The sequence below is a fragment of the Oryx dammah genome, unplaced genomic scaffold (assembly GCF_014754425.2).
Source record: "Oryx dammah isolate SB20612 unplaced genomic scaffold, SCBI_Odam_1.1 HiC_scaffold_13, whole genome shotgun sequence".
Taxonomy (NCBI): domain Eukaryota; kingdom Metazoa; phylum Chordata; class Mammalia; order Artiodactyla; family Bovidae; genus Oryx; species Oryx dammah.
The window spans coordinates 14252403-14528156 of NW_024070197.1; the positions used below are offsets into that span (position 1 = coordinate 14252403).

General features: G+C 53.9%; 13 protein-coding genes and 1 long non-coding RNA gene across 32 annotated transcripts in view; 6 read left to right on the plus strand and 8 right to left on the minus strand.

The window, feature by feature from the left end:
• Window positions 1–36584: 36584 nt before the first annotated feature.
• DEDD2 (death effector domain containing 2) lies at window positions 36585–52086 on the minus strand. Its single transcript, XM_040252794.1, has 5 exons — window positions 51954–52086; window positions 50978–51344; window positions 49042–49161; window positions 45617–45757; window positions 36585–37780 (listed from the first exon to the last, which is right to left on the minus strand). Exons 2-5 carry the CDS (start codon window positions 51303–51305, stop codon window positions 37389–37391), a joined length of 981 nt encoding a protein of 326 aa, XP_040108728.1. The 5' UTR covers window positions 51306–51344; window positions 51954–52086; the 3' UTR covers window positions 36585–37388.
• Window positions 52087–53912: 1826 nt separating this feature from the next.
• Window positions 53913–58944, plus strand: ZNF526 (zinc finger protein 526). The gene is made up of 3 exons (XM_040252696.1): window positions 53913–54010; window positions 56079–56179; window positions 56270–58944. Exon 3 carries the CDS (start codon window positions 56287–56289, stop codon window positions 58318–58320), a length of 2034 nt encoding a protein of 677 aa, XP_040108630.1. The 5' UTR covers window positions 53913–54010; window positions 56079–56179; window positions 56270–56286; the 3' UTR covers window positions 58321–58944.
• Window positions 58945–61010: 2066 nt separating this feature from the next.
• Window positions 61011–70271, minus strand: GSK3A (glycogen synthase kinase 3 alpha). 2 transcript variants are annotated; one of them, XM_040252748.1, is made up of 12 exons: window positions 69893–70232; window positions 67958–68145; window positions 66577–66660; window positions 66305–66415; window positions 64581–64711; window positions 64380–64486; window positions 63358–63455; window positions 63184–63279; window positions 62653–62839; window positions 62248–62340; window positions 61642–61692; window positions 61229–61358 (listed from the first exon to the last, which is right to left on the minus strand). In XM_040252748.1, exons 1-12 carry the CDS (start codon window positions 70173–70175, stop codon window positions 61300–61302), a joined length of 1488 nt encoding a protein of 495 aa, XP_040108682.1. In that variant the 5' UTR covers window positions 70176–70232; the 3' UTR covers window positions 61229–61299. The 2 variants fall into 2 exon arrangements, with proteins under 2 accessions (XP_040108681.1, XP_040108682.1); XM_040252747.1 differs by having other exon boundaries at window positions 61011–61692; window positions 69893–70271.
• Window positions 70272–74203: 3932 nt separating this feature from the next.
• On the minus strand, window positions 74204–81802 carry ERF (ETS2 repressor factor). The gene is made up of 4 exons (XM_040252721.1): window positions 81654–81802; window positions 76988–77222; window positions 76489–76604; window positions 74204–76369 (listed from the first exon to the last, which is right to left on the minus strand). Exons 1-4 carry the CDS (start codon window positions 81673–81675, stop codon window positions 75084–75086), a joined length of 1659 nt encoding a protein of 552 aa, XP_040108655.1. The 5' UTR covers window positions 81676–81802; the 3' UTR covers window positions 74204–75083.
• A 645-nt stretch (window positions 81803–82447) lies between these two features.
• LOC120872477 lies at window positions 82448–84814 on the plus strand. Its single transcript, XR_005723262.1, has 2 exons — window positions 82448–82649; window positions 83947–84814. It is a non-coding gene; the product is annotated as an uncharacterized LOC120872477 (long non-coding RNA).
• An 8632-nt stretch (window positions 84815–93446) lies between these two features.
• On the plus strand, window positions 93447–120729 carry CIC (capicua transcriptional repressor). Of its 5 annotated transcripts, none has more exons than XM_040252647.1 (21): window positions 93447–93522; window positions 96660–99455; window positions 111485–111634; window positions 111723–111957; window positions 112058–112187; window positions 112283–112465; window positions 112546–112711; window positions 113545–113747; window positions 113836–114061; window positions 114644–114747; window positions 114968–116183; window positions 116290–116477; window positions 116846–116967; window positions 117064–117230; window positions 117331–117621; window positions 117718–118040; window positions 118322–118575; window positions 118674–118828; window positions 118908–119039; window positions 119503–119634; window positions 119738–120729. In XM_040252647.1, exons 2-21 carry the CDS (start codon window positions 96671–96673, stop codon window positions 120103–120105), a joined length of 7530 nt encoding a protein of 2509 aa, XP_040108581.1. In that variant the 5' UTR covers window positions 93447–93522; window positions 96660–96670; the 3' UTR covers window positions 120106–120729. The 5 variants fall into 5 exon arrangements, with proteins under 5 accessions (XP_040108581.1, XP_040108580.1, XP_040108582.1 ...); XM_040252646.1 differs by lacking the exon at window positions 93447–93522 and adding an exon at window positions 94222–94308; XM_040252648.1 differs by lacking the exon at window positions 93447–93522 and adding an exon at window positions 94222–94308 and having other exon boundaries at window positions 118677–118828.
• A 779-nt stretch (window positions 120730–121508) lies between these two features.
• On the minus strand, window positions 121509–124397 carry PAFAH1B3 (platelet activating factor acetylhydrolase 1b catalytic subunit 3). Of its 4 annotated transcripts, none has more exons than XM_040252809.1 (6): window positions 124289–124397; window positions 123806–123899; window positions 123522–123611; window positions 122720–122836; window positions 122519–122641; window positions 121509–121841 (listed from the first exon to the last, which is right to left on the minus strand). In XM_040252809.1, exons 2-6 carry the CDS (start codon window positions 123881–123883, stop codon window positions 121551–121553), a joined length of 699 nt encoding a protein of 232 aa, XP_040108743.1. In that variant the 5' UTR covers window positions 123884–123899; window positions 124289–124397; the 3' UTR covers window positions 121509–121550. The 4 variants fall into 4 exon arrangements, with proteins under 4 accessions (XP_040108743.1, XP_040108744.1, XP_040108741.1 ...); XM_040252810.1 differs by lacking the exon at window positions 124289–124397 and adding an exon at window positions 124096–124285; XM_040252807.1 differs by having other exon boundaries at window positions 122519–122836; window positions 124289–124391.
• A 1730-nt stretch (window positions 124398–126127) lies between these two features.
• On the plus strand, window positions 126128–129180 carry PRR19 (proline rich 19). 2 transcript variants are annotated; one of them, XM_040252778.1, is made up of 3 exons: window positions 126128–126291; window positions 127931–128555; window positions 128642–129180. In XM_040252778.1, exons 2-3 carry the CDS (start codon window positions 127937–127939, stop codon window positions 129112–129114), a joined length of 1092 nt encoding a protein of 363 aa, XP_040108712.1. In that variant the 5' UTR covers window positions 126128–126291; window positions 127931–127936; the 3' UTR covers window positions 129115–129180. The 2 variants fall into 2 exon arrangements, with proteins under 2 accessions (XP_040108712.1, XP_040108711.1); XM_040252777.1 differs by lacking the exon at window positions 126128–126291 and adding an exon at window positions 126637–127362.
• A 1714-nt stretch (window positions 129181–130894) lies between these two features.
• On the plus strand, window positions 130895–140753 carry TMEM145 (transmembrane protein 145). 3 transcript variants are annotated; one of them, XM_040252717.1, is made up of 15 exons: window positions 130895–131086; window positions 131927–132001; window positions 132108–132185; window positions 132269–132355; window positions 132436–132537; window positions 132638–132722; window positions 132826–132897; window positions 133016–133084; window positions 133410–133490; window positions 133577–133655; window positions 133805–133898; window positions 134597–134769; window positions 136646–136766; window positions 139256–139465; window positions 139940–140753. In XM_040252717.1, exons 1-15 carry the CDS (start codon window positions 130967–130969, stop codon window positions 140186–140188), a joined length of 1695 nt encoding a protein of 564 aa, XP_040108651.1. In that variant the 5' UTR covers window positions 130895–130966; the 3' UTR covers window positions 140189–140753. The 3 variants fall into 3 exon arrangements, with proteins under 3 accessions (XP_040108651.1, XP_040108653.1, XP_040108652.1); XM_040252719.1 differs by having other exon boundaries at window positions 130897–131086; window positions 140414–140753; XM_040252718.1 differs by lacking the exon at window positions 134597–134769 and having other exon boundaries at window positions 130929–131086.
• A 412-nt stretch (window positions 140754–141165) lies between these two features.
• On the plus strand, window positions 141166–181560 carry MEGF8 (multiple EGF like domains 8). Its single transcript, XM_040252644.1, has 41 exons — window positions 141166–142087; window positions 147809–147972; window positions 148206–148412; window positions 149374–149554; window positions 149638–149726; window positions 150455–150870; window positions 151314–151459; window positions 151580–151702; window positions 153643–153797; window positions 154133–154252; window positions 154582–154726; window positions 154820–154983; window positions 157209–157409; window positions 157791–157991; window positions 158408–158644; window positions 159466–159584; window positions 159686–159817; window positions 159894–160007; window positions 160456–160704; window positions 161200–161399; window positions 161638–161848; window positions 161944–162193; window positions 162698–162830; window positions 164302–164549; window positions 164636–164746; window positions 164907–165025; window positions 165437–165644; window positions 166161–166341; window positions 167093–167256; window positions 167890–168034; window positions 169055–169286; window positions 170400–170523; window positions 170668–170881; window positions 171040–171254; window positions 173165–173372; window positions 173569–173728; window positions 174152–174344; window positions 175023–175193; window positions 175283–175413; window positions 176107–176239; window positions 178670–181560. Exons 1-41 carry the CDS (start codon window positions 141901–141903, stop codon window positions 179933–179935), a joined length of 8367 nt encoding a protein of 2788 aa, XP_040108578.1. The 5' UTR covers window positions 141166–141900; the 3' UTR covers window positions 179936–181560.
• A 3488-nt stretch (window positions 181561–185048) lies between these two features.
• Window positions 185049–187376, minus strand: CNFN (cornifelin). 4 transcript variants are annotated; one of them, XM_040252851.1, is made up of 5 exons: window positions 187284–187342; window positions 186543–186724; window positions 185980–186090; window positions 185390–185526; window positions 185049–185291 (listed from the first exon to the last, which is right to left on the minus strand). In XM_040252851.1, exons 2-5 carry the CDS (start codon window positions 186577–186579, stop codon window positions 185202–185204), a joined length of 375 nt encoding a protein of 124 aa, XP_040108785.1. In that variant the 5' UTR covers window positions 186580–186724; window positions 187284–187342; the 3' UTR covers window positions 185049–185201. The 4 variants fall into 4 exon arrangements, with proteins under 4 accessions (XP_040108785.1, XP_040108787.1, XP_040108786.1 ...); XM_040252853.1 differs by having other exon boundaries at window positions 186543–186756; window positions 187284–187330; XM_040252852.1 differs by having other exon boundaries at window positions 186543–186753; window positions 187284–187325.
• Window positions 187377–194393: 7017 nt separating this feature from the next.
• LIPE (lipase E, hormone sensitive type) lies at window positions 194394–213706 on the minus strand. 3 transcript variants are annotated; one of them, XM_040252681.1, is made up of 10 exons: window positions 213361–213706; window positions 205133–205668; window positions 202679–202769; window positions 202420–202565; window positions 202080–202265; window positions 201609–201903; window positions 200645–200872; window positions 200242–200418; window positions 197042–197463; window positions 194394–196648 (listed from the first exon to the last, which is right to left on the minus strand). In XM_040252681.1, the coding sequence occupies exons 2-10, from the start codon at window positions 205646–205648 to the stop codon at window positions 196439–196441; spliced, it is 2271 nt and encodes a 756-aa protein (XP_040108615.1). In that variant the 5' UTR covers window positions 205649–205668; window positions 213361–213706; the 3' UTR covers window positions 194394–196438. The 3 variants fall into 3 exon arrangements, with proteins under 3 accessions (XP_040108615.1, XP_040108612.1, XP_040108614.1); XM_040252678.1 differs by lacking the exon at window positions 213361–213706 and adding an exon at window positions 212855–213079; XM_040252680.1 differs by lacking the exon at window positions 213361–213706 and adding an exon at window positions 207116–207235.
• Window positions 213707–217432: 3726 nt separating this feature from the next.
• CXCL17 (C-X-C motif chemokine ligand 17) lies at window positions 217433–220022 on the minus strand. Its single transcript, XM_040254084.1, is given in 3 exon segments — window positions 217433–217545; window positions 218602–218745; window positions 219998–220022. Coding segments are annotated over 3 exon segments (282 nt in total).
• A 47420-nt stretch (window positions 220023–267442) lies between these two features.
• LOC120872408 (carcinoembryonic antigen-related cell adhesion molecule 6-like) overlaps window positions 267443–275754 on the minus strand; it is a 17193-nt gene continuing 8881 nt past the window's right edge. Inside the window, exons 5-8 of one of the 3 annotated variants that reach the window (XM_040252750.1) lie at window positions 271072–271201; window positions 270304–270356; window positions 269605–269636; window positions 267443–268509 (exon numbers count right to left, since the gene is read on the minus strand). In XM_040252750.1, coding sequence (XP_040108684.1) covers window positions 268387–268509; window positions 269605–269636; window positions 270304–270356; window positions 271072–271201 — 338 coding nt within the window. In that variant the 3' untranslated portion in view covers window positions 267443–268386. Of the gene's footprint in view, window positions 268510–269604; window positions 270823–271071; window positions 271202–275754 lie in introns of all 3 variants that reach the window. The other 2 variants (XR_005723241.1, XM_040252751.1) reach the window with 2 other exon arrangements.

Below are 275754 nucleotides of genomic sequence, written 5' to 3' on the forward strand. Positions count from 1 at the left end.
GTTCTGGGGTGCCACGTGGGGGCAAGGGGAGACTTCCACAGCCACCTGCTCCCAGCACGGCAGCAGGGTGGGGGTGTGGGCCAATGAGGAGGCCCATGAGATGAGCCAGGGATTGATCTGACAAGGTCCTAATCAAATGGTCAATATCGCTGACCTGACCACTTAACCTATTGATAAGCTGGCAAGGATGGAGCAGGCGGCGAGTGGGCTCGAGGAGGAAGGCAGGGAGAGGGCTGGGGGAAGCCGGATGGGCAGCGTGCCGAGTCTGGGGGCCTAAGAGAGGGCGGTCTCCTCCTCAGGCACCCCCACCTGCCACCCCTCTGACAAGTCAAGTGTCTTCTCTGCAAGGGCTTCTTTTTTTTTTTAAATTTATTTTCCCTTGGCTATGCTGGGTCTTCACTGTGGCATGCAGGCTTAGCTGCTCTGTGGTATGTGATATCTTAGTTCTCCAACCAGGGATCGAACCCATGTCCCCCACATTGGAAGGTGGATTCCTAACCACTGGCAACTGGACCACCAGGGAAGTCCCATATGTGGGGGCTTCTACGCAAGCCTCTCCCTCTGGTCAGGGCTCCTCAGGCTCATCCAAGTCCTCTTGGCTTGTACCTTAGCTTCTCACACATGGGAGGGACTTCTCTGAATCTCAATATCTTGTTCTGCAAACTGGTGATAATTATAATAGGAAATGCCAGGAGACAACCTAGATATCTGACGACTGGGGACTGGGACAATACATGATGGTGTAGCAGGCTGATAAAGGAGGGCTGCAGAGTTGTAGAAAATATGCTTGAAATAAATTCATTGACAAGGGAGCGACGTTCATAATCCATTGTGAGAAAGGAATAAAAGACAGATTATAAACTGGTATGTAGGTGATGGTTTCATTTTTATGAAAGACACACACACACACTTTTTTTATCCTAAAGAAAAAGGTTTAGACTAGAAGTCAGAATTTTTTTTTTTTTCAGCTGCACCACACAGCTTTCGGGATCTTAGTTCCCTGACCAAGGGTTGAACCTGGGTCCTATTCCTGGGCCCCAGCAGTGAAAGCACAGAGTCCTACCAACTGGACCACCAGGGAATTCCCAGAAGTCAACATTCTGAATTTGGTTCCAGGTTTCTGAATCTTAATATATTCTTTGGGTGAAACCATGCTCGTGCCTCGTCATATCCGACTCTTTGAGACCCATATGGACTGTAGCCCGCCAGTCTCCTCTGTCCATGGGGATTCTCCAGGCAAGAATACTGCAGTGGGTAACCACTCCCTTCTCCAGGGGATCTTCCTAACCCAGGGACTGAACCTGAGACTCCTGTGTTGCATTGCAGGCAGATTCTTTAGGGCTGAGCCATCTCTGGGTAAACTCGCAGACATACTCCCGTTTGAGAAAAAGCTATCTAGAAAGATAGGTATCAAAAAACTGTTTTTTCATGTACCTAGATGATTATGGTGATCATCTCTTTGAGTATCTGCATTTTCTACCTTTTTACAACGAACATGCATCACATGAGTTGACATTCGCTTACAGCTGCAAAAGGTGGGGCTGACGAATCCTGCATTGGCGGGACTGTGGCGAGGCTCTCGGGAAACACACAATGGGCGGTGTTTCTCTGAGCCCCTTCCCTCTCCCAGCCAGGCTTGGCTGGCTGGCTTATGTCCCAGCATAAGTGCCCCCTGTGTCCAAGCCCAGTCACGCCCAGAGCCCCTCAGAACGTGAATGAATCTGAAATCTGCCAAGTGCAGAAATACTTGCTCCTGCGTTTGGTAGGACCAAGCCAAATTCCGTGCCCTGTCCCTGCTTCAGGAATCTGACTGAGGGCTCACAGGCTGGGGGGGGGGGAACGGTTGGAGGGGAAGACAAGGTCCAGAGGAAGGGAACAGATTTTCAAATCACCACACAGCTGTTTGTGACAGAGCTAGGACCCAAGCTGGCTCCTGGGTTGCACTATCCCACCTCTGAGATGAGAAAAACCTGCAAAATTAAATGTGCATGCAGGCCAAGGACTAGTGCAAGGGTATGCAATTCTACAGAGCAGAAGAGCATGGTGGTCCAAAATCTGTGTGACCTTGCGCAAGCCACTTCACCTCTCTGAGCCTCAGTTTGAAAGGGAAAGTGAAAGTCGCTCAGTCATGTCCGACTCTTTGTGACCCCATGGGCTATACAGTCCATGGAATTCTCCAGGCCAGAATACTAGAGTGGATAGCCTTTCCCTTCTCCAGGGGATCTTCCCAACGCAGGGATCGAACCCAGGTCTCCCACATTACAGGTGGATTCTTTACCAGCTGGGCCACAAGCGAAGCCCAAGACTACTGGAATGGGTAGCCTATCCCTTCTCCAGTGGATCTTTCCAACCCAGGAATTGAACCGGGGTCTCCTGCATTGCAGGTGGATTCTTTACCAACCGAGCTATCAGGGAAGCCTCAGTTTATTCAAACACAAAATGAGAATAATAATAACCCCTGCCTCACAGAGCCAGTGAGAGAAGTCAAGACCATGCTAATAATGAACTTAGGAGAGAGCTGACAGAGAAAGGGGCAAGTGAATGGTGGAAATGATATTACAATATCACAGGTGATGTGTATGAGTAGAATGTGCAGGGTGAGGGCAGGAATGCAGTGGGAAGCGGGAAGGAGGAAGGTCTGTCCTGGTACTCTGACTTGCGGTGAACAAATGAAGTGAAGACACCTGGCTCAGTATGTTCCTCTGGCAACTTCCCTGGCGGTCCAGTGGCTAACACTCTGTGCTTCCACTGCAGGGGGCACAAGTTCGATCCCCTGTCAGGGAACTGAGATTCCCACATACCAACTGGCGTGGCCAAAAAAAGATATTCCTTTGTTCATTCTTTCATTCAGTAAACATTTCCTGAGGCCAGTTCTAGGTTAGACCCTGTGCCAAACCTTGCAATCCGGACGTGAACAATGGAAGTTCCCACTGAGACAGTGAAGAGGAATTGGGGGTGGCCCGGATGCTCTCTCATTTGTGAGAGCTGCTTGCCTCAGAGGCCTCCAAATTGTCCCTTGAGGCTTTGGCTGAAAGGGGCTGAGCAGGCGTGTGAGGCCGGTGTGTACTTCAGGGATGTGTGTTCACACACAGAGGGATAGTAAGCTCTGTGCACATGGGCTGTGTCCATCTTTGTGTTTCACAGTCGCATGCACCAAGCCTGACACTCTGGGGACAAGCTGGGCTCGATTTTTTTTTCCTCTGTTTTTTTTTTTTTTTAATGAAAAAAGAAATGTTCAAAGCGCCGAGCACAATGCCTAACACCTGGCAGGGTCCTCGATAAATAGTAGCTATTATTAGCATCATCATCACACACCAGATCACTCTTGATCCCCACAAAAACCTTATTTTGCCGACGAGGAAAGTTGAAATTTAAAAGGAGTGATGTGATTTTCCCACAGCCGCGGTTGGGAGTCAAAGCAGGGTGTGTGCGACCCCACAGTCTGGGGTCTGCCTTTTCCTGTGGCATGGGGTGTGGGGGAAGGGAAACAGTAGCGGGGAAAGCAGAGGTGAGGATGGCGGGGCGGAGTGGGGTGGCAAGGATGCACTGGCTAGGGTGAGGGGAGCACTGTCAGGAAGATGGAGTGGAGTGGATGGGCCCGGATGATGAGCCTGGAGTCCGGCTGCATCGATGCTCAGGCAGGAGGTGGCCTGGCTTGCCGACACCCCTACACTGGTAGGTGTGCCCCCCTCTCCCCCAGAAGGTGAGATCACTCCACCCTTGCTCAGCACCTCCAACACCCAGCTCCACCATTATGCTGGGCAATAGGATGACAAGGGCCCAGCTCCTATTCACCTGACAAACATCCTCTGAGCACTCAGTGTGCTGAGCATCGTTCCGGGGGGCGGGGCGGGGCGGGGCGGGGATACAGCCATGAACAAGACAGAGCCCCCGCCCTCACAGTGTTGACCTTTCAGTGGAGAAAGGGACACGATAGATGGAGAATATAGACTTCGGAGCTAAGAAAGACAATAAAGCAGGTGAAAGGGTGGGTTACAAGATGATGTCACTTTAGACTGTGAAGTCAGGAAAGACCAGTTGCGGAAGGTGGGTTTTGAGTAGTAGTAGCCTGAATGACCTGCCTCTTGAGAAACCTATATGCAGGTCAGGAAGCAACAGTTAGAACTGGACATGGAACAACAGACTGGTTCCAAATAAGAAAAGGAGTCCGTCAAGGCTGTATATTGTCACCCTGCTTATTTAACTTATATGCAGAGTACATCATGAAAAACGTTGGGCTGGAAGAAGCACAAGCTGGAATCAAGATTGCCGGGAGAAATATCAATAACCTCAGATATGCAGATGACACCACCCTTATGGCAGAAAGTAAAGAGGAACTAAAAAGCCTCGTGATGAAAGTGAAAGTGGAGAGTGAAAAACTTGGCTTAAAGCTCAGCATTCAGAAAACGAAGATCATGGCATCCGGTCCCATCACTTCATGGGAAATAGATGGGGAAAGAGTGGAAACAGTGTCAGACTTCATTTGGGGGGGCTTCAAAATCACTGCAGATGGTGACTGCAGCCATGAAATTAAAAGATGCTTACTCCTTGGAAGAAAAGTTATGACCAACCCAGAAAGCATATTCAAAAGCAGAGACATTACTTTGCCAACAAAGGTCTGTCTAGTCAAGGCTATGGTTTTTCCAGTTGTCATGTATGGATGTGAGAGTTGGACTGTGAAGAAAGCTGAGCGCCGAAGAATTGATGCTTTTGAACTGTGGTGTCGGAGAAGACTCTTGAGAGTCCCTTGGACTGCAAGGAGATCCAACCAGTCCATTCTGAAGGAGATCAGCGCTGGGATTTCTTTGGAGGGAATGATGCTGAAGCTGAAACTCCAGTACTTTGGCCACCTCATGCGAAGAGTTGACTCATTGGAAAAGACTCTGATGCTGGGAGGGATTGGGGGCGGGAGGAGAAGGGGACGACAGAGGATGAGATGGCTGGATGGCATCACTGACTCGATGGACGTGAGTCTGAGTGAACTCCGGGAGTTGGTGATGGACAGGGAGGCCTGGCGTGCTATTCATGGGGTCGCAGAGTTGGACACGACTGAGCGACTGAACTGAACTGACTGAGCCCGAATGAAGTGTTGGAGGCAAGAGCTTTCCTGGCAAAAGAAACAGCAGGTGCAAAGGCCCTGAGGTAGGAACAAGGTCGATGTGTTTGAGGAAGGCCAGAGTCCTGAGCCTCTGGAGGCAGGAGGAAAGGAGTGGAAACTGAACAAGCAGGTGGGTTCTTGTTCCTGCAGGGCTTCCGGGCTAAAGAGGACACTCTAAGTGTGATGGGGGGATGGCAGGCTTCCCTCACTGTGGGAGATTCTATGCAGCAGAAGCTAATGGTGGTCAAAACACTATGTGACCCTGGGTAAGTCACTTGGCCTCTCTGAAAGTTGGTCTCACCTTCAAAACCCAAACTCCATCCTCATCACTTCCCTGCAAACCACATGTGACCCATTCATTCTCTAAGAACAAGCTCTAGATGCCCTCAGTGAACCCCTAGTCCCAGATAAGGCCTTCAAGGTAGGGTTGACCTCCCCTACCTGGGGACTCCTCTGGGTCACTGGAGCTGCTGCTGCTGCTAAGTACTTCAGTTGTGTCCGACTCTGTGAGACCCCATAGACGACAGCCTACCAGGCTCCTCCGTCCCTGGGATTCTCCAGGCAAGAACACTGGAGTGAGTGGATCATGGCAGGGACTGGCTCATCCACGCCCCTTGGCACCCAGCTCAGGCCCACCCATAGGAGGCCTCAGAAAACAGCAGGGTGTCAACGGTTACTAAGAGGAACTGTGTAATCCCTGACCTCTACCCCTCAGCACATCTCCCTTGTGGGAGCAAGTTGTGGCTTGTTCAATTCTTCCAGTGGGAGACAGAAGGGGCTGGAGCAAGGCAAGGCAGACGCGTCCTGGCCAGGCCTTGTCCGGGATTCCCAGCATAGACCGGCAGGGCAGGAGCTCACTCCCTCCAGGGCCTCCCTGTCCTCCTCCCGTCCCTCTTCCGCAGCAGACTCTGAGATCCCTGACTTAGCACCCAGCTCACATCCTGACAAGTCCCTCCTCAAAACCCTTCTGTCTGTGCGGTGCGCCCGGAATAAATCCGAGCCTCCTAGCCCTTCCCAGTGGTGTCAAGCCTTGTTTCTCACCCCTACACACCCACGGGTCCAGTGATGTCCACACGTGCTCACACCTCCATGCCTGTGTACAGAGAATGCCTCTGTTTCTTTATTTTTACTTATTTTTTTGGCCGCGCCATGCAGTACGTGGGATCTTAGTTCCCCAACCAAGGATCAAACCTGTACCCCCTGCAGTGGAAAGTATTAGTCGCTCAGTAATGTCTGACTCTTTGCAACCCCATGGACCGTAGCCCATGAGGCTCCTCAGCCCATGGAATTTTCCAGGCAAGAATACTGGAGCAGATAGCTGTTCCCTTCTCCAGGGGATGCTCCCGACCCAGGGATTGAATCCGGGTCTTCTGCACTGCAGGCAGATTCTTTATCATCTGAGCCACCAGGGACGCAGTCTTAACCCCTGGGCCGCCAGGGGGGGTCCCTTGGAAGTGCCATGCCTGAACAGCTCTCCGCCTCCCCTTTTCCTCCAGACCCTGCCCCCCATTCTCCATGTCACCGCCTCAGTGAAGCCCCTGGACCCTCCCAGGCAACATGGCTCTGGTACACGCTGCCCACCTCTGTCCGCCTGGACATCTGGACCCCAGCCAGGGGGACCCCATTTCCCACCACAGGAGTTTTCTAGAGGGTCACTAAGGCACAGAGGAGTGGGGGTGGGGCCTCTGGGTCCTGCATGATCCATGCCCGTGCCGCCTCAGATAGTTTGGAGAGGGTTGTGAGCGTGCATTTAGAATTGATATGTAGTGTCTGACGCTCAGCTTAAATGTCACTTCGGCAGAGGTGGAAGAGCTGACCCACCAGTCTAAACCGGGTTCTCCCATGATCCCTTCCCCTGCCCCGTGTTCCTCTCCTTCCAAGACGTTATCTCTGTTTATAACTAACTACACACGGAGGTCCAATCAGTGGTCATCCTGTTGGCCCCGAGAGCTCTCCAAGAGCACAGCCCAGGTCTGTCTTATAAGTCAGTTTTCCAACTTCTAAGAAGGACCTGGCTCATGTCGGGCCCAGTCCCCATGTGACGAACAAAGTCATCCTGTGAACGTTATCAGACCTGAGCATCTACCTATGTCCATTTTGCTGGAAGGGGACAAGTTTACAGGGGGGCTGTGTGTGTGCAGTAACTCAGGCCACGTCCCTTCTGGTCACTGCACGTGGCTTCCCCTGGGATGTCTGAACGTGGCCTGTGTGCTCCCTTGGGCGTGTGGCCTGGGGTGCGGCCATAGTTACTGTGTTTGTACCTTTGCTGCTGGAGAAACCTCTCCACACGAGGAGCACACTGGTGTTTCGGTATTTGTCTTGGTGTCTTGGTCCCCATGTGCCTGTGTGGCTGTCTGGACTATCACACCTGTGTGTGAGCACGTGACTATTTTTGTTTCTGTACCTGGTGTGTCCATTTCAACGTGTCCAGAGATGTGGACAGAAATGTCTGCGTGAATCTGGAGGCATTAGGGGCTGTGCATTTCCTAAGAGAATCTCTGACCGAGGGTATCCGTACCGGAGTCTTGGGACCCACAGGTGCATGAGTCTATCGTGGACTTGAGAATCTGTGTGTGTGTCTAGTTTAGAACCACTGCATGTATCTGAAAGCAGATGTGTTTCAAAATCTCAGTCTCCAACTATACTCTGTAGCTTTGAGTGTGTGTGTGTGTGTGTGTGTGTGTATCTGTGAGGACTGACACAGACACGTGCATCTCCCTTCCCCTGGCTGCGGCTGCCTTCCTGGCCTGGACGAGGACCTATTCTCTTCTCTGCCTTGCCTCTCACACCCACCCGTGCTCGTATGTGCCGTGCGGGGAGGGAGGGGGCCGGGGTGTCCGCGAGCTCCTGTGTCACGGGGTTAATTTCTCCGCAGCCAGGCAGGCTGGGCCCTGAGGGGAGTGGTGGGGGCGGGGCTGGTCCCCACAGCCCCTCTGATAAATATGTATTTGGGGCTGCTGTGCTCAAAGGTCATGGGGGGAAGGAGGAGGGGTGGTCTGCACCGCGCACGGAGCCGCTGGGTCCCAGCCAGGCCCTGGCGGGGTCGTGTGACCCGCTCCGGAGAGATGAGACACAGATTCAGGGGGCTGTCCCCCTTGTCCAGCCTGGCCCACCCCACCCACAGCCATGCACAGAGGGAGCTGCTGTCGTGGACACACAGATATTCGGACTCTGGAGCAGGCAGGCACACGAGCCCACACCCGCTGACGCCCAGACAGGCTCTGACGGACGCACAAAGACGGCCTTACGGGCCACCAGATGCTGGACAGCCGGAGTCCAGGGACACCCCTTCTCCCTCACTCCAACCTTCACACAACACCAAAAAAACCCCACAAAACACAAGCACACAAGAGTGCATGGCATCTTACAAAAAGAAACGTTCTTACACACTCAATACACATATGCACATGTGAGCACAAAGGTACACGGGGCGCAATAAGAAGGGCCCCATCCACTTTGTGGGTGGGCATGTTTATGTATACACACACATGCAAGTACACACACAAAGATGCACACGAGAGGCCCCAGGACACAAAGTTCTATGAAGGCAGGTGCACACTGAGGTATACACACACACAAATGCACACGCGCACATTCACACATACAAAGACCCCAAGACACGCACACCAGGCAGGATGCTGGCCAAGCCAGGCTGGGAAATGCATCCTGTCTCAATCCAGCCAGCTCCAGCCCTCTCCCCACTGAGGCGAGAAGGACCACCCACCCCAGTCTCTGGTCCCTGGCCCCCCAGCCAGCCCCAGCCAGATGCGCCACCATTTGTCCAGCCCTGAGTCACATCAATTGTCGAGCCTCCCTCCTCACTGACCAGCCCTCTCGGCCATCAGCGGCCTCGGCCATTACTCGGCTCCCGCCTCTGGCCTGTGTTTGTCGAGTCTCCTTACCTGGAAGAATCGTCCAGACCCACGGAGCCCTTTCAGGGTCTGCCTGGCCCTTTCCCCAAGGGATTCTGAGGCGCCCTGTCGTGTGCCCCCAGCCCAGGCCTCGGGGTGACCCCCTCCCCTCGGCACAACGCTCAGGCGGTCATTCTTCAATGACCGCTGGCCACAGTGGTTCTGGTGGGTCTCAAGCCTGTGTGTTTGAGCATGTGTGTGTGAGTCCGCTTGGAGGCATGTGTGTATGGCTGGTGGGGTGGCTACAGCTATGCTTTAAGTCAAAAGGACTGTATGTGCATAAGAGTGTGTGTGTGTGTGCACGTGCACGCGTGTGAATAAGGGGTTAGAGTGTCAGCAGCTGTGCTTAAAGTCAAGGAGTATCTGAGTGTGATAGTGCCTGTGGGGAATTAGGATGTTGGGACGTGCTCCACACGTGTGTGCGTGCATGTACGCATGTGTGTGTGCTTGAAGGCAGGGGGCACGAGGTGTACAGGTCTGGCCTTTGGGGCGGGGGGCTGTGAGGGGCTGTTTCTGTCTCAGCCATGGGGGTCAGCGCGGTACAGGCATCTGCCTTTCAGGCGGTTGTGAACAAGTGGAGTGTGTCTCTCCCAGACTCCACTGCCTGTGTTTGTGAAAGTGACAGATGCTGCCGCCCTGGCCTCACTGCGGCGGATTAAGTCTGTGAATGCCACATGAGTCCGCACCCCAGTGGGGGAGGGTCCCCGGCCTGCACTGACACTCACGTTTGCGGGCCACGGCCCTCAACAGTATAGGGTCCTGGGGATGAAGACTAAAGTACCGCATTCCAGCTTCTTTGAAAGAGAGTGTGTCCGAACGGACGCCAGGGTGAAGGGCTCTGTGTGTGTGCATGCGTGCGCATGGGCTCTCACTCACACTCACACACTATTCCATGTTGTCCAAGGCACACTGTCGCGAGATGCACATGAGTGTGCCAGACCACACACCTGATAGCTTCACAGGGCCGCAGAGAGACCAAGTCCAAACTTCTCAGAACCTCCACAGACGGGCCCGGGGCAGCAAGCGCATCTCTGCTCTGAGGGCCATGCCCCCAGCCTAGGCCGCTTCTTCCCCGCTTCCCTCACCCATCTTCCCGCCCTCCCACCCTGCCCCCTTCCTCAGTGCCTGAGGACCCTCCAAGATCCACTTCCCGTTTAAACTCGCGCCTCCCTCCTCCAGATTCCCCAGGACCCAGAAGCTCCCTTTGTGCCCCTGGCACCCCGGTTTCACTTCAGAGCCCGTGACAGTCGTTTTCAGGTAAGGAGTGGCCACGCTACCACCGCCTGACTTCCTTAGGACACTAACTGTGCTTCACTCGGGGGGTGGCACGCCACTCAGTAAACGCCTACTGAATTCAGAGACCTGGGACGTGGGGCCACCACCTCCAGCTTCCAGAGCTGGGGAAACTGCCTGTCCCGAGGAGCTAAAGAAGGTGGGGCTGTGCTGAGTGAAGGAAGGGGGTCCTGCCTCCCAAGCCCACCTCCGGCTTCCCGGTGGGTTGTGCAGCACAGGCTCACCAGCAGAGGTTGCGGAGGGGATGGAAGCTCATCAGTAATCCTGCCTTTGAAGAGGCCCAGCGCCAAACTGTCAGCCACAGAGTGGGCTCTCGACCTCTCTCATTTGCTGGCTCTCTCTTCAGGATACAATGCGAAGCCCAGGTCCTCCAAACCTGTGCTGAGCCCTGTAAGGCATCCATCCACCTGACAGGCCCTGGGAGACGGGCCTGTGGACAGACATCTCAGGGGGCAGGGAGGAAGGGGGGAAGGAGCTAAGCCAGAGAAAACAAACAGCGCTGGGACAGCTATGGGGAGAGGGACAGACAAACCTCCGGAGACAGGCCAGGCTCAGTACCAGGAGCCCAAAGACCTCAGTCCTAGCACTGCTTGGTTACTCACAGGCTGAGAGAGCCGTATGGACCTCAAACCCTCATCTGTGAAAGGGGCACCATCAGGGCTGCCCTAAGAGCTCGGGGGATGGAAGGGGAGTCATCATTGCCGATATTATTATTATTATAATTAGATCAGGAGGTGCTGGGCCCATGGGAATAACAATGAGTGCTATATATTTAGAAGAACAGACCCCAGTCTGAGGAGACCCCCACACCTACTCTCTCCTCCCAACAATTCTCCACACCCAGGATTTTCAACCATTTCCATCCTGAAAAAAATACTGGAAATTAACCAGAACGTGCTAGATGGGGAAACTGCTTCCCGATCTGCATAGAAGTCCAAGTAGCCTCTGCCATGCCCATCTGTCTCCCCAGCTCGGGGCCCCTGGTGTGGCTGTCTCATTGGTGGGGGAAGGGCCTCTGGCCTGTGGCCCCTGCATGCAAGGAGCAAGTGTGTGAACCAGAATGCAGGTGTCCTGGGGTGACCACTGATGGATCCACTGGAAAAAAATCTGGCTGGCCTGCTGTTAAGGGTGTACAAGCTAACCTCCATCACACACTCAGCATGAGTGTGAGCGCACGTGCACACACACACATTCACACACACACACACACTGTGGCTGCATTCTTTTCATATCATGATCCCTGAAGCAGACACCCTCCATTTTCCCTGCAAAGACTGACAGAAGTGAGGGCGACTAAGACCCCCAAGGATGGCAATGAACCAGCCAGAGGGTGGGCCAGCAGCCTACAGGACTGGGGATCTGGACCTTCCCGATGGACATGGGTGGGCCTCTGTCCACCATCACCCAGGACTCAGGAAGAAGACGCGGAATCACATTACCAGCAACTGGAGATGCTGCCCGCGGCCTTGATCCGCTCCCCTCCTGGCCAGCCTGCCACCCCCTGACACGGGACGACGCTTTGTTACCACGGAGGAGCCAGGGAAGGTTTCTGTGGGCTGGCAGACTTCAGGGAGGGGGGAATCTTTTCTTGTTTTGTTTTCTTGAACCCAGCTTCAAGGCTGCTGTGCAAGCATGCTGCTAACCTCACCCCTACGCCCGCGACCTCTGCGCACATTTCTCATCACTGCACCGACTTGGCTTCACAAACCCAGCCTCCCTCTGACCCAGGCCACAGAGACCTAGAGAAACCTAAGGAGAATAACCACAACAGTAATAACAGTTCTTTCTGCGTCGACATGGTACTTTCACATATGTGACTTTATTTCACGTGTATTCTCGGGGCACACACCACAGTCAGACCTAGTACCTGCATGCAGAGTCTCTATGCCAACCACGCTGCCCATCAGATGGACGCACCCATCGCCGATGCTGGACTTGGCACACAGACCTGCACACGCGCCGACGGCCGCCTCGCACAGAGCCAGAGAGTGCTTCCCGAGTACACATGCAGCCAGGGCTCCATGAACATCGAGACAAGGGAAGGACCTCACAGGATAAATACTCGCGCCGACTCCTTCCTGCACACACCTCGTCCACAATGGGAAGCCCCCATACCCGGCCCCCCGCTGGACACACGTGTCACGATTCTACCCCTTTGGTTCCTCACTCTGCCAAGGCTCCCAAGCCCTACACACAGTCAGTCTGTCCAGCATGCCTCTTGCAATGTACGCAGGCCATGTACACATGCACACAGCCGCCATGGTCTGACTGTACACACCAGCCCCCCACCACCCACTGACGCCATGCTCTCCCTTCCTGCCCTGAGGGAGGGGGCAAATTCACCTGGCAGAATGGTAAGAGACTAAAACCTACTGAGTTAAGCATCTCATTGGGTTTTTTTTGAAATCCAAGACCTACTCCCCAACTCCACAGGCCCCAGGATGGAGGGAGAAAGCGGGGAGTGGTTGGCAGGCCAGAGGCTTTCTCTTCAGATCTTTTACCTGGGGTGCAAGAGCTCTGAGGACCCTCTCAGATGGACCCCAGCCCCGACTGCCTCCCCTTTCCACTTCCCACTAGCGATTCGTGTCGTTCTCTCCTTCGTCCACACCCTTCTCTCTCAGTGGGGCTGAGTCCAGAGCCCTGAGCCCTCGCTTACAGTCCTCCCCTCCCCCTCCCATGGCCCCAGTGGGCACCCACCGGGACTTCTCCAGGAGGGAAAACAGGAGGGTGGCCCTATAGCCCCCTCCCCAGGGCAGACCCAGTCCCCCAGCTGGGAAAAAGGAGGGCAGGAACAAACAAGGATGTGGAATAGGGTTTAGGCTCTGCTGGGAACTTGGGAGAGTCCTGTCTCTGCACAGAGACCCTCTCCCTGGCCTGCTGTTCAGGGCAAATGATATAAAAGTGAAGAATAAATGAAATTGAGGGAGGGGGCAGAAGGGACAGGGCAACAGGGGAAATGAGTGGTAGGGAGGGGGAATGAGAGAAAGGGGAAATGGGAAAGACAGAAAAAGAAAGGGAGGGGTGGAGAAAAGGAAGATGGAAAAAAAAGAAAGAAAGAAAACCTGAGGGGGTGGGGGGTAGTTTTTATGGAGAGAAGGAAGAGACAGAGAAACTGGAAAACAGGAGAAAGAGAAACGAGCAAAGGAGATGGAGAAAAAGAAGCCCGAGGAAGGACATAAGAGGAAGAAAAGAGCAGGGAGCAGAGGAGCAAGAGGAGACAGCCAGGGGGTTCCCCAAGTTACAGACTTTGCCCAGAGAGCTGAGGGGCGCACCTGGCTCCCCGGCATCGCTCCCAGGCCCTGGAGCTCCGCCGCCCACCTCTCAGAATCCCATCCAGCTGCTCCCCGTCTCAGCTCCCATCCTTCCGGCAATCCGAGGCACCCCGTTTCTTTCTCTTGCCCTCATTCCCACCCCCAGCCCTTCCTGCTTCCCCGTCCCCTCTTACCTCGCCCCCCCCACGCGCCCTGCTTGCTTCCGAGCTTCCGACAGCATCACCAACCGACATCCTCACCACCATCACACTACAGCGGCCCCCACACCCCTAGCAAAGGGAAAAAAAACAACAGGCGGCACCGCCACCAGCCATGACCCCCTCTCGCTTCATCTTCTCCACAGTCGCCCCTTCCCCAGATGCAGGGTCCAAAATGGGGATCCCGCCCAGCCCGGGGAGCCTCTCCAAAGCGCCAAAGCCTGCGGGCACCCATGCCGCCTTGTCTCCTCTCTGCGCTCTCTCCTTTTTGTATATGATGGCCCCAGCCGCGGTGTGTTTTATTTTCGTCTTTTTATTGGTGTTATTTTTTCTCCCCTTTTTCTTTATTTTTTGGCCTGGGGGCGGCAGCGATGAAAGCGCCCACAGCCCGGTCCCCTCCACCGGCTCCGGGCAGGTCGCTCTTTCTCTAGCCTGCGCTCCTCTGCCTCCCTGCTTTCTCTTCTCTGTCTCCGCTCGGCTCCTCCGTCCTTTCAGCTCCGTCCTCAGCCGACTGCTCTCTCCTCTCTCTACGGCCGTCTCTTCCATGCCTCTCCTTTCCCCTTCCTTCTTGCCGCTTCTCCCCTTTTTTCTCTCCCTCTTCACCTCCTCTTCGTCCCCATTTCTTCCCATCCCTCCCCACCCCCCCACCACGCACATCTCTCCTTCGGTTCCCTCGCTGCCACAGACAGTAAGCCGACCCCCACCACACACACAGACCTCGCCCCCAAATAATAAAGATACCCAGCCAGGGGGCAAAGCCCCGACGCCGGGCGCCGGGAGGGAGGCGAGAGGGCCGGGGCCGCAGCGGCGGCGGGCAGCCGGAGCGCGGTGCGGAGCGAGCGGCGCCCGCCCGGCTCCCGCCCGGAGAGCTCTCTGCAATAGGCCGAGCCGGCTGCATTAAGCTTCTTGCAATCAATAAAGCGCGGGTCAGATTATGCAAAGCGCAGATATTAATATGCAAAGTTTTAAAGATTTTTAAATGGAAGGGCGAGCGCGGCGCGGGCGGGCAGGCAGGGGCTGCGAGGGGAGAGGGAGGAAGGGAGGGCGGGCGGGCGGCGCGCAGGCGAGCTGGGGAGAGGAGGAGGCTGCCCGCCGCCCGCCCGCCCGGCTGCGCCGCGCCGCCTTGCCTTACCGCTGCTCCCATCGGTAGGCGCCGCTGTCTTCGCCATGCGCGTCAGCTGCACGGCTCCGAGGGGATGGCCGAGGAGGAGCCGCCGCCGCCAACGCTACCCCCGCTCCCGCTCCCGCTCCCGCGCCCGCTCGCTGCCTGCTGCTGGCGCTGCTCTGGCCGCTGCTCCTCGCCTGAGCTGCCGGCGCGAGCCCAGGCGCGCGCCATCCCCGGCTCCCACCTTGTCCCCATGGCAACCCCGGGCCCAAGGATGCTCAGAGAGAGAGCGCGAGCGAGAGAGCGAGGGGGGAGAGAGGGAGAGGAGGAGGGCGGGGAGCGCAGGGGACACGGAGGCAGGGAGAGGCCCGAGACTCAGAGTCACAGAGACACGCAGAGACAGAGACACGCAGAGACACGCAGAGACAGGCTGAGACAGAGATGCAGTAAGAGAGAGAGGAGAGTGGGGGGGGAGTCGAGGGGGACACAGAGACAAGAAGCCCACAGAGACCTATAGAGACACACAGAGATACACAGAGACACAGAGAAAAGAGACAGAGGGGAAATGGGGGGCAGGGAAGGAGAAGTGGATGCAAGAGCAGGAAGACACCCTGAGGCTCAGAGATTCAGAGAGACACCCTGAGACACAGAGACATCGAGAGACAGAGAAAGGAGGGGAAGGGAGAGGGAATAAGGCAGGGAGCACAGAGGACTCAAGCAGGGAAAGACTCATAGAGACAAAGAGATGCCCAGAGACAGGCATAGAGTCAGAGAGACACAGAGACACACAGAAACATACACACAGAGACAGAGGCGGGTGGGAAGCAGAGCGGGACTCAAAGGCAGGGAGAGGCCCTAAGAGCCAGAGACTCAGAGAGACACCAGAGACACAGACCCCAGGAAGGAAAGGGAGAGGGTGGGAGTGCAGGGGATATGGAGGCAGGGAGAGACCAACAGAGGCAGAATGGGGCCAGAGACACAGAGACATGGAGACACAGGCATGGGGGGAGTGGAGAGAGAAGTGGGGAGAGCAGATGGGAACAGGAAAGCAGAGAGAGGCACTAAGGACAGAGACACTCAGAGACAAAGAGATAAGGAGAAGAGATCCAGGCAGAGACAAAGCGAGGCGGAGAGCCAGAAAAACAGCCACAAAGAAGCAGACAAACAGACAGGCAGCAGATATGAACAGTCATACAGAGACAGAGACACAGACACAGATAAGAGAGACATGCAAGAATCAGAGAGAGAAGAGAGAGCCACACTCAGAGAAAGAGGAGGAGGCAAGACAGAGCTGGAGAGATAACAGAGATAGGAAGACACACAGAGACAGACAGGCGTGGAGAGATGGACCCAGAGACAAGAGAGACATCCAGAGTCAGAGATATGAAGAAAGAGCCAGAGAGAGGCAATACCAGAAAGACACTGGCAGAGACGGAAAGACACAGAGACGGGGACAGAGACAGAGAGAGGCAGGCAGAGAGACGGGGCAGGGGATTCGTGAGGTGCAGGCAGAAACACAGGTAAACAGAAACGAGGATTCTGAGAGGGGGCCTAAGAGACAGAAAGACGGAAACATGCAAAAGGAGACACAAGGACCGAGACAGAAAGAGAAGCAAGAAGGAACACAGGCAGTGAGAGACGGAGAGCAAAGACAGATCGAGAGTCAGAGTGGTGATGCAGAGAAGCCAGAGATGCAGGGAGAGACACACAGAGACTGCAAGAGATGGGAAAGGAGACATCTAGAGAGACAGAGAGAGAGATGGTGGATGGGAGCAGACAGATACTGGGACAAGCTCCCTGGTGGACAGAGACACCAAGAGATCAATGGAGAGTCCGAAATAGAGAATGGGAACTGGAAAAGGTGGGGAGTGGGGACAAAGAGACAGAACCGAGGGAAAGTGGGAAGGTGCAGGCTGGGGTGAGAACAGAGGCCAGGAGCGTGACAAGAGGGTCTAGGGGAGCAGCAAGGGGAGAGAGCGGGTGGGGGGAGAGCTGCAGGGAGGGGAGGGGAGCAAGGAGGGCAGGGCCTGGTCATGGAACACCTCCGCTGTGCGGGACACAGTAATGCTGGGGAGGTTGAGGAGGAGGGCACCCTGGGCCCTGCGCCGGCCTGCGCACGGTGTGAGGAGGACGCGTGTCTGCCGGCCCCGGCCGGTGGGGGCGCTGCGGCGCAGAGAGGAGGACGGGGCTGCGAGTGGCACCCAGGCCGCGAGGCGTTTGGGGGAGGAGGGCGCGGGCGCGCGCCGCGCGGTCTGGGCTCAGCTGCCGCCCGACGCTTTGTTACCCGTCCGGCTGCCCCGCGCAGACCGAATGGGCACTCAGGACCCTCGCGTCGGGTGCGTGACAGAAACATGAGAATCACCAACTGCCCACGTGTACCGAGAGGGCTCTCGGGACCTACACTGCAAGTGCGTAACAGAAATAAATACAGGAAACACCTACCCCGCGGGCGTACAAAGTACACGGGACTGCGCAGCGCGCTTAACAGACACGGAACTACCTACCGCCCCCCAACCCCCTGCCCCGCGTGCAGCCGTCTCCTGGGACCCACCCTGTGTATACAACACAAATAAATGCAAGAAATGCAAGTAGGCACAGGGACTCTCGCAGCCAAGAGACTTAATACCCACTACACAGCACAGGCCCCCAGGCCCCACACTACCTGCTCAGAACACAAATACAGAAACTGCGGGCCGCACCTGCACACAGACTAGGCACAGAAGACCTACAAGGCATGAGCATCAAGGACGAGGAACCACGTACCAAGCAGCTGGTTAGAGCCCACACAGCGTATGCACAGCACAGATGAGCGCAGGAGTGCCGGATGGCCCCGGCCGGTAAAGCAGGCGCAGGACTCAGTGGGCTCCCTGGTGCGAACATGGCAGACGCCCACAAGCAGGGCTTGGAGCGCCGCAGCGTAAGTATATCGCAAGGTCCTATGAGAAACCCCCACTCTATTTGCACACCAAGGTACATGGGTCCCACTGGTAAGAAGGAAACACCCAAAAAGGGTGCGTGTAATGGCTACATGGGGCTTCCCAGGTGGCTCAGTGTTAAAGAATCCACCCGCCGATCAATGCAGGAGATGCGGGCTCCATCCCTGGGTTGGGAAGATCCCCTGGAGGAGGAAACAGCAACCTTCTCCAGTATTCTTCCCTGGGAAATCCCATGGACAGAGGAGGAACCTGGAGGGCTACAGTCCATGGGGTTGCAAAAGTGTTGGACACAACTGAGCAACTCAACAACAACAACAGTGACAACACAGGGTGTTCCCACCCTGGAAGGAGCAAGAAGGAACACGGACTCCGCAATGAACGTACCCAGCTGACCCAGGTGTGTGCACAACAGACAGAGCGGGACTGCTAGAAGGGAGGTTCCGGGCCAGGGCTGGGGCCAAGGACGAGGATGGGCTGTGCTCTGCCTTGCCCCCAGAATCCTAAAAGGATGCACGTGGTGGGGGCTCATCCCTCCCACGAATGACCAAGTCTGCGATAATTACGTGTGTGATGGATATGGGCTTCCTTAGTGGCTCAGACGGTCAAGAATCTGCCTGCAATGCAGGAGATCTGGGTTCTATCCCTGGGTTGGGAAGATCCTCTGGACAAGCGACTGATGAATATACACTAAAGACACAAGGACCAGTGTTAAGGATCCAAAAACATTGATTTGTTACGTGGGAGACCCTTTCAGATGCTCACTGGACAGGGTGCTGAATGGTGAGTTGAGTCATAACCCCTAATTATCCAGAATATCCACCCTAAGCAGAAGCTGCCATGCCTCAGCCAGGAGGAGAGCCTTGAGTGCAGGTGGTCCTAAATGATCTCGAGGACTCCACCCCATCCTGAGTCATAACCCCAGGTGGGTTGAGGCAGCCACGAGGCACACACAAAGATGTGTGCAGGACATGGCACATGACGCTGGGAAAATTTGTGTGCATGCTCTCTCTGCTTTGAAAGAGCCCCACTTCCAGAAGTTCCGGGTTCCCCTGAGGAGCGTGTGCATGTGGGTCTGAGTGAGGGCCGTGTCCGGGCACAGGTGTGCATGCACGTGGCCCCTCCTGTGTGAGTCAGCTTGGATGCTTAGCTCTCACCCCTCCTTGGCCTACTCATTCATATTACAAAAACACGTGTGAAAATAACAGTCCCTGGTGTATACTAAATGCACCACGTTGTAAGCTGCTGGTACTTGTCATTGTGTCTGCATATCTGAATGCACCTCTGGACAGAGGCACGTGCTCACTAATGCAATGTGTCTATTCACGCATATGCGGCCACCTGTGTGTGTGCGCGTGTGTGCGTATCTTTGTGTCTGGGTCACAAGTCTTGGATCTCCCTTATACCCCTGAAGATAAAGGGGGTAAGATATGGAAAATGGGAGCACAGGGGAAGGGAAGAAAGCTGGGAGGAGGAGGGAAGTGGTACAAGAAGAAGCAGACAGTGGGGGGCTTCCCTAGTGGTCTAGTGGTTAGGACTCAATGCTTCCACTGCAGGGGCATGGGTTCAATTCCTGGTTGGGGAACTAAGATCCCCTATGGTGCACAACATAGCCAAAAATAGAAGGGAGGGAAAAGAGAAGTGGAAGTGGAATGGGACCAAGGGAAGGAAGGAAGGAGGCCCTGAGGACAGAAGAAGACGGGAGACAGTGGACGAGGAAGGGGGAACACAAGGACAGCAGGTAATGATGGATGAGAATGGAGGGGAGGCCAGAGGAGAAAGGAGGTGAGTGGGACGAACGGAAGACCAGAGAAAAGTGAGCAGGCTGAGGGCATCAAGAAGAGGGACACAGACTGGGGAGAGAAGAAAGGAAATGGGAAGTGGAGGGAAGGAGGAGAGGGAAGGAAACCAGAGAGAGAGGTTTTTCTGGCCCGTACAAAATTTAGAGATTCCCCCACGGTCTTCCCATGGGAAAATGTTTGAGTGGGGCACAAAGGGGATGGCAGGAAGCAGAAGACAGTGTGGAGGCAGCTGTAGCAGGCAGGTCCCGGAGATGATGGGAGGAGGGGCTGGCGGACTCAAGGAGCCCCAGGCTCAGCGGTACAGAGGCGTCCAAACCAGCAGGCAGGTATGAGGAACCAGGAACCAGGCAGGGGGAAGAAGCTTAGAAAGGGGCAAGGAGAGAGAGCCCACTGGCTTGAAATGGCCAAGGCAAGTGGAGGGGCAGCTGGAGGGCAGCGTGAAGGCACGGACGTGGCGCTCGTAGAGACCTGAGTCTGGGGCAGAAACAGACAATAAAATACATGGCTACTGAGACACACAGTAGCACAGATGAACCTGAAAAGCACCATGAACAAGGCTTGTGACAGGAGACTACAGGCGGTAGGGTTCCATTTACACGAAATTCTAGACAGAGCGAAACTAGTGACAGGAAAGCAGCTCCGTAGTGGAAAGGGGCTTGGACTGGGAGAAGAGACTGCAGCAAAGGGACAGGAGGGAACTTTGGGGGTCCTGAGAAGCTTTGGCATCCTGACTGTGGTGGTAGTTGCATGGCTCTGCCCTGTGTGTGAAGACCCAGCACACTGTAAACTTAAAACTGGCAAATGTTACTGTCACCCACTCCTATATTCTTGGGGCTTCCCTGGTGGCTCAGATGGTAAAGAATCTGCCTGACATGCAGGAGGCCAGGGTTTGATCCCTAGGTAGGGAAGATTCCCTGGAAAAGGGAATGGCAGCCACTCCAGTATTCTTGCCTGGAGAATTCCATGGATAGAGGAACCTGATAGGCTCTAGTCCAGTCAATGGGACTGCAAAGAGTTGGACACAACTGAGCGACTAACACTTTATTGTATTTATACTGCAATAAGACTTCCCAGGCAGTCCAGTGGTTAAAATTCTGTGCTTCCATTGCAGGGGACATGGGTTCAACCCCCAGTCAGAGAAGTTCCACGTGCCATGCAGTGTGGCAAAAAAAAAAAAAAAACTGCACTGCAATAAAGCTGACCAAAAATACATAAATAAACAAAAACTTATGCAGCAGAATATTAAGGCTGAAAATAGTGAAGACTGTGCTCTGGAGGAACCAAGAAGTCGAAGAATGGGCAGTGAAGGGGGGCTTCCAGGAAGAGATGACGCCTGAGATAAGACCATAAGGATGGGGGTGGGGGTAAGACATTTCCATGGAAGCAGGACTTTCACATGAAAGCAGGTGAGAACTGAGAAAAGTTCAGTGTGTCTCAAACACAGAATGCAAAAATAGGACTATCAAGTAATGAGGGTAGAGAAAATCAGAGTCCAAAATGCAAATCCCGTGACCCCTGGTGTGCCAGGTTGAATAAACCCCTCTTGCACCCCCAGAGACCCACTGCATGCAAGACAGAACTGGGAATTAGTCATCTGCCCGTGGCCACCCCACAAAAAACGGTTCCTTCCCCTGCCCTTCTGGAACTTCTTCCCTGCTCCCTTCATGTGGGAACATCCTTCCCCACCAGGTAACAGCCCTCGCAGTGGGCCTGCAACACTCCCCGCCGTCTGTGCCCACAGCTCACGTCTCTGCAAGCTTGCAGGTCCCAGTGGATCCCTCTGACCTGGATTCTGTGTGGCCACTGCCCCCTGGTGGCTAGAGTCATATATTACTGAGGATGAAGGGACAGTGCCCAGGACAGGCCCTAGTCTGCCACTCCAGAGCCCAGGCAGGCCAGGCCAAGCCCATCAGTGTCCCCCCTCGCAAATGGCCTCCTCCTTGCTAAATCCAACAGGCGCTTTTCAATCCTAGGGGACTTTCTCTGCAGCACACAACTATCTTTTAAAAATCCTTCTCTTCACATCTTGGGTAAAGCATCTACCTGCAATGCAGGAGACCCGGGTTCGATCCCTGGGTGGGGAAGATCCCCTGGAGAAGGAAATGGCAACCCACTCCAGTATTCTTGCCTGGAAAATCCCATGGACAGAGAAGCCTGGTAGGTTACAGTCCATGGGGCCACAAAGAGTCGGACATGACTGAGCGACTTCACTTCACTTCATTTCACTTCACTTCACTTCACTTCACATCTAAGAAAGTTCACTCCTTTGGTTTTCCTGCTGTCTGGGCTCTTCTCCCAGAAACTGTCTTCTCTCTGCTGGTAACCCCAAATTTGTCCCCAGCTTATTGCTCCCTCCTAAGCTTCAGACCAGATATCCAGCCACCTCCTGGGGGTCCCAAAGGCACTTCAAAATCAACAAGTCCGAGCTGAAATGCCTCTTCCCCATCATGCCCCCCCACACACATGCGTGCACACACACACACCTGGATTCCCTCTCCCCAGATTAGCACCTCCATTCGATCTGGCAACCAACAAGAAAAATGTCCCCCAAGCCTGACAGCCTCTTCCTCATGCTCACATCCAAATCGGGCTCACAATCCAATTTGGTTCACTTGCCTCCTTAATACTAAGATAAACTGAGGGGCAGGGGAGGGATAGACTGGGAGTTTGGGACTGACATGTACACACTGCTACATTTAAAATAGATGCCCAACAGGGTATCTGTACAGCACAGGGAACACTGCTCCATATTCTCCAATAACCTAAATGGGGAAAGAATTTGAAAATTTGGATATGTATAGGTGAATCACTTCCCTGTATACCTGAAACTAACACAACATTGTTAATCAACTAGACTCCAATATAAAATAAATAAATACAATGTAAAAACCAACTGAGAAAAATAAAATAACTTAAAAAAAAAGATGGGTGTTGAGAGAGGCTCAAGAGGGAGGGGACATACGTATACTTATGGCTGATTTACCTTGTTGTACAGAAGAAACCGACACAACATTGTAAAGGAATTATCCTCCAATTAAAAATAAATTTAAAAAGAAAAAAAAAGATGAACCATACGAAAATTACCTATCATCTATCAGCTTTTCCTTACAAATGAGCAGTTTCATAGACTTCAACCTTCTGTTTCTCAAGCCCATCTCCTCTGCTCCCCTTGCCCCTCCTGTCCTGGTTCAGGCCTCCACACCTCCTGCTCAGGCCGGTGCACCGCTTCCTAACTGGTCTCCCAGTGTCCAGTCTGGCCCCTGGGGTGATCTTTCTACAACATGGCTCTGATGAGACCGCTCCCTGAGTCAGACTCTTCCAGGGGTCCCCAGTGCAAACAGAACAAAAGCCAGACCCCTTAACCAGCTTTCCACGATCTTTGCAATATCTGGCTCCGGTCCCCTCCAGTTCCTACCACATATCCTATCAACCACACCAGACCACCACCACCATCCTTGAATCTGCCTCCTCTCACCTCTTGGCCTCGGTACATGCCAAGGGTATTAGAATACCCTTCCCGGAAACTCCCTGGTAGTCCAGTAGTTAAGAATCCGCCTTGCAGTGCAAGGGACACAGGTTCGATCCCTGGTGGAACTAAGTTCCCACATGCTTCGGAGCAACTAAGCCCAAGTGCCGCAAGTACTGAGCCCATGCACCACAATTACTGAGCCTGCACTCTAGAGCCTGTGCTCCTCAAGAGAAGCCCCTGCAGTGAGAAGCCCAAGCACCACAACTAGAGAGCAGCAGAGAGCAGCCCCCGCTCACCGCAACTAGAGAAAAACTGTAGGCAGCAATGAAGACCCAGCACGGCCGAAAACAACTAATTAGTGAAGTAATTTTTAAAAATCTGTTAAAAATGACCTGGTGCAGTCAAATAAATAAATTTTTTTTTTTTAAAAAAAGATGTCCTTCCCACTCTTCTCCCCATTGGCTAACCTATTAGACCTGAAGAGCCAGCTCCCATATCCTATGCTACTGTACATTTCCAGTTTATACATGCTTCCATTCAATACACAAACGGAGGGACCTATATGTGTGACTTCCATGGAAGCTGCTAGGGATGCAAAGTGGGAGAGAATATAATTCCTGCCCTCAAAAACTCAAATTCTTAGGAATTCCCTGGTGGTCCAGTGGCTAAGACTCTGTGTTCCCAAAGCAAGGGACCCAGGTTTGATCCCTGGTCAGGGAACCAGATCCCATGGAATGCAAGTAAGAGTTCACACATTGCAACTAAGACCCAGCTCAGACAAATAAATAAATATATATATTTTAAAGAACTCAAATTCTCTTCAGTTTTCAAGGGGAACTTGTTCTCCTGAATTGGAGGTGGCGTGAAACTCAGAGAGACAGTATGAACAACAACAACAACAAAAAGACACATGAAGCAGAGCAGGCTGTGTGCAGGCAGTCAGGGCTATCGCTAAAGCACAAGCTGTGAAGGAAAGATGCTTTTGGAAGGGCTGGAGGAGGCCCGAGCATTAAGCATCTTTTGATCTCAGAGGCCACGGAGTTTGTTTCAAGGGCAGCTTTGCGTTTTTGAGAGGGGGCAAGCGTAAGGAGGAAGAAGCCTGAAAAATCAGGAAGTTGTTGCAATAGCCCAGGCCAGAGGTGCTAAAAGCTGGTATTACGACAATGGTACCAAGGACACAGAAGAGGGCATGGGCTGGAAAAACCCCGAGGTGAACCAAATCAGCCAGGCTTCGTGTTTGATATGAGGGCAAGGAGGAGATGGTGTCAGGGCCTCACTCTTCAGCTGTATGCCTGAGTGTGTGGAAGTCCCACTTGCTGACTGGGGAGAAAATGAAAGGTGGCACAGAACTTATCCAATGAGGTTCTTTATGGAACTTCTTATGTCTGAGGTGCTCATGGGATATGAGTCTGCGTTGGCTTTGCAGCCAACATTAGGATATATTTATGTGCAGTATCACAGAGACAGGTCGGCACTGAAGATTTGGGCATCGGCAGCAGACAGGTGATAGCTGAATTCACGAGGATGGATGATGCCTCTCAGGAAGAATATGTAGACTGAGAGCTATGGACCAAGGAAGGAGCCCAGGGGATGAGCCGTATTTCAAAGGTGGGCAGAGTAAGAGGAACCCCTACCTGGACTAGAAAAGCTGTCGGGAAGGAAGGAGAATCACTACATCATGGAAGCTACGGTGAAAAGTGAAAGTTGTGTCCGTCTCTTTACGTCCCCCACCCCTGGACTGTAGCCTGCCTGACTTCTCTGTGGATGGAATTCTCCAGGCAAGAATACTGAGTGGGTAGCCATTCCCTTCTCCGGAGATCTTCCCGACCCAGGGATCGAACCTGCATCTCCTGCATTACAGGTGGATTCTCTACCATTTGAGGCACCAGGGAAACTATAGTAGGCAGCCCCGAAGAGGACCCCAGTGACCCCCATCTCCTGGTGTTCATGCACTTCTGTGATCCTTTCCCTGTCAGTGTGAGCTGGACCTAACGACTCACTTCTTTTCATTGAATATTTATTTTCATTTGTCTACTTGGCTGTTCTGGGTCTTAGTTGTGGCACGCAGGATCTTCGATCTTTGTTGCGGCATGCAGGATCTTTAGCTGCAGCTTATGAACTCTTACTTGTGTTATGTGGGACCTAGTTCCCTGACCAGGAATTAGACCTGGACCCCTTGCATTTGGAGTGCAGAGTCTTAACCACTGGACCACTAGGGAAGCCCCGTGATTCACTCCTAATAAATAGAATATGGCAGAAGTGATGGGGTGTCACTTCCAAGGTTAGGCTATTAAAAAAGATCACACTGGGAATTCCTTGGTGAGGAACTCCCTGTTCTCACTGCTGATGGCCCGGGGTTCAATCCCTGCTTGGGGAACTAAAAGCCTGCAAGCCGAAAAAAAAAGAGGACCATAGCTTCCTTGTGGGCTTCCTAGGTGGAGCTAATGATAAAGAACCCACCTGCCAATGCAGAAGACAAAAGAAATGCAGGTTTGATCTCTGGGTCAGGAAGATCCCCTGGAGAAGAGCATGGCAACCCACTTCAGTACTCTTGCCTGGAGAATCCCACGGACAGAAGAGCCTGGCAAGCTACAGTCCAAGGGGTTGCAAAGAGGTGGACATGACTGAAGCGACTTAGCATGCACAGCTTCCTGGCATGTGCGCATGTCTTTATTTTTCCCCTTCTCTCCTAGGTCACGCTATCCATCCACATTCACACAGCCCAAGCCTTCAGAAGAGACAACAACCCCTCAACTAGGTTGTTCATGGATTTCTGACCTGCTCAAACTATGAGATAATAAATGTTAGGGTTTTTTGGGGGGGTTGGGGCTGTGCCGGGCCTTCCTTGCGGTGCCCCGGGGCTTCTCCAGTTGTGGTGCACAGGCTTATCTTGTTACAGAGCACTGGCTCTAGAGCATGTGAGCTCAGTAGCTACCACTCGACATGCGGATCCCCAACCAGGGATCAAACCCACATCCCCTGCACTGAAGGCAGATTCTTAACCACTGACCACCAGGGAAGTCCTCAAATGTTTGTTATTTTGAGAAGCTAAGTTTCGGGTTGATTTCTTATGCTGAAGCCAAGGGAGGAAAATTTTTCAAAAGAGCATTGGTCAATGGAATTAAAAACTGCAGATAAAAACTGAAAAATGTCCTTGGGTGTGGCAAGAGGTCATTAACACGCTTGGTGCAAATGGTTTCCGTGAGTGGAGACTCAAATGGGAGGTGAAAGCTGGGGCTGGCAAGCAGTGGACATCCGTCAATTCTGCCTACCCAGCGTCCATTTCCCCATCGGCTACAACAGCTCCCTGATTTTTCTCTGAGCAACCACCCATGGCCTACGGGATAGGATTTCATGAGGCTGTATCCGTCAGGGTGCCCAGCCCTCCACAGGCCAAAGAGAGGGCCACATGACTCAAACTGTACCAATCAGAAGCTCTCCCCGGAATTTGAATTGTGAGCTGACGTGACAGATGCCTGAAGCTAGCTGGAGCTGAATCATACAGCCATTCTTTCCTGCTTTCTTGATTCCTGCCCCTGCCCTGGCTCCAGTCTTTTCCAAAGCCTGTTTTCTCCATCTTTCCTCCACTGTGTGTGTCACCTTCATTTCCTTCTAATAAATTCCTTGTTTGCTTAAATTAGCAAGTCAGTCTCTATTGTTTGTAGCCAAAGAACCCTAACTCACATTTGTTCTTTTAAGAAATTTAGCGGGGGACTTCCCTGGTGGCCCAGTGGTTAAGGCGCCCATTGCAGGGGGCCCGGGTTCAATCCCTGGTCAGGGAACTAGATCCCACCTGCCGCAACTAAGAGTTCACATGCTGAAACTAAGATTCCCTCATACTGCGACTAAGACACGGTGCAGCCAAATAAATATTTTTAGAAGAATAATTTTGGGTGGGATGAAGAGAAACACAAAGGACAGGCACTAGAGGGAGCACAAAGTAAAGGGAGGGAAAGGTTTTCGGTTCTTTTTTTTTAAATGGTAAAAATTTTCACATATTTATAGCTAAGAAGGAGGAGAGGGAAGGAAGGACTGTTGAAGCTGAGAAAGGAAGAACGATGGAGTGATATTCTGGGAGTCATGATGACAGGTGATGCATGGGTGGAGAGGCTGCACTTCCACAGAGCATGGAGCAGTGAAGTAAATCTGGGTGTGAATTCCTGTAGGTGTATATAGGAAGCTGAAGGCAATGCATGACTGATTGGCCTTACTTCTATGTGTTGAGACTGAAAGGGGAGCGCTGGGGGATGCTCATGGGAGAGTGGTGACTGAGAGAGAGGGCTGACCAAGAAGTCGGAGTGGCACCTGTTTGTATCATTTGTCACCATTTGGGGTTTTTTTTTTTTTTTGGCTGCACAGAGTCTTTGTTGCTGCACCCGGGCTTTCTCTAGTTATGGAGAGCGGACGCTACTCTCTAGTTGCGGTGCATGGGCTCCAGAGCGCAGGCTCAGTGGTTGTGGCACATGGGCTTACTGTTGCACAGCATGTGGAATCTTCTCAGACGAGGGACTGAACCCATGTTCCCTGCATCAGAAGGCAGGTTCTTAACCACTGGACATGGCACCATTCTCCTCTGAGCCAATCTCGAAGCAAGGGTAGGGGTGTGCTGATAGATGAGGCAGAGGCTAGGGCGCACGGGGATCAAGAGCGTGCTGGCCATTTCCCCTTTGCCCCTCCAGGCCCACCTCCACCCTTCTCAGCCCGTATGGACAGCATTATCTGGGCTCCCTAGCCCCATGACTTGTAACTGAGTCCTTCAGGGACAGCACCAGCAGGACATTAGAGAGTGGGACGGTGGGGGGGCGGGTAGGGAAGCATTGTTCTGGATATTTCATCTCCTGCTCCCAGCTCTGGATCAGTGCCATACCCTCCACACCACTCAGGTATGCTCCATGGTCTCACCATGCTCCAGTAACACCCTTTCCTTCCCTCAGCCCTGCAGACCACAGAGGGGCCCCAACATCCTACTGCCTTCACCTCCCTTGCTGGTTCTCTCAACCTGACCCACACTCTCTGCAAAAGTCCCTTCGTTAAATTATCTTCAAAATCCCAGCTGTAGGAGCCCTCTGTTTCCCGCTGGGACCCTGGCAGCTAGAGAGCTAGCCAGAGAGATCAGATGGCCCAATGTGAGGTCCTAGCTGAGCAGAGAAGGGAGAGGAGCCAGGAGGTATCTGGCCAACTGGCAGGAAACAGAGGGATCAAGGCAGTGGAGCTTTCTCTCTGAGTTGGTGCTACAGGTGTGATGGCAGTGGAGGCCTGCCAGACCTGGAAGGCAGGTGCTGGGATCAGAGCCCAGAGTACTGGATTTTGAACATGGAAGACAGAACAGGGTTGTGGTTAAGACCCAGGGATTTTTAATTTGGGACCCAGAGAGTTCTGTGTTACTAATACAATCTTGGCTCAGCCCTTTACTAAATGTGTCACCCAGGGAAGTGACTTCACCTTTCTGAGTGTGTATCCTCATCTTTAAAATACCAACACTACAGGTTTTTGTGAGGAGTAAACATGTAAACCATTTGGCACAGGGCCTGGCATGTGGTATAAGTGCATGGTAAACGCTCACTATGTGCCCTGCACTTCCGGGTAATGACTAAGGCCAAGGTGTGGTCATGGGAGTGGCTGGCATGGGAAGGTCACTGAGGATGAGGTAGGAGAGACCAAGAGACCAGCTAATTAGAAGGATGGGTCATCACACAGAGGTTAAAGATCCCAGCAGAACGGCAGGAGCTGGGTGGAAAGGAGGTCTGTGATGATGTGCTAGAGTCTTCAGGAAGGAGAAGAAATGAAGGAATCCACAGATGCCAATGAGGAAGTGGAACAGAGGGTGGAAGAACCCGAGGACATGAGGCTGAAGGAAGCCTGGGTCCTGTGAAGCCAGATTAGAGTCGGCGTCTGCCTCATCTGAGTTCCCATGGCCCCTTGAATGTCCCTTTCAGATGCCCTCAGGACTTCCCTGGTGGCCCAGTGGTTAAGAATTCCTCTTGCAATGCAGGCCACATGGGCTCGATCCCTGGTCAGGGAACTAAGACCCCACATGTCATGAGGCAACTAAGTCTGCACAATGCAACTACTGAGTCCCTGTGCTCCATAACCCGGGCTTGGAGACCATGGACGTCTGCCCACAATCACAGTCCCCTCCACGAAAGATCCTGCATGACCCAACTAAGACTTGATGCAGCCAAATAAATAAATATTTTTAAATCATTAAAAAAAAAAGGAAATGCCCCACAAATGTCACATCCCCCACAAAGCCAGAGCATGTCAAGAAAGGGACAGGATCTGACCCATCCTGTAGTAGCTACAACAGAAGTTGTTGTTCATTTGCTCAGCCGTGTCCAACTCTGCAACCCCATGAACAGTAGCATGCTAGGCTTTCCTGTCCTTCACTATCTCCCAGAGCTTGCTCACATTCATGCATATCCTCTGCCACCTCCTTCTCCTTTTGCCCTCAATCTTTCCTAGTATCAAGGTCTTTTACAGTAAATCGGCTCTTCATATAAGGTAGCGAAAGTATTGGTGCTCCAGCTTCAATGTTCAGTCCTTCCAATGAATATTCATGGTTGATTTCCTTTAGGATTGACTAGTTTGATCTCCTTGTAGTCCAAGGGACTATCAAGAGTCTTCTCCAACACCACAGTTCGAAAGCATTGATTCTTCTGCACTCAGCCTCTTTATGATCCAATTCTCACAGCCATACATGACTACTAGAAAAACCATAGTTTTGAATATATGTACCTTTGTCAGCAAAGTGATGTATGATTTTTAATATGCTGTCTAGGTTTGTCATAGCTTTCCTTCCAAGGGGTAAGCATCTTTTAATTTCATGGCTGCAGTCACCATCCACAGTGATTTTGGAGCCCAAGAAAATAAAATCTGTCCGTCTCCACTTTTCCCCTTTCTATTTGCCATGAAGTTATGGGACTCGATGCCATGATCTTAGTTTTTTGAAGGCTTTGTTTTAAGCCAGTTTTTTCACTGTCCTCTTTCACCTTCATCAAGAGACTCTTAGTTCCTCTTCGCTTTCTGCCATTAGAGTCATATCATCTGCATATCTGAGGTTGTTGATATTTCTCCTGGCAGTCTTGATTCCAGCCTGTGATTCACCTAGCCTGGCATTTCACATGATGTACTCTGCATAGAAGTTAAATAAGCAGGGTAATGATATACAGCCTTATCTTACTCCTTTCCCAGTTTTGAACCAGTTTTTCCATGTAAGGTTCTAACCGTTGCTTCTTGACCTGCATACAAGTTTCCCAAGAGGCAGATAATGTGGTTTGGTATTCCCATCTCTTAAAGAATTTTTCAGAGTTTGTTATGATCCACACAAAGGCTTTAGCAAAATTAATGAAGCAGAAGTAGATGTTTTTCTAGAATTCCCTTGCTTTCTCTTTGATCCAACGAATGCTGACAAGTTGATATCTGTTTCCTCTGCCTTTTCTAAACCCAGCTCATACATCTGGAAGTTCTCAGGTCATGCACAGCTGAAGCCTAGCTTGAAGGATTTTGAGCATAACCTTACTAGCATGTGAAATGAGCACAATTGTACGGCAGTTTGAACGTTCTTTGGCATTGCCCTACAACAGAAGTACATGTTGGTAAATGACTTGTTGAATGACTTGGGGGATAAGGGAAGGAAAAAAGTCATGGGTGACATTTAATAAAGGGACAGAGCCACGATAATAACACAGGACTCCCTGGATCCCAAATTAAAAGCCCCTGGTTTTACAGAAACAGACTCAAAGACATATGGGGAGGACTGGGAGTTTGACATTAGCAGACGAAAACTATTATGTATAGAATAGATAAGCAACAAGGTCCTACTGTATAGCACAGGGAACTCTATTCAATATCCTATGTTACACTATAATAGAAAAGAATATTAAAAAAGAATGTATATATATGTATAACTGAATCATTTGCCATACAGCAGAAATTAACACAAAACTGTAAATCTACTACACTTCAATTAAAAAATAATTCAAAAATCCCTGGTTTGAACCACAGTATTATCTTCCATGTTCAAAATCCAGTACCCTGGGCTCTGATCCCAGCACCTGCCTTCCAGGTCTGGCAGGCCTCTGCTGTCATCACACCTGTAGCATCAATTCACAGAGAAAGCTCTACTCCCTTGATCCCTCTGTTTTCTGCCAGCTGGCCAGACCCCTTCCTGGTTCCTCTCTCTGACCAGCCCAGCCAGAGCCTCATACTGAACCATCTTATTTATCTTTGATTTTGTTCCATTTATCTCTCTGCATACTTTTTTGCTTTTAATAACTTAATGCTTAAAAAAAAAAAAACCTCTTACTCAATTTAAGCAAATGACTACTGAGACCTTCATACACGCTCTTCCACCTGTCTATAATAGCCCATTCTATGCACCCAAATATCTACTACTCCTCATTCAAGAATAAGCAGAAATTAATTATCAGGGAGGAGAAAGATAACCACAATGATATACTGCCACATGTCTATCAGATTAGCAAAATTAAAAGTGTCTGACAGGTGGGAGGGAGGTTCAAGAGGGAAGGGACATATGTATACCTATGACTGATTCACGCTGATATATTGTATATACAATACAATGCTGCTGCTGCTGCAGCAGCTAAGTCACTTCAGTTGTGTTCGACCCCATAGATGGCAGCCCACCAGGCTCCTCCATCTCTGGGATTCTCCAGGCAAGAACACTGGAGTGGGTTGCCACTTCCTTCTCCAATGCATGAAAGTGAAAAGTGAAAGTGAAGTCACTCAGTCGTGTCCGACTCTTCTTGACCCCATGGACTGTAGCCTACCAGGTTCCCCCATCCATAGGATCTTCCAGACAAGAGTACTGGAGTGGGCCATTTCCTTCTCCAGATACAATACAATATTGTAAAGCAATTATTCTCCAATTAAAAATTAATAAATTAAAAAAATTTTTAAGTATCTGATAGTACCAGGTATTGGCAAGGATGTGAAGCAAAGAGAATTCTAACTGTGCTGGTGGGATAGTAAATTGCTATAAACACACTAGAAAGAAGTTTTTTAGTGTAGCAGGCCAAAAAACATCCCTCAAAGGAATTCCCTTGTGGTTCAGTGGTTAGGAATCTGCCTTTTTTTTTTTTTTGGCTGTGCTGGGTCTTCATTGCTGTGCATGGGCTTTCTCTAGCTGCAGCGAGTGGGGCTACTATCTAGTTTCGGTGCGGTGGCTTCACTTGTTGTGGAGCACGGGCTCTAGGCTTCCGGGCTTCAGCAGTCGCAGTTCTTGGACAAAGAGTGTGGGATAAGCAGTTATGGCACGCAGACTTAGTTGCCCTGAGACATGTAGAATTTTCCCAGACCAAAGATTGAACCCATGTCCCCTGTGTTGGCAGGTGGGTTCTTAACCACTGGGCCACCAGGAAAGTCCCAGGACTCTGCCCTTTCACTGCAGGGGAAACAGGTTCGAACCCTGGTCAGGGAACTAAGATCCTACATGTCTCTCAGCAGGGCCACAAAATAAAAATAAATTTAAAAAAGAAAAAAAATGTCCATGGCTTAATCCCTGGAGTCTGTGAATGTTACTTCATGTGGCAAAAAGGACTTTGTTGATGTGTTAAAGATTTTGAGATAAGACTATGGTGGTATTCTGGATTATTCTCATGAGCCCTAAATGCAATCACATGTATCCTTATAAAAGAGAGGCAAAGGGAGATTTAACACTGACAGAACAGGAGGCAGTGTAACTACAGAGGCAGAAATTGCAGTAACGCAGCCACAAACCAAGGGATGCTGGAAACCACCAGAAGCTGGAGGAAGCATGGAACAAATTCTCACCTAGAGACTCCAGAGGGAATATGGGCCCGGCCAACACCTTGACTGTTAGACCTCTTGCCTCCGAAACTGTGAGAAAACAGTTATGTTGAGTTAGTCCACTAGGCTTGTGATAATTTGTTACAGCAGTCATAGGAAACTAATTAGGCAGTGTCAACCAAAACCCTTGTCCATACCCAGGAATTCTCCAATTCTTCTAAGTATATCCCAACAAAAATGTAAGCATTTGTTCACAAAAAAAAAAAAGTGTAGATGTTCACAGCAGCATTATTTATTACAGCTCCAAACTGCTAAAAACCCAATGTTCATCCACAGTACAATGCATGAACTACCTGTGGGATAATCATCCAGTGAATACTACTGCAGCTATTTAGTTGCTAAGTTGTGTCCAACTCTTTTTGACCCCATGGACTATAGCCTGCCAGGCTCCTCTGTCCACAGGATTTCCCAGGCAAGAATACTGGAGTGGGTTGCCATGCCCCTCCAGGGGATCTTTCTGAGCCAGGGATCAAACCCTCATCTCCTGAATTGGTAGTCAGATTCTTTAACTCTGAGCCACCTGGGAAGCTCACAATGAATACTACACAGCAATAAAGATGGGTCAACTACAAATAAACAAAACATGGAAGAATCTCACAAACACAACATTGAACAAAAGAAACCAAAGGCAACAGGACACATATTGTTCAATTCTATTTATATCAAGTTAAAAAAGAGAAAATTAACTATTTGATTAAGTGACACAAAGTTAAAAACTTAAAGAAAAGCAGGGAATTATTACTGTAAGAGCCAGGATAGTATTTCTAGCTAGGGAAACAGGAGGGATGTGATCAGGAGGGAGCACCCGACAGAAAGGGAGTGGGACTACTGGGGTGCTAATGGATGTCTTCTCATGGGGCAGGTGTTTTACAACAGCTTATTAACTGTACATGTATGTTTTATGCACTTTTCTGAATGTTATATTTCACAGTTAAAAAGTATCTTGGTGCTGGTGGCAGTAATTTTTAAAAAATATTTTATTTATTTGACTGCACTTGATTTTAGTTGTAGCATGTGACCTTTAGTTGTGGTATGTGGGATCTAGTTCCCTGTCGAGGGATGGAATTTGGGCCCCCTGCATTGGGAACCTGAAATCTTAACTACTGGACCACTAGGGAAGTCCTGGTAACTTCTAATCAAATGAACAGGGAACTTCCTAATCCATGAAGCCTTCCTGGGGGTCATCTGAGTCACCGGCCACTCGGCTGTGACCCACGGTGTCCTGTCTGGCTCCCCACCAGAAGAGGAGCGGTCCAGAGCCAGAATCCTGAAGCTAGAGTCCCCTCAGGGTCCCCAGCAGGGGTCAGCCAGCCCCAGGGCCGGGCCCCCTTAGGCCTCGGGGAACATGTGAGGCCCAGCTCCAGGCACACCAAGCCTGACTCCCTAACCACCTCACACCGCCCGGGGAACCGTCGGGGGACCCTGGGTGTCGGCCGGCACTGTGGTAGCTGATGACTGCTGACAGAAACAGGGCGGAGCTGACTGCATTACCACTTACCTTTGACTCTGTCTCATCACATCCCATTCAGGAACGTTCCCTAAGGCCTCCTCGAGGAACACACTCTGCCTGAAATGGCCCTTCTCTGTCAGTCTACACTCGTCCTTCAAGAGCCAGGTCCCGGTTCATCTCCTCTGTGAAATCATGGCCCGCCTTCCTCTGAGCTCCCACAGGCCAGGCCCCTATTTCCCTTGGCTGCAGCTCGTCTACGTCCTGCTCCAAAGAATCCTAGAGTTCCGAAGCTCTCTGAACTCCCCGGGTTGTTCTCAGAACCTAAGTATGACCCACTTCTCAGCCTCAGGACTCTGGGAAACACTAAACGCAGATTCCAGCTAGCCCAGGCCAGCGCTCGGGGACATTCTGGAAGCACGAGACACTGCCTCGAGGTTCCCGCCACCATGGACTCCCGGCATGCACTGCGCCTGCGCAGGCTCCAGAGGCCTCAGGCTCTCGTGGCCTCCAGGTCAGGATCACTTACTTCCGGTGTGCACGTGCCACAAAATACGCACTTCCCGCCCAACGGCCCCCCTGAAAAAAGTGGAGCAGGCGGATCCTAAATAATGGGGCGGGGCCTGTAGGGATGGCCTAAGGAATAGGGTGGGGCTGAGCTTTAACTAGGAACTGAAGTGGGAGTAGGCGTGGAGGTTCGAGCAGGACCAAGGGCTGAATCTTGTCCAGAAAAGGGACGGGGTCCCCCATTCCTAAATTGGGGGTGGGAGGGGAGACTCCTCGGGGCCTGAGGGAGAGGTGAAATGCAGGGGAGGCAAGAACAGGGGCTCCAAATCTTGAAAGGTCGTGAAAACAAAGCCTATTCCCACCCCAGCCAAGAGCCCTCTAGCTGAGGGTAGGAGAAAGCTCAGCGAAACCCCAACTTGCCTTCCCAACCTGCCCGCAACAGCGAGGAGAGCTGTTTTCCATCTCAGTACTTCTCTACTCCTCAGGCAAGTCATTTTCACTCTCTGAACCCATTTCCTGTCACAAATGGTAAAAATCCCTACCTTACACAGAGTGGCAAAGTATTAAATAGATCTTATTTAGGTGCCCAGAGAAGATAAATGGAGACAGTCTGGGACGGATCAGGTCTTGACTCCTGGACAGGATTCAACTCCTGGACTTGCCACTGTATCCCTGCCTATCAACACAGGTCAGGGGTCCAGGACGGGTTCCCAGGTGCAGGTTTTCATTTCATTTCAGTCTCTTCAGTTGTGTCCAACTCTTTCCTACCCATGGACTGCAGCATGCCAGGCTTCCCTGTCCTTCACCAACTCCCAGAGCTTGCTCAAACTCATGTCCATCCAGTTGGTGATGCTGTCCAACCATCTCATCCTCTGCCATCCCCTTCTCCTCCTGCCTTCAACCTTTCCCAGTATCAGGGTCTTTTCTAATGAGTCAGTTCTTCGCATCAGGTGGCCAAAGTATTGGAGCTTCAGCTTCAGCATCAGTCCTTCCAATGAATATTCAGGACTGATTTCCTTTGGGATTTGATTTCCCTGCAGTCCAAGGGACTCAGGTATGGGTAGCGCATCCTTTCCCCCAGGAAAAGCCAGCAGTTGGGAACCCCTGCCCACCCCATCCCCAGCCCTGGACCCCCTTCTCCCCTAGGAAGGAAAACCCTGGATATTGTGTAAGAAACTTGAGTTCCTACAGTCTTAAACAAGGAGTGGAAGAGTAAGAAGCTACCACCTCAGCTGTAGCCATAGGATACCAGGAAGAAATACTTGCCCTCAGGAGCAGGAACAGAGATCCAGGTTTTAAGATAACTGCCTAGAAGGTGTGAGGAGTGGAGAGCCACTTGGAGATGCTTTCTAGGCAGAGAGCACCGGCTGCTGAGCCCTTTGGTTTCCAAACCCTTGGAACTCTGTTGGCCTTGGGAGATAAGAAGCTGGCCCTCCTCACTGAGGGTTAAAAATGCCAGCACTCCCCAGAACATACAGGAGCAAAGCATGTGTGAATAAGCCTGGGAGAGCCTTTGCGATTCCAAGGCAGTATCTCCTCCTTCACTAGATAAGGAAACTGAACCCAAGAGGAGGGCAAGCCTGGGGCAGCAGCCAGCACATGATGGTCCAGCATCCTGCCCACCCTCCAGCGCAACACCAGGCCAGGAACTCTGGGACTGATGCCGGCCCTGGTTCTCACCAGCTCCTTCCTCCAGCCCATGAAGAAAGAGTACAGCCCTGCTGCCCACCTTGTGCCCCATCCAGGGCAGTTTTATTGGTGCCATTGGTACAAGGCCTTGGCCAATAGCCCCAAGCCTTTGCCTCCCCCTTTTCTGAGAAGGAAGCTGGATCCTTGGCCTGGCCTCCTAGGAAACAACACATTTGGTCTGATGTGGCTGCAACACACACGTGACACCCTGGGCACAGATCTGTGTGCAAGTCTGTGTCCAGCTTCAGGGAGCAGGAGAGAGTGGAGGCCAGGTTCGTGGGTGGAGCTGGCTGTAGAGATGTGTGGGCAAGGTGAGCAGGCCCCTGGTGCACCCCAGCTCCAGTGCCCACTGGTGTGGCTGAAGCTCAGGGCTGAGGGACTGTATAATCAGAGATCCTGAGAGAGAAGCCCGAAGGCCAAAGAAGTAAGTGGAGCAGGCCAGGGCAGGTGCCCAGGGGTGGTTTCAGAGAGGGTAATGTGAGTGCACACACACAGCCCAGGGTTGGGAGACAATGTGCAAGGGGCCTCTGGTGAGAGGGGCTATGCCTCCCTTCCTTTCAGATCTGCATGCCTGAGCCCCTGGCCTCTTGAAGCTGAAGGAACACACCTAAGGGTGGGGTAGGGGGTGGGGGGAGGCTGGGAAGGAAACTCAGCTGGAAGTGGTTTAGGCCTCAGAGCCCACATCCTGTGGGAGGGTCTAGCGAGGGGCCTGGTGTCTGTCACAGTCCTCGGCGCCGCTGGAGTGACAGTCCTCTAGGGGCAGAGATGGTCGACATCCTCCCAGGGAGAAGGTGGCCCAGAGGCGAGGAGGTGGGGTCAGTCCTGCTGCATCCAGGATCAGGAGGCCTTGGGCGAGCGCTGTCCCCCCTCCTCCTCCATCAGCAGCAGGCGCCGCCGGCCAGCTTCGTAGTCGGCCTCGTCCACGCTGACCAGCAGGCGGACGGCCTCCCGGCCCACCGCCTCGCGCAGCGCCTCAGTCAGGAACACGCCCCGCAGGGCCTGCAGCAGGGCACCGCTCAGGTAGTCGCCCCAGAAGGCGTCCAGGTAGGAGAGCTCGGAGAACTTGATGTCGCATACCACGGAGCCCAGGTCTCGGGAGCGCAGCACCGCGGTGGCCTGCCCAAACACGTCCAACTGCCGTGCCAGTGCCTGGGGCCGCCGAGAGGCCACGCCCTGCTCCAAGGCTGGCCCGTGCTCACAGTACTCTGCTCGCACCCTGAGCCGGATGTCTGCGGAGAAGGAGGGACTGGTCAGGGAGGGGCCGCCACCCGCCCTCCCCTTCCCACCGCGCCTCAGCGTGAGTTGCACTGCCCCGGCCCCACATCCTTCCTCCTCCTGGTAACCACACCCAAGTGTGGGTGACACCCTCGCTCGGGCTTCGCTCTTGCGGTCTGACCTGCTCCCTCCTGACCTGCTGGCCCTGTGCTTCCCCTCACGTGCCCCACTCCAGCCTCGCCACCTCCGAGCTCCTCCCCCCAACACCCGGCAGGTTCCGCCTGGCCCTGGCCTTCCCGTCTTCCAGCTAGGGATGGTCTCTCCCCACTGTCGGTTCTCTCCTCAGTGTCTGCAGGACTTACTCTCTCATCTCCTTCAGGTTCAAGTGCCGCCTTCCCAATGATCCTACTCCGACCATCCAACCTACCACTGCCCCCGGGCCTCTGCACTTCCCCGACCCCATTCCGTTTCTGCTCCATTTCCTCCCCCAGCACTTAGCATCTTCTAACCCACCCCGAGCTTTCATTCACTGTCAAGCTAATCACCTATCTGCCCCCACTGTGAGCTCCCTGAAGGGATTTTTGATTCTTGTTCACTTGTATAGGTAGCCTCGTGGAACATGGTAGGTACTCAATATACATTTGTGAAAGAACCAATGCATGAGTAAATGGATTGGCTTTTAAGTAACCAGCCGTCCCTCTCTTCTGCCCCCAAACAGTGAGATTCATGTGGGGCCAACCATATCCTCAGCCCCCCACCCACCAAGGCAGGCACCAGGCCCAAGAGACTCAAGGCCAAATTGGGCTAGCTCTACAGAAGCAGGCGCTCTCATTCCACAAAGGCTGCCCAGAAGGTGGGCTCTGAGCCCAGGCCTGCTGGGGGCCATTCTGCCAGGGGCGGGGAGAAGGAAACCTATACAAGGCCAGGGACAGACAGGAAAAGACTCCTGAGTTCATCATGTGTACATGGAGCACCCGGATTTTCAGATCTGATCAATTTCCTTTCTGCTTAAGCCAGTCTGAGGTGTGTGTGTCACTCATAACCCTGCCCACATCCACCCAAATGACGTGGCAGCTCTGGGCAGGGGGTGGGACGTGGGACTTCCAAGGCCATCCCTGTAAATGTGACCTCAGGCATATCCCTTCCCCTCAGTTCAGTGGAATCACTGAACTCCCACCTGTGAATCTGACTGCTGACTACTGATACCCACTCACAACACAGGCTGCCCTGAGGATCAGGTGTAAGCTGGAAATGACAAGCAGCAGAGTCATATGAACTCATTTAATCCTCAAACGACCTTGTGAGGCAGGCCCTAGTATCCCCCCAATTTACAGATAAGGAAATGAAGGCAGATGAGGAAAAGGGGACAACAGAGGATGAGATGGTTGGATGGCATCACTTACTTCATGGACATGAGTTTGAGCAAACTGTAGGAAATGGTGAAGAACAGGGAAGCCTGGCCTGCTGCAGTTCATGGGGTCGCAAAGAGTCAGACATGACTTAGCGACTGAACAACAAATGAAAGCACAGAGAAGTGACCTGCCCAAGGTCCCACGGGCAGGGAATGGCAGCGCGTGACAGTGCGAGGATCAGAGGGCAGTGACCCTCCCATGCCCCAGACAGCAGCTTCAGGTCAGTGGAGCTGATCCCACCCCAAGAGCCTTCAGGCACTAGCTATGTGACCTGGAACAAGTCACCACCTCTCTTGAGCCCAGGGTCTTGCCTAAACCAGGGGACAGTCCCTCCTGGAGAGGGTTATTCAGACGACCGTCCGCCAGTGGATGCTACAGAAGGGCAGGCACCAGCAGCTCGGATGCAGGGGCATGTTCACCCTTTTTGACAGACGAGGCCGCTGAAGCTCTGGGAGGGGAGTGTCAGGCCCCTGACTCCTTTCACCTTTCAGAGACTGTGTTAGCCGCAGAGCAGAAAGCAGCAGGCAGGTCTCTGCTTCCCCAGGCAACTTCTCAGCGCCACCCACTTCCTCCTCCCACCCCAAACCCCAAACGCTTCCTCTTTCTGCCTCGAGGGGAAGCTCACCCTCTCTGCTCGAGGCCTAGGAAAACCTGCTCAGCCTCGAACCCCAGGACTTCCCACGACACGCAGGCCTGGCTCCCTCCATCCTAGGATCAGACAAGACCTCTGGGCCCACATCCTTGACACCTCTGAGTGTCTGACCAGGCCCTCAACAGGCATGAGCTGGGAAGCAGGGGACCGGGGGGAGCAGCACCTGTCCAAGGCCACACGGGGGTGCTCAGCAGCAGAGGCACAGAGCCAGGTGGCGGAGAATGACAGACCTTGAGGCGAGTCCCGGCTCTGCCACTCTCTAGCTGTGGGGCCTTGGGCATGTGACCTCACCTCTCTGAGCCTCAGTTTCCCCATCTGAAAAACATAAACAAACAAGAGGTCCCTGCTGCACGACGGGGTCATGAGGATCAAATTAGGCAACGCATGAAGCATTCGACCCAGAGCCTAGGCACAGAAGGCACCCCAAAAACAGGAACTGTGATTTCGACACTCCCCTCTACCCCCATGGCCCCTGCCTAGGCCCTGCGCCTGCTCACCTGGGCCCGAGCCAGTGTCCTCCCTCGTCTCCTCCTGCAATCCCAGCTCCATCCTCCATACACTGCCCTCCAGTCACAAGGGCAGTGCTCCCAGCACAAGCCTTACTCACAGAATGAGCTGGCCATCTCCTCTGCCCAGAATGCCCATCACTCACCAAGGCCTGGCTCACCTGCAGCCTGGGGCCTGCAGCCGCCCCCTAGCTGGCATTTCTCCTAAGCACAGCCGGCTGGTAGACCTGTGGGAGAGCCTGTCTATTCACACAGAGCCCACCGGGCACGGTCAGGGTGGAAGGAGGACTGGACCGGGAGGACCCGCACATCCCTTTCATTCTTCTGTTTGAAAGGTATTTACTAAGTGCCAGGAGCGCTGGGGAGACACAAGTGGGACTGGAAGACCTGTGAGCCGCAACCAAGGAGCACTCTGTGCGGGTCACACCCTGTGTGCTCTCCTGTGGTCAGTCATGTCTGACTCTTCACGACCCCATAGACTGTAGCCCACCAGCCTCCTCGGTCCATGAAATTTTCCAGACAAGAATACTGCAGCAGATTGCCATTTCTACTCCAAGGGATCTTCCCAACCCAGGGACTGAACCCGCATCTCTTGCATCTCCTGCACTGCCTGGTGGATTCTTTACCACTGCGCCACCTGGGAAGCCCACAGCACACACGTGACACTCAGTACTTACTGCACCAAATACTCCTTCACACCTGTTGACCCTTTTGATGATGCCTGCAACCTTATGAGGCTGTGCTGCTATCCCCTTTTTGTAGATGAGGAAACTAAGGCAGAGAGGGTGAGTCACCTGCCCTGGGCCACACAGGCAGGAAATGGCAGAGTTGGAATTCCAACCTAGATGCTTGCCTCTAGAGCCCAAGCTCTCAACTATCCCTAAACTGTGTGCTGCCTCTCACACAACCATACACAGAAGTCTATAATTAAAAGACATTCCAAGGGTCAGGAGAGAAAATTATAGAGTGCGAGTTGTAATTTAGATCAAAATGATCAGAGACAACCTCTCCAGGAAATGATATTGGAAGTGCAACATGAAGGAGGACAAGGAGGTCGAGGCAAGCAAGCAGTGAAAAGAGAACAGCGGCTTTCCTAGAAGAGAGATCAGTGTTTGTGAAAGCCCAGAGCCAGAGCATGAACTTGGGGCATCCACAGGCTGGGGGGTAGCATGAGCAGATCACACTGGAAAAGGGTACAAGGGGACACCTGGAGGGCCTGGGCTGATTGTGCCCTGGCAGGCTGGGGAGGCGGGAAGTCTGGGGTCTTTCAAGCTGACCTCACGTCTCTGCACCTCAGTGGCCTCCTCCATAAAACCACCTCACCCCAGCACCTGTTCTTATGGGGCCACTGTGAGGATGACAAGGCTGGATGCAGGTAAAGGGCAGACTGAGGTCAGTGCCTGGCAGGTAATGAGTCCCCTGCAAGCAGCAGGAAGGAAGTGGCCTCAGGATAGCAAGCAGCAAGGGGGTCAGGAACAGAGCCAGGGAGCACTGGGGGAAGGCCAGAGGTAGCTGAATACTGTCCTCGGGGCAGGAACACCAAGCTTTTGCCTGCAGTCCCTCTCCACAGGAAGGAAATGCTGCCTGCTGCCAGGGTGGAGGGCAGGGCCGGGTTTTCTTAGAGAGGAGAGCTGCTTCTGCCTCCTGCACTCAAGTGGGCACCAGCGCCCCCTTGGCTTCCCTACCCCACACCTCATCAGTCTCTCTATGGGGGCAAAATGGGCCCCAGAGGGGAATGGGAGGGGCTTTCCAGTGGGGAATCAGGGAAGGTTTGAGGGACACAGGCCCCAGGAGTGCAGGTACGCCACCATGCGTGCCGGACCATGTGTTGCATATGGCTGGAGGCCAGGGATGACACTCACTCAGGTCTCCCTTCCAGGAGTTAGTAACAGGAAAGTCTGGGGACCAACAGGATGGGTACCCAGCAGAGAGCAGCCGCCAGCCAGCACTAAGGGACAGACTGTGCCCCCAATGCCAGCACCTCCTCTGGACAAGAGCCCGGCCTGCCTCGGCTCCAGGTTCTTCCCCAAGGCACAGGCAGAAGTCCTTCAACTTTCCTGAACTAATGGACAGGGAGGGACAGCGGGGACACACAGCCACCGAGGCAGTAACAACCTCCGCCTGCTTCTGGAAAGAAGAGCACACCAGGACTTAGGAAGTGAGCTTGGAAAAAAAAGAGACTTCCGTGGAGGTCCAGTGGTTAGGACTCCACGCATTCACTGCTGAGGGCGGGGCGTTTGATCCCTGGTCAGGTAACTAAGATCCTGCAAGCCACAGAGCACAGCCAAAATTTTTTTTAAAAAGACATCAAACCAGAATCTGATCAGGCCTCTCCAGACCCAACCATCAATTTTTAGGAAAAACAGACAACCAAGGAACATGGTCAGTCAATCCTATCGCAGAATGTAATTGGCAAAATCTTGTCTCTGGGAAACACAACCACACAACTACCTTCAACAAATACAATGCAGGGTGGGTGGGGAGAAACAAGTCGGGGCTGGGGGCGGGGGTGCAGGGAGGGTGGATCCGATAGATGAAGAGAGACTCAAGAGCACCAATATTTAGAATAATTAGACATTTAGGCACCGAGAAGACATTTGAGAGTAAGAAGTTACTGGGTTTTTCTTTGTGAGTTTTTTTTTAGCGGGGGGAAGGCAGGGGGTAGATGCTGAGCTGTGCAGGTTGCAGGATCTTAGTTTCCTGACCAGGGATTGAACCTGGGCCACTGCAGTGAAAGCGCCAAGCCTGAGTCCTAACCACTGGACCACCAGGGAACTCAATTTTTATCTTCTTGAGCTACACAGTGAAAAATCTACCCATGAAACAACAGGACACCTGGAACTGACTCCACGACAACGTGGCTAATGAAACCATGCCCCGACAGTGGCAGAGGTTGGGTGCTGGGGGGGGCCAGGGTCGAGGTTCTTAATGCAAGTCTGTCTGCTTCTGTTTCTTATCCAGAAACAGATAGGGGCAGGAGCAAACAGGTTGGGGGCGGAGGGAAACGGAAGCAAAGCTCAGCCTGTCATTCAAGCCCTCCAATTGCTTCCCGTCATTTAAAAGACACAAAGGCCTGGCCTGAGGCTCAAGGGCTCTGCAGGACAGGCCCCTGGTCACTCTCCTGCCCCGGCCTTCTGACTGCCCCTGCACACCCCCTGCTCCAGGCTCGCCAGCTTCCGCTCCACCACTGACATGTCCCCGCTCGGGTCTCCGCTCCTGCTATTCCCTCAGCCTGAAACACCCTTCCTCAGCCATCCACACCCGCCTGCCTCTCTCCCTGTCTTCTGAGAGGCATTCCCAGACCACTCTACCCTGAAAATCCATCTAGAACTGCATTTCCCATCATTCTATATGCCCTGTCCCTCTGGTTTCTCTCCGCAGCTGACATCGTCAGTCTCTCTCTTCCTTCTCTTAGCTTTCTCCTCCCACCAGAATACTAGCCCTGTGTGAGGGCAGGGCCTCCCGTCTGTGGGATGTGAGCACATGGTCAGCGCTCTACAAACGCATGTGACCACCAAATGAGCAAACTCGGGCTTTCGCCCAGCCTGCCTGCTCCACACGATGGCGGACGATATCTACCTCGGGGGCTGTCTTGAGGACTCAAGGTCCGGAAGCAGCACACACAGCACAGAGCACAGTGGACGAGGGTGAGGAAACGCAGAGTCCCCGTGGCTGAATCCAGGATCCCCCAGGGCCCATTCATCACACTCTGGGGCCCTCAGGAGTTCACTTTGGTTCAATCCCTCAACGGAGCACAGTTGACTGGGGGGTCCAACCCCACGGGTGGCACAGGTGAGGACGGGGCCCCCCTTCCTCAGGTCTGGAGGGGCCTCCTTCCAACCCCGAGACTAAGCCATCTCCATTTTCAGGGGAGAAAACCCGGGCCCTACAGGGGAGAGCCTCATGCCGGCCCCACCCTGCCTGGTGAGTCAGCAGTCAGACCTGCTCACTCATCCCCCACATAAGGAACCGGTCACACCCAGGTTAACCACCTCCCCACCCTCAGTCAAGACGCTGAAGCCTCCACCAGCAGGACCCCTCCCTGGCCTCAGATTGGCCTGCTCCCCAGGGAGGCAGAGGCTCTCGGGCCCCCCAGCCAGGGGGTGGCCCTAATTACCACCTGACTAGGGAAGAGTCACAACCAAGCAGCCAGCCCCTCACGTGGGGGCCGTCTGGGGTCACGGCTGGTTCTGCTGGTCTGCTCCTCCTGACAGCACCCAGGACAGGTATCTGCAGCCTCGGCCATGGGGTGGCTTTGGTGCCCAGGGCCTGGGGGGCCGAAATGGGCACCGGGAGGCCGAAATGGGCACCGGGAGGAGGCAGAGCATGCGCTCCTGAGGGGTGGAGGCTCTGCAGGTGAGGAGGAAGGCCCCCCGCCCCCACCGGAGGCTGAGGTCTCCTGAGGAATGCAGAGCTGTCACCACTCCCCCTCAATCTTCCCACCTGTGATCCCACCCCAACCCAGTCCAGCCTGAGCCTCTCACTAGCTGATACTCTCTGTGACTGAGCCTTGTCCCACTCAGAGGAAGGGGTACCAGAGCAGGGTGTTGGAGTGTGAGACAGTGAGTCCTCTCCTTGCGACCAGTGAGAACTTCTCATGGGAAGGTCTTCATGAGTCTGCACAGCAGAGTCCCCTACCCCACCCAACCCAACAAGTCTGCAGGTCCAGTCAGCCCTATGGTTTATTTCCGTAGGTTCACCTCCTTCTCGCCTCTCCAACACCATTCCCCCGGGCCAGACCTCAGCCCAATCCATGTTAGACCTGAAGCCACTCCACTCAGGTCCCTGCTTCCACTCTGTTGCCTTTATTTCCCATGCACCTGAGAAAGCATGGGCTACCTGTGCAGCACTGTTCTAAACACTGCAAATTCTAACTCATTCACTGACTGATTTTCTAGATGGAACCAGAGTTCACCTCACTGCCATGCTAAGAAAAAATCCCTTGGAAAGACTTGACCTCTAGTAAAAAATCTAACTCCCATCTGCCCTGAGGCCTGCCAGGCCCAACCTCTCAGGCTCTGCCTGGCTCTTCCAATAAAAAATGAAAATGAAGGTAAGGGATTGTTAGGAAAGGCCTCCTGGAGAAGGCTGCACACAACATAATCTTTGGACTATGGGTGGAAGGTAGACCACCAAGATGGCTACAGAAAGATGGCTTCTGCTGTGCTGAACAGGTGCCCAAGCCGCTGCCTGCCCCTTGGGTGTCAGACGGGGGGCTGCTTCACCCGCCTCCAGCTCTACACTGTACATGTGCTCCCCGAGGCACACACAGACACCTACCACAGGTCACTTTGCCCTCTGAGGTGGGCCGGGCTGGCTCCTGCTGCTGCTGGGGGGTGGTGGTAGCTGCCCTCCGCCGCCGTCTGGCACCACCACTGGGACGGCCCCGACTCCGCCGCTGCCGCTTAGTTGGGGGAGAACCTGAGGAGAGAAAGATGAGGTAGGCTAAGGACCAGATGACAGGTGGAACACCAAGATGGGAGCCCAAGGAAGCGCTCAAGTCTGGACTCTGGGTCAGGAGACCCTAGGTGAGCCCCTCTGCTTCCTGGGCCAGAAGATGGAGAGTATGGACAAGTGAGCATCGTGTAGGACAGGTGAGCACACCCCACCTCGCAGTTCCGCCCTCAGCTGTGACCCTAGAGAAACCCTGACTACTCACACCAGCAAACAGGCAGGACAACCGCTGTGGGAGCCTGGAGCTTTGCTTATGGTTTCTAACCATGTAAACCTGAAAACAAGGTAAATATCTGATAAAAAGTACACACAGGAGTTTCCAAATAGATTGCTGAGTGAAAGAGAGCAAGTAGCTACAGTTTGCTACATTCTATATAAAAAAGGAGAGGAAACAAGAATGTATACATTTTTTGCTATTTCTGCAAGATGAAACACCATAAGGCTATAAGAAAAATGAAACTGATTATCTACTGGGAGGGAAGGGAAGTGAAGTGAAGTGAAGTGGCTCAGTCCCGCCGGACTCTTTGCGGCCCCATGGACTGTAGCCTATCAGGCTTCTCTGTCCATGGGATTTTCCAGGCAAGAATACTGGAATGGGTTGCCATTTCCTTCTCCAGGGGATCTTCCTGACCCAGGGATCGAACCCCGGTCTCCTGCATTGCAGGCAGATGCTTTACCCTCTAAACCACTAGGGAAGTCTGGGAGGGAAAGAGACAACAAAAGAAATGATACTTCTAAGAAGATCTTTTCTGCATACTTTAGATTTGACTTTGGAATCATGTAACTGTTTTATGACATACTCAAAAAATTAAGGCGGCAAAACAGAGCATAAAATTAAACAGAAACAAATGAATCTACACATATATAGAATAAGTAACACACAGCAGGAGAAAAGGGTTTTAAGTAACTAGGAAAAATATTGTGACCATAAACTCTTAGTAGGATATACTCTGAAAACAATTAAAAATCACACACAAAAATCTTATGTTTCATTCAACAGACATGGTTAGCACTTTCTAAATTTGAAAATGTTTTATTATTGTTGTAAAATAAAGCAAATAAGTCCATATCTTAATGTTACCAAGAACCACAATTTTCAGCATAAGATAAAAATGTCCTTGTAAGGACTTCCCTGGCAGTCCAGTGGTTAAGACTCTGATTTCACTCCCAACGATGCAGGTTCAATTCCTAGTCAGGGAACTAAAGTCCCCACAAGCCAGCTCAGTGCAGTCAAGAAAACAAACAAACAAAAAAAGGTTCTTGTAATGTTAATTTTGAACTGAAAATACTAACATGAATTTTTATTTAAAGGCATAGTTTCTAGTTTGGTTCACTGTAAGAGCCTAGATACAATGCGCCTACTCAGCCCCTGAATCTTGGTCTCTAAATACCACTGCCTCTAAGAGAAACCAGGCTTCTGGAAACAGCTGATTCCAGGTCTGGGGAAGGAAAATACAAGGGAACCCAGGACACAAACCAAGAAGCATTCAAAGAACGAGACAGACACAAAAAGACACAGGAGCTAGCCAATTTGAACGTCAGGAAGAATAACTGATTCCAACACATTAAACACACAAGAATACCTGAGTCCACGGTGACACTCCTCACTTAAAAAACAGAGGAAGGGATGGATAGAAGCAAAGAGAAAAGTAAAACTCATTTTGAGAAAACACCAGGTAACAAACACAGGAGAGAATCTGAAAATCACTGTGAGAACACCAGTATAACAACTGGTTCAGGCAAAGATTTCCAATGGCTGCTAAACCCACTGGGGATGCTGCTGGGGAACAGGATGAGTGAAAATGTCATCCCACAGATTATCTACTACCCACGAAGGGAAAAATACCTCTGTACTAAGGGCAAATACACCAGATAACCAGGTAAACAAACTTGCTCGCTCACAAAAGGAAAACCAGGCCTCCTCATATGCTCCAATGTGAAGCTGATGGCATCAACCAAGGAACATCCACATAACCTGAATCTAACCAACTCTCTAAACACCATTGCCAAAATACAGAGGACAGAGGGATAAGTTAAAAGATACTCTCAGGAAATCATCAGACACATCCAGAAACAATCAGTACACTAAAAAACAAGTGGCCTGGTCAATGTCATGAGGAAATAAAGAAAAAGGCACCTGGTGGCAGGGGGTGGGTGGGGGGGTTCTATAGTGGAGATTAAGGTGACTAACAACGGAGTGCCCAACAACACATCTGTGAGTGGATCCTGAAAGTCCAGACAGCATTGAGAAGATCTGAAACAGGGTCATTAGGATACCAGAGGGTTAGTGCTCATTCCCTTTCTCAGTTATGATAATGGTCTTGAAGGTATCAGACAATCTCCTGATTCTCAGGAGCTGCCTGCTAATTTAGGGGTAAAGTGTCCTGATGCCTATAATTTACTTTCAAAGAGTTCAATAAAAAACCCCAGAGTTACACACCCACACACAAAACAAAACTGGCAAAACATTAAAATTACTGAATCAAGGTGAAAGATACGAACAAGTTCACTGTACTAATCTTTCAATTCTGTATATTTGAAATTACATTTGAATGATTAAAAACTTGGGAGAGGGGAGAACAGATAAATTCACTGCCATGGCAATATAACAAGACCAGTTAGAAACCCAATGTGAATAAATCTCAGAAACACATCCAATAAAGACAGCCATGTGACGGATAACACCTACAATGTGATGCCATTTAAATGACATAAAACCACAAGAAACAACTGCACAGGTTACTTCTGGACCCAGGCTTTTGCAGCAATAAACACACAAACCCACACACAAACACAAAGCAAAAATGAGACAGAATTGGGACTTCCCTGGTGGTCCAGTGGCTAGCAATCCGCCTGACCATGCAGGGGACACTGCTTTGATCCCAGATCTGGGACGATCCCACATGCCTTGAGGCAACTAAGCCCATGCACCACAACCGAGACTGTGCTCTAGAGCCCACGAGCTGCAACTACTGAGACCATCTGCCGCAACTACTGAAGTCCACGCGCCCTAGAGTCCATGCTCTGCAACAAGAGAAGCCGCCGCAGTGAGAAGCCCGCACACCCCGAGTAGAGCAGTCCGCACTTGCCACAACTAGAGAAGGCCCGAGTGCAGCAATGAAGACCAAGCACAGCCAAAAATAAAAAATATATATACATTTAAAAGAGAAACAGACAAAATCACCCCTCAGGCTCCTTTCTTGATGGGTCAGGATGAGGTAGGTTCATGAGGCTTCAGAAGGGACACTCACCTGTCTCCCACTGACCCTGCTCAGCATTCGAAGAACTGCTTGACTGGCGACGGCGACGGCAGCTGCCCTCCATCCTCCTTGAAGAGTTGGACAAGCCATAGCTATAGCGCTCTGGAGACACTGGGGATGGGGCAGGGGACGGAAAAAAGTATTTGAAACCTCCAGCTTCTCCCAGGCCCAGCCTCCAATTCTCAGGCCTCCCCCCAAAGATGAAAGCCTGCCCCACAGGGTGCCTGAGTTCCCCAAAGGTCAAAGCCCAGACAGCCACTCCTCCTCAAACACCTCCAACCCAGTAACTGCTCCAGCCTCCCAGGACAGAAGACCCAACACCTCCTGGGGCCGCCCAATCCACGTCTACAGCAGCACCAACTGTCAGAGCTATTCCGTAAGCTGAGTTATGGTCAGGATTCAGGCAACGCTGCCTACGCACTCCCCACCCCCAACCACCCCTGGGTCTCCCTGAGGCCCTAAGGAGTAGGCAGGCCCCTGCAAGCTGCCCAAATCTTCTCTTCCAGAGCCTGACCTCCAGACACATTTTTCCCAAAATGCTGTCAGTTCTGCCTTAAGGTTACCCTTCTCCTGGTTATCCAAACCCCATGGGCTTACCCTGGACAGGGAAGCTCACAAACGCCCTCCCCAAACTAGCCACAGCACCTCCAGTAACCCAGCCAAGGGCTCAAAAGCTCACAGCCTCAGCACACAAGGGGCTCCTCACCTGCTCGGGACTGCTCTAGGAGTCCTTCCCTTACAAGGGTTAAGAGCATTAACTCTGGAGACAAACTAGCAGGATTTGAATTCTAGCTGTGTTATCTGCAAGCTCCTGTGTGACACGGCTTCTCAACTACTCTCTGCCCTTACTTCCATCTCTGCTCCTGCCACATTGGCCTCGGACAGTGCCAAAGTCAGTCCTACCTCAGGACTAGACAGTCTGTCTTTCCCTATTCCTAGAATGTTTTCCTCTTGAGATCTAGACACTCGGGCAGTACAGCAGCCTCAGTTCAAATGTCACCTTCTCAGAAAGGACTTAACTGGTTATAAAAACTTAAGGGGGCAGCCTTTCACTCTGAAACATTCCACACTTCCTAATCTCTCTGCTCCACTATTCTGTTTCAGTCTTTCCATAGCCACATCTAAAAGTAAATCATTCAAATAAAATCATCTTCATATACTATAATAGTAATAAGTCATTCATCTGTCTCATAGTCTGATATCATTTAATCGCTGCTCACCTCCAACTCTTGTGCGACCCCATGGATTGTGGCCCTCCAGGCTTCTCTCTCCATGGGATTCCCCAGGCAAGAATACTAGAGTGGGTTGCCATTTCCTTCTTCAGGGGATATTCCTGACCCAGGGATTGAACCAGTGTCTCCTGCATTGGCAGGTGGATTCTTTACCACTGAACCACTAGGGAAGCCCTCTATAGTCTGATACCCCCACTAAATGAAAACCTCAGGGAACAAACACTTTGTCAGTCTCATCAAGCTGTACCTCCTGTTCCCTATTTCCCAGGGACACACAGGATTCTACTGTTGTATGTGGGCAAGCTGCGTAACTTCTCTGAACCTACTGTGCCTTCCCTGTACAGTGGGGACAGTGACAGGACTTCCACTTAGGATTACTGGTCGGGGGGGGGGTTGTCATAAGGTGATAGTGCACATGAAGAAGGTACTTACTGCTATGCCCGGCATGAAGTAAGCCCTCCGTAAACAGTGGCCACAAACATCACTACTGACGTGGCCAAATTTCACAAGCTCACCCCTCCCAAAGCCATGCCTCCTCCCTCTTGTGTTTCTCATTGATACCCTGGGAGGAGGAAAGAGTGCGATGAGACACATACTGTCTGATATGGCTCTCTTCATATCAGGCACCGAGGAGGCCCAGCGAAAGCAAGGCCCTCTCCCCAGCGGAAGTCGGTCGCCCTCCCATTCCACCATACCTGGGCGACGCCGCTTGCGCGCCAGGTGCGGCAGCAAGTCGTGGCGGGACAGTAGGCGCAGGAGTTGCCCCAGCAGCCTCAGGTTGCTCTCGTCGCACTGACCGCGGCGCTCCAGCTCCAGCAGCAGCTCCAGGCCACTGCGGGCGCGGGCCAGGCCGCCGGGGGCACCCGGGACCTCGTCCAGCAGGAAGGCTAGCAGCTCCAGCTCGCACTCGGTCAGCTGCCCGCCCACCACCTCGAACATACGGTGAAGCGATAGCATCCCGTAGTAGTCCAGACACTCATCCTCCTCCCAGCTCGGGGCCGGGGTCGACCCGGTCAGCGCCATACCCGGGGGAGCGGGGCACAACAAGCTCAGAACCAGGGCCTAGAACCCACACAGCGAGCAGGAGGCAGCGGTCAGCGACGTGGGGACCCAGACCTCAACCCCCGCCAGTGCGTGTCCCCAGCCGCGTCCTGCCGGGCAGGGCCACCCTCAGTCCAAGCCCTTGGAGCCTCCCCCCTCTGCCACAAGAGAATGGTATCGCCCGAGGTCCCCTAGTAACAGGTCCAGACGCCAGACCCCGCTCATCCTCCTACCACTAGGACTGGCCAGACCCGAGGGCCCCTCCCTAGGTGGTATGTTCCGAACAAGCCTCCCAACCGAGCAAGTGACTCGGTCCGAACAAGCCTGGGGGCCCAACGCGGGGCACCCCGCCAATCGCCCTTTGTGAGCAATACTGTTTGGACATGTTCCTTGGCTCCGTCCAGAGGTACTGTCAGATCGGCCATACAGGTCAACGTAAGTGGTACCGCCCGAAAGTGAACCTCTGTCCCCTACAATGAGACCGACCAAAACCGCCCTTCGCCCCACACCGGTGGCGCTATCCGAATCCGACCCCCTTGCCCTGGAAGGGCGGTACCTCCCTCTCCCCAGCACCCAGGTGGTCCCGTCTACCCGCCACTGGTCGCTTGTAGGCCCTCTCTATAGCCTTACCGAATTCCGGCGTCCCACGACTCCCAGGCGACGGCCGCAGCCACTTGTTTTGGATCTTTCTGGCACCTTCTCTATTATTACGCCTGCGTCACCTCGCCCCTCCTCCTTCGCCCAACTCGCGCAGGTGCGACCGCCACGCCCCTTAGGCGCAAGCGCAGAGTGAGCTTCCAGGCCCCTCCCCTGGGCCCGCCCCCAACCGTAGTGTTTGGCAGGCCTGTGCTGCGCCTGCGCAGAGCTAAAGTGGCGCCGCATCTGGGTTGGAGATGGTCGTACCCTTTTGCAGGGTCGACTCGAGCTACAGTGTCCTTGTTGCCCCACATCACGACCTGCTGAAACTACTCATGTCATGGACTACAACCCCCTCCTAATCACAACCTAGAAGCCCACGTTACCACTGCTTTCACCTGCCGGTGGCAAAGGACCATAATCACCACCGTCCTGGCTCTGGGTAGTGCCAAGACCCCTTATGATCAGGACTTGGACTTCCCTCCATTAGACTGCTCCTTACTTCTACTGGCAACCTATACCCCATCTGTGCCATCTCGTGATCCTGACTGGAATCCCATCTCATCGAAGAGACATTCCCCATCTATAAATTCCTTCCTCAATCAAGGCTAGGACTCTCCGTCTCATTTTAGGAGCCAGTACCTCCTTCTTGATTGCAATAGGCCCCTACATCTTGATTGTGCACTTCCGGATGGTGTCCGTCATGACTCGCCAGTTACAATCAGAATCCCGTCCAGGAACTCTAACGCCCTGCCCCCAAAATCCTTTAAAATCTCTGACCTCCAAGGTCACAGGGAACTCTCAATACCCCTCTCTAATCTGCACCTACCAATTTCACTCTGGCAAAAGCAGGTCTCTATCAAGAGAGTTGGTGTCAAGGCTGCATGTCTAAGCACTACCACCACCCCCACCAACCCTGCGGCAGAGCCCTGGACGTTGTGGCCATCCTGCCCCCTCCCCACTTGGGTGACTCAAGGTGAGGGCCCTCAAGTGTCTTGGGACAGATTCTGGGACCGGTACCCATCCCCTTGGGACTCCTGGGTCCTGCCTCGCACTGGCTATAGCAGTAACCTCGGAAGAGTTCCTTCCCCTCTCTCTTATGGCTCTTTGCCACCCTATGGACTGTAACCCGCCAGGCTTCTCCGTCAATGGGATTTTCCAGGCAAGAACACTGGAGTGGGTTGCCATTTTCTTTCTTTTTTTTCTTTTTTTTTTGGGTGGGGAGGAGGGGGTTGCCATGTTCTTCTCCAGGGGATCTTCCCACCCTAGGGATCTAACTCAGGTCTTCCGCATTGCAGGCACTCTTTACCCTCTAAGTCACCAGGGAATCCCCTCTTTTATGGCAATTGTCACCTCTCGAAACCCAGTCCTGGGCCAGACACACAGTAGGCGTCCAATAAGTGAATATCATTAAATTGACCCAAGAGTGGGAGGGAAGGGAAAGCAATTTTACAAACAGGGAAGGACTATGTCCAGGTTAGATGGGTTATAGTGAGCATCCGCGTTGTATCAGGCCCTGTGTTGAGTGCTTCTACCTGATTGATTTCATCTAACCCCCTCAACAGCCTTTGAGGTAGATGTGATTCAAGCCCATTTTATTCAGGAGTAAAAGTGAGGCCCACAGAGGGGAAATACTCCAAGTGTGTCTGACTCCAAAGTTGTTCTCTCAGATGCTCTGTCTCTTCAGCTATAAAATTACACTTCTGTTAAGGTCTCCTGCCACCCAGTCCACTCCATGGTCCCTTGCTTTCCGGTGATGCCCACTTCTTTCCATTCAACTTTCAGACTTGGCGGTAGAGCTACCCAGGAGAACTGCGCAGGCGCTTCTCCGAGCCCGGAGCCCCGCCCACAGGGCGCAGTTGCGTGCGTGGAGAAACTCGCCGAGCCCCGCCCGAGCGACCACGCGCAGGCGCAAGGGCGCGTGCCCTCCGCTTTCGGCTCTGATTGGCTGCCAGGGGTAAGGGAGCCGCCCAATGGGAGGTGTGAATAGTGAGGGGTCCCGCACGCCTGGAACTGAGGGTCTGTGTCAAGAGCGGCGGGGGCTGCAGGAGGTGAGAGAGACGGGTGAGGGCGCCCCGGGGCGGGCCGGGGAAGAGAACGCTGGGCATACGGAGAGGGCGGAGGGAGAACGAAGGGGACACCGAGGGTTGAGGAGCTTTGAGGCCTGCGCTAGGGCGGGAGCGGCGCGGAGTGGAAAGAGCGCTCCTTCCTCGGTGCCCTGTAGCGTTGACTGAGCGCCTGTGGCGTGCAGGCCCCCCACTGCAGGGCTCTCTCAGGCTGCGGCGTTGATAAGTTTGGTCAGAGAAAAGGGTTGTGTCTTAGAAAAGTTGAACTTCCAGGCCCCTGGTGGGCTCTTTCCTGAAAGACTTCTGTTGATCTCCTAAATAAACCCATCTTTCCCCTCAGTAGTTCACAATCCAGGATTGGGAAATGGGAAATGTTGACTAGGAAAGTCCACACTTCAGGTCTTTTAGGCCATGTTCTACACATTTACTGGGTGCCTCCTGTGTAAAAGCCTTGCACCAGGCGCTGGGCCTTGCTAAAGGGGAATTCTCTTTTGGCAGCAGAGCTGTAAACAATGAAAAGTTGAACTCTCAGGCCCCTGGTTTCCTGGAAGATCCGTTGTTGAATGTCTTTTGTGTGCCAGGGCCCCGGGCAACTCAAAAATTAGGGAAGGAGTCAAAAAGTTATCTCTTGGGCTTTTAATGAATTATTTATGCAAGGAGGATTTTTTTACTGGATACCAGCTGATAGCAAGGCCCAGTGCTGGGCCTTGTTATTGTGGGAATTCACAGTTTATTAGGAGGGCTGGTCTGGTGGGAAAAGTGGAATGTGCGCAGAGACCCTTAAACTCTCAGGGCCTCACTTCCTGAAAGGAGCATTATTCATTCAGCAAATATACTCAGTGCCTATTGTGATGAGACCTCTGGGAGCTTAACATTTTTAGCTCTGTCCCAAGTTTATGATATCTGTGATGATGGAGGTGGCACAGGAGACCATAAAAACCCCCAAGGAGGGACTTCCCTGGCCATACAGGTTATATAACTCTGTGCTTCTAGTGCAGGGGGCACAGGTTCGACCCCTTGTCGGGGGCAGATCCCACATGCTGAAAGGTGCAGAAACTTGTGTGTGCAGAGCTGTAAGCTGAACTCTGGCACTAACAGTTGAGTTGAAGAAGAAATGGAGATGGTGGGGATTATATTTGGAAAATTACTACTGAGGCGTGAATGGGGGCAGTCTGAAGGACTCTGAACCCCCATTGTGTGAAGGGGCCTGGGTTGGGTTGAGCTCACACCAATAGACGGAGATAGGGGGCACATAGAGGGAAGTTCAAAAGTTAAAATCCCTGCACTTGATCAGTGGTTTTGTTGATGACAGCAGCCCCTACAATGAATCACGTCTGCCTTGCCAGCCTTCTCAGTCTGATGAGTTTATCTCAAGTTTATGATATTTGCTATGATGGAGGTAGTACAGAATACTATAAGAACCCCAAGGAGGGACTTCCTTGGTGGTCCAGTGGTTATAAGTGCAGGGGGCACAGGTTCAAACCCAGGTAGATCCCACATGCTGAGAGTTGCAGCCAAAAAAAAAAAAAAGAACCCCAAGGAGGAGAGAGTGGCCACCACCCTGTGGATATAGATATGTTATTTAAAAAGACTTCACAAAAGGAAATGCTGGGTGGAAGTTTGTTAGACAAGAAGAGAAAACTTTCTTGCCAGAAAGAATAGCAGCATCAAAGACTTAGGATAGAAAAAATTTCTGGAGAATTACAAGTAATGATTCTATCTAACCTTGATCAAGTACCAGGGACTTTGTGGTCATTACTACTTTTAGCCCATTTCACAGGTGAGAAGACAGTCTCAGAGAGACAAAGTAAGTGGTGGAGCTCAGATTCAAGCCAAGGGCAGTGTGGTTCCAGAGCCTGTGCTCTTAAACTTTGCTGCATCTCTGTGTGCACACATAGATGGAGGAAAGATGCTGTACAGAGAGGAAATGCACAGGCAAAAGCCAGGAAGCCCCCAAAAATACATTATGTTCTTGGAAAGGGTGTGACCAGCCCTCTGGGTAAGGAGGGTGGCATCAGAGGCCAGACTGAGGAGGGCTGTCTCCCTCTTGCAGATACCTGGGCGCCATGGGGTGCAGTTCAGCTACTGAGTCATGGGCTCACTGAAGACTGAGGTATAAACACTGGATCCAGACTTGCTGATTGGTAGAGACTGGTGAGTGATGACGTGGGCAAGGGAACTCCTAAAACATCCCCCCTCCCCTTGAGTTCCTGGTGTCTCATTAGGCCCTCCTCCTTTCTCCAGGCACCACCTTCTGCACAATGGCAGAGGTGGTGGCTGAAGTGGCTGAGGTAGCTGAGATGCCGACACAAATGTCACCAAGGGTAATGGAGATGTCAGCACCGATATTAGGCGAGAAGATGGAGATGTCAACGGAGCTGACTGAGATGACACCTGGGGAGGCCATTGCCTCCTCCCTCTTCTTCCAGTTCATGTGCTCTGAATGTGGCAACCTCTACAACACGCTAGAAGAAGTCCTCTCACACCAGGAGCAGCATGTGCCCACTGTCACAGAGGAGGAGACACTGACCACCCAGGACACTGGCCTGGAGCCGGAGCTGGTGCCAGGCACTGAGGAAGGGCCTTTCCAGTGTGGCGAGTGCAGCCAGCTCATCCTCTCCCCCAGGGAGCTCCTTGCTCACCAAGACGCCCACCTGCGGGAGTCTGCAAGCCAGATCCAGTACCAGTGTGGAGACTGCCAGGAGCTGTTTCCCTCACCTGAGCTGTGGGTGGCTCACCGCAAGGCCCAGCACCTTTCTACTGCAGCAGCTAAACCTCCGGTGCCGCCGCCTCTGCCTCCCGTCACACCACCACCTCCACCCCCCTCTCCACCCGAAGTCAAGATGGAGCCCTACGAGTGCCCCGAGTGTTCTACCCTCTGTACCACCCCCGAGGAGTTCTTGGAGCATCAAGGCACCCACTTTGACTCCCTAGAGAAAGAAGAGCACAATGGGCTAGAGGAGGAGGAGGAAGATGATGAAGATGACAATGAAGAGACAGAGGAAGAGGAAGAGGCAGCAGCCGAGGTTGGTGACGATGCAAAGGGAGGTGACAAGTCTGCAGCTGGCCAGGCCCAGGGCAGTGGGGATGGTCCCCCACACTGTACCTCAGCAGGGACTCGCCGGCGACACCGGCGGCCATCCCACGGCCCGGCCTCAGCAGCTCACCCCTTCTACTGCAGCCAGTGCCAGCGCAGCTTCAGCTCTGCAAACCGGCTTCTGGCTCATGGGCGGGCGCACGTGGGTGGCACCCACGAGTGTACAACCTGCTCCAAGGTCTTCAAGAAAGCAGCTTCCCTAGAGCAGCACCTGCGGCTGCACCGTGGTGAAGCCCGCTACCTCTGCGTGGACTGCGGCCGTGGCTTCGGCACGGAGCTCACTTTGGTGGCCCATCGGCGGGCCCATACTGCCAACCCACTGCATCGCTGCCGCTGTGGCAAAACATTCAGCAACATGACCAAGTTTCTCTACCACCGGCGCACGCACGCAGGCAAGAGTGGGGCACCCCCCTCAGCAGCACCACCCACGGTAGCATCTGCGGTGGCCTCCCTGGCTCCAGCCGAGCCCACACCTCCCCCCCCAGCCCCTCCCACCCCGCCTGCCCAGCTGCCCTGCCCTCAGTGCCCCAAGTCCTTTGCCTCGGCCTCCCGGCTCTCCCGGCACCGGCGCGCCGTCCACGGGCCCCCTGAGCGGCGGCACCGTTGTGGCGTCTGTGGTAAGGGCTTCAAGAAGCTGGTCCACGTGCGCAACCATCTCCGGACGCACACGGGCGAGAGGCCCTTCCAGTGCCACGCCTGTGGCAAGACTTTCGCTTCTCTGGCCAACCTCAGCCGCCACCAGCTGACCCATACAGGCGTGCGTCCCTACCAGTGCCTGGACTGTGGCAAGCGCTTCACACAGAGCTCTAACCTGCAGCAGCACCGGAGACTGCACCTGCGGCCAGTGGCGTTTGCCCGCGCACCTCGCCTTCCCATCACTGGACTCTACAACAAGAGCCCCTACTATTGCGGGACCTGTGGCCGCTGGTTCCGCGCCATGGCGGGCCTGCGACTGCATCAGCGGGTCCACGCCCAGGCACGGACCCTGACGCTGCAGCCTCCCCGGTCGCCCCCTCCTGCCCCACCCCCACCCTCCGAGCCTCAGCAGACGATCATGTGCACCGAGCTTGGGGAGACCATTGCCATCATCGAGACTTCCCAGCCGCTGGCCCTTGCAGACACACTGCAGCTATGCCAGGCAGCCCTGGGGGCCTCTGAAGCGAGCGGGCTGTTGCAGTTGGACACAGCCTTCATGTGACACAGTTAAAGAGCAACAATAAAAAAAATTTGGTTGCAAAACAAGTGCAGGCACCTCTGGGGAGAAGGGGACCACCCCCTGACAAGCCACTTTGGTGCCCACTGGGTGCCAGCATCCACCCTGGCCTCTTCCCTACTGACTCCTCAGAACAACCCCACCAGGTGTCACCTTTCTCTGCCTGAGGGGACCCTGAAGCTCTGAGACACCATACAGTGTGTCCCAAGTCACCCCACTGCGTTGCAAAGTGGGGTTCTCCGAGACTTTGCTCTGCATCACCCTGGTGCGTAGCAACGTCAGGTAACCTTTCCTGAGCCCCGACCATGTGCCAGGTCTTTCCTGGGCACTGTCACATACCTCTTCAGGTCCTCTGCTTGTTCTCCACCGCCTGCCCCTACCCTTGCCTTCCCTGGATTCTGGGCTCCCTGCATTTGGCTCTGCCTGGTAGAAGAAGGTACCTGACTTCTCTGGGCTTCTTTCATCTCACTTCCAGCTGAAAGATGGGTATTCAGCTGCAGATGGGTGATAGTGGAGACCCAGGCATGAGTCAAGACAGGGGCTATGCCCCAAGAGCCACACAGAGGGGTTGGAGGAACACACCCAAGTACAGATGGCCTTGTTCCCTGAGTATCTTGTTGATTTATTGAGCCTGGGTGTCCTAAGGCCACCCTGTGTGTGCTGGGGCCTAAAGATGAATCAGGTGTCTGTGGTGCCTGAGGCGGGGCAGGCACACTTCAGCCCCAGGGTTCCCAGGGCGGCAGTGGGTAGGTGTAGGGGCAGTAGGAGCCGGAGCAGGAAATAAACTCCATCGTAGGTCAGGGGTCAGAGGCTTCTAGAGGAGGTAGTCCTTGAAAAGGCAAACATCTGCTTGTAGAAGAGGAAGGCAATACTACAGGCAGACACCACTGCAAGGCATTGCGTTCTCGGTGCACTCAGAGATTGTCCAGTTACTGACAACAGTGACGGCAGACATTCGGCTGCAGCCGTGGCAGGCGCTGCAGTTAGCACTGTGCTTGTGTGTGATCCCAGCAAGCCTGTGAGGCCATCTCAGTATTACCCCAAGAAAACCGGGACAGATTCATCCAAGGTCTCAGAGCTGGACAGAGGCATCAGCCGGGATTTGAATCCAGGTGGTGCTTTCAGCCCGCATCTGTAACCAGTGGTGCTGAGTGTGACCTGAAACCAGCACAGGGGGTGGTGGCTCAGAGGAGTCAGTGTAACTGCAGGGAAAGGAACTGGGCTTAAGGGGCCACGAAAGAGAAAAAGGTCTTGGGAACAGGAAGGAATCCCCGTTTTCTGAGGTTACGTCGGGCTGACAGTCCTTTGCTCTCCAGATGAAAGCAGATCACTTGTGGCAGGCCCATGGGGCAGGCTCCTCTCGGGCCTCTAAACCAAGGTGCTCGGACAAGTACGGCAGGACAGGCTGTGGCTGAGGTGTCCAGGAGGGAGGCTGCCCAAAGGAGGGGTGATGAGGTAGGGGGAAGTCTAGACCTGGGAAGGCCTTGAAAGCCAGCCTCAGAAGTTAGGGAAGTGCAGGGGATGAGATGGGGTAAGGGTTCTCTGTGGGGTTAGGGCTCTTTGGCATCCATCAGGGTGGGGCAAGGAGGAAGCTGAAGATGGGCTGGGAAGGAGAGAATGGGGCCAGACCTGGACAGAGGCCAGGGAGGTGGGTGTAGGGTGTAGGGACACCCTTGGGAACCTCATGGCCCACTGGTGTGAGCAGCAGGCAGGGGCCCCCAGGAACCCAAGGTCAGCCCCTCATCCAGAGCCTTCCCTCATCCAGTCCACCTGCTCTCGGTGTTCATCCTACAAACAAGCTGACAGCTGATGGTGCTGAGCAGGGAGGGGCAGGGTTTGCTCTGGGCCGTCAGTATACAGATGCCCTGGGGCTCACCTCATGAGATAGCAGAGCCCAGATACCATAGGAGCAGTCCCTGAACACCCTCGGGTATGTTCAGAACGCTCCCATTTCACAAGTGGAGTCCAGTACTGGATAGTTCAATTGCTCCTCTCCAGGCCCCCTTTTACTTCTAGGGCCTCTTGCCTTCGCTACCATTGGCACCATGTGGAGGAGATGCCATTTCGCTCTGCCACAGCCCCACCATCTGGCCCCAGCATGTTTACAAAGCAAGGCGAAAAATCAGGTCCTCTGCAACAACCTTCCCAAAGTTGTCACTTCCCACCATCCCTAGAGGTGGGCACAGTAGGGTCCTGTTTAAGACAGCAATGAAGGCTTGGGGCTCTCTGCTAGGGTTTGGAAACGGCTCCTCTGCCCCCATCCATGCCCACCAAGTCTGTATCAAGGTTGTTTTGGCCCAAGTGACCCCCCTCATCATCCTGTGTCCCCCTTAAGCGGCAGGTGGCTCAGGCTATGATATAGGGAGCCCTTTATTCAAACTTTGACTGCCACTTATGTTCTGTGGCCCTGACTTACCTGATGGCCAGCTCTTTCACCAGTCACCTGGGAGTGATGGTGCTTCCCTCCCTAAGTGGAAGCAGATGTGTGCTGCGGTGGGTAACCCAGAGGCAGCTCACCACGTGCACAGAGCTGAGGCACAGGAGGCCTGGGCCAGCCTGGGTTCACTCCACCCTGCTCCCCTGCCTGAGACGCAGCCCACTCTGTCCCAGCCCACCCCCCCCCCCCACCGTAAGCCCTCCCTCACCTCTGTGAAAACAGGTGTCTAGACAGGAAGCAGGTTTTCATGCCAATAATTTATTGAACGGAGGTCTGTACACAGGCAAACCTTACTGTGAAAACTAAGACATCAGGAGCTCCCCCACTGCCCCTGCCCTCCAGGGTTGGGAGAGGAGGGAGGAGGCCTTAGGGGCAGAGGACAGGAGCAGGGACACAGCTGTAGGAGGGGAAGGGGCCGGGTTGGACGGTGCGAATCGACATTTTCTTTAAGAAAAAAATTATAACAATCTATTTACACCCGGGGGCAAGGTGGGGGAAGAGGAGGAGAGGGGCTGGTCTGGTTCTATTTACAAGGGACACAGTAGGGGAGGGGGTTGGAGGAGGTGGAGACCTGGGGGGAGGGTGGGAGGCTGAGGGGGTGGAAGGTCCTCATGCCCCCCATCCCCTGTCTTTCCTTCTCTTCCCTCCCCACAACCAGTTAAAATCCTCTTAAAAAGCCCACCGCAGGAGTGAGGCTGGTGAGGGAGGGACTGGAGGGGGGGTGGGGACTTGTTTACCTCTGCCCTCTGGTCTAGGGGCCCAGTCAGGGCAGGAGCTTGGTGGGCTATGGCCCCCCTTCCCAGCCCCACACAGGGCTCCCAGATCGAAGGGTAGTCGGTGGCGCCCTCAGGAAGAGTTAGTGAGGGTGGTTGTGGTATCGGTCGACTGCCAGTCCGAGCTGGTCTGAGCCTCACTTAAAGCTGAGCGGGGGAAGGAGCAGATGGTTAACCTGGGCCTGTTGGCCCCCCACCCCCACCCCGCCACCCCAAGGCAGGAAGCTGGTGTGAGATGCTACATTAGAAACCGAAAGCTGTCACTTTAGGTCGAGGGTTTCAAACTCAGACGCCAAAGGGCCAGGTTGGTCACTGACTCACAAGGGAGCAAAGCCCCCCTAGCACAGGGGGCAGCCGGACCTCAGCTCTAGCTGGCAGGACCGCCCTGAGCAGAGGCAGGCCCACTGCTGCCAGTCTGATTTCTTCCCCAAGAGAAACAGGAAATCTGGATTTGCACATAAAATAGCTCTCATTTTTAAATGGGAGGAACAAATTTAACTGTTTGTGCAGGCCAAATGTATGTCTTTCGTTTTCCAGTTTGCATCTGAACACAAAATACAGGCAATACAAAGGTGGCCATTCACATGGGAAACATCCTGTCAACAATTTCTGCAGTAAACTCGGGGGCTGTAAGAACCCCACCCACCCACCCATACACTGAGAAATGCAGCTTTATTGCACAGGAGATGGCCTCCAACTTACCTTGTGAGGATGGGGTGAGGGAGGCAGTGCCCGCCGGGGACCTCAAGTGAGGAGGGATGAGGATGGCATTGAGAGATGGTTGGATGGTGAGTTCTAGAGACAGGAATGGACATGTCTAGTCAAGGGCCAGGGCACCTGGCGACCCAGTCCTGGTTAGAAAGGGGCACCAGATAGGGATAGATGTAGCCACTGAACACTTTAAATAAAACTGGAAGGAGCCTAACACGGGAGATCGCAGAGTGCAGATGAGGTGGGTTGGGGTGTCCCTGCCTCAGGGGTGTATTTCCTGAGCCCCACGACTGCCTTGCAGCCCACCCTCAGCTCTCTACTCCGGTCTTCCACACCAAGCTCTTCGCTGTCTCCAGCTGCCCCTCCAGCACCCCAGATCCCAGGCTGGGCTCTCACCGCCAGGACTGAAATTGAAGAGTGGGGGGAGCGGGCGGTTGTTGGGGAGCTGGGTTCCAGGACATCGCAGTTCATCGAAGAAGCTGTGCGCGCAGGCTTCCAGTGGCGAGAGCCTCGAGGAGGGGGTGTACTCCAGCAGGCTGGAGCAGAGCGCGATGGCCTCGGGCGGCGTCCGCGATTTGAACACCTGGGGGTGCAGAGGAGATGGCTGAGGCCCTGGGCACTGGAGTGCTCCTGCTCGCCCCAACCCCGCTTTCCAGATGAGGAAACTGACGCGCAGCCTCTCGAGGGGAGGTGAGCTTGTATCAGATGAGCAACCCGCTCCGGTCCCATGACTGTTTGGGCCCTGCTGTGCTGTGAGCCTGTCTCCCCATCTGAAAGCAGGCCTCTGGGATTTACTGGGGGTCCTCAGCTTTAAACTGTGCCATGTGATCAAAGTTAACTGAGCCATGACTGTAGCCAGGTCCCCAGACCAGCTGGCCTCCAGTGGGGACCTCAGCCACGCTGCCTGAACCCCGAGCCCTGCCCCACCTTTGTCCAGGGGTGAGCTTTAATCTGAGGGAACTTGAACTCCGTGTAGTTGGGGTTCATCTCGCGAATCTGTTCCCGGCTTGGTGTTCCCAGCACCTGTAGGGAAAGGAAGGGGTCTGAGCCAAGGTCCTTGGCCCTGAGCCCAGTCCCTGCCCGCCATGGCCCTGCCCTCACCTTGATGATCTCCACCAGCTGGTCCACCCCACTGTCCCCAGGGAAGATGGGCTGGCCCAAGAGGAGCTCAGCCAGTACGCAGCCAGCCGACCACACATCTGAAGAAGAACAGGGGAGGGTCAGAGCTACCATGCCCATCCCCGGGCAACCATTTCTGTCCTTCATGATCACCCTGAGAAATGCCAAGAGCTCCATTTTCTTGGCTCAGAGAGAAAGGGCCTTGCACAAGGTCACACAGCATAGGAACACAGAAGCCTGACTGAACCTCCAAGTCTGCCTGACTACGCCGTACTCTCCAATCTAGAGGATTCCATCGCCTCTCTCCATTCTGATCCCAGTAAGCCTTTTCTCTGCAGCCTCAGAGGACACATCAACAGGCCCAGAAGAGACACCTGTGTTCTCCGGGCCTCAGGAAAGGAAAGCATTAAATGAGCTGCCTTACTCACTTCTGGCCTCTCTCTCGCACTTGGAAATAGCCGTGGCCTGGTTAGTCACCCCTTCCAGCCCTGTACCTTGACCCCCACAGCACAAGTTCACACCTAGGGACCATGAAGTTTCCTCGCAAAGCTGATGAACTTTCTCTTCCGAACACTTTCACACCCTCTCCTCATGCCTGCAAGTTGGCACTCTCACCCCCAGCAACAGGGAAGGACATCGAGGCCCTGTGAACAGGTCACACCTTCATGGTGGCAAAGCCTTTCACCTCCCGATTCCCCCAAGGTCACTGTCAGCCCCTCCTGCTGACTGAGGAGAAAGGACTTCCTGGGAGGTTCCAGGGCTCTCTGGACTCTGGAGTCAGGTCCGTTTTCAAAGCTCAGCCCTGCCCAGTCCCACCTGACTGTGGGCAGGTGACCTCACCACTCTAAGCTTTAGACTGTAAAATACACCTATGACAGCGTCACCTTCCTGAATTTGTGAGGACCAGCTAAAGGAACAGGTGTTACGCTTTATCACCGAGCCTGGCAGACACACAGAAGGACCTCAAAAACTGCCATGACTGCTACCCCCCGACCAAGTCTGACCGATGGATGAGGTGTAATCGGTGGCTCCGAAGATCAGCTCTGGGGCCCGGTAGTAGCGAGAACAGATGTAGGAGACATTGGGCTCCCCGCGGACCAACTGTTTTGCGCTGTGGGAAGATATGGGCAGGAGTCAACACAGGCCAAGGGTCAGGATCCCTCCTCGCCCCTTCAGCCACCCAGCCCACCCCAGGTGAGGCCCACCTGCCAAAATCGCAGAGCTTGAGGACAGCAGTGTCGGGGTCCACCAGCAGATTCTGGGGCTTGATGTCGCGGTGACACACACCCTGGGAGTGGATGTAGGCCAAGCTCCGGAAGAGCTGGTACATGTACACCTGGGGTGGGCAGGGGACAGCAGAACTCCAGCCCAGCTCTCCCCGCAGAGCACACCCCTGCTCCACCATCTCGGCCTGCAGAGCCCTTCCAGGCCCACTCTCCCTGTCTTGAAAACACTTCCGCTGCCCCTTGGTTCTCAAGCTTTGGTGAGCACCAGAATCACGTGGAGGCCGTGTTAAAACAAGGACTGCAGGGCCCACTCCCAGAGGTTCTGATTCGGTAGATCAGGACGAGGCTCTGCAGCCAGCCCCCTAGTGCTGGTGCCGGTCCACACTTTGGAAACCACTGCTTCAAACACACACTTCGGCAGAAGCCTGATGGACAAGACAGATACATCAGGAAGGCCTTGTTTTAAAGCAGGCTGGGGAGCCTCACCAAGAAAACCACTGGCTGTAGGAAGGGCACAGCCTCCTTCATTCAGCAGTCAAAACCACCCTCACGCCAGCCCCTCTCCACCTGGATTTTTCTGCTATTCTCTTTCCTCCTGACTAGGACGTTAAGTGCCAAGAGCAGGGATCTCTGTGTTTCCATTGCTCCTGCAGCCCCAGGGCTTCGTCCATTGCCCGGCATGTGTAACTGCTCAGGCCCACCTCCTGGGCACCGCCTCCTCTGTTCCCAGTGCCTGTGGCCAGAGATGCCACCTTCTTGCCCTGTGCCCAGTCTTCTCCCAGAAGCCTTCCTCAATCCTTCTCACTCCCAAAGCAGGCAGGGCTAGGGACCTCCTCTTTGCAGAATCCCTGTGCTTCTTCCGGGTTGGCCATTGTTGGTAGTTTTATAGTTCTCTGTGATGATGCCTGTCTACCCTGCTAAACTGAGAGCTCTTCTGGAGCAGTCTGCGTTGCAGTCAGTGGGACCTCTAGAGCTGCTCAGTGCTGGGTCCAGGACACAGTCCACAGACCAGATCACCACCACCTGCCCCCCAGAGAAGTGCAGTCCCACAGCACCCCCCAGGCCTGGGATGCTTAAAGTCAGTGGAAGGAAAGACGGCCCGGCCCATGCAACCTCCGCAAATGCGAGCCCACCCTCCTCCCGCCGTGCAGCTGGCTGCTCGGGTCCCATCCTCCACAGCATCCCGAAGCCCGCCCACTCACCCAGTCACCCACTCAAACCCGTCCTTAGGGACAGTAACACACAGGGCACAGCGCCAGGGGAATGAGCCTCCGCAGGCCATGCAGACGCCTGAGTCCCTGGTGCCATGGACACTAAGTTTCCTCCAACCCTGCCTCCTTCCCACCCCCCTCTGCCAGGGCTCCACGGGCCAGGCCTCTGACCTCATTGTGCCTCTGCATTCTAAGTCCCCACCTCGATTCTGAGCTGACCGCACCAACACCGCTTGGTGCCAGTGGGCTCCTGGCGTGGACCCGAGCCGGTAACGTGCAGCCTCCCCAGCCCTGGTCAGCCTGCCTCCCTGACTGCATCAGGCCTCGGCCTGGCTGCCCTGCCTGTGGGGAGCTCCATCTCTGAGGATGTAGGGACAAGGGCAAGGCACGTGAGGCCTCTAGAGACCAACATAAACTTGGAAATGACGGGAGAGTCTGTCTGGAGCGCCTGACTTGGTAGGCGGGACTCCCGCGGCCCGCCAGCCTGCCTACCTTGACATAGATGATAGGGATGCTCAACTTGGCCTTGGTAAAATGGCGGGCCACCCGGTACACTGTCTCGGGCACGTATTCCAGCACCAGGTTTAGGTAAAGCTCGTCTTTCTGCAGAGAGCAAAGGAGAGGTGTGAGGCGTCATGAGAAATGAGCAAGGAAGAGGGGGAGGAAGGTGTGTGGGGAATAACGGGGGAAGGGACGAGCAGCCATGAGAAAGGCAGGCAGACGGGTGGAGCCCAAGCAGAGGAATCCCCACACCCAGGTCTCACCTTCTCCCCACTGGAGTAGAAAAAATATCTCAGCCTCACGATGTTGCAGTGGTCCAGCTTACGCATAATCTGCAGCTCTCGGTTCTTAGGGGGCAAGGGAAGAGAGCCTCAGAAGACAAGCCACTCTCCCTGCCTCCCCTCCCGAGCACCCCTCACCACAGCTCTACTCCCATTCCTGCCGGCAGGGCCAAGCAGCCACTCCATGCGTTAGCTCCAAGGCCCCAGATGGAGCAGCCCTAACTCATCCCTAGCTCCCCTCACACACAACTAAAGTCAGATCACTTACACGTGCTTCCTGCAGCGTACTTCTTAAAAATGTTTGATTTTTTGTTCAGATTTACAAAGCAAATGACTTCACATGTAAATCTAAGTTTTTCAGCTTCTCTTCAAAATCACATGATGTGGCCACATGAGGCCCACCTCCCTGCCTGGTACGAGCAACACTAGACAGGGAGGGGCCATCCAGATGCCCGAGTCCCCATGCCACTCCACTGCTTTCACGGAAGGCATCTGGGCGCTCGGATCCTGAGTCCTGGCCTCCAGGCTTCTCATCCTCACCTTCCCAGTAGAGATCCAGCCTCAACCTCTTCCCAGAAGACCTGTCTTAGCACTCTTCCCTCTCCTCTGTTCCCCCCTGGGGCCTCAGAGGCCCCTATCCTGAGATTCCTCTCACTTTCGGGACTTACCTATAATCAAATTCTGACCAGCGCCCTGGAGGAAGACCTGCCCCTGAGAGTCCTCACTGCCCGAGACCTAAACTCTGACCTGGTTTCTTCAGCCCAGGCTGTTTCTCCTACATCCCGACTACACAGGATCCAAAGGGCCTCTACCAGCTCACAGGGCACTATATATGAATGAGGAAAAGGACCCCTTCCTCAGGGGTGACCGGGCCCCACACCCAGGCATCTGCAGCACAGGCAGGATTTCTCCCAGCAAGTGCCAGACCCGGGGGGCAGAGCCTGACCTTCGCAGACAGAATCATCAGCCCCACCAGCTTCCTTTCTCTTCTGGGTAGCAGAGTAACTCAGTGGTTAAGGTGAAGTGCTTGGGAATCAGATTCTAGACTTGACCTTGTGCAATTCTCTTATCTGAGTCTCAGTTTCCAGCTTCTGCTTGCTTAGAATGGGAGTAACAACAGCACCTACCCTCAGAGAATCTTTGCGTTAAGTTAAACTCACCTACAAAGCACTTACGAAGAACAAGAGCCCAATAAAAGTCAGCTCTGGGTTCTCCTGGAATCCATATCCCCACACAGCTCACTCTCTTCTCCTCTGGCCCATGCTCAGACCCCCTGTACAAACCCAAGTCCAGCACTCTTGCTGGAGTTCCCCCACCAATCATATGCAGTCAAACCTCCTGATCCCCGTTCCCCGCAAGCTACCTTGAACCTCTTGTCCTGGAGAACCTTCTTGATGGCCACCAATTCCCTGGTGTCTGCCAGCCGTGCCTGGTACACGACCCCAAATGAGCCACTGCCAATCACTTTGATGTCTGTGTAAGCCACCTCCTGGGAGCGCTCCGGGCCTTGGCCTAGAGTGGCTACCACTGTGGTCACCTTCCCACTGTCACCTGGGGAGCAAAGGGAACACACAATCTACTGACCTTTCCCCTCGGGCCACCACCCCATCCTGAGGCTGTGAGAGGGCAGGGAGTCTCTACAGGAAGCTTATGGGGCGGGGGACGGTCTTTGGCCCTCCCCCATCTTCAAAGGTGGCTCCTAGATGCCTCCTTTCCCCGTCTTCCCTTCAGGGAACCCCAAATCCTGACTCCTCCATAGGGGAGAATACTGACACACAAAACCTCTTGGTGTACCAGGGTTGGTAACCTCTAATTTCCACTTCTGGTGAGCAGCAAATTACTGGTCCCTCCTGATGTGAGGAGGCACCACCACTCCCAGATGTTGAATCCATCCATGATGAGAGCTAACTGCCTTCTGCTCCCTCCTCTCTAGGGAGAGCCTGACCTAACCTCTTCCACTTGAGAGCAGGAACCCTGAGGTACTTCTATGTCAGTAAAGCCCTAACCTTTCCCACAACTTGGGGGACAGTGATCTCTTAAGTCCTCCCTAAGTGCAGCTGGTAACTTCACCACTGGTTTCTGGTGACAGAAAAGAATGACTCTTTCCGTAGGGAGTGCCAGCGCCCTAACTCTCACTTTTGGGAGACAATTAGCTCTTACCCAAATACTCTGGGGCTAGAAAAAAGCACTGGCCTGACCTCAGCTGTGAGGTTCAGAGCCCCAGACCCTATTGTGTATGTAACTGGTCCCTAATGGACGAACACTTAATAGTGAGAATGGTGAACCTGATCTCTGTCATCAAGGGTTTATCCTGGCCCCAGTCCTTTAAAGGAAAATTCCCAAAACATTCTGCGATGGCAGCAAAAGTTGGTGGCATTCTTGGAGGACAGGGATCCCTCTTCTTGGGGTAACTGGTGAAAGGTTCCCCAAAGAAAAGAAGTCAGTGATGAATCAGATCCATTCAGAGGGGTCAGTGAGGGAGAGGATCCTATATAGCTATTTGTCCAGAGTCAATGACATCATACATCAGAATAATGAAATGGGTATAACTTCACATCCTTATTCTAGGGGAGGGACTGATAACCGCCCCTGCCCCCATTCCGTTTTCTGTGAAAGGAAACCCTTCAAGAAAGACATCTTTTCTTGAATATTAGTGACTATGAACTTGGTCTGAAAAGTATGCTGACTTCCAATCTGTCCTCAAGAAGCAGCAATCATTAATTTTCACCATTGGGTGTACAATTCTACATATTATGGACAGATAGTGTTTTAAAAGGGAAGATGACTGGGTATCAGATTTGGAAAGCCCTGGCCCTGTTCTTTGGGGCCACAGCAAGCCCAAATCCCTGCTTCTAAGTGATACTCACTCCAAACCCCCATGCTCTAAAGGGGAGCAAATTCAGATCCTTTCTCTGGGTGGTGGTGATCTTATTCGTGTCCTCTTGAGAAACAATAACCCTTGAGCCCCATTTGCAAGCGACAATGACCCCTGATCCGTTCTCGAATGGATGGCAACATCAGATTCCTGTTTTTAAGGTTCACGGACCCAAGACTTCGGGACTGGAAGAACAGGAACCTGTGACCCTGTCTTTTGGAGGATTACTAATTCTAATTCTAAACTCCAAGTGATGGTAACCCCCCCGAACCCTTCTCTCCGGGAGGGGGTAGATCTCAGATCCCGGTTTGGGAAGGCACAGTGACCTCGAGCTCCTCCCTGAGCATAAAGAAGAACCTGATCGACGTCTGAGTAGCTTCAGGGATCCGATCTCCACCCGCCACGGGCACCGCTAGTACTCACGGCCCAGCTTTACTCCGGGCGGCGGGAAGCTGGTGCCCGCGCCGGGGCCGCCGCTGCCTCCTCCGCCGCTGCCGCTGGGGCCACCCCCGGAGCTCGAGGCCCCCACGCCCCCGCCCATGGCTCCGACTGACGTCTTCCCGCCGCCGCTGCCGCCTGGGCCAGAGGCCGAACCCCCCGGGCCGCCGCCGCCGCCGCCGCCTCCGCCGCCTGGCTCCGCGAACGAGCTGGTCCGCGCCCGGCCCGAGCCCCCAGGGCCGCCCCCCGAAGGCGCGCCACCGCTCATGGCGCCGAGCGCAGGCCCAGGCCGCGGGGCTCGGGCTGCCCGGGCGGCCCCCGCCGCTGCCGCCGCCGCCGCCTCCCCCGGGCTCCGGCCTCTTCCAGGCCGCGCCGCTCGGGCTCCGGCTCCGGCCCAGCGCCCGCCGCGGGGCACGCTGGGAGATGCAGTCCGCCGGCCCTACGCGACGCCGTCGCCGCTCTAGGCCCTCACAGAGAGCCGCGTGGCACGCCGGGAAATGGAGTCCACAAAGACCTCAGAGAGGGCTGCGGCGATGATGAGTCGCGCTGCACCTCGGGAAAGAGAGTCTTGGGCAATAAGTTGGACAATTGCCCACAACGGACTCTGAAGCGCTTTCTGAAGTAAAGTCAGGGTCGCACACTCACTCCTTTGCGGCAACCGCGCGTTCCTAGGTGTGCCTCAGAAATGTAGTCTCAGGCAACTCCGTCAGTGAGCTGTATAGGCCCGATGCACTCCGGGAAACGGAGTCCAATCGCTCACTTAATTTATTGGTTGTAGGCCGACTGGCGCCAAGTGCACTCTGGGAAATTGAGTCGGAGCCGGTGGACCCGCCGCTATCGGGCTGTGAGGCGAGCCGGGAAATGTAGTCGTCGCCACGCCCTCACCGCATTGCAGGTATAAAAGTACTTCCAAAGCACGCTGGGAAATGGAGTCCCATGTGATTCCTAAGCTCCAAGTGGATATTGCAGTTCCGGAGATGGGCTAGGAAATGGAGAGGCAGAGCATTCCTCCACCCTCGTTCGCTAGACCGCAATCCCTGCTGGGAAATGTAGTCAACACCGAGGCTTCAGGGTAGTTGCTACAGCGAGCCTTGTGTCTTCTGGGAAATGGAGTTCAAGGCGGCCTTGCCATTGACTGAGGGGGCGGGGTCTACCGTAATCCTGAAGCATGCTGGGGAATAGTCCAAACCGGATCCCGACCCTTTGTGAGAAGACAGCTGAGGTTTGCGGGAAAAGAGCGTGAGCGAAAGGGGAAAGGCAGTCGCCTAAGAGAGACTGCAGAAAGTTTCAACGCCTCCTCTCCTAACGCCAGGTCCCAAGAAAGAGCCGAAGTCAATCAGGGACTACTGGAAAATGGAGTGCAAACACTCCCAAGTTTCCACAAATCCGGAAGGAAAACCCTCCCCACCAACGATTTAGGAAACAAAGTTTCCGGTGGATTTTCAAGACAATACAGTCTTCGGATATTGTCTAGCTTTTCCTAACAATGTACGTTGCACCTGGAGGCTGAACTGAAGGTTTAAAGAAATGAAAACACAATTTATCTTGAACATCCCATTAAGCTCTTTGAATCCTCAGGCGTTTAAATTACAGGATCCTGGAAGGCCCAAAAGAAGGAAGCCAGCTGCTAGGAGTAGCCTCGCGTTTTGTGCTCGCATTATGTTGCCCCCACTTATCGATTAATACCCGGAAGGACGGCAGTCCAAAGCGCGCTGGGAAACGGAGTTCGTTTGTGTGTGTGTATACAGAGCTCGTGTGAGTGTGTGCTGGGAAATAAGAGTTCATGTGAATGTGTCGTCTGTGTGTCCCGGAAGTATTTGTAACTGAAATGAAGTCACCCTCTTCTTCTGCCTCGTGGAATGACGGGAAATGGAGTTCTAGGCTTCACTTTAATCAGATCCTGTGATCACTCTAATTGCCCTGCTCTTTGAAAAAGGTCTCGTCCACGCTGTAGTTGAGTGCAATCCCCAGCGGACACAAACTCCTGGGGCAGGACGGATAGTAACTCTGAAGCCTTTCGTACTACATTAACCAGAAGGCAAAGCACAGTCAGACTTCCGCTCTCTTCGCAATGAATGCGGCTACATCGCTGCATAGTCCAGAGCGGGTGCTTCTGGGAGTTGTAGTAATCCCTCAGTCAAACAGTTCCTGCTGCCCTCTGACGGCGGCTCGGAGTCCAAAAGCAAAAATCTGACTCAAGCCCCAAATCCTGAGGAGTTCTAACCTGGACCAAGAAGGCTTACAAGGGCAGGAGAACAGGGCGGAATAGCGGCGGTTACTTAACGGCCAGAACCCGTGGGAAGTGCGGAGTGGGCCGCACGTGTGCAACCGCCAGAGGATAAGGGGGTCTGTGGGAGTCTGAGGGAGTCAGTCTGAAGGAATCTTATCCGAATGTCTGTACGAGATGAGAACGTTTGTTGAGGGGTGCTAGAGCGGTTTGTAAGTGGCTACGAGGAACCTCTGGGTGTCTAGAGATGCTAGACAATGGTCTTCCTGGAGAGGAGTGAAATCAGAAAGGACTTGAGGTGTCTGTAAAAGGTCTGTGGGAGACTGAGAAACTGATGGTGACTGAGGGCATCTCTGAGGGACCTGAAGAAGTGAGGGATGGTTGAGAAGCCTAAGCAAGGAATTTCTGGGGACTGAGAGAGTGCTGGGGATTATAGGTAAGGAGAGAGTCTCTGACAATATGAATTAACTGATGGAAGTGTCTTGAGATCTATAAAGAGCTTTTACTTGGTATCAGAGATCCTGGAAGATGTGGAAGGGAGAAAGGGTATGACCTTGCAGAAACTGAATAGATTTAGATGGGCCACTTTAAAGATGAGAGGAGCTGCTGGAGTTTTCAAGACCAGAGGCCACCTGTGACATCCCACTCAGCCAGAATTTGGGGAAAGAAATCTGGCTGCGCTGTGGTCTGATCTGGAGAGGGATTCTGGAGCTGAGTGCCTTTGACTCCATGTTAGACCCGGTTTAGAGGTGCTTTGAAGGCACTGGAATCAGGTGCTGAGACTACTAGTCAGGGTCCTCCCTCCTACCTCAGTGATGACATCCCCCTCTCTCCATCACACCACCACTAACTTAGCTGCATCTATGTTGCCTGGAGACACGCCTCATCCCTACTTCCAGAAATAGCCCAGCGGCCCCCACCCCAAGGGAGTGACTTACATCACCCAGGAGAGGGAGCAGTTGCCTGCAGGCCTCCACAGGAGCCTCACAGTACCCCAGCCCTAGATCCTTTCTTCACTGCCAACGGGCATCATCAGGGACCACCCACCCAGGGCTGGCTTGAAATGAGGATGAAATGAGAGTGGGTAGGAGTTTCCAGTTCCTTCCCCAGAGTTGCATAGGGTGGGGTTTCATGGTGAAGCCATGCAAGACCAGGGCCCTCAATTCTCTTAGCAGCTGTGTGGCCTTTGGAAAACTCCTTTCCCTCTCTGGGCCTCAGGCACCTCACCTGCATTGGATGGATTGTACTGTCTCAAAGCACCTCCAGCTTGGATACCTCCTGATTCTTTCATCTCTGATTCAAGCTCTCCAACTTGGGCTTCTGGCTTTATGATCTCTCCTCTCAGATCTTAGGAACTTGAGATTCTGGTCTAGATCCAACCATCCTGGCTTTAGAATTAAGTTGTTGAAAGAACATGTATTTCAGAGACAGACTTCATTAAAGTCCCAGCTGGGCTTAAGGCCTTAGGCAAGTCATTTAAGTGAGCCGCTGGCTCCCACCTTGGAGATAAAGAACTCCAGCTCCTAAGTACCTGGCACACAGTAGGTGAACAGCAACTGCGATTAAGCCAGTCTCTTAATTTACTAGTGGAGTGCTCCCATGGGTTGATGGGAAGATCACTAAAGTGCCTTGAAAGGTCTACATTCCAAGACACTGCAAGCCTGTCACCAAAGGACTCCCAGATTAACTCATAAGCACCTCTAAGAGTTGACGTGTGAGAGGACACCAAAGGTAGTGCAGAAGGGGCGCCAGGCCTTCACCAGAGCCTGGAGGAATGAACAGTACGTAACAGAGAAGAGAGGCATTTCAGGCAGAAGAATAAGGGCCATGGCCTGGCACTGAAGAGCTGAAAAGTGCTCCCAGGAAGAGTGGATCCCAGGAGGAGGGCCAGAGAATGCCCAAGACCTTCACCACCAGGCCCAGAGGTTTAGTGGCCCCCAAGGTCAGGAGTTCATTTTCCTGGCCTGGACTTGACCCATTCAGATGGGCTTAGGCCCTCTGGCCATGGATCCACTCAGGGCCAAGGATGTAGCCCTGAGGTGGCTGCATGCAACTCTCAGATCACTGCGTCCAAAGGTCCAAAGTTTTTATTGTTTTGAATACATTCTCCAGCAGCCCCCGACTTCCCTCCCCACCCACCCTCCATCCCCAATATAGAATAAGGCTTGACCACAGACCCCCACCCCAGGGGCCCCAGCTGGGAGGCAGAGGGGGCTTCCAGTTTGGTTTCAGGGCACCCCCTTCCCCACCCGCCTGCCTATGGGGCAAGTCCTAGGAGCAGCTGGGGGGTGAAGGGGTTGGACTGGCACTGGGGTGGGGACCAGGAGAGGGATAGCAGGCACTTGTAGAGATTTGTGGCCTATGGGCGGCACCCTTCACCCTCCTCCGCCCCCAACCCCCCCCCCCACACGGAATTTTTGGTTCATCATAAAATGTCCCTCCCTCCTCTGCTGCAACCCTGTGGGGCTATGAGAAACCCAGGCACTCACGGCCCCTGGAGGGGCGGGGAAGGCAGGATTGGGGCTGAGGACAGCCGGGGATGGACAGGGAGAGAGGTACCAGAGGCAGAGGACAGGGAGGGAGACAGGCTTTACTTCCTAAACGATTGTAATAAAAAAGTTCCTGGGCTTTGAGGCCGGAGCCTCAGTTCAAATATAAATTCCCCAGAATGGAGGTGGCCCCCTTAACTCCCCCCTCCCTCCCACCCCCACCACTTTGCCCGGAGCTTAGAAACCCACAGGGAAAGGGGATGGCCCCCCACCCTGGGCACCCACCCACCCTCACCATTTAAAAAAAAAAATTAAAAGTTTTATACAAAACATGGGGGACGGGAAAGAGGCGGCGGCGGAGCGAGCCTAAAAAGCTGCCCTCACCTCCAGGTAATGGGGGGGTTAAGGCAGCAAAAGAGGCATGGGGGTGGGGGGAATGGGGGTCCCCTGCCCACAGCCCTCAGGAATCTCGATGCTCCAGAGAGAGCTGGGCTGTAGCGTGCTGGAGGTCAGAACTCACCCGCCTTGGGGTGAGGGGCCCCCCAGCCTCCCCAGGCCCCTCCCCACGCACCTTCTTGTCCTCACCCTCATCCTCAATGCCCCCAGCGGGGCCCCCACCCCCTTCAAGGCGACAGTCTTCACTCCAGCGGCGTTTAAAGCGCAGCTTGAGAGGCATGCACTGGGCAACCCCAGGCGCCTCGCCCGGGTCGGGCTTTGGGGGCGCAGGCGGCACACGAGGCGTCTTGAACACCTCCCCGTCTTCTTCGTCCTCGTCGCTGATGTCAGTCACCTCCACCTCCTCCGACTCGCCTTCGGAGATAGGTTCCACCTTGATCTGCGGTGGCGGCGGCGGCGGTGGCGGGGCCAGCACCCCAGCACCCTCGGCCAGCCCGCCTGCACCGCCGAGGGCCAGGCCGCCGCCCTTATCAGCGCCCGCTGGGGCCTTCTCCCCAGCAGCCCGCTGCCGGCGTCCCAGAGGGGGCGGCTGGAGCTTAAACTTGAATGGAGAGGAGGAAGAGGAGGACGAGGCCGAGGAGGGGACCGGTGGGGTCTCGGGGGCCATGGGCGGCAGCGGGCACTTGTCAGGGCGCTGGGGCTGTGGCACCACCAGCCCGGGGTAGTGCAGGAAGGCGCGGGGGCTGAGGTGGTAGTTGTAGACGCTTTGGGTGTGGGCCTGCAGGTACCGTTTCATGTCCTCGGGGCTGAAGGAGAAGTGGGAGCCTCCCCCCGAGCCGCTGGGGCCCCCGCCACCACCGGGGTACATGGGGCTCAGCGTGGGGGACGGGGTGTAGGCCAGGTGGGTCGGAGTCATGGGCAGAGCCGGGGAGAGCTGCGGGGGCAGCAGGGAGCCAGGCCCGGCTAGAGGCGACACGGGGAAAGGGCTGAGGGGCTCAGGGCCACCCCGGGGCCGGGGGTAGACACGGAAGACACCAGGGTCATGGGGCAGGCGGGCCAGCGGGGGCCCACGGAAAGCACCCAGCTCCGGGGGGCCGGGCGGCCGGGCCCGGGGGTCCTCTCCCAGGGGCTCTTCGAGCTCTGACGTGCCATCGCTACAGTCACTGACCGAGCCCCGGCCCAGGCGCCGGGCCACCACGGCAGAGAAGAGGGATGACGATGATGAAGAGCAGGCCGGCGGTGAGCGGGGGTCCTCGGTGGGAGACAGCACCTCGGAGGGCGTCGAGGGAGGAAAGCGGAAGTGGCTGCCGCCTGTCGGCACTGGCGGGGCGCTCTGGGGCACCGCACCCCCTGACGGGAGAGGGAAGACTCGATGTCAAGCCCCCACCACCACCCGCTCCGCCTCGCCTGGACATTCAGGTAGACCCTGCTCTCCCTCTGAGGCCATACCCACCAGCCCTGGTACTCACCAGCCAAGCCCACGTCGATGAAAGGGTAGTTAACCAGCACCAGTTTGTTGAAGTTGAACTTGTAGGTGAACCGTTTCCCCTTGGTCTTGTGCAGAATGCGTTTGTTGTAGTAATAGCTGGGGGTGCAGAAACACCGTTCACCAGAGGGTCAGGCACAGGGGACCCGAATCTAGAACCCAAACCTTGACCTGTATTAGTGCTGCTCGCAAAGGGTGACTGAGAAACGTGGGCCACATGGGAGGAATCAAGGTCCAGAGTGGGGGGACCAGTTCTCCCCTTAGTTCTGGGGCCAGACTACAGGCCACATCCATGACCACGTTCTCGCTTTGGTATGACACGTGGGCTCAGAGGGGTTAGAACTTGGCCCGGGGTCACACAGCTACCATGTGGCACAGCCAGAAGTCAAACCCAGTGCCTACCCCCAACGGGCCAGGGGGCTCCCAACCGGTGTGTTGGGGGGGGCTGTCCATGTCTGCCCCAGGGCCTCTGCCCTCCTCACCGCAGAGCCCGGCTCAGCTTGTCATAGTTCATCTGGGGCTTGCACTTGCGGACCCCCCAGAGCCGAGCCACCTCGTCAGGGTCCTTGATGACGAACTCCCCGTAGTCCCCCTGCCAGGCGATGACGCCCTGGTACTCCTCTTTCCGCAGCAGCTCCAGGATAAAGTGCCACAGCTGAATCTGCCTGGAGCCGGGGGACGACTCCGGCTTGTAGGCCCAGTCCGGGAAGGCAAAGCCTGGGGACGGGAGGCAGGGGAGCGGCCCCGGGTCAGGGCGCCAAGTCCGCCAAGTCCGGGCCCTGGGGCCCATCCCAGGGTCCACCTCCTAGCCCCACGCTTACCATGGGGAAACCCGTCTCCCCTCTGCCAAGCCAAGACCTGGTTAGAGGGAGACAGTGCGTGTCTGTGTGTGTGAGGGGGGCTAGACAGGAGCTGGGGGGAGGGGAAGCTGGAGCCTGCTCCAGCGACACCGGGAGAAACAGGAAACCGTCGGCGGCGGGTCCCGGGGCCAGTGCCAGGGGGCCAGGCACCCGGCCAGGCCGGCGGGCAGGGCTGCCAGTGGGGGAGGGGCAGGAAGGGGCACACGTGGCCAGGCGGGCTGGGGCTAGCCACCCCCAGCCCACCCTCACTCCCATTCAGGGTCAGTCATTACCACGCCCCTGCCCCCCCAACCTCCTGTTCCCCTCCTAGGAACATACACTGTCTCCCTCCCAAGACCTACCAGAGCCCTTACTCCCACCCTAGGCCCCCAAGAGGAGAAGGTTTTTTTTTTTTTTTTTTTTTTCTTAAAAGGACCAGGAGGGGTGGGGTGGCTGGTTGACGATGAGGTCAGCGCTTGCACACACAGAGGCTTCTGTCTTCCCTGGAGAGTGAAACCCAGACTGTCTGAGAGAGCGCCCCCCCATCAAGCCCGGGACCCTCTGTGCTGCACTGCCCTACCCAGAACCGGGCACATGGACCCAACCTGGCTGGAGGGCCTCAACAGTGAACAGGCATCGCTCGATGCAACCCATTCCCCCTTCTGCCTTCTCATCTTCAGCTTTTTCCCTGCCCACCTACCTACCCGCCCCCAGCATTAACCTTGGGTAGAGGTTGGTGGTGGGCTGGTATGTCCCTAGAGGGGGTGGGCAGCCTGAGTGGGGGGAGTTGGGGGGGCTGCGGTTGTTGTCATTTCCCAAACCCCCGGGTAATCAGGGGCCATCAATAATTCAGCACAAGGCAGCCGGTAATGGAGGGGTGGGAGGAGGGAAAAAGGAGGAAGAGAAGAAGGGGGGAGGCAGGACAGGAACCCTGGTGCCACTAGAGGGAGAAGGCCAAGGTGGACAGCTAAGGATGGGCGGGTCCCAAGTCCCAGTCAGGCTGCAAGGGCCAGCCTTCTTCCATGTCCCTGGCTCAAACCCCAGCTGAAGACGGCACCAACCCAACCTGAGGCAACATGGAATCTCCCTGAAAGCCCCCACCCAAGTCTGGAATCCAACAGGGGAGCCTTCCCCATGGGGACGCTGGGGATCAGCAGCTCCTGGTTCCAAAGGGACCACTCCCTCTAAATCAGAGCTGACTCTAACCCCTGACCCGCGGCCTTGGGCAGACTGGGATGGCCAGCATTCCTCACCTGGTCCCTGCCCCATTCAGAAATCCCAGCCTCCAGTCAGTCCCTCAGGGCTCCAGGGATATACCACATGACCTCAGCTGGTCACAGACCCAGAGTCCTGTACCAGCAGTTCCTGCTCCATTCACAAGTGACAGCCCCTGACAGCACCTTCCATGGACCCCAACATCCACAGCCCCATCCCTCTCTTGGGAATCCAGGTGTTCACCCCTTGATCCTCACCCTGCTAGAGAACCAGGTCCGACAGTCTTGTTCAGGGCCCAGAGGCTCTTGGGAACCCAAGAGACCGCCCGCTTAATGTACCCGCCAACCTTCTCCAAAAAACTCCTGTCTCCCTTCATGGCACCAAGCTTCACGCCCCCGCCCCCACCCCCAACAAGCCCCAATCTGGCTCTTGGACTCGGGGTGGGGGCCGAAGCCCCTGAGACATCAGTCTAGGGTTGGGAGGGTGTACTGATTTCCACCCTCCCCCCAAAATTAAAGCCACCCTTTGCCCCCCCCCCGCCCCAGCCTCCTTGTCCCGGTAACCAGGCAACGTGTATGCAGCGACAGTCCTGGGAGCGGGGGAGCAGGAGGCTAAAAATAAACTTTGCAGAAGAGAAGGAGTGAGAGAGACTACATGCAACACAAAGGGAACTCAGAAGGGAGGTGGGGGGCTCTGGAAAGGCCTCAAGCTGCATTCTGGGGGCTGACCCAGGCCCCCTTAGTTAAGGCCCCTCCCTGAACCACCTCGCCCCGGGGCCAGGACCCTGGCTCCCACTCATGGCAGGGACCCTCCGCATTCCCAGGCCAACCCCAAAGCCAGCTTTCCTCATCGGACACGGCATACATGAGGGCCTGTTCCCAGCTTTGGGGGGAGAAGGAAGATGGGGGGTGACGTCAGGGTGTCTCAATGGGGCTCTGTTCCCCAGGCTTTGGAGCCAGGAGCCAGGCACGGTCGAGGGGAGCGTGTGTGAGTGTGTGTTGTGTATGAGTCCACGTGCTTAAAACAGGGAACCACCCGGCCTACACCAAGAAAGCCTGGGGATGCAGGACCTCTGGAGCACGGGGGGGACAGTGAGGCAGAGACAGAGCAGCTGACAGAAGAACTGAGGACATTGCCAGACAGGGTGGAGAAGCAGCAGCAGACAGGAAGGGCTGGGATGGCGGGGTCCCAGAAGACACACCTGGATCCCACACAGGCGGGGTAGGGAATCTCCCAGACAGACTATGGAAACCTGGTGGGAGGGGGCGGGCGCGGGTTGCAGAATTCTCGGGCACCCCTCAAATTCACCTTAACTGCCCAAACTTTTTTCAAAAGGACTATGGGGGTCGGAAGGGAGGAGCAGTGGTAGAGGAAGAACACGCCGGCCTCCTGGGGGGCCCCACCACCTCCCCCACTCCAGGCAGCCCTCGGTGGCGCCAGGGCCGGGAAGAAAACAGGAAGTGGGAAACAGCCGCGGCAGAGGAGAGTGGGGCCGGGATAGAGGATCGGATGGAGGGGCGCGCAGCGGCCAGCCAGGAGGCAGATGGACCCATGGACCCATCGGGAGGCCAGAAAAGGCTCCCGCCCCTTCCCCCAGCCAGAGAACCCACACACGGCGCGGCCCCAAGACTGGGATGGGGGAGCGGCCCAGCCGGTCCCACCAGGCGAAGGCCCATAGCAGGGAGCGAAGACGAGGCGGGGTTGTCTGGGTCCCTCGGCCCCCTCCTCCTGCGAGGGGAGGCTCCGGCTGCCCCCGAGGCCCAGCGGCCCTGGAGCCTTTAGGAGCCAGAGAGTATGTGGGACGCACGTGACTGACCCTACTGCACTCCGAGCCCCTGCCCACACCCAGCCCCCTCCTCGGCCCCCAATCCCCAGGCGCCGGAGCCCGGCTCGGAGCCCTTTAAGAGCCGCCCCCACCCGCCCAGCGAGGGGGGGCGGGGTGGGTGGGCCGGTCGGGGCACACACCCGCACACAGGAGCCGTAGCCGCGGCCGCCGCCGGGGGAAGGAAACAAGTTTGAACAGCGGCGCCCGGCCCCCTTCCCCCTCCCCCGTCCCCGCCCCGGGCCGGATTCCGACGGGGTAGACGGGCAGGGGGCGGCTGGGACCCCTCCCCCAGCGCGCCCGGGCGCAAAGTCCAGCCTGGGAGAGCCCGGGGGCGGCGGGGGAGGGGAAGGGGGAAAGTCCGAGTGGGGGGGGGGTTTAATCCTGCTGCCCCCCGCCCGCCGACCGAGGGGGGGGAGGGGAACCTTGGTCCCTTAAGGAGGAGCAAGTTGGCGGGGAAGAAGGGGGGCGGAGGGAAGAGACGGCCGGTTGAAAGAGAAGAGCTGGATGAGGGAGGGGGAACGAGGGGGGAGCCTCCGCGTCCCCCCCCACCTTCCCCACCCTCCTCAACCCCAGGTCCCCGGCGGCGAGGGAGGAGGGTTCCCAGGTCTCTCCGGAGCGACCTTAAAGCCGCGCGTTCTAAGGTCGGAAACAAAAAGTTCCTTTTTCGAACGTTCGGGCTGCGCTTTGGAACTTTGCGACTCGGCGCGGGCGGGGGAGCGAGGAGCCGGCGGAGACGGGCGGGGGAGGGGCGGCGCAGCCCGGACCCCGAGTCCCAGGCTCCCCACTCACGCCCTCCTCCTAGAGGCCATCCCGTATCCCCCTCTAAGCCGGTGCGGGGCACGCATCGCGGTGAAGGTCACGGGCCGGACCGTGCAGCGCGGAACCGGGAATAGCGGGCCCTGTGGACAGCGCCCCCCCACACACACCCCGCACACGTCCCGGCCCCCGGAGTGCAACGTGACAGAGCGGCTGGGAGGAACCCAGCCACCCCCGTGATCCCGGGTGTCAGGGAGAGCCCAGGTTTTGGGGTCCAGGCAAGGAAAGAACCAGGACTCGCAGCACCCAACCACTGCGCCCAGAACCAGGAATTGGGGGCCCGGTGCACACCCCCGCTCGCACCGCAAGAAGCAACAGGTCTCGAGTGCTTGGGGGTCCCCCGCAACTGGGGAACACTCGGGCTCCCCCAGAACCCTTCAGCCCCCCCAAAGTTTCTCCGCCTGGTTTCCCGGGGCAACAAGTCTCCCCCACACGTGCTGCCCCCGCCCCCACCTGTGTCCGCCGGGGTCTTCATGCTGGGGGGCCCGGGGCTAGGCGCCCCGACTCCGGGCCGCAGCTCCCAGCGCCCGCGCTGCCCCGTCCCGTCCCGAGCACGTCGGGCCGCCCTCGCCGATTCACCCGGCCTCGCCTCTCAGAGCCTCTCCCCTCCCCGCCGCCGCCTCCCGGGTTAATATCGCACTCCGGGGCCGGGACGCCCACGCCCCCCGGCCGGCGACGTCACCGCCGCGTCGCCATGGAGACACTGTGCCCGCCCCCTCCCCGCGCACTCACACAGACACACACAGGCACACATACATACACACGCGCGCGCACGCACACACACACACACACATACACACACACACTCGCCGGCGCGCTGCCACTGAGAACCGGCCGGCGCTAGGCTTAAAGGGGCCGCGCGACGGGGGAGGAGAGAAGGAGGGGCTGGGATAGGATGGGGTCCTGGGGGTCATGACCTTTCTCTGAGGCTCCAAGTCTGAAGATAACTTTTAAGCCCTCAGGATCCGCGACTCGCTGCCCCTCCTCCTCCTCTCCTGCCCACTGCGGGGTCCACATTTTCTTTGGAAGCCTGTAAGAGGGGTTGGGGGATACCTTATGATGAGTGTCAGAAACTTTTGTGAGGAGTATGGACCTTTTCCGAAGAGGCAGAACTTTCTCTGCAGGAGGCCAGGGGAGGGGGCGTCGGGTCAAGACCTCGAAGGATGATCCAGACCACATTTCCCAGGCTGGCCTTACCATGCGCACCCCCTCCAACCCTGAGCCTGACTGGGGGCAGCTGTCCAGGGGTGGGGTGGAATGGGTGGGAAGCATTTCCCAGTGTCGGAAATGGGGAGGCGGCTGCCTCCTCCGCTCCTCCAGGGATAGGGTCTTGGCCTTCCAGATAGCCCCAGTCCCATCTGGGGAGGAAGTGACCAGAGAGAAAGCACGCAAGAGCCGCCCCCCCATCCGCAGACTGCAGCTGTCTTGGGAACACGGCTGGCCCCGGAGGTACCCCCACTTCCACCTCCAGGGCAGGGGGGTTCCGGGGGTGGAGCCAGGATGCGAGGGGGTGACCAAAGGCTGAACAAATGTGCTCCCCAGGGACACTAAGGGGTCGCCAGGAGAGAGGAAGGCAGGGCTTAAGGATGAAGGCTAGTGCGTAGGGATGTGTTAAGTCTGTTCTCTGCAGCTGAGGAATGGATGGAGCCTGAGGCTTCGGGAAACAGGAAATCAGCAATGATCAGATGGCCAACAGTAGAGGGCAAATAGCAGTTATATTCACAGGCTGATCCTGGAAACAATCTCAGAAAACACTCTGAGGTACCAAAAGAAAGGAAAGGGGGTTGGGGAGGAGATGCTCAGAGAGAGTGAAACCAAGATAGGGAGAAGCGAATAGAGAGGAAAGGCCTGAAGGGTTAGGCTCTGGGTACTTAGGGCTTCAAGCCCACTCTCCTTTAGTGGGTTCCTAGAGGCCTTAGGGCAGTCCCTAAGCAGTGCCTCTGAAGAAGTCTCAGGCCTCTTCCTCGGGGAGACCAGGGCCTCCCAGGAAACATCACCCCCTTGGGGAATTATGTAACCTTGCCTACGGACAGTGCAGCTCCCCCACGGATATTGTAACCCTCTGGGAGCAGTGTGGTCCAGCAATAATAACCATCATCATTGTTATCATAACAGCTCCCGAATTGCTAACGCTCATGATGTGCCAGGCGCTGGGCCAAGCGTTGTCGGGACGTCTTCTCATTGAAGCCTCACAAAACCCCAAAGAAGGGAATTCCTATTGTTAGCCCCATTTACAGATTAATGAAGCAAGGCTCAGAAACTGTCAGGATTCAAATCCAGTCTATCCAATTCAAAATCACCACCCTTAACCGGTATAGTTTATTATGTCTTTTACTGCCCCACCCCTCAGAAAAAGATGATGCCAAGTTTAAAAGATAATAGATCCAAACTACAGCCTCAGAGACCTCTATACTCCCACCAGAAGACAGAGACCAGGGTGGCAATCCAAACTGCTATTTCCTGTGAGAGAGATTGTATAGAGCAAGTGAATTGATCTTTTTAAGCCTCAGCTTCATCATCTGTAAAATGGGGATATTAATGATTAGGTTATTATGATAAATCAGAGATTTGCGATAAGTAGGCAATAAATACTGGTGATAATTAGCAGAAGTGAGCAGCATAACCTGTAGACAATGTAAGCCTAGAGATTCCAACTGCAGGCAGCAAACACACAAGCATGGACAGTGAAATTGCCTGTTAATGGCAGAATTCTACCCTGACTCAGCTGGATAATTCAATCCCACAGTTTTTGTGAAACACAGTCATGGATGGTGGGCGTGCCTCAGGGGAGACTTTCAACCATCCACAGAGAATGGGAACCGCTGGTGAAAATGACATGTCCACAGATATTATAACACGACTGCACCATGGAAGTGTGGACTGGGTTGGATAGTTCAGTTGCCTTGTGAACACTGGAAACCACCCCCAGGAATGGTGAACCCCACAATTACTGTGTGAAACACCCAGAGGTTGTGAATTTGTGATGAGAACTCTCACCGCTGGTCAATCCTTGAAGACATGCTATGCAACCAAGACCATGTGAACTCCAGTGGACGAGGATCCAACCCCTCCCCCGACTCTCCCCAGAAAGCCTTCACAAATGCCCCTGAGGCTGGTAAAAAGCACAGCCTCTCCCAGACGTCAGAGGTGCCCGGGATGAACAGTGTAACGCTCCGTGGAGAAAACACCTCTGTCTGGACAGTGAGGAGACACCTCACTCCTGTGGACCTGGTAGTTCTTGTTCCAGTTCACTGTCCTCACACAGATAAAACAGTTATCCTGTTGTTGTCAGGCAAAGGCATGGACAGAACCTACAGAACCTACCCCTACAGAAGTCGCAACTCTTCACAGAGTCACGCCTGGAAAGGAGACCGTGTGGATGATAAAAATCATAATCATCGCCCACCCATCGCCCCTATGAACAGTGACAAACCACCACTACTCTGTGAACATTGCCATTCCCTTAGAAATAGCGGACCCCACCCACAGTGTTTAGAGCAGCGGTCCCCAACCTTTTTGGCACCAGGGATGGGTTTCATGGAAGACAATTTTTTCCATGGATGGGGGAGAGGGGGATGGTTTCGGAATGATTAAAGCACATTACATTTATTGGGCACTTTTTTCTGTGATTATTACATCAGCTTCTAGATCATCAGGCATTAGACGGATCCCAGAGGTAGGAGACCCCTGATTTAGAGAGGGAAGCCACCTAAACTGTGTAGCCATTGCCAGACAGAAAATGTAACCCCATTAGATTACCACCCTTGCTGGTCTCTCTGATTTGAAATGCTGAAGGACTCGAGGACTCAGTCCTAGGTCCTCTTCTCTTCTCCATCTACACACATTCCTTTGACAATCTCCACCAGGCCCATGGTTTTATACGCCATATACTATGCTAATTACACCCAAATTTCTGTCTCCATCTCAGGACTCTACCCCAAACTCCAGTCTCACACATTGAACCACCTCACCAGTATCTCCATTTAGATTTCTCAAGTTTTCCAAGTAAAAAAGATCTCTTAGAGCACCCCCACGGAGAAGGCAATGGCACCCCACTCCAGTACTCTTGGCTGGAAAATCCCATGGACAGAGGAGCCTGGTGGGCTGCCGTCTATGGGGTCGCACAGAGTCAGACACGACTGAAGTGACTTAGCAGCAGCAGCAGAGCACCCCCAAAGTGACCTCACCCCCAATCTTCCCCATCTCTGGAAATTGCAGCACCATTTTCCTGGTTGCACAGGTAGAATACCTCGGGGTCATCCTTGACTCCTTTCTCTTCTCTGACATCCAGTCTGAAGGGAACTCCTCCCATCAGGTCTTCCTTCAGCTTTTTCAGACTCAGTCACCCTCCCCCGACACACATCCCCCCCACCCCCCTGGTCTGATGACTCCTCACTGGTCTCCTTGCTGCCTCGTCCCCATAGTCTTTGCTCCACTGGCAGGTAGAAGTGCTCCAGTCAACCAAATGACATCCCTTCACTGCCCCAAACCCTCCATCAGCCCCTCCACTCCCTGGGAGGCTTTAACAACTCCTTGCCTGCAATGCCCTTTTTCCCTCCTGACTTCACTTCCCACCTTCCCCACTTCATTCTTCCTCCAAGTGCGCTCCGGCCTCTTTGCTGTTTCTTGAATTTGCCAGGCATATTCCTCCCTTGGGGATTTTGCCCCTGCTCTTCTATCTGCCTTGAGGGCTCTTCCACCAGAAGTCTGCATAGCTCTGTCCCTCATTCCCTTCAGGTTTCTACGCCAAAACCACCTTCTCAAGAGTTCCCTGGTGGTCCAGTGTTTAGGACTCTGAGCTTTCACTGCTGAGGGCAAGTCAGGGAACTAAGATCCTGCAACTCGCACAGCATGGCCAAAAATTTTAAAATAAAACTAAAAATATTAAAAAACAAACACCATCTTCCCAGTACTATGCCTGACCACCATGTAGATATAGATACGTAACTGTCTGTGTGTGTGCACTCAGCTGTGTCCGACTCTGCGACCCCATGGACTGTGGCTCACCAAGCTCCTCTGTCCATGGGATTTTTCCAGGCAAGAACACTGAGGTGGGTTGCCATTTCCTACTCCGGAGGATCTTCCTGACCCGGGCATTGAATCTGCGCCTCTTGTGTCTCCTGCGCTAGCAGACAGATTCTTTACCACTAGCGCCCCCTGGGAAACCCAGATATATACCTATATGTATGTCTATATGCTTTGGCCACCCTGTGTGGCATGCGAGATCTTAGTTCTCCCACGAGGGATTGAACCCACTCTCCTTGCAGTGGAAGCATGGATTCTCAACCACTAACCTGCTAGGGAAGTCCCTGACCACTATTATATTGGAGGCCCCTTCCCAGACCCCGTGGGTTCCTTTTATTTTTTTGCTGTACCATCCTGTATGTGAGATCTTATTTCCCCCACCAGGTATCAAAGCGCAGCCCCCTGCACGGGAAGCACAAAGTCTTAAGCCAGTGCCTAGACCAAGGTCCGTCATAGAGCTGTTGTTCAGTTGCCAAGTCATGTCCAGCTCTTTTCGACCTCATAGACTATAGCAGGTCAGGCTCCTCTGTCCTCCACTGTGTCCTGGAGTTTGCTTAAATTCATGTCCATTGAGTCGGTGATGCTGTCTAACCATCTCATCCTCTGTCATCCCCTTCTCCTTTTGCCTTCAATCTTTCCCAGCATCAGGGTCTTTTCCAGTGAGTCAGCTCTTCACATCAGCTGGCCAAAGTGTTAGAGCTCCAGCTTCAGCATCAGTCCTTCCAATGAATATTCAAAATTGATTTCCTTTAGAATGGACTGGTTTGATCTCCTTACTGTCCAAGGGACTCTCAAGAGTCTCCTCCAACACCACAATTCAAAAGCATCAAATCTTTGGCGCTCAGCCTTCTTTATGATCCAACTCTCACATGTGTACATGACTATTGGAAAAATCATAGCTTTAACTGTACAGACCTTTGTCGGCAAAGTGATGTCTCTGCTTTTTAATACATTGTCTTGGCTTGTCATAGCTTTCCTTCCAAGGAGTAAGCGTCTGTTAATTTCATGGCTGTGGTCACCGTTAAAGAGTAGGCTGTAGTCATAGAGTAGGCTGGTAATATGTACTTGCTGAAGTGAACTGAGTCCGAAAACTGATGGGATAAGGTGATAGTCAGAACCCATACACAGTGTCTGTGACGGATGTAAAGCACATATACAGTATGGCTGTTGCGTAGACAGTGTAGAGCCCCAATAAACATTGGAATGCTCAAAACCAGTATGAACTCCAGTTTAAAAAGCATGACCCTTGTTAGCCTTGTCCAGATATGCTCACCTTCATAAAGTGATCCGAACTCCATTCGAACAACTCCATTCAAACTTTGTAAACCAGGTGGACCCATATAGCAGGGCAACCCACGTAAATGGTATAAACCCCACGGAGACAGTGTAACCCTCATAAACAGTGTAAGCCCCATACCGTACAGATGGTAAGAAAACAAATAAACCAGGTGTACTCCGTACAAATGACTTGTTCCCTCTTCAGTGTGCGCTGCCACAGAGGCAGCATCACCTGCTTAACATGGTGTGAATTCCTCTAGCAGTAGGGTCAGTTCCCACCCCGGGGTAAACCTCACATGTATGGTGCAGGTAAGCATGTGGACAGGGTCACCTCAAGCAGCAGCGGGAGTCTTCATATGAACAGTGTGGCCCCATAGTATGGCCTCAGGCAGTGTAACCTACCACGTGTCCCCATGTGGAAAATGCCACGGCTCAGGCGAACCACTCTGTGGACAGGGTAGCCTCACCCCTGCTGGCTCAGATGGTAAAGAATGTGCCTGCAATGCAGGAGACCTGGGTTCCATCCCTGGGCCGGGAAGATCCCCTGGAGAAGGGAATGGCTGCCCATTCCAGTATTCTTGCTTGGAAAATCCCAAGGACAGAGGAGCCCAGTGGGGAGCCCGTGGGGTGGCAAAGAGTCAGACATGACTGAGTGACTAGCACACAACCAACGGGGGCAGTAAACACCAATGGCACTGTCGGGTTTTTAACTCATATTCCTGTGTTTGACTCTGCGGGGTCTTAGTTGTAGCCTGTGGAATCTTTGATCTTCGTTGAAGTATGTGAGACCTTTAGTTACAGCATGCAGGATCTAGTTCCCCGGCCAGGGACTGAGTATGGTCCCCTGCACTGGGAGCACCAAATCCTAGCCACTGAACCACCAGGGAAGTCCCGTCACTGTGCCAGTCTTACCAAGTCATGGATAATGTAACCCTCTCCCACAGACAGGTGGAAACTCCCTATTCCATTCAAACCCTCTGGGCTCAAATAGAGGTGGCCGAATACATCTGGCAAATAAGATAAAAGACATATGGATAGAGTGGGGCTTCCACAAAAGCTGTTAAAAGACTCAGTGTGAACCCCCTACACCCCATATCCCTGCTTAGAACTTGGAGCCAATGGCAAGAGCTTCAGCAGCCACTGAGGTAGAAGAACAAAGTGTGACTGAAAAGACAGCAAGGTGATTCTATCTCTTCAGAGGAAAGAGAAAAACACCTCTCTATTTTGTTTAAGCCACTGTTGTTTGGATTTCTATTGCTTGTGTCTGGACTTAAATCTAACCGATAATAGTTCTTTTTAAAAAATTCAATAAAGTTGAAAGACAATTAACATTTAAAAACCCCTCTGGGCTTTTGTAATTTTCATGTGTGTGCCCATGCGCTCAGTTGCTCAGTCATGTCTGACTCTTTGTGACCCCGATGGACTATAGCCACCAGGTTCTTCTGTCCATGGGATTCTCCAGGCAAGGATATTGGAATTGCCATTTCCTCTTCCAGGGGATCTTCCCAACTTAGGGATCGAACCCATGTCTCTCACATCTCCTGCATTGGCAGGTGGATTCTTTACACTTGCACCCCCTTGGAAGCCTGTGTAATTTTCATACAACTTCACATATCCTCCCAAGCCTGAAAGTCTTAACTCTCCAGTAAAATTTACCCAACTCCCCTTCAACACAAGATGTTATAACTTGTGTTGACAGTATGACTCCCTGAGGTGTGGTGTAACCCATCACCGAGAATAGGCCCCAAATAAAGGCCAAGAAATGATGAATTCTTTAAAAAAATTTTTTATTTGGCTGCACCAGTCTTAGTTGCAGTACGTGGGATCTTTTTTTAGTTGTAGCACGTGGAATCTTTAGGGGCAGGATGCACATGTGGGATCTAGTTCCCAGATCAGGGATTGAACCCTGGGCCCCTGCATTGGGAGCATGGAGTCTTAGCCACTAAACCAGCAGGGAATTCCTGAAAAGCAGGGACTCCCAGAGTCTAGCGCAGGACAGAGCACATAAAAATCACTGCTCCCATTTACTGAGCACTTATTATACGCAAGGCCCTAGACTCACCACCTGGTTTCATCCTCAGCTCAACTTAATGAGATAGATACTTGAATGATTCCTATTTTTCAGATTAGGAGAGTGAGACTTGAGAGAGGTTCCAGGCCCAAGGCTACACAGCTAAAAATCGTTACAAAGGGACCTCAAGCACTACACCATAATGCCTCCTGATGGACTGACAAATGCCCCACAGATACGCTGCACCCTGGAATTCTTTCAGAAAGCACTACCACAGCACCCCACAACACACGCAAACTATGGACAAAGTTACCAGTAAGGCTGTGACAACATAAACTCTTCAGGTGGTGACAAGTTCCTTCTGAATACTACTATTCACCACAGTAGTTAATATGTTTAAAATTAATTAATTTATGTTTGGTTGGGCTGGGTCTTCATTGCTGTGCACAGGCTTTCGCCAGTTGCTGTGAACAGGGGCTACTCTTCCATGTGAAGTACAGGCTTCTCTTTGTGGTGGCTTCTCTTGTGGTGGCGGAGCACAGGTTCTAAGCCCACGGGCTTCAGGAGAGGCAGCACATGGCTCAATAGCTGTGGCATTCCACAGTCTGTAGAATCTCCCAACAGATGAAATCTTCCCCGACCAGGGATTGATTCCACGTCCCCTGCATTGGCAGGTGGATTCTTAGCCACTGCACCACCAGGGAAGTCTAATACTTGACATTTCTGAGGATTTACCCTCAAAAGACATGAGGAGACAAAAAAGTACTTTGCACATCCTTTTTTAAAAAAAAAAAATTTATTTATTTGGCTATATCAGGTTTTAGTTTCAGCTTTGCACATCTTAATTCTTTACATTTTTGTAGCAACCCTATGCCATAGGATTGAAAAAAAAATGATCCTGTAACAGATGTAGACACTGAGGCACAAGGGATTCATGACTTGCCCAAGGTCATATAGCTGGGAAGAAGCCCAGCTCAGTTCCACCCTGAGCAACCTGGCTAAGCCTGTGTTATCCCACTTCCTGTAGCACCACTTCCCCCAACTCCACATGACAGTGGAATTTTGATGAACTGTGTAACTAAGTTAACGACATTTTATGTAATTCTTCCAGAGACATGTGAAATAGGCCTTGGACTGTGTGAACTGTCACAGACGGGTCTCCTCTATGCATGGTGTAACTAGAATAAGCAGTGGGGGGTTTCCTCTGTGGACATTAAAAACACACCACATTCAGAGACAATCTTGAACGGACAGTTGTTGTTAAGCAGTCGCTGAGTCCTGTCCAACTCTTTGTGACCCCATGGACTGTAGCCCACCAGGCTCCTCTGTCCGTGGAATTTTCCCAGCAAGAATACTGGAGTGGATTGTCATTTCCTTCCTTCTTTCCAGGGGATCTTCCTGACCCAGAGATGGAATGCTCGTCTCCTGCAAGTGGGTTGGTTCTTCACCACTGAGCCACCTGGGAAGCCTGGGCAGGAGAGAACCCCTGTCACTGTAGCATTATGCTCCCTAGGCAGGGTGAATTTCTTTGTGGAGACTGCAGAGCTCATTGAGTCTAATTCTCCCTCATGCCTGATACAGATTGACTGTGGAGCATGAAACACTGTCCCAATCAATGGAAATCCTCCCCTCCCCAACACCACGTAAGCTCCCAATGGGCTATGTAAACTTTGGCGCAATATGCACCTCCCCATAGACAGTATACTTAATCTCTTTCATATCTGTGACAAAGTTAACACAGACAGTGAACATCACTAAGCATGGGGAACTTTCTGTGGCTGCTGTGAACACCTGTGGGACAGCATGAACCATTTTCCAAGGGTCTACCTAAATGTGCTATGGGAACTCTCTGATGAATATGTTTGTTCATACTCAGCTATGCAGATGATACCACCCTTATGGCAGAAAGTGAAGAAGAACTAAAGAGCCTCTTGAAAGTGAAAAGAGGAGAGTGAAAAAGTTGGCTTAAAGCTCAACATTCAGAAAATTAAGATCATTGCATCTGGTCCCATCACTGCATGGCAAATAGATGGGGAAACAGTGGAAACAGTGGCTGACTTTATTTTGGGGGGCTCCAAAATCACTGCAGATGGTGATTGCAGCTATGAAATTAAAAGACGCTTACTCCTTGGAAGGAAAGTTATGACCAAGCTAGATAGCATATTAAAAAGCAGAGACACTACTTTGTCAACAAAGGTCCGTCTACTCAAGGCTATGGTTTTTCCAGTGGTCATGTATGGATGTGAGAGTTGGACTATAAAGAAAGCTGAGTGCCAAAGAATTGAAGCTTTTGAACTGTGGTGTTAGAGAAGACTCTTGAGAGTCCCTTGGACTGCAAGGAGATCCAACCAGTCCATCCTAAAGGAGATCAGCCCTGGGTGTTCATTGGAAGGACTGATGTTGAAGCTGAAACTCCAATACTTTGGCCACCTGATGTGAAGAGTTGACTCATTTGAAAAGACCCTGATGCTGGGAAAGATTTGAGGGCAGGAGGAGAAGGAGACAACAGAGGATGAGATGGTTGAATGGCATCACCGACTCAATGGACATGGGTTTGGGTGGACCCTGGGAGTTGGTGATGGACAAGGAAGCCTGGCATGCTGTGGTTCATGGCGTTGCAAAGAGTCGGACATGACTGAGCAACTGAACTGAACTAATGTCTACCCTATGGGCATAGTATAAACAGCTCTGTAAAATTTCCCTCAACTCAGGGCCCACTCAATATGGGCCTACTCAGTATGGGCCCACTCAATATGGAAGTGCAAACTCTCTTTTAGAATGATATTAAAATAGCAGTAATAATATGACAGTATAAGGTAGTGTAAGTCATAACATAATATAGTGTGTTCAGTTGCTAACCTGCCTCTGACTCTTTGCAGCCCCATGGACTGTAGCCCACCAGGCTCCTCTGTTCATGGGATATTCCAAGAATACTGGAGTGTGTTGCCATTCCCTTCTCCAGGGGATCTTCCTGACCCAGGGCCTGAACTCATATCTCCTGCATTGGCAGGCGGACTCTTTACCACTGAGCCACCTGGGAAACCCCATAATATAATAGCGTAAGAAATAGTGTAAGATTCTTTCCCAGTGTGAACTTCTTGCAGACAGTGAAATTTCTGGCACTCTCAAGGCAAATCTGTGGACAGTTGATAATGTGAATCTCATGGATAATGTCAATCTCCTTCATACTCAGTGAATCCCACTGGACAACTGAGATTTCCTTATAGCTCAAAGTGAACTGACCATGTCACAATATACTCTCTCACTTGTAGTGTGAATGTTATAGGCATACGGCTCTGCAATAGTCTGGGTGCATTTTCTTCACATCTGGTGTGAACCCCGTATCTGGGCAGCGGGAATCTACTACCAACAGGGCATATCCCTCTCCTCCCAACCCCAGTGTGATCCCTCCCCCCACCAGGTGTGAACACCTACAAAGCGTAAGCTCTTCAAGGAAGGCAGTGATGCTCCATGAAGGGCTGTATTTCCCCATCTCAAGCCTTCCTCTCACCCCACGCCCAGGGGCGCTATCAGAAAACTGAGCTGCCCTAAATGTCAAAGTCTTGGGGAAGGTGGCCTGTCCCCAGGGTCACCAAGCCCCAGGCCACGCGCGGAGACAACTCCGCAGCGCGCGCCACCACACAAGTGCTAGTTCTCTACCCTCTCGATGGCAACAGGGCTTTCCGCGGGGCCGCGCCAGACTTTCTGAGACTGTTGATTCGTTGTAGTCGCGGCCACCCGGCAGCCAATCAAACGGGGGAAAGGTGACATCACTTATGCTCCTTCCCTCCCCCCGCCAAACTTCCCTACTCCCAGCTACCGGCAGCAACAACCATATGGGGGAGGGGTAAGAGAGTAGAACCCGGTGAGGTCATTGCACCGCCCCGACCGCTGCTGATTGGCTACGGGGCTCGAGGATGGCGGTTGGCTGCTCCTCGCACCTCCCCCTTGAGCCGCTACCGCCGCCACCGAGAGGAGCCAGCAGCGACGCCAGAGCCGGGAATCCGGGTGAGTCGGGGCCCTGGGTCTAAGATGCTCCTGGCGTCCAGTGAGACTCACGAGGAACTGCCCTTTCGACTTTTTCTCCTCGCACGGGTTCTTCAGATCTCCAGGCACTCTGTCACATGGGAGTTGTAGTCTGCCATGTACTGTCGACTATGGGCCAGAGACGTAAGAAGACTATCATTCCCAGCAGGAATTGCGACCAGCCGGTCAACAAACGCTCAGGCCACGCCTTCCAAGCCTGCTCATTGGAGAGCCGGTCTCTTAGCCCCGCCTTCTTGCATTTCATTGGCTACTGTCCTTCATAGAGGCTGGGTTCCGGCCTAGAGTGCAAGACGACTGGGTGCTGTATTCGTCATTCTGAACTAAGACGGACTACGATTGGTCAACGTTGATGTCCATCACTTGTTGTAGGGCAGGACCCTAGGCTGATCGGGCGGTCGTAGGCTCAGGTTGGTGTCGGTCCCAGAGGGAGGCCGATCTTGGACTTTGGCCCCTCCCCCTCGCGCTGCCGGGTGGGCACGATTGGCTGTGGCAAGCGTCGCTCGTCATTGAGAGGCGGAGCCGACCAGGCTCTGAGTATCTATTGGCTTAGGACGGCGCCGGTCAGCGGGGTTGTGGCCGCTGATTGGCTGACTGCTCCAGCTGTTGCAGGTCCATTCACCATTTTGTGTGTTGGAGTAAAAAAAAAAGGGAGAATCGAGAGGGAGAGCCGGAGGGGGGGCGGGGAGGGACCGGACCGGACCGAGCCGGGGCCACGGCCCCCCGCCCCGAAACCCCGCTGAGCCCGAGGTGAGGGGCGGGGCCAGGGCTGACACAGGCAGGGGGGATTTGGGGTGCTGGGGGCCGAGAGGGGACAGGTGGCAGGGACGGGGAAGGGGTACAGGGGAAAAGGGGTGAGTGGGATGGTGGGAAGGTGGGACAGAGTAGAGGAAGTGGTGGGGAGAAGGAGTGACAGAAAAAGGGTGACAAGGAGGGGGTAGTGGGCAGAGACTTGGTAACAGGAATGGAGGGGTGACAGGTCTAGATCAGGGTGACAGGGATAGAGAGGGGACAGAGTTGGAGGGGGTGACAAGGAGAGGTGATGGGGAGAGAAGGTGACAGGTCCAGAGATGGCTGACATGAGAGTTACTGGGAGGAGGGGGTGACAGAGATAGATGAGGGTGACAAGGAGGGAGTGACAGAGGAGGGGGCCTAGGGCCGGGTGACAGGATGGGAAAGAGAGTGGCAGAGACGCTGGTGTCAGGAGGCCTGATGGGAGCAGAGGACATGAGACCCCGAGAAGCCTAGGCCAGCCTGGGCTTCAGGAGTTACTGCTTAGATTCTGAGGGAGGTGAGGGCCCAAGAGGGCCTTGGGTGGGAGTTATCCTGAGAGGGTGGACAGGAAGAGAGTAGGCCCCAGGGGAAAAAAAGAGGCTTGGTTTCTGGTGTGAAGAACTTGGACCAGGCAGTGTGGTTGTAGGCCCTGGGTGGGGTATGCAAAGGTTTGTGTTGGGCCCGGTCTCAGTGCCCAGGATGGTGGCCCAGCGGGTCAGTGGGAAAAGGTGGAGGTGGCTGTCCAACTCCTGGATACTTGGGTGCCTGCCCCATTGTGAGAAGCCCCGGGGCCCCCAGCCTCTGCCCGAGAGGACCCCAGGATTGTCTGAGAAGGGGCAGCCTGGGACTGCAGGCTCCTAAGCAGCAGCAGGCCCCAAGTGAGAGAGCATGAGGTCGGGGTCCCGTGGGAGCCTGAAGGCTGAGTCAGGGGTGCCTCGGATCTTCTTTGGCTTATGGTCCTGGGTCCCCCAACCCTGCCGGGGGCCCCCTTTTTGGCCTCTCAGGTTCTTTTAGTCACTTCAGAGTGAAGTTTTTTCCCTTCTCTTCTCTCAGGGCAGCCTGAAAGGGGGCGGGCAGTAATGACTGTTCAGGAAGTGGGTGAGGTTGGCCTGCTGGGCTTGTCCTGCTGTATTTGACCTTCTCCCACTTACCCCCACCTGGAGTCCGAGGGCATATTTGGGGACCAGGGGGGCCTAGTCAGCTCAGCCACCCTGCCAGAGCCAGCCCGGGCAGGGCGGGGATGCAAGCAGGCCAGAAGGGGGGTGGCTGGGCTTTTGGGTATCACGCTGGGTGCTGTGGGGGGAGGGGCAGGCTCCCATCCAGAGGGACCGTGAAACCCTGGGGTGTAGCCCTGTGTCCCACTGTGTGATGTGTGTGTCTCTGTGTGTGTGTGTGTGTGCTATGTGTGTGTGTGTGTGCGCGCTTATGTACAGCCCTGTGGTAGCACTGGGTATGAGCTCTTGCCCTAGACGTGCCCCTGCCTGTTCTCTGCCAGGATCTGGGGAGATGGCTGTACCTGGCAGGCCTGGGGTGCAGAACAGAGTGGGCGGCTGTCCCTTGGGACTTGCAGCTGCCCACTCCTTCCCACAATGCCTGGCCATGCCAGGCTGTCCGGGGCTGGGGTGGGGGTGGTAGAGAGAGGCTCACATCGCAGCCCAGTCACCTCCCTTTCTGTGACTGTGTGCTTGTACATTTGTGTGTGTGAGTGCGTGTGTTCTCTGAGCAGTGACAGTGCAAGGAAGTGTGCCCTCTGGATCATGTGACAGGCAGCACACTGAAATGGTTAGGAGCACAGACTCTGGGGCCAGATTACCTGGGTCCAGATCTCAGCTCTGCCATTTCCCAGCCGGATGGATGTGGACGAGTAGCTTGATCTCTCTGTGCCCCAATTTCCTCCCGTGTAAATGCAGCTGATGGTAGCATCCGCCTCTTAGGGCTGTGGTGAGGATGCAATGGGTTAATAAAGGCAAGTCTAGCCCAGGGCTTGGCACAGAGTGAGTGCTCCATAGGTGTGAACTGTTACTTTTAGTTGTGGTTCCCTTGGGGCAGTCAGAGTGTGTGCCTGCACCTACTGTCCTCTGCAGAGAAAGCAGAGTATGTGAGTGTTCCCAAGGAACCAGAGTGTATAGCTCAGGGCATATGGGTGCCAGTCTGTGTCTGGGTGCCAGCCAGGGGCCCACAGGAGTTGAACACAGCCAGGCAGGAGACTTTGGGGATCATGGAGTTGAGGCAGTAACCCCAGCAAGTGGGAAGTCTTGGGGGACACTGAGTCTGGGGGGTTCCTGAGGTTGCTCCCAATGATCCCTGTCTGTCCTCTCACCCAGCAGGTGGACAAAAGATGAAGCCCATGAAAAAGGCATGCACCAGCCTTCCAGGTTCTGGCAGCAGTGGCAAGTCCCCACCAGCCACCAGGGCCAAGGCCCTGAGGCGGCGAGGGGCTGGGGAGGGGGACAAGCCAGAGGAGGAAGACGACGAGGCGCAGCAGCAACAGCCAGGGCCAGAAGAGGCTGAGGAGGGCGAGGAAGAGGAAGCTGAGCAGGGTCCAGGGGCCGAGGGGCTGCCCCCGGAGCTGCAAGCCGACGACTCGGCCCCAGGCCCAGCCGAAGAACCCAAGGTGGAGGGGGAGGCGGGCCGCTGGGAGCCATCACTCAGCCGAAAGACGGCCACGTTCAAGTCACGAGCGCCCAAGAAGAAGTATGTGGAGGAGCATGGCGCCGGCAGCGGCAGCAGTGCAGCGGCGGGTGCCCCTGAAGAGCGGGCACGGACCCCCGAGGAAGCCAGCGCCCTGGGGGTGCCTCCACGGCCACCCACCTCCACGCGCTCCTCCTCCACCGACACAGCCAGCGAGCACTCAGCCGACATGGAGGATGAGCCGGCCGAAGCCTGTGGTCTGGGCCCTTGGCCCCCTGGCAGCACCAGCGGGGGCTACGACCTGCGGCAGCTGCGGTCCCAGCGAGTCCTGGCTCGGCGTGGGGACGGCCTCTTCCTGCCGGCTGTGGTGCGCCAGGTGCGCCGAAGCCAGGACCTGGGTGTGCAGTTCCATGGGGACCGGGCCCTGACTTTCTATGAGGGGGTGCCTGGCGGGGGTGTGGATGTGGTTCTGGATGCCACGCCCCCACCGGGGGCGCTGGCAGTGGGCACAGCGGTCTGTACCTGCGTGGAGCCCGGCATGCCAGCCTACCGGGAGGGTGTGGTGGTGGAGGTGGCCACCAAGCCTGCTGCCTACAAGGTCCGCTTTGGCCCTGGCCCCAGCTCCCATCTGGGCCCAGCCGCCCTGCCGCAGCCGCCTCAGCCACCACACCGGGAGCCCGAGGAGGCGGTGTGGGTGGCCCGCTCCAGCCTCCGCCTGCTGCGGCCCCCCTGGGAGCCCGAAGCCCTGCCAAGGAAGCCCCCAGCGGGCCCTGAGGAAGAGCAGGCCGAGCCCGGGGCCACCCTGCCCCCCTGCCCTGCTGCCCTGGACCCCAAGCAGCCTGAGGATGCCGAGGTCTCCAAGATCAGCTTCGGTGGCAACCTTGGGGCTTGTGAGGAGGGTGAGGAGAAGCACCCGCCCGTCCTGGGCACCCCGGCTCTACTCCCACTGCCGCCCCAGCTCCTGTCACCACCACCCAAGTCTCCTGCCTTCGCAGGCCCAGGCCGCCCGGGTGAGCAGCCCTCCCCGTGCCAGGAGGGGAGCCAGGGTGGCAGCCGGAGCAGCAGTGTGGCCTCACTGGAGAAGGGGGCTGCGCCGGCCGCCCGGGCCCGCACGCCCCTGACAGCAGCCCAGCAGAAGTACAAGAAGGGCGACGTGGTCTGCACGCCCAACGGAATCCGAAAGAAGTTCAACGGCAAGCAGTGGCGACGGCTGTGCTCAAGAGACGGCTGCATGAAGGAGTCACAGAGGCGGGGCTACTGCTCCCGTCACCTGTCCATGCGAACCAAGGAGATGGAGGGCCTGGCGGACAGCGGCCCAGGTGGGGCTGGGCGGCCGGCAGGCGTGGCGGCCCGCGAGGGCAGCACCGAGTTCGACTGGGGGGACGAGACATCGCGGGACAGCGAGGCCAGCAGTGTGGCAGCCCGCGGAGACTCCCGTCCACGCCTGGTGGCCCCTGCTGACCTGTCTCGCTTTGAGTTTGACGAGTGTGAAGCGGCGGTGATGCTGGTGTCCCTGGGCAGCTCTCGCTCGGGCACACCCTCCTTCTCCCCCGTGTCTACGCAGTCACCCTTCTCGCCAGCCCCGTCGCCCTCACCCTCGCCGCTCTTCGGCTTCCGCCCCGCCAACTTCAGCCCCATCAACGCCTCGCCTGTCATCCAGCGCACCGCTGTCCGCAGCCGCCACCTGAGCGCCAGCACCCCTAAGGCGGGCGTGCTGACGCCACCAGACCTGGGCCCTCACCCGCCACCACCTGCCCCCCGAGAGCGCCATTCCTCTGGCATCCTCCCCACCTTCCAGACCAACCTGACCTTTACTGTGCCCATCAGCCCTGGGCGACGGAAGACGGAGCTGCTGCCCCACCCAGGGGCATTGGGGGCCCCCGGCGCCGCGGGTGGAGGAGCCGCCCCAGACTTCCCCAAGAGTGACAGCTTAGACTCTGGCGTGGACTCGGTGTCCCACACACCTACACCCTCCACGCCGGCCGGCTTCCGAGCCGTGTCTCCCGCCGTGCCCTTCTCCCGCTCCCGCCAGCCCTCACCATTGCTGCTCTTGCCCCCACCTGCCGGCCTGACCTCAGACCCTGGGCCCTCCGTGCGCCGGGTGCCTGCTGTACAGCGGGACTCACCCGTCATCGTCCGTAACCCGGACGTGCCGCTGCCCTCCAAGTTCTCCGGGGAGGTGGGCACTGGCAGTGAGGCCCGGGCCGGAGGACCCGGGCGGGGCTGCCGAGAGACCCCGGTGCCCCCAGGGGTGGCCAGTGGGAAGCCTGGCCTGCCCCCACCTCTGCCGGCCCCCGTACCCATCACTGTGCCTCCAGCTGCGCCGACTGCCGTGGCCCAGCCGATGCCCACCTTTGGCCTGGCTTCCTCACCCTTCCAGCCGGTGGCCTTCCACCCCTCACCCGCTGCTCTGTTGCCTGTCCTGGTGCCCAGCAGCTATACCAGCCATCCTGCCCCCAAAAAGGAAGTCATCATGGGCCGGCCTGGGACAGGTAAGAGGTTTTGCTGGAGGGGCTGGGTGAGGGTTCATTTTGTACTGGGTGACTGGCAAAGTGGCTCCCGAGAGAGGTAAGCTCCCCACCTGGGGGGGCATTCAAGGGGAGGCTGGCCTCCCATCTGCACAGAAGTTCCCATGGGAATTCCTGTGTCAGGCTGAGCATGTGGACTTTGAAGGGTCAGTGCAGTGTTTCCAGAGGCCTCCTGGTTGGGGTCTACCAGTCAGCAGACCTTTGCTGAGAGTGCAGGCTCAAAGCCAGCCCCACCCCTCCCACCCCCCTAGAGCTGATGGGGTAAAAGAGATGGTAATCACGATGACAACTCCCATGGCCTGAGAACTGACAGGGGCATCACCATGATAAGCACTGTGAGTAGGTTATGTCTCCTAACCTCACACCCACCCTTTAACGTAGCACTCACAGCATACTGAACCTTGCTGTGAGTAGGCTCCTACAGAGGAAACTGGGAGTTTCTTGACGATCTAGTAGTTGGGAATCCACGCTTCCACTGCAGGGGACCCCGGATTGATCTCCGATCAGGGAGCTAAGATCCTGAAAGCTGCTGCATGGTGGTGCTGCTGCTGCTGCTAAGTCACCTCAGTCATGTCTGACTCTGTGTGACCCCATAGACAGCAGCTCACCAGGCTCCTCCGTCCCTGGGATTCTCCAGGCAAGAACACTGGAGTAGGTTGCCATTTCCTTCTCCAATGCATGAAAGTGAAAAGTGAAAGGGAAGTCGCTCAGTCGTGTCTGACTCTGCAACCCCATGGACTGCAGCCCACCAGGTTCCCCCGTCCATGGGATTTTCCAGGCAAGAGTACTGGAGTGGGTTGCCATTGCCTTCTCCGGCTGCATAATGCAGCCAAAAAAAAAAAAAAAGAGGAAACTGAGGTCAGGTTAGTTACTTGCCCAGGATCACGTGGCTAGTAAATCCTGGAGCCAGCCTTCAAACCCAGGCTGGCTGTCTTGTGACCACTTGGCCACAGTCCTGGGTTACAGATGGGAAGACTGAGGCTCCAGTGGGTCCTTCTGCCATGTGGTGGCAGGCCCAGGCCTGGAGACCTCATCTTCACTGCTGTACCTGGTAAATAGCACAGGTGTGGTCAGTGCCCTGGCGGGGATCCGGGGGTGTGCCGGGCATGCCTCCCGAGGTGAACCTAGTCTGGCTGCCCTCAGGACAGGGCGTGTAAGCCAGGGTTTGGAGGAGAAGTTGGAACCTGCAACCCTGGGACAGAAGAACCTCCTGGGAGGCTGATGGGAAGGCTCCGAGGTCAGAAGGAGCACAGCTGAGGACAGCCGGTGTGGCTAGCGGGCTGAGGCCAGGGGTGGGGGTGAGGCATTTCTGAGATGGGGCTGGAGAACCATCTGGCCTGGGCCTTGACAGAGCAACTTTCATGGAGGATGACAAACCCATCACTCACCCCTTCCCGAGCATCTTTTTCTTATTTACCTATTCATTTACTGTTGACTGAGGGCCCTCTCTATGCCTGGCCCTGTGCTGGTTGACGCTAAGGACACAGCCCCATCCTCACAGGGCACATGGTTCCTGGAGTAGACAGACCTGTCCCCAGATAGTGGCTGTCCAGAGTGGTCAGGGCTGGGGTGGTCAGGGAGGACTTCTTGGAGAAGGGGCCGTGAGTGCATGCTCAATTGCTTAGTTATGTCTGACTCTTTGCGAGCCTGTGGACTATAGCCCGCCAGGCTCCTCTCTGTCCATGGGATTCTCCAGGCAAGAATACTGGAGTGAGTAGCCATTCTCTTCTCCAGGGGATCTTCCCAACCCAGGGATCGAACCCCCAGATCTCCTGCATTGCAGGTGGATTCTTAACCGTCTAAGCCACCAGGGAAGCCCTCTAAAGTGAGGCCTGAAGGGTGTGCAGAAGGGAGCCTGGCAAGGCCGGCAGGAGGACCATCAGGTAGAGGGAAGTTTGTGTAAAGGCCTTGAGGCAAGAGCCAAAGTTTAAAGGAAGTTGAGTCTGCAAAGTCAAGGGCTCTAGACCGTGGGTGAGTGTTGGGATGTGTGGCTGCATAGGTGAGCAGCACATCAAAGTCAGATCATAGAAGGTCCTTCTAAGACTTGGGAACTTTATCCTGAGGGCACTAGGGAACTATGGAGGGTTGTACCATATAGGGTGAGTTCCAGCCCCTGAAACCAGGGAAGAAGGAGGTAGACGTGTGGATCTCGGTAGGAGCCTCTGTGTCTTGGGCTGGAACAAAGACTAGTGTAGGAAGAAGCCCAGGCCCTGCCCTCACTCAGCTCCTGCCCAGACCCAGGGTGGAGGACACAGGCACAGCGCTTTCCCCTCATGCTCACCCCTAACATTTGTTACATTTGTTATTTTGTAGCTGATATGAGCAAAATTCCACAAAGTGGGCACAGCAGGGATTTCTGTCCTTAGGCAGATGAAGACAGGCAGATGAAGACACTGAAGCGGAAGGACTCTATAACCATCCCCTTCAGCCCCCCACCCCCCACATGCCTGCAGCCCCCTGACACTGCCCTCACATATAGCACCGCTGGGTCATGACCCTCACTGCAACTGCGTGGGGAGGGTGACCTGGGGCCTACCAGGGTGGTCTGGCAGGGTTCCTGCTACCATTTTCCAGATGAGGAAAAGTGAGGCCCTGACAGAAACATGAGTCCTGATGGAGGTCACCCAGCCAGGAAGGGGCAGGACTGTGTCTTGAATCAGATCTCTCGATCTAGATCACAGGACCCTTGCTACCAGTAGTAAGAGTATTGAGTACCACCCATGCATGTGCCTGGCACACTGCTCAGTAAGTGCTCAGTGCACCTTTACTTGAGTCGTGATCACACCCCAGGAGCTCAGCAGGACCATTAGTTCCCCTGGACAGAGGAGGAAACTGCAGTCTCAGAGGCTGAGTGACTTGCCCGTGGTCACCCAGCTAGGAACAGGGAGAGCCAGGATTTGAACCCAGACTGTTTGGTGTCAGAGCCCGTTACTCTCAGTAATGATAACAATAACAGTACCCCGCTTTATTGAGCATATATCACTGCCCAGCCGCAGGGATGGGGCTGCCTCCTTGAAACTTCCTGACACTATGAGATAGGGATTACCAGTTTCCAGCCCTGTTGTCGGTAGCGGGAGGGGGACTGAGGTTCAGGGAGAGGAGGCCCCTTGCTGGAAGCCACCTGGTCGTCAGAACTTGTCCAGTGCCTGTCCTGGCGGTTCTGAGCCGCGCCTCCCTGACTACACCCATGCTGAGGTATCCAGGCTGCCCTCAGGTTCCCAGCCAGTGGGCCCTTTTGTTCTTCTCTCAGAGGCCTCCCTAAAGCCTTGGGAGGTAGGCACCTTGGGGCCTTCTCTGTCTTAAGGCCCAGACAGGGCAGACCATGCCCAGGGGCACAGTGAAGCTATCACCCTTTGGCCCGCCCATGCCAGGGCCTGACCCTCTGTCAGGGCAGCAGGTGTGAGGGGGTGGCCCAGGGCAGCCTGCCTGCTTCTGCCCCCCGCCAGGCATTTGCTTCCGCTGGGGGACTTGCTGGAGCAGGCGGGCCGGCATTCTCCGCATTCTGTGCATGGCCGGGCCAGCCAGCTGCCATCGCCACCTCCCTCTGACTCTTCCCGCCTGCTCCCCTGGAGAGGAAGCCGCCCCAGGGCCTACAGCCCTGGCCTAGGAGGCCAGATGTCTCAGCCTCGTGCTTGGCATGGTCTGCCTTCCAGCTCCTGGCTTCTGCCTGGGTTCCCTGTATTGACAGGCAGTGCCCCTTCTCCTGGGCCTGTCTGCCCATCTGCCTGTTTGAGCCACTGCGTATCTGTCTCTCTCTTGGGTGCCTATGTCTGTCTCTGCCCAGGTCTCTGTTTCTGCACCTGAGTCTCCCTCTGTGGACTTCTTCTGTCTGGCTTTCCCTGAGTCTGGCTCTCTATGGCTTTCCTGGTTTGTACCTCCTTAGATATCAGTCCTTGTTGGAGCTTTCATTCCACCCTCTTTCTCTTTTGCACCCCCCCTCTACCGCCCCAATCATGGGATTCTGTCTCTGGTCCAGCCTTGGCCTACCCTCTGGTCCTCCTTCCCCCATTCTTTAGACAGACCTGCTTCCCCTATCCTAGCCCCCACTCCCACTCTGCGCACATCAGGAACTCTGTTCCTCTAAGTCATTGAGAGTTGCTAAGCACCAGGTCTCTTGCTCCCTCTTTGGGGAGTGCTGGGGTAATGTCTAGGCCTGAAGGCCCCTTCTTGGTCCTTGACAAATTAAATGTCTGCTCCTGTCCTGAAAACTGCTGAGAGTTATCGGGAGCTATCCTACAGACCCATCAACACCCAAACACCTGTTCCCAAGACAGGCAGGAAGGCGGGGGCTTTGGGGGCCAAGCTAGGAGATCCGGCTGTGGGGGAGCAGCAGGAAAGCAGTTCCTCTGCCCACCCACCTGCTCGAGGGCATGACCCAGATCACCCCTACCACCCCCACCCCCATCACCTTTCAGAAGACACTTTGGTGCCAGCTGCATTTAACTGAGTCCCACGAGTAGTCCATCCCGACAGGCAGAATCTCAGAGACCAAGCAGTATCCACCCACTGTGCTTGGGTACGTTGGGAAAATGAGGCCCCAAGAAGAGCCAGGGGGGTGGCGGGGTGAGGGGGAAATCCTCCTGACTCCGCAGATCCATACTCTGCCCAGAATTTGTTTTGTCTCAAACAATAACCGCCCTCTCTCCCACCAGAATTCCCTCCTCACCCCTCTCCCTGGCCCAGGCTGAGCAGCCCTGGGGTAAAGTGGGTGGGAAAGGCATATGTGGATGCAGGCACAGGCAAGGATGAGCAGAGGGAGGCCCAGAGCCAGAGGAGGGCAGAGGAGAGAAGCAACTCTGGCTTAATGAATGAGGTGATGAGGGAGGTTCAGGTAGGCTTCTCACTGGAGGTGACACGAGCTGAAGCAGGAAGAATGAGTGGATTTCAGGGTAGTAGAAGAGAAGGGCCATCTAGGCATAGGCAGCCACAGAAGCAAAGGCCAAGAGGGGTGAAATGCATGTTCTTGAAGTGGCCAGTTGAGGCTGGAGCTGACACGGGCCCTAGGCTTGGCAGAAGGGTGCCAAGAAAGACAGGTACAGCCGAGCCACGCTTGAGTGTCAGCTCCGTGAAGAGCCTAGAAACGGTTCAGAGCAGAGGGAGAGGGTTGGATCAGGCTGTCAAAGACCCCTGGATAGAAAGGAGACCTAGCCTGGGAAAAGAGGGTGAATTACAGGAGAGAGGAGAGAAGAGGCTCTTTTGAGGTAGCAGGAGTGAGTCTTGGAGATTTCTTGGAAGAGCCCCGAGCGCCAGGCACTGCAAGGGGTCAGGCTGCCTCCTGGTGGCGGCGGGTGGCTGGGGTTGCTGGCCTGCGCATGCGCAACGCCGCGGTGGTGTGGCCCGCAGCCCCCGGCGCCCGGGCATTAATGGCTCCATTAGTGGCAGGGAGGGAGGCGCATTAGCGGCGACGACGGCGTCTGGCTCCCATTACCACCGGCGGCAGCGGCTGCACCGCAGGCGGCTGGACCCTCGCCTGCTGCGCCGCCGCCTCCGCCCGCACCCCTTTCCCTGTTCCCGCTCCGCTTGAGGGCCTGGGCCAGGGAACCCCCGTCTCCTCATTTCGGTGGAAAAGCTAATCGTGAAGCCAGGCAGACCGGGGCTCAAATCTGGATCGTGCCACCTCCTTGACTGCAAGATCCTACCCCCTTCTGAGCCTGTTTCATGCGAAGCAGCCAGAGAGAGGGTGCATCGGGGGCTTTGTGGATCCAGACCTGCACCCAGTGAGGGCCGCGCCCATTCCCGCGCCCTAGGGGGTAGGCCCGGGGCGTCTGGCCTCAGGTCTTCCCATTGGCTGCTGTCGTTCCCCCCGACGCCGATTGGTCGAGGTCTGCTCCCCCGCCCCTGCGCCATTAACCCTTGCGCGGCCGCGTTATCGGGCTGGGTGGGGGACCTCCCCCCCAGCAGACAGTTCGGGTGCCAGCTGGCCCGCGCCCCGCCGCGGCCCGCGTGGGTGTCAGGCCGGCCGGGCGCCCGCCCGCCCTCCCAGCACAAAGCGGCTTTGTGGGGCCCGCCAAGGGCTGGCTGGGGGCCAGGCGGCGAGTGGAAAATCTCGTGAGCGCGGGGCTGGGGAGGAGAACGCAGGGCGGCGCCCCTTCCTCCGCCCAGGCAGTGGCGCCTCCCTCAGCCCGCGCGGACCAGCCCTTTCAGCCCCGGCACTTGTACACTCCCCCCTGACTCCTTTTTCTGCCCCCAAATCCACATCCCTCCCTCCATCCTATCCCGCTCATCTCCCAATCCCTGGGGAGCCTCCCCCACACCTCTCGCTTGCCTCTCTTTCCCTTCTGGTCCCCCTGCCTACCCCAGCCCCACTCACACTGACTCACCCCGGCGCTATTTTTAGGCCCCCATCCCTCCCGAGCAGCACCAGCCCAATCCTGGGCTCGTTCCCCAGGCAACCCTGGCCGTCGCCGACTCCGCCCGGGGTGGGTGGGTGGGTGTGTATGTGGAGAGCGGGTGAGGGGAGCTGGGGACACCGGGGTGGTGAGCCGAGGCGGGGACCCGGGCCTGGAGAGCAGGGTGGGGAGCCGCAGGCGGCAGGGCGCGGTGCCTCTTGGGCTCAATAAACGGGGGCCCGCGAGTTCAGGGCATGTCTGCCTGTCCCTCAGTCTGTCAGCATCCCTGGCTGTGCGCCCCAGGGCTCTGGGCAGGCCTCAGCCTGTGCCACCCTGGGTGGCAGTTGCTGTCTCTGTCTGGGCTCCCTGTCCCCAGGCTGGGGTGGAGTGGTGCCCTGGGGATTGTTTGGGGCCAAACCTTTTGTGGAGTTGGTTACGCGGTAGTTCAGGGGCGAGCTGCACTGTAGTTCTGCCCAGTACCTGCTCTGAGTGAAGGGTGGTGAAGCACTCCCTCTCACATGGGGCTGAGGGCCTGGTTTGGGGAACCTCCTCAGCATTTTCCAACCAGGGAGGCCCCAGTTAGAGTTGGGGATGGCTGAAGACACGGAACTGCTCCCTCTTCTCTACTCCTAATCACCCTCACCCAGGGTTCCTCCATTCCAAACAATGGAAACTAAGTATAGGGCTGGCCCAGTGCCCAGGGCAGGGGGGCCCTTCCCGCCCGGATTCCGGCCCCTCCCTTCTAGGCTGGGCCCCCACTTGGCTGTCCCCTACCCTGTAAGGGGCCTCTTCCCATCCCTCCTCTGTGGGCACTGCCTTCTACCAGATGTGCAACCCTCCCAGATGCCTGGGGCCCTCTTTCCCTCCTGTGCCAGGCTTAGCTCTTTTTCTCACGCAGCAGAAGTGGGGGTACTGGGGGCAGGGTTCCTCTGAACTCAGTCCCTGAGCTGCATTGCAGTGGGGAAGGGGTTAACTTGCCAGGAGGTGACTCACCGGTGGGGAGAGGAGGGGGCAGCCATGGGGAGATAGAGCAGGCCACATTGATTTCAGCCTTGATTTCTGCTTCACATTGCAGTCCCTGGGGCAGTGAGGTAATGGAGGGTCTGAGTCTGGGGCTGCATAGGGAGGAGGGGGTGGTCACCTAATAGTCCCTCTGTTGGTCTCTCCAGGCTCACAGCCAAGAGTCTGGCCCTGCAGTCACTGGAGGTCAGAGGACTACAGACCTCCCCTTTCCCTCTGGGCTCAGGTTACCTGGGTTTTGCCCCCTCTCCATGCCTTCATCTCTGTAGGTGCAGAAGGCTGGGGAGAGTTTGTGCCTGTCACTGATCCCACCTGTGTAGGAGCTCAGTCTCGGTCCATCTGAGCCTGTGCAGTCTTGACCTGCCCAGTTGTGACCCCAGGCCTCTGCCTTCACAGGATGTGACCTCAGGGCCCCTCTTACATGATCCAAGGCCACTGCCTCTGTGCCTGGTAGGCCCCAGACCTTGTCTGTGACTCTTTGTGTACCCTCTGACTTTTCTATAGTTCATGAGTTTCTCCGAATCTTTGAACACATTCCCAGACCTTTGGGTTGGGAGTCTCTGCCTGTGTCCACCCTGAGGTTGAATTTTCAGTAGCAGAAAGAGCACTTGAGTTGGAGTGCTGGGCTGTTATGTCCCAGCTGCATGATCTTGCACCATTTATTGTTTCTCTGAGCCTCACTTTCTCATCTGAACAATGAGCATAATAAAGTGTACTTCCCTAGTGGTTGTGAGGTTTCAATGCACAGGGTCATACATACAAGCTCCCCAAACGGAGCAGCCCCAGTGTTAGCTTCCCCTCTTCCTTCTTCTGAAAAGAATGACTCACAACCTAGAGTGGTGGCCTCCTGTGTTACACTGTGAGGTGGAGGGTCCCAGGTGGCCGCTAAGTGTCAGGTAGGGTTGCTCAATGATGGCGAACAGCCATGGCACTTTGTATACCTGATGAGCCAGGGTACTGAAGTAGTGCTCACTGGGGTAAGTTTATATAGTGTGTGGGGTCAGTATGATGGCACTTGTGAGAGTTACCTGTGTTGGGGTTGGGAGTGCCAGGAAGGCCACGAGTGTTGGTTGTGTTAGAGGGACATAGGGTGTGTGCAGTGGACAAACAGTGAGTGTGAGGAGGTGTAGGAGATAATTTTGCCTGTTTAATATGTTGTGTGTTTGTATGATGATTCACAGGGATGTGTGAGGAGTATATGCTTTGATAAAGCATATATGACAGGGCATGTATGAAATGGGTGATGTGAAGAGGATGGGTGAGAACGAGTGTGTGTGACTGTGGGTGGGGCATGATGGACGGTTAGTATGGGAGGTAGTACATTATGTGAGGAAGTGTTCTAGGTGTGTGACTTCGTGTGAGAGTGTAAGAGGGAGGGTACATGTGACCCTGGGGTGTGTATAAGGTAAAGGGTGTGGTAGGAAAGTCTGTCAGGAGTGTGTGTCTGTCTGTCTGAGTTTGTGACTGCTGTTGTGAGAGTTGGTGAGGGCTCAGGGGTGGCTGGCCCAACCCTACACGCAGTTCGTCTGCCTTGCGGGGCCGTGCGCGCCCCAGGTGGGCGTGAGGGAGGTGGGCCGAGCCGCGCGTGAGCGTGTTCCTCGCGCGGACTGGACACACACAAGATACCACCCACAGCCCCGGGCCTCTGCAGCACGGCGCCCCGAACCGCCCCCCTGGCTCGGTGCCTTTACTGCAGTGCGCCCTCCCTGCCGCCCTCCTCCCGCGGTCCCGCCCCGGGCCGGCTTGGGTCCAACCGGAGCCCGCCCCGCCCTGCTCTTATTTGCATATGACTGACGTTCCCCCGGGGCGGCCAATGGGGGCGGGCGCGGCGGGGCCTGACCCGCGCGCGGCGGCGGCAGCCAATCGATTTGCGCGCGGTGGGCCGGGCTTGCGCGGAAGGCCGCGGGGGAAGCGGGGAAGGGGCGGGGGGAGGTGCGGCGGGGGGAGGGGAGCGCGTAGTAGTGGCGGGGCGGGGAGGCGGCGGTGGTTCGGCGCGGGGCTCGCTCGGAGCGCACGGACGCACGCACGCTCGTCCGTCTGCCCGCCCGGGGCCGGAGGCCGACCCCGCGCTGAACCGCGGGCTCCAGGCCCGGAAAGGCGGGGCGCGGTGCCGGCAGCCGGGGCGCGCGGGGCCAGAGCCGTTACCCGCCGGAGCTGCGAGGGAGGGAGGGAGCGAGCCAGCGAACGGGGAAGGGAGGGGGCCGCCCCCGCGCACGCGCGCCGCGCCCCGCCCCACCTGCCCCGCCCGCCCGGCTCCGCGCGGGAGGAGGGAGAAGGAGGGGGCGGTGCCGATGGCCCCGGTGCCGCGCGCCCCGTGACGGCCCCCGCGCGCGCCGGGGGGCGGGGCGGGGCCGGCGCGCTCTGACCTCCCCCCGCCCCCCGGGCGGCGGGAGGCAGGCGGCGTTGTGCGCAGGCGCGCCCGGCAGAGACCCCCGCGTGGGGCGGCCGGAGGGGGGCGGCGTGGGGGGGGCATGTGGCAACGGCCTCCAGCTCCCCCCGGGCCCGAGCGGCAGCGGCCGAGGAGCCGGCGGCGGGCGGAACGGCGACGGCCGCTGAGGAGGCGCGAGCCCCGGCCGGGCCCCCCCGCGCCGGACCATGTACTCAGCCCACAGGCCCCTGGTGCCCGCGTCCGGCGCGGCCTCCCGTGGCCTCGGCATGTTCGGTCAGTAGCGCCTGGGCCCTGGGACTGCAGGGGTCAAGATGTCGGGGTGCTGAGTGCAGAGTAATGGTGATGGGGTTACAGTAAGAGAACGGTGGCGGCAGAGTAGAGGGGAAAGTTACAGAGCTCGGCTGGGCCAAGTGGTTAGTGACGGCAGGTGGGAGTGTAGCAGAGTGATAAGGGTGCAGAGTGGGGCGTAGCTGGGGACAGTTGTGGGGTTTAGGTGCGGGGTGGAACAGGTATGTTGTCATAGGAGATGAGGGGTGCAGAGTACCTTGGTCGAGAGCATGGGTTAGAATCGTAGCAGTGTGATACCTGGTCCCAGGTGTGAAACAGAGTGGGGAGGCGCTGGGGGCTGTGCTTGAGAAGTGGGCTAAGGACAGGTCTTGGGTCTGTGAGTGAGGCGCTCTCTGCTCAAGAGTGATGTGTTTGTGGTGTGCTCTTCAGAGAGAGGGCTAGACCCAGGAACCTGGAGGGTAGTGCTCTGGGGAGGAGTTCAGGAGGGACAGGACCAAAGGACGGTCCTCCCATTGTCTGCTGGGCCTCTTCTTTCTCACCCAGCAGATCAGGAGGCAAGATCTTTGTGAAGAGAGGGACCTGTCCAGGTCTCTAGAGGCTCTTGTGGGTTTGAGGGCCCAGCAGGCTTGTGGGGCTCCAGGGCCCCAGTGGTGGGGATGGGATTTTCATAGTATCTAGAGTCCTCTCCAGCGCCGGCTTCTTTGTCCCTCTCCTGTTGCCTTGATGTCTACTTCTTGTTTTGGCAGCATCTCACAGAAGCAGATCTTGAGGCCAGTGTCTCCCATAGGGGCTCCACGAGGATAGCCTTCCGAAGGCATTGGCGGGGGGGAGGTCAGCTGAGGTCAAATTGATCTAGATCATGGGGAGCCTGGAGTGATGGGGACTGGGGCTAGGGCGTTTTCCTCCTGTCTTCATGGTCTTCCCCTAGCAGGGGCCTTTTCTGTGGGTTCAACTTCCCCCAGGGAGCTGGCAGTAAGAAGGAGACCCACTCCCAACCTGGGCCAGCCCCAGGAGTCCAGCCACGAGTGGGCCGCAGCCTCGGGCTGGCTCTCTTATCACCCAGCTCCTGGAACAGAAGGTTGGCCCCTGGTGCGGGAGGTACCTTCCTGTGGATATTCTCAAGGAAACACCTGGCGCTGTTGCCTTGCCTGGGCAGGGTCTCGTAACAATTCTGTTGTCTGCTCTATTGTCCCTGCCTTTTCTTCTGAGGAGCTTACCACACCCTCCCATCTTTCTGGGCAAGAGGGCTGGCCACTATACTGGAGGAAAGCACAGGAGTTTCAAGTGAGGGAGGCGGGGAGGCCTCTTCACAATTAGTAGACTTCTCTCTGAGGAGAAAAGAGAAGGATACTGGAGCCACCAGTGCCCAGCCGGGGAAAGGCAGGTCTGGGTTGCTGGGGTGTGTGGTAGGGGGAGGGAGGCAAGGAGAAAGGCCTGAGATCCCATGCCCTGTGGGTAGTGAGGAGAGGAGGGAAGGAGAGGAGTGGGAGAGGAGGTTGGGCCATCTGCCTCAAGAAAAGAGAAAGGGAATGTGAGGCCAAGGTGAGGGGCTCTGTCGGATGAGGTGAAGTGACGGGAATAGGGTGCGACTGGGGGAGGGTCTCCAGCCTCGCACAGAGAGTGAGATGGCATGCAAACATGGCCTGGTTTGCGACAGGAGCCAGTCGTTCCTCTGGCCTGGTCCCTGGTGGCAAGGCTGGTGGAGGTAGAGGTGGGGGAGGGCGTGGGGTGTGAGGACTCTTTCCCTGCTTCTGTTTTCGTTCTTATAAATCTAGAAATCTGTCAGCGAGGAGCTCTTCCTGAGTGATGTCACACGCCTGAGCCCAGGGCGCTCTGGGATGGGGGAAGAGGGTGTAAAGAAGAGGGGGCGGCACCTTGTCCAGGGTGGAAAAGAGCCTGCTTTGGGTGGAGGGGGGTGTCAAGGCCCGGCTCTCCTGCCGCACCGCTCAGCCGACTCCTTCCCACAGTGTGGACAAATGTGGAACCTCGCTCTGTGGCCGTGTTCCCCTGGCACTCCTTAGTCCCCTTCCTGGCCCCCAGCCAGCCTGACCCCTCTGTACAGCCAAGTGAGGCCCAGCAACCTGCCAGCCACCCCGTGGCCTCCAACCAGAGCAAAGGTGAGGGGCGGGGGGCCGTGGGGAGGCCCGGGGATGGGGTCGGGATGGCCCCGGAGCCCTCTGACTTCGCTCGCCGCTCTGCCCCCAGAACCTGCTGAGTCGGCAGCCGTTGCTCACGAGCAGCTACCCAGTGGGACAGGGAATGCTGACCCAGGGCGGCCCCCAGGAGCCACATGCCCTGAGAGCCCAGGGCCCGGACCCCCCCACACTTTGGGAGTGGTGGAACCTGGGAAGGGCCCCCCTCCCACCACGGAGGAGGAGGCCCCCGGACCGCCAGGAGAGCCGCGACTGGACAGCGAGACAGAGAGTGACCACGACGATGCGTGAGTACCCTGAGGTCTGGGACCAGGGGAGGGGTGTGGCTGGAGACTCGGCTCTCCCTGTCCCTGCTGCTCTGTCTCCATCACATCTCATTCCCCATAGCTTCCTCTCCATCATGTCTCCTGAGATCCAGTTGCCCCTGCCACCCGGGAAACGCCGGACCCAGTCCCTCAGCGCCCTGCCCAAAGAACGAGACTCATCTTCAGAGAAGGACGGACGCAGCCCCAACAAGGTGTCTCATCTCCACCCATCCCCAGCTCACCTTGAGGCCACTCAAGCCCAACCTCCGGGTTCTAACAATCCCTTGTGGGCCGGTGTCTTCTGCAGCGGGAGAAGGACCATATCCGGCGGCCCATGAATGCCTTCATGATCTTCAGCAAGCGGCACCGGGCCCTGGTCCACCAGCGCCACCCCAACCAGGACAACCGGACTGTCAGTAAGATCCTGGGCGAGTGGTGGTACGCCCTGGGGCCCAAGGAGAAGCAGAAGTACCATGACCTGGCCTTCCAGGTAACGCCGCCACCTCTCAGCTCCTCAGCTTTCTCTGGTTGGGTGGATGAGTGAAGGATCTCCCTGCTCTTTCCTGCTAGGTGAAAGAGGCCCACTTTAAGGCCCACCCAGATTGGAAGTGGTGCAACAAGGACCGGAAGAAGTCCAGCTCAGAGGCCAAGCCCACGAGCCTGGGGCTGGCAGGAGGGCACAAGGAGCCGAGGGAGCGGAGCATGTCGGAGACAGGCACTGCCGCTGCCCCCGGAGGTCAGTGAGCCCCTCTGCCCTCTTCCCTCCTGTCGGCCACCAGTCTCCCCTTTGCTTGCTCAACCCGCTTCCCCAGAAGCTCCTCTCGGCTTCATTCCTTTTGATCCCCTCACTGCAAAGGCCCTGACACTGAGCTGTGGTGAAGGAGTCAGGGAGGTCCAAGGAGGTTACACATGCAAACAGAAATCTCAACATCTCAGTGTCATTTACTGAGCATTTACTACGTGACAGGCACTTCTTAGAGCATGTCTAGCATTCAAAACCAAAGCCCGTTTTGCAGATGAGGAAACTGAGGCTCAGAGAGGCAGAATCACTTACTCGAAATCACAAAAAACTAGGAAGTGGCCGAGTCTGAATTTAAACCCCAGCTTGTTGGCTCTCAGGGCTGCAGTCAGAAAAGGCCCTTACTGGCTACTGCTGGTGACTGAGGGTGTCTACAGAGTGCACTGCCCTGAGGCACTTCTCTGGAGATCCCTTGGGTTCAGGCCCACAGCCCTGCAAGGGATGTTCCTTTCGCTCTGAGACCAAGGAACAGAGGCTCAGACAGCCCAGTGGCTGTCGGTTAAGCAGCGCCGCACGTACCTGCCTCCAGGCTTTTCTCCCTTCAGAAGGGCCACCTCCCAGGGAGCAGTGGGCTCATTCCTCGAAACCCCAGAGGACAGGAAGTAGTGGGAAATGCTGGGCTGGTGGGTGGTGCCTCTCTTCTGTCTGGTGGCCCAGGAAGTCCAACCTGCTTCCACCCAGTATCTAGAAGTATCTGTGGATGTTTTGGCCAGCCTAGGCTCTGGTAGCAGGCTTCCTGAATGTAACCCTGTCTCTTTCCCGCCCTGCAGTGTCTTCAGAGCTCCTGTCTGTCACGGCCCAGACGCTCTTGAGCTCAGACACCAAGGCTCCAGGGAGCGGCTCCTGTGGGGGAGAGCGTCTGCACGCTGTCGGGGGACCTGGCTCAGCCCGGCCCCGCGCCTTCTCCCACAGCGGGGTCCACAGCCTGGATGGTGGGGAGGTAGACAGCCAGGCGTTGCAGGAACTGACTCAGGTCTGGAAGGCAGGCCACAGGGGTAGGGGCGACGGGCAGGGAGGGAGATGACTGCCCTGGCTGAACTCTCCCTGCACTTGTCCTGCAGATGGTGTCTGGCCCTGCATCCTACGCTGGTCCAAAGCCCTCCACCCAGTATGGGGCTCCAGGCCCCTTTACGGCGCCTGGGGAGGGAGGCACCCTGGCAGCCAGTGGACGGCCCCCACTGCTCCCCACCCGGGCCTCCCGCTCCCAGCGTGCAGCCAGTGAGGACATGACCAGTGATGAAGAACGCATGGTCATCTGTGAGGAGGAGGGGGACGACGATGTCATTGGTAAGCTGTCTCAGGACCCAGAGTCCTAGCCGGGGAGCAGGAGGCTCAGGTTGGGAAAGTAGGTGGAAATTTGGCTCAGGTCCTTAGGCCCCTTTTTCTTCCCTTCCCCATTTGTTTGTAATCCTGGGCCTGTTTAGTTCAGGCCCTACCAAGGTAGTCTGGCCCTGCCCTCGAGAAGCCCCAGGTCAGGGACTTCCCTGGTGGTCCAGTGGCTAAGACTCCACGCTCCCAATGCAGGGGGTCCAGGTTTGATCCCTGGTCAGGGAACTAGATCCCAAGTGTCGTGACTGAGACCCAGTGCAGCCAAATGAATAAATGTTAAAAAAAAAAAAGCTGCAGGCCAGACAGGAAGCCTGAGGACACCAGCGTGGCCGGGCCACTGGGGCATAGGGTCAGGTGCCGTTTCCTGCTCTCAGGTTCTGGCGGCAGGCAGGTGGGCACACCTGCGCTGAGGAATAGCATTCCTGGACAACACTTAGCCAACACAGGGCAGAGCTGAGGCCAGAGCCAGGCTTCAGACCCTCCGTTCTGGGCAGCCCTGCGCCCAGCCCTCTCCCAACACTGTTGTGTCTGCTCCCTCAGCTGACGACGGCTTCGGCACCACTGACATCGACCTCAAGTGCAAGGAGCGGGTGACTGACAGCGAGAGTGGAGACAGCTCTGGGGAGGACCCGGAGGGCAGCAAGGTGCGGGCTTGGGGCTTGCTGTTGTCTGGTCCGTGTGTCCTGGGAGGGAGAATGTTCCTTTTCTGTGTGTCAAAATGGGGGCAGATTAGGGCCCAGAGAGGGCGAGCTATTTGCCCCATGGGCGTCTCAGCCTGGATGAGTGGAGGCCTTCCATGGGCCTGGCTACCAGGCAGGACGTGGAATGGGGACATGCTTGTGTCTCCCTTTTCCTTCCACTCAGGGCTTTGGCCGGAAGGTGTTCTCGCCTGTGATCCGTTCCTCCTTTACTCACTGCCGTCCGTCGCTGGACCCTGAGCCTCCAGGGCCCCCAGATCCACCTGCAGGCTTCGGCAAAGGCTATGGGCCCACCTCCTCTGCGTCCTCACCTGCTGCCTCCTCCTCCTCAGCCGCCACCTCCTTCCCACTGGGCTCAGGGACCTTCAAGGCCCAGGAGTCAGGTCAGGGCAGCACCACAGGCCCCCTCCGTCCCCCACCCCCTGGAACTGGGGGCCCAGCAACACCTTCCAAGGCCACTCGGTTTCTCCCCACGGATCCTGTCACCTTCCGTCGCAAGAGACCTGAAAGCGTGGGCGGCCTGGAGCCCCCAGGCCCCTCCGTCATCGCGGCGCCTCCCAGCGGGGGAGGAGGCGTCCTGCAGACACTGGTCCTGCCCTCAACCAAGGAGGAACGGGAAGGCAGCGGCGCGCGCGTGCCCTCAGCCCCAGCGCCCTCGCTGGCCTACGGGGCCCCAGCAACCACCCTGTCCCGCCCGGCCGCCACCATGGTCACCAATGTGGTGCGGCCTGTCAGCAGCACTCCTGTGCCCATCGCCTCCAAGCCCTTCCCCACTCCCAGCCGGGCCGAAGCGTCTCCTGGTGACACAGCCGGTGCCAGGACTGAGGCAGTCACTGGGTCCCGGGCACCGGGGGGCTCCCCACTGGGCGTCAGCTTAGTGTATTCGGACAAGAAGTCAGGAGCTGCCACCTCCACGGCCCCACACCTGGTGGCTGGGCCCCTCCTGGGCACTGTGGGGAAGGCACCAGCCACTGTCACCAACTTGCTGGTGGGCACCCCGGGCTATGGAGCCCCAGCGCCACCTGCTGTCCAGTTCATTGCCCAGGGGGGCCCTGGCAGCGGGGCGGCTGCGGGCTCGGGGGCCAGTGCTGGGAGTGGGCCCAATGGGCCAGTGCCCCTGGGCATCCTGCAGCCGGGTCCCCTGGGCAAGGCTGGGGGCATCACCCAGGTACAGTACATTCTGCCCACGCTGCCCCAGCAACTGCAAGTGGCACCGGCCCCTGGGACCAAGGCAGCGGCGCCCGGCGGCCCTGCCCCCACCACCAGCATCCGTTTCACTCTCCCACCGGGCACCTCCACCAATGGCAAAGTCCTGGCTGCCACCGCACCCACTCCTGGCATCCCCATCCTGCAGTCCGTACCTTCCGCCCCGCCCCCCAAAGGTGAGGCCCGGGCCAGGCAGCACGAGGCGCGGGCAGCACGAGGCACGGGCCCCTGGCTGCCTCCGCTCCTGTGTGACCACCTGCTCCCCCATCTCTCAACTTGCAGCCCAGTCAGTGTCTCCTGTGCAGGCCCCGCCCCCTGGCGGCTCAGCCCAGCTGCTGCCTGGGAAGGTACTCGTACCCTTGGCCACCCCCAGCATGTCAGTGCGGGGAGGCGGGGCCGGCCAGCCACTGCCCCTGGTGAGCCCGCCCTTCTCAGTACCTGTGCAGAACGGTGCTCAGCCACCCAGCAAGGTAAGGGCACCTCTGGCAGCCCCAGCTGTCCCTTGCCTCTCCCTTCTGGGCTTTGGTCTCTGCGTCCCGGGGTTTTTGTGTCTGCCTGTTCGGTGTCTTCCTTTTCTCCCCTTTGGTGTTTGGGCCTCTGTCTCACTGTCTGGCTTGATGTCTCTGAGCGTCTTGATTCTGCCCTCATCGTTTGTCCCTTGTCCCTTCTCTGTCTCCAGCCTCTTGCTGCCTTCTTTCCCTTGATTTCATCTTCCCTAGCCCCAGCCCGATGTCTCCCTTCTGTGTCTCTGCTGAGATCCAGCCTCCAAGGTCTCAGGCCTCCCCTGCCTCACTCTGGGGCCCCAGCTCAGCCCCTCCTGTGGTTCCCTTGCTCGCAGATCATCCAGCTGACTCCGGTGCCTGTGAGCACACCCAGCGGCCTGGTGCCGCCCCTCAGCCCGGCCCCACTCCCTGGCCCCGCCTCGCAGCCTCAGAAGGTCCTGCTGCCCTCCTCCACCAGGTATGGCAGTTGAGCCCTCATCCGGGAGTCAGCGCAGGGGAGGGTTTCAGGGGGCCGGCCCTCCTCACACCTTCTCCTTGCCTCTCCCTACTGCAGAATCACCTATGTGCAGTCAGCAGGGGGGCACGCACTGCCCCTGGGCACCAGTCCTGCGTCCAGTCAGCCTGGAACAGTCACCTCGTATGGACCCACAAGCTCAGTTGCCCTGGGCTTCACCTCGCTGGGGCCCAGCGGCCCCGCCTTTGTGCAGCCCCTGCTTTCAGGTGAGGAGTGGGCCTGGCTGGCATCTGGGGACCACGGGTGGGGCCGAGGCAGCCCAGGCCCTAACTTGGTTCCCTGCCTCTGCTATCTCTCTCTCCACAGGCCAAGCCCCACTGCTGGCTCCTGGCCAGGTGGGCGTGTCGCCCGTGCCCAGCCCCCAGCTGCCTCCCACCTGCGCAGCCGCTAGTGGTCCCGTCATCACAGCATTTTACCCCGGCAGCCCCGTACCCACCTCCTCAGCACCCCTGGCCCAGCCATCCCAGGCTCCCCCAGGCCTGGTCTACACTGTGGCTACCAGCACCACCCCACCTGCTGCCCCCATCCTGCCCAAGGGCCCACCGGCACCCACTGCTGCCACCCCGGCCCCTGCCAGCCCTTTCCCTAGTGCCACAGGTGGGTGTCAGGCCAGGTAAGGGCGGGCTGACTGGGGGGACCCAGGGGATGGGTTCCTGTCAGGCCTGGCTCAGCAAATATTCTCTACACCCGCAGGCTCCATGACCTACAGTTTAGTGGCCCCCAAGGCCCAGCGGCCCACCCCTAAAGCCCCCCAGAAAGTAAAGGCGGCCATCGCCAGCATTCCCGTGGGCTCCTTCGAGGCTGGTGCTCCTGGGCGGCCAGGCCCTGCACCCCGGCAGCCGTTGGAGCCTGGCCCAGCCCGTGAGCCCCCAGTGTCCGAGTCAGAGCTTGAGGGGCGGCCAGCAACACCAGCCCCTCCACTGCCCCCCGAGACCTGGACTCCCACAGCCCGGAGCAGTCCCCCGCTGCCCCCACCTGCCGAGGATCAGACCAGCACCAAGGGCCCTGACACCATGGTGAGTGCCCAGCAGCCTGGGGGTGGCCACCACTGCTTGACTCTGCTCCTCTGTCCCCTGTCTGCCCTTCTGTCCCACCCCTCTTCCCTCTACCTGTCTGAACCACGCCCTTGTGGGTTCTCCTCTGGCCTCGGGCTTGTTTGTCTGAACGACTGGGTCCTGCCCACAGTTCTATATCTCAGCGGTCAGTATCCATCTCTGTGATCCCTCTCTGTTTCTGGGTCTTGACCTGGTGAGTCTGACCCCAGTGTTCTCCATCTCCTTCCCCACCCCACCCCCAGGCCAGCAAATTCCCCAGCTCGTCTTCAGACTGGCGTGTCCCTGGGCTGGGCCTGGAGAGCCGGGGAGAGCCTCCCACCCCTCCCAGTCCAGCCCTGGCTCCAGCCCCAGCTCCTGGTGGCAGCAGCGGCAGCAGCGAGGGCGGCAGTGGGAGGGCGGCCGGGGACACCCCCGAGCGCAAGGAGGTGGCTGGTGCCAGCAAGAAGGTGAAGGTGCGGCCCCCGCCCCTGAAGAAGACCTTTGACTCTGTGGACAAGTGAGCATGGGCTGGGGGACCGGGCGGAGTGTGCGGGTTGCTGGGAGAGGGGGCAGCTGCAGGCAGGGGCAGAGGAGGTGACCCTGCCTGCTCTCCAGCAGGGTCCTGTCGGAGGTGGACTTCGAAGAGCGCTTTGCCGAGCTGCCCGAGTTCCGGCCTGAGGAGGTGCTGCCCTCGCCCACCTTGCAGTCTCTGGCCACCTCCCCCCGGGCCATCCTGGGCTCCTACCGCAAGAAGAGGAAGAATTCCACTGGTAGGCAAGCGCCAGGCGCCCGGCGGGGGAGGGGGACAGATGGGGGCCACAGCCCCTGAGCCTGCTTCTGTCTGAACAGACCTGGACTCGGCCCCCGAGGACCCCACCTCGCCCAAGCGCAAGATGAGGCGGCGCTCCAGCTGCAGCTCGGAGCCCAACACCCCCAAGAGTGCCAAGTGCGAGGGCGACATCTTCACCTTTGACCGCACAGGTGCCGGCGTGGTGGCAGGCAGAGCTGTGGAGGACCCAGGGCCTCCAAGAGGGGTGGGGGTCTCAGGAACAGGGTTAAAGGTCGGAGAGTGGGCCGGGAGTCGCTGAGAGCAAGGACAGCAGGCCAAGGGTGGGTTGTGGAGGTGTTCTGTTTTGTTGGCTGTGCTGGGTCTCCGTTGCTGCACGGCCTTTGTCTAGTTGTGGCGGGCGGGGTCTGCTCTCTTGTTGAGGTGCTCAGGCTTCTCACTGCAGTGGCGGCTTCGCTTGAGGCAGAGAACAGACTCAGGATGCAACGGCTTCCGTAGTTATGTCTCGGTTCTGGAGTTTCACAGGCTCCTAAGCTCCCATCTGACCTTGGGCAGGTTCCCTCTCTGAACTCCAGTGTGAAACAGGATTCAGTGAGGGCTGAGTGGACCCTTGCACGGTGGTGGGAGGCTTGACCGGGCTCCCTGTGCTGCTCACAGGCACAGAAGCGGAAGACGTGCTCGGGGAGCTAGAGTATGAGAAAGTGCCCTACTCGTCACTGCGGCGCACCCTGGACCAGCGCCGGGCCCTGGTCATGCAGCTCTTCCAGGACCACGGTTTCTTCCCATCAGGTGAGCACAGCTGGGAGTCTCAGGGCGGGGGACTTGGAGGGGGCCTACCTACTCATCTCACCTTGCCCTTCTCCCCCTCCCCACCTGCCCCTGCTGCCCACAGCCCAGGCCACGGCAGCCTTCCAGGCCCGCTACGCGGACATCTTCCCTTCCAAGGTCTGTCTGCAGCTGAAGATCCGTGAGGTGCGCCAGAAGATCATGCAGGCGGCCACTCCCTCAGAACAGCCCCCGGGAGCTGAGGCCCCCCTCCCCGGACCGCCCCCCACTGGCACTGCTGCTGCCCCTGTCCCCACTCCCAGCCCCGCCGGGGGCCCCGACCCCACCTCACCTGGCTCGGACTCTGGCACAGCCCCGGCTGCCCCGCCACTGCCTCCACCCCCCGAGCCGGGGCCTGGACAGCCTGGCTGGGAGGGGCCCCCCCAACCCTCACCACCCCCCTCTGGTCCCTCCACAGCTGCCACAGGCAGGTGAGGGGCTCCTGAGAAGACCCCAGACCCACAGTACCCCCCTCAGGACATGGACAGTATGTTAGGTGGCAGGAATGGGGGGGCAGGATGGTTGCCTCCTCCCCAGTAAAGCCATTTCGTCCTTTCCAGTTGGGGGCGAAATGAGGCCTGCTCCCTTGTCTACCCACTCCCCCGACAGCTCCCCCCCTGTGACAGGGGGGCGACTGAGGGGAAGCGGGGCACAGTCTCCCTCCACCGAGCCCCTGTACATAACCTGGAGCGTGTTACCTTCAGACCTTTTCACTTGTACTTTATGCAAAATGGCTCGTGTGAGGGCTGCCAGCTGGAGGGTAGTGTGGGCCTCGGGCCACAGGGAGGTGCCTGTGGAGTAGGGGGAGTTCATGTACCCCTTTTTTCCCCAGAGGGGCTGGACTCAGGTTAGCTTGGGGGTGGGGGCTCCTGCACTTTGCCACAGGCCGGGGAGGGTTCTCTCCCCACCCCCTCTGCCCTCCCAACTTGGGTTGTACTTTCTAAGAAGGTGATTCCCCCACCCTTGTCCCCATCCCCAGAACAAAACATGTTGATCATGTGCAATATTTCTTACTGTGCTGAGAAGACGCAATGACCGAGATTAAAGCTGTTTAACACACCTGTGTGGCTGCCAGCTCTCAAGGGAGAAGGGACGTGGGTCATACCAGTCTGGCCCCCAGATGGCCGTGAGCCCCCAACCACTTTGAGGGGCGGGGTACCATTCCAGGACCATCCCCTACATCAGTGGGACCTGGTGGGCAGTCATTGCCTACTCAGCCATTCGGCCAGGCATGGTTGGGGTAGGCCTCTGACTGGGTGCTGTGAGAAGGGCAGTGCACCCTTGATGTTCCAGGTGAACTCTCAAGGTCTGAACCAGGGCAGGCACTGGGTGGGAAGGCTGGTGGGATCAGAGTACTGCCCTGTCCCGTGACCCCTGCTGCCCCTGTGTGGCCTGAGCCAGCACTGCAGCCAAGGCAGAGGAATACTCTCCTGGTTTCCGCCTGGATCATACAGCCTTGGACAGTGCTTCTCTGGGGAGACAAATACCCATACACTGTGTGGAGGGCTAATTGCCGGGGGTGGGAAGGTCAGAAAGCTTTCACAGGAAATCACAGGTAAGCTCAGGTCAGAGTGCAGCAGTGGTGGGCTTTGATTGCTGGGTCACCCAGAATTCTCACTTGACCTTGATGCTACAGGGTCATGTTAGCAAACCAGTTTCACCTAGTGGGTTATTGATTGGCGGTGCCTGCTTGGAGCACTACTGTGATGGCAGAAATCTGCCTGACTACACGAACCAGAATATCTTGGATTGGTGAGGCCTCCCTTGGGCAGAGCTGCAGGGTCATAGATGTCAGAGTTAGATACCCACACAGGCTTGGCCATAAAGCAGAACACGGGAGACTGAAAAATCGAAATTTAATGTTGTAGGAAGGAAGATGCTTAGGGGCTGGGTTCCGGCAGCAGGGCACCACCCTGTCCCTGGTCTTGGGTTAGCAGACGCAGAAGCAAGGAATGCAGGGCCCGGCAAACAGGTGTGTACCCCAGACGGCTCAGGTGCAGGTAATCGTACATGTCATGGTGGCTGATGGTACCATCTGAGTGCACAAAGCCAGGGTCTGCGTCCAGGAAGTGGGCCCGAGGGTGGCCGGCCAGTGCTGCCCGTACCAGCTCATTCACCCGTCGGTTTTTCTCTCGAAGTGGGTTGGGGTGCTGGCCCCGAGGAAGCAGGCCCTGGGGAAGGCACAAGGAGTTGTGAGGAGGCATCCTACCAGCATCTGGGTGTCCTGTTCCTCTGTGTCAGATTTCTCTGTCCCCCATCAGGAAGTTCTAAGCTCCAGAATACACTAGGGATGGGAAAATAGGGGTTTTGGAAACACGGGTTCCAAACTATGGTCCTGACACCTCACTCTAGACGTCACTCTAGACGTGGAACCTTCTAGAAGTAATGGAAGCTAGCTAGGTTCACCTTGGGAATGTCTGACCACTCTTGGCTATTTAAGTGTTTTGAGTTTTTCAACACCCTGATAGCTCAGTTGGTAAAGAATCCTCCTGCAATGCAAGAGACCCTGGTTCAATTCCTGGGTCAGGAAGACCCCCTGGAGAAGGGAAAGGCTACCCACTCCAGTATTCTGGCCTGGAGGATTCCATGGACTGTATAGTCCATGGGGTTGCAAAGAGTCAGACACAACAGAGTGACTTTCAGCAGTCCCTTGGGCAAAAGGGACTATTTGCCCCCGAATATGTCCTTCACCACAGCCCTTCTGATGGGCATAGCAAGCTTCAACATGAGATTCTGCCTGAAAGCCACTGCTCTGAGAAGAACTGCCCAGAGCCGTGCAGCTGAGGCTACACCCGAAGGGGTCCCAGACCACAGCCGTTCTTCCTCCCCCTGCCCTCCCCACTCTCACCAGCACCACGACCCGCGCCTGGGGCTGCCGCTCGTTCACCAGCTGCACTATGGCCTTGATGCCCCCAGTCACCTGCTCTGCGGTGTGCCCATGGTTGTTGGTACCAACCCAGACCACCACAATCTGTGGAAAGAGAGGATGGAGCGGTGGTGAGGGGGGCAGGCTGAGGGGGCTCTGGCTGCCCACCCAAGCCCTGCTCACCTTGGGCCGGATGTGTTCCAGCTCCCCATTCTCCAGACGCCACAGCACATGCTGTGTGCTGTCACCGCCAATGCCAAAGTTAAGGGCGTGCAGAGGGGAAAAGAGCTCCCGCCAGATCTGTGGGCAAGAAGTGGTGTGAGCACAGGGGCATCGTCAGCATGGACCATCGCGCTCTATCCAAAGGTTAACCAAATGTCGTCATGTTAGAGCTTTGTTTTATGAAAGCAATCTGGTTAAATCTCACCTTAAGCAAACCCCAATATGGTCAAACCTCACTTTACGCAAACCCATCATAGTCTCACTTTCATAAATCCCCATAGAAGCAAGACTCCTTTTACGAAAACTCATTCTGCTTGAGCCAGGTATCAAACCAACAGCATTCCAGTTGAGCTTCACTTTGAGGAAAGCCATGGTTTAACACCTCTTAGTGAATAGGTAGCGTAATTGAGCTCCCTTAGTAGAGACCTACTGACCTTCATTTTGTAGAAACAACTATAGCTTTGTGGAAATCCATTAGGGCTGTGCACTAATTTAAGCAAACAAAGAGCCTCATAGTAGGCAATCTTCTTGCAAGAAGCCTCATTTTAAGTCTCACTATACACAAACCCAATACGACAAAAAGCCAGGACACAACACACTTCCTTTTCAATAGAACGTGGCACGTTATGCAGAAATTCTGGGTGTTCGGTGTTACGTGAGAGTATTTTGAGTACCCCACACACCGCCTAGCCCAGGCTCTGGGTCAGGAGAGTCAGTGAAGGCACAGGCCTGGGTGGGGCAGGAGGAGAGGGACGGGCCTCACCTCGCACTGGTGCATCAGCTGGACCAAGGAGTCACCGATGAAGACGACTTCGGGTTCCTTATCTTTGCTGTCGGCTACGAACCGATGGTGCTTTGGGGACGTAAAGGAGGGGAGTCAATGGCCTGCACGCTGCGGCGCCCGCCCCACCCCGCTTCCTTAGGCAGCACCACCCCAACTGCCCTCAGTTTCCCAATCTCCCAGCGAGAGCTGCGCGAACCAAGAGTCTCCCCGCCCTCCCCGCCCCCAGCCCCGGACTCCGGAGTATCGCGGGCGGGGTCGCTCACCAGGGACATCCAGCGCCCGTCGCCCTGCACATCCTGCACCGGCGTGGGCTTGCTGGCTGGGTTCTCGTCTCCACTCATCTTGGCGCCTCCGCTCCTGCAGGACGAGCGAGCGCGGTCGGCGGGACAGTGTTCCGGGAGAAGGTGGCGCCACCACGCCCACCCCTACCCCTCAGGCAACAATGGACGGTCCCGAAGCCCGCACTCCCGCGGAGGGCGCGACGGATTCCCGGGCACCGCCCCCGCTCCCGGGGCGGAAACCTTCACTTAGGAGGGGAGGTGGAATTGGGAACCTTCGCTTCCCCCACGGCGGCCGCGCAGTGGGCTCGTCCGGCGCTTCCTGCTCCGGCCGCTCACTCCGGCCGCGCCGGCGACGGCTGACGCACCCAGGCACCGGGGGGCGTGGGGGCAGGCGAGACCATCCAGCATACCGTGGGGAGGGGGGGAGAAACCATCCTACCGGCGTCACGGGGAGGAGCGAAATACCTGAAGGCCGAGGGTAGGCGGGGAAAATCTAGCGCCAGTCCTGGGGGAAGAAACCATTTGCTGTAGGGCGAGAAGTGTGGGGAGGGGCCGGGGAGGGGGCTGTATGTGTGTCCCTCATTCACGTGGTGGTGGGGGAGTGAGTGGACGAGTCCATTCCTTGGATCTCTTGAGGGGGTGGCTCGTACGCACCTGGCTAGGAAGGGACGCACCCATTTTCTTCAGACGTAGGGGAGAGAAAAGGAGGATGGCAAAATGTGAATATTAGAGGCTCAGCTGAAGGCGACCCTTGAAGGCAGTGCTGGGACTTTAGTGAGTCTCTGTGTTCATGGCCCTCCCCTGCCAAAACCACCAGTTTTTGTGACATAATAGCTAAACTATATGTCTCAGCATTAGAGACATCACTGACCCTGCAGAGAGGGTAGTAGAAGATGCAGAAAGATAAGGGAAATTAGAGATGCTGCAAGGGCCAAGTTAGCTTGGCGCCCCTCCCGCGCAGCTCACCTTACAGATCTGTGGCCTCCGCTCCCCTCCCTAAACCTATGGCTGACCGACTTCAGTTGGGTGTGTCTGGGCTCTGAAACCTACATCCATAGCCAAGGTCATCTAAGGTCGCTGACTCCCACCTTCTGCCCCAAATTAATCTCAGACCTCAAGTCTTCCCAGATCTCCTTGTTCTGGGGGACCAGGTCCCACCCCCTAAAAATCCTGATCATGTTCCTGAAGCTCTACTCCCAAATGAGACCTTCATAGCTATTCATTCCTTCGAGGAAGGTTGATGCTGAGATACAGAGATGCATTTTATTATGTTTATGTTTTGCCTCAATCCACTTGCCTGGAACAGGGCCTGACTCAGAGTTCAGTTCAGTTCAGTCGCTCAGTCGTGTCCGACTCTTTGCGACCCCATGAATCGAAGCACGCCAGGCCTCCCTGTCCATCACCAACTCTGAGTTCACTCAGACTCACGTCCATCGAGTCGGTGATGCCATCCAGCCATCTCATCCTCTGTCGTCCCCTTCTCCTCCTGCCCTCCATCCCCCCCAGCATCAGAGTCTTTTCCAGTGAGTCAACTCTTCGCATGAGGTGGCCAAAGTACTGGAGTTTCAGCTTCAGCATCATTCCTTCCAAAGAAAACCAGGGCTATCTCCTTCAGAATGGACTGGTTGGATCTCCTTGCAGTCCAAGGGACTCTCAAGAGTCTTCTCCAACACCACAGTTCAAAAGCATCAATTCTTCGGCGCTCAGCCTTCTTCACAGTCCAAATCTCACATCCATACATGACCACAGGAAAAACCATAGCCTTGACTACATGGACCTTAGTCGGCAAAGTAATGTCTCTGCTTTTGAATATGCTATGTAGGTTGCTCATAACTTTTCTTCTAAGGAGTAAGCGTCTTTTAATTTCATGGCTGCAGTCACCATCTGCAGTGATTTTGGAGCCCCCCCAAAATAAAGTCTGACACTGTTTCCAGTGTTTCCTCATCTATTTCCCATGAAGTGATGGGACCAGATGCCATGATCTTCGTTTTCTGAATGTTGAGCTTTAAGCCAACTTTTTCACTCTCCTCTTTCACTTTCATCAAGAGGCTTTTTAGCTCCTCTTCACTTTCTGCCATAAGGGTGGTGTCATCTGCATATCTGAGGTGTTTGATATTTCTCCCGGCAATCTTGATTCCAGCTTGTGTTTCTTCCAGTCCAGCGTTTCTCGTGATGTACTCTGCATATAAGTTAAATAAGCAGGATGACAATATACAGCCTTGATGTACTCCTTTTCCTATTTGAAACCAGTCTGTTGTTCCATGTCCAGTTCGAACTGTTGCTTCCTGACCTGCATACAGATTTCAGAGTTGACTCAGAGTACCAAGTACTATCTGTGGCTGTTCACAAGTATTTGCTGAATGAGTATTAAAGGAATGGGTCTGATTCTGACCTTCTTCTAGCCATGTTGGAGGAGGCAGACTCCAGACACACGACTGAGGGAAGGATCAAGGTTGTGATTAAGAAAGGTACAGGGGACCTTTGTGGGAGGAGAAAGAGATGGACTCTGAGGGTGAAGGATTTCTTAGAAGTAGTACCTAAGGCGTTCGGTTTTGTAAGATTGTGAAGCTTGGACAAGCAATATTACCAGGTAATGCACAATATAGCTTATTAGGGTATGGGGAAAACCCTGGTATAGCTCGATTTGAGAGTCTGACCGGGGAGTTCACTGGTGGACTAGTGGTTAGGACTCCAGGCTTTCACAACCCGGGCTGGGATTCAGTCCCTAGTCAAGGAACTGAGATCCCGCAAGCCGCGGGGTGGGGTTGGGGGCGGGGGGACTGAGGGGGACAAGTGTAGTGGGAAAGTTTAGAGTCATCCATTCAACAAGCACTGTTTCAAATTGGATGCTGGCACACCTCATACTTACAGCAGTTATAAGAAGGAGAAGATATCAACTCCATTTTACAGATTAGGAAACTGAAGCTCTGAGCAGTTGCATACTTTGCCAAGGTCACAGAGCTCAAATGTGCCAGTCTGGGCATAGGAACCTAGGTAGTGTGACTCTGAAGCCTTGCTCCAAATGACGACACTATATTGATTCCCTAGGGATAAACCCTGTTGACTGCGTGGGGACTGGCTGTATATAGAGGCTGCAACGACCCCTCTCCCCTTTGGCTTCGCCGCACCTTGCCGCTCAACAGAGAAAGTCTGCCTATAGATGTCTAAACCAATCAGCATTGAGGAAGGGGGCGGGCCTAGTGGACCTAGGCCAATTGGTAGATAGAAGGTGGATAGAAAGTGCTTAGGACAAATGAAAGAGATTTCTGAAAGTGAGGCTGGGAGGGGCGGGACTATAACCGGCACCTCGGGCAGCTGGCACGTGCCTCTGGGCCTGTGACTCTCCGGAACTGGATGCCAAAGGGCGTGGGAGGGGCTCGCGCATGCGTGTGTGCGTGCGTGCAGGAGGCCTTGTGTGAGGCCCGGAAGAGCGTCAGGCGCATCGAGAGAGCTGGGGTCACTGCGGAAAAAAAGCCATTGTCCCCCACAGCCACGTGGAGTGGGCAGGGCGGGGCGGGGTTCGTTGGGCGTAGGAGAAGGTGAGGTACCCTTCCTCCGCCTTACCCTCACCAACTGTACCCCCATCTCTACCTCACCTACCTCACCAAGCCTTGAGGTCTACGCTTCTTCCATGACCAGGCCCCAGTCCCTGATAGCTCCTCTGCTGCCCTATCTGTCCTGCCGGCTTACTCTGTCTCTCCAACTTCTATTCTCTTTCCTGCCTTTCTCTTGCTACCATCTCTCTCCACTTTCTGCATTCTCCAGTACTTCCTCTCCCCCTGGATTTCTCCTCTGTCCAAAGTCCCTATCTGGTTCACCAGATCCCTCCAGTATCATGATCCCTTTCCCGTCCCTCATTTTTAAGGATTTCCTCACATCCTCGTTCCATCTAACCCTTGATCTTCTGACAGATCTTCCCATTCAGCATGACTCCCTTGACCCCATCCTGCCCCTCTGACTCTGCCTTTTTCCCTCATCTTTCCCTGACCAAACCTTTTCCGATTGCTCTCTACCAATCCATTTCTCTCATTTTGAGTCTCTAAATAGTACTCCCACTTCACCCCAAACCAACTCTTCTCATATGACTACCCTGTCTTTATCTTCCAGGGCACCATGGATCCCGGGGAGCCAGCCCCCAAGCCTTTCCAGCAGCCTGAGAAGCCTGGTCGTGTCCGCCGTCGGAAGACCAGGCGGGAGCGTAATGAGGCCCTGGCGGGCAGTCGGCAGCCATTGGCCTATCAGCACCCTCCTGTGGCCAGTCGGGACCCACATACGGTATTGCGGAATTCTGTGGCCCCTACTGCTGCCAAGCTCGTGGTCATAACCCAGGGCCGCCTGAGCCGGGACCACCGGGGTCTCTTCAACCATGAGGTGAAATCTCTGGACGTGGCCCGGCTGCTTAGCAATGAGTCTCTGGAGTCGGGCACCCCTGCACTCACCACCAAGTCCTCCCCAAGCCCAGGCAGGGGCCAACAACCATCCCTACAGTCAAGGGGCAAAGAAAACCAGGTGCCTGGAGGCTCGGGCCCAGGCCCCCCCAGTCCCCCACAGCTCCCTGACTTGGAGCAGCTGCTGGGGGAGCTGCAATGCCAGCTGATTCTGCCACAAGCCTTCCCTAGGAGAAACCTAGTTCAAGAGGCCAGGGATGCTATCGTGGGCACCTTACAGGCCTGCCACGGCTGTGTGCCTGACCTTACCCTGGTGCTCCGGGGCTGCCAGCCACACTTGCCAGGTGAGCTTACCTCCTGCCTCCTAAGCTCCCTTTTCCTTTGTCTGCTCTTGTTCAGCTGTCCCTCATGCTTCTTTCCTCTGTGCCAGGGACCGAGCCTGGGGCCCCTAAGAGGCAAAGGATGACATCTTCCTGGATCAACAGTCCTGAGCAGGCCCCAGGGGAGGGGAGGCAGAGGAGGCGGCAGGGGACAAAGGAGCTCACCTTTGCCGTGCCTCCCACCTCCAGCACTCCTACTGTGCACCAAGTGAGCCTGGCACCACCGAAAGGTCCCTGGCCACCCCCATTATCCTCATTGTCTTCGCCATCTGGGGCGGCCTGGGGCCCCCCAACAGCCTTTGATCTACTGAAAAGCATCTGGCTGGTAGCCACACCGCCCCCTCCCCGGCCTTGGGGGGTTGGCCCACCACAACTCCTGCCCCAGCCACCATCACCCTTGTTGCCCCAAAGCTCTGCCTTGGACTGGAGCCCCAGCCCCCCAGCACCACTGCCCAGCCTCTCCTGGATGGTGGCTCAGAGCAGCCCAGAGGCCTGGTCCTTTCCACCCATGAGACTGTACTGAGCAGGCTGAGGCTGGGTTGGGGGCAGGAATCTCCAACTCTGATCACCTCAATAAAGTGTCTTCTTCACAGTCCTCTTGATTTTTAGTGAGTGGGTGGCTCAGGACAGCAGCTTTCCCTAGCTTTGAGTTCTGGGTCCAAAGTGGAAGGGAAGGTACTGTCATCTGTCACCGTCCTCGGCCCAGAGACCTCCAGTCAGTCTAACAGATCCACCCACTAAGGCCAGTTTTGTGCTTGACTCTGGTGATGCTGGGGCTCCGGAGTGAGTGAGAGTGAGGCTGTGTCTCCATGGGACTCCCAGTACAGTGGTGAACACAGTTTCAGCCCTTGTGGCATCTGAAAGAGAAGTCCAGGGGCTGGGGAGTCCAAGGAGGGAGTGATGACTCTGCTGACGAGGAGTTGACAAAAGACCCTTGTATTTTTCAAGTTCGGTAAAAATTTGCTAGTAGAGGAGAAAAAGAACATTCCAGGCAATCTAGAAATGCTCCTCTATGGAATAGCACGTGTAAGGCCCATTCTGCCTGTATCCCTAGACCATGCTGGGACTTAGCACGAGTCACATCTGGGCTCTGCTTATGAGAGGCTTCTGGTCTGGTGGGCACAAGAACAGTGTGTGGGCAGGATCAGGGCAGGAATGGCAGATGAAGCCTGGATATAGTGGCAGACTTTTTTCTTCGGTCTACAATATATTTAACATTTTTGAATCAATTATCTACTGTTACAAATCAGCTTTTAAAAAAATTTCTGGCTTCTCTCTCAAAAAAAAAAAAAAAAAAACCAGAATGAAAGCAGAGAAACTGGCATATCAGACTTACTCTCCTTCCTGTCGAAAACTTGCTGAAGCTAAGTTGCAGAGGCTCCTTTTTTGTGGGGTCAACACTCTCCATTTCACCTGCTTATGTTTCCTGCTTGACCTCTTAACTTGGAAATTTTTTAAAATGATATTTTGAGGAGCAGCAAATTTTCTGCAGTGGAGGGGGAGGGATGAAGCTAAACGTGTTGGAATCTGATTGGGAAAATGAAGCGGAGGGGCTTGGACTGTACTCTGTAAAGCTTTTCCAGGGCTCCCCATTGCCCAAAGGGAAATGGTAAAGTCAGTACCAGGGTGTAGGGGACTGGCTGGGAGATCACACAGGTGTGACTCGGTTGAGGTCTTTTAGGAAGGTTATGGCAATGCTGGGATTTGAACCCAAGCAGTTGATCTCAGAGTCTGCTTGTGGGTTTCTTGTAACACCACCCCTTCTGCCTCATGGCAACTGATTTTCACACCTTGGTAAGCAGTGACAGGACAGGGTCAGGTTGTGGCTGAGGGCTCTCTACCACTTGGAGTCGTGTGACCCAGAGCAAGTGGTTTACCCACTCTGCCTCTGTGTTTCTGTGGGAACTTCACAGGGTGCAGGGATCCGGAGTGGCCACAGCTGGTGATGGCTGTCATGGGGGCAGGGATGGGTAATCAAAGAGCTATTTGGGAGCTAAACTGAGGGGAGGTCAGAACAGAGCTGGGGCCTGGGGGTTGTGGGTCATCCTGAGATGGCAGCCTGGAGGAGGATGCTCGACTTGGAATGCATTGGAGTTCATTTTAGGACACCGGGAGTATGAGGCATCAAGGAGACTACCCACGGGGAGTACCGGGGCTGGAGAGGGGTGGTCCGGATGGGAAAGGGGCGGCCCTTCCCAGGGCGATTGGGTAGGGGCCAGGCCGGGTCATCCCGGAGAAGGCAGGGAGCGCGGTGCCCAGCGGCCCCTTTAATCGGGGCCGCGCGCCAGCCGGCCCGCGCGCTCTCGCCGCCGTCGCCGGGCCGGAGTGGGAGCGGGAGCGGAACCCGGGCCGGGGCCGGCGCCGGAGCGGGTGGAATGGAGTCCCCGCGCGCACCCGCTCTGCGCCGCCTGCTGCCGCCGCTGCTGCTCCTAATGCTGCCGCTGCCCCCCCGCGCCCGGGCCAAGTACGTGCGGGGCAACCTCAGCTCCAAGGAGGTGAGCGCGCCCGGCCCTTCCCTGCCACCCGCCGGGCCCCGAGGGACCGGAGGGAGAGAAGGGGGAAGGTGCCGCCCCGCCCCCTGCCGCCCCTCCCGGAAGGTCCCTGAGAGCCTGGGGGCGTGGAGCCAGGGGCGATGAGGGACTGGGTCTGGATTGAGGCTGAGGAGGCCCGGGGGATAGAGAGGAGCCTCGGGAATTGTAGGAGGGACATTGAGGTCAGAGTTGGGCGAGGAGGGGGGCGGGGTTGGGAGAGTCAGAGTTTGGGGTGGGGGTGGGGGAACCGAGGTGGTGCTGAAGGGACAGCACTTTTCGCTGCAAGAGAGCTTGAGTTCACACTCCTGCTCAGGACCCAGAGGGGGCCATTTGGAATACTCCCCAGCATCTGATGGGCTCTGGGACCACTGTGGGGTGTGTGTGTGTGTGTGTCTGTGTCTGTGTGTGTGTCTGTCTGTGTCTGTAACAAAAGATGTCCAGTGTGTGTGTGTGTCTCTGTGTTTGTGTGCCTGTGACAAAAGACGTCCAGTGTGTGTGTGTGTGTGTCTGTCTGTGACAAAAGATGTCCAGGATGGGGATCTGGCCCTCCAGGCTTTCTCTGGCACCTGAGAAATGGGAGAAGTGTTTGAAAGGAGGGGAAGAAACTTGGGGGACATCCGAAGCAGGAATCCTGGAACCAAGGTGAAAGGATAACAGAAGAATTTTGGAGGTGACCTGGTCCCCTTTATGCTTCTTAGGAAACCAGGAACTCCAGGGTAGGGAGGAAAAGTTGAGGGGGGGACTGTGGAGTCAAGGAGAGTTCTCAAAGGGCTCAGAAAAAGTCTGAGTGGGCCCCTTTTCCAGGACTGGGTATTCCTGACGAGATTTTGCTTCCTCTCGGATTATGGCCGACTAGACTTCCGTTTCCGATACCCTGAGGTGAGCCTTGCCCAACCACTCACCATGCTGAGGCTGGACACCCCCTTGGCCTCCCAAGGCAAGGGCTACCCCAGCTCCCCAACTCCCCACATTTCTGGGTTTGCAGGCCAAGTGCTGTCAGAACATCCTCCTCTATTTCGACGACCCATCCCAGTGGCCAGCCGTGTACAAGGCAGGGGACAAGGTGAAGTCTGTGAGGAAGGTGGCGGGGCGGGGGGGGAAGGTTGAAGCTGGCCAAGGAGTGACCACATCCCTGTCCTTGCCTAGGACTGCCTGGCCAAGGAGTCAGTGATCAGGCCAGAGAACAACCAGGTCATCAACCTCACTACCCAGTATGCCTGGTCAGGCTGTCAGGTATGGGCCCAGCCTGGGGGAATGGGCAGGTGCTGAAGGTCCAGGTCCAGGCAGGCTTCAGCCTTCGCGCTCCTCCCCAGGTGGTGTCAGAGGAGGGAACTCACTACCTGAGCTGCTCCAGTGGCCGCAGCTTCCGCTCGGTGCGTGAAAGGTGGTGGTACATCGCGCTCAGCAAGTGTGGTGTAAGTGACTGAGGCTTTCTCCTCCTTGCCTTCGTGTCAACCCCTTCCCTGCCCAGGGCTACCCCCACCCCCCTTCCTTAGGCCGCCACACTCCCCACAGGGAGATGGGCTGCAGCTGGAGTATGAGATGGTCCTCACCAACGGCAAGTCCTTCTGGACACGGCATTTCTCTGCTGATGAGTTTGGTGAGCACGTGGGGACCCAGCATCTCAATGGGAACCTAGAACTGGGAGCCTGTTGAGGGAAGACCCCTGCTGACTGCAGGGTTTCCTTCTGCCAAATTGGCAGGGATCCTGGAGACCGATGTGACCTTCCTCCTCATCTTCATCCTCATCTTCCTCCTCTCCTGTTACTTTGGATGTGAGTCCAGCCCATGGCGGGGGCGGAGCGAGGGGGGAGAGGGAAGATGGGGGAGGGGGGACAAGGTTGGAGGGCAGCCAACCTGTCTGTGTACAGCCTTCCCTTATCCTCCTCCTAGATTTGCTGAAAGGTCGTCAGTTGCTTCACACGACTTATAAAATGTTCATGGCTGCAGCAGGAATGGAGGGTGAGGTTTAGGGTATCTTAACTTTTGAGTTCTATGAGAGGAAGAGCTTAGGGCTCAGATACCTAGGCCTAAGAAAGGAAGGGCTGGGAGCCTGGATTCTTAGGTCTGAGGGAGGAGGGGCTGGGGGTCTGGACTCCTGGGTCTGAGGGAGGAGGGGCTGCGGGTCTGGACTTCAGAGCATCCCAAGAAGTCAGCAGGAGTAGCGAGTCTAAATCCTGATGGGGATGAACGAAGGGCTCTGGTCATCTGGATCACAGTGCTAGGGAAGAGTGATGCTCTAAAGCCGGTGTCTGTCCTTTCCTCTCGCTGCCTGTCCGCCCCTCAGTCCTGAGCCTCCTATTTTTCTGCATCTACTGGGGCCAGTATGCCACGGATGGCATTGGCAACGAGAGTCTGAAGATCCTGGGTGAGAAAGAAGTGGGCCCGGGGGGGTGTGGGGCTCTTCCCCTGGTGGAGCCCTGCATCTGAGCTGCCCTCTCCTCCTTCTACCAGCCAAGCTGCTCTTCTCCTCCAGCTTCCTCATCTTCCTGCTGATGCTGATCCTTCTGGGGAAGGGATTCACGGTGACACGGTGCCCATGCTGGGGCGGGAGGGAGCACAGCAGGGATGGGGAGGCTGGGCAGGGGGGCAGGGCAGAGATTGGGTTGGGGGAGGGGGTGGCTACCCCCTCCTCTCTGACGGCCCCCACCCCTGCTATCTCCCCTCATGGCCTGCTGCCAGGGGCCGCATCAGCCACTCGGGCTCCGTGAAGTTGTCTGTCTACATGACCCTGTACACCCTCACACACGTGGCGCTGCTCATCTACGAGGCCGAGGTGAGTCCCCCTAAAAGCTCAGGTTTTGCTCTGTCCTCCCCACCCCCAAGGCTTTTAGTGGCCTCTTCCACCTGCCTGCTAGTGTTCTTCCTGGCTTGCTCTCTCCCACTCTGTGGTTTTCCGCCTTTCCATCTGTCTCCCTAAGTGCATTCCCGTCTCTCTATGTGGCTCTCTTCCTCCTCCCTCTGTCTCTCGCTGTCTGTCACATTTCATGCTCAGTGTCGTGACTAAGTTCAGGAGTCACACAGACCTGGAGTCCGCTCTGGCTCTCCCATTTCCCAGCTGGTTGACCTTGACTGATGCCCACCCCACCCCCAGATCTGCTGCTGCTTTTGTTAAATGAGGAGGGTCTTCCCTACCCCAGGAGACTTCTCTAAGGCTTTATATATCACCTTGACTTTGGCTGAAAGGCTTTCTGCTTAGCCTCAGTTTTCCCCTTCTGTAAAATGGGGTGAAAATAAGACCTGCTTCATCAACTTGGTGTTCAGCTCTGTGCTGGGCCATGGTAGCAGAGATAGCTTCTGTCTTTTCACTCTCTCTCTGCGTCTATCCTTTCATCTCCATCTTTCATTCTCCTACTGCTTCTGTCCTGATCAAGTGCCTCTGTGCCCTTTGAGGGTATTTGAGGGTGGGGTCTGGGGTCCCTGTGAGGAGGGCCAAAGGCCAGGGCTGTGACTGACCCTCTCCCTTGGGTCCAGTTCTTTGACCCAGGCCAGGTCCTGTACACCTATGAGTCGCCAGCGGGCTACGGGCTCATTGGGCTGCAGGTGGCCGCCTACGTGTGGTTCTCCTATGCTGTGCTCGTCTCCTTGCGCCACTTCCCGGAGAAGCAGCCCTTTTACGTGCCCTTCTTTGCTGCCTACACCCTCTGGTGAGATGTGCTGGGCCCCCAACCTGTCCATGTCTTCCCCGGCTCCCCAGAAACGGCTGTCTTCAACCCAGACCCTCTTCTGGGAGGCAGATGGACTTTAAAGTTAGGCAGCTGTCACCAGAGTCTGCCACTTACTCACTGTGTAACCTGGAAACAATTCCTTTCCCAAACTGAAAAAAAATATAAAAGCCTCAGGTCGTCTACCCAGAAAGAGGAATTGTCCAGAGTATCTTCTGCAAATGGGTGTCTTGAGAGTGCATAGGGCAACAGATAAGGGCTTTGAGTGTGGCACATAGTAAGTGTCCAACAAAAAGTAGTTGTGATTCTTTTCATTTAACATGGCATAGCAGTAAAGTTCGGAGAAGGCAATGGCACCCCACTCCAGTACTCTTGTCTGGAAATCTCATGGACACAGGAGCCTGGTGGGGCTGCAGTCCATGGGGTCCTTAAGAGTCAGACATGACTGAGAGACTTCATTTTCACTTTTCACTTTCATGCATTGGAGAAGGAAATGGCAACCCACTCCAGTGTTCTAGCCTGGAGAATCCCAGGAACGGGGGAGCCTGGTGGGCTGCCGTCTATGGGGTCGCACAGAGTCTATGGGGTCGCACGACTGAAGCGACTTAGCAGCAGCAGCAGCAGTAAAGTTACGGGCTTCCCAGGTGGTGCAAGTGGTAAAGAACCCGCCTGCTAGTGCAGGAGATGTAAGAGACACAGGTTGGATCCCTGGGTGGGGAAGATTCCCCTGGAGGAGGAAATGGCAACCCACTCCAGTATTCATGCCTGGAAAATCCCATGGACAAAGGAGCCTGGTGGGCTACACAGTCCAGAAGGTCACAGAGTTGGACACGACTGAAACGACTTAGCACACTCACACAGCAGTGAAGTAGGTGGATTCTTTTAAATGATTTACTTTCTCATGTATGCATTTTGAACATTTGTTCACCTATTTATTTGGTTGCGCTGGGTCTTGGTTGAGGCATGTGGGATCATTAGTTGCAGCATGTGAACTCTTCATTGCAGCATGTGGGACTTAGTTTCCTGACCGGGGATCAAACTCAGGACTGTGGAGTCTTAGCCACCAGACCACCAGGGAAGTCCCAAGTAGGTGGATTCTAAGCCAGATTACCTGGATTTAGATCCCAGTTCTAAAGCTTGTGGGGCTTCCCTGGTGGCTCAAATGGTAAAGAATCTGCCTGCAATGCAGCAGGAGATCTGGGTTTGATCCCTGGTTTGGGAAGATTCTCCCGGAGAAGGGAATGGAAACCCATTCCAATACTCTTTTTTTTTTTTTTCCACTCCAGTATTCTTGCCTGGCAGGCTACAGACCATGGGGTTGCAAAGACTTGGACATGACTCAGTGACTAACACTTTTACTTCACTTTCTAAAGCTTGTAAACTGTGTGACATTACACACATCAATTAAATTCTCTCTGCCTCAGTTTCCACACCTGTTTAATCGGAACGGAAATTGTACCTGCCTCATAGAGTCACTGTGAGAGTTACATGAGTGTGTATTCATGAAATGCTTAGTAACAGGTCTGGCATGCAGTAAGTCCTTAATTATTATTATTATATGTTAATTCAGTCATCAAACATCTGTTGATTTCCTATCAGGTGCCAGAAATTGGGGTGGGGTTAGAACTGAGTTAAATTCAACCTACTGCTTGCCCACCCCCCTCACCACATTTCCCAGGCCAGTGGGATTCCTGTGTCCTTTTAACATCTGGCTTCTGAAGGTCACACTGGCTTCCCTCCAGTTTGGGACCCACTTGGGGGGGGGTGTGTGTGTGTATGCATAGCAGGGGATTCGGGGCCATGGGGTGGGGTGGAAGGCAGGGATGGTGTCTCTACAGACCCACTGCCTCCCCTTCAGGTTCTTTGCAGTTCCAGTCATGGCCCTGATCGCCAACTTTGGGATCCCCAAGTGGGCCCGGGAGAAGATTGTCAATGGAATCCAGTTGGGGATCCATCTGTATGCCCACGGCGTGTTCCTGGTGAGGCTGGGCATCCGGGGTGGGAGGCGGTGGGAAACCAGCGGGTGGAGGATGCATGAGGCTATCCACCCCTGAGCTGCCTGAATTTCTGTTCTGCGCGCTTGATCCATTTCCTTCAATTCATCCTTTAGGCATTCAATACTCGCTTACTGAGAGCCTGCTGGGTCTTTTCAGGCTGTTCCACTGTGTCCCCCAGAGTCCACCCTCTTCTATTCCTTTCTCCTACTTTTGTGTCCTGGGCTCTCCCCCCAGCCCTACGCTCTTTCTTTGCCCCCATCCCCATTTCCATCCTGACCCTGGGTCCCTGGACTCTCACTTTCCCCTTCTGTATCCCCACAGCCTTCCCTAAGCCCCTTGGTCTCTACTCCCCCACTGCCCCCTCACATTCTCCCATCTCTGCCACTCCATCACAGGAAGAAGCCACTGGGGTGGGTCAGGCTGGGGCTCCAGGGGGCCTAGATCTGAATGGCAGCAGGGGTTACCAGCACCAGCTCTCTTCTTTGTACTGGTTTACATCCTATCTGGCTTTCTGGGAGACAGTCCAGTCCTTCTGTTCATTCATTTTTCCATCCATCTATCAACCATTCAGTGGGCACCTTTCTCAAACCAGCCTGTTTCATGCTAGGAACACCCATATGCCTTTATTTCTGCTGTCTTGTTTACTTGGCAGAGCAGCCCCAGGGCAGGATGGATAATAGTCATTGAAACCACTCTACAGAGAGGGGAAGCTAGCGCCCAGAGAGGGGAGGTGACCTGCCAGGCTCCATGGCTAGTGGTGGGGGTGGTGGGGTTCTCTAGCAGACCGAAGATCTGGCATAAGTGGGAACCAGACAGGGAAGTAGGCATTGCTGAGGGTCCCAGCTCCTGACTTGACGGGTCCACCATGTATTCTTTGTTGGGAATATACTCAGCCACTGAGGGAGGGGGCCAGGTTCCCCACATTCTACCCTGGAACCCGACTTAGGTACAGACTCACTTTCCTGGGATGGTTCCTCCTGAGGCTCTGCAGGAAGTCACAGAGGGACAGAGAGAGGCAAAATGCTGAGAACCCACCATGTGCCAGGGCTTCCCAGATGGTGCTAGCAGTAAAGAACCTGCCTGCCAATGCAGGAGACCTAAGACACGCAGGTTTGATCCCTGGTCTGGGAAGATCCCCTGGGGGTGGGCATGGCAACCCACTCTAGTACTCTTGCCTGGAGAATCCCATGGATAGAGACTGGCAGGCTGCAGTTCATAGAGTCACACAGAGTTAGACACGATTTAGCACACGCACACACACTATGTACCAGAGTCTGCACCAGTGGTTTTCATTTCCACCTTCTTTTCATCTTGCCACATAGGCACTGCAACTCCTTTTGTGCAGTGAGGCTCTGGGAGTTTAATCAGTGTGCCCCAGATCCCATACGCAGTGAACTGTGGGGCCAGGAGGTGGGGTGCAGGCTCAGAACACAGTACCCTTTCTGCTATACTTCACCTTCGCCCAGTTTCAAAAATGCTCACATTAGCTCAGAGCAGCTCCACCACCAGCAGGCATTCCATCGCTCTGGTTTCAGCTCCTTGTTCACTTATTCAGCAACAACCTTGGAGGGACTGAGCTGGGCTCCCATGTGCAGTGCTAGAGTCACCCCAGTCCCTGCCCTTGTGGCCTCCCAGCTAATCCGGAGACATCTCTACATTCAGCCATTATTTATTGAGAGCTTATATGTGTCAGGCATTGTTCTAGAAGATGTTGGGGATTCAGCAGGGAAAAGAACCATCAAATACCTGCCATCAAGGAGCTAACATTCTAGAGTCTGTCAGTTGCTCTCCAATTGAATTTTCTGTTTATGAAAATATTTTACCATCTGTGCTGTCCCATTCAATAGCTACTAACCCCATGGGGCTACTGAACACTTAAATGTGGCCCGTGTGACAGAAATTAGTTTTAGTTTAATTTTGGTTATTTTAAATTTAAATAGCCACATATAGCTAGTAACTGTTGTACTAGATGGGCTTCCCAGGTGGTTCTAGTGGTAAAGAACCTGCCTGCCAATGCAGGAGACCTAAGAGATCCAGGTTCAATCTCTGAGTGGGGAAGATCCCCTGGAGGAGGGCACAGCAACCCACTCCAGTAGTCTTGCCTGGAGAATCCCATGGACAGAGGAGCCTGGCGGGCTACAGACCATGGAGTCGAAAAGAGTTGGACACAACCGAAGCGACTTAGCACACCCACATCCTACTAGCTATCAGGATGCTGCAGCTTAACCATTCAGTGATAACTGGGAGCTCAGGGCTTTGACGGAGGAAGCGCCTGCAGGGTAGTAAAGAGTGGTGACGGAATGAAAGTTAGAGCCCAGGACATTGTGGGAGCGCAGAGGAGGTGCCAAGTTCAAGGGTTTCAGAGAAGCGGGGGTATCGAGTGAGCGGGAGAATCCTTAGGGCCCCTGTTTATGAAGGCAGCCTGAGGCCTGGACAGCCCTTCTCCAACCTGCGCCTGCCCTTCACCCCAGATCATGACACGCCCTTCGGCGGCCAACAAGAACTTCCCATACCACGTGCGCACGTCGCAGATCGCCTCGGCCGGAGCCCCGGGCCCTGGAGGCAGCCAATCCGCCGCAGACAAGGCCTTCCCGCAGCACGTCTATGGGAACGTGACGTTCATCAGCGACTCGGTGCCCAACTTCACGGAGCTCTTCTCCATACCCCCGCCCGCCTCCTGCGTAAGCCCCGCGCCCCCGGCGCCCGAGGAGCTGCTGGCGCCGCCCCTGGAGTACCTGACCCCGCTCCCGGCCCCTCCACCGCCCTCCACGCCCAGGCGCCTGAGCCCACCCCCTGCCTTTCGCAGCCCCCGCGTCCCTACGCCGTGCCGCGACCATCCCCCGGCACCCGCGCCCACCTTGCCAGACTGGGTCCTAGCGCTGTTGCGTACGCCCCCTCAGACACCTCGCGCGGTGCCCCCGCCGCCGCTGGCCTTCCGCGGTTCTCCCCCACCTCCCCGGCCACCGCCGGAGTTGGCCCGGCGCACCCCGACTCCCCCGCTTGAGTACCTGGCCCCACTGCCCAGGCGCCCCTGCCTGCCCCCTGCGCCCACACCTCGGGAGGGGGGATCATCGCGGGGAGGGGGGCGGGCCTTCGGGGCTGCATCTGCCCCTCCGTGGGTCCAGGACGGCATCTGATCCTGACCCCCCTCCCAGGCCGGGAAGCAGGTGGAGGAGACAGCGGTGGCGGCGGCGGTGGCCCCGAGGGGCCGCGTGGTGACCGTGGCCGAGCCGGGCGCGGTCTCCCCGCCCCCTTCCTCTCGGTTCCCCAAGGCGGCCGACCCAAGCTGGGATGGCCCGACGCCGCCCTACCAGCCGCTCGTGCCCCAGACAGCGGCGCCGCACACCGGCTTCACCGAGTACTTCAGCATGCACACGGCCGGGGGCACCGCACCCCCGGTCTGAGCACCCCTGCCCGTCCCTGCCCCATGGGCCGCGCGCCGGGCCCCGGCCGGGCTCCAGATCCCCTCTCTAACCCGGCCCCAGGGCTCTGCCATCCCCGGCCTTGCCAAACCTCCCCACCCCGCGTGCCCAGGTAGGGGTGCGTAGGGTCCCGCTCCCGCCCAGTCCCCCTTTGACTCTTGTGCCAAACGGTCCCGCGGGAGCCGCTCTCCCCGTCCCCTCCCTCAGCCCCTGCCCCGAGCGGCACCGGATTCTGGGCTCCCGCTGTTCCGTGACCTCCGGCCCCCTGGCCCCCTCCGAGACCTCTGACCCCGCCGGAACACCAGTGTCGATCGCCGGGACCCTGCCTGAGGCTCTCCAGGAATCCTCGACCCTGAGCCACTGCTCCCAGGACAGATATTGTGAAGCTACTCTCGACTCTGAAACCTTCCCCTGGATCTCTGTGACCTCGGACCCGTACTCTGCCCACCCTATCTCTATCCCGGAGGCCCTCCCTCAGGTCCTTGGCAGAAAGACTTTTCCCCCTTCTTGCCAAAATAAAGAGGATTCGTTGAGTTTTTATCTTTAAGATGGGCTCTTTCACATCTTGATAGTGCTCAGAGACCGGGCTGAACACGAACCGTTCCAGGCTCGGGACCTCAGTGTGCCCAACTGTGAAATGGTATCTTGTGAGGGACCTGCATAACCTGCCCTTTTGTTGACCCATAATCGGAGAGCCCTGAAGGTATGAATCATCATCTAGCAGAGTCCTCTTACTGTACAGCTTGATTTTTTCCTTCTCTGCCCCAGTTATAGGTAGAAGCGCCCTCCAGTGGCCGATGCTTTGCTCAGCCACCTGCACCAGGAGTTCGAATTAAGATTTTAGCACCGCGCATGTGTAATTCTCACTTCTCCGGCCGAGGAGGTCTGCTGCGCCTGCGCCTAGGAACAAATGGGCGGGGAAGTTTCCGGAAGTCTCCCTTTGTGGAGGGGTGGGGTTGGGTGCTCTGCAGTCCTCCCAGGGCCGCTCTGACCTGCGTCTCTGCAACTTCTCGCCTCCTCTTTATTTTTTATTCCACAGCGGCCGCTAGGCCCCCGCCCTCCCGTCCTCCCCGCGTTCTTCCCGTGGCCGCTCTCGCCCGAGCGTCCCCTCGTCTCTCTGATCTGGCTCATCCGGCTCGGACGGGAGTCGCGGGTGGGTGAGCAAGCGAGTTGGTCTATGGGGTCCGGGCCTGAGCCCCTGAAGACTGACTCTGCCCTGGGCACCCGCTCGCGCTCCGCCCCTGGCTGGAGGGTTCTCTCCCGGAGGACTCTCCGGTCCAGGACGTGCCCGCATCCTTGATGTAGGCCCCCGCCGAACTGTACACCCCTTCGCCCACTGGGGACCCGAGTGGTCTATAAGGTCCGTTTCGGCCTGCAGCGGCCCGCGACTGTAACTGCTGGACATCGTTTATGGGGTCAGCTAGCCTATGGGGGCCCATGTCTACAAGAGACTCGCATGGCCCCTAAGCGTCTGCCCCGTCCATAACGACCCCCATTATAGGGTTTTCCATGGGTCTGTAGGGCCCACCCCGTCATCTCCAGAACCCGGCGACAGCAGCTGTCCCAGCGGCTCCTGGACCCCGCTGGTCTACAAGGCCATGTCCCACCCATAGAGGTCGCATTTGCAGGGCTTCAAACGGGGTGGAAGGCCCTCGTCGGGGCTTTACGACCCGTCAGTACGGGAGAAGGCGGCGATGGCCCTGGGTCGGGCTCTGGCTGCGGCGCTGGCTGTATCATTGGCCGTGCTGGGGCCACTATCTCCTGGAGCCCAGGCAGGGGACTGCAAGGGGCAGCGGCAAGTGCTGCGGGAGGCTCCAGGCTTCGTGACAGATGGTGCGGGCAACTACAGCGTCAATGGCAATTGCGAATGGCTCATCGAGGGTGAGTGGGGCCGCCTGGGTCACACACCCGCTGGTGCTCTAATTCATTTATTTGTGCCCTCATTCATCCACTGACCACGTTCCCAGAACCCGTTCTGGTCCAGGCCCTTTGCTCTAAAATGCAGCCAACCTGGGCCCTGCCTTGGAAGGCCTTGAAGTCTGATGGGGGAGTTGCAACCAGACCCAGATGGACAATTAGAAACCACAGCATCAGTGCGGGCTGTTCTGAGTAATCCTTAGATACTTAGGGACTACACTGGTGGTCCAGCAATTAAGCCAGTGCTTCAACTGCAGGGCAGGGGACATGAGTTCCATCTCTAGTGGTGACTAGGATCCTGCATGCCGCTTGATGTGACCAAAAAAGTAAAAATAAATTAAAAAAAATTATTTAAGCTTCATTTAAAAAGAAGTTGTTGGAAACTCAGGCTTTGAGCCCAGCCACCTGGCTTCAAATTTGGGTTCCGCTTCTAACTAGTTTTGTGAATTTAGGCAGGTGGCTTCCTTTCTCTAAGATTTGGATTTCCCTCTCTGCATGTGGTGATAGTAATAGTACTCACCTCCTAGGGCTATCGCAATTAAATAAGAACAGGTACTTACTGTGCCTGGTACATAGTAAATATCCAATAAATGTCCTTAGGATTATTAGTGTTGTTCTTTTTAAAGTACTTCAATGAAAGCATTTTTTCAGTCATTCGTGTACCAGGTATTGTCTTTGCCACTGGGATTCAGCAGAGATACCCACAAGCCTCAGCAATCCATGATGACTTGGGGCTTGGAATCTAGTTGAGGAGACAAACATGTTAATAGTCCAACCCGGAGTGGTCGGGGCTGTGATGGAGGAACCCCACGGACCTGGGGATGCCCAGAGGAGGTACCTAATCCTGTGGGGTGAGTGAGAGCAGAAAAGGCTTCCTGAAGGAGGAGATGTCTGAGCTGAGAACTAAAGACCTATGGGAATCAGCCAGGAGTAGGAGAAAAGCGTTCCAGGAAGAGGGAATAACCTGTGCAAAGGCCCCATTTTTACTGTTCTGGGCTCCCAGTCTAGTGGGGGAAACAAACCCACCCCTAGGGAGTGAGAACCTCAGAGATGGCATCTGACTTAGCCTGGGCTATGCCTGAGACCAGAGATGTATGTAGGAGAGAGCAAAAGGGCATTCCAGATAAGGAGAATAGCCCATGCAAAGGCCTGGAAATAAGAGTATATGATGCTTTTGTGTGTGTGAGTTGCTCAGTCGTGTCCCATTCTTTGCGAGCCTATGGGCTGTAGCCCACCAGGCTCCTCTGTCCATGGAATTCTCCAGGCAAGACTACTGCAGTGGGTAGCTATTCCCTTCTCTAGGGGAATCTTCCCAACCCAGGGATTGAACCCAGGTCTCCTGCATTGCAGGCAGATTATTTAAGATATCTGTGTGTTAGGACAGAATCCAAGAAGACAGTGAGCCAGAGGTTGGAGAGTTGGGAGGAACCAGAAGGTGTAGGATGTGGTGATTTTTGAGCTGTGCCCTGAGGACAATAAGGAGGTGGAGGAGCAATCTAAGGCAGTGGCTAGAGAAGTCCAGGAAGGCCTCCCTTGGTAGCAAATGAGGAGCTAACCTCCAGAGAGAGGTGGGAGTCCCCCAGAGGAGATCCTGGGCAAAGACCAGAGGTGTGACAGGGCCGGGGTCATGCCAGACCTCCTTTTGTAGGCTTTGGAGCTTGGTCTTTATCTGGGGACACAGGGCATCCTTGGAAGGTTTTCGAACAGGGAAAGTCATGATTCAGTTTATGGTTTAGAAGATCTCTATGGCTGTTGTGTGGGGTATGGGTGAAGCATGTTTCTTGGGGTTGAGTGTGTCTGTCCCCAGTGTGGGGGCCATCCTCATCTAGGGGTTGAGAAGAGAATGGGAAGTTTGTGTATGCATTGGGGATGTAAATTATTCTCTGGCTTTGAAGAGCTCCAGGCTGGTTGGGGATGGTAAGGCTAGACACAGACATTCAGCCTCCAGTGTTCTCAGGGCTGAGATGGAAGGAGGTGTCTGGTTGGGTAGACAAGCCTAGAGGAGTGAAAAGACTCTGCTGGGAGTCACAGAGGGGCAGCCACTGAGCAGGGTTCTGAAACATGCACTGGAGTGTTGTTCAATCGCCAAGTCTGGTCTGACTCCTGTGACCCCATGGACTACAGGACGCCAGGCTTCCCTGTCCATCACTATCTCCTGGAGTTTGCTCAGACTCATGTCCATTGAGTCTGTGGGTGCTATCCAACCATCTCATCCTCTGTCACCCCTGTCTCCTCCTTCCCTGAAGCTTTCCCAGCATCAGGGTCTTTTTCAGTGAGTCAGCTCTTCGGACTTGGTGGCCAAAGTATTGGAGCTTCAACTTCAACATCAGTCCTTCCAATGAATTTTCAGGGTTAGGAGTATACTGGGTGAAAAAAGGAAACAGCCCCATGAAGACAAAAGAAGGGCTTGTGGGGCTTTGCTCGTGGTCCAGCAGTTAAGTCTTCACTGCAGGGGACATGGGTTCGATCCCTAGTTGGGGAACTAAGATCCCATGTGCCGCCAGCAAAATAAAAGAGAGGACTGGTGGGTCTCAGAGCCATGTCTCAGCTCGTCTGATCTGGCTGAATTGTTGGCTGGGAAGAGCAAAGCGGGCCAGAAACAGGGGAGGAAAGGCCCTAAATGTCACATTGAGCAGCTTGACTTTTCTCTGGGGGTTGATGGGGAGCCAGAGGGGGGTTTTGAGGAGGAGTGAGGTGTCGCTGTCAGGCTGGGTGAGGGGCAAACTGGAGACTTGGTGTGCTTGTCTTGTAGGAAAGGATGAGTTCTGAATTGGGGTAGGAACTAAGTGGGTGGAGAGGCATGGAGAATGCTGAGAGATGTGTGACGTTTCACCCATGAGACCTGGGGAGCGGTTGGCTGGATGTTGGGGTCAGGAGGAGTCTGGGAGACTTCTGGATCCCTCCTTGGGGCCCTATCCTTCCCAGTGTCTGCCACCTCTAAGAACCAACATGTTCCTCCATCTATTAAAAAGTAAACAAATGATGCACTTACTTTTTTTTTTCCACCATGTTCACACTTCGTTGGGCCCAGTCCTTGTAAGGATTCATAACATCCTTATGAATAAGAGGCATTAAGCCTTTGAAAAGCAAAGGCTTCTGGGCTCAGATCTCTGTTCATCATGGTCTAGGGATTAGGCCCTTGTTGGATGGAAACAGAAGGACTTGGACTCAGGGAGGAACTTCAGGAAGGCAGATGGTGAGCCGGCGGCCCCCAGCAGACACTTGACAAAGATGTGTTTGTTGTGATTCTAGGGACAGAGCTTTATAGTGTGATTGAGGCTGGTAAGATTCCGGGAGGTCTCTTTGCCCGGCCTGGCTGAACGGTTCTTCTGCGTACTCCAGACCACAGTTCGAGGTCTCTGCATGATGTTCTTGGGGGCTCTGGCCAGAGCCAACAGGGGAGGTGCCAGCTTCAGTATTCTGTCTGGTGTATTTCTTCCTTCCTTCATCCCTGTATTTCCTGAGCCCTTGCTCAGCACCAGGCCCTGTGCTGGGCAGAATCAGGGAGGGACTCCCAAGATGAGCAGGCCCAGGCCCTGTCCTGTGGGCCTCTTCGGTTGCAGGGGAGACAGACGTGGACACAGATGGTCCTGGCCCAGAGAAATGGAGGTTGTATTGGAAAGTGAGAACCCGGAGGGACCCCTCACCCAGCCAGGGGGCATTGGGGAAGGCTTCCTGGAGAAGGGGGGTAGTGTGCTGGCAGGAAGGGAGAACATGCTCAAGACAGAGAGAGGAGCTTGTGTAAAGGCCCAGCTCCTGATCGAACTGTAAGCCGTGGGGAGATTTGGGGCAGGTTGAGACTCCAAACCCCCATTTAGGGAGCTGAACTTTTTCCTGGAGATGGTGGGGAATCACCGAGGACTTTTGAGCAGGGGAGGGTAAGGACCGGAGGTTGAGCCAGGGGGATCCTTCAGGGAGTCATGTCAGGGGAAGACAGGAGGTGAGGAAGGAGGCCGGCACTGGCATGTTGAAGTCACCATCTGGGATTGTCACACCAGCATTGGTGGGTGAGAATCATCCCCAAATTACATCAAGGAAATTGAGGCCCTGAGAGCCCCAGGAACTGGTGAAGAGTGGATGAGCACCTCCAGTGCACAGATGGGTGTAGTGAGGAGCATGGGAAAGGGGGCTGGTCCGCCAGCAGGTCCGAGCAGAGCTGGAACCCGGGTCTCCTAGTTTCCCCATCCCACAAGACCACCCTGAGCCCCCAGTGAGAGACATGGGGTGAGAGAACCTTCTGGAACCAGACAGAGAGCAAGAATGGTGACAGTGCCAGGAGTAGTGGCATTATGAAGCGTGAGGCCCCATCATAAATCAGCACTTAAGGTGCCTTATCCGTTACGGCCTCCCGTATGGTCACAGTCATCTGAACAGTCCCCTGGGCTGGGCACTCAGGATGCTCCCTCATGGGTGGGCAGTTGATGGCCGCTGGCAGCTCAGCTGGGAATGACAGCTGGGATACCCACACATGGCCCCTCCACGTGATGCTGGCTTTTCATAGCATGACAGCTGGGTTCTGAGAAGGGGTATTCTACAAGGCTCAGGTAAAAGTGGCAGGCTTCCTCTGATCTAGCCTTGAAAGTCCCAGAGCCTCAGGTCTGCTGTTGTGTATTGGCCAAGCTAGTCTCTTCCCAGATACAAGGGGGTCAGGAATCAGCCCTTATCTCTCTCTCTCTTAATTTTAAAAAATTTACTTATTTATTGGTTGCACTGGGTGTTCGTTGCTGTGCATGGGCTTTCTCTAGCTGAGGCAAGTGGGGGCTTCTCTAGTTATGACGTGTAGGCTTCTCATTGCGGTGACTTGTTGTGTAGCAAGGGCTCCAGAGCGCAGGCTCAGTTGCTCCGCAGCATGTGGAATCATCCCAGACCAGGGATTGAACTTGTGTCCCCTGCATTGGCAGGTGGATTCTTATCCACTGTACCACTGGTGAAGTCCAGCCCTCATCTCTTGATGGGAGGAGTGACCAAGAAGTTTGAATCAACCACAGTGATCATATCCCCATTTTACAGATGAAGAAACAGATCTAGAGAGGTCTGGTGACTTGCCCGACGTCACACAACTTACTAGTGGCTAGTAAGTGGCAGAGCCAAGATTTGAGCCCAGACAGTCTGGCTCCAGAGGCTGTGCCCTTAGCTAGTACAGTACACAGAGAGAAGAGACTCTGGGTCAGGGCAGAGAGGAGCTGTGGTGCTCCAAGATTCAGTCTTTGCCCAGGGAGGAGAAATAGGCCTCTTCTCTTAGAGTTTCTTGAGCCTGGAACACAGGATGCCCACAAAGGCCTTTTTCCGTCCGGGAGTTTGCCTCTCTGCTCGGGCGTGAACCCTGACCTTCAGGCTTAGGCTTGTTCAAGGCTCAAGAATAAATGGGAACAGTTCTTTGTGACCACTGGGATGGGGTTCCTCTCTGCACTCCAATTTTCCCAATTTCTGAATGATAGGGGTGTTCGGCCTGATCTCAGGAGCCCTTCCCAGGGCTGATACTGTCCTTTCTTCTTTGAGCTTCTGTCCCTCTTGCAGCCCCATCCTCCCTGGGCTGGGAGCTCATTGAAGGCAAAGCCCAGGCCTGACTCATCTTGGGGCTCCAGCATTGTGAGGAGCAGGGCTTGGTGTTTGTGGGTGGGCTGCGTGGAGGCGGGAAGGGGAGGGTCCTCGTCTGAGCCCTGCCTCCCTGTTCTCACCTCTCAGCCCCAAGCTCCCAGCACCGGATCCTACTGGACTTCCTTTTCCTGGACACAGAATGCACTTACGACTACCTGTTTGTGTATGACGGTGACTCCCCCCGCGGGCCCCTGCTGGCCAGTCTGAGTGGGAGCACGCGGCCTCCACCCATCGAGGCTTCCTCGGGCAAGGTTGGTGGGGCTGGGCTGCGGGGCCGTGGCTGGAGGAGCCAAGTGAGTGTGTAGGACACGGGGGTAGACACACAGAGGGAAACATGAGGCCGGGGCACTCGACATCCATCGGAAGGATACAGGGACAAAGAAAGGTGGAGAGAGACAAAGACCGATGGGGCGCCCCAGGGTGGGGGGCACAGGAACAGACCCCCCTCTGTGCCACCCCAGAGCCCCATCCCCCGTGCCTGCAGATGCTGCTGCACCTCTTCAGCGATGCCAACTACAACCTGCTGGGCTTCAACGCCTCCTTCCGCTTCTCCCTGTGCCCGGGCGGCTGCCGCAGCCATGGGCAGTGCCGGCCCCCAGGGGTGTGTGTCTGCGAGCCGGGCTGGGGGGGCCCCGACTGCGGCCTGCAGGAGTGCTCAGCCTACTGCGGCAGCCACGGCACATGTGCCTCGGTGAGCCTGTCCCCCCGTGTCCCCCTGGACCCCGACCTGTGGTCACACCTTCCACCCCCACCTCCTGGCTCTGACTCTGCCCCTGCCTGAGACAGCCCCTGCCAGCCTGCCCTCTCCCATGACTCTGACCCCCCCAACCCCCGCCCCGGGACCCTGCTCCCTTCTACAGAACTCCCCTCTCCGTCCACACCCCATTCCCCCACCTGTGACTCTATCCCACTTCATCAGGGGGCCTCTCCTCAGCCTGAACCCAGTCCCAGCCTCACCTGTAACCCACCTGTCACCTGTGAACCCGGCTTCCTTCCTCCCGAGCTAGGCCTGACTCCACCCTCCCACCCCTCCACTCTGTCTGGCTTGGGCGCCCAGCTGTGACTTCTGACTCCCCCCCCAAGTCTTTATTGAATTTGTTACAATATTGCTTGTTTAATGTTTTGGTTTTTTGGCTGGGAGGCACCCCTGTACTGGAAGGTGAAATCTTAACCACTAGGCTGCCAGGGAAATCCCATGACTTCTGACCTTTGACCACTGACCCGGGGCCTAAGCTGTGCATGTCCAGCTCTGGGACTGGATCAGCCTTGAGCCCTCTCTGCCTTGACCTCCCTGGACCTGAGTTCTTCCAGCCTAGGCCAACCCTGACCTCACCACTGTCTTTTTTTTCTCCAACCTGTCTGTCTGTCTGTCCTCGTTTTTCTTTCCGAGTCTTTTTCCTCTTCCTTTCTCTGCTGGTCTGACTTCTCTCCACTTCTCTGCCTCCCTCTGGTTGTGTCTCTGTGTCCATCTCTTCCTCTGTCGGCTGCCCTGTCTCGTTCCTGTCTCTCTCCTTGCCTCTCGGTTTTTCCGTCTTCCCGTTTCGTGTTCATCTCTTTCCTTCTCACTGTCTGCTCCGCCTGTTTCACTCTGGCTCTTGTCTCTGTTCCCTGTCTTTCTGTCTGTCCCTGCTTGTGTGTCCCCTTCCCCCCAGCCCCTGGGACCGTGCCGCTGTGAGCCTGGTTTCCTGGGACGCGCCTGTGACCTGCACTTGTGGGAGAACCAGGGGGCTGGCTGGTGGCACAACGTGAGTGCCGGGGACCCCGCCTTCTCTGCCCGTATCGGGGCAGCCGGGGCCTTCCTGTCCCCACCGGGGCTGCTGGCTGTTTTCGGAGGTAAGCAGATGGGACATGATCTGAGTCTGGGGTCTGGAGGCCTGGCAGCCTGTGGCCAGGGCCTGACACTGTCCTCTCCACAGGCCAGGACCTCAACCGCGCGCTGGGGGACCTCGTCCTGTACAACTTCTCTGCCAACACCTGGGAGCGCTGGGACCTGAGCCCTGCCCCGGTACGGACCCCACCTGTGCCTCGCCAGGGGTGCCTGTCCCCTCTGTCAGAGCCAGCCAGGGCTTCCCAGTTGCTGTCGTTCAGTAGCTCAGTCATGTCTGGCTCTTTGCAACCCCAGGGACTGCAGCACACCAGGCTTCCCCGTCCTTCATTATCTCCCCAAATTTGCTCAAACTCAGATCCACTGAGTAATGGCACTCCAGAGAGACCCTGTTGCCCCGCACACCCCCAGCCCCTGCAGCCTGATGCAGGGCCACCGGCCCCTCCCACTCCTGCCTTTCTTTCTTCTTCCTTTACCTTCCTTTCTGCATCTTACCTTTCTGCGTGTCTCTCGTCTCTCTTGGTTCATCTTTATTTTTTGGTCCTGACTCTGCGTCTCCTGCTCTCTTGGTCTCTGCGTCTCCTGCTCTCTTGGTCTCTGCGTCTCCTGCTCCCTGGGTTGTGTCTCTGACTCTCTCTTGGTCTGTGTCATTTCTCCCTGACTGCTCCTTCTCTCCCTGTGTTTCTCTGCCACACCTCTCTTTGTATTTGCACGTGTCTGTCTCTCAGGGTCTCTCTTCTTTTCTCTCTTAGCATGTGTCTGTCTTTCTCTCTGCCTCTATTGCATCTTCTGTCTGTCTCTCCATCCTGCCCTGTCTCAGCATCTCTGTCTGTCTGGCTGTCCCTGTCCTTCTGGGTGGCACCACCTGTTTCCCTCTCCATCTCTGCATCCTGGTCTCTTCCTCACAGGCTGCCCGTCACTCCCACGTGGCTGTGGCTTGGGCTGGCTCCCTGGTGCTGATGGGCGGTGAGCTGGCTGATGGTACCCTCACCAGCGACATCTGGGCTTTTAGCCCGATGGATGGCGGCCGCTGGGAGCTTCTGGCACCACCTGCCTCCAGTCCCTCGGGGCCGCCTGGCCTGGCAGGTCATGCAGCAGCCCTCGTGGACAACACGTGGCTCTATGTGTCTGGTGGCCGCACCCAGCACGACCTCTTCTCTTCTGGCCTCTTCCGTTTCCGCCTCGACGGCACCAGTGGGGGCTATTGGGAGCAGGTGATGCCAGCAGGTGGGCGGCCCCCTGCCGCCACTGGCCATTCCATGGTGTTCCACGCCCCCTCCCGTGCCCTGCTGGTTCACGGTGGACACCGGCCCTCCACTGCCCGGTGAGTGACCTTCCTTCCACCCCCGCCTTGCAGAGCCGGGCCTGGCCCAACACCCTGGGCCTTTAGGCTTTAGCGGTCTTCGCCCACTGATAGACTCCTGCGGTCACTCAGCCTCCCTTCCTTTCTTCCTTCATGCATTCATTTGCTCACCCACTCACCCAGTCTCTACTCTGTCATCCAATCTCTTGGTCACATGCCTCCCCACGCACGCCCACTCGCCGATCAATCTACCTCACCTTTGCTTGGTGTCCAGCCCTGGCTAGATTATGCAGGGAACCCAGAGATGTGTTGGACTTGGGTCCTGCCCGTGAGTTGCTGCTAGTTCCAAGAGGATAAATATCCAGTAAAGCCAGTCTCAACCCTGGGGGATCATGACTCCTAAGAGCCCAGAGGAGGGAGAGGCCCTTCCTGCCCTGAGCTCCTCTCCCTCCCTTCCCCGACAGATTCTCTGTGCGGGTGAACTCCACCGAGCTTTTCCATGTGGATCGGCGTGTGTGGACCACCCTGAAGGGCCGGGAGGGACTTCAGGGCCCACGGGAGCGAGCCTTCCACACGGCCAGCGTCCTGGGCAACTACATGCTGGTCTATGGTGAGGAGGCTCCCCGTCCCTGCCCGCCTGCCAGGGGCCCACGTCTGAGCTGAGACCCCCTGCATGGATGCCCTCACCTCCCCCAGGCTGGCCAGCTGTGCCCCTCTCCTCCTTCCCCAGGGGGCAACGTGCACACCCACTACCAGGAGGAAAAGTGCTATGAAGACGGCATTTTCTTCTACCACCTGGGCTGCCATCAGTGGGTGTCAGGGGCCGAGCTTGCCCCTCCAGGAACTCCGGAGGGTGAGTGGCCCCTCTGTTTCTGTCAGGGGCTCCTGAGGGTCACTCACGCCCCCACAGTGATGTGGGACTTTGGGCAGAAACCACCCGGTCCTGTTTGGAGCTGGCCTCAGGAGGCATGGCTGCACTGGAGGCAGGACTAGGGCGTTGTTGCTGTGGAGATGGGAGACATATTCAGTAGCTTCAGATCTAGGTTGCAGTTGAGGTTTTGCCAGTTTTCAGCCGTCCCAGGGAACTGCCTCCAAAGAAGCGCCTTTCTCAAGATCAGACAGTGGGCAAATGCTGAAGCGGAATGGCCATTCCTCAACAACCTTTTGTATAAAAGCCATCATTTAATCTCTCTGTACCTCAGCTTCCCCCTCTGTAAACTGTAATAGCACTTAAACCTCTGGGCTGTGATGAGAATAAATTGATAAAGTGACGAGCAAGTGAGCACTGTCCAGGGAGGGCCCAACACACCGTCCTAAGAGTGCAGGGCCAGAGGGCTCACCTGGAGGGCACATGGAGAAGCCTTGCAAGCTCAGGAGATCAGGGGCAGCCCTGCAAATGGGAAGAAAGTCACAGGCCCTCTCCTCGGAAAGACATTTGTGTGCACAAGCCAGGCATATCCTTTCAGCGGGCTCTGGACTTCCCAGAGGCCCATCTGTTCTCCCCAGCCTACTGAATAGAAGGGCGGGGACAAAGGACAAGAGTAAGAGAAGGGACAGTAACGTTTAAGGGGTGGGCAGGAGGAGGGGTCCCTAAGGAACTCCGTTTGACCGTCAGAAATAAAGCCTTGGCCTAGCATTGGAGGCCTCCGATCCCAGGCCCCCTTTAGGCTCCCTCACTGGATAGCCCAGAGTGTGAGGCTTCTGGAGGCCTCTTCTTTCTTTGTAGATTTTGATCCCTGGGCCAAGTCCCCTGCACCTACAGAGCATATAGGTAAGAGAGTGAGGGAGTCACCAGTCCCTGACCACTTACCCATCAGTCAGGACTCTTGGTTGTAAGCAACAGAAAGCCCATTGCTTAAGCAAAAAGAAGAATGTCTTGACTCCCTTGAGTGAAAACTGGCTGCAGGCTGGCCTGGATCCAGGTGCTCCTGTGATGGCCTCAGCCATGTCTCCCTCCAGTTCTCAGCCCGGTTTCCTTCAGTCTCTGGCAGGTTTGCATTTGTAGATGGTCACCAGAAGCTCTGTGATTATAGTCACCCCCTTTAAAATGCCCAGAGAGAAGGGACAGATGTATACCAATGGCTGGTTCACATTGATTTATGGCAGAAACCAATACAATATTGTAAAGCAATTATCCTTTAATTAAAAATAAAATAAATTTTTAAAAAATGCCTGGGAAAAAGACAGTATCTTTTCTCCAAGAATAGTAGGAATCACGTTCCCTCCCTGAACTAGTCACTGACTCTGATCAGCCTGGGCTCAAGCCCCACTGCTGCCAGAGTCCAGGCCAGCTCGACTTGAGCTGTGGGGAGTGTGAGTGGGAGGGGTGGTTTCCCAGAGGAAACGCAGAGGCTGTCCCTGGAGGGAGGCGGGTGTCGGACAGATGGGAGCCAGGCAGCCCACCTTAGCTCCCCGAGGGCAAGGTTCCATTTACAGAGGAGGAAACCAGGACCCAGAAAAATCTAGTCTCTTGCCCAAGGTCACACAACTAGTCAGCAGTTGATCTGTGATTTGAAAGCAAGGAAGTGGTAGACCCAGGATTTGAACCCAAGGCCTTCTGATCCCAGAGAGCATGCTCTGTCTGAAAGATGACTCGGGCAGCCGTGTGGGAGCTCCAGGAGGTGAGAGAACTTGTGCCAGAGCAGGGCCAGGCAGGCTGGGAGTGTCTCACTGGACAAGTGGGGTCGAAGCATGGGGGGGTCAGGGGTGGTCCTCTAGGTGGGTAACCATGAAGGTGAGAGGGGACTTTGCAGGGGTGGTCTCATGTCCTTGTGGGGTCTGTAATTCTCCTAGGCCGAGCAGCGCCTCCTAGTGGCCGGTACTCACACGTGGCGGCTGTGCTTGGTGGCAGTGTCCTGTTGGTGGCCGGGGGGTACAGTGGCCGGCCCCGTGGGGACTTGATGGCCTACAAAGTGCCCCCCTTTGTGTTCCAGGCGCCTGCTCCAGACGTGAGCACTGGGGTGACAGGGAGAGGGTGGCTGGGGAGGAGGTGGCCTGGTTCCCATGGTTAAGGGAAGTTGTGGGGGGAGGGTCCCTGGGAGAAAGGGAAGAGATCCCAAGGACTGTGATGGGGGGGAGGTCAGACCCCAGGTCCAGGGGAAGAGGAATGGTGGTCCCTGGGGCTGAGGGCAGAGGAGCAGTGGTCCCTGGGGCTGGGGAAAAGTGGACTGGGGTCCTCAATGTTCTGAGCTGTTGGGGTTCCCTGGGACCATCAGAGTGAGTGGGGGTGTGGGAGAAGGCGCCAGGTCTGAGCACCCCCTCCTCCCTGCCCACCTGTCTGCAGTACCACTTGGACTATTGCTCCATGTACATGGACCACAGCGTCTGCTCCCGAGACCCCGAATGCAGTTGGTGTCAGGGGGCCTGCCAAGCCGCCTTGCCTCCTGGGACTTCCTCGGGGGCTGTGAGTGACTGTCTTCGTCCTCTGTCCCCTAGCACAAGACCTGGTCCTCAGTGTCATCTTCTGCCTAAACCAAGTCGAGAAGGACTTTGCTGCACTTGGGAGACTCATTTTCACACTTGAGATGGGCATTCCTGACCCTTGACCCTCTTTCCCGTCCTTTTGTACTTCTGATCTGTCCCTAGATACCCCAGCCCATCCTCTTGATCTTTTTGGTTCCAATTCGGCTCTCAGTCCCTTTCAATTTCCTGACCTTTCTGCCCCAAGACTCCTGAATGTCAGGTCCCTTAAGCTCCCGTGAGTGGTGACTGCCATGTGTCCCTTCTCTGCAGTGTCCGGCTGCCAGCTGCCTGGGCCTGAGCCGTCTCCTGGGTGACTGCCAGGCCTGCCTGGCGTTCAGCAGCAGCGCGGTTCCGCCCCGGGGGCCTGGTGCCCTGGGCTGGTGTGTGCACAATGAGAGCTGCCTCCCTCGGCCTGGTGAGTGTCCAGTGGCAGTGTGGGCAGGGGGGGTGGGGGGCGGCCCAGCCACCGCACACCGACTTCTCTCTCCTGACCCTCCTGTCCCCACAGAGCAGGCCCGCTGCCGCGGGGAGCAGATCTCCGGCACCGTGGGCTGGTGGGGGCCCGCTCCTGTCTTTGTGACCTCCCTGGAGGCCTGTGTCACCCAGAGCTTCCTGCCTGGCCTGCACCTGCTCACCTTCCAGCAGCCACCCAACGCCTCCCAGCCTGACAAGGTGGGGAAGCCAGGGTGAGGAGCCCAGCATGGAGTGTCGAAGGGCCTGGTCTTAAGAGTTCTCTTTTTTTTCAAATGGATCTTTTTAAAAAACTTTTAAAGTTTGTTTGTGTATCTTTGGCTTTGGCTGTGCTGGGTCTTCATCGCTGCGTAGGCGTTTCTCAAGTTGAGAGGGTGGAGGCTGCTCTCTAGACATGGGGCACAGGCTTCTCACCCTGGTGGCTCCTCCTGTTGAGGAGCACAGGCTCTAGGGCCTGTGGCTTCAGTGGCTGCAGCTCTCAGGGTCTAGAGCACAAGCTCAATAGTTGTGGCGCAGGGGCTTATTTGCTCCATGGCATGTGGGATCTTCCCGGACCAGGGATTGAACTTGTGTCTCCTGCATTGGCAAGGTGGATTCTTTACCACTGAGCCACCAGGGAAGCCCTCAAATGGACCTTTATCACTCTTGTGTTTACCCCTTAAGTCTTCACATTCAAGGATCTGATTTTCCTTATTGACTCAATTTTTCTTTTTTTTTTTTCCCGAAAAACTGTGGTGATATAACACATAACATAAAATTTACCCTTAGTGATATTTAGCACATTCATGGTATTGTGCAACTATCACCACTCTCTAGTTCAAAAATATTTTTATCTCCTCAAGAGGAAGCCCCAGATCCATTAAGGCATCACTCTCCACTCCCCCCTCCCTTTGGCCTCTGGCAACCACTAACCTTTTTCTGTATCTGGATATGTTAACCCTGATGGACAGGGAGGCCTGGCGTGCTGCAATTCATGGGGTCGCAAAGAGTCGGACACGACTGAGCTACTGAACTGAATAGGTCGTACAGTGGAATCATATAATACATGGCCTTTTGTGTGTGGCTTCATGCACTCAGCAAACGTTTTCAGGGCTCACCCGTGTTGTGGCACGTGTCAGACCTTTATTCCTTTTCTAAAAATTTATTTGTTTGTTGTGCTGGGTCTTCGTTGCTGTGGGTGGGCTCTCTGTAGTTGCAGTGAGGGGGATAGTCTGTTGCAGTGCACGGGCGTCTCATTGCAGTGGCTTCTCTTGTTGCAGAGCACAGACTCGAGGTGCACAGGGCTCAGTAGTTGTGGCGCATTTGGATTTCTAATCTATCCTTCCACAGTTTACCTATTCAAATATGAGTAAATTGATATTTAATCATTTTTGTTTCTTGCGGAAAAAGTAACATGCCGTCTACAGTGTACTGCCACTTTCCTTTTTTTCTTGGTGTATCCTGGCAAGCTTCCCATAGCAGAACTTAGGAAACACTCTCTGTCTCTCTCTTTTTTGAACAGCTTCATAATATTCCATTTACATTCTAATGCCATAGTGTCCTAGTTTATTTAAACAGTCTCCCATGGGCTTCCCAGGTGGCTTAGTGATAAAGAATCTGCCTGCCAGTGCAGGAGACATAAGAGATATTGGTTTGATCCCTGGATTGGGAAGATCCCCCGGAGGAGGGCATGGCAACCCACTCCAGTATTCTTGCCTAGAGAATCCCATGGACAGAGGAGCCTGTTGGGCTATGGTTCATAGGGTAGCAAAGAGTCAGGCACGACTGAAGCAACTTAGCATACATGTACCCATGATGAATACTTGGGTTGTTCCCCTTTCACAATTACAAAAACACATACTAGCAGTAAATCATGTAATATGTCTGTTGCTTTGAATGTTGGATCTGGACTCTTTTTTTTTTATCTTTTTAACGTATAACTTACATACTGGTTCATTTTACAACAAAGAACAGGATACATAGGGTGAGGTCCTGAAGGGATCTGACCTTCTGTCCCCATGGAGTTAGGGTGAGACATCTTCCTGGAACATGAATGTTTTCACTAACCTGTAACCTGGAAGTTCTCCAAACCCCCTAGTTAAGGGAGCTGGACTCTTCAGGGCTTAGGTGGAAAGATAGGATGTTGAGGAAGAAGCTGCTGAGAGATCCAGGGCCCTGGAGTTTACTGGGAGGTGGAGATGAGCAGGGACTGGGACCCCGCTGTCTGCTGTCCGAATTGGAGCCCAGCTCCCTTCCTAGAGTAACGATGGGTGTGCTCTCTGTCTCTCCTGCACTCCTAATCCTGGCCTCAGACTCCCATATAGTAAAACAGAGGAGGAGATTGGGTTGCTTGATCTCTTTGGCTCGGCTGTGGCTGGAGAGGCCTGAGATGCACGGGGCCGGGCAGAGAGGTCCTCAAGCTTGCCTCCCCACCTTGGCCGGCACAGGTCTTGATCGTCCGCAGCACGACCATCACCCTGACGCCGAGCTCAGAGACCGATGTGTCCCTGGTCTACCGTGGCTTCATCCACCCGCTGCTGCCGGGAGGCCCTGGGGTGTCTGGGGCTGAGGATGTGGCCGTGTGGGCCCGGGCGCAGCGCCTGCATGTGCTGGCCCGGATGGCCCGGGGCCCGGACACAGAAAACATGGTAAGAACGCCTGGGAGACTCAGCGGGCTATTTGCGGTAAATACAGGGGGCCTGGGTGTGTGGCGGGGAGCAGCACTGGGGAGAGACTGGAGGCCTGGGATGCATCCTTAGTGGAGGGAGGGTCTGGGGGGGTCTTCATTTGAACAGAATTGGAGGGGAATTTTGACAAAAGTGGAAGCTCTCAGTTACCGGGTCAGACTCCCCTGAGGAGAAGGTGGGTCGCTGGGAGGTTTGGGGGTGCTGGGAGGTTCTTAGGGTCCAAGGAACTCTGAGGCCCTCCTCGTCCCTGGAGGGAGTGGATGCTCAGTGGGTTTGGGGCTCTTGGGGATTTCAGGAGCCAGAGTGTGGGTGGCACATTCAGGGGCCCCGTCTGTCCCCCAGGAGGAGGTGGGGCGCTGGGTGGCACAGCAGGAGAAGGAGACGAGGCGGCTGCAGCGCCCAGGGTCAGCTCGCCTCTTCCCACTGCCCGGCCGGGGCCACAAGTATGCAGTAGAGATCCGGGGCCAGCTCAATGGCTCAGCAGGCCCCGGGCACAGCGAGCTCACCCTGCTGTGGGACCGGACTGGCGTGCCAGGTGGCAGCGTGAGTACCCAGACGCCCTGGACTTGCTGAGCCCAGGGCCATGAACTAACTCCCTTGACCCTCACCCCTTACTCCTGAACTCTGGGCCGTACCTTCAACCTGCCAGACCCCAGCATCTGACCTCTGGAGTCTGACCTGGTCTCATATTCTGACCCCTGTCCACATCTCTGACGCCTCCCACCCTGACCTCGCTGACCCTGACTTCTGCCCTCCCTACTTTGACCTCTGATCTCTAGATTCTCTCAAATCCTGATCCCCTTTCATGTGCCAGTGTCCTAGATCCTGACTTTTTGCATGCCCAAATTCTCAGCCTTGTCTCCAAACCCTGAAGTCTTTAGCTCCAAACACTGATCCCTATCCCAAACCTTGACCTGGAGCATGGAGCCCTCACCTTCCTCTGACACCCCCACCCCCAGGAGATCTCATTCTTCTTCCTGGAGCCCTACCGCTCGTCGGCCTGCGCCTCCTACTCCTCCTGCCTGGGCTGCCTGGCAGACCAGGGCTGCGGCTGGTGCCTGGCCAGTGCCACCTGCCACCTGCGCCAGAGTGGCGCCCACTGCGGGGACGCTGGGGCTGGCGGGTCCCTGCTCGTGCTGGTGCCTGCCCTCTGCCCGCTCTGCGAGGAGCATCGCGACTGCCACGCCTGCACCCAGGTGCCCACCAGGCCGGAGCTGGGAGGTCTTGGCATGGAGTCAGCCAGAGCAGGCGACTCAGCCCTAGGGGGAGGGTCCCCAGGACTGGCTGAGGGACCCTGGGTAGTGGTGAGGACAGACAGCTGGGGCCCTTGTTGTTAGCAGGTGAGAGTCAGGTGGGAGAGGGGCTGGAGAGCAGGCTTGACGTAGGCATGACTCTAGACGTGGCAGGGACCGGAGAACCGAGCTGGACATCTCTGTACCAGAGGGGCGTTATCTGGTTGGACAGCAGAGCCTGAGAGCAGGTCTTAAGGCCTGCTGGCTCCGGAAGTTCAAGCCACCTAGTCAGCCATTCACCTCCTTCTGTTCCACACCCTCATTTTCCCTGGAAGTTCATTCCTTGGGAGGGTCAAGGGAGCCTCAAGGGCTCCAGACTTCCATTCCCCACCCCCACCCCGGGCACTCGAGTCCCAAGGGGAAGGACAACACCTTCCTGTCCCCACTGCACCCTCATCCCTCAGCTCAACAGAGATTGCCAAAGAGCCTTTCCTGTGCTTTTGTTGGGGCTGGTGCCAGCTCCTGGACCAGTGAGGCTGGGGGGAGGGAGGGTGACCCCCTGCCCATCTCTGAATCCTGGGGATTGGGTCAGCCCCACCTGGACCACACAAAGTGGTGCTGCTGCCCCCAAAGTGAGCTGTGTGGGTCAGGCAGAACCCGTGGATCTCCCTGGCTGCAGGAGGGAGGCGGGCTTGGACCAGGGATCTGTGAGCCGGTGCTGGGGGCCTGGCGCCAGGAGGCCCAGGGGAAGGTTCAGCTGGGCTCTCCCTCCTCCATCCTCCCAGGACCCCTTCTGTGAGTGGCATCAGAGCACCAGCCGCAAGGGGGACGCAGCATGCAGCCGGCGTGGCCGGGGTCGGGGCGCCCTGAAGAGTCCGGAAGAGTGCCCCCCACTCTGCAGCCAGTGAGCGCCGCTGGGCCCGGGGAGAGGGCACGTGAGGGTGTGTGTGTGGGGGTGCTGGGCGGTGCCCTGACCCGGTGCCCCCGTGCCCTGCCTGCCCCCAGGCGGCTGACCTGTGACGACTGCCTGGCCAACTCGAGCCAGTGCGCCTGGTGCCAGTCCACCCGCACCTGCTTCCTGTTCGCCGCCTACCTGGCCCGGTACCCGCACGGGGGCTGCCGAGGCTGGGATGACAGGTGCGGCCGGGCGGCAGGGGTGCGGAAGGGGAGGGTGGAGATGGGGCGCGGCGGCCTCACACCCGCCTCCCTGCAGCGTGCACTCGGAGCCTCGGTGCCGGAGCTGTGACCGATTCCCGAGCTGTCACGAGTGTCTGCAGAGCCACGAGTGTGGCTGGTGTGGAAACGAGGACAACCCCACGCTGGGCCGGTGAGGGGGCGGGGCCGGGGCCGGGGCGGGGCCGCGGGGGCTCGCTGCCCACCCTGATTCTCACGGCCTCTTTGTTTCTCTGACCCTTGGCCTTTTTCTCTGTTCTTCTCCCACTTCTCTCTCTCTCTTTTCTCCCTCCCAACTCTTTCCCTGTTTCTGTGACTTGTTTCCTCTCATCCTCCCTTCTGTTTTCTTTCTTCTGATCTTTGTGTTTCTCTTCTGCCTCCCTTTGTCTATATCTGCCCCTCACTCCTGTCCTTTAAAATCGTTTTTGCCTGGCTTCCCTGGGTTTTTCTCTGCCTGTCTTCCATTTCTCTTTCTGTCTGTCTCCATATTCATCTTTGTATCTCTCTGGTTTATCTCCTCTCTCCCTGTCCCTGTTTCTCTGTCTCTCTCCTTACTGTGCCCCTCCACCCCAACCGCCTTCTTCAACCCCCTCTACCCGCAGTTGCCTCCAGGGGGACTTCTCAGGGCCTCTGAGTGGGGGGAACTGCTCCCTGTGGGTCGGGGAGGGCCTGGGGCTGTCTGTGGCCCTCCCCGCCCGCTGGGCATATGCCCGCTGTCCAGATGTGGACGAGTGCCGCCTGGGCCTGGCGCGGTGCCACCTGCGGGCGACCTGCCTGAACACACCCCTCAGCTACGAATGTCACTGCCAGAGGGGCTACCAGGGCGATGGCGTCACTTACTGCAACCGCACGTGAGTGGGGCCTGGGTTTCCATGGAGATGTCAGCCCAGGGCGGGTACGGGCGGAGACGCTGGGAGGAACTGATCCTGGTGTTAGGCTGCCTTCCCTGGAGCCAGCCTCCCCAGTGAGCCTTGGGTTTTTACCTGGCAGAGCAGGCCCTCATTAGACCAACAGGGTCCTCAGTGTTACACAGTTACTGTGGAGACAGGTCACCCTTGGACTAGAGGCCGCAGTTGCCATAGAGATGGAGGAGGACCAAGTTGAAAGGGGTTTTCACAGAGAACAGATCACCAGTGGTGATATTTGGTTTCTATAGAGACAGGAGTTACTACACGTGATGGGGTTACCTTGGAGACAGGGCGACCCACGGAGTCCAGGATCCTGGAACAGGCAGTAGCTTCTGATGGTGTTGCCATGGAGATACTGGGGTGGAGCAGGGAGAGGGGTGGATACCTTGGGGGCTCCAGGCCTGCCTATCCTTCCCCCACCCCGCCACGCCCCTTCAGGTGCCTGGAGGACTGTGGCCACGGTGTGTGCAGCGGCCCCCCAGACTTCATCTGCGTGTGTGACCTGGGCTGGACATCGGACCTGCCCCCTCCGACTCCTGCCCCGGGCCCCCCCACGCCCCGCTGTTCACGGGACTGTGGCTGCAACTTCCACAGCCACTGCCACAAGCGGGGGCCCGGCTTCTGCGATGAGTGCCAGGGTGAGCAGCCAGCCTGCTGGCCTTGAGCACCTCCCCAGGGCTCTTGAGTCCCCAACCCCAGCTCCAGGTCCCTCGGTCCCACTGCCTGTTCAGCGCCCGCCCTCCCTCCTGGGATCCACACTTCCTCCTCAGTCTGGGTCCCAGTTGCCCCTCTTTGAGCCAGGTGGGATCAGACAGGGTCGGGCTCCTTCCTGCCTTGGCCCCTGACCCTGCCTCCTGCCCGTGGGGACCTCCACAGACTGGACGTGGGGGGAGCACTGTGAGCGGTGCCGGCCCGGCAGCTTCGGGAACGCCACGGGCTCCGGCGGCTGCAGGCCCTGCCAGTGCAATGGGCATGGGGACCCTCGCCGAGGCCACTGTGACAACCTCAGCGGGCTCTGCTTCTGCCAGGACCACACCGAGGGTGCCCACTGCCAGCTCTGCTCCCCTGGCTACTATGGGGACCCTCGGTGAGCCAGGGGCCAGCCAGGCCAGGGTGGGGGTCAGGGACGTGGCGGGCCGGGGCAGGACTGATCTGACGCTGCCTCTCCTCTCTTCCCCCCAGGGCAGGTGGCTCCTGCTTCCGGGAGTGTGGGGGTCGTGCCCTCCTCACCAACGTGTCCTCAGTGGCACTGGGCTCACGCCGGTTTGGGGGGCTCCTGCCTGCAGGTGGCGGGGCAGCAAGAGCGGGGCCTGGCCTGTCCTATTGTGTGTGGGTTGTCTCGGCCACTGAGGTGCTGCAGCCCTGTGCCCCCGGGACCCTCTGTCCCCCGCTTACCCTTACCTTCTCCCCCGACAGCAGCACCCCGTGCACGGTGAGCACCAAGGGCGCTCGTGACAGGCCCACGTTCCCCCACCCAGGGGGAACCTTCAGACAGACCCTGGCCCCCACGTCCCTGCTTTTTCATCCATCAGACTCCCAACTGTATTCCTCAGGCCCCTATACCCCTCTGTTCCTCAGCCCACAGACCCTCCCACTTGCCAGGCTGCCTCCTGTTTCCTGGACCCCAGTTTCCCATTCCCCAGTCCAGACATGGTAAACATTTGTACCTTGAGTGCCACCTCTGATCGACTGGTAGCGGCTGCCAGGATCCGTGTATTGAGAAAGAGCCTCCATGCACAAGTGCCTGATTGATTAGCCACGTCTGCTGTCAACACAGGCTTGGGAATGGTGGCCGACAGTCGAACTAGGTGGTTCAAGCAGCTTTTGCCCCCGTCTCAGAGTGCCCTCTCTTTTTGAGCTCCTCTCCTCCCAGACCCCAAGGATCGCTTTGTCTCTTCCTCATCATCCCCTGATTCTTGACTCCTTACCCCTCCAGCTGAGCTACGTCCTGGCTTTTGATGGATTCCCACGTTTCCTGGACACCGGTGTTGTCCAGTCGGACCGTAGCCTCATTGCTGCGTTCTGCGGCCAGCGGCGGGACCGGCCCCTCACTGTGCAGGCCCTGTCTGGTATGGGCACTGGGGGAATGGGACCACGGTCCTGGACTGTCCTTTGTCCCTGTACCTTGCTGCCTGAGGTGGGCTCAAGACCCAGCCTGACTGTCCCAGCAACTGATTTGCTGGGTGATGCAATTCCTTGCCACCTCTGGGCCTCAGTTTCTTCAGCTGAAGATTGCACTGCCTGGGTTGTGTCTCTGGAAAGAAGGTCCAAGTGGGGGACATAGAATGTAGCTGGTGTGGCCCCCGAGCATCTCTCTTCAGCCTAGTGGTTCTCAACCAGGAGTGACTTTGCCCCTTGGGTTATTTGGCTGTTTCTGGAGATGTTCTGATTGTCACAATGGGAGGTACTACTGGTATCCCATGGGTAGGGGTATCCCATGGGTGGGGGCCAGAGATGCTACTCTGCAGTGAAAGGGCCCGTCTTTGGAAATGCTTCTCTTCATATTGTAAAACCAAGTGGCTGCAAGGCTGTGAGAGGGCAGAGTTGGAGTTCTGCTGGCGATGGCATGCAAACCCAGACCCTGCACAGCGAGCTGCTATAGCTGAGGGGTCCTCTGTGTCATTTTACCCAGCAAATGTTTACTGAGCACCCAGCTGTCAAGCTGGGCCTGCCTGGGCTCCATGCTGGGCGTGTCAAAGGGAATCAGGGACCCAGGCGCTGCCTTCATGGACTCACAGCAGAAGGGGACATGACAAACAGCAGTGAACAAATTATAGTCAGAATAGTGACACTTTTTTGAGAAGGAACGAGAGGAAATGGAAAGGACTGGGGACCTGGCCTGTCTGGGCAGGTGAGGAAGGATTCTTTGCAGAAGTGAAATTTTACTTGAGGCCTGAAGGGGGCGGTGTGGGCAAAGACGACTATGGAGGGAGGCATAGCAGATGCCCAGGCTCTGACACTCGGTGGTAAAGAATTGGCCTGCCAATGCGGGAGACCCAGGTTCGATCCCTGGGTCAGGAAGATCCCCTGGAGAAGGAAATGGCAACCCACTCCAGTATTCTTGCCTGGGAAATCCAGTGGACAGAGGAACCCTGCAGGCTACAGTCCAGGGGGTTGCAAAGAGTCGGACACGACTTAGCAACTAAACAACGACAAACAATAACTTCCTGTTCTGAGAATAGGAAGCTGGCCAGTGGTGCTGGAGTGCAAAGAGCTGGAAGGGTGAGAGGGGATGAGGTCAGAGAGCCTGCAGGCCTACCGACTCTTTGTATTTTTAAAAAATATTTATTTATTTATTTGGCTGCACTGGGTCTTAGTTGTGGCACGAGCTTAGTTGCAACATGTAAGCTCTTAATTGGCAGCATGCAGTTAGTTGCGGCATGTGGGATTTGGTTCCCTGATCGGGGATCGAACCCATCCCCCTGCATGGGGAGTGCGGAGTCTCAACCACTGGACCACCAGGGACACCCAACCCCTGTCTCTTTAAATATCACTTTGTTGCGGCCTTGTGACGCGCCTCGGGACTCTCTTCTCCAACAGGGCTGCTGGTACTTCACTGGGAAGCCAATGGCTCCTCATCCTGGGGCTTCAACGCCTCCGTGGGCTCTGCCCGCTGTGGGTCAGGGGGCCCTGGGAGCTGCCCTGTCCCCCAGGAGTGTGTGCCCCAGGATGGGGTCCCAGGTGCTGGACTCTGCCGGTGTCCCCAAGGCTGGGCTGGCCCGCACTGCCGCATGGCTGTGTGTCCTGAGAACTGTAATGCCCACAACGGGGCGGGGACGTGTAATCAGGTACGGGTAGAAGAGAGCAAGCCAGGTGGGACGGGGGTGGGAGTAGTAATCAGGGCAACCCCCCAGCTTCTTGTGCTGTCCCCCAGAGCCTGGGTGTGTGCGTCTGTGCTGAGGGCTTCGGAGGTCCTGACTGTGCCATGAAGCTGGATGGTGGGCAGCTGGTCTGGGAGACCCTCATGGACAGCCGCCTCTCAGCTGTGAGTTATAGGACACCACTTCCCAGGGAGGTGCTGTGCAGCCCGCCTCCTGGATCATTCTCCCTGCTCTATTCCCCAGACTACCCCCAGAGACCCTGTACCCAGCCTGCCACTTGGTAATGACCTCACCTGAGCTCTCCTGTCCGTGCCCCACCCCTAGGACACTGCCAGCCGCTTCCTGCACCGCCTGGGGCACACGATGGTGGAGGGACCTGAGGCCACCTTGTGGATGTTTGGGGGCCTGGGCCTGCCCCAGGGGCTGCTGGGAAACCTGTATAGGTGAGGACGGCCTGGGAAGGTGGGACACCTGAATGACAAAAGGTCACCTCAGGGGAGGCTGAGATGCCTGTCCCATAAGAGTCCCCTGAGGGGGGTGCAGAAAAATCTCCACAGGTGCAGGATACCCCAAAGGATGCTGGGATGCTTGTCACAGGAGGCTTACCTCAGGGGCTGGGGTGCTTATTGAGGTGGTGGTACCCCAGAGGATGGTACAGTGATTGTCATAGGAGGGTCACCCCAGAGGATGGTACAGTGATTGTCATAGGAGGGTCACCTTAGAGGTGTTGGGGTACCTGCCAAGTGGGGGGTGATTTCCAGGGGATGCTGGGGTACCAGTGGGGGGATGTCACCCCAGGGGGTTATGGGCTGACTGCCACATAGTGAGGCTGCTTTTTGGCATCTTGGCCCCAGGTACTCAGTGAGTGAACGGCGGTGGACACAGATGTTGGCAGGAGCCGAGGATGGGGGCCCAGGCCCCTCCCCTCGCTCTTTCCACGCTGCTGCCTACGTGCCTGCTGGCCGTGGGGCCATGTACCTGCTGGGGGGCCTCACAGCTGGGGGTGTCTCCCGGGACTTCTGGGTCCTCAACCTCACCACCCTGCAGTGGCGGCAGGAGAAGGTGAGCATCTCAATCCCCAGGTCCCCACAGCCAGGCTCCAGCAGAGATGCCGAGAGCAGCTCCAGTCATCCTTGCCCCCAGAGGAGGATGCTTCCTCCTGGGGCCCCAGCACAAGTCCCAGAAGTTGAATTTCCTTGGCCGTCCTGGGTCACACTTAATTCCTGAGCCAGTCCCCAGCCAAGGGGATGTGACCCTCTGGGTGGCCAGGCTGGGACACAGTCCCCTTGTCGAGCTGGTACACTCAGCCCTGTGCAGCCAGGGTAAGAGCCAGGGAGCAAGGGCTTCCTGGAGGAACCCCGGGCTATTTCCACCTGAAGAATTGACACCAAACAGGCAGAAATAGTGATAGGTCTGCTCACCTGCCGGGACCATGACTGGTGGGAAGGTCTGGGGTCTGACCCGTTCCCCCTTAGCGGTTCAAGGGGAGAATGGGGAGCTCTGAGCCTTGCTTCTACACACAAAATGACCCCTGATCTTTGCCCCTCTCCCTGGTGACCTCCGCCCTTCATCCTCCAGGCCCCTCAGACTGTGGAGCTGCCAGCCGTTGCTGGTCACACGCTTACTGCCCGCCGAGGCCTATCTCTGCTCCTGGTGGGTGGTTACTCCCCGGAAAATGGCTTCAACCAGCAGCTGCTTGAGTACCAGCTGGCGACTGGCACCTGGGTGTCCGGGGCTCAGAGCGGGACGCCCCCCACAGGTGGGCCTGGGGACAGCCCTTTTGACTCTTGACCGTCCTCTCTACCCACTCCGGTCTGGTCACTGCCCCTACACCTGTTGTTTCCCTGTGTACCCCGTCACTCACCCACCTTCTCAGGATGCTGTCTTTTGAGAAGTTCAGTTTCTCTCCTTACCCCTCCCAGACTTCCTGAGAAGCTGCCCCACTTCCTGCCTAGTAGCAGTGGGGCACTTTCCCTCTCCCAGGCCCGAGAACACTGCCCCTCAGGTATTTTCCTTTCTCTCCCTCTCCTCTTTCTTTCCTTCTTTGGCTACGCCGGATCTTAGTTGCAGCACGTGGGATCCTTTGATGTGGCGCACAGACTGCCCAATTGTGGCGCACAGGCTCAGTAGTTGTAGCATGAGGGCTCTCTAGTCCCATGGCCTGTGGGATCTTTGTTCCCCAACCAGGAATCAAGCTCTCGTCCCCTGCATTACAAGGTGGATTCCTAACCACTGGACTACCAGGGAAGGCCCTCTCCTTCTGCCATTCTTTGATCACTGTCCCCAAGGTCCCTCTGATCACCCTGTCTCTCTCTTTTCCCTTTCCCAGAGTCTCCAATGGCCGTCCTTTAGCACTGAAGGGAGAGGGAGGGGTTGAGAAAGGCTCCCAGGTCTCCGGCGTCAGGGCCTGGTAGGGTGGTGTCGTGGTCATGAGAAGGGGAGCCCAGGGGGCCTTCTCGACCCCCAGCCCTTCCCCCAGACTCTGTGCTCACTCTCCCCGCACCCCCTAGGTCTCTACGGTCACTCTGCTGTGTATCACGAGGCCACCGACTCCCTCTACGTGTTTGGGGGTTTCCGCTTCCATGTGGAGCTGGCAGCCCCATCCCCTGAGCTCTACTCCCTGCACTGCCCTGACCGCACCTGGAGCCTGCTGGCCCCTTCTCAGGGAGCAAAGGTCAGGAAAAAGGACCAGACAGATGAGTCGGGGTGGGGTGGGGGGAGGGCCCCTCCTTTCCCAGTGCCCCAGGGAGTGGCTCAACCCTGGATTCCTACTCTGCCTCCTTTCCAGTTCCCTCCCCCAAGTCTCCCCTTCTTCTATCTGACCTGGAGGTAAGAATCATCCACCAGGAGATCAGAGGCCTGTGTTCTGACCTGGTGCTCCCACACTCTGGGTGAGGCCTGGACAGGCCCCTCCCCTTCCTGGCACCTCCAGCTATGAAACAGGGAGCTGAGGTCTCTTGTGCTTCCACCTCCAAGGCCAAAGGCATCAGTGTGAGTGAGAGCAGGAACCTGGGTGCCTAGAGACAGCTGCATTTTCCATCCATTAACAAGTTTCCAAGCCCTTCTTGGGGCTAGACTGCAAAGGGAGATGGAAATATGAGCCTCAGCAGGAGACCCCCCAGTCCAGCTGGCGAGGTCACACAAGAAACCAGGGGTTCATCTCAAGCCATCCAGGCTGGCTTCCCGGGGAACAGCATGGGGCATGAGGGTTCTGGGTTCACCAAAAGGAGATGTCTCTTGGGTGGGCTGAGAGGAAGCGGAGGACGTGGGCTCTCATAGGCCACCCTGCCGCGTGTTCCCCCAACAGCCCCGGCCCCGACTCTTCCACGCCTCCGCCTTGCTAGGGGACACCATGGTGGTCCTTGGGGGCCGCTCAGACCCCGACGAGTTCAGCAGCGACGTGCTGCTTTACCAGGTCAACTGCAACACCTGGCTCCTGCCTGACCTCATTGGTGAGTCCGCTGCCCTCCCGGGAGGCCCCGGAACAACCAGGGGGCGCTCTGGCCTGGCCTGAGACCCCCCACTCATTGGCAGTCACGTGGACCCCTTCAGACCAACAGGCAAAGCTCCTGTCCTCTCCACATTATCTCAGCACCCATGGAAACACCCTCTTTCCTTTTTTTTTTTTTAAGGAATGTTTTAAATTCTGGTTATGAAGTCGTGGTAGATAATTCGTAAAATAGGAAGAAAAGCATCCCCCATAATCCCATTCTCTAGAGATGACTGTCATATGTGAGGGTGTTTCCTCTCAGTTCATAGGCTGGCAAGGGGCTGTATGTTGCCTTCGTATTTCATTTGACCATCGTAAGTGACTGACTGTGTTTCTGGCTCTGTCTCCTTTTCATTTTGTTTCTCTCTCTGTCCCTCTATTTCTAGTTCTCTTTTGCTTTTAATCTATCTTTTCCACCACTCTGTTATTATTATTATTTTTTTTTAGGATTTAAAAAAGAGTAGGTGCTCTGTGATGACCTAGATGGGTGGGATGGAGGTGGGAGGGAGGTCCAAGAGGGAGGGGATATATGTATACATATAGCTGGTTCACTTTGTTGTACAGCAGAAACTAACACAGCATTGTAAAGCAGTTATATTCCAATAAAAATAAATAAATGAAAACTTAGGGGAAATTCAGGTAACGAAATCAGCCACTGTCAAATGAATCCAGTGACATTCAGTACCTTCACAGTGTTCACGCACCACCATGGTCTGGTTCCACAAAATTTGCCTGTTTTTATTCCACTCTTTCTGTTCCCTTTCCTGTTGGTGTGTCTCTCTCCCTCTTTCTGTCTTGCTGTGTGTATCTGATTGTCCTGTTCTGTTCGGCCTTGTCTATCTTCTGCCTGCCTTTTCTTGTCTGTCTCTGCTCTTCTTAGACCATCTCTCTGCCCAGCATCCCTCTCTGACTGGTTCCTGTGTGTGGATCTCTGCCTCCAGTCACCTGTTCTGTGTCTCTGAACTTTTCTGTCTTTCTCCAGGCCCAGCCTCCGTGGGACCGCCAATGGAAGAGTCTGTGGCTCACGCTGTGGCCGCGGTAGGGGGTCGCCTGTTTATCTCAGGAGGCTTTGGGGGAGTGGCCCTGGGCCGCCTGCTGGCCTTGTCCCTGCCCCCTGACCCCTGCCGCCTGCTGTCCTCGCCCGAAGCTTGTAACCAGACTGGGGCCTGTACCTGGTGCCATGGGGCCTGCCTGTCTGGGGACCAGGCCCACAGGTAACCACGGAGACTGACAGCACATGGGTGGGTGGTACTGGTGCCGTCCAAAGGGGGCTCTATGCTGGGCCAGGCTTGTTGGGGAGGCCTCAGGAAGGTACTGTCTGGTCGGGACACCAGCTCCCCTGGGAGAAGGGCCAGCTCATCATAGGCAGGGCAGGCATGAGGAGTGCCTGAATGGGGAGCCCTGTTTGTGGGCTGGGGCAGCTGAGTCTGAACTGGGCCCCAAATGACAAGCTTGGGGTCATTTAGACCACAAAGATTTGGAAGTAGGGCTGTGTCTAGTGGCTTTTAGAAACACCTGAGTTGGGGAAGGCTGAGACTGGAGAGGTGGGTGGGTCTGCTCAGAGAGGGCTCCAGGGCCCAGCCGCCCTGGGCTGCGTCCAGCTCCGGAGACTCCTCGTCTGTAGTTTGGGAATCCAGGCGTCTATCTTGGGAGGCTGAAAGTACTTTGCTGGGTTTAGCACAAATTGTACTGGCCGCAGTTACCCTTTGCTGACGTACTAATGGGCTTTGTTTTGTCCCATTACATGTGTCACCGTGTTTACTACAGACCATTGTAGGGTCTGATTTTTAGGATGCTCCCCCAGACTCTGCTTGGGGTGTTATATAACAGTGGGTACACCCACTGCTTTTCTAAAACCTAGAAAATTCTGAAACTTGTATGCCTTCAAGGATTTTGAGTCAGGGATTGCGAGCCTCCACGTGGGTGATGGGGAATCACCAAAGGGGTGAGCAGGAGAGGGCAGGGTGGGCTCATGGAGGAGGGGATGGGGAGGGGAGTCTGCAGGTGGAGGCCTGAGAGGAGGAGCCTTGACCTGGGCAGGGGGCTGCAGGGGTTGGGGAGGAGGGGGTGGTCAGGGAAGAAGAGGCCTCCATGAGCGGAGTGCCAGGAGGACATGGGGTGTTGTCCAGTGTCTCTGGGATGACAGGTGGCTGTGGGACCATCACCAAGTGAGCTCAGGAGGGGCCAGTCTGGGAGGCCTGTGCTGAGACTGGGATGGACCTGCAGGGCCTGCAGACCAGAGTCCAGGAGGCACCAGGGAGGGGCGCCGGGTGCGGGGAGGATGGAGCCTGGCTGAGCGTGATGGGCCAGGCCTCCCGCCTCCCCAGGCTGGGCTGTGGCGGCGCCCCCTGCTCCCCTATGCCCCACTCCCCTGAGGAATGTCGACGTCTGCGGACCTGCAGCGAGTGCCTGGCCCGCCATCCCCGGACCCTGCAGCCTGGAGATGGAGAGGTGAGTGATGGGGTGGGGGGGTTGGGGAACGTGTTTCAGGCACCACGGGGCTCTTCACCTGGGATCAGGTGGCAGGAACTGAGACTGGAGGGGTGCTGGGGGCCCTGACGACCCCTCTGAGCCGGTACCTGCCCCCCCCACCAGGCCTCTGCCCCCCGCTGTAAGTGGTGTACCAACTGCCCCGAGGGTGCCTGCATTGGGCGCAATGGGTCATGCACCTCAGAGAATGACTGTCGCATCAACCAGCGCGAGGTCTTCTGGGCCGGGAACTGCTCTGAGGCCGTGTGCGGGGCGGCCGACTGCGAGCAGTGCACCAGGGAGGGCAAGTGCATGTGGACGCGGCAGTTCAAGAGGACGGGTGAGTGCCAAGGCCTGCTCCCCGAGAGGGGAGTCCGGGGGGGCCTGGCCTCCTGCTCCAGGGACGCCAGGGGCTCAGCGGCCTGGTCTGAGGGGGCAGGTGGGGAGTGGGCAAGGGACCTGGACCCACTTCTTAATCCCTGCACCCCCCAACCTCAGGGGAGACCCGCCGCATCCTTTCGGTGCAGCCCACCTACGACTGGACGTGCTTCAGCCACTCGCTGCTGAATGTGTCCCCAATGCCGGTGGAGTCATCGCCCCCGTTGCCCTGCCCCACACCCTGTCACCTCCTGCCCAACTGCACCTCGTGTCTGGACTCCAAGGGTGCTGACGGGGGCTGGCAGCACTGCGTCTGGAGCAGCGGCCTCCAGCAGGTACCACACCCGGCCGGGGGTGCGGGTGGGCCTCCCCTCAGAGCCCGCAGGCAGCTGAGGAGCTGGGAGGCGGGAGGGAGTGGTGGGGCGGCTGAGTGGATAGCACGGAGCTGAAGCTGCGTGGGAATGTCAGAGGGCCGCTGCCACATCTGACTTCTGGGAGAAGCAGTTAAAAACTAAAGTGTGTTGGCTCAGGGTTTTTTTAAAAGACATAGGTCAAGGGGACTTCCCTGGCGATCCAGTGGTTGAGATTTCACCTTCCAGTGCTGGGCTGTGAGTTTGATCCCTGGTAGGGAACTAACATCCCACATGCCTCATGGCCAAAAAAACCCCCAAAAATTAAAAACATAAAAAAATACTGCTGCCCATCCCCCCGCAACAAATCAAATGTAACAGGTGTGCAGACAAGACCTGTTGTGCTGTGGCTCAAGGGCAGCCATGTTGTAACTGTCAGACTTTGTTCTGAATGACTTTGGCCTTAGAGCCTGGGGCAGGCAACAGGGTGCTGTCTTCCCCACTGACTGGCTGGCTTCTTCCTTCCCTCCCTTTCTCCTTTCACCAAATTCATCACCGAGCACCTTCCTCGTGCCGGGCACTTTGCCAGGCGGTGGGCATAGGTCAGCAGACAAGCTGGGATCCTGCATCTCTTCCAGGAAACGCAGTTAATGGTGTTGGGCAGCATCGCATTGGGCCACTACAGTGGTCCCAGAAGAGAACACTTGGCCGACTGGAGCCTTGGGCTTCTCTCGGCCCCCTTCCCGATGGCCCTGCTGTCTGCCAAGGGGGACACTAATTTTAAATCTGGAAGCCTGACCTGGAGGAGAATTTGGCTCCGGCTGTTCAGCCAGGCTCAGCTCATCACCGGCATAGCCCGCAGTGGGTTCAGAGCTCCGGCCGCAGCAGTCAGGGTTTTCTATTTCAGGATTGCACAATTGCTTTGTTTCTTCCTGAGTGCATCCAGACAGACAGCCTAGACTAATCCCTTTCCCCTTGTACTTTACTTAAGGCCAGAGCTATAAATAAAATGCTCTCATACAGTGAGGTAAGTTCCTGACCTCATTGCATACCCTGTCTGAGTGCCCGGACACAATAAGTGATGGTGCGTGAGCTGCACTGCAGCCCCTGACCACAGACCCCAAATCCTTCCAGCCAAGGGCAGGAGGATCCTGTTGCCCCAACGGCTGGGCCCACGTTCTTTTTTTTTTTAATTAAAAAAAAGTGGGTTTTTTTGTTTTTTTTTTGCCACTCTGTGCCTCATGAGGGATCTTAGTTCCCCAACCAGAGACTGTACCTGCAACCCCTGCAGAGGAAGTTCAAGGTCCTAAACCACTAGACCACCAGGGAAGCCTCTTCCACGTTCTTTCTAAGAGACTGTAGCTGGCATCCCCCCTCCTGAATCTTGTTTCTGTGTCCACCTGGGACCATTGCCTTTCCTTGATTGTAAGAAACGGCTGTATCCCAAGCCAGGTGGTAGAGAGGGCTCACTACACCAACATAGTGGCGCCTCTGGTAAGGCGGGTGGGAAGTGCAGCCAGGCACTGGAGAGGGAGCCCGGAAGGCTGCCTCTCTTGTCTTTAGTGTGTGTGGGTCTCATCTCTGCTGCCTTCTGCCTCTGCTCTTTCCTCGCTCCTCCCCACTCTCTTCCTCTGCTGTCACATGTTTATCCAAACGGCCCGGCCAGCCCCGGTCCACACAGTCTAGTTTTAAGGCTGTCCCTAGCCTGACTTCCGGTCTGAACTTCCAGTTACAAAGGCTGGGAAGGGAGGATGCCGTGGCCCCAGGTGATGTCCGTTTTGGCCCACCTGGTTGTGGCCGGCAGGGGTGAGATCTCCAAGAAGAGGGTGCGGCCCAGGGAGTTCCCCAGGACACGTGTGTCTGATGCTCCTCCTCTGCCGTTTCCGCTCCCGCAGTGTCTGAGCCCCTCCTACCTGCCCCTGCGGTGTATGGCCGGAGGCTGTGGGCGGCTGCTCCGCGGACCCGAGAGCTGCTCCCTGGGCTGTGCTCAGGCAACCCAGTGCGCCCTCTGTCTGCGGCGCCCCCACTGTGGCTGGTGTACCTGGGGGGCCCAGGATGGGGGCGGCCGCTGCCTGGAGGGTGGACTCAGTGGCCCCCGTGACGGTGAGACAGACGGTTTTGGGGATGGGGTGAGGAGGGCCAGCGCCTGTCTGGGTTCCGATATGGGGGTTGGTGTGGAGAATGAACGTGCGGGCCCTCATAGGTGGTGTTCAGGGAAAGTGGGAGCAAGGGCCAGGGTGGCTGGGTGGGAGGTACAGAGGCTCTTGCCCCCCAGCGAAGCCTGGTATCCTCATATCAGGGCTGACGTGTGGGCGACCTGGGGCCTCTTGGGCCTTTCTTTCCTGCCCCCCGGAGGACGAATGTGCCAACGGGCACCATGACTGCAATGAGACCCAGAACTGCCACGACCGGCCCCACGGTTACGAGTGCAGCTGCAAGGCAGGCTACACCATGGACAAGTGAGGCTCCGGCTGGACCAGGGCTCTGGTGGGGTTGAGGGGAACAGGCCAGACCGACCGTGGAGTGGGAGAGCCTGTGAGGAGCAGTTAAGGATGGGGCATGGACCCAAGCAGGACGCAAGGAAACACAGTCCAAGGTGTGGAGGAGGGCGTGAGGTAGGCGCTCGATCCAGGGAGGGCAGGCTGGTACATTGGTTTGAGAGGGTGCCCTGGAATGGGGGGCCATCGCTCCCGCAGGAAGTTCTAGGCTGGACCCGGGAGCAGGGCAGTGATGGAACAGACCTGGGGCGGGGTGGACTAGTGGAGAAGAGGGTGGGTGGTTGGGGTGGGTTCTGAGAAGCTGTGAGGACCCTGACGCCAGCCAGGTCTGCCCTGGGGAGGGGCGGCTGCTGCCCTGCCCTGACCGCCGCCCCCTCCCCGCAGCGTGACGGGGCTGTGCCGCCCGGTGTGCGCCCAGGGTTGCGTGAATGGCTCGTGTGTGGAGCCCGACCACTGCCGCTGCCACTTCGGCTTTGTTGGCCGCAACTGCTCCACGGAGTGTCGCTGCAACCGTCACAGCGACTGCGCCGGCGTGGGGGCCCGCGACCACTGCCTGCTCTGCCACAACCACACCAAGGTGGCCGTCCGGGATCTCCAGGCCTGCCCCCGGGCCCTGCTGGCCTTCCGCCTGCGCTCGGGCATCTTAAGCCTCGTCCCAAGCCCCTGTCAGCTAGACGCAGGGAGGAGATGGCGTAGCCCCATCTCAGGGGGGATGAAAGGACCGTGGGGACACCTTCTGGGGCTGCGTCACAGTGGGGTGCCTGGGAATAGTGTGGCAGTTAGTGCTGGGCCAGGGAGGGTGAGCACGTGAAACAGCATTTAGGATCAGGTAGGGAATGGCTTTCCGAGCTCAACACCCCGGACTGAAGGGGACTGAGACCCCGTCACTGGAGGTGTGCAAATGAAGGTGGAGGGCCAAACGGTAGAGGGGCTGGGGTGGCCCAAGCCAAATGCCGGAGCCACTGCTGCCTTCCCATGGTGCTCTCAGGAAGTGGAAAGTGTTAGTTGCTCAGTTGTGTCCGACTCTCTGCGACCCTGTGGACTGTTGCCTGCCGGGCTCCTCTGTCCGTGGAATACTGGAGTGGGTAGCCACTCTCTTCTCCAGGCCAGGGATCAAACCTGGGTCTCCTGCATTGCAGGCAGGTTCTCTACTGTCTGAGCCACCAGGGAAGCTGGGTGCTCTCAGAACCTCCCCCCACTCTCACACCCACTAGGACCCTTCACTCCCTCTGACCACTCTGTCCCTGGTTTCCAGGGCAGCCACTGTGAGCAGTGCCTCCCACTGTTCGTGGGTTCAGCCGTGGGGGGAGGGACCTGCCGGCCCTGCCACGCCTTTTGTCGCGGCAACAGCCACGTCTGCGTCTCCAGGAAGGAGCTTGAGATAGCCAGGAGGGAGCCGGAGAAGTACTCGCTGGATCCAGATGAGGTGAAAGAGGTTGGGGTCCTGAGCTCCTGGGTCTGAAGGAGGGGTCTGGTCCGTGTTGGTTGGTGATCGCCCTGTCCTCCCTTGGCCAGATTGAACAGTGGGTGACAGAGGGTCCCAGTGAAGATGAGGCTGTGTGTGTGCACTGCCAGAATAATAGCTACGGGGATAAGTGTGAGAGCTGCCTCCACGGCTACTTTCTCCTCGACGGGAAATGCACCAAGTAAGTGGAGGCGGGCCAGGGACCTCCGCCTTGCCCAATAGGAGCAGCTCTGAGAGCCAGAGTCCTCTCCCAAGTCCTCAGCCCTCAGGCAAGGATGGGGTCCCCTGAGGCCAGGGTTGGGGGCAATAGATAAGACTCAGGTGGGAGACCTTCCACCTCAGAGGCTGGTGCTAAAATGCAGGCTGCTAAGCAGCCCTGGTGGAGACTGTTAGGCAGAGAGACTCCCCTGGGATGTCTCTGGTGGGCCAGTGGTTAAGAATCCACCTTTCAATGCAGGGGATGTGGGTTCTATCCCTGGTCCGAGAACTAAGATCCCACATGCTGGGGAGCAACTAAGCCTGTGCACTGCAACTTGAGAGCCCACATGCCACAACGAAGACCCAGCAGAGCCAAAAATTAAAAAACATTTTTAATTTAAAAATAAGAAAAAATAGAGAGGACCCTGAGGGAGATGCCTCATGCCAGTCTCCCCATTCCATCCCCTTCCTTCTGACCCTGGAGTCCGTCCAACCTGGGTTCTAATCCTGACTCAGCCACTGAACAGCTCTGTGGCCTTGGGGTAAACGGCTTGACCACTGTGAGCCTCAGCTTCCTCTTCTGGCCTCACAGAGTGGAGCTTGTGTTTACAGCATCCAGCCTGGCCCCTGTAGGTCATGGGAGCTCTGTAACCCGCATCTTCTTCCCTCTCTTCAGATGCCAGTGTAATGGCCACGCGGACACGTGTAATGAGCAGGATGGGACAGGCTGCCCATGTCAGAACAACACAGAGACGGGCACGTGCCAGGGCAGCTCCCCCAGTGACCGCCGAGACTGCTACAAATACCAGGTACGGCTGGAGATGCAAGTTACGGGTCAAAGGCACCAAGCCCAGAAGAGGTCCGAGCTGGGATGAGGCAGCCTGGCTCAGGCAGGACTGACAATATGGTTCTGGTATATGTGGTCTTGGGGATCAAGGTCAGCTTGATAAACTGATCCCTACGGAGAAGGCAATGGCACCCCACTCCAGTACCCTTGCCTAGAAAATCCCACGGACGGAGGAGCCTGGTGGGCTGTAGTCCATGGGGTCGCTAAGAGTCAGACACGACTGAGCGACTTCACTTTCACTTTGCACTTTCATGCATTGGAGAAGGAAATGGCAACCCACTCCAGTGTTCTTGCCTGGAGAATCCCAGGGACGGGAAGCCTGGTGGGCTGTAACTCTATGGGGTCACACAGAGTGGGACACAACTGAAGCGACTTAGCAGCAGCAGCAGCAGTGTCAGGCCCTCAGCGTGATACTGGGAACCCAGAAATGAGCCTCCTGGGGGGCTTTCAGGGTGGTAAGGAGACAGGCTCCATTACAGGTAGTCACAACTTAAAGATGGCAAATGCTGGAGAACTCATATCATAGTAGCTTGAGCAAAAAACAAAATGTGGCTCTCAAAACCGAGTTCTGGAGTCTGCCTTCAGGACTGGCCAGATCCAGGTGCTCACACCTGGGACTGACCAGGGTCAGTCCAAGCTCCAAACCCAACCAGCTGTCTGACCCGGGACAGGTGTCACCCAGGACCAGTTTTGCTTTCTTGATGTTTAATCAAAAGGCCTGTTGGTCTTTGTCTGAACAGACAGCTTTGGAGATGAGTTCAGACCTTTCTCCTCCAGCAGCTGTTTGGGGGCTCTGATAAAGCAGTTTCTTTCACTTCTAATGACAGCAGTTGTTGCTGTTCAGTTGCTCAGTCATGTCTGACTCTTTGCCACCCCATAGACGGTAGCTCACCAGGCTCCTCTGTCCATGGGATTCTCCAGGCAAGAGTACTGGAGTAGGTTGCCGTTTCCTTCTCCAGGGGATCTTCCTGACCTAGGGATCAAATCGGCGTCTCCTGCATTGGTAGGCAGATTCTTTACCACTGAGCCACCTGGGAAGCACCCAGTGATAGCAGTGGTAGTTACTATATAGGGACTGCTTGCCACTGAGTTGGAGCTATGCCACAGATACAGTGCAGACAGTGCACACACGGAAGGCTCGGAAAGGCTGTGCTGAGGCTTCAGTGAGCTGTGGGCAGAAGAGGAAGAGGCTCAGAGACCTGTCCGGGATCAAACAGCTGCGTGGGTTTGGAGCTTGGACTGGCTCTGGTCAACCTCAGAGACTGAGTGATTTCTACTAGACTGTAGGAATCAAGTGAGCTGTTACCCATCCACTCATTCATTCCGCACATATTTACTGAGCACCTAGTTATGCCAGGCACTACGCAGAGCGCTGGGACACAGAAAGGAACAAAACAGGCAAAATGTTCTGTCCTTCCCTGGTGGCTCAGATGGTAGAGAATCTGCCTGCAATGCAGGAGACCTGGGTTTGATCTCTGGGTCAGGAAGATCCCCCAGAGAGGGAAATGACAACCTACTCCAGTATTCTTGCCTGGAGAACTTCACGGTCAGAGGAACCTGGTGGGCTTGAGGTCGTAAAGAGTCAAGCATGACTGAGTGACTTAATGCTTTCACTTTCTGGCAAACTCATGGAGAAGTCCAGCAATAAACAGAAAAATAAGTCAGACACCCAGGGTGTTAGTGATGAGCAGTAAGGAGGAAAATGAAGCAGAGAGGAGGGCTCGGGGGTATGGGGGAGTGGAAATGGTAGATACAGTGGCCAAGAAAGGCCTGAGCGAGAAGGTAAGTGTCACTCAAGGTGACACTTGAGTAAAGACCCGATGGACGTGAGGACACTGGACATTCAGACTTGGGGGAGCAGGGGAGCAATCCAGGCAGAGGCTCAACCAGTACAAAGGCCCCGAGGGAGGACCTACCTGTTACAGTCAGAAACAGCAAGGCCAGCAGGCCAGGCAGGCCCACTCGTGCGGAGCCTATGATTTCAGCAGTGTTTGCTCCCTGGGTACAGAGGAAGAGTCTCCAGTTCAGCAAGGGTAGGTCACTAGTCCAAGGCCACACGGCTAGGGAGGTGGTCAAGCCAGGATTCCACAGAGCTCTGCATCGCTGTGTCTCAGAGTTCCAGCGGCTTCGCCATCAGGGTGCTGTGGTTGCTGGGGTGACACCAAGAGCCACAGTGCTGGAGTGCAGGCTGCTGTTAGTGTCCACGCTGTGTCAGGGACGTTTGGGGGGGCGGGGTCACAGGGAAGCTGCTGGGACATGGGGACAACTAATCAGTAGATACAAAATAGAGGACCTGGTACAGTGGCAGAGGTTACTTACCAGTAGGTACAAAATACAGTCTGTTTCCTTGGAAGACTGGACACTGAGTTGCTTCACCCTGCCCTGCCCGCAGTGTGCCAAGTGCCGAGAGTCATTCCACGGGAGCCCGCTAGGGGGCCAGCAGTGCTACCGCCTCATCTCCGTGGAGCAGGAGTACTGCCTGGACCCCACGTCCCAGACCAACTGTTTCCACGAGCCCAAGCGCCGGGCTCTGGGCCCCGGCCGCACGGTTCTCTTTGGAGTGCAGCCCAAGTTCACCAATGTGGACATCCGCCTGACGCTGGACGTGACCTTTGGCGCCGTGGACCTCTATGTCTCCACCTCCTATGACACCTTTGTGGTCCGCGTGGCTCCCGACACTGGTGTCCACACCGTGCATATCCAGCCGCCACCGCCTCCCCCCCCCCCCCCACCCCCTGCTGACGGGCCCCGGGGACCTGGGGATCTGGGGGGACCCGGGGCTGGAGGTGGGCCGGCTACGCCAGCAGAGCCGCGAGTGCGGGAGGTCTGGCCACGGGGCCTGATCACCTATGTGACGGTGACAGAGCCGTCGGCGGTACTGGTGGTCCGTGGCGTGAGGGACCGGCTGGTCATCACCTACCCGCACGAGCACCACACTCTCAAGTCCAGCCGCTTCTACCTGCTCCTGCTGGGTGTTGGAGACCCAAGTGGGCCCAGTGCCAACGGCTCAGCTGACTCGCAGGGCTTGCTCTTCTTCCGGCAGGACCAGGCCCACATTGACCTGTTTGTTTTCTTCTCCGTCTTCTTCTCCTGCTTCTTCCTCTTCCTCTCGCTCTGTGTGCTGCTCTGGAAGGCCAAGCAGGCCCTGGACCACCGGCAGGAACAGCGCCGGCACCTGCAGGAGATGACCAAGATGGCCAGCCGCCCCTTCGCCAAGGTCACCGTCTGCTTCCCGCCGGACCCTGCTGCCCCAGCCCCTGCCTGGAAGCCTGCCGGGCTCCCGCCACCCACCTTCCGCCGCTCTGAGCCCTTCTTGGCACCCTTGCTGCTGACAGGGGCCGGCGGGCCCTGGGGACCTGTAGGAGGGGGCTGCTGCCCACCGGCCACCCCCACCACCACTGCCGGCCTGCGAGCTGGGCCTATCACCCTTGAGCCCACCGAGGATGGCATGGCCGGCGTGGCCACACTGCTGCTCCAACTGCCTGGCGGGCCCCACGCACCCAACGGCGCCTGCCTGGGGTCAGCGCTCGTCACACTGCGGCACCGGCTGCACGAGTACTGCGGCGGCGGCGGGGGCGCTGGGGGCAGTGGGCACGGGGCTGGTGCGGGCCGGAAGGGGCTGCTGAGCCAGGACAACCTCACCAGCATGTCCCTCTGACCCTTGGCGGGACCTTCAGCCCCAGCAGTCGAGTCCCCATAGGGTGGCTGCCCTGGACTTGGGGCCCCTCCAACTGGGACACTGTGTTCTCAGAGACCTCCGGTTTCTTTCCCCTGGGGGGAGGGTCCCCGGACAGAGCCTTCTTTGTTCTGCGTTCAACAATTACTTACTGATTACCTACTATGCGCCAGGCACTGTTGAAGACATGGCGTGAGTAGGAACCGAGACAGTCAAGGTCCCTGGTCTCGCGGGATTTTAGGTCCCAGTGCCGAGAGTCAGTCGACATGCGCGTGTGCGCGCTCAGCACAAACGAGGAAAAGCATGTCTGAACCGGTCGAGCGGTGTGAGTTAGCAACGAGATGAGGGACCTTGGGGTCGTCAGTTGTTCAGTGTGCGAAGCTCAACTTTAAGAAGGAAACTGTGGGGAGCGGGATCCAGGCAGAAGGAACTGCGAGGACAGAGGCGGAAAGTGGCTGATGTTACTGAAAAGGGTCGGAAAGCTGGCCAGTGTGGCCCTGACCAGATGTGCAGAGGCGGTGGGGTCAGGGTCGAGCAGGGGGCGGATCACCTGGGGCCCACCGACCCCGAGTAGGGCTTGGGATTTTATTCTCAGGGCATTGGGAAGCCATTGGACAGTCTTCTGAGGGAGAATGACAGGATCCGATGTATTTAAGAGGTCACTCAGCTGTGTGGAGAATAGACAGATACCGAGAGAAGCCACAGGGGGACAGGACCCGAGATGGGCCAGGTCAGGGCAGAGGCTGTGAGCGGAGTCTGGGACAGAAGCGGGAGGTGAGTGGAAGGATGTTACGATGGCATACGTGGACATCGGAGTAGGGGAGGGAAGGAGGCCAGGCTGACGCCAGCTTTGTGGCCCAAACTGTGGGCCAAGGTGGGACAGACTGGGGCTGTGGGGGAAGATAGTAGGAGTCCGGCTTTAGACCTGAGATGCCTTTCAGCGCCATCTCCTCAGTCAGGTCCTACCAGGGAAACAGCCACTGCCCTGAGGATCTCGGAGGGGGCTGAGTGTGGGGGTTGGCTCAGTAGTGAAGGAGGGGTGCTGCTGAGAGGAGACTGGAAGTGGAGCCGCCCAGTGAGCCACAGCAAGATGCTGTTTCTGCTACCATGAGGCTGCAGGGACAAGCTCAGGTGGTGTTCCCCGATACCCGGGCCAGCGTCGCTGCACTGCCAGGGCTCATGAGGAGACAAAGCCCCTGCCTGATAGGCCGGCCTGGGTGAGGTTGTGGGGGAGGGGGATACCCAGGTTGGGAATAGAAATGACAGTTTTCAACCTACAACTCTTCCCAGATGACATTGCCTTAAAGCAGCATCTGGCCTTTCCCCAGGGCCTCCCCTCACCCCAGCTGCCACCTTGGACTTCTGAGCCCTTCTGTCCCTAGGACTGCCCCGCCTCCCCCAGTCCTGACCATCTTGAACTTCGGACTCCTTTCCCAAGACTCCACACCCCCCAGCTGTTTTTCGGACCTTGGAAGGCGGGGCCCCTATGTCTTCCTGTCTGCTGGGGCCCTTCATCTAAGAGGCTGATCCCTGTGTGCCATCAGAGGCTGTGGGAAATTGGGGGAGCAGTAAAAGCAACGAATAAAGAGTGTGTGGAAGACCCGGTATCCAGTGCTGTCTGTAGGAGATGGGCTGGCTTGGCTCTCTGACCTGGCACCTGAGAGCTGGTTACATCGGATAAACATCCTTATCTTGGTGCCCCCACCCCCCAAGCCATGTGGCCAGGGCCTGACTCTTCACCATGTCTTCTGGTGGGCATGGGGGTGGTACCGTTACAGAAGCTCTTGTTTCCCAGAAGGCATGAACTGAGGGCACCTGAGGGCAGTGAGACCTTTTAACCCTTGCCCAGATCCCTATCGAGAAGAGACCCTTACTCAGCTCAGGAAGGAAAACAGCCTGCCTTGGTCCCAAGTTCAGGTTTTATTCTGGCCCCTGACATTAAGAGAACTCAGGCAGCACAAAGACTGAAATGAGGCCTTGGCACAGTGAGTGTTCTCCATTTCAAGTAGATTCTCAACCCAAATGGAAAGCAGCATGGAAACCTATTTGCCAGTCCCCTGGGTGAGCAAGAGCCCTGTTGTGAGGGAAGGTAGGGATAGGAGACCCCACCCCTTCAGTGTGGCTGGGAGTGTTCAACAGTGTACTTTTGGGGGGCATCCCTGGTGGCTCAGTGATAAAAAACCCACCTGCCAATGCAGGATAGAGGGGTTTGATCCCTGATCTGGGAAGATCCTACATGCCACAGAGCAACTAAGCCCAGGTGCCACAACCACTGAGCCTGTGCTCTAGCATCGGAGCCAAAACCTCTGAGGCCCGACAAGCCCGTGCCAAGCCTGTGCTCCTCAACGAGAAGCCGAGTAGCCGCTGCAATAAGAAACCTTCACCCTGCAACTAGAGAGTAACCTTGTAGCAAGGAAGACCCAGCATAGCCAAAAATAAAGAAATGAAAAAAAAAATTTTAAGTTAACTTTCTGCAAACCCAGCCCCGAGGCACAGGCTGGCCACCTCTGATATTTAGCGAAGAACACAGAAATGTGTTGCATCGAGGGGGCCAGTGAGCCATCAGTGCAGCCTGTGACTATCATGATATTTTCAGACTTGATGGGCAGTTTAAAGAATCTGAGGGGATTACTCCCCCACACACATTTTGTCTTCATGAGATGACAGTCACACCTGACCTCCAAGACGTGACTGTGAACTTACATTGCTAAGTATCAATGCTAGATGGCTCGCTTGATCTTTTCATTTTATCTTTCCAACAACCAATTGTATGAGGTAGGTACCATGTAGTCTCCATCTTGCAGATGAAAAAACAGTACTTCATAGACTATGGGGAAGGAAATGGCAACCCACTCCAGTACTTGTGCCTGGAAAATCCCAGGGACCAAGGAGCCTGGTAGGTTACAGTCCATGGGGTCACAAAGACTCGGATGCGAGTGAGCGACTTCACTTTCTTTTTCTTTGAGTGACAGCTGCCATATGAACCCAGACCTTCTGACTCTCTCACCCACGTTGCTGACCACCAGGCTCTTCCACGTCTTAAGGAAGGATGGCATTACTCAGCACAGATTGACCTCACTGAAAGCTATCTCAGCGCAGAGCAGACGCCAGGAGTCGGTGTTCAAAATGGCCAATTTGTGCTCAGGATAAGGCAGAATTGCCCAACTGGGGAAGCTAGGTAGCAGTGGGACATGCTGCCTCAGGGAGTCTGGGACCAGTGGTCACGCATAACCAGAAAGGAGCTGAGGTTCTTCCAGACTCCTACATGTTGTGCTCAGACCCTTTGGTAAGGCCTCTGCCTAACACTCACGCTGTGACTTTGCCTTCCTAAGCAGAACATTTGCTCTTGGACTGGAGTTTTCCTCTGGGACAGAGCTACCCTCCCTCCAACCCCTGTCACTGCTATGTAGATGTCCCTGTACAGATGCCCCATGGCGTGTGTTCCTCCTTCCTCCATGTCAGCCCCTTGCCTGGCACCTCTCCCTAGTATCCACACACCTGAATGCAAGAGGCTCATAGTGAAGTGAGAGAAAGCCTGGACACGGGAGGCTAGGGACCTGGATTCTAGCCTGTGTGTGGCCACTCACATCCTAGGGACTTCAGGAGAAATTTTACCAAGGGCCTACAGCACTCCAGCACTGTGCTCGGTACTTGGCATGAGTTTTTATTTGATTTTTTAATTTATTTGGCGGCGCTGGGTCCTAGCTGTAGCATGCGGGATCTTTAGCTGTGGCATGCGGGATCTAGTTCCCCAACCGGGGATCAAACATGGGCCCCCTACACTGGACGTGCGGAGTCTTGGCCATTGGACCACCAGGGAAGTCCCAGGAAGGCCTCGCTCTTAAGATGACGTGAGCAGCAGTGAAGGAATCAGCCATAAGGACATCCGAGGAAAGAACTCTGAGTTGTGGGAACAGCCAGAGCAAAGATCCTAACGTGGGAGCGTGGCTAACATTTCAGAGAAACAACGAAGAGCCTCCTGTGGAAGAAAGAGAATAAAGAGGGAAGGTCACAGCGGGGAAAAGAGGCAGATTGTGCAGGTCCTTGAGTTGCTGTGAGGATGCTGTTTCTTTCTTTCTTTTTTTTTTTTTTTAATACTTATTTTTATCTGTGTCATATCTTAGCTGTGTCTTGTTGTGGCTCACAGGCTTATTGCTCTCTAGCATGTGTGATCTTAGTTCCCCGACCAATGCTTGAACTCATTTCCCTTGCATTGGAAGGCAGATTCTTAACCACTGGACCACCAGGGAAATCCCCAAACTCTGGCTTTTTCCTCCATGCAGGAGGTGCCATCAGAGGGTTCTGAGCCCAGGAGACATGTGATCTACTTCCACACATGTCCACAGGGCTCCTCTGTGGGGGAGAAACTAAAAACAGGCTGGAGGTAAGGCAGGAAGCTCAGTGGGGGAGCCACTGTGATTGGAACAAGTCTTGCAGTAGAGTGGGGAGAAGGGAAACTCTGGATATGTTCTGAAAGTAGAACCACCAGAATTTGTGGGGGCAAGAGGCTCAGAAAGGCTTATTAATTTACTAAGATAACACAGCTAGGAAGTGGCAAGAGTCACTGGACAGGTCTGTCTGGTGTTGAAACCTGAACAGTTTCTAATCTGCTAGTTGCTTTTGCAATAAAGAAGGTGGATTGAATCAGATGATCCTTGAGTGTTCCTTTCAGCCCTAGAGTTTTAAACCTGACAGTTCTGTGCTTTGAAGACAGAGCCCTCAAATCTGTTAGCACTGTATGTAGACCAAGAGTCCACAGGCAATGACTGAGCAAGGGGACTCTTCTAAATTTGTTCTTTGAAGGGTTAGTGCCTGCATGGTTCCCAGACAGCCTTTCTGGGTGTGCTTCTTTTCAGGCTCCGGTCAGAGCTTTAGGTTGGCAGCTAAGGAGTTAGTGGTTTTACTTTGTTAGCGAGGACTCCCTGACTTAGTGAGGGTAGAGACTTGCCAACGACGTACACTGCAGATGCAGGTCAAGCATCTGCCCCTGGAACTCCCTCCACACCTAGGCATCTCCCCTGTGTCCCCGCCTCCCTCATCGAACCTCCTTCTCCACCCAGATTCCTTCCCTGGGAGAAAAAGGATGTAGGCGGAGTTGGTTTTCAGGTTTTTATTGTGGTCGCATTTTTGGTGAGGGATGGGGTGGAGGGGCAGGCCCTCCCAGGAGAGGGCAGAGGAGGGCAGGCGTCACGGGGGGCGGGGAAGGAGAAGGGTGGGGGCGGGGAGGAAGGAGAAGGGGGGGGAAACTTTACTCTCGGATCTTCAGTTCCCGCGCCATCTGACAGAGGGCGCAGGGCAAACAAAAGGTGAGGGCCGCCCAGTCCTTCCCGACGGAGCCCTGGAGGGTGGGAGAGAGAGGTTAGCAGCCCTGACCCGGCACCCGAGGAGGCCAGTCCCCCAGCCCTCGGCTCCCACGGGTCCCGGGCGCGCACGCACCTGGATACGGTAGCGCTCGCGCATGCCGGTGCGCAGGGAATGCAGGCCTCCGGGCAGGTAGGGCGTGCAGCAGCACTCGCCGAAGTCGTCGGAGATGCGGCAGGCGAGGCACAGGGGGGCGAAGGTGCCGCACAGACCTGGAGCGCACGCAGGGCGCTAAGGGCGGGGCCCACCGGCTGCCTCCGGGCGGCTCCGCCTCGGGGAGGGGCGAGGCGGGGGTCCGCGGGGCGCCGGGTGAGGGTCCCAGAGGCTACCGAGTGTTGGAAGAAGTGAAAGTCCCAGAGGAAATTAGGGGCCCGAAGAGTAAGGGTTTCTAGAGCGGGAAAGGGGGTTTAAAGAAGGAGTTGGAGCCACAAGGAAAACAGTCGAGGGTGCAACGGGGACGAGGAGGGTCCCCGTGAGGGTTGGAAGGTGTGGTGAAGCCAGGATCCTAGGGAGTATCGGGCGTCGGAGAAAGCGGGATCGTTAGAGACCGGGAATTCAAGGCCCACGGAAGGGACCGGGGAGTAGGGTGAGGAGGGCGAGGAGGGTGACCCTCCTTCCCCTCCCGCTCCTTCCCGGGTCTGGAGAAGGAGCGACAGGGCACTCACAGACGGGCATGTCGTTGCAGCAGTCCGTGAGGCCGGTGTGCCAGTCACTGAGCTGGGTCTGGTAGCAGGTGCTGGCGCTTTGGGGCTGACTGGTCACTGGGTAGGACATGGCTGCAGAGGGAGGCGGCGGGGGTCAGCGGGCAGCCTCGCAGCACCTCCCCGGCCCTGGCACCTCTGCCGCCCCTCCCTCTGCCGGGCAGTCCGGGCAAGGCCACCAGGCCGCCCACCGAGGGGACACCACTGCGTCTTCCCAGTCCCTGCCGCCACTTCTGGGCATCGCCACCCCCGTTCTGTCCCCGGAGTTGCTGCCTCCTGCATGTCTGGTTCAGCTGGGGGTAAGGGGGGCGTCCTGCAGGTCTAGGGGAGGTTGGCGCCACAAGTGGGCGGGGCCGAGACGTGCCGCCGCCTCCTCCAGGTCTGGGCTTGGGGTGCTGGGTTCCCGCGTTTCAGGGCTTCTGGGGTGCAAGCAGGCGCCGTCTGTCTTCGAAGCCAGAGTGCCCAGGGGAAGGAAGTGGCCATGTTCCAGGGACTGGAAGGTTTGAGGGTCCATCCAGCGATCCCACCTTTGCCTTTCACGTTGTCGTGCATCTCAAACTGCATCTTGCTGGCTCTGAGGAGGTGGCGTTGGGGATGGCAGAGGTGGCGGCGGTGACAGCGTCAGAGTCTGCCCAGGGGGTGCTGGATACTGAGGGAGGTCAGGGCAAGGGGTGGGGCACTGGGGGCTGAGTTCTCAGGGGTAAGGATGCTGGGGAGAAAGAGGCCAAGTCAGCTTGCCTGCTAGCAAAGAATGGGACAGGGATGTATGGGGTTGGGGGCGAGAAACTCGCCCATCTCTGTACAGCTGCCCGACAGACCCCAGAGGACCCTCTTATACCAGAGGCAGTGCTGGAGAGAACGACCAGGAGACTGCAGAGTCAGAGACAAGGGCAGAGAGAGATCAGAGCTGGGTGCCTATAGAGATGCTGCCAGTAGCACTCACACCTGCCCAGTACCTTTTTTTCCTGCAAGCCCATTTCACAGACAGAACACTGAGGCTCAGGGAGCTGAAGAAAAACACCTCATACCTGATGGTGCAGCCAAGAGGGTTAACAGAGGGGGAATCAGGCCCCAGAACTTCCAAATTCAACCCAGTCTCAACAGGTTGAGAAGAGGGGCGGTCACAGGGGGCATGAGGAAGACAGGGATGTCCAGAGAGGTAAGCAGCCAGAGGAATGTAAGGAGACAGATGTGGAGTCAGTTGGAGGAAGAACAGAGCAGAGGTGCCAGCCTCTGAGCAGAGAGCTGTGCAGGGCGGATGCCCCTACCTGCAGGACTGCTGCGCAATGGTGGAGACAGAGGTATGGGTGACGCCTGGGCGCTGAGTGGCTTATAAATGGGCGGGCTGTGTGATGCTGGGCGGGGCTCTGACAAAGATGCCCAGGGAGCCAAGCCGGTCTGGCTGACCCTCTTCTCCCCACTGGGACTTCCCCTCCCTCCCTCTCCATCCCTCATCCCACTTCTGCTCAGCCTCAGAGGCCCTAGGAAATAGTGGGGGAGGGGGGCCAAGGGTGAGGAGCTGGGAGTAGAGGTCTAAAGCCAAGGAAGGCAGCAGAAAGAGAAATGGAGACAGAGGGCAGAGGGGGAGGTGCACGGGGCACAGCTGTCCAGAGACCAAAGAGAGGGAAAGACAGAGAGACGGAGAGGGACTGGGAGGCAGAGGAGGAGAGGACCAGAGGGAAGAGAGAGAGACAAGGAGATTCAGAGAGATGGAGAGAGACAAGAAGACAGAGAGAGATGCTGAGACAGTGGGGCACAGACATCTGGGGAGAAATAACAAGAAATGAGGAGCCAGAGATTCAGAAAAGAGAAAACAAGTCAGGTGAGTGGGGGTGCCAGCCACTGGCTGACCCACAACCCACAGCTTCGGGGGAAGGGAAAGGGCGAGAAGAGAAAGGCCGGTCGGTGCTCCCACCACCCTTAGTGAGGCCCCAGCTTCCCTGGGAGTGGGGGCTTCGGGTCCTCCCATTCAGGCCCACCAGGCACATGGAGGGGGGCAGTGTGTTTGGGGGGGGTGACCCATGCTGGAACCAAAGTAAATAAACACGCCTCACCCAACTCCAACTTGGGAAGGGAGGATGCTGGGAACTGAGAAACCTGTGGTTCCTGAAGGAGGAAGATGTGGTCCAGGATGCTTGAGTCCAAACAGAGCAGAGCACTGGGAGCCGGGACTCCCGGGTTTGAGGGCAGAGGGGCCTGGGAGTCCAGATTCTCAGACCTAAGCTAGACTGTGTCCCTGAGTCAGGTAGGGGTCCTGGGATACCCAGACTGATGGCTTCCTGGGAAATGAAAAAGCTGGGGGCCTGGATGCCTGAGTCACCCAGAAGTCTCCCCTCAACAGGTCTGGTGGGGTTGGAGGTGACTCAGTGAAGGAAGCGGCATTAGAGCCGGGTGGATGAGGTTCCCAGCACAGGTGTCACTCCAAAAATGTAGGAGGCACTGGAAAATCGGGGTGTTAGCTGCAGAGGGAGTGGTGTCATCACCATGCTGGCTATCACCTTACTGATCTGGGGTCCCGCTTTCCCCCAAGCCTTGGTCTCCTGGCACCACCCCAAAGTGGCTTGCTGTCCTTGTCCCAGACCTGAGGGCGGCACCCAGCCTCTTGCCTGTTGTCTCCATCACTTGGTCCTGGAGCCTGAATGTCTGGGAAACATCTCCCTGCTCTGTACCCCATCTCTGCATTATTGTCTTTCTGGCTCTGAATCTCTCCTTTCTTTCTTTCTTTCCCCATCTCTGCAGATCTGTCTCCTAGTTTCCTCTGGTTCTCTGTCTCCTCATCTCTGAGGCCCTCCTCTCAAGCTCTGTGTCTCAGTGCCCTTATCCGGGAGTCTCTGCGCCCCGTCTTGGCATCTCTCCCCACCCTGAGGCCTGCTCCTTGGAGATAGCCACAGGGCCCCCTCCCCCAGCAGACCAGACCATGGGCTGCAGGTGACTCAGTCAGGGTCAGATTCTAGGGCTCCCAAGATGACAACCTGAGTTGTCCTCAAATTTCCTCTTCCAACTCTGACACAGCCCATGGGCCCCAATTAGATACAGCGACTCATGTAGATGAGGAAATCAGGACTGGAGAAGCTGTGAGGTGGCCTGCTCCGGGGTGAGGAGGAGGGCAGAGGGCAGGACAAGGAGAGCTGGAGGCTGAGGGGTGACCACGGCAGAGTCTCTGGGCACCTGGCCTACATCCCCCTCAAATGAGGTTGCCAGAGAAAATACCAGATGTCCAGTTAAATTAGAATTTCAGATAAACAATACTTTTTTACTGTAAGTATGTCCCATATGGGGCTTGCCGGGTGGCTCAGCGGTAAAACATCTGCTTACCAGGGTTTGGTCCCTGGGTTGGGAAGATCCCCTGGAGAAGGAAATGGCAATCCACTCCAGTATTCTTGCCTGGGAAATCCCATGGACAGAGGACCCTGGTGGGCTACAGTCCATGGGGTTGCAAAGAATCGGACACGACTGAGCGCCTAAACAGTAACAGCAGCAGTGTCCCATATGTTGGAGGGAATACACTTACTCTTAAAAAAGTATTGGGTTGGCCAACAAGCTTGTTCAAGCTTTTCTATACCATCTCTGTACCATCTTCTCTACCATCTCTGTACCATCTTCTCTACCATCTCTGTACCATTTATGAAAAAACCCAATTGAACTTTCAGGCCAACCGAATATTTGCTGTTTACCTGAAATTCCAATTTAACTTGGTGTCCAGTATTTTTATTTGCTAAATCTGGAAACTCACTTTCAAAGAAGGGAATCCATAAAGAAGGCAATCCACTCCAGTATTCTTGCCTGGAAAATTCCATGGACAGAAGAGCCTGGCACACTGCAGTCCATGGAGTCACACAACTGAGCATGCATGCGTGAGGGGAGAGGAGGGAGATGGGTTGGTAGCAAAAAAACAGAACGAAAATAAAGCGGGGGGCCGGGGGCCAGTGAAGATCCAAGGGTCTGTGCCCTTCTTTCCTGAGAACACAGGAATCCCTCCTCAGAGTTCCCTCCTCGCCTCCCTTAGAACCCAGTCCCTACTCCAGAATCCAGGCTCCCAGCCTCTTTCTCCCCAGAATTCAAGTGTCCAGGCCAGGTCAGGGTCCAGTTGCCCAACATGGGTTTCACAAGGAGGGTGGTGCCATCCATGACCCTGGTGGAACCAGTCTGGCTGAGCAGACAAGTGAGGTGGCCCCCATCCCATCCTGAGCCTGCTGCTTCCTCGAGGGCCAGCCCAGTGGGGCTGGGAGCGGAACAGGACCGACTCAGGGCGCTCTGGGTGCGTCAGAGTCTGGGTTTGGGTGTGTTGTATCTCTGCTGTGTGGTGTGTGTGCCTCTCTGGGTGCTGTTGCTTCTGTGTGGGGGTTGTCACGATGTGTCTCTCTCTGAGCGTTCCTGTGTCCTGGGGTGTGACACGTGAGAAGGTCTTTTCTATTTATGTGTCTGTATTGCCCTCCTGTGATCCTGCCTCCTCTGCACCTGTGTTTGGGTGCAGTCTCAGTTGTCAAGTTTCTGTAATTCTGACTAGGTTAAGGCAGGAATTATTATTTTGTAGCACTTTATTTATTTTTTTTCAGCTGTGCTCCGTCTCCGTGGCTGCGCGGTCTTTTCTCTAGTTGTGGCGAGCGGGAGCTAATCTCTAGCTGCGGGGTGTGGACTGCTTATTTCGGTGGCTTCTCTTGCTGCAGAGCACAGGCTCTAGGGCGTGTGGGTTTCAGAACTTGTGGTTCCCAGGTTCTAGAGCACAGGCTCAGGAGTTGTGGCACATGCGCTTAGTTGCTCTGTAGCATGTGGGGTCTTCCTGGATCAGAAATTGAACCCATGTCCCCTGCAATGGCAGGTGGATTCTTTACCACTGAGCCACCAGGGAAGCCTAGGAATTAGTTTTTGAGTGGTAGCTTTGTATTCTGGACTCTATAGCCAGAAAACCTTAGTTCAAATCTTGATGGCCTCTGAATGGTTGTGAAACTGGGCAAACCACTCAACTTCCCTGGACCTCAGTTTTCCCATCTACAAAATGGGTTTTTGCCAATAGAGTTGCTGAGAGGATTAAATGAGTTAATTGATGTAAAGAAACTGCACCTGGCCCATAGGAAACATTTTGTGTTTATGAGGATAGTGGGGATGATGTTCTAGTTGCTGGTGATGCAATAGTGAATAAAACCAAGTCTTTGCTCATGGTCCTAGTAGGGATTGGATGAATGGCCTGTCTGTGGCTGGGCATATAACCACACAACTGGGGTGTCTCTTTTGCATGTGAAATGGGATATTTCTGTGTGGTGTCAGAGCAAGTGATTTCATGATTGTGCGCCCCTGTGTGTGTGTTTGTAGGTAACTTCACGTGCTGTGTGTGGGTTCTCTGCTTGTGTGGGTATAAATGCATGATCACACCAAGCAGGTATTGGAGGACACATGTTTGTTCTGATCTTGTGTTCCTGACTCTGAGGTGCCAGGGATGTGCCTGTATTTGGGGTCTTGAGAACTCCTCTTTCCATCATATTTTAAAAAATTGTATTTATTTTAAAGTTTATTTTTGACTGTTCTGAGTCTTTGTTGTCTTGAGGGTTTTCTCTAGTTGCAGAGTGCGGGCTTCTCTTGTGGAGCACAGGCTCCAGGGCTCTCAGGCTTCAGTGGTTGTGGTGTGTGGCTCAGGAGTTGCAGCTCCCAGGCTCTAGAGTGCAGGCTCAGTAGTTGTAGTGCCCGGGGTCAGCTGCCCCGCCACATGTGGAATCTTCTTGCACCAGGGATCAAACCCATGGCTCAGGGTAAAGAATCTGTCTGCCACTGCAGCTGGCTGTAGTTTCTCCCTAATGGGAATGGTGGGCCCAGCGGCTTTAGGAGAAACACCAGGGTCAAAGGGAAGATGAGAGGAGACAGGTGAGGCCTGGGCGGGAATGAGAAAGAACATGATGGGAAAGCAGGGAGAGATGGCGGATGGGGAACAGAGGAAGAGCTGCCCAAAGAGATGTGGATGTTTGTCCATCCATTCCATAAGCATTTGGTGAGCCCTTGCAATGTGCCAGGACCTCTGGCAGGCATTGGTTCAAGGCTTGGGGAAAAGTAGAGAGACCCAGAGGGATGAATACCCACCAGGAAAGCTTTTGGTGCCCCAGGGTGGCCCACCTGTGTCCAGAGTGGGCCTCCGTGACAGTTCTGGGTGATGGGGATCCAGCGATGGGGAGGGACAGGGAGGGACCTGCCCTTCTCCAATCCTCCCTGAGGCTGATCTGGGCAGATCAAAGAACACAGGCCAGTGGGGGCCAGGGGGCCGGGGGAGGGGCAGGGTTCTCCCAGATCAGGGACATCCCAGGAATCATTTCTGTCATCTCCTAATAGGATAATGACACCCGACACACCCATACTGTGCTAATCAGTATTTTCGACCCCAATCAGGCCCAACACCCATAGTGAGAGGCAAGGAGGAAACACCTGGGAGTCACCTCCCTCACCCTTCCTCCTCCAGACCCCAGGAGTCCCAGGCCCCAACCCCCCACCCCCACCCCCTGGGAGTCCCACTCTCAGTCTCTCTTTTTTTTTCACTGTGTACTTTTCCCTCTCTCTCTGGGCCCCTCATTATCCGTCTCCATGTGTGTTTTGTCTCTCCTGTCTCTTTACATCTGGATCTTGATTCTCATTGGGCCTCAATTTCCTCACCTGTCAAGTGGGAATAATAATCCAATCACTTAGAGCTGTTAAGAGGAAGACATGAGATAATTATGTAAAATGTTTAGCACAGAACCTGGGCCACAGTAAATTCCATACAAGTGAGCTCTATTGCAGTTATTGTTTTCAGTATTTTAATCTCTCAGTTGGTATCTATGCTTTTCTCTTGGTTTCCACATGAGTCTCAAGTCTCCTCCTGTTCTGGATTCTTTCTGCACACAGCCCCCGCCCCTGGCTTCCCTTTCAAGGATGAAGTAAAGGGCAGTATCGAGGCCAAAGCTTCCCCTAAGCCTTTTTCCTATTCATCTTTAGTCTAAGCCCCACCTCAGGAACTCAGAACTCTGGCTCCAATACAATACGTAGCCACAAAACCCCCTGAACCCTAAATCTGTGATCCTTGGGCAGGCCAGTGACCCTTGGGATCCAGGAGTCCCTGAATCTGGAGCACGATTCTTCAGGGTCCCAGCTCCCCTCTTCTTCAAGATCCAGGAATCCGGACGCTCAGCCTCTTCTTCCCTCAGACTCAGAAGTCTAGGCCCCTCAGTTTGTCTTCCTCAGGACCAAGGAGTTCGGACTCTCATCCTCTCTCAAGATAGGATCAGGCCGTCGAACGGTCCAGCTCTACCTGCAGCCGGAAACTTCACTCAAGATCCTTCTGCAGTCGCCCACGCGCTCAGCAAGCTCCGGAGTCTGTCTTTTTTTAGAGGCGTGTCTGACACCGGAGCACGCGTCCGAAATCGAGCTGTGATAAGCTACCCGTGACGTCAGACACCAGCTTCCAGCCAATAGACACTCCGCCCCCTAACTCCCTGGGCCACTCAGGGCAGGGAGCATTCCCTAGTAGGCGGGGTCCACAGCCCTAGGAGGACCGCGATAGAGCGGTCTCCGCAGGTCCAGCCAGGCAGCCAAAAGACTAGGTGTTTGCCGGTTGGTATGTGTGTGTGTGGGGTTTGCCTCGTAGACGCTGGAGCGGCTCTTGAGCGGACAGGTTCTGCGAGTCTGGCCTGGTAAGCCCTTCACAGCACACCCAGTATTGGGATTCTGGACACAGCTCGGACGGGAAACGGTGAGATTTTGTTGAGGCTGGAGGCGGAGCGGGGAGCTGGATGCACAATCAGAAATTTCTCCATCCCTTCCCTTCTCCAGCTACTAAACTCACCCATGCGTTGTCCTTCCTGCCCTCATTAAGTACCTCACTCACTGATTTCCTCATGTGGCGACTCACTCGCACTCGCTCATTCACACATTCATCCACCCAGTACTTATATTTCCTGAGGCTCCCAGTGTGCTAAGCCTCCTGCTGGGCAATGGTGGTGATCAAGATGAGTCAGGCCTGGGCCCTGCCCTTAAGAAGCCCAGGTCAGATGGGAGGACAGACCTATATATTGACGTGCAGGGGTTTGCGGAGGCAGGGGAGTCCAAGAGAGTCCTTTTTGAGTTTAGTGGGACAGGAAAGGATTTCCAGAGGAGGAAACCTCCCTCTCCTGACTCCTCCCACCTCTTGAATTGTCTCATGAAGGCTTTTTAAACTGACGAATAGTTTATTTACAATGTGTTAATTTCTGCTGTACAGCAAAGTGATTCAGTTACATATATATTATTTTCCATTTTGGCTTATCATAGCATACTGAATATAGATAGCTCTCTGTGTCATACAACAGCAGTCCCCAACATTTTTGGCACCAGAGATTGGTTTCGTGGGAGACACTTTTTCCACAGAACGCAGGATGGGGGAAGATTTCAGGATGAGTCAAGCCCATTACATTTATTGTGCACTTTATTTCACTTACTGTTACATCAGCTTCACCTCAGATCATCAGGCATTAGCTCCCAGAGGTTGGGGACCCCCGCTGTACAGAAGGACCTTGTTGTTTATCCATTCCATATATAATAGCTTACATCTGCTGACCCCAACCACCCACTCCATTCCTCCCCCAAACTCCTCTCGATTGGCAACCCCAAGTCTATTCTGTATGTCCGTGAGTCTGTCTCTGTTGATGAAGACCTTTTGATCTGTGTGCAAAACCACCCTCAGTACCTCACCTACCTCACACACCCCTGAGCCTCCTCCCAGTAGAGTCTCACTGTCCACCTGCTCCCCTGTCCAGACCTGAGTGTCCTCTTCATCCCCTTGCTCACCTGTAACCTCTGCTCCACCCTCAATAAGTCCTCTTTATCCAAGCTCAGTAATGGCTCTGGGAGCTTCTCCACCCTGACTTCTGCTCCCCACCTTCATTGTTTCTGCCCCAGCTCAGGGCTTGTCATCCCTGTCCCCAGCCTCCTCTCTTGCCTCCAGGGCTCTAGTCTTGCCCTTTTCAGTCCACCCCCGTTTCCCACTAGACTCTTTCAGTGCCTGAGCTAATCCTGTCCCTCCCTTGCTCAAAGCCCTTCTATGGCTCCCGCTGCCCTTCATTTATAGTCCAAATTGCATTCCAGCTCCTTCAGGATCTCTTGCTGACCAGTCTAGGCCCCTCAGACCACTCCCCACTTTGCATCTTAACTTCTGGTCAGGCAGAAGCCTTGACCACTGACTGCTGGCTCTCACAACCTTGCCTATTTCTTCTTAGCAAACTTTTGCTCTTTCTTGGATCACCTCCTCTGTGAAGGACTCGCTAGCTACCACAGATAGAACCGGTGGGGACTGTGACAGTCTGTGTCTGGGTCTCTCCCCACCTGAGTGTGGAAATTTGAAGGCTAGCCCTGGAAGGAAATCTCTGCTTCAAAGCCAGGGCCTACAGAGGGTGAGGGCCTACAGAGGGTGAGGTCTGTCACAGCTGGGCAGAGCTTAGGTCCCAGTTTTTGAGTGTTCAGTTTGTTTCTGATTTCCTGTTAGGTTTGCTCTGGTTCTCTAGGGACTTCCGGTTTTCTTTTCCCGGTGGGTGCTGGGGCTAGGTTTGTAAAGAGGAGTAGCTGAGAAGCCAGCTTCTGGCACTGTACCTGGATTAGGTCTGAGGAGGAGGTGGCTCTGTGTTAGTAGGGGGATTCCTGCCCTTCCATACTCAAGAATCCAGGCCTGCACACCTCTTCGTTCTCAGGACCCAGGTGTTGGGCCCCTAGCCTTCCGCCGGCTCGCCAGTGCCAACTTCTCGGGCTTCTGATGCTGCCCCCTGGTGGGCAACTCCCGTCCCCACTCTATTTGCCCGTTTAATTGCTAGGTCCTGACTCCTTTGCGACCCTATGGACTGCAGCCTGCCAGGCTCCTCTGTCCATGGGATTCTCCAGGCAAGAATACTGGAATGCGTTGCCATTTCCTTCTCCAGGGGATCTTCCCAACCCTGGGATCGAACCTGAGTCCCTTGTGTCTCTTGCATTGGCAGGATTCTTTACCACTGAGCCACCAGGGAAGCCTGTCTATTTGCCAGAGGCCAAACTAATTAAATACTTTTATTCACAAAAAACAAACAAAGCAAATCGATCTGCAAGGTCGGGCCAGGCCCGCCCCTGCAGTGGTCACAGCAGCAATAGAAGGCAGTGATCCCGTGCAGTCCGGCTGTCTCTGAGGCTGGTTTGTATGCACCCTCCTTCCCCAGGCCAGGGTCTTAGCTTTGGGGAGGGGGCCCCCGCCTGACTCTCCCCATGCCGTTCCCCCCACTTAAGGCACAGCCCGCCCCCTTCCACCCAGCCCGAGAGAGGGCCTGGATGGGCCGGGGAGCCCTGGGCCCCCACCGCCCTTCCCAAGGCGCATTCACCAGGGAGCCCTGCGCAGATGAGTACAAGCGGCCTTTAGTGTCGCCCTCCGCGACCCCCCTTCTCCCCGCGGGGCCTGGCTCTGTGCCCCGGCTCAGACCGGCGGGCTGGGAAGATTGAGGATGAGGCGGATGCGCTCCACGCACAGCGCGGCTGCCTGCCGCGTCTCCCGGCACAGCGCCGCCAGGCTCAGGAAGCCGTGCGGCAGGTCCTCCACCACGCGCAGCGTCACGGGCTGGCCCAGGCCGCGGAGCCGCCGCGCGAACATGACCGAGTCGTCCAGCATGGGGTCCAGCGCGCAGGCCTGCGGGGGTGGGGCAGGGAAATGTGCAGACGGCGGGGGAGGGCAGAGGCGGGAGACACGAGGATGGGGCGGAGAATCGGAGAATGAGCCTGACTGGCCTCTGCCTGGCTTCTCCCTCCCCTCAGAGACCCACTCTCTCTTTGCCCCTTCCCCAGCTCTCCAAGCCCAGCGCCTGCCCGGTGATCTCAACAGGATTGCAAAAGCAAACGGGCAACTCTGACCCCTTCAGTCTCCCCGCTGCCAGGCCTTCCCTCCTGCTGGTGCCCCTCTCGCTGCTGCCTCGCTTTCTCCCTTTCCCCCTTCTCGGCTCCCCGGGAGCGCCTTTCTCCGGGCGCTCCAGGCCCCCGCCAGCCCCACTCCTAGCCTGCGCCACCTTCCTCGCCTGGCGCTCACCACGATGTGCACAGGTGGCAGGGTCTGCAGCATGCTGTCTGGTGCCAGCAGCGGTGACATGAAGGGGTTCTTGACGATGGGGGCTGAGTAGAGGGGCATCCACATGGCACCCTGGCTGCAGCGCCGTGGGTGGAAACCCTCAGGGAAGGCTGAGCCCACACCTCGAACTCGGTCCTTGCTGTTCAGCTCCTCTGGGGCCTCAGACACTTCAGATCCATCCTCAGACCCAAGTAAGAAGTTGACGGTTGAGGGTGCGGAGGAGCCGAGTATCTCCGTGGACAGTGACAGCTCTGGCGTGTCTGTTGTGTCACTGCTGTTCCTGAGGCCCAGGTCATGCAGCTTCAGGCTCTTGAGGGAGTCGGTTCCCAGTGGGCCCTCCGGCTGGGTCAGGGCTGCTTCAGACACACTGCGCCGCATTGACTCTGGGAGAGGAGCAAGGTCAGGGGACCGACCAGGCCTGCAGCTAAGCCTGGCTCTGTGGGTTGGGTGTGTGGCTGGCTGGCAGAGAAGGGTGGCTTGGGAGCAGAGGCCGATGGGGGATTTGCACCCTAGTGCTGGAGAGGCCCAGACTCCAGGGTGCCCCAGGCTGCAGTTCCAAGGGGGCGGTGGAAGGAGTCCCCTGTCTTGGAGGTGGGGCTCTGTCCTAATGGAGGGGTGTGTGTGACTGGAAACATGAAATGCCAGGCAGTTTACCTCTGGGAGCCTGTTTCCTCTTCTGAACAAAGGGGATAAAAATAGTCCTTACCTTACAGGAGGTGGTGGGAATTCAGTGGGATTAATAAGATTCGGGATTAGGTACTGCTACCCCTGGGGAGGCTTCCCAGGTGGTGCTAGTAAAGAATCCGCCTGTCAATGGCAGGAGGCGTGTGTCCATCACTGGGTTGGGAATATCTCCTGGAGTAGGAAATGGCAGCCCACTCCAGTATTCTTGCATGGAAAATTCCATGGACAGAGGAGCCTGGAGGACTGTGGTCCATGGGGCCACAGAGAGTCAGACATGACTGAGCAATTGAGCACAGAACACATCCCTGGGAGGTCATAATATATCTTATCTATCTATATATATATATTTTAAATTTTAAACTTATTTTTAATTAAGGATAATTGCTTTACATAATTGTGTTCATTTCTGCCTAACACCTGCTAATGTTTTATTACCAGTTGCCTTGTTTTAGCTGCCTCCTTAGCCTCCAACATGGGGCTGTCAGCTTTTCTTGGTCACTTGAGACAGAGTATGAACGAATCAAAGTGGAATGCTGAGCAAGCCCACATGGCTTGAAAGGAGGCTGTGTTCACAGGGCACTAAAAAGAATCTTGAGGACATATCAAGACTTCCAAAGACCCCCACAGCTTTAGCTATGTAGATCTGCTCCCCGAAATTCCTCCCTGTTCTTCACCTCATCCCTTCCCTTTTTGTTTTTTGGCTGAGCTGTGAAGCACATGAGATCTTAGGTCCCTGACCAACGATCGAACTCAGGCCCCCTGCACTGGAGGCATGGAGTCTTAGCCACAGGACCACCAGGGAAGTCCCCATCCCTTCCCTCTGAATGACAGACAAGCCAGTGCCCAACTGATGCTAAAGGTGCACTTCAGGCCTGCCTGGTGTGCCCACTGTGGCCTCAGCTCCACTGATTTAATCAGGACCATTCTGCTTACCACTACTGCCAGTACCTTACATTTTTCAGTTTTTCTTTTTTTTCTTTCACTTGCCTTTATAAATCCATGAAGCAGGATATGAGAATAACTGCTTAGGTGCCCTGTAGCCCAGAGGGTCAATGGAACCAAGCTGTTGACTAGAATCACAGACACGGCCAATCAGGGTGCTGGCATCTTCTAAGAGTACCTACTGTGTTCTAGGTACAAGGCACAAAACAGCACCTACTGTGTGCCAGGTGCTTGACACAAATAGGTAGGCAGTCCTTACAGCAACGTAATGAGGCAGGTATTCTTACTGTTACCATTTCCCCCAGAGGGGCAAAGCTAGGTGCACAGATACTGCAACTTGCCTGGTATAGTACCTGGTACTGTAGGGAGCTCAACTGGCGGGTGTGCCTCTAGGGTCTGCTCTTGTCACCTTTCTCCTACAAGGAAAGCCCCAGTGCCAAATGGTCCATGTATCTAAAATTCAGATCCTTTTTAATTGCTTTTGCATGTATGTGCTTAGTTGAGTCCAACGTTTGCTACTCCATGGACTGTAGCCCATCAGGCTCCTCTGTCCATGGCATTTCCCAGACAAGAATACTGGAATGGGTTGCCATTTCCTTCTGCAGGGGATTCTCTTCACCCAGGGATCAAAACTGAGTCCTTGAGTCTCCTGCATATGCAGGCAGATTCTTTAGCTACTGTGCCACCTGTTTTTAGGCGTATTTATTTGTGTTGGCTGGAATATCCTGATATTAAAAACTGAATTTAAAAGAAAGCATATTCAATTGGAATAATTTTCTGAATAACAAGAACTGTACCTACTTTTTTTCTTGGCCCGTGGCCTGTGGGATCCTAGTTTCCTGACCAGGGGTTGAACCTGTGTTCTCAGCTGTGAAAGCACCAAGTCCTAACCACTGGACTGCCAGGGAAGTCCCTGGGAATGGTATCTACTTTTGAACATGCAATTTCTATTACCCAGAAAATACTGTTGATTTATTAGATAGAAAGTAATTTGAGGTGGCTGTGCTTTAAAATCCTTAAAATGTTAGGAAATGGGAAAAAATGGATCCCTGGATGGAAGTGATTTTTGGCAGCCTGAGGGTCTTCCCACCTACCTGGGGTGGGGATTTCCTCCACTTACTGATGTCTCTCCCACTTTCTGATCTCCCTGTGTGCCTCTGTTAAAAGTCAGGAAAGAATCTAGGAGAGCTGGACTTCCACCTGAGGGCCCAGGGAATTTCGGTGGACTGGATTCTTGGGATTGAAAATCAGGACACACGGCTGGCCTTCTGAGTCATTCCCTAGGGTGCCTTTCTGGGATGGGGTGTTTGGAAAGCTAAATCTTATAGTTCCTGGGATTCTAAGCTGACCCGTGCGATCAGAAGTTCTGGAATTTCCAGAATGTAGACTAAGGCTTTATGGCAGGGAGCCAGAAAGGTGATCTCTGCTTCTCTGAGTGCCCAGGGCCCAGCCCCTTGCCTCCCCCAGGACTTCTGGTGCCAGGCTGTCCCTCCTGGCCACGCTGCATGGGTGTGTGAGGGAAGGGTGCCACTCACCTGTCTTGGGCACCAATTTCAGGTGGGACTTTTGCCCGCCCAGCTCCAAGAAGGAGTTGAGCCATGAGGAGGCGCCCAGGCGGAGGTCTCGCAAGAGCAGGGCCGTGTCCCGCTGCACGAGCCCCATCACGCCCAGCGCCTTCTGGTCTGAGTCGGGGTGGTCCTCAGTCTCCGCACCTGTGAGTGGATGTGTGTCAGGGGGGTGAGTTGGTCTCCTCTCTTTGTGGGTCCAGTCTCAACACACACAACCTCAGGCACCTCTGCCCTCAGGGACCTAGACTATCTGATGGCTTCAGCAGGAACAGGGAGTCTCAGATTCATTCCCTTTGTACCCAGTGAGACAGGGCTCTAGTCTGTGTCCCTGAAGGAGCCGGGGCCCTAGTTGTGTGCAGATGGGACTAACCGGCGTAGGCGCTGACACACTTGGAGAGCACGGTGAGAGGCAGCAGGGGGTCCATGAGGCTCAGCAGGCGGGAAGGGGAGGCGGTGGACTGAAGCATGGTGGCCGGGTAGGCCGCCATGATGCCATCTGGCACACGCACCCCATAGGCCGCTGCCCGAAGGGACACGGTGAAGCAGAGGTTCCCGCCAGCGCTGTCTCCGGCGAGGCATATCCGCTCACCTGTTGAGCCTGGTGTGGAGGGGGCTTGGTCAAGCCTGGCAGGGAGGAGCTGGAGCTCTGGGCTCTAGGAAGTCAGGCTTGGGGTACTGGCCCACTGCCATTTTAGAGACTGGGAAACTAAGGCAGGGATCTGGACCTATTTGGGGGATATTGGGCAGAGGATCAGGCAGGCTGAGGACATGGAGAGGTCTGGGGAAGCTTGGGGGTCAGGAGCAAGGAGGAAGGGTGCTGAGAAAGGGGAGACCCAGCGCCCATGTCAGGAGGGAGGGGCAGCAAGGCCAGAAGATGGCAGCCAGGGTTCAGGCTGGCTGTCCTGTGCCCTGAGCCCGCGGCAGGGCCTCACCCTGCTCTGTGCCTCCCGGGCTGTGTGGGGAGTGGGAAGACGGAGGAGCTGGAAGAGTGGGCTGGAGCCTGGCCAGGTGGCCGCCAGCAAGGGGCGGCAGTGGGTAAAGAAACAGGAGGATGGAAGAAAAGGCCAGAGGTCAGGGGGCAGTGGGGGACGGAGCGTCAGGGCTAGAGTAGGGGGAAGCAGGAAGAGGAAGTGGGTGAGTGGAAGGTGGGAGCCCGGAGGCAACAGAGGCAGAGCTGCAGGAGGGGGCGGGGAGCACAGTTGGGTGAGCAGGTGGCAGAGGCGGGTGGTGGGAGGTGGGCTGGGAGGCAGGGTGTCGAAACTGACGCTCCAGTGCCTCCTGGCTCTTTGCCCCTCCTGTGCCCGGGCGCTGAGGCAGGCTGGGAGGGGGCTCACCGAGCAGGGCGCAGTGCTTGACGGCCCAGCAGTAGGCATAGAAGCACTCTTCGAGCGCCCGGGGGAAGGGGGCCTCGGGGGCCAGGGAGTAGTCGATGGAGAGGATGGGAGCACCCAGCTCCTGGGCCCAGCTCTTGAGGTAAGGCTCATGGGACTTGGAAGTCTGGGCCACGAAGCCGCCACCGTGGATGTGCACCACCAGGGCCCTGGAGCGGGGTGCCTGCTGGGGGCGCAGCCGCAGCTCCAGGCTCCTGGGGCCCTCGGACCTCACGAAGCTGCTGAGCTCCTTGCTGTCCTGGGGGGAGAAGAAGGAGGAGGTGGTGGGTCACAGGGCGGGGGCCGCCTGCCTGGGCCTCACTCCTCCGAGAGACGGGAGACGGGGCAGGTGTGAGCTGTGAGGCGGGAGGTGGGGAAGGCGCTCCCTCCGTGCTCCTCAGCTCTGCACCTGTTCTGGCAGAGCCGGGGCCCTACCTGTCCTTCCCGCAGGTCATAGGAGATAAGCCTGACGAGGACGGGCCCGGGGCCTGTGTGGGCCAGCGGGGGTGAGATGGTGACGGTGAGCTTGGGGTCCGAGGTCAGAGGCATTTCAAAGGCGATGGGTGGCAGGCTGAGCAGGCGGCTTACCCTCACGGTGGTCGAGGCCATGTTTGCTAGAGACTGGGCCGGGGGTAACAGGAGGAGCTGCTGGCAGGGGTCCCCATCACACCTCTCCTCCAACCTCCCCGCCCATCTCCTCCCTCCTGTGCCCTCCCTGGGCCTGGGACGTGTCTCTGGGCCCCATCACCTCCCCATCGCTGGACCCCAGGCTCACCGATAGCACCTGGATCTCGGTGATATTCCAGAAGGCTTTCCAGAAGTGCACGTCCAGGTTCTGAATGATCCGCTCAAACTCGGCCCCACGCAGCTCAGGGTCGATGGCAAAGCGGCCACCAGTGAAGAGGGAGCTGGCGGTCACACCTGGAGGTCGGGAGGGGTGTCACGGAGCCCCTGGTGGCCTTCCTGGGGCCCTGGTGCGGGGGAGGGACAGGAAGGGCGGGGGCGGCTGCGGGCAGGGCCCTGCGGGGACTTACTGATGCCAGTCTCGTTGCGTTTGTAGTGCTCCCCGAAGGACACCAGTCCGATGGAGATGGTCTGCAGGAACGGCCGGATGGCGGGCGTGAACTGCAGAGAGAGGCCTCTGAGTCAGGGAGCAGGGGCGGGCCGGGGAGTGGGGGGCACAGACAAGGCGGGTAGAGGCGGTCACTCAGCAAATGTCTAGTGAGCTCCGACTGTGTGCTAGGCACCTCACGGAGCTGATGTTGTTGAGAAGACAGACAATACTCAAATGAAGACATGCCGTACAATGTCAAGAAATGACCAGTGTCTGAAAGGACAGTCAGTGGAGGGACAGAGTGCAGACAAAGGGTCTGACTCTGTTTGAGGGTCTCCCCGAGGGACCCAAGGAGGGGTCGAAATGAAGCGAGGGATGACTGTTCCCCAAGGAGAAGACACAGGCAGAGGCTTTGAGGGGCATCCTTGCTTGGTGTGGATGGTGAGTGGGGGGGAACAGAGAGGCCAGGAGAGGGGGCGGGCATGGGGTGAGATCCAAGGGGCAGCGGGGGGCTCATGTGGGGCCTGAGGACTTGGGTTTGTTCTAGATATGATGGAGCCACAGAGGGTTGTAAGCTGGGAGAAGGATGGTGCAGGGGTCCGTGAAACTCAGCGAGGACCGAGATGAGGGGATACAGGCCGTGGGGACCAGTTAAGGGGCAGTGGGGAGAGAAACAGGAAAGCTCAGAGATCCTGAGGCAGAGAGAGTCAAACAGGGAGACAGAGACCCAGCATCTCAGAGAGGAGCCAGGCGACTAAGAAAAGACAATAGAGACACCAGATCAGGGGGAAAAAAATCCAAGCCACAGGAGGCTGGACAAGGGGCCAGCAGGGTTCTTCTATTCATTCAGCAAGTTCTGGCCCGGGCCCTCTGGCGTGCCAGGCACTGGGCGGAGCAGAGGCTGAGCGAGACCTGGAGATCAGGGACGTCTGCCCCCAGGGGCTGACATTTTACACGGGGAGGCTGTCGTACAATGTGGCCCAGCTGGGCCCGCAGAGAGTAGCTGTCAGGCGTGGTCCTGCCCCTGGCCGGGGTCCCAGTGGGCCAGAGAGCACAGCGGTGCCTGACCTTCGCGACTGGAATGCATCTTGGGTGTCCCTAGGCTCTTACTCCGGAGCTTTGTGGGCATGGCCGGGACCCAGGGAGGAGTTGGCTGGCCCAGCTGGGCTGATCAATATTTGTGGGTTCAGTTTAGATGAGGGGAAGTTCCCAGGAACACCTGGTCTGAGCTGGTGAGAACAGGCTGCCCCGCAGGGAAGCAGAGATGGGATGGAGGCCGAGACAGTCTCCATGCTCCACTACCTGGGGAGCACCCCGGGCGGGTCTGAAGGGGTACAGGCTCGCATGGCTCCGGATACCCCTGCTGGGCTTCCCGGGTGTGGCTGGGGATGGGTGGGCCCAGCACGGACCCCGGAGGGGGGCAGACTGTGCCTCAGCTCTGAGCTTGGTGCCCTACAGACTTCCTAATTCTCTGAGTCCCCAGACTACTCTTCCTGTGAGTCTGAAGGCCTCAGGGCTGCCTCCCCTTCCAGTGCTGAGATGAGCTGTGTTCCTGTGATCGTGATTTCAGGGTGGGGGCAGAGGATAGGAGAACGCCTGCAGCTGGGGTTCAGAGGGCCCTGGTTCAGGGAGGAGAGGGGCCACAACCAGGTCTTGCTTGTGGTCACCAACATGGATGTGCTTGCTGGTTCTCTCTGCAGCCTGAAAATCCGGATTCTACTGCGCTTTAGGGGAGTCCATATGTCCCAGCTGATCTGGGTCCAGCTGAGCAGCTGGGGGGCCCTTTGAACCCCTGTAAAATGGGGCCGGCACCTGTCCTCCCTGCCTGCCAAGCCTCTGGTGGGGATGACTAAGTGGAGCGTGCTCTTACAAACAGGCCTTGATGCTCTTACAAACCACACTGGCTACCGTTCTAATGAATTCAGGGGCCAGACAGGTCACATAAGAAAGTAAATGAAGCTCCTGAGTGCAGGGTGATGGGGAGCAGTGGGGATCCTGATGTAGGAAGCTATGCCCAGTTGAAGATTCCTTCCTCCATGGTGCAGTCGGCCAAGGGGCCACAAGTGTGAGCCCCGCCCAGCTTCCCCTTCCTGCAGCTGCTGTTTGCTCAGTCAAGCACCACACCACACCGCCGTGCTTCCTCTGGATGCTGCTAGGGCTTCCCTGGTGGCCTAGGGGTAAAGAACCCTCCTGCCAGTGCAGGCGACAACGGGTTCGATCCCTGAGTCTGGAAGCTCCCCTGGAGAAGGGAGTAGCAACCCGCTCCAGTGTTCTTGCCTGGGGAAACCCCACGGACAGAGGAGCCTGGCAGGCTACAGCCCATGGGGTCACAGAAGAGTCGGACACGACTGAGTGACTGAGCACGCATATGCGACTGAGCCTGGTCAGGCCCACTGTGTGCCTTTGCCACGGGCCTGGGGGGCAGGGGGCTCACCTGGAAACCCAGGCAGCGGCCGTAGAAGCAGCCTTTGTGCAGCGTGACATACTCTTGTAGGAAGTCAGCAATGACCCTCTCGTCGCCCTCAAAGAAGAGCCTCCCGGGCTGGTTGGTGGTCAGCAGGTGCTGGGCATAGTAAGCCAGAGCGCGGAGCTGGGTGAGGGCGGCCAGGTAGGCCTCGAGTTCGGCCAGGTTGTGGCTGGTGCGAAAGAAGATGCTGCGGCGGTTGGAGGCCACGTAGCGCGATTTGTGCAGCAAGTGCGCCAGGCAGCAGCGGGCCGTGTGCACCAGGCTGCGGTACCCGTTGGCCGGCGTTTCTGTGTCCAGGTCAAAGAGGTGCGCCACACTCAGCAGGCGGCCCAGGGCCGGCTCCAGCCCCAGGGCCTGCTCCCGAATGCCCGCAAAGACGCCCGTCAGCCGCCGGGCCGTCTCCCCGGGCCCCTGGCTGGAGAAGAAGGCCATGTTGTCCTCTGTCAGGGTCACCAGCGACTGGGTCATGGTGCGCAGGTCCATCCTCTGCAAGAGCCGTGAGGCTGCGGGCAGGTCAGGAGGCACATTAAAGTAGGGCTGGGTCACCTCTGGCTCCACTGGGCCCCGGGGTCCCAGAGTCCAGGCTGTACCCCCTCCTCCCCCGGACTCACGGCAGACCACAGTCTGCTCCTTCAGACGGGAGGATGGAGTCCAGGGCTCCAGTTCCTTGCTTCCTTGGGACCCATGAGTCCAGTACCCAGACCCTTTCTCCCTCCTCAGGAGCTGAGTTTGATCCCTTAGCCCCCACCTTCGCAAGACCCAGGAGTCCAGGCCCCCGCACCCTCTTCTTCAGGCTGCAGGTCCCTGTTCCCTCTTGGCATGCTGACACTCCTTAGCTCCAGCATCTGTCCTACAGCCCAGGAGTCTACGTAACCCTTTCTCCTTTCTTGGGGCCCATGTTCAGGCATCTGTCTCCATTTTCTCTCCCGGAGCCTGGGACTCCTTCCAGGTTCTGAGCAGCCTGGCCCCCTAGTTGTTCCCCTCTCTCAAGACCAGGAGTTTCAGCCCCCATCTTACCTCCTTCTCAGGCCCCAAGTGTCACCTACAGGCCCTTGCCCTCTGCAGTATTTGGGAGGCTTCTGCCCTCAGTCCACTGATTCCCATCCACCTGGTGGTGTCCCAGGATCCTGGTCCCAAGTCCAATTCTTTTCCTGAAGCCAGGAGTTCATAATTCTAGCCTTCCTTGCAACCGAGGGGTCACTCCTGTCCCCTCCTGGTCCCTCCAGTCTGGCTGTAGAATCCCCTCTAATCCCCTCTCTCTTCCCAAACTTGGTCCCACTCCTCCCCCAGCTGGGTCCCTGGCCTTCAAGGCCTGTCCACTTAGCTTGGCTTTGCATGGGTCGGCCTTGCTGCCTGCCTGCTGTGGTATTCATCCCTATTGTTAACCTTGAAGTCACTGCGCCAGACCCAGTGCTCAGGCTTTCTCAATTTGCTCCTTTAGGTTCTCTCACTAACCCTCTGAGGTCCAGACTGCCTCGGTTCCTGTTTCAGCTGTTATTTGGAGCATTCCCATTTTACAGGAGAGGAAACAGGCTCAGAGGTATTAAGACAGTTGCATTGAAAAGTGGCAGAGCAGAAATCAGATCCAGATCTCTGGGTCCAGAGCTGTTACTTTTGCTGGTCTCCGTCCCAGGGCCCTGGAGACTGGGCCTCTAGCCCTGGCCCTGCAAAAACTTGCCCTGGACTGGGCCTGATTCTCCACCCTTCAGGGTCCCCGGTTAATCTTCCCTTCCAGACCGCTGTCCTGTCACCCAGGTCCTGGACAAGCTGTTCTTGTCCCCCCTTGGTGGGGACGCTGCCCTCTGCTTCAGAGACGTTTCCCTCCTGAAGCCCACCCAGCACCTTGCCTGCTTCCCAAGTCGATCCTCCAGAAAAAGGTGTCTCTTTTCCCTTCTGGGCCCGGGGGTTTGGCAGCGGCCATTCCTGTCTGTCAGCCGGCCATGAACTTACCCCTCCAGGCCTCTTCAGAGATTCCCAGGGCTGCTGACTGACTGCCGACTGTGGCTACTGCCAGTTGCAGCCGGGGGTGACAATCCCAGGGAGGGGCCCAGCCTGCCCAGGGTGGGGTCACCGGCTCCACCTCCTACCCTGATAGGACGGTGAGAAACCAGCGCGGTAAACAGAGCCTGGGGCTCAAGTCACTGCTCCCAGTCCCTGTGCCAGCCCCCTGTGCCTTTGAACCCTGGAGTTTGGGGCCCCAAAGCCCTCCTCCTTCAGTTCCAGGAATCCAGACTCCTAGTCCCCTCAACAGTTAGAAACAGAGGCATCCAGGTCTCCTCTCCCCTCCTCCCTTAGGCCCAGGAGGCTCACCCTAGTCCTGAACAAAGTGTTCCCTCCCACTCAGCCTGGCTGCCCTCCTCCTTCCCTGGGGGGATTCAGGGCGCAAAAAACACCAGGGTTGATGGCAGCTCCTGCCCCCCTAGGCTGGCGGTGGCACAGCTGGCCCCAGCTGGTGGGGAAAGAGAGGAGAACCAGCCTTGCCTGTCCCTCCCAGAAGGATAAAAGCTGATCAAGGGCAGTGCCAAGCCCAGCCAGGGGCCCACGCCACAGGTCCTACTGTGTGGTGTTCCCATAGTGGGCACCCTGCAACCTGCCACTTGGCCTTACAGGCCATCATCCTGCGGTGACTGTCACTTCCATCTCACAGATGGAGCAATGGAAGCTCAGGGACACTTCACCTGTGTTATTCCAGGGACTCCTGGCCTGGCCAGCTCACTCTTGCCCTCAGCTTCCCCCCTCCTCCAGGAGGTGGTCCCTAAGGGTGCCTCCCAATCTAAGATGCACCCCCTCCCACTCTTTCTGTCATCATATTTAAGTTCTTCTTCCTAGGATTTTCTATCTTGGCAGTTTTCCATTTATCTGTGTACATGTTTTTTTGTTTGTCTCCCCCAGGGGCAGAACCAGGCTTCATGGAGCTTTGAAGCTTTTCCAAGTGGAGGTGGGGTTCTTTAGGAAAAAGAAGAGACAATCACAAGTGCTGGATTAGGTATAGGGCTTGGGAAGGGGCCTGTACAAATGAGGGTGTTCTTTGCTTGGCTGTAGGTGAGTCCGCCTCTGGCCCTCTGCCTGGAATGACATCCTCCGCGGGGATGGGGTGGCACCTAGCAGGTGCTCAGCAAAGATTTGAAGGAAGGAAGGAAAGGGAAGAGTCAGAGTGGAGGCAGGCAGGACTTGGTGGGAGTCTGGGAGAGGACCAGCCCTCCCCAGGGCAAACAAACGGACAGACAGAGGCCTCTGGAGAGGGCGCTCAGCTTTGTGGCTGGCCTAAGCCACTGGCCAGGTTGATTTCTTCGTCTTGGAACGTGCACTTGGCCACCCTGCCCAGGGGGCTGGAAATGATCTTTGTATGGGACCCCAGGGCAGCATTTCTGCTCATGGTTTGCTGTGTGGTTCTCGCTCGGCCTCACTGAGGTTGGGTCCTTTCTCCCCCTGTCACGCTGCCCAGTCTACTGCTTGTGCTGTTTGCTTTCTGTGTCTGACACTAGAGTAGAGGCTCCCTGTGGGCAGGGGCTTTGTTTAGTTCACTGCTGTAGCCCTACCCCTTGCACAGAGCTAGCTGGGTATTAATTGCGTGGCTGTGCTTTCCTGTTCTGTAAAACAGCTGTCATTTACTTCCTATCTCTGGGGCAGGGCTTTTGATTGAAGATGAGGGCACAGGAGCCCTGGACAGAAGAAGCAATTTGCACACAGCAGTGAGGAAGAGGCTGATCCGAGGCGCTGCCCTTTGCCCTGTTCCAGGCAGCTCCCTGGGGACTGGCGTGGGCAAAGCAGGGAGGGAAGGACGCTGCGCTGAGGTTGCCAGAGTCATGCCAAGAATCTGACGCAGAGGGCACTGGGGCGGGGGCAGGCAGGCCCCCTTGGGTGAGGACTGGGTCAGAGGGAGGGGTAAGGGTCCTGCTGCCTGGGCACCAGGCCCTTTGCCCTAAAGAGTCACAGGACAAGTGGACCCGGCCTGGATTTTGGTCCCTGGGGACTGAGTAGGCGAGAGAAGGGCACTGGGCAAGTAAGTGGGGGGAAGACGGAGGAAGGGCCAGGTCGGGGGCTTGGGAGGGGCAAGGCCTTCTGCAGGGGAGAGGCCTGGGGCCAAATGCATTTATGGCCTGATCCCCGAGTGTGTCTGCATGGCAGAGAAGACCCTGCTCTACGACAGCCGTGTGCCAGACACTGCTCTCTTCCTGGGTTTTATGTAAGGTAACTCAGGTAAATGGTTTCAGCCTCTCCATAGCCCACGAGGCAGGGACCATCAGGATCCCTTTTGGCAGATGAGAGAACTGAGAGACAGGGCCCTGGAGCCAGCAGAGATGGCACAGCTCCTCCACTGTCTCTCTGTACCCACGTTGCTGCTTCTGCCATGCCTCAGCTCTGTGCTTTCCGGGCGGGCAGGTATTTGAGGTTCACTTGGATGTACATGCATGCGTAGGTTCCTGTCGTGCTTAGCCTTGGTCTGTGTGTGTGTGTGCGCGCGTTCAATTCACATTTTTTCTCAGTGTCTGTGTTTCTGTTTCTCAGTGTGTCTGCAGGCATGTTTGTATGCATGTGCCACAGCCTATCTGATAGGGACAGAATAAAGGGACAAAGTAGATGATTAAATAGTTAACTAGGGGATTGTAAGTACAAAAATATGAGCAACCTCTGTAAGTTAATTACTCAAGAAAGCAGGTTTGCTTAACCATAAAACCAGGCAGGCTTGCTTAACGGCAAAACCATGCAACAGAAGCACGAGGCATGCCCCCAGATAGTAAAATGACGGTGGCATGAGACCCACAGCCTGCCCAGCGAGCTCAGTAAGTTAATGATTCCTAGGACACGCTGTCTGCACACGTTAAAAACAGTAATTAGTGGACCCAACTTGACCTGAAGGGACAAGAAAACTCTCCTGGCCCAACCTGGAGGAGGAGCAGATGACAGAAGCATGACATTGACTCAAGAATGACAAGGAAGTCTCCCCCTCCCCACTTTTTCTTTGCTTATAAAACTATAGCCCAGTAAGTTCTCAGGGTGCAGCATTTCTCACCTTCCCACTTGTAAACCTCATAAGCATTCTATTCCAATACATCACTTCTTATCTATCACTTTGCCTCTGGCTGAATTCTTTTCCATGCTGAGACCTAAAAGACTGTGGTACTGGAGCTCTTCAGTGTCTGAAATGACACCAGATGGTTTGACACCGGTATCGCTCAGCCCCTGAAGGCTCTCTCTGTTGTTCTTGGCCTGTGAGATTGTGCAAGCATGTTGTTTGTATGTGTATGGATGTGTATCTTGGTGGGGGTGTGTGTATGGTACCCCTCTCATCCCATCTGCTCCAGTTGGAACCCAGGGCATCATCATGGGCACCTCCCAGTCTCGTCTAACCCATCAGGAAGTCTGCTTGCCGCTGTCCTGCCTAGAAATCCCTGGAACGTGGCCTTTCTCCCACCTCCACTGCCCACTTGTCTAGATGACTGTAACAACTCTCTGTATCTCTGCTTTTGCTCCCTCCATGCCTTTCCCACATAGGGGCCAGAAGGTCTTTCTAAAACTTAAATCTGGTCACACACTCCCAGCTTTTGAACACCCCACCCTTGCTCTCAGAATAAAGCCCCAAATCCTGGACATGGCATCCCAAACCATGTGCCGCCTGGGCCCTCTGGGTGCCTAGTCCTTTCCTCACTGCGCTCCCTCCGTGCTGTGAGCTGCCACTTGCTTGGGCCTCAGGGTTCTGCCTGTGCTGTCCTTGCCACTCTCTGTCGCTCCTGCCCAGCAGCCCATACTCACTCATCTTTGAGTCCAATGTCACGTGCTTGGGGAGCCTCCCTCTTATATGTTCCCTCTTCATTAGTTTGGCAGATGGGGAAACTGAGATAATTGGATAATCAGATAATTATATCTGATTTGTAGGGTTATTTATTAATGTCTGTGTTCCCGGCTCAGATGGTGTCTTATCCTCTGCACTGAGGGCCCAGGCCTGGCACAAGGAAGGGTTCGTTGAATGTCTTTGCTAAACAAAAATGTGCGCCTGGAGCCTTTTGCGTCCAGAATCAAGGTTGAGGCACAGAGCAGTTTTGATTGTACATACTCACTGTCCTTAGGAGTCTGGGAGTGGCTATCTCCTTGCCTTTACTGGCCAGGTGAGGAAGACCAGGTGCCCTCACTCCCTCATTCGTCATCTGAAAAATGGGTGATCATGACATTAGTGTCATCTGTTACTGGATGAGTAGGAGTGCTCCAGCCGACTTGGATGCCCTTGGGGTCTGATTCACTCTGTGGAGGCCAGCACCAGGGCAGGGCCTCAGGAAATGATAGGGAAATCTAGGGGCCTGGGGGAATGAGCCTTTGTGAGTAGGTGGGCCTGTGGGTTTGTGGGGAGGACTGGCTCAGCCCTGTGCAGGGGGCCCTATGCGAGAGGATTCTAACTCCTCATGACTCCCTAAGGGCAGCATGATAAGTGAACATTTGAGTGCCCATGTGTCCGGCATACCAGGTTCTGCAATTGTGGGGTAAACAGGGCTGACATACCCTGCTCGCAGGGAACTCACTGTCTAGCTGGGGTGACTCCTGTTATTATGCCCATTTTATAGCTCGGAAAGTTGAGGCAGGGAGGGAGGGAGCCTCTGTCCAGTGTACCACCCACTCACAGCCTAAGGCATCAGGGCTTCAAGGCCCATTTCCTGATCATTGTCTTGCCTCTGGGCACTCGGTCCTGTCTGAAGCTGTGTCCTGCAGTGTGACAAGGAATGCCCTCGGGTCCCAGTTTGAGCTCTGAGCCTTCCTGTGTGCGTCTGGAGCCAGCTGCACTTCTACCCTTGGCTACTGATGATGTCTATGGCAGGGACGGTGATGAGTTTGGGGGTCTCTGGACTAAGTCAGGGCTAAGTCAGCTTCTTTCCTGCAGAGGAAATTCCCATAGGTCTTCACTTGGGTCGACACTCCTAATCCAGCAAGGACTTCATGTGGGCCTGAGGCTGGCAGGATGTCTTGTCAGTGTTTCTCCAGCCTGCTGAGACTTGTAAATAATGTGACAACCTAGGGAACCCAGGTGGCAGCTCTCCTTTCTCCCAAGTGAAGGTCAGGCTGTCCCAAGCCAACCCAGGGCCTCTCAGTCCTCGGAGTAGGAGTCAAGAAGTTAGATACTAGGGCAGCTAGCCTGAGGATGGTGGACTGACAGCAAATGAATGAGCAGATTGAATGAAGGATGGTGGGACAGGGCTGTTGGGAGCAGTACTGCACCCCCTCCTCCAAGTATGCCCCACTGTGGGGCACCACTTCCTCCTACCTTTCACTCCAAAACTTCCTCTTTGGGCAACAACTTCTAAATCTCTCCCCTATTACCGTCTTAAGAGTGTCAGAGACCTGAAAATCGGGGCTTGAACCATTTTCCACGTTGGAATCACAAGGCAAGAGCTGCTACAGCCACAGAGCGAGAACGGAGTCAGAGCGGGAACGCTAGTTCGGGACACTAACATTCTGGACTCTTCCCCTAACACGGTACTGGGGCGTCCGAGAGCCTCTCTGTGGAGATGATACTTCCCTCTCACGTCACCCGCTTCTCACAATGGATTATCTCCACACCCCCGCCCCGCAGGGCGGCAATGAGCCAGTCCACGAGCGTCCCCCACTTCTCGTGGCAGTAGGTCAGTCCACTCGGTCACCAGTTTCCCCGAAGGATGTCTAAGGTTCCTTCCGTGCTGCCGCCGGCCCCCGCCCACTCACCTTTGACTCTGGCTTTTCGCCACCACCGGCGCCTTTGACTTTTGGACCCCTCTTGAACCCTCTTCGAGGCTGGAGCCTCAGAGGCCACCTGGGGCCTCGTTTCCCAGGCCGATTCCATCAATTTTCCGCGGTCCCGTTCCCGCGGCCAATTCCACACCCGCCTGAGCCAATTCTACCCGCCAGTCTCCGCCCCGAGGGTCGATCCTCACACGCACCACCGCCGAGCCCCCACATCACCCAATCCCGGACTTGCTCCTCCCTGGGTCCCGCCCCCTGAGCGAGGTGGGCCGGCCTCGACACTCGGGTCCCGCTCCTCTCCACTAAGGCCTACGGTCTGGCCCCGCCTCTTCGCGTACTTTAAAGGGCCCGCGACCAACAAAAATGCAGCCCTGGAGGCGGCTAAAAGCGTATTCCGGCAGAACTAGCGGGGAGTCCCTAATGGTCACCCCAGCAAGGAAGCCCCGATGTAGTCACGTGTTGGCTGTCATCCTCGTCTTCCTACTCACCTGCACACGTAGGGATCGTCTAGAACGCACTGTGCCTGTCCGCTTAGAAGTGAGCAGGATGCCACTTCGCCTCCTCCTGAGGGTGGGGAGCCAGCCAGGTCCTCGGGCAATTCACAGCCGAGGCGGGGCTGCAGCGCAGGAGGCGTGACTCTGCCTGGGAGCCGTTGGAGGAGGAAGGCCCGCCTTTCCGCCCCCTCCCCCCGCCCTCTGTCTTCTAGTTCTCCTATTGCTCCGTTTCTTGGGGTTCTTCTCCCTGTCCTGTTCCTCCCCGCAAGAATGGAAGGCCGGGGGCGGCGGGGGATGGCGGTAGGGGTGTGTGTAGGGTGCTCGGCGCCTGCGCACTAGCTCCAAGCCGCGCACCCGCTCGCAGGGTGGAGAGGAGGCCGGGGGTACAGCACTGTCCCGGGAAAAGGCGGGAAACAGCGGCGACTCGAGGCTCGCGCATGCGCACACACTCTGGCAGGGGGGTGGGGTGGGGTGGAGAGGCTTTGGTTGTGGCAGAGCTGTGATAAGGGCATACCTTGTGACAGGATTCGGGAGGCCCAGAGAAACCCCAGAAATACCGTCCCGTCTCTCCTCCCCACCCTTCTGAAACACACGACGAGCCCTCTCACTGAGAGGCACCATGACCCTCTCCACCTCAGTCCTGAGAGAGACGACCCAGCGCTTCCAGGAGATACAGGCCCCTGGGCTGAGACCCCCATTTACCAGCCTTCGGACTAACGGCTTCGCAGCGCCTTCAGCTCCTGGTTTGGGGCTGCATTGTTTTCTCCCCCTCTGGTTGTGTCACCACATGTTCCCTGGAGAGAACTTGCGGCCGTTCTCCTGCAGAGCAGGGCTTCTGAGCCCCAGAGGAGTTCAGGGCCGAGCCTGCTCCCCGGGGGCACCCACCATCGTTGGCTTCGGAGGAGGAGGAGAAGGGGGCACGGGTGCTGTGTCCAGCGGAGTCTCATGCCCACGACCTGCCCACACCGCCCCCCGAGTCTCCCTCCCTGCGCACAGCCCAGACCTGGCCTGGGATTTGGCGGAGCCCAAGCGCCTCTCCTGAGCCTCCTGCTTCCTGAGATCACACCCTACGAGGCCATGGGCCCAGCGGGACCGGGACTCCCTGGGGACGAGTGTCTTCCAGCCTACTGGACACGCCGGAGAGCTGAAGGGCCTTTGCCTGCGTGGCAACCCGCCGAGGGTAAGGTCAGCGAGGCGCCTGCCCTCAGCGGTGCTCAGAGTTCTGGGCCGGAGGGATGAGCACCCGCCCCCACCCACAGCTTTTCTTAGTTTCTGTTTGATTGCCCCGTGTTCCTGCGGGGAGGTGGCCTGGAACAGGGCAAGGAATCCAAGGCTGGCTGGGGATCCTGGCGCGCCGGCAGCCCCTACTGCCCAGTCCTACAGGCTCCCTCTCTTCCAGGCCTCGGCTCCCTTCTCCATCACAGGGGGCTCTGGCTCTGTGTCTGGACTGCTGGACGATGACCTGAGCTCACCGGACCTTCTGGCAGGTCTCAATTCTTCTTGACTGAATCAGTGGCCATCCCTGGAGCCCCTCCCCCTCTCCCTTCCTCCAAGCTCAACTCACCTGTGTACTGGTATTGTCTGCGATTCTGGCTGCTGATTTTCTTTCTGGGTGTTGGCATCCCACCGAATCCTGACATCATTTCGTAACCAGGTTGGTCTTCAAAGGCCAGCTTCTTTCCAGGGGCTGCCATCCTACCCAGGGTGGCTGGTGAATCAATGTCTAATGTGAACCCCACATCTGGTTTTTTGTCTGAATCTGTGACCCACTCAAGAAATGTCTTCCATTCTGAGGTCGATGGCTGTTCGGATGTTTCTTTTGGTTTTGATAGAAATTGCCACTCAGCCAAAGATTCCTCTCCGGATTTGACTCCCTGAGCCGCAAGGTCTGACTGTTGCTGTCTCTCTTGGGACATCGGTTTAGTCTGGGCAGGTGGTTCATTTTGGGGTTCAGGTTGCCACTGGGCTCTGGATCCCTCTCTCAGTTCTGGGTTCTGTTGAGTTCTAGATTCTTTTCCTGGCTCAGGTCTGTGCTGTGAGGCAGCTTCCTGTTTACTAAAGGGCACCCTTTGGATGGGAGGTGATGGCTGCAGGGCAGAGGCCTGTGGGGCACGAAATTCCTGGTGCAGAGTGGATTTTTGTTGTGCTGGAGGTTCCTGCTGGCCTTCAGTTTCCTGTTGGGCAAGGGGTCTTTGCTGTGCAGTGAGGTTCTGTGGTAGATCGGGTCCCTGCTGAGCCTTAGATGCTGGCTGAGCTGTGGGTGTCTTTTCTGGCTCAGTTACTGGCTGGGTGATAGGTATCTGGGGTGGCTCAGGTTCCCAGTCAGGCCTAGAAACTAACTTAGAGTCTGGCTCCACTGTTGTGAGTTCCCTGAAGGGAACTGTTGATCTCCCAGGCTTCATCCTTCTGGGCTTTGCTTTGTCACAGATCTGGGCCTCCTTCACTGATTGCTCATGATGGCACCTGCCTGTGGGTTCCACTCCATCCTGGCATCTCTGCTCTTCCTTTTTAAGGCAGTTGGCAAGTGGCCTCTCTACTCCTGAGCCCAGTAATGTGCTTCTGTGCCTCCTGCTTTTGAGAGGCGGGCCTAGGAACAGGAGGAGGCTGTGTGCCCAGCATACCATCCTATTAGACGGCAGGGGCTTGCCCTGTTGTGTCATAAATAGGACCCCACCCAACTCACCAGTCCATTAAAATGCTTATTCTCATAAGACCAGCATCCTAATTTAGTTTTCTCTTTCATCTGAATGACAGAAGCCAGCCTCTGGCTGAGTGTTTCTTTTCTCCCCTTCTGATATTTGAAGAAATGGTCAGAGGGGGAAGCAGGATCCACACTGTTTTTTTTCTTTTTGGCCACAGTGGTTTGCAGGATCTTTGTTCCCTGACCAGGGATTGAACCTGGACCCTAGCAGTGAAAGTGCCAAGTCCTAACCACTGGATATCCAGGGAATTCCTAGGATCTATACTGTTTTAACATTTTCCTTTTAACTCATTCTTCCAAATCCATTTTTATTTCCTTATATTTTCATTCTGATAATTTTATCCCCATGTTACAAAAAAATATGCCCTCTCATTTTTTCACTTTAAGCCCTTTTCAGTGGCATTTGAGATTTTCCACACCATCTCTCTAGCCTTCAACTCTGCTTTTGTATATACATCTTCTGTAGTAGATTGCAAACTTACAGGGTCACTTGACCATTAATGATGATGATGATAATCATAAATACTGGAGGCATTTTATGTGCTAGGAAACTGACAGGTTTTTTTTTTTTAATCTACATTATCTTTGCTAAGACAATGTCTTACTTATTACTTTAACTTCTTTCTTTGCTCTCCCTAGCTTTTACCTTAGAAAGGCTTCTCAAATGAATAAAGAAATAAAATATTGGGTAGGGGAGAGAGATTAAGGATGATACTGGGGAGAGGTGTGTGTAGAATCTGGATTAAGTTTGGAATTTACAGAGTAAAATGGGTTCGCTGGATTGAATGTGAATTTCCAGGCCTCTTTGAAAGAAATAATTCTGATCTATTGTGTATGTTCTCAGTCATGTCTGACTCTTTGCGACCCCAAGGACTGTAACCCTCCAGACTCCTCTGTCCATGGAATTTTCTAGGCAAGAATACTGGAGCGGGGTTGCCATTTCCTCCTCCAGGGGATCTTCCCGTCTCAGGGATCAAACTCACATCTCTTGTGTCTCCTGCGGTGGTAGGCGGATTCTTTACCACTGTGCCAATTATATTTAAATATATTAATTGGCTACTTGTCTGGTTCTATTTAAGGTCAGGTGATGCCAGCTAGGAAACTTGGCTTTCTTGGTTTCTTTCAGGTAAGTAAACTTAAGCCTGGGTCTGTAGAGGGCACAGGAAAAGAGTATTAGGAGAAGGCATTAGAGGGCACAGTAATTCTGGCAATAATGTTTTGCTTTTGTTTTTTGAGAATACTAGAATGTTTTAGGGACTAGGGACTGTGGTGGGTAACCTGAGGTGGAAGAAGAGCATCTTCTAGGCGCGCTCACGGCCTTGTTAACTGAGAATGTTTCACTGGGAGGGTGGGGTCTCAGAGTGCCTATAAAGGCAGAGCAAAGCTTGCCAACTGACATTGTCTGAGAAATCGCTGTCAGGCTCTGGAGGGCTTGGTTGGCTTCCTGTGGTGTCTTTGGTGAAAAGAAAAGGGAGAGACTGCTTTTAACATTTTTAGAATTTAATTTTAATGACAGCTTTTAAAATGTTAAAAGTAAGACTTATCTAGTGGAAAAGTTAAAGTAAAAGCTTATTTATTTTATACAGAATAGTTTGTTCTCCATACCTTTTTGTATGTAAACATAATAGTTTACTTAAATGAGCTTGTGCTATACATATTGTTCTTTGCAGCCCTGCCAGGCTTCCCTGTCCATGGGATTCTCCAGGCAAGAATACTGGAGTGGGTTGCCATGCCCTCCTCCAGGGGGTCTTCCCGTCCCAGGGATGAACCCGGATCTCATGTCTCCTGCATTGGCAGGCAGGCTCTACTTCTGGAGCCACCTGGGAAGCCTGTTTTGCTCTGTGCCTTTAACCAATCTTATTACGCTATGTTATATATCTATAGAAATCCATAAAACTTATGTGTATAGTTTGGGACTTCCCTTGTGGTCCAGTGGATAAGAATCCTCCTTGCAAGGCAGGGGACTCAGTCTGATCCCTGCTTGGGGAACTAAGACCCCGCATGTTGCAGAGCAACTAAACCCACGCTGCAACTACTGAAGCCCACCTGCTCTGGAGCCGGTATGCCACAACTAGAGAGTCCATTTGCCAAAATGAAAGTTCCCACATGACACAATGAAGATCCCGTGTGCTGCAACTAAGACCTGCTGCAGCCAAAAAAAAAAAAAAAGACCTGGTGTCTGCCTTTTAGTGGCTGCTTTACTTCAAACTAAGCCATTTTTCCTCTCTGTTTCAGTCTTGCCTGTGAGTAAAATTAGGCTGAGGATGGGGTCCAGGAACCTCTTGGAAGGCAGCCCTGGGTTGTTAGGGAAAAGGGTAAGGGAGAGGGGGCCAGCCAGACCTTCAGCCAGCTCCCCTGGACCCTGGAGGAGTCTGGCTCTTACATGAGACTCAGGAAGAAATGAGTGGCGGGCTAGGGGAGAGGGCAGGGGGCGAGGGCAGCTCAGGTAATATCTGCTTTGCTCTCAGAGCGATTCAGGGGAGCAAGTGGGGATCTCGATGGTGCACTCTCGTTGTCAATATTGTGTTACTGACCTCGGCACTCACATTCTTGGCCTCCTTCTTGGAGCCACCTCCCAGAAGCCTGGCGTTGGTCCCTCTGGCCTCTGGCAACCCCTGTAGGAAGGAAACTGGTCACTTCCAGGCACTGGAAAGGGAAGGCGCCAAGAGACTTGGTTCCTGATCACTGTGCCTCTGGGTCAGTGCAGCTCCATTGCTTTTCCTTTTTACTCAGGGATCTAGGGTACTTCAAGAGAGGAGTATTTTATATGTATCTTATTTATTTAAGCCATAACATCTGGCTTGTAGGATCGTAGTTCCCCAATCTGGAATTGAACCCAGGCCCTTGGCAGTGAAAGTGCAGAGTCCTAGCCCCTGGACTGCCAGGAAATTCTCTATTTTAGTTTTTAAATTGTATAGTTCATTTACAGTGTTGTGTTAATTTCCGGCCTACAGCAAAGTGATACAGCTTTATACATACACACACACAAATATATTCTTTTTTGTATTCTTTTCCATTATGATGTATTACAGGTTATTGAATCTAACAGGTCCCTGTGCTATACTGTAGCACATTTTTGTTTGTCTGTTTTATATATAATGGTTTATGTCTTCTAATCCCCAACTCCTAATTTATCCCTCCCCCACCCCCTTTTCCCTTTGGTAACCATAAGTTTGCTTTCTATGTCTGTGAGCCTGTTTCTGTTTTGTAAATAAATTCACTTGTGTCATTGGATATAAGTGATATCATATGGTATTTGTCTTTCTCTTTATGACTTACTTCACTTAGTAAATGACAGTCTGTGGGTCCACCCATGTTGCTGCAAATGGCATGATTTCATTTCTTTTTAATGGGTGAGTAATATTCCTTTGTATATATGTACCACATCTTCTTTATCCATTCATCTGTGGAAGGGCATTTAGGTTGCTTCCATGTCCTGGCTATTATAAATAGCACATGTATCTTTTTAAATTCTAGTTTTGTCCAGATATATGCCCAGGAGTGGGATTGCTAGATCATATGGCAACTCTATTTTTAGTTTTTTGAGGAAACTCCGTACTGTTTTCCACTGTGGCTGTACCAATAAACATTCCCACCAACAGTGTAGGAGGGTACCATTTTCTTCACACCCAAGTGAAGAGTATTTTAAATGGATAAGGGATTGAAGTTTAAAATCTGTCTTAGAGAAAAGCTTACCTAGAAGTAGGGGGAGAAAGAATGATTTCTGGATGGAAAAATAGAGGTTAATCAAGACCTTACATTCTCCCCCTATTAAGATTCCCTCCTACATACTTTAAAATCCTGAAGACTTAAGGAATGAGAGCAAGGAGTAGATTATTCCATTAACCAGTCAGGAACTTCACCTGACCTCCATGTTTTGTTTTATTTGAATCCATAGTCCCAGTTCAACTGTTAGAAGTTGGTATTTACCTTTGTTCCTCTGGAACAAATCCATTCCTCTTTTTGTTTCTATTCAAGTCTGTCTTATCACCTGATGCTCTCTTAAATGCCCATCTTGTAAGACCTAAAATATTTTTTATGACAACCAAGGTGATGTTTTATAGGTATTCTGGAGCTGCAATTGGGTCCAGATGATGCTTCCTCTGTACAGGAGTTGTTCATATTTCCTGCCAGACTGAATTATACTTTCCCATGGTTTTCTACTATCTTTGAATATGGTAGCTGAAGCTGAAGCTCCAGTACTTTGGCCACCTGATGCAAAGAGCCAACTCATTGGAAAAAACCCTGATGCTAGGAAAGATCGAAGGCAAAAGAAGATGATTAGGAGAAGATGAAGGCAGAGGATGAGATGGTTAGATAGCATCACCAACTCAATGGACATGCTGCTGCTGCTGCTGCTAAGTCGCTTCAGTCGTGTCCGACTCTGTGCGACCCCATACACAGCAGCCCACCAGGCTCCTCCGTCCCTGCGATTCTCCAGGCAAGAATACTGGAGTGGGTTGCCATTTCCTTCTCCAGTGCATGCAAGTGAAAAGTCAAAGTGAAGTTACTCAGTCGTGTCCGACTCTCAGCGACCTCATGGACTGCAGCCTACCAGGCTCCTCCATCCATGGGATTTTCCAGGCAAGAGTACTGGAGTGGGGTGCCATTGCCTTCTCCCTCAGTGGACATAAATTTGAGCAAACCCTGGGAAATAGTGAAGGACAGGGAAGCCTGGTATGTCACAGTCCATGGGGTCGTAAAGAGCTGGACTCCACTTTGCAACTAAACAACTATCATTGTACAATTACACTTAAAGTTTGTTGTTTGAAATGTGTCATGTATTGAATTCTGTCCCCCTAAAATTCACTGAAGCCATAACCCTTAATAACTCAGAAAGTCTGTATTTGAGGATAGGGCCTTTTAAAGAGATGATTAAGTTAAAATGAGACCCTTATGGTGGGCTCTATTCCAATCTGACTGGAGTTCTTATAAGAAGAAGAGATTTGGGCACACGAAGAGACACCAGGCATGTCCATGCACAGATGAACGACCAGCGAGGAAGCAGCAAGGAGTTGGCTATCTGTAAGCCAAGGAGAGCGTCCTTGGAAGAAACCAAAGCTGCTGACACTTTGATCTTGAGCTTTCCAGTCTTCAGAATTGTGAGGAAATAAGTTGTTGTTTTAAGCCTGACGGTCTGTGGTATTTTGTTATGGACAAGTCTAGCAAACTAAAAATCTTTCTCCCTCACTAGATGCTGAACCAATGACTCAATAGTCACTCAGCTACATGGCTGCTGACACACGGTAGGTGCGTGGTAAATGTCTGATAAGCAGATGGACATGTTGTCCAGAGAGGGCCCTTAGAGTAGCCTCTGGTTCAGTCCAGCTCTGTTTCCCAGACTCGTGCCCTTTCTGCCACACAGTTACATCATTTCTCCAAGTGCTGGTTTCCAAGTGTTTTCATGTGCTGTTTTGAGTGGTGTTAATTTCAACAGGCATGACCCCTGCCATCTAAACTTTTCTAATATTTTACTCTCGCCTGACCTCTACTTCTGGTTCCAGAGACAACCCGCAGAATATTAGTCAGAGGTAATCTTGGAGATCATGAGTGGAATCCTTTCACTGAGGAGTTTTTCATTTTTAACACGATGTAACTATATTAGAGAAAATTTGTAAAGTCCAAATAAAAATCTTTACTCTTGCCAACCATTGGAATTTTAGTGTGTGTATGATTTTTTATTTTTATTTTTTTATTTTTTAAATATAAAAAATGTGATAGCCACACTATGTGAACATTTTCCTTTTTATTCACTTTGTAAGCTTGTTCCTGTGTTGTCTTACAACATTGATAACAGACTTTCTAAAATAAAAAAATTTTTTTTCATTTGGCTTCACTGGTTGGTCTTCGTTTCAGCACAGTGGGATCTTTGATCTTCATTGTGGCACGTGGGATCTTTTTTTATTTACAAACTCTTAGTTGCAGCATGTGGGATCTAGTTCTCTGACCAGGGATGGAATCCCAGCCCTCTGCATTGGGATTGTGGAGTGTTAGCCACTGGACCACTAGGGAAGTCCCTAAAACAGACATTTTAAATGACTACATAACACTCGCAAGTATATGCACTTCAGATTACCCAACTGCTCTCTCATTGCTGAATATTTAGATTGTTTTATCTTTAGATATTGATAAATTTCTTTGTAACTGTTTTCCACATGTTGGATTTCTGTCTTAGGGAACACAAGTGGAATTACTGGGTCCAAAGTTAAGAACAGTTTTATTTTTCTAGATATCTTTACCAAGTTGCTTTTAAAAAAGTTATATTAACTAAACCACTGTCTCTTTTTTTCAGGTGAGGAAACTGAGACCCTGAGAGAGCAAATGAAATGCCCAAGTTCATAAAGATAATGGTGACTCATTTGGTGCTAAAACCTAGATCCAAGGCTCTTAGTCTGTTGTTCTTTCTGCAGCCCTGTATGACCCTAATTTCATGGTGTAACTGAAAATGACACTGTTAGTACAGTATCATGTCCCCCAAAGTTCAGACATTTTTACACCACCTTAATTTTTGCTATAGCTTAGACCACCTCTACTATTATTTATTTCATATTAATACTTTTTCTTTAAATAAATTTAATTTACATAACATCTTCATTCTATGCAATGTTTTCTATGAGATTCCGGGTTTGATACATGCTTAGATCTTTTTCTAAGATGTATTAAAAATAAACATATCACTATTAAAGTAGAAGTTTATTTATGTTTTACCTAAAATCAGTTTTGGAAAATATTGATATGGTGGAATAAGCATGGACCTTGTATCCAGGCATTCCTGAGGTCAACTTCTTGCTCTGTCAGTTAGCTATATGGTCTTGGAGAAGTCACTTAGCTTCTTTGATCATTGATTCTATGGTTTGTAGAGTGTCTATCAGTATCTACCTTGCAGTGATGTTAGGAATAAAGAAGCTACTGTGGGCCCAGTGCCCAAGTAGATGTTGAGTACACTGTGGTTATTATAGTGGGTATTATTACAGACTTCCAGTTATTTCCCAAAAGGAGTGTGTATACTGGCTTATTCCTGCTAACTTGTATGTGTAAAGAAGTTGCTTCCACATGTTAGGTTTTGCAGTAGATCTGTTATTACGTTTACCTCTCTATCCTCTACTTATTAGCATTGTGATTTTGGACAAGTTTGCTTAACTTTTCTGTGATCTGTTTACATAATTTGTAAAACCAGGCTAAAAAAGTACATTGGTGTGTGTATGCACACATCTGTCCACCAGAGGGCCTAGACCTAAGAGCCCTAGTGCCTGCGCTCAGGCATGTCTTGACTCTGCAATCCCATGGACTGTAGCCTGCCAGGCTCCTCTGTCCAGGAGATTTCCCGGGCAAGAATACTGGAGTGGGTTGCTGTTTCCTTCTCCAGAAGATCTTTGTGACCCAGTGATCGAACCCACATCTCCTGCATTGGCAGATTCTTTACCATCTGAACCACCAGGGAAGTCAATAGCTCTGGTCAGTTTAGTCGCTCAGTCGTGTCCGACTCTTTGCGACCCCATGAATTGCAGCACGCCAGGCCTCCCTGTCTATCACCAACTCCCGGAGTTCACCCAAGCTCACGTGCATCGAGTTGGTGATGCCATCCAGCCATCTCATCCTCTGTTGTCCCCTTCTCCTCCTGCCCCCAATCCCTCCCAGCATCAGAGTCTTTTCCAATGAGTCAACTCTTCGCATGAGGTGGCAAAAGTATTGGAATTTTAGCTTTAGCATCAGTCTTTCCAAAGAACACCCAGGACTGATCTCCTTTAGAATGGACTGGTTGGATCTCCTTGCAGTCCAAGGGACTCTCAAGAGTCTTCTCCAACACCACAGTTCAAAAGCCTCAATTCTTCGGCACTCAGCTTTCTTCACAGTCCAACTCTCACATCCATACATGACCACTGGAAAAACCATAGCCTTGGCTAGGTGGACCTTAGTCGGCAAAGTAATGTCTCTGCTTTTGAATATGCTATCTAGGTTGGTCATAATGTTCCTTCCAAGGAGTAAGCGTCTTTTAATTTCATGGCTGCAGTCACCATCTGCAGTGATTTTGGAGCCCCCAAAAATAAAGTCTGACACTGTTTCCACATGTTTAGCCCTAGTAGCCATGGGCAATACCTAGTGCCCAAGATTTGTGAATATCATTCTCCCATGAAAGGAACCAGGGCTCTGGAGAAATGGCTGACTCCAGGGCTGCAGAAGGGAAGTACAAGATGACCCTGGAACATCTTGAGGTGTTACCGAAAGGTGTGGGGTCCAGCTGCTTGCTGCTCAAAAGGCCAATAAACAGGCCAGGTAGGTGGAAAGGAAAATTTGCTTTATTTCAGATGCTGGCAACTAAGGCGGAGGGTGGCAGACATCTGTCCAAAGGCTGACTCCTCACCGCCCGTCCTGGGAACCAGTGGGACAAGAAGTTTTATAGACAGAAGGTGGGGGGTACTACGTGTAGAAGGAGCACAGTCATCTCTGACAGTCATCTTCAAACTGGTCATCAGTGGTCTGACCAGCATCATCTTGGTTGTTATAGGTACGGTTAATCTTCAGTTCCAGGGTTGGTTGGTTCCCATTTCTTTGAGGCCAGTTCTCAGAGTCATGGCAGCTCATGTCACAGTCTGGTCATCATGCCGTGAACTTCTCCACCTGATGTTCTGCCGTCTATGAGACAGCTCACGGGATATGGCGCAGAATATTATCTATAGCCCTTGAGAAAGAACTGAAGGTCCTTGACTCTGCTTAATAACTACATTATTATTATTTAGTCTTCTTTGGCTGTTTTCCTTTGTTTCCACATTTCTCACTTCTCTAATTAAACCTATTCTTTGACTAAAGTTTTCCACAGACAAAAGACAGGCAGAGGACACGGAGGGCGGTGGGGGGCAAGGACCATAGCGTCCTGCTCCGTTTCAGTGTGAGAAAGTCAGGAACTGCTAAAGAAATGATATGTCCCGAAAGACCCCGAAGCCACCTGGATGGGGCTCAGTGGCCAGCTCTGGGACAATAGGAGCAACGTTGTATAAAAGGATGGTAATGGATTATAATCCACAAATACCCCTGAGTCTTTACTTATATAAGTACATAATTTAATACCTAAATAAATGGGAGAGAAGCAATAGCGCTCTCTCTCTTTTTTGTATTCAACTCAGGGTTTTAAAGCAACGATTTTTGAAAACACCATAACGTAAGGGGTTGCCTACTACATCACTGACTACACATTATTTCCTCCAGGATGTAGAGACACTGGATAAAGAGATGCTGTGAAGGGATATGTGGTGCAGGAACAGCTCTTCCTCACAGGGGAATGTTAATTGATAAACATAGAAGGAATGATGGAAACGAAAAGTCGCTGATTTGCTAAAACCCGAGTAATACCTGTTGTAGGCAAGAATCACCCATGGATTTTAGAAATTAATGCCATAAGTATGACGAGAAGAAACAGGTTATTTGGACAGTCTCAAACTATCTCTCCACAGGATACTTATTAACCATAGTGAGAAATACTGCCTTTATGGACACCACCTCAACCAGGCTCAGACTCAGCATCCCCATCACGAGAGGCATTGTTACCCTGGGCCTTCTGATGTGCTGCACCAAGAAGGCAAGCATCCTTTCTGCGGTGTCAGTGCCCAACACGCATAATCTGAACGTAGTCACGACGAAACGTCACATAAGCCCAAGTGGAGGCACATTCTACAAAATAACTGACAGTACTCTTCCAAAGTGTCAAGGTCTTGAAAGATAAGGGAGCCTGAGAAAGTGCCTTAGACAGGAGGAGACCAGGAGAGATGACAGCTTTCTTCACTGTGGGATCCTGGATTGGATTCTGAGCAAGAAAGGGACATCAGTGGATGATTAGCAAATTCTGAAAATGTGTCCGTTAGCTGATAGTATGTGTCACTGCTAATTTTCCAGTTTCCATAACTATATTACGGTTATGTGTGGCGTTATTTGAAAACAACTGTGTGGAGTTTGGATCTATTGGAACTCTGGTCGTTTTTACAACAATTTTTTTTTTTTTAAGTTTGAAAAGTGAGAAGATAAAAATAAAAAAGTACACTAGATTTCTGTGCGGACACAATGAGTTAATATGTGTAAAGTGCTTAGGAGAAGCCTGCCACAAAGATTAACACATGGAAGCTACTATTATATGTAACACTACAATTAATAAGTAATCTTACAAAGAATTATTCTATTATTATAAGTAATAATAACTGTCGTCACGACTCAGCTATTTCTTTTTTCCCTTCTTCCCTGGGAAAAGCATATTAAGCATGTATGTGGTTATTTTGGGGCTTCCCTGGTGGCGCAGCAGTAAAGAATCTGCCAGCAGTGCAGGAGCTGCAGATGACAAGGGTTTGATCCTGGTTCAGGATGCTCCCCTGGAGGAATGCATGGCTACCCACTCTAGTATTCTTGCCTGGAGAATTCCATGGACAGAGGAGCCTGGTGGGCTACAGTCCAGAGCGTCACAAAGAGTCGGTCATGACTGAAAGGACTTAACACATACGTATGCACGTGGTTACTTTAAGAGATAAAGCAAGATAAGATTTTATTTGGAGTATTTCTGAGCAGGAATATTGTGTACTGTTATTTCTTCTTCCAGCATTGCAAACTACCCTTGTCTGAGAAACCATTGAGCCCGGCGGCCAACCCGTTTCCTGTGGTTTATAATTGCGCCACCTGGCGGCTCAGTGTTGTTGTTCAGTCGATCAGTCCTATCTGACTCCTAGACCCCATGGACTGCAGCTCGCCAGGTTTCCCTGTCGCTCGCCAGGTTTCCCTGTCCTTCGCCGTCTGGAGTTTGCTCAAACTCATGTTCATTGAGTCGATGATGCCATCCAACCATCTCATCCTCTGTCATCCCCTTCTCCTGCCTTCAGTCTTTTCTAGCATCAGGGTCTTTTCCAATGAACTGGCTCTTCTCCTCAGATTGCCATAGTATTGGAGCTTCAGCTTCAGCATCAGCCCTTCCAGTGAATATTCAGGGTTGATTTCCTTTAGGATTGACTGGTTTGGACTGCAAGGACTTGGGGTGGCTCAGTGAGCTTTCCCCAACTTGTCGTTCTTATGCCTTAGTGGCTACTTTATTCAAGTCGCAAAGTCATACAGGACTGAGTGACTAATACTTTTCTCAGTTTTACTGAACCCTTAGTAAGTTCACATTATTGAGTGTTTACTTCTCACAACAGTTGTATAAGCTAAGTGGTATTTTATTCATTTTAAGATGCTAAAACTGAGGCTTAAAAATGTTAAGCATCCAGACTTCCCTGGTGGTCCACTGGTTAAGAATCCACCTGCCAATGCAGGGGATACTGGTTTGATCGCTGGTCAGGGAAGACCATGCCACGGAGCAGCTAAGCCCCTGAGCCACAACTGTGGAGCCCACGCACCCTAGAGCCCCTGCTCTGCAACAAGAGAAGCCACCATGATGAGAAGCGCATGCGCCGCAACTAGAGACTAACCCCTACTCCTGGCAATAAGAGAAAGCCCACACGCAGCAACGAAGACCCAGTGCAGTCAAAAATAAATGACATAAATAATAATTTTAAAATGTTAAGCATTTTGTCCAGGGTTGCAAGGTAAGTGATTGAGCCAGGAACTGGATCACGGTGCCCCTGAATTCAAGCCTGAGTCTGAAGGTCCAGGTGAGTCTAAACGTGTCGCCGTGTTTGAGAATTATTGGTAGAGAGCAGTGGCTCCACTGGGGACTGGATCCCCCTGCAGGGAACATTTGGCCTTGTCTGGAGATATTTTTGGCTGTATTAACTGGGTGGTGGGCAGGGAGAGGCTGCTAATTGGCTTCTAGAGGGTAGAGGCCACTCGGATGTTGCTAAACATGTTACCGAACCACCCCGCCACCTGACAACTGAGAATTATTAAGCTCTAATGTCAGCAGAGCCGCTATGAAACCAGGGTGTCCAGTCTCCTGAAAGTGAAAGTGTTAGTCGCTCAATAGTGTTTGACTCTTGCGACCCCACGGACTGTAGCCCACCAGGATTCTCTGTCCATGGGATTTCCCAGGCAAGAATACTGGAGTGGGTTACTATTGTGTTCTCCAGGGGATCTTCCTGACCGAGGGATCAAACCCAGATGTCCCGCACTGGAAGCAGATTCTTTACTGTCTGAGCCACCAAAGTCTTGTAAAGAGAGACCAGTCTCCTAAGAGCAAAATTTTGAACTTAGAAGCCTGAGGATTTATTCTTCCACTTAGATATATTTACCTAGCACCTTGCTGGGTCATGGGAGTGATGTGGAAATGACACCAGGCTGTGTCAGTGGCGAGGTTACAGCGCAGAAGGGCAGCGGTTGGGGTAGGAGACGCACCGACACTCAACTCAAGGTGGAACACGGACCGTGCAGAGAGTCCAGTTGGGGCCGAGCTTGTGCAGGGGAGGGAGGACTCATGTCTGCCTCTGGGTTGCATCAGGGCGGCTGTGCAAGTGGAGCTGAGCTGGTGGGAAGACACAAGAGCAGCTGGGGAGCAGCCGAGGTTCCGAGATTCCGGCTGAGAGGAACACGGGCCTCTGTTAGCGCGGGGTGCGGGAGGGATGGCCGGGAAAGGCGGCTGTGACTGGAGCTTGGAGTCCAGGCTGAGGTCTCCAGCCTGGGGGCCCGTCACAGTGGTGGAAAAGACTTCCCTCCCAGAATGCTGGTGTAGGGCCTCCCCCGCCGGGCCATGGGGCCCAGCAGCTTCCACAGAACTCTGTATGAGAGAAGATGCTGGAAATGGGTGCAGGAGGGTAGACTCCTGATTTTAGGACCCACTTGATGCTGAGTATGTAACAAAGCTGCTTCACTTCAAAGTAGCGCCTGGGGATATGGTCACTTAGAGTGGGAACATAGGTGGGGAGGGGGGTCCCTTCTGCACAGTTGTTCTGCTAAGGGCTGGGCCACTCCGGCTATAGGGAACAGTGGGGTGGATTCGGAGCTCCTAACCCAGGATCTGCTTCCTAAAAGTGAGCTGTTCAAAGAGGGATTGGTGTAGTCACAGCTTCAAACACAGGTACTACCTGGTGATGTGATTTTTTGGTTTATCACCTTACCATGAAATAGCATTAAGAACTGTTGGGGCACCTCTAGTGTACTAGGAAGAATATAATCGAGGTTGACCGACTGATTGGACGCACACTTGCCTTCAACACCCTCTCTGCACGGCTTCCAGGCCCAGTCCCCAGGACAGTCAATACCCCCAAACAGGGACTGGGGGAGAGGTAAGGTCCTCTCCTGCCAGCTACCCTTGCAGACATTCCATACACATGGGCTCCTTTAACTTCACGACACTCAGGGTTTACGTTCAGTTCATTCATTTTTGTAAACAAAGAACAGGCGCCCAAACAGGCTAACTCACCGCTAATCCCCGTAGCCTGCAGGGGCTACATTTTACCGCGTGTGCAGTCATGCTCTTTCCTGTTTCACCACGTTTCTCCCCCCTTTCTATCTTTCATAGAAAATGGACTTTTTTTTTTAACCTGTGTGTGAGCTGCTGGAGCAGAGAAGGCAATGGCACCCTACTCCTGTACTCTTGCCTGGAAAATCCCATGGACGGAGGAGCCTGGTAGGCTACAGTCCATGGGGTCACAAAGAGTCGGACACGACTGAACGACTTCACTTTGACTTTTCACTTTCATGCACTGGAGAAGGAAATGACAACCCACTCCAGTATGCTTGCCTGGAGAATCCCAGGGACAGGGGAGCCTGGTGGGCTGCCGTCTGTGAGGTCGCACAGAGTTGGACACAACTGAAGCAACTTAGCAGCAGCAGGCTGCGGACATCAGCGTTAGTGGCAGCAACAGGAGGAAGGAAGAGACTAGAACCTTCATTTCACCTGTCGATGCTGCTGCGTGTCATTTGAAGAGTGTGTGTCGGGTTACCAGTGAGAGGGTGTCCACTTCTCTTGGCTGTTGAGGCCGTGCGTGGTATGTGGCTGGGGGAGTGGGGTGGGGTCTGGGCTTTACTCCCAGGCCAGCATTTCCACTAAAGGGCTGGAAGGGCCAAGTGGTGCTGGCATTGTTAGGTAACAGGTCGGACCATATGTTTTATGGGAATCCGGGAGGCAAAACTGGCCAAACAAAAGAATGAAGCCTTCCTAGGAACACAAGAGGGTGACCGGTAACCTGGCCGCTGTACTCGTCCTCTCCCTCCCCAGCGCCCCCCCCCCCCGCCCCCGCCCAACCCTGCAACGTGCTAGGATTTCTTCTTCTGGCTTGTTTGAATTTCCTTGTACGTTTGAGTGATGTTTTCTAGCTCAGTGTCTGGCAGGAAAAGTGAGGGCTAAGGATTGGCAAAGAGGGTGACACGGCCTGTCTCACCTCTGTCCTCCCTGCTCTCAGCCTCAGCACAGTTCCAGACATTGTGATGTCTCTGCTGTGGACAGCGTCCTCCAAGTCTGTGGCCGCATAAGGAGGGAAGCAGAGAGGATGGAGGAGAGGCTCTTCTCTCCTGCCCAGAACCCTGCCCTGGGGCACTGGGTCTAAGCAGTCCTCCTTGGTGGTGGTCAGGCAGGTGGCTGTGGCCTCTTGGTTCCCGCCTAAAGCAAAGGGACCTGGGTTGGTGGGAGACCCTCAAGGCTGGCCCAAGGGGGTTTGAGAAGCAAGAGCCACAGCAGGGACTGTGTTTGCTCAGGGTTCTGTGGCTCTTGATGTAAGATCTTGTTTGGAATCAGTCCAAGATGAGAGAAGGAAGTGATACCGGGGCTGGGACCTGGGACCCTTTGCTGCAGTGCTTGCACCTGGATACACCTCTCTCTGAGCAACAAAATACAAAGAAACTGAAGTGAAAAGTGAAAATGTTAGTCGCTCAGTCATGTTTGACTCTTTGAGACCCCATGGACTGCAGCCCACCAGGCTCCTCTGTCTATGGAATTCTCCAGGCAAGAATAATGGAGTGGGTTCCCATGCCCTCCTCCAGGGGCTCTCCTGACCCAGGGATGCGACCCAGGTCTCCTGCGTTGCAGGTGGCTTCTTTACCGTCTGAGCCGTCAGGGGAGCCCCAAAGAAACTATATTGGATGAAAAACTGTGTGCACGTGCAGTTGGGGCAAATTCTGGACAAAAGATATGAAGAGACCAAAAAACCCAACTGCTGATTTTGAAGACCTTGGAGCTTAAACAGGGTACTGTGAATACCCCCTGCACACAATACCGCCTAAAAGGTGGGCAAACCACTTCAGCCATCCCTCAGGCTAGACCCCTGGACACACCTCTAACTTCACTTCGTATAAGAAACCAGTTCACCCACCTCAGGCAGTGAGCAAGCAAGGGAACCTATTGTTTGTTCTTGCTCCCTGCTGCTATAGCAGGGGTCCTGATAAAACCTTGCCTGAGTTTCTTGTCTGGCCTCTGCTCAATTTCCATTGATTAAGGAGGCCAAGAATCCTGGTCGGTAACAATACTACTTGGAACAAACACCAAGGGTGCAGAACATCAGCACTTGCTAACCCTGACTACTGAGGACTCGATGGGAAACTAAATAAAGTACCCCCTTAGGTTCCATGTGTGTGCGTGACCTTCTATCGAAAAGTGTTTTACTGGTAATGGACTGTACCTTCAGATGCTTTCTAACATAGCAGGCCTAGATGAAGGCTTACAAAAATATCATTCAACTCAAGAAACATTTGCAGAGTATCCACAAAGTGCCAGGCCCTGCATAAGTTCAGGAACATAAAAATGAGCAATTCATGGCCCTGCCACAGAAATCCCTACCCAGTGAGCTCCATGCTCCTTCTCCGCCCTGCCCTCCATCAACACAAATCCTACCCCACCCTCCAGACCCAGCCCAAGTTCCCCTGAGTCCAGAGTCCCTTAAGCTACTCAGTCCACAGTGAATTGGTTCAGTTCAGTTCAGTCGCTCAGTCGTGTCCGACTCTCTGCGACCCCATGAATCGCAGCACGCCAGGCCTCCCTGTCCATCACCATCTCCCGGAGTTCACTCAGACTCACGTCCATCGAGTCCGTGATGCCATCCAGCCATCTCATCCTCAGTCGTCTCTTCCTCCTCCTGCCCCCAATCCCTCTCAGCATCAGAGTCTTTTCCAATGAGTCAACTCTTCTCATGAGGTGGCCAAAATACTGGAGTTTCAGTTTCAGCATCATTCCTTCCAAACAAATCCCAGGGTTGATCTCCTTCAGAATGGACTGGTTGGATCTCCTTGCAGTCCAAGGGACTCTCAAGAGTCTTCTCCAACACCACAGTTCAAAAGCATCAATTCTTCGGCGCTCAGCCTTCTTCACAGTCCAACTCTCACATGCATACATGACCACAGGAAAAACCATAGCCTTGACTAGACGGACCTTAGTCGGAAAAGTAATGTCTCTGCTTTTGAATATGCTATCTAGGTTGGTCATAACTTTTCTTCCAAGGAGTAAGTGTCTTTTAATTTCATGGCTGCAGTCACCATCTGCAGTGATTTTGGAGCCCAAAAAAATAAAGTCTGACACTGTTTCCACTGTTTCCCCTTCTATTTCCCATGAAATGATGGGACCGGATGCCATGATCTTCGTTTTCTGAATGTTGAGCTTTAAGCCAACTTTTTTGCTCTCCTCTTTCACTTTCATCAAGAGGCTTTTTAGCTCCTCTTCACTTTCTGCCATAAGGGTGGTGTCATCTGCATATCTGAGGTTATTGATATTTCTCCCGGCAATCTTGATTCCAGCTTGTGTTTCTTCCAGTGGAGACATCCTGCGTCCGAGGTCAGGGGCTGCCGGGAGAAGCCACCTCTTGCCCGAGGCCAGGGGTGGTGACCTTGAGGAGCCACCCCAAGCCCAAAGCCAGGGGCGGCAGCTGGGAGGAGCCACCCATGCCCAAGGCCAGGGCCGGAGCAATCCGGGGAGCGGTGGCTGCGCAGGCGCAGGAGGGCCTAGAGGAGCTATCCCACGTTAAAGGTCAGGAATGGCGGCGGTAAGGAGATACCCCTCATCCAAGGTAAGGAGCAGCGTCTGTGCTTTGCTGGAGCAGCCGTGAAGAGATACCCCACACCCAAGGTAAGAGAAACCCAAGTAAGATGGTAGGTGTGGCAAGAGGACATCAGAGGGCAGACACACTGAAATCATACTCACAGAAAACTAGTCAATCTAATCACACTAGGACCACAGCCTTGTCTAACTCAATGAAACCAAGCCATGCCTGCGGGGCAACCCAAGACGGGCAGGTCATGGTGGAGAGGTCTGACAGAGTGTGGTCCACCGGAGAAGGGAATGGCAAGCCACTTCAGTATTCTTGCCTTGAGAACCCCATGAACAGTAGGAAAAGGCAAAATGATAGGATACCAAAAGAGGAACTCCCCAGGTCATTAGGTGCCCAATATGCTACTGGAGATCAGTGGAGAAGTAACTCCAGAAAGAATGAAGGGATGGAGCCAAAGCAAAAACAATACCCAGTTGTGCTTGTGACTGGTGATAGGTGCAAGATCCGATGCTGTAAAGAGCAATATTGCATAGGAACCTGGAATGTCAGGTCCATGAATCAAGGCAAATTGGAAGTGGTCAAACAAGAGATGGCAAGGGTGAACGTCGACATTCTAGGAATCAGCGAACTAAAATGGACTGGAATGGGTGAATTTAACTCAGATGACCATTACATCTACTACTGCGGGCAGGAATCCCTCAGAAGAAATGGAGTAGCCATCATGGTCAACAAGAGTCCGAAATGCAGTACTTGGATGCAATCTCAAAAACGACAGAATGATCTCTGTTCATCTCCAAGGCAAACCATTCAATATCACAGTTATCCAAGTCTATGCCCCAACCAGTAATGCTGAAGAAGCTGAAGCTGAATGGTTTTATGAAGACCTACAAGACCTTTTAGAACTAACACCCAAAAAAGATGTCCTTTTCATTATAGGGGACTGGAATGCAAAAGTAGGAAGTCAAGAAACACCTGGAGTAACAGGCAAATTTGGCCTTGGAATGTGGAATGAAGCAGGGCAAAGACTAATAGAGTTTTGCCAAGAAAACACACTGGTCATAGCAAACACCCTCTTCCAACAACACAAGAGAAGACTCTACACATGGACATCACCAGATGGTCAACACCAAAATCAGACTGATTATATTCTTTGCAGCCAAAGATGGAGAAGCTCTATACAGTCAGCAAAAACAAGACCAGGAGCTGACTGTGGCTCAGATCATGAACTCCTTATTGCCAAATTCAGACTTAAATTGAAGAAAATAGGGAAAACCACTAGACCATTCAGGTATGCATTACTTCCCTGCGAATAGGTTTGGCTTGCACATTTTTAACAGTATTAGCCAGTTATTTTGCAGAATGACCCTCAGTTTGAGATCATCTAACATTTCTTCATGATTAGACTTAGGTTATGCAATTTTGGCAAGAATACCACAGAAGGAACACTATGCCTTCTCAGTTTGTCATTCTGGGTCCACAATATCAATGTCTCATCACTGGTGATGTTAACTTTCAACGTTCCTTTGCTCTGAAATGACCACTATTTTGCTTGGAAGCTTTTTTAAACTACCAAGGCTGGGGCCACACCACAAATCAGTCAAAAAAGCCTCTCTGGGAATAAGATACAGGCACTGCTAGCTTTAGGTGTCTTGTCGGTGATTCAAACTAGCAGCCAGGGTGGGAAATCACCAGCTGAGATGAGAAAATGAGCATTCTGGAAATCAGCAAGGAAGCAATTTCCTGGGCTTCTCTTTTTAAAAGAACAGCCAGTTCCAGGCACAGATAAACATATCTGGACTTTGGCACGAACCCATGGTAGGGGAAAGGAAAGGCCAAAGAAAAAAAATCCCCTGATTGAGAAAGCGATGGGTGAGTAGACTGTTGTCCAGTAAAAGAGAAGGCAGGACGCTAAGGAAAGTGTCTGGTCTTCCCGGTCTATTTTCTCTCCAAACTTCAAAGAAACCTTTGCTACAGTGAAAGAACACACCATATAATTATATGGTCGTGAGCCTGATGCAAGCTCCTAAGTGCCACTGAGGGAGGGAATTATGGATCATGGGATATGAATATATGACCACACATGCAAAGATGACCACTTTTGGGTACAGTCAAATGAACAATTCAGAGAATCTAGGTCAGAGGTACATGATCTCCCTTAAATGGCCTTGGCCCTCCCCACCTGGTGTTTCGTCCTTAGTTTCTTCTGAAACAAGAGAGTAAGGACCTTGCTATAAATTTCATGAAATAGGAAAGTGTACACATCTCTTGCCACTGGATTGTTGAAGCAATGATTCTGTGCTCAACTTCTTTATCGTTACTGGTGTTTCTAGAAAGAGATTTCATCAACCACTTCCTTGGAGGGGGCCATCTCATAATGGGGAACACAAAAGGGAACACCAGTTTACCAAAAATGGAGAATCTAGAAGGTGCCTGATAAGAACTATCCTTAAAGTGTTCGAAAATTACCAGGTCTGGGCTTCCCTGGTGGCTCAGTGGTAAAGAATCTGCCTGCCAGTGCGGGAGATAAGGGTTAGTTCCTTGATCCGAGAAGATCCCCCATGCCCCAGGGCAAGCAAGCCCATGTGACACAACTACTGAGCCTGCGCTCTAGAGCCCGGGAATCACAACTAGTGTAGCCCACATCCCTAGATCCTGTGCTCCACAAGAGAAGTCACAGCAATGAGAAGCCTTTGTACCACAATTAGAGAGCAGCCCCTATTTTCCCCAAGAAGAGAAAAGCCTGCACAGCGACAGACTCCTCACACCCAAAGACATATAAGTAAAATCATATGTAGTAAAAACAAAACAAAACTACTAGGTCTGGTGCTGCTGGTGCTGCTGGTGCAGGAGGAACCTATGCTAAGGAATAAGTGACAATAGAAAAGGCAGGAAGTACTTTAAAACTCAGGGAATACCAAAACAAGAATTAACTTCATCATCCCTCAGTTACACAGCCAGTTACCCCTGAAGCCTCTGTGGTGTCTCACTGAAAGGACTGACAAATAATAAAATGTTAATAGAAATAAGTTATAGAAGCATGGGATCAACTAGGTCAAAAATGGCTGGGGAAGGTCTCACAAAAGAGGCACACCTTTGACTGGTTAGGTCTTAGGGAAATAGAGACAAAGAGAAATACAAACACAGAGAACCAAGCATCAGGCACCACTGTGGACACAAGTTTTAAAAAGGATTTCAAAAATGAGAGTGGGTTTGCATGTGTTGTTTTTCTTTACTCAGTCACTGTATGGGGTTATTTCAGAGGAGGATGCTGACCTTCAGAAAGGTGAAGTAACTTGCCAAGGTCATTGGTTGATCTGGAATTGGAAAGCAGGGACACCTAACTCCAGGGCTTCTCAGGGGACACTAGCGGTAAAGAGCCTGCCTGCCAACGCAGGAGACATAAGAGATGTGGGTTTAATCCCTGGGTCAGGAAGATCCCCTGTGAGAGGGCACAGCAACCCACTCCAGTATTCTTGCCTGGGAAATCCCATGGACAGAGGAGCTTGGCGGGCTGCAGTACAGATCTAACTCCAAGCCCATGGCAATACCACTACCACTGAGAGAGAACTGAAATATACTGAACACAGTATATTTAGGGAACAGGAAGGAACAGGGGTAGCTACAGAGCAAAGATAGGGTTAAGAAACAAGGAATTTATGTAAGTTTGCAAGAGTGGGACTGAAACAGAGCAAAACTCTACAATTCTTGCCCCACAATGTTCTCTGCCTGCCTTTTGTCTGTGGAAAAACTTTAGCCAATGAATAAGTTTAGTCAGTGAAATGAGAAAGTGCAGAGAAAAAGGAAAGCAGTCAAAGGAGACCAAATAATAACAATGTACTCCATTAAGCAGAGTCAAGGACCTTTATTCTTTTTCAAGAGCTATAGACAATATTCTGAGCCATATCCTGTGAGCTGTCTTATAGACACCTGTCTAATAGGCAGGTGGAGAAGTTAACTGCATGATGATCAGACTGTACCCACAACATAAGCTGCCACAATTGCGAGAACTAGCCTCAAAGAAATGGAAACAAACTGACCCTGGAACTAAAGATGAACTGTCCCTAGAACAACCAAGATGACGCTGGTCAGACCACCGATGACCAATTTCAAGATGACTGCCAGAGCTGACTGTGCTGTTTCTGCATGCAGCCCCCTCCATCTATAAAACCTCTTGCCCCCTGATTGTCAGGGAGGGAGTCAGCCTTTAGACAGATGTCTGGCCCCTACCCTAGCAGCATACATTTGAAACTTTCCTTTCCACCAATCTGGCCTATTTATTGGCTTTCAAGCAGCAAGCAGCCAGACCCCATCTTTTGGTAACAGTACATGTTATACAGCCATGAAAATGAGACAGACATCTGAGCTTGATCTGGTAGTTACAGAAGAATCACTGAAGGGTTTGAATAAGGGAGTAACGAAAGTGATGCCTCCATCTAACACTAAGTCAGATGGTGATAAAAATGGGAGTTCTAGGCTACAGAGGTGCAACAACAGTAAACGGGGCCACACAGTATAGTGGAGCAAGAAGTGGACTAAGAGGGAGAAGCTTGGGTTGAGATGTAGAAAGCTAAGTGCTGCAGTCACTGCTACATCGGGCGAGAAATCTTCTCTCTCCAGACACTAATCTCTGTTCATCCATAAATCAGGGGAAGGGAGAACTAACCTAAATGACCTCTAGGGCTTTGCTATTCAGTTGTTGTCCAGTTGCTAAGTTGTGTCCATCTCTGCAGCACGCTTGGCCTCCCTGTCCCTCACCATCTCCCAGAGCTCTCCCAAGTTCACTGGATCAGTGATGTTTTCCAGTCATCTCATTCTCTGCCACCATCTTCTCCTTTTGCCTTCAATCTTTCCCAGCATCAGGGTCTTTTCCAGTGAGTCAGCTGTTTGCATCAGAGGCCAAACTATTGGAGCTTCAGCTTCAGTCCTTCCAGTGAGTATTCAGGGTTGATTTCCCTTAGGATCGATTGGTTTGATCTCCTTGCTAAGGGGCTCTAAAGAGTCTTCTCCAGCACCACAATTTGAAAGCATCAGTGCTTTGGCATTCAGAGTGTGGTCCACTAATCAGCAGCAACAGCATTATTCAAAAGCATATTAAAAATGCAGAATCTCAGGGCCCACCAGAAGAATCAGATTTGTATTTGAAAAAACTACTTGGGAGATTTGTTAGCACATTAAAATTTGAGACACTTCTTTAAAGTGTCTGCCACTTCTCAAATGCAATGGGTTTGAGATTCACCTCAACTCTATCATTTCTCACAGGAAAAAAAAAACACGCTTACCTAGTTCACTTCACTTGTGCCCTTTTCCTAACCCTAACTTCATCTCAGACTTGGACTTGATGGATTCTGGGTAGAATCAGCACTCTGGCAGTGCTGCCACCTTGTGGCCCAAACCTGTAAATGCACTTCACATTACCTCTCAACAAGAAAGGAGCTGGGAGGGCTGGCTCTTCTTGCCCCAAACATCTGCACTTCATAAACATGATTCATTCCAGAGACTTTAGGAAATGGGCTCGAGGACAGAGGAGAGGCCAGGCTTTAAGGGCTGGGTGACATTTGTGGAGCTGAGGGGAAGGTTAACAAGGAAGTCCTCCCTGTTCTCCAGGCAGGAGTGAGTAAAGGTGGTATGAGGAGGGAAGACGCCAGGCATGGTTTTTGTTTAATCATCCTTACCCTCTCAATTTCAGATTATTCCCACCTATGAACATGTTGGAGAGTTGACTGTAATCTTCGCTACAAAGTTCATAAAGCATCTGTAGGTGGCAGGCACAGTGCTACACAGTGGAGACTGTCCTCATGTTGAAGGCTTGAGTCAAAGACTTAGTCTGAGTCTGGTCTGATGTAAACCACTGATGTGTCTCCCTCTGGGAAATTCTAACAATGGTCTCTGTCCTCAGGAAGCTCAAGTCTAACCAGAAAGATGACACACACCATAAAACAGCATGCAATCAAATTTCAGCAGTGGTACCAATTCACTGTATAATCATAAGGGATTTGATTTAGGTCATACCTGAATGGTCTAGCGGTTTTCCCTATTTTCTTCAATTTGAGTCTGAATTTGGTAATAAGGAGTTCATGATCTGAGCCACAGTCAGCTCCTGGTCTTGTTTTTTGTTGACTATATAGAGCTTCTCCATCTTTGGCTGCAAAGAATATAATCAGTCTGATTTTGGTGTTGACCATCTGGTGATGTCCATGTGTAGAGTCTTCTCTTGTGTTGTTGGAAGAGGGTGTTTGCTATGACCAGTGTGTTTTCTTGGCAAAACTCTATTAGTCTTTGCCCTGCTTCATTCTGCATTCCAAGGCCAAATTTGCCTGTTACTCCAGGTGTTTCTTGACTTCCTACTTTTGCATTCCAGTCCCCTATAATGAAAAGGACATCTTTTTTGGGTGTTAGTTCTAAAAGGTCTTGTAGGTCTTCGTAGAACTGTTCAACTTCAGCTTCTTCAGCATTACTGGTTGGGGCATAGACTTGGATCACCGTGATATTGAATGGTTTGCCTTGGAAACGAACAGAGTTCATTCTGTCGTTTTTGAGATTGCATCCAAGGATTGCATTTCGGACTCTTTTGTTGACCATGATGGCTACTCCATTTCTTCTAAGGGATTCCTGCCCACAGTAGTAATATAATGGTCATCTGAGTTAAATTCACCCATTCCAGTCCATTTTAGTTCGCTGATTCCTAGAATGTCGACGTTCACTCTTGCCATCTCCTGTTTGACCACTTCCAATTTGCCTTGATTCATGGACCTGACATTCCAGGTTTCTATGCAACATTGCTCTTTACAGCATCGGACCTTGCTTCTATCACCAGTCACATGCACAACTGGGTATTGTTTTTGCTTTGGCTCCATCCCTTCATTCTTTCTGGAGTTATTTCTCCACTGATCTCCAGTAGCATATTGGGCACCTACCGACCTGGAGAGTTCCTCTTTCAGTATCCTATCATTTTGCCTTTTCCTACTGTTCATGGGGTTCTCAAGGCAAGAATACTGAAGTGGTTTGCTATTCCCTTCTCCAGTGGACCACATTCTGTCAGACCTCTCCACCATGACCCGTCTGTCTTGGGTGGCCCCACACGGCATGGCTTAGTTTCATTGAGTTAGACAAGGCTGTGGTCCATGTGATCAGATTGGCTAGTTTTCTGTGATTATGGTTTCAGTGTGTCTGCCCTCTGATGCCTCTTGTAACACCTACTGTCTCACTTGGGTTTCTCTTACCTTGAACGTGGGGTATCTCTTCATGGCTGCTCCAGCAAAGCACAGACGCTGCTCCTTACCTTGGACGAGGTTATCCCTCCTGACCTTGAACGTGGAGTAGCTCCTTTCAGCCCTCCTGTGCCCACGCAGCTGCCGCTCCTTGGACATGGGGTTGCTCCTCTGGGCTGCTGCCTCTGACCTCAGGCTTGGGATACCTCGTCTCTAGATCTGATAGACAGAGTACCTGATGAACTGTGGATGGAGGTTCGTGACATTGTACAGGAGACAGGGATCAAGACCATCCCCGTGGAAAAGAAATGCAAAAAAGCAAAATGGCTGTCTGAGGAGGCCTTACAAATAGCTGTGAAAAGAAGAGAAGCAAAAAGCAAAGGAGAAAAGGAAAGATATTCCCATTTGAATGCAGAGTTTCAAAGAATAGCAAGGAGAGATAAGAAAGCCTTCCTCAGCAATCAGTGCAAAGAAATAGAGGAAAACAACAGAATGAGAAAGACTAGCAATCTCTTGAAGAAAATTAGAGATACCAAGGGAACATTTCATGCAAAGATGGACTTGATAAAGGACAGAAATGGTATGGACCTAACAGAAGCAGAAGATATTAAGAAGAGGTGGCAAGAATACACAGAAGAACTGTACAAAAAATGTCTTCATGACCCAGATAATCACAATGGTGTGATCACTCATCTACAGCCAGACATCCTGGAATGTGAAGTCAAGTGGGTCTTAAAGAGGCATCACTACAAACAAAGCTAGTGGAGGTGATGGAATTCCAGGTGAGCTATTTCAAATCCTGAAAGATGATGCTGTGAAAGTGCTGCATTCAATATGCCAGCAAATTTGGGAACCTCAGCAGTGGCCACAGGACTGGAAAAGGTCAGTTTTCATTCCAATCGCAGAGAAAGGCAATGCCAAGGAATACTCAAACTACCGCACAATTGCGCTCATCTCACATGCTAGTAAAGTAATGCTCAAAATTCTCCAAGCCAGTCTTCAGCAATACGTGAACTGTGAACTTCCAGATATTCAAGCTGGTTTTAGAAAAGGCAGAGGAACCAGAGATCAAATTGCCAACATCTGCTGGATCATGGAAAAAGCAAGAGAGTTCCAGAAAAACATCTATTTCTGCTTTATTGACTATGCCAAAGCCTTTGACTGTGTGGATCACAATAAACTGGAAAATTCTGAAAGAGATGGGAATACCAGACCACCTGACCTGCCTCTTGAGAAATCTGTATGCAAGCCAGGAAGCAGCAGTTAGAACTGGACATGGAACAACAGACTGGTTCCAAATAGGAAAAGGAGTACGTCAAGGCTGTATATTGTCACCCTGCTCATTTAACTTATATGCAGAGTACATCATGAGAAATGCTGGGCTAGAAGAAACACAAGCTGGAATTAAGATTGCCGGGAGAAATATCAATAACCTCAGATATGCAGATGACACCACCCTTATGGCAGAAAGTGAAGAGGAACTAAAAAGCTTCTTGATGAAAGTGAAAGAGGAGAGTGAAAAAGTTGGCTTAAAGCTCAACATTCACAAAACGAAGATGGCATCTGGTCCCATCACTTCATGGGAAATAGATGGGGAAACAGTGGAAACAGTGTCAGGCTTTATTTTTTTGGGCTCCAAAATCACTGCAGATGGTGACTGCAGCCATGAAATTAAAAGATGCTTACTCCTTGGAAGGAAAGTTATGACCAACCTAGATAGCATATTGAAAAGCAGAGACATTCTTTTGCCAACAAAGGTCCGTCTAGTCAAGGCTATGGTTTTTCCAGTAGTCATGTGTGGATGTGAGAGTTGGACTGTGAAGAAAGCTGAGTGCCGAAGAATTGATGCTTTTGAACTGTGGTGTTGGAGAAGACTCTTGAGAGTCTCTTGGACTGCAAGGAGATCCAACCAGTCCATCTTAAAGGAGATCAGTCCTGGGTATTCTTTGGAAGGACTGATGCTAAAGCTGAAACTCCAGTACTTTGGCCACCTCATGCGAAGAGTTGACTCATTGGAAAAGACTCTGATGCTGGGAGGGACTGGGGGCAAGAAGAGAAGGGGACAACAGAAGATGAGATTGCTGGATGGCATCACCGACTCGATGGATGTGAGTCTGAGTGAACTCCGGGAGTTGGTAATGGACAGGGAGGCCTGGCGTGCTGCGATTCATGAGGTCACGTGAAGAGTCAGACACGACTGAGCGACTGAACTGAACTGAACTGAACTGAGCTGAGCTGAATAGAGACGCAGACAAGGAGAACGGACCTGTGGACACATGCGGGGAAGGAGAGGGAAGGATGAGTTGAGAGAGCAGCATGGAGACACGTACATCACCACACGTTAAACAGCTAGTGGGAAGTTGCTGTATAACACGGGGAGCTCATCCTGGTGCTCTGTGACAACCTTGAGCGGGGGATGGAGTGAGATGTGGGAGAGAGGTTTAAGAGGGAGGAGACACATGTATACTAATGGCTGATTCACTCACCTTGTTGTGTGACAGAAATCAATCCAACATTGTAAAACAATTCTCCTGCAATTAAAAAAAAAGGTGATGGTCAGGAAGGAATTCTGAGGAACTGGTCCAGATTAAAGGGGCAGAGGAGATAAGACAACTAAATATCATGTGGGGTCCTAGATTGTATCCTAATTCAGAAAAAGGGCATTAGTGGCAAAGTCGATGAAATTTGTATAAACTCTGTAGATTTGTTAATGGATTGTATCAACAATAATTTATTGATTTTGATCATCTCTGTGGTTTTACCTATCACATTGATATTTGGGGAAGTTGAGTGAAGGGTCTATGGGCACTCTATTTTGAAACTTTTTTGAATGTCTAAAATTATGTTAAAATGGAAAGTTAAGAAAACAGAAGCACAGTAAGAAAGCTTCCAGATAATTAATGAGTCGCCAGAGTTGAGAATCACTTTCCTAAGTCATCTTGCCTAATACTGTCAGAATAATCTTTCTGAAAATTATTTTTGTCGTGTTTATGACTTTCAAGTTTTTAGTGACTCCTATGGTCTGTAGGAGGAAGTTCAAAAAATTTTTAAACTTTTTACTTTATATAGGAGTGTAGCAAATTAGTTACACTAATAGTGTAACTAATAGTTACAGGTGAAAATAGTGAAGAGTTTCAGGTGAACATCCAAGGGGCTCAGCCATCTGTCTACATGTATCCATTCTCCCCCAAACCCCCCTCCCATCCAGGCTGCCATATAACATTGAGCAGAGGTTCCCTGCGCTATTACAGTAGGTAAGCTGTCATTCAAAAATCCCCACAGCATGACCCTAGTCTGCTCCCTTGGTCTATGTAATAAGATCTGAACCCACATTTTACATTCCTATGTCTGCATTTATTCAAATTCTTTTCCTTCTTCCTGTAATACCCTTCCCTTCCTGCTCAGCCTCCTGAATTATTTATTTATTTTTTTATCCTAAGACCCATTCCAGATCCTGTCCTTTCACTGAAGTCTTTTATGAGTATTTCTGTTAGAAGCAGTCATCTTTCCTGTCCTTGAATTCTGGTAGGTAGGATGGCATGGAGTGAAAATATGATCTTTAGATTCAGAAATATGTGCTTCTGAATCCCGGTTTTACCTTTTACCAGTGCTTGAATAAGGGACAAGTTAACTGATCTTGCTGGAGTGCTGGTTTCTCATCTGCCAAATAGGGATGGTAGTACCTGCGCCAAAGGGTCGCTGTAGGCATTCGATGAGGTGCAGACCTGAAGACCCAGCACATAGGAGGTACCTTCCTCCTCTTGTCTGTAGCTCAGTTGTCCCCATGGGGATGGTGGCTGGTGCAAAGGCTCTTGTCAAAATTTCCTTCAGAGTTTGTAAAAGATGTCTGTGTCTAGTCATTAAGATGACAGGCACACTTGAACTGAATTGAGTGCATGGGTCTTCAAGGATTTCAGCTGAGATTTCCGCCCCCACCCCGGAAGCTAACTCAGTAAATAAGTGACCTGTAGATAGAGGAATGTAACCCAGTGGGGTAGGGGTGGGGAGAGAATGGGTTAGAAACAATGGGAGGAATCTGTCATGCCTCCCACACGCATCTTTGCTCTCACCAGGACAGCATTGAGGAAGCTGACTGTTTGGTAAGACTCCCTGAACCATGAGTCAAGCACGGCAAACTTCACTAATCCATGCCTTGCCTGAGTGATGGGTACACAGGTGTCAGGTTCCCTGTGAGTTGAGTGCTTTCTCCCTTTCTGCTCCCTCCACCCACACAGCTGTGTTGGGTGCTCTGGTTTGGCCCCAGGTGCCAACCCCCTTGAGTTTGAGCAAATTCCGAGAGATGGTGAAAGACAGGGAAGCCTGATGCGCTGCAATCCATGGAGTTGCAAAGAGTTGGACACAACTTAGCGACTAGACAGCAGCAACAACCCAAGCCCCTAGTACTGGTCTAATATGTCAAAGCCGGGAGTAGGGGAGACTGAGGAGGAAGTCAGAGGCCAGTAGTCATGGAAAGAGTTGGGTGGGGCTGCCATTGCGGAAAGGCCACACGCTGGGTGTGTTTTATGACCATTTCTGCATTTGGAATCTCCTCCAGCTCCCCTGGAGAAGGAAATGGCAACCCACTCCACTATTCTTACCTGGAGAATCCCCGTGGACAGAGGAGCCTGGCGGGCTACAGTCCATGGGGTCACGGAGAGTCAGACATGATGGAACGGCTAAGCAGCAGCGGCAGCCCCTTTATGATCCTCCTGGGGACTGTCCATCTTCTTTCCCTTGTGCACTCCTTCTATGGCTAGAGAATGGCTGTGCAAATGTTGCAGGAAGGGGGACCCCTTCCCGGGCTTGAGAGTGGGCTCTTGCCTAAAACGCAGAAATGAATTGTCCAAGGAGACACTCATGCTGACAAAGCAAGAGACTATTGGGAAGGGGCACTCAGGTGGAGAACAGCAGGGTAAGGGAACTCAGAAGGACTTCTTTGCCCCGTGGCTCAAGTTTCATGGCAATGGATTTGGTTTCCAGGTTGTCTCTGGCTAATCATCTTGCTTGACCCATTGTCTGACTCGGGCCTTCCTTGAAGGTTCACTGTAGGCTCATCACGGACCAGACTCTGTGGGTAGCGCCTCAGATATCTCACCTGCTCTTTTCTGTCATTTCCTAATGCAGAGAGAGTGACCCTTGTGTTACACGTGAGGAGGACGAGGCTGAGGGAGGTGAAGGGATGGGTCCAGGGTCATCCAGCCCTAATGGCACAGCCGCTGTGTTTGACCCGGAAGCTCGTGCTCCTGCCTCTGCACCAGAGCAAAGTGAAGGAGGAGGAAGCCCAAACAAGGGGTGCGTGTGGGTAACGTTCAGGCAGATCCTGGTCCTCCCCCACATCTGCCTTCTAACCCCTGGAGCTTGTGGATGTCATGTTACTTGGGATGATGGACTTTGTAGGTGTGATGATGAAGGGTCTTGAGATGATAAGAGTCTTCGGGATCATCCAGGTGGGCCTGACGTCATTACCGGTGCCCTCATAAGTGACAGAGGGAGGCAGGAGAGTCAAGGTCAGCGTGAGAGACTCCACCATCCATCGCTGGGTTGGTGGATGCAGGGGGCTGAGCACCAAGGAGTGTGGGCATCTCTGGAGCCTGAATCAGGAGAGGCAGCGGATTCACTCCTTGAATCTCCAGAAAGAACACCATCTGCCAACACCTTGATGTGAACCCAGTGACATCGTGTTGGACTCCTAACCTCCAGAACTGTACAAACAGGGGCAAAGTATATTGTCATTGGGAATTCCCTGGTGATCCAGTGGTTAAGGCTCTGTGCTCCCACTGCAGGGGGCATGGGTTCAATCCTTGGCCTAGAAAGTAAGATCCCACATGTCACGTGGTGTTGCTCACCCCACCCCCCAAAAAAGCATATTATCTTTGCATTCCAGGAGGCTACAGTTTGCCACCCAGAAAAGGAGCCTGAAAGAAATATGCCAAATTGTTAAACAACAATTAAGTCTAGATTCCCAGGTGGCAGTGTTGTAGCTACACATTCCGGGAAACAAACTCACTCAGAAGGACAATGCAGATAGTGGAGTGCAGTTTATTACACTGGCGGGCCCAAGGCAGAGTCTCCTCTTAGCCAAGGACCCCGACCAGCATTTGTGAAAATCTTTTATACCCTAAGTGTACGTGCTCAAACCCACCTCCCCAAATTCCTTCACACTAGTCTGGACAAGGTAAAAGAGAGATACAATCAAAGTTAACCCATGATTCATGTATCACAAGACTAGATAAACAGTGGGTATTTATCAAGAGGCTTGTGGTCATATCCAGATAAACATAATGGAATTTACCACTTTGTTCTGTCCCAGAGATAATTAGCATATTCTTCTAGGAAACGGAAAGTCCAAGCACAAGTCCTGAGGCTCTTTTATCGGGGGGGAGGGGGGGGTGTTTCCGTTTTCCATTGGTCTGCCATTTCTATAGACACCGGGCACAAAGTTCAGAGTCCACTGGGAGGGTGATCACGCGTGTAGCCTGATGTTCGCAGCCTGGCCTGGAGTCTGGCTCTGTTTCCTCCTTCAGCAGTAGTGGTAAAGAACCTGTCTGCCAGTGCAGGAGACCTAAAAGATGTGGGTTTGATCCCTGGGTCAGGAAGATCCCCTGGAGAAGGAAATGGCAACCGAATCCAGTATTCTTGTCTGGAGAATCCCCTGGACAGAGGAGCCCAGCGGGCTACAGTTCATAGGGTCGCATAGAGTCGGACATCACTGAAGCAACTTAGCACGCATGCCTGCAAGGGTGGAAAATGGAATATGGGTGATACTTTATCTTTTCATACTGTATCTTAGCTTTCAAAAATAAGAATTTAATATCATGACTTCGTGATGTTATAAATAGGGGTATAATCAACAAACTGTGGGAGCATGTTTGGGGACCACTACTCGTCCTGTGGGCCCCTGAGAGAGCTCACCACTCGAGTGTGCCGAGGGCAAGGGCAGGAGAAGGAAGGACTTTACAGTAGAGGAGAGGCTTGTGCCAGGGCAGGATGCGGGGATGGTAGCCTTGTTTGGGGCTGAGCATGGGATTCTGTTCTTCAGTCTAAATGTTTAATCAGGGACTTCCCTGGTGGTCCAGTGGTTTGGACTCTGCGTTTCCACTTCAGGGGATACAGATTCAATCCCTGGTCTGGGAACTAAGATCTTGTATGATGTACAATGCGGTAAAAAAAAAAAAAAAAAAGTCTAGTCACTTGAAGGATCAAACCCAGAGGAATGGGTCTCTAGGCATCAAGGAATATGACCAGAGACGTTTTATGGGGGCGAGACAAGGCATTCCGGCAACTTGAAATCATATCAAGTAGCTTGAGACTTGGTGACTGGGAGGGTGTGCTTATGAAGTAGTTGCTTAAAGCTTGGACTTTTCTGCTTTTCCATCCTGTTTCTTGCAGTACTGAGTGGGCAGAGCCCTGGTCCTCAAATACGGTCCTTGTATTTTGCAGGAGGATTTGTTTCCTTTGCTAGGGGTGGAGTGTTTTTTGTTTTGTTTTTTCTCTGACCAGCACTTGGGGAAATTACTGATAGAGTGACTTCTTTTTCTACTAACAGTACAGTCATAAAACAGAGCCGTTAAATCTCATCCTGTGTCCTCCACCCTCCAGGGAGCCACTCCTTTTCCTGGTCCTCCTAGATCCTGGGGGACTCAGAGGCCTATGTGAAGAATAAAAACAAAACAAAACAAAACAAAACAAAAAAACCCCAATAAAAAACAAAAGCCAGGGGTGAGTAAGAACCATTGTCATGCCCTTATTTTCTTCAAGTATGTGTTTCTTTCTTTTTTTCTCCCTTCTCCACTCTGATACTTTTGGGTCAAGTCCTGATCTCTGGGCATAGAACTGTTTTCCCTGATTCTGCTGTGGTTGGGTTCCACCCATGGGAACAGTGGGTCTGTTTTTCTTTTGTTTTTTTTCTTCTATAGTCAAAGGCCCTCATGTTTGTCCTCAGGAGTTGCCACCCTGAAACTAGTGCCACGGTTTGAGCTTCCCTGTTCTGTTTCTTCCAGATCACATTAGAATCTGTAGGCTTGTGGGGTGGTGTAGGGGGGTCCTGAGTTGTGTGCAGAAGAAGGGGAGGGTTGTGGAAATCCCAGTCAGTTGCACTTGGGAGAGTTTTCTAGGCCTGTTGGCAGAAGAAGCAGAATTGTGGGCCAGGAAACCTGGGCCCTGGGGCTGGTGAATAAGCTCTGATCTTGAATTGGTAGCTTAACTTTTCTAGGCTTTATCTTTGCCTGGGGCTTCCCAGGTGGATCAGTGGTAAAGAATCTCCCTGCCATTGCAGGAGACACAGGAAGATCCCCTGGAGGAGGAAATGGCAACCCACTCCAGTATTCTTGCCTGGAGAATCCCCCCAGGCTATAGTCCATGGGGGTCTCGAAAGAGTTGAATAGGACTGGAGTGACTGAGCATGCATGCAAGCTGCAAAATGAGGAGATTTCACTAGATGAACTCAAAGCCTACAGCCTGAACGCCCTGCCAGGCCTTTTCTTTCCTGTTTCTTACTGAAATCTTCCAAGGATCGACTCTGAGATCAAATAAATCTGACTAATAATATCTGTATGGGAGGGGCCCACTCCCAGCTATTATGTTGGATGCTGGATTTTTACAGTCGAGTGAAGGGGGTGGATATCTTGGGCCTGGTCTCGTCTGGCACCCTCTTTGATGGCAGGAGGGGTGGGGTCCTTTGAAATCGTGGAAGTCTTGGCTGGCAGCCTAAGGAGTTTAGACTCTTGTGAGAGGGGAACTACACGTGGCCTGGTCAGATCTGGGTTTCAGGATGTGCTCCGTGGCAGCTGTTACGTTGGGAGAACTGTGGCCGTGGAGGGTCCCCATGAGAATCTGAACTGGAGGAGCAGAGGGCACAGACAGCAGGGGCCAGGAGGGTGTTCTGAAGCACTGGCAGGCCTGGGGAGTGGCCAGAGAGGAGAGGGTGGTGAGGGGGAGGCCTGAAGGCAAGTGGGAGCCACGTCCTGGTTGGGCTCTTGGGTGATCAGCTGTCATGAGCCCCGAGAGAAGGATGAGGGCTGGTTGCCTAGGGACCGAGACGCTAGCTCAGAGTTGGGTGTGTTTATTTCTTATTTTTAAACTCACCTTATTTATGTATTTTCAGTTGTGCTGGGTTCGCGTTGCTGCTTAGGCTTTTCTCTAGTGAGCAGGGGCTCCTCTCTAGTTGTGGGGCGTGGGCTTCTCACTGCGGTGGCTTCTCTTGTTGCAGAGTACGGCTGCAGAGCACACGGCCTTCAGTAGTCGGGGCACGCGGGCTCTAGAGCACAGGCTCAGCAGTTGTGGTGCGGGGGTTTAGTTGCTCTTAGGCATGTGGGATCTTCCCAGACCAGGGATAAAACCTGTGTCCCCTGCACTGGCAGGCAGATTCTTTACTGAGCCACCAGGGGAGCCCAATTCGGATATGTTTAGATGAGATGCCTGTGGCTCGTGCAGGTGGAGGTCCCCTATGGGCAGTGGGAAGACGCTCCCCAGGGAGGTGCGGGCTGCAGCGGGTGGGGTGGGCGAGGCCAGGGTGGAGGAGAGGGAGCCAGCCCAGGGGCTGGCCTGTGTAGTACAGCTCTCCTGGTCTCCTCGTCACAAGTTCCAGGGCTGCATTCTACTCTTCATCACCCTTTTTCACTCTGGTCAGGGTGACTTTTCAGAGTTTTGCTTAGATAGGTTTTTTTTTTTTCTAGGCCGATTCATATGGATGTGTGGCAGTTAGATAGGTATTCTTAACCTGGGGGTCACGTACTAACCGCCTGCAAGTCTTTCGGAAAATGCGAGCTGTTAGTTGATGAGGGGGGAGGTGGAGAGGAGCGGGGAAAGGAAGGCCTTCTGGAGAGGATGCAGGAGAGGGCAGCACTCAGAGCGCGCCATGGAGCACTTTACCGTTGGTGATGAAGCACAGGGCACAGTGTGATTGTCAGGTTTTATGAGCACCATGTCCGGGGGCAGAAGCGAGAGGGGTGAGACTACGGCGGGGGTGGGGGTGGTGCCTCAGAAGGATGAAGCTGGTAACTGGGCTACAGGGTCTAGAAACCTCCTTGGAAAACTCCTTTTTGCTTAAAGATTGTTGACCTGTCAGTTCCTTGGGAGTAGTGAGTTTTATGTGCACACATTGCATTATGAACTATCAGTCAATAAATTCTGCAATTTATTATCGCTTGCTAATAATTACAGTACAGTTGACAACTAGTACTGCTAGTCGGGTATGAAGAGAACAACTAATCATCGACAAACATTGTGTGCTTAATGCAGGCCAGGCACGTGCTAAATACTTTAATAATCAGAAGAGCTCCCTTGATCCTCACAAGGGCGCATGCAGTGGGCACTTTATTAGCCCTTTTTAACAATGAGGGGATTAAGGTGTGGTCTGTTGTGCAGGGTACTGCAGGTACAGGACCTGAGTCAGAACTTGAAGGAAGACATGTCACCAGGGGTGGGGGTGGGGTGGGGTGGGGGAACTTTCTATTGTAGTTCACTCACTAAGTTACGTCTGACTCTTTGCGACCCCATAAACTGCAGCACACCAGGCTTCCCTGTCCTTCACTGTCTCCCAGAGTTTGCTCAAACTCATGTCCACTGAGTCAGTGATGCCATCCAACCATCTCATCCTCTGTTGCCTCCTTTTCCTCCTGCCCTCAATCTTTCCCAGCATCAGGATCTTTTCCAATGAGTGGGTTCTTCGCATCAGGTGGGATTTTCTACTTGTGCTCTTCACCTCTCAGCCATCCTGTGGGGAAGTGACGAGGTGGGACTTCTCTTAGGGTGGTCCTCAGACCATCTGCGTCAGAGTTACCTGGGACATTTGTCAAAAACTGAGATGTTCAAGTCTCACGTTGGAGCAAACGGAAACAGAATCTCAAACATGGATATTTGCGACTGAGCTGGGGTTGGATGTCTGATTCTGGACAGTATGGACTCCTGCCTCCTCCAGCTGCCTGCATCCTGGGGCCTCGCCCCTCTTTGAGGTGGACAGGGCAGGCTCTGCTTTCTTTCCTTCTCTGGGCTGCAGGAGGGTGTGTTTCGTTTGAGAGTGGAGGAAATTGTGCTAACATCTATGCTAGAAGAGGCGCTTCCAGACAGTGGCTTTTATTCTTGTTTTCCCTTCACCGTTCATTCATTTCTCTCCTGACAGCCCCTCCCCACACTCCCTCTCCGGGGTGGGTCTCACTTCTCTGCCTGTCCCTGGGTGGCTTGCCACCTGAGTGGGACAGGACAGGGGGCGGGGGCGGCAGTGTCCGTGTGGTGGTTCAGGGCTCAGGGGGATGAGCACGGGGACAGGAGCAGTTGACCCGCGGGTCCTTTCAGGCCCAGCCCCACTGGAGGTGGAGGCAGAGGTACCCCTTTCCACGAGGCGCAGCTGTTTCTCTCTGTGAAGGGCGGGGACGTCTGAGAGCAGTAGCAGGCATGGTGGAGCTGCAGCCTGGCATGTGAAATGGAAATCCTGTCACCCACACACAAGGCTGCGTGCTCCCCATCTCTTCTGAAATGGAGGGTTAATCTCCCTTCGGGCTCCCAGCCAGTCAGTGCAGATGAACAGAAGGAGGTATGAACCTTCCACTACATGTTTAGAGGGCTGATCCAGTTCCACTCCCTGTCTTGAGTGAGGACTCTAGAGTTCAGCTGAGGGGATGTTCACACACTGGGTCCCTGGCGACATTCAGAGGTGGGGCAGGGCCCTGGGCTGGGAGAGAGGAGTTCTTTTTTTTTGTAATTTAAAATTTTTAACTGGAGGATAATTGCTTTACAGGACTTTCCTGGTGGCTCAGCAGTAAAGAATCTGCCTGCAATGCAGGAGATGTGGGTTCAATCCCTGGGTCGGGAAGATCCCCTGGAAAAGGAAATGGCAACCTACTCCAGCATTCTTGCCTGGGAAATCCCATGGTCGGAGGAGTCTGGCGGGCTACAATCCATGGGTTGCAGAGTCAGCCACAGTTTAGCGAGTAAACAACAATTGCTCTACAATGTTGTGCTGGTTTCTCCCAAACAACAATGCAGATCAGTCATCATTATATATATATCCCTTCCCCTCCCCCTCCCATCTCAGAGAGTGCCAAGCTGGGCTTCCTGTGCTGCACAGCAGCTCCCCACTCGTTATTTTATATATTGGTAGTGTGCGCTGAAGTGCACGAGGTTGCAAAGACTTGGACATGACTTAGCGACTGAACGACAAGTATACATGTATCAGTGCCGCTTTCTCAATTCATCCTACGGGAGAGCTGGTTCTGAGTCAGCTGAGGAACCAGCTCCATTTAGTCACATGCTCATTCTGGACGTGAGTTTGTTGTATGGAAATTGCTGGGTTTGGGTGAGATGATCTGATCTCAGGTCAGCCGCAGGGGAGTCAGGGCAGGGGTAGAAGGGACCTGCATTCTCCTTTCTTGGGGTCTCGCATGCCTGCCTCCCCCCTCCCCCTGCAAGTGAGCAGGTGGTGAGTTCTGTTTGTGCCTCTCCCTCCCCAGCTCTGTGTCTTGGTGCCCTGAAGGCGTCGTCCACTGAGGGTGTGGGGAGGAGGGTCTGTGGAGCCCGGAGCCCCCGAGGCTCCTGGGGATGCAGGGTAGGTTCCTGGCCCTCTCGGAGAGTTGTCCTGTTTGGGGGGGGTGATACGACTTCCTCTTCTGTTCTCCCACCTCCCCACCAACCTACCCTGCTCCACTCCCCCTCTCCAGAGTCTCACATTCAGTTTTCAGAGTGGGCTATGATCGTAGATAACCTTCCTGGCTGTTTCCTGCCTGCAGCTTCCTGTAGCAAATAGCAGGAAGTTCATTTCATGGTCCCCGTCCTCTGCTTCGTGTTTTCCTCTTCGCTCGTAGGGCCTGACAGAACACACAGGGGGTGCACAGGCACAGGGCCTGCTCCAGCTGTCTGTATTCCTGTATGCTGAAGGGCGGGGTTATGTTCTTAATGTTGTCCGGGGGCCTGCGTAACACATATGTGCAGCCATGTGGGGTCCTAATGTCTTCTATGTTGCTGCCACTTAAAAGCGGAGTGTGGGTGCTGCATTTGAGCAGGAGTGTATTACATTACCTATGCCTGGGGCTGTGCATGTGGGTCACAGTCAGGGGATGGGGGGCAATGGCACTTGATGGGGAGAGGAAGCGATTCAGGAGCTGGGTTTGCTCTGTTTATGTTTCTGCTTTTTATGCAAAGTACTGGTAACTTATATTGTCAGAGGACTGATTAAAAAGGTGTATGAAATTTCCTTAATATGATCTGAAATTCACTTTGTTTTATTTATTTATTTTTGGCCATGCCACATGGCATGTGAAATCTTAGTTCCCCAACCAGGGATCAAACCTGCACCCCTCTGCACTGATAGGTGAAATCTTAACTGCTGGACCTCCCCACTTTGTTCTATTCTTTGATGTGTAAGATGTGAGAGTATGGAGAGTGGAAGATGAAATGCCAGGCCATCTTGAACAGCCTGAGGTCAGCTCTCAGAAATTAGACGTTGAGTATTTAGCCATCACCACCCCTGTCACGACTGAGCGACTGAACTGAACTGAACTGAACCCATGTATCTGTGGGCTTCCCAGGTTACGCTGGTGGTAAAGAACACCTGCCAGTGCTGCAGACATACGAGACTTGAGTTCAGTCCCTGTCGGAAAGATCCCCTGGAGAAGGGCACAGCAGCCCACTCCAGTATTCCTGCCTGGAGAATCCCATGGAGGGAGGAGCCTGGTGGGCTACAGTCCATGGGGTTGCAAAGAGTTGAACAGGACAGAAGTGACTTAGTATGCATGCCTGCTGCATGGTGTGGCCAAATTTTTTTTTTTTAAAGAAAAGACCACCATAATATTATAAAGTAATTATCCTCCGATTAAAAGGAATTAATTAATTAAAAAAAAAAGAAATTGTAGTTCCCTAGAGACAATTCCAGATGTATTAATACAAACTGGGTTTCAAAGAGGCAGAGGAACCAGAAATCAAATTGCCAACTTTCATTGGATCATGGAGAAAGCAAGGGAGTTCCAGAAAAACATCTGCTTCATTGACTACGCTAAAGCCTTTGACTGTGTGGATCACAACAAGCTGTGAAAAATACTTAAAGAGATGGGAATACCAGACCACCTTACCTGTCTTCTGAGAAACCTGTATGCAGGCCAAGAAGCAACAGTTAGAACCAAACATGGAACAACTGACTGGTTCAAAATTGGGACAGGAACATGCCAAGGCTCTATATTTCCACCCTGCTTATGTAACTTATATGCATAGTCGTTGCTGTTGAGACCACTCCCTGGCGGCTCAAAGTTAAAGCGTCTGCCTGGAATGCGGGAGACCCGGGTTCAATCCCTCAGTCGGGAATATCCCCTGGAGAAGGAAATGGCAACCCACTCCAGTACTCTTGCCTGGAGAATCCCATGGAGGGAGGAGCCTGGTAGGCTACAGTCCATGGGGTCACAAAGAATCAGACACAACAACCAAACATGGAACCTAGAACCAAACATGTAACAACTGACTGGTTCAAACTTGGAAAAGGAGCATGCCAAGGCTCTATATTTCCACCCTGCTATGTGACTTATATGCATAGTCGTTGTTGAGTGGCTCAGTCGTGTCTGATTCTTTGTAACTCCATGGACTGCAGCACTCCAGGCTCCCCTGTCCTCCACCATCTCTTGGAGTTTGCTTAAATTCATGTCCATTGAGTCGGGGATGCTATCCAACCATCTCATCCTCTGGACCACCACGAAAGTCCCATGAACTACAATTTCTTTACCTGTTCTGAACAGGAGTTTGGGCAGTAGGTAAGGGTGGAGTAGAGAGAAAGATGCACAAAAACGCTCAGAGCAACTGTGCCAGTTTTTTCCCCTGAGGCTCCCATACTAAGCTCGGATCCCCTCGACCACAGCAAAACATCAAGCCAACTCAGTGGGACTCCATTCTGCTAAGGCTTCGTGGTGCGCCATGTGACTTCTCTTCCCCTTCAACGATGCCTTTGATGTTAGCCTGAAGAACTTGTGTAAGATCACCGGGGTTAGGGTGTGTGAAAATTTTCCAGACCCCACATTCCTAGGGTTGGCTCTGGGCCTTGCACATTTCTACTTCTCCAGGATGACTCCAGTAACTTAACCAAAACGTGGGTTCTACTGTATCTCTTTCACCACCCAGATGCTCCCTAAGGACAGTTTACCAAGAGACAAAGAGACAGACGGAGGCTTCAGGCATTGAGCTATGTCAGGTGTCCGTGTGCTTCTGGAATCAGGTAGATCAGATCTGGATTTAAATCCATGCTTCGTCTTCCCAGGTGACTCAGATAGTAATGAATCTGCCTGCAATGCAGGAGACCCAGCTTTGATCCCGGGCTCAGGAAGATCCCCTGGAGAAGGGAACGGCTACCCACTCCAGTATCCTTGCCTGGAGAATTCCATGGACAGAGAAGCCTGGTGGGCTATAGTCCATGGGGTCGCAAAGAGTCAGACACGACTGAGCAGCTAACACACATTGTCCTTCATTAACCGTGTGACCTTGGCAAGTGACTTAAACACTCAAGACTCAATTGCTACATCTGTCAAACGCAGATGATGCCCATATAATAGTTATTATTGTAGGCAACATGTATTGAGCACTTTATACATATTGAGTGAATCCTTATATGTTTCTAGGATCTAATTAGTAGGGTAGCCATCATTTGTCAGATGAGAAACTGAGGTACAGAAAATTTAAGTAGCAGGTCCAAGGTAATGTAACACGTAAGTAATGGAGCTGGGGTTCTGAGTTTGGACTGTCTGACCCCAGGGCCTGTGTTTAACTACTGCAGTGGACTGTGTAGTTCCCAAAATGTTAATAAGAATTAATTGAGAAGAACATTTAAAGCCCCAGGTAGGGACTTCCCTGGTCGGTCAAGTGGTTAAGAATCTGCCTTCCAATGCAGGGGACTCAGTTTTGATTCCTGGTCAGGGAACAAAGATTCTACATGCCACACAGCAACTAAACCCGCGGGCTGCAACTAGAGAGAAGCCGCATGCTGCAACTAAGACCTGACACAGCCAAAAAGAATAAATAATTTTTTTTAAGTTTAATTACCTCTAATTAAAAAAAAATAAAGCCCTGGGTATAGTGCTTGGCAGGGCTTCCCTGGCGGCTCAAAGAATCCACCTGCCAGTGCAGGAGACACAAGGGACTCTGGTTCAATCCCGGGTCAGGAACTTCCCCTGGAAGAGGAAATGGCAACTCCATTTTCCTTGCCTGGAAAATCCCATGGACAGAGGAGCCTGGCAGGCCACAGTCCACGGGGCCCGCAAAAGAGTCAGACAAGGACAGCAGCACAGTGGTTGGCACACAGTAGACACTCAGTAAACGACAGCTGTTGCCAGCAGAGCAGGGAAGTCCACCTGCACCTGGGCACGTGGAGGACACGGCCCTGGGTCAGGCAGAGAGACACAGGCCCTCCTGCCAGCTCGAGGTTTGCACAGTGTCGGGGCCTCTTCCAAGGTGCTCTGTTACGGCTTTTGGGCAGTTTGTCTCTGTGCAAAGAAATCCCAAAGTTGTCTGACGGGCCCCGAAAGGAAAACACAGGAGCTGAAACTGGGTGGCCATAGGGAGGGGCTCCTGGTGGGGCTCCCTCCCAAGGAACCAACTGCTGGAGAATCACCTTTCTGACTCTGCTTCAGAGGAACGTGGCTCTTCATTTCTGGCCGTCTCCCATTTGGTCAGAGCTCCTAGGTGAGCCACCTCTGAAACAGGGCAGTGCTGCTGCCTGGCTTGGCCCCAGGTGAGGGGTTAATGCCAGGAAGCTCAGAGGACCCCGCAAGGACCCTGGGAAACCTGACTGTGGCCTCAGCAGAGGGTGTGTCACACTCGCTCTGTTTCTTTTCATGTATGTGTATCTTGGCTTCCTGCCTGACCCAGGACTGGCTCTGCTGGCAGCAAGCAGTTCCGGCCCACCCATCCTCCCAAGGCGCCAGCTGGGTTGGGAGCAATGTGGTTTATGACGGTGCATGCACGTGTTTGGGGCTTCCTGGATGGCTCAGTGGTAAATAACCCCCCTGCAATGCAGGAGGGATAGGAGATGCAGTTCAATCCCTGGCTTGGGACAAGCCCCTGGAGGAAGAAACGGTAACCCACTCCAGTATTCTTGTCTGAAGAATCCCATGGACAAAGGAGCCTGTCAGGCTGCAATCCATGGGGTTGCAAAGAGTCAGACAAGATTGAGCACAGCACACACACACACAGACACACACCATGTTTATTACAGAAACTTTGTAAATTTTAAGATTTTCCTGTGTGGGAATGAATGTAAATTGATACAGCCACTATGGAGAACAGTATGACAATTCCTTAAAAAACTAGGAATAAAACTACCATGCTCATGCTCAGTTGTTCAGTCGTATCCAACTCTTTGTGACCCCATGGACTGTAGCCCGCCAGGGTCCTCTGTTCATGGAATTTTCCAGGCAAGACTACTGGAGTGGGTTGCCATTGCCTACTCTAGGCAATCTTCCGCACCCGTGGATCAAACCCATGTCTCCTTCACTGGCAGGTGGATTCTTTACCATTTCGACACCTGGGAAGCCCAAAACTATCATATGACCCAGCAATCCCACTACCGGGCATATACCCTGAGAAAACCATAGTTCAAAAAGACACATGTACCCTAATGTTCATTGTAGCAGTATTTACAATAGCCAAGACATGAAACCAACCTAGATGTCCATCAACAGATGCATGGAAAAAGAAGTTGCAGTACAAGTATACAATGGAATATTACTCAGCCATAAAAAAGAATGAATGTGAGTCTGTTGAACTGAGGTGGGTACACCTAGAGCCTGTTATACAGAGTGAAGTGAGTCAGAAAGAGAAAAACAAATGTCATATATTAATGCATATATGTGGAATCTAGAAAAATGGTACTGGTGAAGCTATCTGCAGACATAGAGAACGGACTTATGGACACAGTGGGGGAAGGAGAGGGTGGAGGGAATTGCGAGAGCAGAACCGACATGTATATACTACTGTGTGCAAAGTAGATAGCTAGTAGGAAGCTGCTGTTTAGCATAGGAAGCCCAGCTGGGCACACTGTGACGACCCAGAGGAGTGTGATGGCTGGGTGGGAGGGAGGTTCAAAAGGGAGGGGATATATGTATACTACTTATGGCTGATTCACCTTGTGGTATAGCAGAAATCAACATGACATTGTAAAGGAATTATCCTCCAATACAAAAATAAAAAGATTTTCCTCATCATACCCCCTGGAGAGACATGGTTGTGTTTAGACTTTCCTTTGCCCATGTTTCTACTTACTGAGATCACACTATGTATACAACTTGGAATACTGACTTTTTTCAGTAAATATGAATGTTTTCATGTTATTTAAATTTTAACAAACAGTTAAAAGAGTGTATATTATATTAATGAATAATTCACAACATACTTAACAGTCTCCCTATGGTTGGACATTTGGGTTATTTCCAGTTTTTTTCTGTGTTAAATATTTCTACCATAAATGTGATTTCATTGTTTGTTTTACATTCTAGTTATTTCCCTGGGCTTTATTTTTGAATGTGAACAGAGAACTTGGTCAAAAAAGTTACTTGGGTTCTTGACAGATATTGCCACATCATTTCCCAAAACTTGTTAGAATTATCTGTCATCGCATGGGCATTGTATAAATTCAGCTTAGGGGTTCTGAAATAGGAAAAGAAGCTGTTTTCTACTGTTTTGGCAAGGGTGGCCATGATGAAGGCCTCTGAAAGCTGAGCCTGTCGTTGGAGCCTGGCCCTGATCTTGGTGAAAATAGTAAAACACCCTAAAGGGGTGTCCTTGACAAAGATCAGGCTAAGGCATATATTCCCCAGAGGTTTTAAAATGTATTTATTTAATTGGAGGATAATTACTTTACAGTACTATGATGGCCTCTGCCATACATCAACATGAATCGGCCGTAGGTACACATGTCCCCTCCTTCCTGAACCCCTCTCCCATCTCCCTCGCTACCCTGCCCCTCCAGGTTGTCACAGAGCACCAGCCTTGGGTTCCCCGAGTCACACATCAAACTCCCACTGGCTATCTGTTTTACATACGGTAATGTGTATGTTTCAATCCTACTCTCTCAAATCATCCCACCCCTTCTCCCACTGTGTGCAAAAGTCTCTTTACATCCCACTGAGTTTTTTTTTTTTTTTAATTAAAAAAGAGAAAAGGTGAGTTTCAGGCAGCAGAAGACATTCCAGGGCCTCAAAATTAGAGTGATTTAGAGGTAGAGCAAAGGAAGCTGCTGCCAAGTAGGTTCTGTTGTTCAGTCACTGAGTCGCGTCCAACTCTTTGTGACCCCATGGACTGCAGCATGCCAGGCTCCTCTGTTCTCCACTATCTCCAGGAGTTTGCTCAAATTCATGTCAATTGCCAGGTGGGTTCAGATGAGGCTAAAGTTTAGGAGAGGAGTGCAGAATACAGAGAGGGTGGCTGTCCTCCCAGAGCTATCAGGACCTGCAAGTTTACGTTCAGCATTGCCCGGGATTAATGAAAGGGAGGGCAAAGTAAGTTGTGCTAATCCCTCCGAACTAGTTGGGAGCCAGATTTGTTTTCCAAGGAAGTTCAGACAAGGCCAGAGGCATCCAGTGAGAAATCTCTGGCTAGGCTTCAGTTATACTTGGCTGACTGCTTTTATCTTAAAAAAAAAAAAAATCTCTTGTACTTTTCTTGTTCCTGTTGTTAGCTCCTACTGAAAGGTTAGTCCAGACTTGGCTGAACTAAGTAGAAATGATTCATTCTTGCCCAGACACCATAACTGTGCATGTGTGTGCTTAGTTGCCTCAGTTGTGTCTGAATCTCTGTGATCCCAAGGACTGTAGCCCACTAGGCTCCTCTGTCCATGGGATTCTCCAGGCAAGAATACTGGAGTGGGCTGCCACGCCCTCCTCCAGGGGATCTTTCCAACCCAGGGATCGAACCTGAGTCTTCCTCACGGGCAGGCGGATTCTTTACCACAGAGTCACCAGGGAAGCCCGACACCATAACTAGAGTGGTTGAAACAGCAACTCTAGAAAACAGGTGGTGACCCTGCGATCATCCCATAGCCTTTTTTTTTTTTAAACTTTAGTGGCACCTGTCACATTGTCATTATGCCTTGTTCTTTATCTGAGTACATATTTACCCACTCTCTTCTAAAAGTAGCTTAAGGATAAAAACTACGTCTTTGTTTCTGATTTTTTTTTTTTTTTTTGAGATTTATTTACTTTTGTGCTCGGTCTTTGTTGCTGCATGGGCTTTTTCTAGTTGCGGCGAGCAGGAGCTACTTTCTAGTTGCAATCAGTGGCTTCTCATTGTGGTGGCCTCTCTTGTTGGGCAGTACAGGCTTTAGAGCACAGGCTCAATAGTTGTGGCACACAGGCTTTGCTTGCTCCTCAGCATGTGGAATCTTCCCGGACCAGGGATTGAACCCATGTCCCCTGAATTGGCAGGCAGATTCTCAGCCACTGGACCAACAGGGAATTCCTTAGCAACTGAAGAACTGATGTAAACAAATTTCTTTACTAATGTAAACTATCCCCCTAAATGCACAAAGTCTAACATCTCAGTTAGGGTAATAAAGCCCTTCTTGGGTTTAAATGGAAGTGGGCGCCTTTAGTGTCTGTTTCTGCCCATTTCCACTCTCATTTCACTTCACTGTGGACTACAGTGACAGAGCTGGGGGACAATATTACCCAGAAAAGCTCCAGCTTTGAAAGGGGGCAATTCGCTGATTTTAATTGCAATTAGCGCAGTGCTTTCATCTCTGAAATTTACTGTTCCCTTTGTATTCCTCTTTCCTTTGGGGCTTCTTTTTTCTTATCCACACATCTCTGCGACCATCTATACTTCTTCCCTCCTCCCTCCACCCCAGTTTTTCTTTTCTCCTCAAACTCCTGGTTGCATCAAACTGTTTTTTTTCAGTCCTGTGCATAATAAGTTAAAGACAAAGTTATGAGACTCAAATGAGTTTTAGGATTCCTTTTACAAGTATATCAAATCCCAGGAAGTATGGGCACCTTATAAGTAGTTGTCCTAATATCATATATTAAGGCAGATGTATGTAATCTAGAAAAAGGTACTGATAAAGCTGTTTGCAGGGCAGGAATAGAGACACAGATGCTGAGAACGGACTTGTGGGCACAGTAGGGGAAGGAGAGGGTGGGACAAATTGAGAGAGTATATATGCACCACCACATGTGAAATAGACAGCTGGTGGGAAGCTGCTGTAGAGCATCGGGAACTTAGCTCTGTTGATGACCTAGAGAAGTGGAGGATGCGGAGCGGGTGGGAGGGAGGCTCAAAAAGGGAGGGAGTTTATGTATACCTGTGACTGATTCGTGGTGTTGTATGGCAGAAACCAACACAACATTGTTAAGCAATTATGCTCCAATTAAAAACAAAGAAAACAAAAGCAGAAAAAGAAAACAAAAGCAGAAAAAGAAAAGTAGCTTGCCTAGCTGACAACCTATTTATTCCAGAAGTTCTGTCATTACTAAAATATTTCAATCACTTATTATGTTGAGCTGCTCTCCAAACTAGTCTGAGCCCTACCAAAAGATCAGTTTCACTTCCTTATAACCACACTAAGTATTTCAAGAGTCTTACCACTGTGCTTTTCTCATTTGTCTTCCTCTTTCCAGTTCTCTTTTTAATGTGTTGCTCTAGTCCCCAAGCAAGAAGAGTTCTGGGTTCAGTGGGGCTCAAAGTACAGGGCAAGGCTAATGGTCGTAGAGAGCCCAGCAGGGAAGGGAAGTTGGCCTGGCTCAAAAAGCCTTGACCTTTAAACAAAGCATGCTTAAACAGCTCTTTTTAGTCTGTCTTTTCCTGTGTCCCATTTCTGCTCTGTGATTCCTCACCCACCTTTATAACAGAAAAGAACCATCAAATCCTAGGGCTGGGTCATAACCTTGAATTGCCTAACTCTCAGGCGTAACGGCGAGAACCGTAGAGAGAGGCCCTTCTGAGGCTCCCTTTCCTTCTGCCCCTGGGTGGTTAGTTAATGTCCTACCAGCACTTCCTACTTGTTGGGGACCAGGACTATGCTCCAGCCCCACATCACTGCTCAGGGCAGAGGGCACTTTGTCCAGACAGCTTTGATTCCAGAGAGACCTGCCTCTGAGCTTCACACTTCACCTTAGAGTCTGTGTCCATTGTGGTCCTGTATCTTCTCAGGTCTCTGGCTCTGGCTCTTCACATTCTCTTCTTCTCTTCCTCACTGTTCTTGGCAGGTGAAAATGAGGATGTCTGCTAATGGAGGAAAAGAAATCAGTTTGCACAGCAAATAACAACCTAAAGCTGGGCTCCCTGCCCATTGTGACTCCCTCTCCTCCCCAGAAGTTTCTGAGCACCAAACCCCAGTGAGATGTGAGCTGATTGTACAAATCTGTCTACAGGGTCTTCTCGGTGATGAGACTATGTTTGAAGAGTTTATGTTCTGGGTATCCTCAGAATTGGACTAGCACTTTTTGTATATTTTGTTAAATTACTTAGCAATATATTTGTTGGAATATCTGCTCTTGTGTTATAAGCTTCTGGAGAGCAAGGGCTTTTTTGTCTTAGAAATGTCAAACACTTGCAAAAGTAAAGCTAATAATACAGTGAATCTACATGTACTCAGCACGTAATTTCAGCAATTATCATTTTGTGGCCAATCTTGTTGCTTCTATACTCCCCTCTCCAACCTGGAATGCTTTATTTTTTTTAATTTATTTTTAATTGGAGGGTAATTGCTTTACACGGTTATGTTGGCTTATGCCACACGACAGCGTGAATCAGCTCTGCGCGCGTGCGTGTGTGTTCTTAGCTACTCGGTCGTTTTGGGACCCCATCCACTGTAGCCTATCTGGCTCCTCTGTCCATGGGATTATCCCAGCAAGAATCCTGGAGCAGGTTGCTATTTCCTCCTCAGGGGGTCTTCCCAACCCAGGGATCTCTTGAACCTGCATCTCTTGTGGCTCCTGAATTGACAGTCAGATTCTATACCACTGAGCCACCTAAGTATACATATATCCCCTCCCTATTGAGCCTCTCTCCCAACTTGCCCTCATCCCACCCACCTCTCTTGGTCATCAAAGAGCACCAGACTAAGCTCCCTGTGTTATACAGCAACTTCCCACTAGCTTCCAAGTCTGGATTGTTTTGAAGCAGGTCCTAGATATCAAATCATTGCATCTGTGAATATTTCAGTTGTATTACTAAAATGTAAGGGCTCTTTGAAAAACACAATCACAATACCATTGTCACAGTAAGAAGTCATGCTTCCTCAGTGCCATAAAGTTTTCAGTATTCAAATTTCTACAATTACCTCATTTCCCCCTTTCCTTCCTTGCTCATTTTTGTTACTCCTGCATTTGTTTTTGTGTCTTCCCTGCTTTTTTTTTTTCAGTAGAATTTTTTGAATAACAATCCAAATAAGGGCTTTATTTTGTAATCATCACATTGTTCTCAGCAAGTGACTTCGTGCTTGTCATATAGTAAATCCTCAGTAAATTATGATGAATGAATGAATCATCGGAAGTCTGTAACATCTCATTGTTGAATTAGTGCAGCCTTACTGTTGCTTTTGGTTGGTCTGTCGATGTGGCTTTTGGTTTCTGATGACTTTAGCTAGGAGTTAACTTTGGTGCTCGGAGAAGGCAATGGCAACCCACTCCAGTACTCTTGCCAGGAAAATCCCATGGATGGAGGAGCCTGGTAGGCTGCAGTCCACGGGATTGCAGAGTTGAACACGAATGAGCGACTTCACTTTTCACTTTCATGCATTGGAGAAGGAAATGGCAACCCACTCCAGTGTTCTTGCCTGGAGAATCCCAAGGACAGGGGAGCCTGGTGGGCTGCCGTCTCTGGGGTCGCACAGAGTCAGATACGACTGAAGCGACTTAGCAGCAGCAGCGGCAGCAGCAGCAGGAAAGGGGCCCTTGCTTTCTTATCTCTGTTTTTTTGTCTTCAGTGTCTTATAATAGCAACTTGACTTTGGACCAAACACATTTGGCTTTTTTGTTGTTTCTATAGAACAGAGACCCTGAAGGAGCTTCCTGAGAACAAGAACAGCTTCCGTATCGTGCTGTTGTAAGCAACATTCTAGGATGGAACCTCAAGACTTAGTCCTAATCCCTGGACTGTGAATATGTGATGCGTAATCGTGTGGGTGATTGTGTTATGTTACGTGGCAAAAGGGGCTTTGCAGACATACAGTAAATGTCGTTACTCATCAGTTGACTTTGAGTTTAACAAAAAGAGATGTGATCTAAGTGGGCTTAATGTTATCACAGGAGCACTTTGAAAAACAACTGTTTGTTTTTTTTTTTCTAGCTGGTCTCAGAATTGGAAATATAAGAGGGATTAGAGGGTCTTCCCTAGTGACTCAGTGATAAAGAATCTGCCTGCCAATGCAGGAGACACGTGTTTGTCCCGTGGTCTGTGAAAATCCCACATGCCCACACGTGGGGCAGCTAAACCCGTGTGCCGCAAGTGTTGAACCTGTGCTCTAGAGCCAGGAAACTGCAACTACTGAGCCTACGCACCTCAACTGCTGAGGCCCAAATGCTCTAGAGCCTGTGCCCTGCAAAAAAGAGAAGCTGCACTGCGACTGGGGAGTAGCCCCCCTAGCCGCAACTAGAGAAAAGCCTCCCCAGCCGTGAAGACCCAGTTGCAGCCAAATAAATAAAAATCTTTTAAAAAGAGAAATTGAATTTAAGGGATATTCTCCATTGCTGAGAGAACCTCATGCCTAGGACCTGAGAAGGTCCTCTAGGAGCTGCTAGTGTTTATACTAGGACGATGGGGACCTCAGGCTTATAACGTCAAGGACCTGAATTTTGTGAGCTTTAAGAATGGCTGTTGTTTTAAGTCACTAAATTTGTCGTAGTTTGGCAAAAGTAGAAAACGAATACAGATGCTTTGTACCTGATAGGTTGAATAAACCTCTCCTTTGTTTATTTTTAAAAATTCAAGTAAAATTAAAATCCATGAGGAAGCACACAGATCTTAAGTATATAATTTGATTTTTGGTAACTGTACACGCCCATGTGATCACCACCTGAGATGTAGAATGTTTCCATTACCCCCAAGAGCCCTGCTGTGCACCTTTGGGGTTGATTCTACCCTCTAAGGCAAATTCTCACACCATTGAGTGCACGCGTGCATGTGCGCGAAGTCGCTTCAGTCGTGTCCGCCTCTTTGGGACCCTATGAACAGTAGCCCACCATGCTCCTCTGTCCATAGGATTCTCTAGGCAAGAACACTGGAGTGGGTTGTCATATCCTCCTCCAGGGGATCTTCCCAACCCAGGGATCGAACCCTTGTCTCTTACTTATCCTGCATTGGTGGTTGGGTTCTTTATACCACTAGCACCATCTGGGAAGTCCAAGGCCATCAGTTACTACTGCCAATTAAAAAAATAATAAAGTGTTTGTTTATTTATTTATTTTTGGCTGATCTTCATTGCTTCACGGGCTTTTCTCTAGTTGCGGAGAGTGAGGGCTGTCTCTCTAGTTGTGGTGGGTGGGCTTCTCATTGCAGTGGCTTCTCTTGTTGCAGAGCACAGGCTCAGTAGTTGTGGTGGATGGACTTAGTTGCTCCAGGGCATGTGGGTTATCTTGGACCAGAGAATCAACCAGTGGCCCCTGCAGTGGAAGGTGGATTCTTTACCGCCAAGGAACCCCCCCTGGGTACTGATTTTAGTGCTGCTTCCAGTGATCTTGGGAACAAGGCACCACAGCAGAGGGCCAGGGGAAATCAGGGGGTGAGGAGGGGAAAGACAGCACATGTTCCAATTGCTTAGAAGTGAAGGAGATGAGATGACAGGCTAATTTTTGGTGGAATTAATAAAGGAAGATTATCCTGATTGGAAGAGCTCTGACTCTCAGGGGCAGAAAAAGGGACAAGGAACAAGGAGGCGAGACGTGCTGGAGAGATTTCTATACACCTGAGCCCATGGAGACTGTGGGAGTGAACGTTGGATCAGGCCTGGGACGCACTGGAGCCATCCGCGTGGGCAGTGCGGTGTGTCCCTAGTGAAGAGCCCAGCAGACCTTTTACTCGTGAAATCATCTTCTCTCCTTCTCTCCTCAGAGGAAGACAGGCAGGTCCTTCCAGGCAGGTTGCAGCAGTGAGCTGTGGCTCTAGGTGGACGCACTTTGTCAGCAGGTGTGCGCACGAATTTATCGAGCTCTCTCTCGGATCCCAGGATCAAATACCTCTGGACGTAGAAACAGGTGCACTGTGACTCCCTGCTGAGCAGTTTCTGTTTCTTCTGCCTGTAAGGAAGGCAATGCAGAAAGCAGTACCAACTGCGAGGCAGCCTGTTGGTGTCTGATACACAATATTTATTATAAATATAGAGCAATTTTTACAAATCATTCAGAAGTGGCCTTAGCCAGGCAAAATTAAATTATGCAGAAGTGCGTGCATGAGGGGAGGTGTACACAGTCTGTGTCAGGGTGAGAAAACCCTGAAAGAGGTACCTGAGTACAGAGCGCTCCCAGCCACCCCTCTCTGGGGGCCCAGTTCCACACAGCAGGAGTTCCATCATGAAGGTGGAATAAAGCCTTTCTCTCGGCAGCCCAAGGAGGCCCCATCTGTGCAGAAGGCTGGTGGGAAGCAGGCGCGCCTCTCCTCCTCCCGTCCTCCCTTTCTGTGCCGACACATTGGGTCCCGTGCACCCCATGGGAGAAGAATTCCAGAGGCTCTTCAAGAAACCCAGGGCTGAATCATAATCTGCACCTTATGTCCTAAGGAGCATGCACACCAGTGCGGCTTCCTAGACTGTAAACAATGCTAACAGTGCAAGGGACCATGCTCCCTTCATGGTGTTCCTGCTTCTCAAGAAGGCGTCCTGAGAAGGTAAGCGGGGCAGATGGACTGAACAGGCACAGGCGGGCACACGGAAGAGAAGGGGGTTGATGACTGGCCTGAGATGTCTAGAAATGGAGTGAGACCCATTTCTGGCTGTGAAGGTAGAAAACTGCTACTTCTTATTTTGGAGCCCCTGACACAAAAGGCTTGGGGAGCTCATGGCCAGAGGGACATGAAGGGCTTTGGTACGTTCTTCCCCCTAAAGTGGTCAGATTGGCTTATGCAGCAAATTAAACAGGACCCCTTTCACATAAACAAGCAGTTACAAAAATTAAAATGGCAGAATGTCTCAGAAGGAAGGGAAAAAACAACCAATACCCCTAAATTGTACATTCTTTGACCATTATTTAAATAATCTCTGCGGGGTAATTTTCTGAGTCCTTTCCCCAATCCCAGCAGATTGTATCTGGTAAGAGCTGACTGCCCCATAAACCGATGACCCCTCAATCTCCGGGCATTGCCTTGAATAAAGCCCATAGCATTATTAAAACATTATGTGCTTTTTTTTTTTGCAGTTTCCATCAAGATACACTTATGAACGCTGAGTTGTTTTCTAGTTGCTTCTAGTACGTTCTCTGAAGGCAGGCTTTCAAAGGTTTAGATGGTATTCTAGCTAAGTAGTAAGTTGCTTAGTCCCTGATCCTGCAGGTAGACAACCCTGAAAGTGGACAAAGGTGTAGAACTTCCCAGCTCAGAGCTGGTCATGTATGTGTCTTCCTGTGAATGATGGGTTCACACTGGGCTTCAGAGTGCAGAAGCTCTTCCTTTTCCTTCTCCTTGCTCTTCTTTTCTGGCACAGGCATTTCAGTGGATAAGAAATAATTCTCCAGGTTATGGCAAATTCAAGTTAGACTCCAATAGGACAGGACTGAGGTGGGAAGGAATGAATGTGTTCTGAATACACAAATTTACAACTGATCTAGGTCAGCAAATGGGGAGGGGCAGAGGTTCTGGCAACTTTCTCCCAAGGTCTGCTTTGCTAGATTTCAATGACCAGGAAGTTTTGGTTTCCTACACACCTCCTGGGACTTCCCTGGTGGTTCAGACGGTAAAGCGTCTGTCTACAATGCGGGAGACCTGGGTTCGATCCCTGGGTCGGGAAGATTCCCTGGAGAAGGAAACGGCAACCCACTCCAGTACTCTTGCCTAGAAAATCTCATAGATGGAGGAGCTTGGTGCAGGCTACTGTCCATGGGGTCGCAAAGAGTCGGGCATGACTGAGCTACTTCACTTCACTTCACAGACCTCCTCGTGGGTGTGCCTTTTCAGCTACTGACACTGAAGGAAGGGGCTGTGACCAGGCAGCCTGGAGGAGCCTCATTAAGGGTCGAAGGGGCCGGGGGAAGACTCTCTTCTCATTTTCCCTGAGGGCAGAGGGATCTCCTAGGGATGGGGATGAGAAGCTTGGAATAAGTCAACAGTGCAACAAGCAGGACAGGTTCCATTACTGTTTTTTCACTTCTGAATAAATTGTTTCTGTATCTGTTGGAGATGGGGAGGCTGAAGTTGCTTTATTTTTTAATTCCTGGGCATTGAAGTTCAGGGAGGAATATTCAACTTCATCAACCTGAAAGGCATGAGCAGCAGTCAATTAAATCAGCATCATAGGCCAGACCCTCACCTTGTCCAGGGTGACTCAGCACCCCATGCTCTTACCACTTTGAAACTTTTAGCTTCAGAGAAGGGCTTCTATTACCTATTTTCTCTGCTTAGTAACATCCTATTGAATAATCATTAGAACATTATGGATGATTATGGAATTCTACAATGGAATACGATGGCATCGCAATAAGAATAAATAGACAATAAAGGCACACAACCATATGAATGAGTCTTGCAAAACAATTTTGAATGTAAGAAGCCAGACGCATGTACACAGTGTGTTTTTCAGTTATGTAAGCACATAATCAGGTAAAAGTAATCTAATGCCTTGGAAGTGAAGATAGTCCTTACTCTTCAGAGGGAAGCAACTGGGGCGTTGTGTGTGTGTGTGTGTGTGTGTGTGTGTGTGTTGAGGGGGGTTGATTTTTAAAAAATGATTGGGTACTGTTTACATAGATATGAACAACTTGTGGAAACTTACTGTTAAAATTATTAAGTTGGTCAAATAGCTCATTCAGGTTTTTCCATAAGATCTCATGAAAAAACTCGAACAAACTTTGGTCAACCCAATACTTATGATTGAAGCATTTTTCAGTTTATATGTGTATTCTGTTGAAGATTAAGATGAGAAAAATTCAGTAAAAGTATTAGAAGGTAAAGGAATCAAGACCTCAGGTCTATAAGATTGGAAATGATCATTTGTCAGTAAGAACAGAGTCAGACTGGAGGCAGAAGAGGGAGAATGATCTAGTGCCTTTCTTGCTCTGGCCTCTGTGCTACCTTGGTTATGTCATTTAATTCCTTGACCTCCTCTGCGAAGTAGGCAGCACACCCATTTTACAGAGGACTCAGCTGAGGCTCTGTGAGGTTAAGTTACTTGTCCATGGTCCCAGCCGGGATCAAGCCCAGTGATGTGGACTCGTGGGAGTAATGCTTCTTTGTTGCTGCAGTGAGGAACTTTGACCCAAACTTGATGTCCCATTTGTGTCTACAAGACTAACCCATTCTACAGAGAGATATTTCCATGAGAAAAGGAGCCAGTGAAACTGGCTGTGCTTACCTTTGCAGGTAAACTGTCAGAGTAACCTTGACCTGGGGAAATAAAGGAGAGTCATCAACCCATGAAAATGCAGAGTTGCCTTATGGCCTCAGAACAGGCTGTTCCTAAGCTGATGTGACTTCTAGCTGAAGGAGGTGGCAGGTGGTGGCAGGGTTGGGGGCCCATGATTAAGACAAGGATTTCGCTTCCCTCAGTCTGTGGTCCAGACCCCAGTGCATTAGACCGAGGTGGTGGTGGGGCAGGGTAGGGGGTTGAGGGGAGGCCTCAGTGCACTTCTGAATATTTCTGCCAGTTCACAAGGCCTGAGTTTTGCCCAGGTGTGTCTTACAGGTGTGTGTCTCGGCAGCAGGATCCAGAGGCAGGAGGGGCTGAGGCCCACAGCACCCAGAGCACCAGAGGCAGGGAAAGTCTCACCATAGGAGATGCCCACATCCATAACAGAGGCAGGAGGGGGAAGGAGGCAGGATGAAGAAAGGGCTCCTGGAAGCTCGGCCATCTCACGGCTGCCTGGCTTGTGTGGCCTCGGAGGGGCCATGTCTCCGGGGACTCTTACATGACTAGGAAGGGTGTGAGGACCTGTGCCAAACTGAGGTAGGGGACTGAGATCACCTCTCATATTTCAGAAGGTAGGGATTCCCTGGTCGGTAAGGGCACGTGGTGGAACAAACCAGCTCTCACTAAGTGAGTGGTTCTACTTACTGTGGTTGTGATCTGAGGATTTGTGCTCTGTGAGATCGCGCTGGTCACTTGCCCTAAATAAATATCAGACACAGTGACTACTATTCCCAGGCACAGGATCTTTGCTCCTTGAATTAGGAAGCACAATGTCGGCATGATTCCCTGGGGCTCCTCCATGCTCCTTTTTACCTTGGTTGGTCCTCTTTCCTCCTAGGACCTCCGTCTTCAATCCACCCATCACCCCTTCTCATGTTTACTCCTCTCTGGTTTACTGGTTCTTCAGAACATTTACGGCCATTCATCTCAACTGCTTCTATTTCTACCTGGACATCTGTTCCCTTTTGTAGGTAGATGCTGGTTATTTCTCACTTTATTTATTGCCCAGGAGGCCTTGGGTTGTTCCTGCTTTTCTTAGGTTCTCTTCCAGTCCTGTCCCTCCCTCCTCCTGCTCTTGCGGTCGACACAGCACAGGACTCCCTTCCTCCTGCTCCTCCTTTCATGTCCTCATTAGTTTTCCTTCTTGGACCTTGGTTTCCCTGCCTGGGACAGAGGAACACAATTGGCTCTGCCTCCTCTAAACCAGACGGAGGTGGGAATAGCCATGTCCAAGAGAGAGGAGGGTACAGGAAACATGAAGACCAGGGAAGAGGAGACCCATAAGAACCAGTGCTGAGAAGCAGGAAGATTGAGAAGCAAACCTAGGCCAGGGACAGAGACGAAGTCTCCTCCCCTCTCCCAGGCAGGGCAGTCAGCCTCAGAGGAAGCGGAACAAGGGGAAAAGCGGCATACCCGCTTGCATGTATGGTGTACACAAAATACCCCAGGGCTGCTATCAGAGCCACCCCAGCCACGGCGCCAATCACGATGCCGACAATGGCGCCCACTGAGAGGTCAGAGGAGCTTTCTGGTGTCATCTGATCTGTTGTGGAGAGAAAAGAGAAGAATGAATGAAGGCGACATTATTTTACAGTGGGAGGGGCTCTGGGAAATAACTCTATATGAAATAGTCTCTACTTGTTCCTTCAAGGCATAAACTTTCTGTGGAAGGTTGCTGTGAGGTGGCTAACCGACTATATCCTTGTGATTTTTTCCTGATTGTATTTCTAGGTTGGTGACCACGTTCCTCAATTCCAACCTGGCTTTCCTGCACTCATATATTTGAAGTCCTTGGAAATGTAAGAAGGACTGATGATGGTTATTTTAGTATGTTATAACTTCCCATCTTTTCATGGTTACATCTTTATCTGGGTACCAGGTATGGCTGCCATGAATATGCACCTGTTAGTGTCTTATGAAAGTGTTAGTTCCTCAGTCATGTCTGACTCATTGTGACCCCATGTAGTCCACCAGGCTCCTCTGTCCATGGGATTTCCCAGGCAAGAATACTGGAGTGGGTTGCTATTTCTTTCTCCTGGGGATCTTCCCGACCCGGGGATCTTCCCAACCCAGGGATCGAAACCAGGTCTCCTACATTGCAGGCGGATTCTTTACCATCTGAGCCATAGGAGGTGTCTTATGGTGGGGACTTAATTGATGGAAGGCCCTCTGAATTCACTACCCCTTTGCACAGAGACCATCCTTCACACAGGTTTCCAGCAGGAATATGAACTCAATCCCAATTCTATGAGAAATAAATTTTTTTGTGTGATGGGTGACTTAATTCAAGGGCTCCTTGCCAGCTTTGCAGATATTCTCTTAGAACTGCACTGCAGCCTGAAACTTCCTCCTTCCTAGGGATCCAATGTGCATCCTGGTCTGAGGACCCTCCCAGCCTCCTCCCACTCCTGCCTCACTTTCTTTCACAGGCATTTGCCGCAATGAATGTCTTAGATGTCTTAATCCCATCTTGGCTGCATCTCACGGAGTGAAAACTGTCATACTAGACATGAAACCTTGTACTCAAACCCCGTTTCCTCTCTTTCATATTTAGTAAGTAACGTCTTCCTGTGGATCTTTATGCTTTCCTTCCCCAAATATATAAAACACCTTTTGTCTCTTTCTTCCTTTTTACTTCAGTGGTCCTCACTGTTCAACTCAAGCCTGAAAATTAATGCTAATGTTAGCTATTGTTATGATGTACATACTCTGTGCCAGGCTTTGTGCTATATATTTCCCAAATATCTCATTTAATTCATATAATAACCCTGTCAGATAGACATTATTTCCATTTTATCGATGGAAAATCTGAGGTTTACAGTGGTGGAAACCCTAAAGCCATATGGCTAATGAGATGTGGGTCTTGAGTCGAGTAGTCCTAGAAATACCGGGCTTTATATAGCCTAACGAAGCTGGGACGATCCCTGGAGAAGGAAATGGCAACCCACTCCAGTCTTCTTGCCTGGGAAATCCTATGGACAGTGGAGCCTGGCGAGCTGTAGTCCATGGGGCTTCAAAGAGTTGGACAGGACTTAGTAACTAAACAGCAGCAACAACAGTGATAATAGTAATAATTATAGCAGCTAAATTTGTGTGGGTATTTTGCTAAGGGTTTAGTTGAATATTACATTAAATCTGTGAAAAAATGCCATAAAGAAGGTTTTTATTGCAGTTCTCACTTGAGGAATCTGAGGCTCAGAGAAGTTAAGAATCTTGTGCTAGAATTTATAATTGTAAATGCTTATATTTTTTAAAAAATCTCAAATCAACAACCTAAATTTACAACTTAAGGGACAAGAAAAAAGCTAAACCCGAAGCTAGGGGAAGGAAGGAAATAATTATAATTAGAATGGAGATAAATAAATTAGAGGATGGAGAGACAGTAGATAGAATCAGTAAAACCTGTATTTTGTTCTTCAAAAAGATTAACAAAATTGACAAATCTTTAACTAGATTCACTAAGAAAAAAAGAGAAAATTCAAATTTTAAAAATCAGAAATGAATGTGGAATCATTACTACTAATTCTACAAAAATAATATGAAGTATAAGAGTACTAGGAATAATCCTATGCCAACAAATTTGATAACTTCTGTGAAATGAACAAATTCCTGGAAACATGAGAGCTACCAAGATGTAATCATAAAGAAATAGAATATATGACTAGACATATAAAGTAAGGAGGTTAAATAAATAAAATCATTTGACAAAAACCCGCTAATCTTTTATGATAAAACACTCAAAACTGGGAAAAAAAAAAAAAAGCATCTCAACATGATAAAGGCCATATATAAAACCCCCACAGCTAACATCATCCTAAATGGTGAAAGAGTGAAAATTTATTTTCTGAGATCAGGGTCATGACAACAATGCCTGCTTTTTCCAGTTCTATTCAAAATAGTATCGGACATACTAGCCACAGCGATGTAGCAAGAAAAAGAACTAAAAGACATCCAAATTGCAAAAGAAGAATAAAATTATTTGTTTGGAGATGATATGAACTTATATGTAGAAAATGATAAAGATTTCCCAGAAAACTGTTAGAACTAATAAACCAGTTCATCAAAGTTGAAGGATACTAAATTAACACATAAAGATCAGTTGCTGTTATATACAATAAAATATTCAAAAAGGAAGTTAAGAAAATTTTATTCTATTTTGATATTAAAAATAATATCAAAAAGAACAAAATACTTAGGAATTAACAAGGAAGGTGAAAGATTGATACATTTAAGAGTTATAAATAAACACTACTGGAAGAAATTAAAGAAGATGTAAACAAGAGGAATGGATAAAGAAGATGTGGTACATATATGTACCATGGAATACTACTCAGATATTAAGAGAATGAAATAATCCCATTTGCAAAAGCATGGATGGACCTAGAGAGTCTCATACTAAGTGAACTAAGTTGGACAGAGAAAGACAAATATCATATGCTATCACTCATAAATGGAATCTAATTTTAAAAAGTGATACAAATGAACTTATTTACAAAACTCAGGCAGACGCAACATATTTACAAGACAAACCTATGGCTCTCAAAGGGGAAATGTGTGTGTGTGGGAATAAATGAGGAGCATGGGGTTATCATACATATACTGCTGCTGCTGCTGCTGCATCGCTTCAGTCGTGTCCGACTTTGCGACCCCATAGACGGCAGCCCACCAGGCTCCCCCGTCCCTGGGATTCTCCAGGCAAGAACACTGGAGTAGGTTGCCATTTCCTTCTCCAATGCAATGCAAGTGAAAAGTGAAAGTGAAGTCGCTCAGTCGTGTCCGAGTCCTAGCGACCCCATGGACTGCAGCCCATCAGGCTCCTCCATCCATGGGATTTGCCAAGCAAGAGTACTGGAGTGGGGTGCCATTGCCTTCTCCACATATACATACTACTCTATATAAAATAGATAACCAACAAGGACCTACTCTATAGCATGGGGAGCTCTACTCAATATTCTGTAATAATCTATATGGCTAAAGAGTCTGATAAAGCATGTATATATGTATATGTATAACTGAATCACTTTACTATACACCTGAAACTGACACGACATTGTAAAATATACTCCAATTTAAAAAAAAAAAACAGACAAATGGCCAATAACCACATGAAAAGATGCTCAACACCGACTCTTTGAGACCCCATGGACTGTAGCCTACCAGGCTCCTCTGTCCATGGGATTCTCTAGGCAAGAATACTGGAGTGGGTTGCCATTTCCTTCTCCAGGGGATCTTCCCGACCCAGGGATTGAACCTGGGTCTCCCGCATTGCAGGCAGACGCTTTACCCTGTGAACCACCAGGGAAGCCCCACCAGTAATTAGGGGAATGCAAATCAAAATCACAGTGAGATATCACTTCTTACCCTTTAGAATGGTTATGAAAAAAAAAGCAAACAGAAAACAAGAAGTGTTTGCAAGGATGTGTGAAAATGGAAACTTTTGTGCATTGCTGGTGAGAATGCAAATGGTACAACCACCGTGGAAAACTACACGGCCGTTCATCAAACAGTTGGACAAACAATTGCCCTTTGATCCAGGGATTCCACTTCTGGTTGTGTGCCCAAAAGATTGAAAGCAGGAACTTCCCTAGTGGTCCAGTGGTTAAGAATCCACCTTCTAATGCAGGGGACATGGGTTCAATCCTTGGTCAGGGAACTAAGGTCCCAGATGCCTCAGAGCAACTACGCCCGTGTGCCACAACAGGAGAATCCATGTGCCACAGCGAGAGAAGCTGTCGTGCTGCAACTAAAGAAAGCCTGCACACCACAATGAAGAGCCCCCGCATGCTGCACTTAAGACACAGTGCAGCCAGAATAAAAAAGATTGAAAGCAGTGATTGAGCAGATACTTATATACCCATGTTCGTGGTAGCATATTCACAACAGCCAAAAGGTGGAAACAGTTTAAAAGACAATCAACTTATGAATGATAAAATGTTGTATATACATACAAGGGAATATACTTCAGCCTTTCAAAGGAATGAAATTCAGATATATGCTATAATATGGATGGGACCTTGAAGACATAATGCTAATAAGTGAAATAAATCAGACCCAAAGAGATAATTATAATATTATATGATTCTACTACTTTGGCCA

Coding starts and splice junctions, on each gene's coding strand:
- ZNF526 (XM_040252696.1), top strand. CDS start 56,287: ATGGCAGAGGTGGTGGCTGAAGTGGCTGAGGTAGCTGAGATGCCGACA.
- CNFN (XM_040252851.1), bottom strand. CDS start 186,579: ATGCAGTTTGAGATGCACGACAACGTGAAAGGCAAAG. Junction 186,091..186,542: donor CGACAACGTGAAAGGCAAAG/GTGGGATCGCTG, acceptor CTCCCTCTGCAG/CCATGTCCTACCCAGTGACC. Junction 185,292..185,389: donor GCGAGCGCTACCGTATCCAG/GTGCGTGCGCGC, acceptor CCCACCCTCCAG/GGCTCCGTCGGGAAGGACTG.
- PRR19 (XM_040252778.1), top strand. CDS start 127,937: ATGGATCCCGGGGAGCCAGCCCCCAAGCCTTTCCAGCAGCCTGAGAAG. Junction 128,556..128,641: donor CTGCCAGCCACACTTGCCAG/GTGAGCTTACCT, acceptor CCTCTGTGCCAG/GGACCGAGCCTGGGGCCCCT.
- CIC (XM_040252647.1), top strand. CDS start 96,671: ATGAAGCCCATGAAAAAGGCATGCACCAGCCTTCCAGGTTCTGGCAGC. Junction 112,712..113,544: donor CACTGCCGCTGCCCCCGGAG/GTCAGTGAGCCC, acceptor CCCGCCCTGCAG/TGTCTTCAGAGCTCCTGTCT. Junction 119,635..119,737: donor CCACGGTTTCTTCCCATCAG/GTGAGCACAGCT, acceptor TGCTGCCCACAG/CCCAGGCCACGGCAGCCTTC.
- PAFAH1B3 (XM_040252807.1), bottom strand. CDS start 123,883: ATGAGTGGAGACGAGAACCCAGCCAGCAAGCCCACGCCGGTGCAGGAT. Junction 122,837..123,521: donor AGCTGATGCACCAGTGCGAG/GTGAGGCCCGTC, acceptor TCTTGCCCACAG/ATCTGGCGGGAGCTCTTTTC. Junction 121,842..122,518: donor AGGCGCGGGTCGTGGTGCTG/GTGAGAGTGGGG, acceptor TGCCTTCCCCAG/GGCCTGCTTCCTCGGGGCCA.
- DEDD2 (XM_040252794.1), bottom strand. CDS start 51,305: ATGGCGCTGACCGGGTCGACCCCGGCCCCGAGCTGGGAGGAGGATGAG. Junction 49,162..50,977: donor GCGCAAGCGGCGTCGCCCAG/GTATGGTGGAAT, acceptor CCCCATCCCCAG/TGTCTCCAGAGCGCTATAGC. Junction 37,781..45,616: donor AGAGGGCAAAGTGACCTGTG/GTAGGTGTCTGT, acceptor CCTTCTCCGCAG/ACATCCGGCTCAGGGTGCGA.
- LIPE (XM_040252678.1), bottom strand. CDS start 212,972: ATGGAATCGGCCTGGGAAACGAGGCCCCAGGTGGCCTCTGAGGCTCCA. Junction 205,669..212,854: donor GCGAAAAGCCAGAGTCAAAG/GTGAGTGGGCGG, acceptor ACCTGCCCGCAG/CCTCACGGCTCTTGCAGAGG. Junction 197,464..200,241: donor GAAATTGGTGCCCAAGACAG/GTGAGTGGCACC, acceptor CTCCTCTCCCAG/AGTCAATGCGGCGCAGTGTG.
- MEGF8 (XM_040252644.1), top strand. CDS start 141,901: ATGGCCCTGGGTCGGGCTCTGGCTGCGGCGCTGGCTGTATCATTGGCC. Junction 175,414..176,106: donor CTCGACGGGAAATGCACCAA/GTAAGTGGAGGC, acceptor CCCTCTCTTCAG/ATGCCAGTGTAATGGCCACG. Junction 176,240..178,669: donor GAGACTGCTACAAATACCAG/GTACGGCTGGAG, acceptor CCCTGCCCGCAG/TGTGCCAAGTGCCGAGAGTC.
- TMEM145 (XM_040252717.1), top strand. CDS start 130,967: ATGGAGTCCCCGCGCGCACCCGCTCTGCGCCGCCTGCTGCCGCCGCTG. Junction 132,356..132,435: donor ATGCCTGGTCAGGCTGTCAG/GTATGGGCCCAG, acceptor GCTCCTCCCCAG/GTGGTGTCAGAGGAGGGAAC. Junction 136,767..139,255: donor ATGCCCACGGCGTGTTCCTG/GTGAGGCTGGGC, acceptor CCTTCACCCCAG/ATCATGACACGCCCTTCGGC.
- ERF (XM_040252721.1), bottom strand. CDS start 81,675: ATGAAGACCCCGGCGGACACAG. Junction 77,223..81,653: donor GAAGACCCCGGCGGACACAG/GTGGGGGCGGGG, acceptor TCCCGTCCCCAG/GCTTTGCCTTCCCGGACTGG. Junction 76,605..76,987: donor AAGCTGAGCCGGGCTCTGCG/GTGAGGAGGGCA, acceptor CTGCACCCCCAG/CTATTACTACAACAAACGCA.
- GSK3A (XM_040252748.1), bottom strand. CDS start 70,175: ATGAGCGGTGGCGCGCCTTCGGGGGGCGGCCCTGGGGGCTCGGGCCGG. Junction 68,146..69,892: donor GCCCGGAGTAAAGCTGGGCC/GTGAGTACTAGC, acceptor TTTGCTCCCCAG/GTGACAGTGGGAAGGTGACC. Junction 61,359..61,641: donor GCAGTCGACCGATACCACAA/CCACCCTCACTA, acceptor CCCCTCAGCCTC/CCACCCTCCCCCCAGGTCTC.